Raw genomic sequence first — 288358 nt, 5'->3', positions numbered from 1 at the left:
AACTGCCCCCAGCACTGGAGGTGAGGCCACCCCAGTGCAGAGCAGAGCAGGACAATCCCCTCCCTTGCCCAGCTGGCCATGCTGTGCCTGATGCCCCCAGGACAGGGTTGGCCCTCCTGGCTGCCAGGGCACTGCTGGATCATATTCAACTTGTCACAGACCAAGACCCCCAGGTCCCTTTGTGTGGCACTGCTCTCCAGCATCTCATTCCTCATTCTGTCTGTACATCCAGGGTTGCCCCATCCCAGGTGCAGAATCCAGAACTTTCCCTTCTTGAACTTCATCTGGTTGGTGATTGCCCAGCCCTCTCATTTGTTGAGGTCTCTCTGCACAGCCTCCCTGCCTTGGAGGGAGTCAGCAGCTCCTCCCAGTTAATCCTGTGATAAACATAGCAAATTGCATCTTTGAAGGGAATTACAGGCTATCCCTACTGTGCAAAGCATGTATCCAAGGAGTCCAGGCAAATGGTTCCTTACAGTTCCTGGTCTCAAACCCAGCTTACACACAAAACTATGGGATTCAATGCATTTCCCTAAATTTTGGCAGCTGGGCATCACACTGCAAGGGAGTGTTGGAGGAGCATGGGTTCACAAAGACTCTTTTGCACTTCTGCCAGGAAGCAGCTATACTTAGAGTATTAAAACTCTTGAGAACAGCTAAGTTTACTATGAGCTGCAGATTTTTAAAGGTCTCCACTGTATATTTATGACCATTTCTGTTGTCTCTGGCAGCTCAAATGTGCAAGTAGCATTCACAGTGTATTACTTTTGAAGTATCTCAATAGTCTCATTTGACATTCCTGTGTTGGGTTAACTTCTTCCTGTTAAAGAGAGAGAAGCTGCCCTGGCAACCTTGAAGCTTGATCTCCTTGCACATTCTGAGATCTAGGATTAACCTTAACAAAGTGTAAATTTTGCTGCAATAATGGTTTAGATTGACTTAAAAAAAATTTCTTAGGTTTACTTCATGATTTTCTTCAGGAGCAGAAGACCATTATCTGAACGTAAGTTCATCTTTTATTATCCTCTTCATTTAACCAGATCATTTTACTTCTGCAGGATGTAAATACAGAAAGAAAGAAGAAAAGGAAAAAAAAAAAGGTAAAAAGAGAAAAGAAAGAAAAAAAGAAAGGAGGAGAACAGATTATCACAGGAGTTTTACAGTGCACAGTAAAAACATAAAAGCTGTGTTTCTCACATATATCTGCATGCCTTTATAGACCTTTCTTCTGACTCAAGGTCTGATTTTGGGACTTACAAAGAGATGAGAACTGGTAGTAGATACATTCCTCTCTTCTCCTGTGTTTCAAAATACCAATTTTTTTCTTTCTTAGGTAATGGATCAATGAACAAAGGTAATGAATAAAAGTTATGAACAAAGGTAATGAACAAAGGGAATGAACAAAGACAGTGGCATATTCTGCATATTCTGGTTTGCTTTTAAATAATTTTACAATTATTTATACACCTATTTAGTAATTTGTCATTTTGGTATTCCAAGAGCTTCAGATTAGAGCAATAAAGTTGCTCTGTGTCTTCTAAGATACCGCAGTAGGTTTTTATTTGTCACTTATAATATCCATAGTACAGCTACATAGTAGGATATGTAGATTAATATATTGAAGGTCTACATCTGTTGAAGTGTCATCATTCACGAATGTTTAAATGAATACCTGCCTTGATGTCCCATTTAGTGAGACAATTTTATTTCATTAGTATACTGCAAAGGCTACTATGTGTAATGGTGACAGAGAAACAAACTCTTCCTACAGATATACATAAACATTATGGAAAAAAATTCACTAGCAATTTGATTCGGGGAACACTGAATAACGAGATTCAAATCCTCTAGAAACTCAGTAAACATACGCAGTTGCACTGGAAATACGGGGTTTATCTCTATCAGGAAGACAGGAGGAGTGGGTGAAACAGTAATATTCAGGGGACTGAGGACTAGACAGAAGATAAGAAAAATCCTCAATGGCTTCATTGCCTTGTACTTTGAAGAGTAGTTTAGGTTATCACCACATGAATACAATACACTGCTATTGTTATTAGCAATGCTTGCAATTGACAGTCACTTTGCACGGGAACAAGATCTTCTTTCATCAAGTTACTAACAAATTATTGAGAGTAAGCATATGGTTAAGTCGATCTCCATTTAACAAGCTACTCAGCCAGCTTGCAAATATCTCAGTATACATAAACTGCTTTTACCCTTAACTCAGGCAGTTAGAGATTATTCAGGATTATTTTGTTGGATCATTTTCACTGGAAGGAAAACACCTGCTTTATCTCTGCATAGCCTGGTCGTGCAAATAGTCCACCCAAAGTCCTGTTTCTTAAATACAATAATAATACACAATAGCAGGAGGGTAATCTTCATATTCAGAAGCCTAAGCTCTTTTTCCAGATAGGTCTGAGTTCAAGAGTTTTGGTACCTGTTGGATTACAAGCATAGATTTTTTTGGTGTATTCTTGTAGTGGAATATAGGCATGAAAACAATTTGATGTTTGCTATTTTCTGTTAAATGAGAAATATGTCATTCTAAGAGAGCAATGACAGAGAATTGTATGTCATTAAGTAATATGAATTAAAAATCCAGTAAAAGATTTGAAGTGGGCTGTAAGCCAGTGACAAAGACTTGCTCTTTCTTTTGGGTTCTCCTTCAGGTCACAGTTCTAGAGGTCTCTAATGCTCTTTCTAATCTGGTTGCTTTCATACACCTATGCTCTGTGATTCTCATGCAATCAAATCAACTCCCTAATTCTAAAAGTCACTCTGGCCTGATTATCTGCTAGAGTGGAGCTGAAGCCTCACACAACTAGGTCAATACTTTACCTTCATGACACAATCACTGACCCAGTCAAAAGTATTTTCCCAGTTCAATGTTACTCCAAGTACGTTGCTGGGTCAACTAGTAGGCTTTGCCACATTAGGCATTGCCTTTCTGTGCGAGTGATATCTGCAGCTGTCTCATCCTTTTCATCAGTTTCTCTGACTCTCCCTCCTAGGCACTGATGCTGGTGATTATTGGGTCTGGATGCTGCAAGTTCCAATTTAAAATTTTGCTTTAACATCAAATTACACTTAGTTGGCATCTTCCTAATCTCTTACTCAATCTCTCCACACATTTGCCTTCCTCATAGCCTGTTTTGTTCCACCCTCAGCTCTCACTGTTGCTTCCACCCTCACCTTGCACCAGCAAGGTATCACCACAGCCCACGCTGGAGCCATAATTAGGTTTCCCATGTAAGAAGGTCATTTGGTAGGTCCTTTCCTGGTTCCCTCTTTTGTCATTTTCTGGGCATGGAGCCAGAACCTGGGCGTTTTGCCAGCACACATGCTGCTCTTCCACCCCACCCTGGACCTCATGTGTTCTTGCCTGCCTCACCTCTGGAGTCATGCCTGGGGCCGCACCCCTCTCTACGCCCCTGCTGTGGAGCCACTCCTGGTCCTGGCCACAACACCTCTGCTGGCCCTGCCTGGACTGGGATCCTCCACACACCCTTGGCCCTGTGCTTCCCTGCCAGCTTCCTCCATGCATTTTCCCAGCAGTGGAACACAGCTTGGGTCCATCAAGGTATAGTGCTTGATGTGTTGAATTTTGAATGCAAATAAAACAGATGCACAGATACATTTATAACTCACTCTGCTTGAGACAAGGAAAGAACACGGACTGCATCATTCAGACATCCACAAGTCAGGGATTTTTAATTGATTTGTAGGTTTACAGTGATTCACCATCCCCAGACATATCAGGCTCCTCCATAGGTATGTCTGCTGGTACAGGGGCTCCTCTCCTCTCACAACAGCAGCTCTTGCAGAAGCAGAACATGATCACCTCTTGAACTGGGTGTGGCTGGGATGGAGTTAACTTTTTTCATAGCCTACTGTATTTGCTGTTTGAGACCGAGACGGTGTTAGTAACACATCAGAGTGTTTGTAAAGCCCCAAGGTTGCCTTTTCTCTTTTTTTTTTTTTTTTTTTGCCTCTATTCTGCCCACCAGCAAATAATCTGGGGGTACACAGGAAGCTGGGAGGGGACACAACCAGGACAGATGACCCAGACTAACTGAAGGGATTCTCCGTGCCATACAACATTGTGCTCAACTATGAAATCAATGGGAAGGAGTGATGTTTGTGGTTAAAGCATTGGTCATTACAAGTAACTGTTACATGTGGTGAGATCCTGCTTCCCAGGAAGTAGCTGGACACCTTCTGCCAATGGGAAGTAGTGAATTAATTCTTTATTCTGCTTTGCTTCCACAAATAGCTTTTCTTCATCTATTAAACTCTTTATCTCAATCCAAGTTTTCAGCTTTTGCACTTCCAAGTCTCTTCCCCATTTCTCTTGGGAGAAATGAGCAAGGGACTAGCTCTAGGCTCCAGATCAGCCACTATAGCACACAAACTACTTTTGCCTTGGCTGACAAAGGCAGTAGTCTTTTTGTAGTCCTTAATGAATACAGGTCTGTTCTTTGCCATCAGAGCTGATGGAAAACAGGTACACGTGTCCCCATCAGGACACAGAGGAAGAACTGGTTTTGCCTCTCACATTGAATGAGGAGGTGTTTGAATGAAAAAATATTTCTGGTACTCTGACTTAATCATGCATGGCAAGGGTTAATTGCAAAGGCAAATAATTATTTCTTCCTCCTTTTTGAGCATCTTATACCAAGCATCACAGTGCCAAGGAAATTAAGGAGAGAGGAAAAATTTTTGCTGTTCTGGGTAACAGGACTCAGCAGCTCCTTAGAAAGTGTCTGCTTTTACATTACCAGTCTTCTCATTCCCATCCCCTGGACAGTATATCCAGCTCCTAACAAAATCATGAAATTTAAGATCACACAAAATGTAGATACTATTACCAGAGGCTATCCATACATGGGAGAGAAGTTAAGGGTGATAGGCAGCTCCTAACTGCTTCCATATTGATTATTTGTCCAGCTGCTGGCAGCTGCTGCTGTTGTTGAGTAATAGTGTATCACCCAGGTGATGCAACATGGCACTTTTCAATGTGCTACAGCATTTAGGTAGTCCATTCTGCCAGATTATGATAGTCAATTCTCTAAGTGCCATTTTCTATTTCCTGGGGCAGCAACTGATCCCCAAAACAAGCTGTCAGGTGTCCCCATGTTGCAAAATGTGGCGTTTACAAAATTTTCTTAAGAAAGTATGTTCTTTGATGTTTGATCTTTGTGTAATTTTAAGCCTAATCAACAAGAAAAGAAATTTGATCCATGAAACAGATAGCAGCTAACAAGCTCTAAGGGATGTCTGGGAGTTAAAAGGACAAATTAGTTATTGGTAGGACTGCATTGTTAAGGTTTAGGGCTTGACAAGCTTCAATGATCTCAGATCCAGGGGGAGGTTACTAAAGCATGGGAAGAAGAGTAGTGTACCACTGATAGTGGACACAAAGAATGCAGAATCTTTGGGCCACCAGGAAATTTGGCAGAATGGACAAGATAAGGAAAAAATAAATCCAACTCAGCAACTGTGCTGAATCAGCCTCAGCTGGGGAAAGGCAATTCTGGTAGTGGCATAATGACCATGGCTCAGGGCCCACTGACTCCCAAAGCTCACAGCTCAAGAGAAGAGAATGACTGAGATTCATTAACCAATAGAAGATTGGCACCACTATATAAGGATCTCTATACTGCAATGGGTCTGGTATACAAGGGCCTGCAGGGTAGGCAAGTCATTGCAAAATTAGCCCATGAGAGCAGATAGAATTTCCATTCTATATATGGCACAAAATCATTATTGTGCAATTCCAATGATTTGGTAATGTCTGTTGCCAAGCCAACCCTGTGGCAATATTTCCACCATCAAACCCAGACAAGTACATAAATGTGATTGTTTACTGAACATGTACATCTCATAAATGCCTTTGCCTTTAAAGCCAAGCCATTACTAAAGGCTGTGCCATCTTGGTTCTGTATTTTTCTTATGCTGTTAAGAAAGAAGCTTCTATGTAGATTTTGTTAGCTTGTAAATCAAATGAGAAGTTAAACCCGATTAAGTTGCTTTGACATCTCTTGTGCCATCAAAATTACTTTTACTAGCATTTTTTGGCTAGTTTGGCTAATTAAAGTAATCAGACTCACCCTATCTTTATAGTGTTCTAAAATTTGTGTGTGATTCTTTCATCTGATGAAATAGACCAGTATAAGGCAAAATTTATGGACGGTATTACAGGAAAATGAGAACATATATAAATTTACATGTCACTGGTCGCTGTACCAAAAAATACCAGAAAATGCTGCAGATATGTCAACATAACTTGACTATATACTTGAATGTAACTATAATTTGTGTGTGTGTAGCCTCTAATGCTTTCCCTGTGGAGTATTGATACAATTTTTCATTATTCCTCATGAAAAAATTAGTAATGGATTTCATAGCACAGTCACTTTTTAATGCACAGAAACTTCACATTATTTTCAGTATGAAATACAAAGTCCGTATGGTTCATTAAAAAAGTGGTAAATTGCAAGAAAACTACCAATGTAGTTACTTCAATTGGAAAAGGAAAAACTTCTCAATTCTGCATCCCTTCAGGACCCAGGGTTTTACTTAGTCTGCACCAAATGTTTTTAAATACAGGTTGACACAATTAGAACAATTGAAGCACAGATTTACCCAGAAGGAGAGTACCAAAGAGGCTGAAGCTCCCTGCTAACATTACAAGCTATCATCTCCAGTGCTCCCCACTAAAGAGCTCTGCAGAGCACACAGTTCTCCCTTACAGGCTTATACAGACCAACTATTCATAAGTGGCTGGATTGGGTACCACAATAAAGGTTGTTGTGTGGATGAAAGCTAGGAATGGAACAGCAGAGCTAGTTTACATGAGAGCTGCTTGTTTAGCAGAAAATCTCATACCACAAGAATGGGGTTGGCTAAATAAAAGAAAAAAACATTCATTTTTTGCAGCAGTGTTTCTAATGCATTGAAGTTGCTTCTATTTCCCCACCTACTTAAATCCTCTTCATTTACTGCCAGGTGCACTGGAGGAAGTCCTTTGCTTTCAGCCCCTCTATACCGATCCATTTCTTTTAATTTAATCCTGTTATTTATATGCAGAGTTGCTACTTCATTTTTAATATGTTTAAAATCCTTCCAACCCGAACTCTTTTGCCTTTGCATTAGGGTTGCCAAACAAGGGTTGTCTGGGGAACTTGAAACACACAGTTCTCAGCAAAGAGCCAAAGCAAGGCAGCCTCCTGTCCCTCATGCAGCTCCTGGTACTGCTCTGTCTTCTCAAACATTATGTTACTCTGAAGCAGATTGACAGATAGAAGTAGAAACTGAATTAGATAATAGATGTGTAGTGTTTAACTCCAGGGTTTGTGAATCTCACTCAGGTGCTAGCTCATTCCTTTTACAGAGTTCCCTCTCTCTCCTCCTTCAAGACCTCCATACCCCTTGCACATCAAATCAATGAACTGTGAAGCCAGTTAGGTATTTAGCAGGAATTCATCAAGGAGAAAAGAGAACACAAATCCTCTGGCTTCATCTCTCTCAGCAAAGGCCCCTGTGTTACACGTCATGGTCACAGTCACGGAATGCACGCCCACTGTTTCCTCAGTTCCCCACATGAAGACCAGGACTGGAACCACACCCTGGCTACACAGTAAATTTTCAATGGTTTCATTTGGATAGCCATTCATTTCCATCTTTGATAGTAGAGCCCAAAAGTTTCTATCAGATTTTCCAACTACAACTCCATTGTACTCTGTGTTATGAATAGTACAATAAGCCTATTGTTACCTGGGGTGCAGCACTGAGGGGCTCTGCAAAAGAGACAGTATAAAACAAGTCTCAGAGGTGTCATTTAAACAGAGAAATAACACCCTGATGGACCTTATTTAATATATTCCAGGTATTAATTAAAGAGCTAATAATCCTGTGGAAGGTAAAAACATATGTATTTCCTGATGTTACTTGAATTAGAATTGTTAAAGACAGTTATCACTAAGGATTTATCTATTCTGCTTACATATTTAATTTATAAGATGGAAGGGGAAAAACTAATTTACAAAAAAAATCCTGTTCAAAATATAACCTGTATTTATATAACATCGTTTCTCACTAAGCATTGAGTATCCATTTCTCCTTGAATTTAATTAAGTATACTTGATTAGAGAGTGAACAGCAGTAATTGACAAGACTCATTAAATTCCCCTTAAAACATACAACTATGGACTTCAGTGGGAGTTAAATCAAACCCTAAATTAAGACCAGATCGCCTCAAGATTAAAACAACTTGTTTCAAAGCCTGGGGACAGTTTGTTCAATTTTATACTGTATTGGTATTCTTCTTTTATTAAGTGTACAAACAGGTGGGATGAGATTCCTCTCACCTAACTTTAGATGCATACAGTTTACAATTTGGAGCTAGTCATGCCAGACTCTCTTTATCCTCAATAGAGAGAAACAGCCTCTCTTAAGGTATGATTCATCTGACCTATTTAGTCTACTTTAGAATGAGATAAATTGTGTACTATAACCATTTGGTGTTCTTCATTGAAAATAAAAGTAATTAGGCTAATTCATTTAAAGGGAGCTGTCTGCAGCACAAGTGTTTATATTTAGGAAAATGATTACTTTCTTTGGCAGATGAAGGTATTCAGACTCATCATTGATGTGTGTAGATGAGGGTAAGTTAGGCATGGGTATTGAAGCACAAGTGTATATTTTCTCTGATCTTGCAGATAGAACTTGATTGCTATACAAAAAGAAAAGGTAAAATATTTTTTACTTAATAAATCTTTTTATTCTTCTGATCTGCTATATTTGTAGCTGACCAACATCAAAAGTAACTGATATTTAAAAGAAGGATGTGAATGGGCTACTCCCTCCCCTTCACTGTTAAGGGTATTTATGCAAACACAGGAAGGAAGGTAAAGGAAGGATTTTGCCTAATTCTTGTGATTCTCTTACAATAAAAGTACTCTTGGAGTTAAGTGCTAAAAGTGACAGAGAATTACCTGTGATATAATTAAGTTCAAGATAATCTGCTGCTTTGCTGGAATGAAAGGCATTTTCATGCCACAATTTATATTAATTTCCCCTGGCATATTTACAGAGGCATTCTGATTTAGCTGTATCGTACTTGCTGTACCCTGTTCTCTGAGACAGAGCATGTAAATAAAGCTAGAGTTTTCTCTGGGGCATTAATAATTGTACTTGCTTCAGGGTTTAAACAGAGTATGATATGATTTTAGCTCAGAAACAATCTTACTAACGATATCATTAAGATTTTTTTCTTATGCAACTTTATTATGGATTTTGAGACTTTTTAATTGTGTTTCATTTATTTTAATTTTCTTAATTAAATGAAAATTAAAGTAATAATTTTTGTAAAATTTATTACCTTTCTTCTCCACTCAGCGCTGGCAATCATTAAGTTCTAAGGACACTAATCATGGTTGCTGGTGGTGACTCTGATAATCTGGTTATTAGTCTCTAGTAGAAGATGACCTGATATCTACAATAAAACAAACTTCCTCACGATGGATTACATTTACATCTTGCAGTCAGTATACAGAAGCATTTTCTGTCTCTGATAATTTTTGCTTTGAGGAGTTAAATGTGACATATCTATTATAAGCCACTTGCAATCACAGAAGCATAAAGTAATCTACATGGACTCTGGAACCTTGTCAGGTTGAATCCCCTCTCAAAGCAGGGCTAACTCTGATGTTACATGCTCAGTGCCTTCCCCAGTTTTACATATCTGCAACTTTCCTAGACAACCTGGATCAGCCATGATTCCATCATTGGAAGTATTGAAGGTCAGGCAGGGTGAGGTGTTGAGCAACTTGATTTAGTGATTAATAATGTCCCTGCCCATGGCTAAAGAGATGAACTAAATGATCTTTAAAAGTTCATTTCAACCCAAATAAATCCAGGATTTTTTTTTTTTAATAATGGTGACCTAGAACTTTTTCAGGGAATTTATGTCCATTATTACTTGTCCTTTTGTGTTGCACCTCCAAGGAGATCTGTAACCATCCACTAAAAAGTTGCACACAAGTAAATTTTCTTAACCTTTTCTTCAGACCGAAGGAACCCATTTACCACACCTCTACTCATGTGTCACAGGCTACAGCCCTCTGGTCAGTCTCATGCTCCTCTATTGGACTTGTCCCTGTATGCTAATGTTTCTTGTATTTGGGACCACAAAACTGCACACAACATTCCAGATGCAGGCTCGTGAGTTCATAAGGAAGTCACTTTCTCTGGCCTGCTGGCTACACTCTTAATAATGCAGGCTAGCATGCAGTTAGGCTTTGTTGCTGCAAGGGCACATTGCCGGCTCTTGTTTGGGTTGTTCACCATGACACCCCAGGTTCTTTCCCGAAAAACTCTGTTCTAGCCTGTCAAATTGTACAGTGGCATTGTGTCATAGAGCTTTAGGTGAGGCTTTACTTGCCTTTTTTTAATGGCTTTTTTGTTTGTTTAGATTTTTTAATTTGCCTTTTTGAACTTCAAGAAGTTTCTGTCAGGCTATTTTTCCAGCCTGTTGAGATCCCCCAATGCCCTGTCCTCCAGCATGCCACCTTTTCCGCACCATTTTTCCCACCTGCTAATGAGGATGCATTCCATTTCATCGTTCAGGTCATTAGTGAAGAAGTTAAATGCCGCTAGGGTCACAATCTAATGCAGAAGAATACCACCCCTAACTGGCTACCAGTTAGACTTTCAGCTACGAACCAGAACTTTTTGAGCCTGATGGTCCAATTATTTGTTTCATCAACCTCATAGACATTTTGTCTATATTTCTCAAACATGGTTACAAAGATACAACCAAACATGGTCTTGATAGTCTTGCTAAAGTCAAAATAGCCAGTATCAATGGCTTGCCTTTCATCCCCAAAACAGTCATCATTAAAGGCACCCAGGTATCTGTGGTAAAGCCACGCTGGCTGCTCTAAAATTTTATTAGGGTTTTGGGGTTTTTTTGTGAAAAAACAAATGTATCACCCGACACAACTATAGCAGTTCCAGGGAATATAGATGGCATGATGCTGTCCTGCTTTAACCCCATCCAGCAAGTAAGTTGACTCCTAGAGGCACAGAATCAGAAGAATAAAAGTGAGAAAACTTGTGGGTTGAGATAAAAACAGTTTAATGAAACAGAAGAGGAAGTAAATGATAATAGTGTTCATTACCATAATAATAGGAATTAGAATATACAAAACAAGTGATACACAATGCAGCTGCTCTCCTCTTACCAAGTGATGCCCAGCCATTTCCCAAGAGCAGCCCCTGGCCAGCTTTTGCCCTAATTTATATACAGCATGATGTCGTGTGGTACTGAATATCCCTTTGGTCTTAAGGGTGAGCAGCCCTGGTTCTGTCTCCTCCCAACTTCTTGTGCCCCTCCAGCCTTCTTGCTGGCAGGGCATGAGAAGGTGGAAAGTCCTTTACTTGATAGGAACACTGCTTAGAAACCTGAAGACATCAATGTGTTATCATACTAAATCCAAAGCACAGCAAGATACCTGCTACTAAGAAGAAAATTATCTATCTATCCCAGCCAAAACCAGGCCAGATGCAGCAGTCAGATTTGGGCTAGCTTTTATGTAACAGCACATGCAGAGGAAAACACAGGGACATTTGGGTATGTCTTCACTGTCACATGAGATTTCACTTGAATTTGTGTCTTTCTCATGTTTTGCATGTTTTGCAATGTTTCTCATGTGCTGGTTCCCATAAACCTGAATCTAGCATAAGCATGAAAACTGCCCTAATAAGAAATTAAGGTACAACTAGAGAAATATTGACTTGAATTTAATTCTTGAAAGCAGTTTGGATGCAAAAAGGCACAGTTCATTTGAATTGGTCTATTCCCAATCCTATAAAGTTGTCCCATCATACAGAGCAGCCTCATCTATCCAGGTGTATGCCCTCATATCTTGACACCATTCTGCTTCAACTCTGACACCCCTCTTTCAGCTGCTGCTGGTAAACTGAAAACTTTTTAAGACTCTGATGATGAAGAACAGTTTGGTATCAAGAGGAGATCTGTTGGCTCTTAAGGTTACATCTTCTAGTAGGAAAAACCCAAAAACTATTTGAGGACAGCCACTCCAACAAAATATCATGGCAGCTGGTCATGATCACATTAGCAGAACAGCTAGGCATAAAAGAAGAGGAATCCTCAGGAACTTTTTTTTCTATTTTTTTCTAAGACAAGGAGCCCTCCACAGCCTCATGCAACACATATTCCTGATTATAGCCATGGATCTGGAATCCAGAATGATGGCCCCTCATTCTTATATTGGAAGAAACACCAAAGTTAATTCCTTTCCACCATTTCTATAGAAACATAGAATATATAGAATTCCATATTCTAATTTCCCCATTTATATGGAATATATATGAATTTATAATCAGAATATATATGCAGAAATCTATGTTCATATGATATAGGAATATGTAATACAATCTATGTTCCATACAGAATTCCATATTCATATATAAGCTGTAAGAAAACGATGGAAATTTTCCTTTTCTAATAAATTGCAATATTTGGGTTCCTTTCCTGATGTTTTCACAAGTTATGCATATCATAAAGACCTTGAATCCAAATGGTAATAGTCAGCTCAGAGTCCATTGTTTACTAGTGAAAGCTGTTTTTATATGAAGCCAGGATTTTTTCCCACAATATTTCCTAGTCATTCTGTCTTACAAAAGCCTCTTGTGATCCCTCACAGAATGCCTTTGTCCTTATTACCCTCAATGTCTTCATATCACAAACTTTTTCACTACACCAGCAAACTTGCTCACCTCACTGCTCATTTCTTTTCCAGGTCACCTAAGAGTGTGCACAGAGCTTTGGGAAAATCAATGGTTACCAGTGGTTGTGACCAGTTGTTACCACTGACCCTCCACTATAATAAGTAACCTGTCTTCTGACCCTCTATTTCCCAAGTTGTAACCTGTTATTGACCCATAAAATGACTTTTTATTTAATCTCATAATACTAAGTTTCCTTGGAAGCTGTTGATGATGGTACTATGTAATATCTTCAAAAGTACAAGCAGATTACATCAACTTGGCTCTGTCCAAATATTTACTGCCATCCTTCAAAAAGAGCACTGTCAAGTAAGAGTTTTGTTTTTAGGAGTCATACTGAGTCTTCCATAGTGCTTCTTTTGTATAGCATTCATCGATCAGCCTTACAGACTCTCTGATGAGCTTCTTGATGTGCTGAAGAAGGGTTTAGTCCTCATTTAGAGATCTTCAGGAAGTTGTTCCTCCCAGCTATTTTTCCTTTTTTTTTTTTCCTTTTTTTTTTTTTTTAATATGTTATCAGCCAGGATTTATGAATTGTTCTATTTTCCTCATTTGGATATGACTACAGTGTTTTAAAGGTTGCCTTCTTGCTTCTGATGACATCTCTTCCTTATTGTTTAGTCATGCCTGGTTCTTTGTACCTTTACTCAAGCCTGTCTTAAAATAGGTTGCATGCACTGGCATATGACCTAAATATATTAAATGTATAATTCTGCCATGTCCCAGGTACTGGCCTCTGGTTATTATGTTTATGCACATATTAGTTAAGGAGGAAGAGAAGGTTGCCTAGTTTCTGCCAAGGGAGCAGATGTTTTATGCAGTAGTAGCCAACTTATGGCTCTGACAGTCAAATCATCAGACCTCTAAAAAAGCAGAAACCCTGCATAATTTCAACCAAACGTGCTCCCATTCCAAGCAGTGGTTTTATACTCCAGAGCTGTAAAGGTGACAGTCTGTTTCATATGCCTCTCTGGGCTGCAGCCCTCTGCAGCAACATCCTACAAGCCAAATCTGTCTTGCCCTGTGAGGGATCCTACTCACAATATTCTCTTCTCTCCCATGCAGAGAAAGTAAGTATTACAAATGAAATTAGTGATTAACTGAATCCTAAAAATAAGGGAGGAAGAAGGACAGTCAGTCATAAGGAAAATGCAAAACAAAGGAGTGTAATGGATTCATTTTCCAAAGCAGCACCAAATACACAGAGGGTAGTGTGATGAAGTGCCAGGGTCAGACTGCAGCCACCATTTGAGAGATCTCTCTCATGACCACCTTTCCTTGCTGCTGTGCAATTCTAATATGCTTTTGGGACATTGCTCTTACCTTTCTTCTGGTAGGCAAAAACCAGATCATATTTTGATGTCCTTATGTCATTCTAAGGGATCAACAAGCCTATTTCAGCAGAAACAACCCTACACAGGAAACTAATTGAGGAGTCCATATTGGCAATGTAAGGGGCAGGAAGGCCTTGGGGCAACAGTCAGCAGCAGCAAGCAGTACTTATAAGGTGAGGAAATGTGCTGTGTGGGCAGAGCAGAGTCTAAAAGTGGGGGAAGGGAGCAGCCCACACTCCAGAGATGGGGAGGAAAAAAGAAGCAGGTGAATGACAGACTCAGCAAGAGGAAATGCTTGAGGAGATTGTGAAAAGGAGCAGTCTGCAGCCACACAGACTGCAAGATGTGACTTGGGAACGCAGTGTACCTTGAAGACTGGCTGTCCCTGTGGGAGCAGATCTGCTGCCTGTGGCATTTACAGGATGGTCAGTGATGGTCTGCACTACGCAGCCTGCTCAGCCTGGTCTTTCCTGGCTCCTTCCTTGCCTCACAAGAGGCCGTGTAGCACACAAACAGCTACAAAACCACAAGTGACATTGGGATGTCGATGTCCAGGTAATCTTCAAAGTCCACCACTTCACAGCTGAAATGCCTAAATGAAAGGCCAAAGCTCTTTTGAAGGGGGAGTTGAGGGCCCAGTGAAAGATCCTGGAGGACACCCACTGCTCAGTGGAGATGCTGACCTATGGCAGTGGGAACCATACACTGCAAGCCTCCATGTTCCCTGAAACTCAGATGGATCTCCAGATGTCAACACACATCAATAAACAATGACTACTAGAATAAATGGAGGTATAAACAATAGGCTTGTTAAACAGAGAGGCACTGCTTTTGTACTTACAAAGTAGTATGATCCGAGTATTTTTCACCTAGCCTAGTGTTAGAAATATTTATTTCAAAAGCAATAAGCAGATTTAGTACATTTTAAATGGAAGACGCTTCATATTTATTCTTTGCCTTGTCACAAAGTCATTCTCACTTAACGCAGGGAGTTAATTAAACCAGCCTTCACTAATCTGGCTGACAATTTAGACAGTAATTAGTGCAACAGGAACAGACAAGACCTTACAGTTCTTTCAAGCCTGAAGGCTGATACGAGCCTCAAGGCCAATTGCTACAAGATTTAACCAACCCTTCTGCACATTCCTCTCAAATCCCTAGGTACAGACCAACTTTTGGAATCAATCCTTCTGGCTTTCCAGAACCCTACACTTTTAATTCCTCCACTGAGAATAAGTGAAGTTAGCAAGACCCATTAGTACAGCAGTATTTGTGAAATGCAATTTTTGAAGAATTTGCCCTATAATTAAAGTATGTGTGTCAGCATCCTCTTTAGTGGCATCGGCAATTAACATTACTAATGATGTCTCATGTCTGCAGCCTCTCATATGCTATTTTGGCCCTCTGTTTCAGGTTTTTAAACTGGAAAACACTACTTAGTCACAAAAAACCCACTTCTGTATCCCCCTGGAACAGCTGTTAACTAACAACCATGGAAAAAATTTAAAGCATGTATCTTATCTTAGCTTTATCACGCAGAAATTAAAGCACTTAAGGTGCTAGGGACTCTAAATACTGGAATACAGGCAGTGTTTTCTTGTCATCATGATCCATATATGGAAAAGACATAAATTGCAGGAGAGTTGGAGTAATGAAAAGACATTTGGAAACGTGGTTATTTTTCACAAAATAAATTTCTGGTAAAAGACTCCATAGATAGGAGCTGTTTCTAGTCCTGGTCCAACACACACTTTGTAATGGTTACGTGACATACCAAAGATGCTGTAAAATGAAGGTCTTATTGTTATAGAAATGTCTATGCCCAAATCTCTAAATATTTTGAATAAAAGCCATTGAATAATTATCATTGTGAAGTCTTGCAGCATCCCTGTAAAGCCATTAGTGTGTGTAATTGTCACTCTTCTAAACAATTCCATTGCTTTGTACACACACAAAAAAATTCTTTCTTATTACCTGAAAGACTATACATTGCTTAGACATTAAATTAACATCTTGTCCCTGTTTCCCTCTGCACTAAAAAAAAATGCCAACAAATATTTTAATGATGGGAAGAAAAATGCACCAATTAATCCAATTTGTAGAAATTAAGAAAAAGAATGACAGAAACTTAGAAATACAAATCCATTCTTGACTTACATGCAGGATAGATACAATTACAGATAGTGACCAAATTTGTGGGGAAATGCCACCCTTTTTTTGTAAGAACTGTAATACATAACTTCCTTTGCAAAACCGTAAGAAAATGCACAGCCTTTCTATTTATTCTGTATGTTTGTATTTATTTTTCATCATAGGATCATAGAATGGTTTGGTTTGGAGGGGACTTTTAAAGGTCAAAGTCCAATCTTCTGAAATGAGCAGTGACAACTTGTAAGTGTGCACAAGAAGTTAAAGGACTACAACTCACCAATAAGATGCAACATTGTTTTTAAGACAAGGGTGGGCATTGATAAGCTTCATTGGATGTATAGAAAAAAATGTTACCATGTTCTGCCCCAGCTCTGAATGATGCAGAAGCATGATGCATGATGCATGATGCAGAAGCACAGTGAGCAACTGCTTCCCATTCTGCAGGTGCCAGTCAGAAAGAGAGAGTGATGTCTAATTCACTGCCTGGGAGAGTCCCTGGGAGAACTCCATTCACTCAGCTTCTGCTGGTGCAACAGTGCTCAATGCAACAAAATTGGAAGGACAGGACGTTTACCCTTAGAGGGAAGTTCTCCTACTGCACCAGGGACAGCTGAGGCTCTTGCACCTTTAGAAACAAGTTAGAAATGCTTGGACTTTACCCAGAAGAGTCTCCCATAAACTATTAAAAATTCACTGTGTTTTCTCTGTTGGAGAGACACCCTCTCCACATCATAATTCTTCATAGTTTGCTTTTTTACATTTTCATCAATTGTCTCACAGCTTTGCTTTTGTTGTTTGGTTACCAGGAATCAGGTACGTTTCTCTTTGGGTCAGACAAATGATGCCAGAAGCTTTGTCAAAACAAGGAACCTCCTGCAACCTGTTATTCCCACTGTGCTCTAAGGCCCTTATTTCCACTTGCACCATTCAACTCCCTAGTGGGACAACATTCTCCCGCAGCCCCACATCAGCCTGCTGCAGGGTGGGACAGTGGCTGCCTGCATTACAGCCCAGCTCCTGCTGTACACTGCCCTGCCTTTTTCCACTGACTTGCTTTTCTTTCATAGAATCAGAGAATATTAGAGGTTTGGAAGGGGTCTTAAAGATTGTCTAGTCTCAACACCCCCCGGCCACCATGGGCAGGGACACCTCCCACTAGACAAAGCTGCTCAAAATCTTGTCCGACCTGGCCTTGAACACTGCCAGGACTGGGGCATCCACAACCACTCTGAGCAACCTGTTCACCTGAGTGACCTGAGTGTCTCACCACTCTCACAGTAAAAAAAAAAAAAAAAAAAAAAAAAAAAAAAAAAAAAAAAAAAACAACCTAATATCTAACCTAAATTTCACCTCTTTTAGTTCGTACCGATTATTCCTTGTCCTACCACTACAGTTCCCAATGAAGAGTCTCCCCTCTCTGGCTTCCCTGTAGGCCCCCTTTATATGTTGATAAGTTGTTACAAGGTCGACACAACAAATCTCTTCCAGGCTGAAGAGCCCCAACTTTCTCAGCCTGAAATATTTCACCATAATTTTCCTTCTCCATCTGCAGTTCAGCCCTGAATAAAGTTCTTCTCCGATGGAAAAATTTGAAAGGACATTTTACAAAGTTTTCAACTAATACAGCAAACTAGTCAGACATATAGGAGAGATACAGCAATTCATGGTGCTCTCACCAACACAGAGCTGAGTTGCATTAGAGCTGTTAGAATGGAGTCAGGATGAAATGACTTCCGAGATGTGATTATAACTCCCAGATCAAGAACAAAAACAGTTCCCTATTATTTCTTCAGGAAAGCCTTAAAGGAGTAAATAGGAAACACTGTCCCGTTGTTCCCTCGTGGAAAAGCTGCCGCTTTGCATCCACTCCGCACAACTACGGGCATGTCCTCCTGCAGCAGCGGAACGTGGCGTGATCCACGGAGGAGCTGCGGGGGGCCGAGCGGCGCCCGGGCGGAGCGCCGGGGCCGCACTCGGGTGCCGCGGGGAACCGGGCAGAGATGTGGCGGAGCTTGCCCGGCGGGAACGGTGCCGTCAGCGCCATGGGGAAGCCCATGCGGACCTCCCGTGAGGGCGTGTGCTCCTTGGGCAGTGCCACAGCGAACACCGCGCCGAGCGCTCAGCGCATCACCCGACTCAACCGGGGGACACGAGCACGGGGCGAGCGGCCACTCCAACACCAACGCACACTCCGGTTCCGGCTCCGGCTTCGGCCCCGACGGCGGTGCCGCCTCCCCGCTCCTCCCTGCCCTGCCCTGCCCTGCCCTGCCCCGCCCCGCCTGGGCTGCCCTGCGATCGCTGCGGAGGGAGTTGCCCAGCCGGGAACAGGGCGGTTCCGAGCGGTCGCCGCTCCGGCTGTCGCCGTTCAGGGACACGCGTGTCCCGCGGTGCCGGCTTGAGCGGTCCGCCCGGCGTTCGGCCATGCGGGTGCGGCTGCACGCTCCGCGGGGGTCAGCGCTGCCCGCCCGCCTCCGCCCGCCCGCCCGCCGATAAGCCAAGCCATGACCGCAGCGCCCCAGGGGCCAGATCTCAGTTTTCTGAATGAGGAGGAAGCCAGGGCGATTTTCCAGGTGCTGCAGAGGGACGCGGAGCTCCGGCGGGCAGAGAAGGACAGAGTCAGGTACCGGCTTTCAGCACCGTCCCGCCGGTGCCCGTCGCGCCCGTGCGGAGGTGGAGGGCGCGGAACGGGGTTTGCGGAGGGTGCACGGCCCCGGCTGGGCGGCGAGGGGAGACGCTCATCCCGACGGGGAGAGCGGGAAAGGGGGTTGGTGTGACCCCTCGGGAAAGGGTCTGCGCCGGCCAAAACGGCGTGGGGCTGCAACGCTGCGCGGCAGGGAGAGCTGAGCTCCCCGCGGTCCTGCCGGGGTAGCGGGGAGCGCCAGTGGCTCCCGCCAGCGCTGGCTGCCGCCGGAGCCGTCCGGCCGGGCACCTGAAGCATCGGGACGTTTGGGAAATGCGTGTTGTGACAGAGACGGCTCTGAGTCACGGCTGCGGCTCCCCGTGGCACCTCTCCTTCCCCGGGGAGGAGGAGGACGCCGCTTCTGTGCTTCACCGTGCCGCTGGCATGGGGTGTGGGCTAAACACCGGTACCCGGGAGACCACGGCGACGGGGAAGTTGTGCCGGACCTTGCAGGGAAACGTAGCAACTCTGCGGCTTTTGAGTCGATCCTGGCAGCTTTTGCAAACAAAGCCAGGCGCTCACCTGCCTGAAAGGTAGTTCACAAGACTCTTGAAAGTGACTTAATTGAATTCTCTCTGCCTTATCAAGATATAGGACACCTCGACCTTGTTTCTAGCTCGTATTTTGTGCAATCATCAAACCTATTTGTGTTGATAGTGAAAGCAAAGGTCGAGGAATTAATAGAAATTATGCTGGAAAATGAGCTGTTTATTATTAAAGGTTATAATTTCTTCCCTCAGGTATGAATTTTGGCACATTGTTAAGTGAGAGGCAGTGTCCTCTCAGATTTGCAAGTGGGCACTTTCCACAAGTAATGCTTTCATGTAAGATATAGAGGGAATGTTAATGAGTAACATTTGCGTCAAGTGGATTTTTGTACTGTGTATTTTTTATTTCAGTAAAGTGGATTTATGATGAACATGGTTAAATATTATGTGTCAACAATGACTTACATCTAAAACTTGTCTTGGTTTTCTGTGGCATGTGCACCTGGACTAAGTTAAGTTTGGCGATTTCTTTCTTCCATAATTTGGTATTACTTTTCTTTTTCTGATTAATTTCTGTTCCATGTGTCTTATTATTACCCTCCCAAAAAAAGGAGAAATATTTTGCTGGATATAAGGAATTACATAGCTGGAGGGCTGTAAGTTTAAAACTCTAAAGATTTTGGGAGTAAAGCTGAAACAAATGCATTGAAACTTCCAATGCTTTAGAGAGCTTAGTGAAGCAGTAGCCTGCTTTTGAGCTCAAGGCTTTCACCTGCCCCCAAATTTGTATTTGTTTCTTTGTCTGTGCACTTAGGACTGGTCAATAGAAAATGTTATTTACGTGAAAGCTGTCAAAATGAACATGGTATAACAGGATGTTTCTGGTGATGCTTTACTGAGGTATAGTCTGTTTAAATCTCAGCTGAAGAGGCATTCACAAGTTTGAGCAGAAGGTAGGTGAAGTATTTATGACCAAGGTGCCATACTGAAAATCTAGGTTAAACCCTGGATCTGTCAAAGGTATGTGTCCTTGGGCAAGTTTCCTAATCTCCCCTGGACCTAATAAAAGTACTTTCTTCCTCACTCCACTTGTCTACCTGGTCTTATTTAGACTGTAAGCTCTTCAGGCCAAAAGACTCTCATCAGGAGCAGACAGGTTTCAGTCTGTGTGGTGTTGCCTGTGCTACTATAATCAAAATAATAACAGTGATCACCCTGGAGGGCCAAATCTTATATGACCACAGTGAGCTTCAGGGGCTCTAAACAAAATTGCATTTGTTTCCTTTTGTCCCATATGCCTGCCTCCTTGTCATTATTCTTACTATTATTTTGATAATTAACTTCATAGACATTTTTTCAGTATAAAAGTTTTAAAAGAATGCCTGAGAACTGTGGCAGCCCACTCTTGGGATATTTTCAAAGTGTGATTTTGAAGCTATTTTATTGAGGCTGTCAATCAAACAAGGCATATAGGAGACACTGTGGAATGGAAGGAACAATTTCATTAAGACTACTTTTTCTGCACAAAGTTAGTGAAGTGAGTTGCCCTTCAAACAGCTCTTGAGCATGGTTTTGGAAAGAGCTAGTTGGAGCTGGGCAAGGCCAGGGAGCAACTCAATAACAACCAGTGGTCAGTAAGTAACAAATTGGTAAAGTGTTTTCAGTGACCATCTGAAAACTATACAGGAACATGCTATACAGGAATATAGCATGCTCCTGTATAGACCAGTCTAGACTGGACTGACAGAGGGAATGAAGCATTTGCTGGCGGACCAAAGCCAGGTTCTAATGACTGTGCTGATCTTGTCCACACTGTTTGATGTCATACAAGCAAGCACATAGCTGTCTGCCAGTCTCTTAAAGATCAATGAAAAATTGAAATTCATTCCCACATATAAAGTGGAATCTAGAATCCAAAAAGCAGGAAAAAACTACATTTGTTATATTGAAAAATGTTAACACCAGTTTATTTTGAAAGATGAAAAAAGAAATAAAAGATTAATTCCAACATTCTCTGTGGTTTATTGTGACTTCATCAAATGTATTGAGCTTGCAATTATTTCTGGACAAGTACATTTCTTTTCTTGTTGCTTACCTGCACTGGGTAGAACTGGATCTCTCTTCATCCAGTCGGCCCATGCCTTTGTGAAATGAAGTGTATAATGGAGAGATTTTCTGGGGGAAGGTTGCTTTATCAGCCTCTCTCGTCTCCCTTTCTCTTTGTAGACTTTATGCAGAGCAGGAACGTGTGAGTTAGGTTGTCAACCGTGCACATTTGTGTAGCTCTCAGCTCTGCTTGGTGCTTCCCCTCCTGTTGCTCCTGATGCCCCAGCACATTCTCTGGGTATTCTTGGCTCCCTTGGAAGCTTTCAGAGCTCTAAGCCTAGCCTGGGACACCTCTCAGTATAGCTTTGGCTTTTATACAGAAATGAACTGTATGTCTTGTTGGACATTAATTTATTCTTGCTGTGGGCAGGGAGCAGAGCTCTTGCTGTGTCCTGGCCTGCTGGTTCCCAGGACTGCATTTTTTGGCCGGTTCTCTCCTTCCGGTGCCCTCTCGTGGCTCGTCTCAGCAGTACTTTTGAGCAGCCACCACAAACCAGCCGTACCTGCCTCCTTCTCCTTGAAACAAGTTCAGAGAAGCAGCAACAGTCAGCTTTGGTATAACTCATATGGCTGCTTACTGCTATATACACCGAAAATAATTCAGAAACGTATTCATCACGTGTATAATAATTTAATAGAAAAAAAACCATTAGTTTTGAACTTGGGTAACACTTGCCTTCAGATTTCTTTGCTCATCCAATCCAGTTTCATTCATAATACCAATTGAAAGAAAATTTCATTGATCATGCTAGTGCGGAAGAGAGAGGGAATTTAGGGTTTTTAAATCAATATACATGTGTTTTTCCATTATACTATTTGCAGTATTAAGGCAGAAGTCCAACTCAAGTAATGAAATGCTATTTAATAAGCCTAGTTAGTGAAACTGATGATTTTACAGATCAGAACCTCCTTGTGGAAGGAGGTTCCTTGTCACAAATACTTCAGTTACAATTAGATGCCCAGGAGAAGGCAGGGAGGAATACAGCATATTCGCAGTGCAGTATCATGTCCAGATGGCTCTCCAAAAATTTGGTTTCTATAAGAGTGCAATGAATGCTTGCACAGCTATTAATATCACAGATCAACTTTCTGTATGTAATGAAATAGGCCCTAAAATCACAACATAAAAACATTTAAGATACTATTTGACTAATGGTTTCAAGACTTCAGAGTGCACCCAGCTCATCTTCTTAAGCTTTGCTCTGCAGCCGCTGGGGACAGAAGGGGAAAAAAGAACTGACAGCTAAAACTTGCACAAGGAGCTCCAGGTCCCACAGACTAAACAAACCTGAAGGTGCTTCTCCTTTCTGTCCTTTACTGATGAAGCAAATGGGCAGGATGAAGAGGGGCTGACTGCCTTCAATCTCTTTGGGACAGCACTTCAGAGCCTTGCAGGTAACAGAGGAACGGGCAGTCCCTGTAGGAGGTCTCAGCAGCATTTAGGGCATGAAGCTATGGGATACAGAGGTGGAGCTAATGCCTTTTATCTCCAAGGCAGCTCCTCCCTCTGCAGAGTGTAGAGAGGCAGACAGTGCCCAAGCAGGTGTCATTCCAGTCAACTTTGCATCTGTGATGTCTCATAGTGTCTGAACACTGGGTGTTGAGATGCACCTCCACCCCTGGAACTGCATCAAGGCCCAGAGAAAGCAGCTGAGATGAGAAGAACCAGGAGACATGGAGCCAGCTACTTAAAAGAGGCAGCAGGTAGGGAGATGTGGCATGGGAACAGGTAGCTGGTACAGTTGCAGGTTGTCCAAAAAAGTGAACAGTTGGAAGACAGAGAAGAAGAGTTATGGATAAATAGAAAATGCATGTTAAAGGGCACAAAAGCTCTGTATTCTTTAATAATTTTATTTAGGAGACTTGGCTGTTTTATGTAATGCTATTATTACAACTGTATGCAATAGTCTTGTGCTGCTTTTGTTCATTAATCCTTGAGAAAAAGGGAAATACTGTTATCTTCACTTACAAATGAGATATTGAAAATAACTGAGAGACTGAGCCACAGAATAGGGAAATGAACCTACCTCCCCTAACAGCAATTTACTTTCTAGATCATGTTTTGAGAACTAACTATGCATGTATTCTTTAAGGATTTTTTTTTTCTTTTTTTTCAGTAGGAAGAATGGCAAAAATTAATTGCCAGCTCTAGAACATATCTGGCACATCAGCCACTGTCTATGAATAGGAACTGAAAAAAAGAGGAAAGGGAAATGGAGCTTGTGGGAGAGGAGAGCGCTCATTCCATTTGGTTTAATTTGTTTTGCTCTTTTCCAGGTTGGTTTATGCTTTTGGGGGGAGGGGGCGGGGGGGGGGGGGGTTAGTAGCTTTATTTTGCAGAGGACTATGAGAATAGACAGCAGCAAAACAAAGGTTTATTTTAATTTACCCTCAAATTTGAAGATGAAAAGCATATGAAATTAATTGGAAGGTACAGTCAGCACCACTCAGTACTCCACTCTTGCTGACCCATTAACAACATTTGAGTGTTGTGGGAAAGATGAGTCCCCTCCTTAGACAGTTCTAGACAGTCTCTAAATTAAATAATTTGGACATAGTTACTTGTTACAGGCACACAGCTGTTCTTACTGCCTCACGCAGATCATTTACTGAGTTCATTTGTTGTCAGTAATTCTTGCTGTATTCTCCTGACTGCCATTACCTGCCTCTCACAGGTCTGGTAATAGAAGGGCGATACAATCCTGTGTTGGAAATGTATTTTTTCACCTTCTTCTCTTGGGAAGACATTTGTTGCAGAAGTGCAGACATACTCAGTTTTGCAAGTATTTGAGCATATTCGTACTTGGTGCTTCAATTATGTTGTCTTGCTTACAGTTTAATGGGTCTGCCATTGCAGGCTTTATTTTGTCATATTCACAAAAGTAGTCCTCTTTACCTTCTTAGAGACCAAGAATAACTTCTTGGGTGTTAGAGATATAGATTTGGGGCTCAACTCCTCATAATTACAAGGAATTTTTAAAATCAGCTTTAAAGTACATGAGCTGCATGGGTGAGGAGAGCAGGCAGGAGACCAGGACAGCACTACTTGGGAATATTGTTGTTCCAGTGGAGCTCCCTTCCTGAACAAAGCATTAATAAAGAAATTCTTTCATAAGAGATACTCCACCCAGGAATGTTTCAGGGCGCAAGTGTTCTATTGTGTCTTGATGTGGAGGAGATACTATTATTACTTACCACTGATACTGTGCCACCGGTGTGTTTAGTGGTTTGTAAACACTAATGAAAACAGGCCTTTGAAGCCCTGAAGGGCTAATATGCTAAAGAAGTGCCAGTAGAAGCAAAATTGGCAGCAAAGACCGGGATTTAAAAACCTTTACTTGCTTTGGTAAACAAGTGCTATCATAAGAATCCCATTTTGAGACTTCCCTTGTTTGAGTGGGGGTACAGTAGCCAAATGCAATTGGTAAGTTGCATACCAAGTTTTTTCCTCATTGTGTTTTTCAATAGTCCTATCGTGTGGTGGGGTCTAGACTCACAGACTGTGGCTTCACACAGGCTGAGAAGGAGAAGTAAGAGTGGCACTGAAGTAGTAGGAGGCACTGTGTGTGCCATTTTCTCTGTTGGTTTTTACTCTGTCCATCTGGGCTAACTAGACCAAAGTCTGCGATGGAACTCCGGTTTTATACCTACAGAGCAGAGTCTGGACCAGCCTTGCTGCCAGCTCGTGATCTTGTCCTTTCATAGTGAACTAATTTCAGTGTCAGTCCTTTCCTCTAAATATTTGTGCTTTGTGTTTGAGGGCAGGGGGTTTCCTATGGTGTGTGTGGTGGCAGAAGAAAGAACCTTTTGAGGTGTGTAACATTTGAAAGAGCCTGCCTACAGGGCACCGAATGCATTTCTTCTCTTTTCAGGTTACTGGGTCCATGGTGGCTCCCCACAGGGCTGGCAGGGCAGGGCCTGTCCCTGGTGACACAGGCACCGCAGCGATCGCTGTGGTGGCACGGCAGGGCCAGGGCCGGGGCCAGCCTGTGGGGCTGAGTCACGCTCAGGGCTGGGGTCAGGCCTGCTCCCTCACAGCCCCGTGCTCACGGGGCACGGCCGGAATGGTGGTGCAGGGCCACGGTCAAGCCGAGAAGTCATGTCAGGGTCAGACCTGGTGACAGTGACCGCGGTCAGCCATGGCCCTGTGATGGCCCGGCAGGCCAGGGGTGAGGTGGCCGGGTTTGAGGCCGAGTTGGGCGTCAGCCTAGGGGTCAAGGCAGAGGCCGTGCACAGACGGAGCTGGGGATACAGCTGGGGCTGTGAGTGGAGCACGGCCCAGCGGGACAGCCTGCGCTGAAAGGCAGCTCCCCAGGGAAGGAGGGCTCACCCCTGCTGAGGCCTATGGCTGTTGTCTTCACGACACCTTTGGCTAAGGACACCCCGCTCTGCTCTTCCCAAGCTGGTCCAGGGCCCAGGCAGCCAAACCCACGAGAGCTGGAAGGACAGTCTCAGGGCACTTTCATCCGTGCTCATTCAAACACAGGCCTTGTGCCTGGTCTTTCAGACTGCTGAGACTAATGTTTGCATTTTCAAGTGACCAAACAGTGTAAAAATGAAAATCGCATAGATTATTATTGCTATTATTGAGCTCACTTTCTGATGTCGCTAAGGCTGCCAAAAGTAAGATGGTGTTGAAACTGATGAGATTTAAGCAAAGACTTACTGTTAAGTCATAGGCAGACATTTTCCAAGTCCAAGCTTAATGGTAAAAGCAGAATTCATTGAACTCTGCCTATATAGATAAATTGACCAGCCTTCAAGAATAAATAGGTTGGACACAGCAGAGCAAGCAAGCACTAACTATTGACTAGACAGTCAATATGGGGAGTTATTCTGGAATAGCTAATGCAGAACAGTCTATTTTTTTTAGATTTTGCATGCTCTTTGCATGGTGCCTGTATCATGAGAAGAGAGTGATTTTCTCATGCTGACAGCTTCTACACAGCGTCCCAACACCTTCAAGTCCTTGCATGTATTTCAGAAATAATGAATTGCTTATACCAGTAATTCGAAAAAAGTGTTTTGCAGAAACACATCTGATTCATCTGGCTATCTCCCCATGCGTACCAGCACAGCTGTACTCCGGTAGTGTGCTCAGGTGACGTGTGACACATAAGCTTGTCAAAGGCTGCAGCACCTGCTTTCCCTAGTGAAGCCCAAGGCTCTGGAGTTTTGCTGGATTTGGTCCCTGATGTACTTCAAACTCCTGCATCCATCCAGACTCCTGCACCTCCCACAGACGTGCCTCTCAGCCTGCCTAACAGCTGGGGGCAAAGCTACCTGGGCTGTGTGTTAGGACTCCAGCTGATGTTCACTGGTTTCTGTCAGATAGTGTTTTGATGGCATTTGAAAATTGTTGTGACTATCCGTCTCTTTTTCTTCTCTTAAATTTACGTTTTACCAGTGGTTTGTGTATACTGAATTTAATTATCCTTTAAAATATTTTTTTCTATCTGCACCTAGTTTTCAAATTAAGTGTAGTCTGGCCCACTGGAGTTTTGAATTTTGGGCACAGAGACCCCATTTTATTTTCTGTTCCAGAAATTTAACATAGGACTATCTAAACTAAGGCCTGACCTCTGTTTAGTCTTTCCTGTACTTGTTTTAAATTGACAAATTACATATTTCCTTGGAGCTTTCAGTCTGAAAAAATTCATTACTTAAGTACTAATGCAGGAAATTCATTAAAGCGGGTAGGGAAAAATGGGATTTGTTCTGAGGACATGTGCATCTAAAAGTTCACAGGAAACGTATTTCTAATCCTTCTCTGCAGCTAAATTATTATGTTTACACTGTTAACTACAATGAACTGTATTTAAATGTCTGCATTTTAAACTCTTTACTGAAACTATCTTCTTTTTCTCAGTCTTACCTCAGAAATAAATAAATCCATATACTGGTACCATATTAACTGTGAACAAACTCATCAAAACCACAAAAGCCAAGAGTAAATGATGAAAAGTACAGTATGTTTACACTTTATAGCACATAAATTACATTGAATATACTTTGTTGTTGGAATAATCAAGGAACTGTAACACTTCTACTGGCCATATCTTTGGATTTTTAGATCAGTAGAGGTCCGAGTGCAGACAGGAAAAGCTTTTCCTGCAGTCAGGAAAAGCTGCAGCACTGTGTCTGGGGTGCTCTGCAGTCTCTTTCTCCATTAGAGACTTGTGTGTTGTTAAATACATATTTATATGTGTATATTTGTGTGTTCTTTAATATATGCAAAATTATACACATGTAAATGTAATATTTTAAAGTATTATTATACTATAAAATTTCCATTTCCAGTGGAAGAGTTGTGATAAATTATGAGAGTCTAAGGTACTATAGCAGAGGATCTCTGTGTAAGTATATATTACATACATGTACATAAGCATTACATTTCCAAATGAAAAACACCCACTGTTTCAACTTTTAAAGCTTTCATTAATTCTTATGACCTATTTCCTTAGTTTAAAGCAATGTAAATGAGGCTTTTGTAGTGTTAACAGTAACATATAAACTGTGTGCAGGTACACTGACCTGTCTTGCTTCTGTTGTCCAGAACTGTAAACTCTGCTCAGTGTGGGGCTCTGCACAATTATCTGAGATTGCAAAGGTGTATTTTGAGAGCCCTAGGCTTCAGGCTTAGCTCTATACAAGCAAATGTCTAAGCCTGGTTGGAGCCTCTCAGTTTCAGAACTCTATCCAGACCCATGGGCCATCATAACAAACCTGCTTGTAGAGATGAGGATTTGCTCTTAATTTGAAACCAATTCCCCTCCTACAGAATTCTCCCCTAGCCTGTGTTTTGTTTCTTGTTTGGGGTTTGTTTTGTTTTTTTTTTTCCTTATATTATTTGTTAGGAAAGGGTTTTAATAACGAAAGTCAAACAATAAAACGAGGAATATTGTCTGCATTTTATGTCTTTGTAAGGCATAAAACAATACATGACTGAGCTGTAAATTACTTGCAATAGACGACTGTCTCTTTGCATGCTATCAATATTTATAAAAGCTCATTGTAATCAACTAGCAGCTCTACCCTGGCAGAGTAAATATGTCTCTGTTAATCATTAGCTTCAGATTTATTGAGAGACCTGATCCTCAGCCTTTCAACCCATCGTGTGGTACGCATGGTATACATCTTTGATTTCCATGTAAGATTTCTGGGACAGAAAGTCAGAAGCTCACAACTTATTCTTGGCATGCAGTGGTTTTCGACTGAGGCTACATCTGTGACTGCAAATGAATCAGAATTTTTGCATGGAGAATTATATCCATTGCCTCTATTAGCATGTATTAATATTAATAGAAATTCCTATTAATGAAGTAATCTCATTAGAGACATTAATTACTACCATTCAGAAGCTATGTGACACACTTTAAAAATGATAAAGTGGCTCTTCTTTCCGTTGCATCATGGGTTTGTTTTGTTATTACCATACAATATTAGTAGGTAGCTTGCAATGTAACACCCTTTTTTCTAGACTGTCATTTGCAGCCTACAGAGACATTGTAACTAATTGATAAAACATTCACAGAATAGAGCTTTCGCCTGAACAGCAGAGAGTCAGGCCAAGCTGGAGAGTCACCAACAGCTGTGACATTCCTAGCGGTATTCCACCTCATTCACTCTTAGTGACCAGCTGCCCAAAGGACTAAAAGCTTTCATTTTCTAAGTATGTATAACTGCTAAAAGATCTGTACTTACAGACTTTTCTGTTTGTTCCAGCAGGGCTGAAATGATGTTTTCACTGTAAACCTGGGGTAGCTGCTAAAGAAATAGTTTCATGTTAAAAGTAATGTCTTGAGGCATTGTTACACCTTGAGATGCATGATTAATCACCCTCAGCTCCCATGATCTCAGTTCTCAATGCTCTGTTTTGAAAGCTTAACTTTTTGAAGGCAGTCATTGAGCTTCTCATTTCAGAGCTTTAACTGAGAGCTTCTGACTTCTGAGCTGCCAGAACAGAGAGGAGTTATGTAGTCAGCATGAGAATTAACCTTTTTTCTTGCCCTTACAACATTTCCTAGTTTTCCATTTCAAAGAAAGTGTCATTCTATGCTCTTGCTCAGGAAAGCAGACAAAAGCTTCAAGGGGAAAGGAGTGTTGGACTTGATGAAGGAAAACAGCAGCTAGTGCAAGTCAGTATATTAATTTCACGTAGTTTAATATGAGAAGTTAATGTTTTGTAGAAAACAGGTAATTTGTGGTCACTGTACAGAGGGTGCTGAAATTAAAGAATTGTAGACACAAAAGTCATTGTGATTTATAGAGTGGAAGTATTCAATGTCTGCTGGGAGTCCAATGTTTCGTGTATGCTCATAGTCTCACTGTCTTTGTGGATTGTGTGTAATGAATGCACACAATGCCACTGGATTAGGCTATCTCAAAGCAGGTGATCAGCTTTAATTTAAATTAATAAATTTGTTGAATAGAGATAGTGTAATAATGTCAGATTTTGTGATTTATTCTACTTTTTCATTAAGAAGAGGAGAGGTGGAAATGGAAGGGTTTTTCCCATGAGCAGACAAGGTAGAACTTTAGTAAGGGCAGAAAAGATATTCTACCTTTAACTCACATATTCCCTGACTGTATCCCTGACACACACAGCAGACCTTAATGTATGAATCTGATACCTGTTCTCAAAAAAGTGTTCTAAGGACAAAATTATATTTCTGTTTGCAGGTATCTGTTTATGTAGCCCTACTTGCTGTTTAAAGGATATTTCTGACTGCATATCAAATTCATGTGCAGAAGTTGCCTCTTTGTGTTTCAAGTACTTCTGCCTATTAAATGTACAGTCTGGGAGGAAAAACTAGAGAAGATTAATTGCTTTTCACTTCCTTCTGCCTTCTGTCTCTTGGTTTTGCACATTATTCAATCTAAAAATTTAGGGATAATTATGAGTTGGCAATGTCATGCAACCATTAAAGTGGAATTGAAAACATATGCCATGCAGTTCAGTGCTGGGCACCTCTGGCCTTCAAGTGAATATTTCTTGGCACTTCTAGTTGCTCCTTTCCACGCAGGGGTGTCACCACTAGGGGACTCTCCCTCCCGCAGCCTGACCTGGTGCCTGTTCAGGAGGGTTGAAGTCCTTCCATTACATTTATTGGTGTTCGCATCCTGATCAGTCATAGACACTGAACCCACACACTCTTTATTCTCCATTGTTGTGCCACATCCTCTGTGCCCATGCACATCTTTAGTTCTGTTGGTCAAATACCCAGATAAATACATCTGAGGCCAACTTAGTGGGTTAATGAGCATTATAAAATGAATACATCATGACAAAAATGACAGAAGGATGGAAGGGATGAACATTTAGAAAACTATTATTTCAGGGGAAGAGAAAATTCAATTTGAGCAGCAACAACCTAGCGTTAGATTCAAGCATTATTGATTGGCAACACATTTTGTTTATCAAAATAGAGGAGACCTTGACTTTTCAGAGAATTGCTGCAGAAATGCCTAATTTTACATATATCAAATAAAAAATAAGTGAATTTCCAGTTAGATCTTTTTTACATTGTCTTGTAGTATGTACAACCAAAACATGGGAGTCTTTTTTCCTCTGTGATTCATCTCCTTGTGCATGTCTTACATGTAATTATGAGGCTGACTTGGTTCATTTTTATTAGCCAAACAGACAACAGTAAGAAAGGAAAATAAACAAAACATGCTTTAACGTGAGTAAAAGAATACCAGCTACTAAGAATAAAAACTGCCTTAGAAAACAGACCTGTTGTGTGTCTGACATGCTAGGAAAGAGTGTGTTGACTCATTGTTTTTCTTCCTGGTAGGATTAACCTGCCACAGGAGCTTCTATGGTACCTTGGAAACCAAAATGTTGTTGTTGCTATTATACGTTTCTAGGAAATTACAGATAATAATTTTTTTCAAATTGTTTCAGCTGTGGTAGCCCTTGCCTTTGTCAGTAATACTTTTCCCTTTTTTTTTTCTAAATAAGATGACAACTTGGAAGTATGTCTTTAAATTGTTTTCATAAAATTAAAAGGAACTTTAAGTAAGAAAATATACTTGCATATGCATTTGTCCTGGTTTGGGACAAATTTGGAAGGGAACTTCCAAAGGGATGTTCCCTAAAGGGCAAAATTCAGCGGCTCTTCCCCCAGCCTATTCGGGTGATAAACCGCCTTCCAGAAAAGTAGAGAAGTCTGTTTATTTAACAAGCAAAGTATTCACAAACATGACAAAATGAAAAATATTAAACAATGGAACCTCTCGTTGTTCTGAAGAGATGGCACATTCAGAGAGAGTCCTTTGCAGTTCAGAGTCCTTTTCGTGGGTGTGCCCTCGGCTTTCTCTCAGTCTCTCCGGGGCTCGGGTCCGGCGTCCCAGCCTCAGTGCAGCTTGGGGGACCCCTGGATCATAGTCCTGGTGTTCCCGGACCGAAATATGGCTGAACAGTTCCAAAAAAACCCTTCTGGCTTCTGCTAACAAGAGGAAAAATCAGCAAAAACAGCGGGAGAAAACTCCTCGTCTGTCTGCAGAGCGGAGAACTCCGAGAGCACTGCTTACCTCTGTGCTTTGAGCACAGCTGCAAAAAAAATTCCACAGCTTTTCCTTCTTCCCCTCTTTGCTCTCAGATCTAGTTTTAAAGGTGCAGAACTTATTTCTGGGGTAAACAGACGAGTGGGGGTACAATCCAGCATCATAAAGTTGCCCCAGGACAGTGTTTTAGAGCTACTTGTGGCTGTGACAACAGAGTTTTCTAGAAAAATAGCTGGTCATAGAAGTGATGGAGTTGTACAGTTCACCAGCGCAACATAATGTACAAAGTGGTGGGAATGGGGTAAGTTTAAGTTAAAAAAAATAAATAAATTAGGAAACAACAGGTTCTTCAGGCATTGATTTTTAATTGATCTCTAGCTTTTTCTTCCTGACAAAGAAAGGAATATGAAAAGAGTAAAGATAAAAGCTTGGTTTAGGTTACTGCAAGTTATCTGCCCTGCTGTATTTTTTATCTAATGCTTTCAACACTATTTTTTTTCTGCAATCCTTTCAGTCTTGTATTTTCAGACACTGAGAGCTTTGATCCAGTGAGTGAATTTGATCTGTTTATTCTTCACCTGGTGCAATTCTTCATTCTTTGTAGTTGCTGCTTATCTGTTCCCTTATGAGGTGTGTGGTAAGAGTCCTTTAGGGCCAAATCCTGCTCTGCTAAATTCAATAGGAATAATAATTTCTGCTTTAGCAAAAATGGGATTGAATCCTCTGTCCTCTGCAAACAAGTGCTGTCCCCAAATGTCCTATTTGGCAACCCAGTTTCTACTACATTGAACACGTGTTCTTCTTTATAGTCAGAGTGAAGATGGTAAGGAAAATGCCTTTCCTCTTACAGTAGCAATTAAAGCTCCTTATTATCCTAACAGGAAGTGGCAGGGGAGGCTGCACATCTATTGACAGTATTTATGGTAACCCACATGAAAGTCTGGAGCATACAAACATTTAGGGTAACTTTTCCCTGGAGATGTCTGTAAGAAATACTGGAACATCCTTGTGCCAATAAGGAAGAGATGTTTTTAAAAACAGTGCAAAGAAGTTGCTCCTGAGTGATTCATTGGTTTAGACGCTGTGTAGAATAATAGATGGGAAAAGATAATGAGCCTGTGAGGTCATTTAGGGTTGCTGCCTGCACTGGTTTGTGGAGCAGTCTCCTGTAAGTAATCCTGGGAATGGATTTGCCTTCAATCCCACAATAGTTTATAGATACTTTTCCCAGTCGCAATGATGTTGTCTCCTCTCAAAAGGTAGTGGCTCCAAGTGTACAAAATAGCTGTAGGCAAATGAGGAGTAAGGATGGATGGAGCAGACCAGGAAGCAGGATTAGTACATTTGTTTTAGAGGGCAATAGGTGTTTTGACACTCCTAAGGTGCAGTGTCTCAACACATAACGTGTAATCCAAGTAACAATAGTGCTGCCTCAGAGGCAGGTTCATTGCAATACTGAGTGCAGATACCATCTCCTGCTGTAATTGTTTCTCGAGATGGGCTTTCCTTCTGGCTCACAACCGGTGTTCATTAGTGTCATGAGGGGGCACATAAACTTGACAGAGCAGGAATGCAGGGAAATGATGTGGTTTGGCTGGGAGTCATCGCGAAGGAGGCGTACTGAATAGTCGTGCAATACTGCAACTACGTATCGTGTATCATACTCATTACCTATTATTCATTATGCAACTACATATATAGGGTTCCATATATGGGCCTGAGTGTGTGTATAAATATAAATATGCAGAGGCAGTTTAAAGGATTTATTTGATGAGTTGGGCATGACAGCACAATTCAAAAGCAGCATATACCCAGATAACGAACTACATATAATGGCAAGCATGTACCAGTACAGATTTTACAGTGTTTAAGCAGTGAAGTCAGTGTTTGTGCAAGACTTCTAACTCTGCTTCTCAGTGCAAGGCGCGTTCGTGCAGTGCCTGGTATGGTCGCTGTTAGAGCGATTGTGGGGTTTTTATATTTCCCTTTGCTCTGGAATGCGTAAATGTGCGGCAAGCAGCTGTTTGTCTGTCCGTGCCGTCGCTTCCCGGCCGCGGGCGCTCGGGTGCCGGCGCTGCCGCGGGGCAGGGCGCTGGGCGGTGCTGCCGGCGGCCGCCGCCGGGGGGCGCCAGGGCCCCGCTCGCCGCTGCCCCGGGAACGGCGGTCCCAGCGCCTCTTCCCGCGGGAGCAGCGATTCGGCCCGATGGCTTCTGAAAGCCCGCGGGGAGGCATCGGAACAGATGCTCTCCACTTTTGGAACTTCAGAACTGCCCAGGGTTTTTTTCCCGAGCAGTCGCTGTGGCTGCAGCCACTCCCCAAGCAGCTCATGCCCTCCTCACTGTGCTTTTACTCCTTCCAGTATCTTGGATCCCCTTTGGTAAGGCCACAGGAGTGAGGTCATGGAGTTGGCTCTTGGGAGCACATTGTTCATCCCCTCCTGTTTCACATCAGTGCTAGGCTGCGTTCCAGGCTGCACAATGCATTTACGGTGTTTAGTCACTCCCATGGTGCGGTAATATCTGTGATGAGTAACATTTTTGCCTTTGTAATAAGTTTATTTGGAATGGCTAGTACTCGTACATGTGGCTGTGTAATCTTCTTCAAGAGAAATACTCATTTCCCAAAAATGTCTCCCTCCAGCCTTCCTGTCCATCAGACGCCGCCAGATGCATGGTAGGGGCTAGTATGGACAATTAATTCTATAAATTCCAGATCAAAATATATCCACTTCCAGACTAGATGTTTAATTTTAAGTTTGTTCTGTGAAGTGGTATTGTCTCAGGTGAGTTTTTACTTAAAGTGATAACTGAACCAACTTATGTTCTCTGAGAGCATCTGTATTCCTGGACACAGATTTTTACCACTGATTAAGGAGGCAGATTTACATGAAAGCCTTGCTCAAACATTGGTATTATATCTCCAGGCTGTGCACGACGACTTGTTTTGTTTCCATCAGAATCAGTTGGGGGTGTGGATTTGCTGTATTTGCATCTATACTTTCGACACTAGTGTAATGTAATTTGAAAACAAGTAACTTTGCATGTCCCTTGCACTACTCCCACTCCTTTGTAATTGTACGTTGTTCTTTTCTGTCCAGCTAACAATTCATTCCTATGACCTCTTGGTCTAAAATCTGAACTTGCTACTAAATATCTTCTTGCAGCCATATGTGCGTAGCTTGCTCAGGCTGCAGAACATTCATATTCATTATTAGTTGCCTCCATCCATATTGAACACAAGCAGAATCACTATGCATCAAGGAAAGAGGAAAATGTGATAAACTTGTTGAACATGTTTCATGAATATCTATTAGCTGAATTCTCAATTTACTGTTCTCCTTTGCATGGAAAATATGTAGTGGACCTCATTGTCAGTGTGTCAGTGATCTACTCCTGGAAAATAAAAATAATCTTGTTATTACTTCTATTTAAATGAGTGAATAAATATCTCAAAATTTGCTTTATTTAGAGTGTTATTTATTCTAATTTGATTATTGGATCAACTTAATCTTACTTTCAATTCATTTTAGAATGCATATGGATTACCTTATTCTTGCATATGGATTACCTTATTCTTGCAAGGAAAAAAAGATGCACTTCCTCAAGGAAGAGAATAATGCAAGCATATGTATGAGTCATCCACTCAACCTGGTCCCATAATCTCATTTGTTAAACAGTAGAATGTTGCTGTCACTAAAATTTTTATGTGATTGCTGTGAATGTATCATGTCTCACTGCCTTTGTAAAAGTTATTATATGTAGAGATATACTGTAAATAATGAAAAACAGGGAGCGTTCCTACTGATGGCCCTGTAATATCTAAAATGGCTTAATTTTTTTTTCCTTTTTAGCAAACTTCTGAAGAGAAAGAAGTCTGAAAAAGGGCTGCAGGGAGTGACTGGAGAATGGTTTGAAGAAATAAAAAGAAGAAAATTTCAGAATTACATTGATGTCAATAGAATGTTAAAACCACCATTAGAGCATCAGCTAAGGAAGAGCAAAAACACCAGTGAGTTGCATTTGTCCATTTGCTCATCTATAAAATAGTGATCACCAAACCAATGTCTTATGGCATATCAAAGTGTAATAGTTAAGGAGTGTCTGAAATTGCACTGAGCTTCTTTCATATCATAGTTTTACTAAAGATGTATTTTCCAAATGGGTATGTTTCTTTGAGCAGGTTCTGTTAAAAGCAGAGCTGGGATTCACAACAGAAAATCCCTGATATTTTTATGCTATAGTTAGAATCATGGTATGATCCAGGTTGGCAGGACATCAGAGGATCTTCAGGTCCAGTTTTTCAAAGGAAAGGGGACCTGGATGAGATTACTTGGCACCATTTGCACTAATATCTTATAAACCTCTAGAGATGGGGACTCTGCCATGTCCCTGAGGAGGCTGTTCCAGTGATTGTTTTCACTGTAAAAATTGTCTTTATTAATCAAAATGAAATTGCTATAATTATAGTAAATACAGTGGTAGTTTCCCAATCAAAACAGTGATGTCTGCATTGCACAAAAAAGTTGTGGTTTAACCCCAGCTGTCAGCAAAGCACTAAACAGCACTCACTTGCTCCCCCACCATGGGAGGGGGTGAGAATTGGAGGGCTAAAAGTGAATTGAGGTAACAACAGTTGATAGGTAAAGCAAAAACCACGCACACAAGCGAAGTAAAGCAAGGCCTTCATTCACCACTCCCCATGGTCAGGCAGCTGTTCAGCATCTCCAGGGCTCCATCACATGTAACGGTGACTTGAGGAGACAAATGCCATCACTGTGAATGTCCCCCCTTCCCTCTTCTTCCCCTAGATTTTATATGCTGAGTATGATGCTGTATAGTATGGGATATCCATCCATAGGTATGCTGGCCCCGGCTGTGTCCCCTCCTGCCTCCTTGTACACCCCCAATCCACTCATTGATGGGATGGGCTGAGAAGCAGAAAAGCCTTGGCTCTGTGTAATCCCTGCTCAGCAGTAAGGAAAACATCCGTGAATTACCAACACTGTTCTCAGCACAAATCCAGAACATAGCCCCATATTAGCTACTATGGAAATAATTATCACAGCCAAACCCAGCACATTCTTTACTCCTTATTCCATGCCATTTACATCACACTCAGGTCCCACACTCTTCAGTATATCCCCATTAACCACCCCACTGCCTTCACCTTGCCTCTGCTCCAGCTTAGACTTACCCATATACTGCAGTGTCTCAGGGGATACCTGCTCCAAGTAGAGTCACAGTCTCTCCAGGGATATACTTGCTGCAGCATGGCATTATCCACAGCTTCAGTCCATCTGAGGTGCACCTTTTCCAGCATGGCCTCCTCCATGGGCCACAATGCCTTCAGAAATGTACCTAGTCCAACATGGCTTTACCTGTGGTGCAGTCTCTGTGGGGGAGTCATGGTCTTATCCATGGCCACACACTTTGAGGTTCTCCAGCATGACCACATGCACAGCCACAGATTCTTCGAGGTGTATACCTTCTACGGACTTATTCTTGGTCACATTTCCTTCAGAGGTACACCATAACCATGGCACATAACCATTGCACCAAGGAGCATTAGGCTCTAATTTACAGCCTGGCAAGCAAGGCCCATGGCAAGCACTGGAGCCTGTCAGTTAATAGCTAAACAGCAAGAACAGTGATAAATTCAGTCTAGCACATTCCACTGAGATCTGTTGTTATCTCAAACACTTCGAGCCTTACACTGGGTATCCTAAAGAACTCTTGTGGTTTAACCCCAGTCATCAACGAAGCCATCCAGTGGCTCATTCACTTGACCCCCATCAGGATGGGCAAGAGGCTAAAAGTGAGAGAATTCACGAGTTGAGATAAAGACAGTTTCATAGATAAAGGATAAACTTTGCACATGAGGAAGCAAACCAAAGAATTAAGTCACCACTTCCTGAGGGCAAGCAGGTGTTCAGCTGTCCCCAGGAAAGCTGGGCTCCATCATACACAATGGTTGCTTGGGAACACAAACACTATCACTCTGAGCATCCTCCCTTCCTTCTTTTCCCCCCAGCTTTCCACGCTGAGCACAGTGCTGTATGGTCTGGAATGTCCCTTGGGTCAGCTGGGGTCAGCTGTCCCAGCTGTGTCCCCTCCCAGCTCCTTGTGCACACTGAGCCTACTTGCTTGTAGGGTGGGGTGAGAGGCAGGAAAGGCCTTCACTGTGTAAGTGCTGCTCAGCAGTGACTAAAACATCCCTGTGTTACTGACACTGCTTCCAGCAAAAATCCAGAACATAGCCCATGCAAGCAGCTATGGAAAAAATTAACTATACCAGCCAAAACCAGCACCAAAAAAAAAAAAAAATGGTTTTGCCTAGTTTTCTTAAAAAACTAAAAGCACCTAAATGACATTTGGAATAAGTAGATGAGTTTGGGTGAGAAAGGTTTGACTATACCAGTGGAAAACTTTTTCTGGTAACACTGGGCTAAAGGCATGCTAGTGCTTATTGTCAGGGTGAGTGTCAAAGCCTGAAAAGTTGGCCTGACCAGGAAGCAATTTCTTGAGATCTCATTTCACTGGTTCTGATGCCCATCCAAAATGAACGTGCACAAGAAACATGGTCTCTATAAAAAGCATGGTATTCTGTACTGTCTTTCATCTTCTATCCAGATAGTTCTCATGCATAATATATGCTTTTATTCCAATCACACTTCTGCATGTTTTTCATTGACCTCCTCCTATTTGTGCTTCATAGCAACTGGAAGAGTCATGTATTTCAAAAGGAATGTGAAACCTTAAACATTTTCTTCATACTACAGAACTGCACAGAACAGATCTCAGTCTTTCCTGACCTTTTATCCCCAACATCGCCTCTAGTCCTCAGCTCCCTACAATTTTTCTCTTTCAGAGATGGTCTAATTGACTAAACTCTGTGTAATTGTTCTCTGGTATTTAATTCTGAAAGCACCTGTTTCTATTTCAGATCTGAAGAAAGGCTTGTGTACCTCAGAGGCTTGTCTGATATTTCCAACTGTATAAGTTGACTAAATAAAAGATATTACTTCTACCTGCAAGCCTTGCTGTGTCTACATCCCTAGACCATCCTGGCTATGGCAGTGCTATTAGGACTCTCTTGATGTCACCTGCATTGTCAAGTCAATGCCACCAAGAGATTAGGCTCTGAAAGGGGTAAAGAATGAGGCATTTTGAAGTACACAGAGATTGTCACTGAAGGGAAAGCCATGTATTACACACAAGATTTAAATCACATTACATGAATTATTCACTTCATTTTGGACAATGTCCAAAATGCTGCCCCTTGCTATTGTTATAAATGATACTTTGCCCTAATTTCTGGGTTTGCTTTCTCTTACACTCATTGGATAAGCCATTTTCAGGTTGTTGTATTGTTTCAGGCATGTGTTGCTTTAAATGGAAAAAGAAATATAATGCCTTATTCCCGAGTGACATCTTGTTTCCTTATATCCTCCAGTTTGCTGTGGTGTGGTGCAGATCCTGCCATTTCTTATCCTTTTCTATATGTGATACTCATCATCATCTTCCCACCAAATGCCAGCTGCTTTTACAGGCAGAGTTTATGTTCTATTTGAAGAAAATAAGTCATAACCTTCCCAAAAAATCATTCATGATAACTTGCATTGAAAATTCAGATGTGATATGCAGTTTATAGCAGGAAAAAAAGTACTCCAGTGGCCACAGGAATCCCATTGTAAGGAAATCTATGATACAGAGGACATGTTAGTCTGAGTTAGTGTTATGTAGTTACATTACAGTCAGCTAGGTCACTGTATATTCTGGGTTGTCTTATTTATATTTCTTACAAACGTAAAAAGAAAGGGAGTAATGATTGTGGGTGCCTCAATTTTCAAATGTTTAATTTGTCTGTATTTTAAAACAGGTCTGATTTTCAAGTAATTGAGTTCTGATTACTTTGTGAAAATCAGCCTCATGTGTCTCACATGCATCACTCAAAACAAATAATACATTTTGCAACTTTAGACATGTTTATCTTTCTCTGTCTTCTAGTTAGTCATTATAAACCAGTATGTCGCATAGTCTGTCCAAAAATGTCAAAACTGGATTTACCTGACATAAAAGGTAAGCAAAAGAATTTTTTTATGAAGACATAACATTTTTGTATATTTTAATACTGTATTTATTAAGAACTCAAAATAAACCTACTTTTTATCACATTTTTAGATCATAAAGAAATAAAAATGTCATCCTCAAACACAAATCCTCAAGCACAAAAGAACACTTCAGCTTCCTTTCTGGGGTTCAGATCACCTTTTGCTTGGCTTTCCTCCTTTAGAAGATCAAGGAAAACCCAGACTCAGAAGCAACCACGGTGAGCTATAATGAGAACATACATTATTTCCAGTTTTAAAAAAGTATATGAATTGTTCTGTGGTTTAGAACAGAGTTCTAAAGTTTTAGAAAATTTTGTTAAATTTTTTTTCAGTCTCTTGCTTTTTACCTCATGGGGAAGATTGTGATTTGATTTGGTCCTGTAATGAGAGATTATCTGTATTGTGTCAGAAGAAAGAGGACTAATCACAAGTAGTAGGTAGAGTCTCTTGGCTAAACCTATTTTGCTCAGGTTTTGCATAAAGACTTAAAGTATTTGAAAGACTGTAGACTTTGGAGCAGCTGCATCCTGTTTCATTCCCTCTCGAGAGGACGCGGTGTAAGGTGCACGGGGATCTGGTGCCCTATGGCTGTGATACAATAGGAAAGCATAGCTTTCCCCAGTCATGGCAGAGAGTACCAGCCCCAGGCAGCTCTGCTGCATCAGTTCCCACCATTTCTAGCCCAGAGGCAGCTTAGAGGCAGCCCTGCAGCTTTAGCTCCAGCCAGGCAAACCAGACAGCTCTTGGCCTTTCTGCCTTCTGTGCTTTGTCAGTGTTTTGGTTTCAGTACTTTGGTTGGTTGGGTTTACTTTGGTTTTTGAATCTGAAGCAAAGTTGGTCTCATACTCAGCTCTGGAGCTGCTGTTTGAAGAGCATCCTTCTCCTTTGCCATTCCCAGGGTTGAAGCTTCTGTTCAGAGGAAAAGGGGTGGGGGAAAGCTACAGTCAAGCTGGTTAGGCTGCCTGATCTCTCTTAACTTTTGTCCTGTGTGGCCGTATGTCAGCAACATGTGCGTGAAGTCTTACTATTCTTGTGTGCATCTTAGGGTATGCTTGGGACTGGCAATCACAGGTAGAGATGCATTGTGCAGTGCTGTGAAATCCAAGTACAAAGATGCAAGATCTTTGGTACAAAAAGCTGATTTTTGCTCAGTGTGTCTCAGATTGGTATTGTGGTCTGTGCCTGGGGCTCCCTGCTGGCGTGATGTAATAAAACAGCTGTAATAAACAATGACAGGGAATGCAAGCCTCTAAAAAAATTATGATTAGTCTGATACGTAGGTTTTGTAACAGAGCAGCTTGCTATTGTGGAGTGTTTGTATGAAAGCAGGAGATTTAAGGAGAGGTTTAAGTAGAGGCTTTGAGGGTTAACTTTGTGGATTTTCACTGGTAACAATATTCTCTTACAGAACAACACAACATAGAATATGCAGTGTTAACACTGTTCCATACCTGTCATCTTCTCCTTCCTCTTTCTTGTGACCTGGTAATGCCCCTTATCCTGGAACACAGAAACGCTGGGCCACAGTCTTCCCTGAAGAATAAAGGGACACTTGTGTAACTGAGAATCAGGTTTCAAGGGTGCTTTATCCTGGTGCACAGTGAGGTAGCCAATGCACACACGAAGGTCGAGGCTTTGCTGTAGAATCTAAGCACTGAAATGATTTCTTAATTTAAGGAGGCAAAAATCCCAAACTGTGCCTACTCATTAGATCAGCTTTTCTTGTGTGTGTATATCTGGCTTTTCCATGGAAAATCTATCATATCTCAGGCTCAGATGCCTTTGATTTCTGACCGAGCATAACTTGAAAAATAAACAAGTCAATCCTGACGTGTAACTGAGCTGATTGCTACATTTTCTAGTCACGCCTCTCTGTTGAAAACTTCCCCCACCCTCTTCTAGGTGTTGCCGTGGCATGTGGTTTGCTTTATGCATAGGCAAAGCACTGAAATAATCTGCCTCTCACCAGGTAGAGTTATTTTGGAGAGCTAGTGAAACACTATAGGACGCAGCACTGTAAATCCTGTAAGTAAGCCTAACTGGCAGAAGCTTTTCAATGGCTAAACATTAATGGCTGGTTAGAGGGGCCTTTCAGTTCTGGAGAGACAGTTTCAGCAGCTGCGGTGGTGTTCTACTGCGGGAATTAATTATGGATGCTGCAGGAAGGAGTGCGCTCACATGGACGTACAGAAGATGCTAATAAAAGGTTTGTAACTGTAGTCTGAAGGCAGTTTGATCACTTTCGGTTCAAAGGTGTCAGTGTTCTTGAATTCATCCTTACTATTTTCTATTTTCTATATACGTAAGTGTGATTCATTCTGGATAAAAATGCTGTTTAGTTGTGTTTTCAGCATATGTGAGTTACGTGTTTGGTTTTTAGTTGGCTTTTTATGTAGCACTGATAAGAATAGTATTGAAGAAAATGGATTATACTGACATTAGACAGCTTGGTGGTAGCCTGGGGAGGACAGGTGCCTTGCCTCTTTGGAAATACTAATTCACAGCAGATTTTAATTAATGGATTTTTAATATTGTTACCAGTAGCGATAGTCATATTTTACTTTTAATCTTCCATTTGGTTGTCATTAAAAAGATGACATATGTATGTAAGTGGAAAAATGGAAAATATAATTTCTCATTTTCCATACTGAGGAGTATTTTCCAGATGGCAAAAATTTCTGAACTTGAACATCAATTTAGCTTCTTTCCTGTTTATGAATAATAGACAATATTTACAAGTATGGGTATATGCATTGTGTGCAAAATAATGTAAACATTGCTCAGTGTTGTTAACCAAAAAAGAAACTGAATTACTGTTTCCTAAAATTAGGCAGTATTTCTCTGAAAGTAAGAAAAACTTTAATTTTGAAGTGCTGGAAAATTTAAAACAGTTCATAGAAACTAATAAGGCAGTTTGGGAAATTGAGAGATTGGCATAGGGAAAATATTAAAATAACCTTGTCAGTGTAAGTTAGCAGGGAGAAAAATAAAGGAGGATGCAATGACCAGTTATTTCTGAGAGAACAGTGACAATAAAGACACAGATGAATTTAGAATAGTGCCAGAGGTGTAAATGAAAATTTAAATTTTGCCTAGACTATCAGAAGACATTTCTAACTGACATTTCTAACTAACACGTCTACTTCACGTAGGTTCATTGCAAGGAGCAATTAATACAACTTCAAGTGGGGAGAGCTTTGCTCTCTTGGGCTTTGCCAAAAAGTGGCTTTGCACAGTAAAGCTGAAGAAGAAAGCCTCTAACAAAGCATTTGCATTTTTGTTATGCATATAAGTAAAACTAAGGTAACTTGCTAAGCCACGGGATTTTACTGAACTTAATTTGCAGGAAATAATTGTAAAAGCTCTGAAATGTAAGTTTCGTTCTTAATTTGTTTTAGAAGCATTAAAACACAACTTTATTTAAGTTTAAAGGAAAAGCTACATACATCTCTGAGTTCTGGTTCTGTAAACTTAATTCAAAGGGGGAGGTAACCCCCTGATTTAATGGCTGTTTTTATTCAGAGCTACGAGGAAAAATTAGGAATTTCAGATTCAGACTGTCTAGCCAAATCCTAAGCCCGCTGAAGTCAACAGGCTTGTTTGGTTTCAGTTGGACCCCATGTCAGAGAGGAATCCTGGTTTTACAGTTCACAATTACAGAAGCAAAAACAAATTGCACCTTTCAACTGTTCTTCCCTGCCTGCAAGCACATTGCAAACAAATGACAAAGCACTTCAGGAGGAAAGGCTGGGCCACAAAGAACTTGCCAACAAGCTGGTTTATACTTGCTGTTGAAGCACAATAAAGTAGTCTACCTGAGCACAGGGAGGCTTTAAGAGCCTAAGAACAAGGTCATTCAAAAAGACTTTGAGACAAACAGGACTGAGCAGAACCATCTTTCCCTACTTCATTTTCTCCCAAGAATTAACTTCCTGGGAAAAAAACAGTTTCTGAGACGAGGAAGAATTGGCAATCAGCACAGGCTGAACAACATTTCCTTCAGGGCTTTTGAAGGGACTGGGTTTGCTTAGTTGTAAAGTAAGGATCGGCAGACTTGAATAGACTCAGTGACGTCTAGTCTTCTTCTTGTTTCTTTCATTTGTTTTGTATTTGTCTGCAAGTCACCCCATCAAACAGAGTACTTTTTATGTTCAGGGCTTCTCGGCTTGTTCTAACCACAGCGTTACTCACGGGCACTCGAGCCAGTTCTCTGCCGAGCCCTTGCAGCCTTAAATAGCTTAGGAAAGCAGATGAGCCTTCTACCATGTCTTAAAAATTGGTAAATAAAGGCTGTTTTGGGTGAATAGCATCAAGTTCCAAAGTTCACACCAAAACCAATCTGCTGTCTGTCTCTCCTCCTTTGCAGGGACAGAGCACAGCTCTGCATCTGAGTAGGGTGAAACGGAAGAGGAAAAACAATAGAATTGCAGATGCAAACCAGTCAGAACTTAACAAGTATATAACTTAGGCTATGACTAGTACCTACTAAATTATTGTTGTTTGGAAAAAGAACAAATACCATCTTACCATAATGCCAGATTGAAACAACTCTGCTTCAGACACTGAGATGTCAGTAGGTTGAGTTCATTTTTGGCTGTGCAGTTATGAAGTTTGCAAGCTGACAAGGCCAAACTGAATGGTACATTTTCCGAGCACTTTCTTTTTGCAGGATATTGGCAGGGAGGGAGGTAAGGATGAATTCTTCATAGAGCTAGTTTTTTTCAGATGCTTCTAAATAGTTGTGAAATTGAGAAGCTGCTGGATATTTGCTACCTGGTGAAATTACAGTAAATTCCTTTTCAAAATCAACATTTAAATCCCTCTGCCTACAGATATGACAGTTCTGCTAGCCCACCCTCAAAAGTGGAAGAAATGGCATCGGTAAGTAGCTTATCAATTTCTTGTCTGCAATGTTTAAATACAGATTTTTCAAAAATTAGTCCCCTTGGTGTAGGCTGTTGCTTTAACATGTTTAAATAGAATTCTTGCAGTTTTAAATGCTGAGTAAAATGTCTGTGTTGTGAACTTGTTGCATGTAGTAGACTGAGCTTGTCTGTTAAAATCCAAAGCTTTCCTAGCTAGGCCCTACATCTAGCTCTGCCGGATTTCAGTTCTCTCATAATGACAAACTAATTGCATGGATATTTTCCGAGGTCAGGACCTTCACATATCTTGGCAACTGTAACCAACCTGTAAATAGATCAAAACTCACACTAAACAATAATCTAACTATTTACTTTGTTTCACTTCATTTGTACAAGGATGAAAAAGAGTAGCTGGCCTGGGCAGGCAGTCATCTAGAACCTCTTGTGCAACATTTCCATGCACAGAGTTACCATGTAAATGTAAATTTTGAAGTAGGAATTCCTTTTTCTTTTTTTTTTGATGGATGGATGGATGGATGGATGGATGGATGGATGGATGGATGGATGGATGGATGGATGGATGTTCCGTTTTATAAGTACAAGCTCATTTTAAGGGTAAAACAGATTTATTTCGGATCTAATTTAAGTGCATGCTGTTGAAATATCAGATTTTCTTCCAAGGATTATATTTTCTATCTTAATTATTTCATTACCCTGTATTACTAACATGTTTTTCCTCATCTTCAATTGGGTGGCATAACCACCGAGGGGACTAAGAGGGTATACAAGTGTATAATCAAAGGCACAGAGGATATAAACTGGCCACCTCCCTTCTCTCATATTTCAAAACCAAAGAGATAATATATATTAATATATGACTGAGCAAAGATCTTATCAGAGATTACTGTCTGTTATAGAAACATATTATATAAAGCTAGATTATAGCTAGACGAGTAAAATATTATGAATATGGTGAACTGAAAAAGTAGTAGGGTGGGATTTTTTGAAAAAAGGAGGAAGAGCTTCAGCTAAAATAATTCAGCTAAAATAAACAGTCATCTGCACTTCCACCATCTGAGACTATGAGCTTAGTGATATATGGGTGGGATAGAACCTCTCAGTTTAACATGTAATCCAAACACAGATGGGGAACAGAATGACATTTTCCCCACTTTTACCACTAAGTGCTGTCTTCCTATAAGAAAATGGACTGTAGTCTTAAATTATTAAATCTCTGTTGGGAGGTCAGTGGGTGAATTTTAAATTATGCTGGTCAAGGAAGAAGTGATTGTGGAAAACTAAATTGAGAGATACAATGCAAGAAGGACACATTAGGATAAAATAACTAAACTATGCCCTTATCCAAAGCATGCTACAGGATGAGGACAAGATGAGTAATTCTTCTTATTATATGTGTAGAAGTCCATAAACTGCCTGCAATTTTACAACCCTCACTTGTGTATTTTAATAATACATTATTTAATGGACTGACAGAGCTTGCTCACCTCCGGAATTTGTGACACAGTTTGTGATGTGATATGTGAAATGTGATTTGAACCCACATGTAGAACTGAAACCAGGTTACCTTACAATTTTTAACAGGCTGAAATGTGTAATTCCCCAATGTCAACTGAAACAAGTGGTCAATCTTTTGATACAAACCAAAATGAAACAATGGAGAAAAGTACACTGGAATGGAATGAACAGCTAGAGAAGGAGATTTTCAGTGGTAAGTGTGTGTCCCTATTTTGGTATTGTTTGATAGTATTGCTACCAGGAGTGACTGTGGTTTGAGAGAATTTTCTGCAAAAGCACAGGCTGTAAAAAATGGCTCATTTCTAGCAGAGTGGCTACTTTGTGTTGTCTTTGTCTGACAGCAGAATGTCTACTCCAACACTGACTTCAGAAGATGTCAGTGATCACTCTTAGAGTGCATTTCATCTCATACAGTTCAGAAGAATCCCATGTAACTGTGCACAATTCTCTCTGCTGTTTCTGCTGGGAGCCCATACTGCACCCTTTAGATGCAGCTATATGGTTACGTGAGAATTCTATCCCAGTTTCCTGCATGCATAATTTTGATCATGATGAATTCTTTGGCCTGGTTTTATAAACTGTAAAGCCACAAACCACAGAAGCAAGAGGCATTATGGCATTCAGTTAGTTTTCTGGCAGCCTTTTTATACCCCCAGTGAAGAGTTGCAGGTTCATTTCAGCTTTTTCAGCTTGGCTCATGTCTTCCCAATGGAAGACTCAGAAACAACTCATCTTTTTTCTTGTTCTAAGCTGGGTTTCTCAGGAGTCTTCTATTTGTGTGCTGAAGAGAAACTTAGGAAAAATGGAGAATTTTACTACTTTTGGATCACATTTTATTCCAACTATACATATTTATCAATGCTTTCTTAATGCTTTTGTAGTGTTAGCACAGGTCTGTAATGACTGATCACTCAGTCTTTTGTATTTAAGTGGATTAGGAAATTCTGTAACAAAACAATCATATCCATCGTATATTATGTGTAGTTAACAAAGGCATAATTGCTTTTGACAATAAAAACAGCTTCAATACATTGCTCTCAGTCTTCTGACTGAATATCTTGGTTAATTGAGCTACACAGTGTTTAATTCCAGTTCATGAGGTTGCCTATATATATTTATATAAATACATATTTGTTGCTAGATTGAATCACAGCTTCCTAACTATTTAATTACCATTTCTTATCCAGAAAATGCCATTTTCAGTGCTCATACAATTCAGAAGAGCACTTATTTTATGAATGAAATAAACAGTGGACATGCCAGACTACTGAATATGCTTGTTAGATGGTTTGCAGGATTTTGTTTTCTTATAGTTATGTCATAACCGTGCTTTGTGAACACACAGAAAGGTCTGTGTTTGCCTAGTGAATTCTTTTCAGGGATTTTTGTGCTTACAGACTATATTTAGAAGGTTTATGCACCCACACGCACACACACACATACAGTGAGTGAGAACTCAGACTTCAAATTGTTTTGTTCTCCTTTCAAATAGCATAAAGACTAACATTTACATAAAGAGCAGTCATGGAGGAGAGCATTTTTTTTTCTTGTAGTCATAATGAGTGACTGCTGAAAAGTCCTACGGAGGAAGAATGTTTGGTTTGGGAAGGGTTTTGAATGCTGAGATGCTGACTTCTTTTAAAGCCTGTTCTGATTATTAATATAGTACATGAAACTTTTTCACATAAGCAGTCAGAAGATTATTAAAGAAAACAAAACCAAGTATCTTTTTTTTTTTTTCCTGTGCAGTTCTAAGTGATCTGGATGACCAGCTGGCCCAGGAACAAACCCAAGACCCTTTGGACAGGATTGTTTCTACAAGCAGTGTATCAAATGTCCAAAGCAGTAGCGCATTCCCTACTTTAAAGAGGCAGACTGTTAGTAGGGCGCAACAGAGAAATGACTGGAGTGACATGCCTAGCACATTTTTCCCAGATGGAATGAGAACACTAAGGGCCAAAGATGAACACAAGATTTTCATCAGACCAAGGAAGTTACACAGTGCATATATAAACTGGCACCAAACAGCCTTTCAAGAAGATTTCAGTTATGGTGATGCAGTCGATGGAAATCCTCGTCTGCACCGCAGGAGGCTGTCTGCGGTTTCTTTCGGACGGTCTTCAGAAGGGAGCTTATACCCTCCTTCCGTAACACACAACAGCGGATTCAGGCACAAGGCTTGTATGAACAGGGATACAGCTGGCAGAAGTTACTCTGTGTGTTCCCTTCGGAGATGCCCATCATCAGTATCTTCTGATCAGCTCTCAGCATCTAGTTTGCAGCATCCATTGGCAAGGGAGAGCAAGAATGGTTTTGTACCCAGGTTTGGTCGACAGAACCCAAAGAGAATTCCTCTGTCTTCCATTGTATGGAACAACACACCAGACTCTTCAGAACAAACTCCAGAAACAATGTTTAGAACTCAATCACTGATGGAGTTTCATGCTACAGACCATGGTAGATATCCCAGCTCTTTACAAGAAACTAAGAAATACCCGAGTTACCACTCAAAACACCACTATAGAAGATCTATTTCAAGCAGTAATTGCTTTAGTAGAGTTAGTTGCCCTGACAAAGCTACTTCTCCATTGCCCTTTGATAACTGGGAAAACTATCCTTTATACAAATCAGAAAATAATCTCTCTAGATCCTACTATACCTCTTCTCATGGCAAGCTGTATGCAAACCAAAAAAATTCTTATGGAAGAAAAGACAGCTATCCTTCTTGGGCTGATATTCCTCAGTGTTACAGTGATGATGTGTTTATTTCTCCTGATGCCAGCTTTGAAGCATTTATGGCTAATTTAAATGACCACCAGTGGGCACATGCAAAGAATGCCAAGTTTGGTTCACAGCGCCTGCAGAATGATTTTCACATGTACTCTCCAGAAAATACAAGTATCAAAAGGATGACAAGAGGTGCAAACAGAAATTTTTCAGAATTCACTGAGGGCTGTCAGCCTTGGCTAAGTTGTACCTCTTCTGTTTCTTCATCTGGTATCAGAACTGATGAGTCAGTCTTTCCCAATTCAAAGGACCAACCAGAACCTACAAGACTGAACAGGAATTCAGTTGTTGTTACCCAAAGGAGTACAAAGGCAGACTTTACACACCTGGAAAAGGCTGAAGGTGTGAAACAGCCAGATGAAGACACGCTGTTACCATCAGTTCCTCAACAAGCAGATACAAGCTACATCAACGCACGGAGTTTTTCCCCTAACAGCCCTGCTTCTGCCATGTGGCAAAGAGATGTGTCTCTCTTTAACACAATGACATCAAAGAGACAACCCCAAGCCACTGCCAGAGGAGATACTGCAAAAATTTATACATCAGATGGTGAAAAAAGAAATGTAGAAATGAAGGAAAATGATTGCCCACCCAATAGTGTGTTCAGTCAGTCTCCCTGTATTTTTCCAGCTGATGGGAGCAGAAAGGAACCTTTTCTTCCAAGTCAGAAAGAATGGGAACATAATCTGCATTGTGAAGCACAAAGAGAGAGCATCAAACGGGATAGTTGGAGTGTAGAAGCCCTTAACAAAGCTACTCCAAAAAGACACTCCTCATTACTGAATGTAACTTCGGCTCTATCCACTGAAAAATTAGCAAGCTGTCAAGACATGTTGTCCTGTCCTCCTGAGCTCTCATCTAGTTCCTCACAAAACTCTCCGCAAGCACTTTCTCATAAAGACAATGCTAAATGCTTAGGAACACTAACTAGCTCTTCGGTAAATTGCACTGTTACTGAATCTCAAGCAGAAGGGGGGAAAACAGCTGAAGTGAGTAGGACAAGTGTTAGCAAACAGATTTCACAGAGAGCACTGCAAAATGCAAGCACTTTAGTTACTAAGGACTGTAATGGACAATTCACTACTAGTTCTCCACAAAATGGAAATTCTGGAAATATTTATATGCGTAGCTTTGATGGAGAACCCAATACCTCTGAAAATAGTTTAAGTTATTTTTGCCTTGAGAAAGGAACTGAAAAAATGAGGAGCACTTCACCTTGTATCAGAAGGTTTCACAAGCAAGACAGCTCACCAAGACATACCAGTAGCTGTAGCATTACTGGCTCCCCTGGCAGAAACAGCTCCAGATCTTCTGATCCCCTTGTTATTTATTACACTTTGCCTAGAAAATCAGCTAGCATTGCTGGTAGTATTATGTCAGAGACGCCCATCTCTTTACCTAGAGAAAGCAGAGCAACATACGATTGTTTAAGGTCTGAAACTCTGCATAGAGCTGACACCTCTCATTCTAATCAAAGAGATGTGTCTTGTTTAGACCCAAAATGTTCCTTTTTAACATCAGCATCATTAAATGCTGCCATAAGTAACAAAGATTCCCACAGTCCTTTAACCAAAAATAGTAATGATTCAGTAAGTAGCAGTACATCAGTTGATCTGACAGACAGATGTAAACATCTAAGTAGAAGAGAATCCTCTGTGTTTTCAGATTTTAAGGAAGGGGGAAATTTTTTGCAGAAATATAAAACCACAAGCACATTTACAGTTTGTGTTGATGAAGATCATGTCAAGTATCATGAACTAGTTTCAATTTATTACACACTACCACGGAGGCATTCAAAAACATTTTGTAGCCTCTTTAGAGATAATTCAGAGGATGCAGATTTACCTTGTCCCAAAGAAACTGCTCAGTCACCAAGAACACAAAACAAGAAAAATGAAGGTCATGTGAGTTTAGCAAATGTTTTTTTCCCTACTCCTTCAGAAAAAGAGGTGCCTTCATATTCTTCTGACCAAGTATCTTCAATTCTGGTCACACCTCAGAATTTAAGAACTGCTGTTGATAGTGAAGAAGAGAATTCTCATTTATCCCCTAGCTCTGAGAAGTCAGTGGGTGTGGTACCTAACAAGAAAGATAATTCAGCATGTCTTCCATTAGCAGAAAATGTACTTTCTGATGTGGTGACAAAAGAAATTTCTTTTGGTGGCCCACAATCCACTGCAATAGTGGCGAAGTCAGGTAAGGCCATTTCTGATGCTTCAAGCAACCAAAAGGCAGAAATACATGTAAAAGAAAAGAAGGAAATTTTACAAAGAACCACACCACTAATGTCCACTTTATCAACCCCTCCCAAGCCAGCCAGACATTTAGAGAAGCCTTTACATTCTAATTCAACGAATAAAAATACTGTACAGAAGGGAAGCTCTGAAACTTGCACTCAGCCCCCAAAAGTGAACAAGAAAAATCTGAACAGTTTATTCCTCCGCTCCAGGGAGAAGAGTTCCCTTGGAAGGAGTGGTAACACAGAGCATGCTGATGTGCCACTTACTTCTGTGGAAGATGTGTACAGGGATAGTGCCCAAGTTAAACAGAGAGTAGATGTCCTACGTCGAACCACCCCTCTGTGTAATAATAAATTTAGTGGACTGCAATTAAGGGCTGACAGTTCAAGAAAAAAAGAGAATGGTTCAAACTTTTGTAGCAAAGTGCTTCCAGAGTCTCCAAGCAAAGCATCTGAGGTAAGCACAGCTTCCAGTACTGATCCATTTCTCCAGCTAGACAAAGTGGCTAGCATAGATGAAGTAAAGGATTCAAAAATTAAAAAAGAGCAAAACTCACAGAGTTCTCATATGGGTAGAGTTTACAGTGGTTTTCAGGGATCAGAGAGACATAATGAGGGCAACCTGAACATTAAAGATAAAGTCCCCAGGGTTACACAAGATCAGAACATAACACAGAGTGCAGAAGAGGAGAACAAGCTTCTCTCTGACTGCACAAGAGACAAAGTCAAAGATATAGAAAAAAGGAAAAACAGACCTTCAATTAAAAATAAATTGGCAGCTGTTTACAAAACAAGTCGAAAATTTTCAAGTAAAAATTTACCCCCCAAACCACACATAAGTAACATTTTTTCACAGAATGATGGAAGTGCTACTTCTTTAGAGGTCAATATGTCCCTTGATTCGTTGATTTCAACGGATTCCCACCAGCCATTCCTGGAGTTGGACAATGAAAATCAGAATCACAGTCTGAACTCTGACAAGAATACTCCAAGACCAAGAACAGCTGGTAATAAGAAGACTGAAAATCAGAATGATCCTTCTTTGCTTGTTAACAGCAAAAGGAGGCCTTTTACAAGTCCATATACCCAGAAGGAAGCCATCAGTCCTCAAAAAACTGCAGTGAAAGTGGAAAATAGGCCAAGACTCACAACCCTATTTCCAGATAAAGCAGTAACCACAAGAAATAAGAATTCCCAAACACTTGATCTCGGGTTAGAAAGCAAAAGCCAGCCCATCGCTCCCAGTGCTACTACCTCATACCCACTGGATGAAGAGAAAGGAAGAGCTAGAAGTCATACCTGTGCTCCTCCCTTGCCACTGTTAACTGACAAAAACTCCAACACCTATGTAAATAGCTGCTTTCAGGCAGACACATGTCCAGAGCAAAACCTGACTTCCCAGACAGTGCTTGGTCAGCGTCAAAATACCTCTCAGCCTGCCGGCTTAGAAAACGCTAACCTCAATAGCTATCAGTTGCGCAAGAGCCATGTGAAAAGTCAGCGTGAGCGTCACCTCTCTGAGGGCATTTGTGCTCGAGATTCCCTTGAGACCTCTGCCTCAGGAAGCAACATTCTACCCAAAGATGGCATACATGGGAAGAGATTTAAATCTTACTCAGAGCTGCTGTCTTGTGATGAGAATGAAAACTGGGCGTCAGACGATGAGAAATGCTACAGCACTAGAAATTTAATGTATCCATCTGTGGAATTTGGTATATTTGGCAAAGAGCAACAACTGGCTTTCCTGGAAAATATCAAGAGGTCACTCACAGAAGGGCGATTATGGAGACCATGTCTACTTAATAACCCTGGTGCTTTCAGAGATACAGAGAGCTCTTCTGTAAACAGGGCTGAGCTTCTGAGCTCGAGTTCTGCTGGGAGCAAAATGTCATCAACTGCCTCGTCCCCCCGAGAGCTGACTGATACCTATGTGGAAGACCCAGCCGCTTACTCGGACTCAGACAGTGATACCACCACTGATGATGAATATTACCTAGATGAGATAGATAAAGAATCAGAGCTATGAAGGGACTGGGGTACTAAGAGGGCACAATAGCGTGGTAGTTTCTGGGCTGGCAGAAACATGTCGAATATGCTGAGCCCGTTCTTGTGCTGCTATAAATTGGTACAGCTTCCTTAGTTTCAGGGGAGTTAGTATGGTATATTAGCTGAGCATTTGACTTTTGTATTAAATGTGTGGCTTCACCTTTCCTGTTTCTCTTAGAAGGGAAAAACAATGTTAAAAAATCCCTTCCCCAGATAATAGAAGGTAAACAGCTGTGGAGCTTTGGGCAGTGTAAGCTGGGGATGGCTTTCCTCTGAGTCAGCAAGCAGTAGTTAGGTTCCTGCCAGCTACGCAGTGCTGGAATGGATAAATTCTAGCTTGAGCTGCTTTTTCGTACAGAACTTTACAGAAAACCAAGAAGTTACTTTGCTGATAATTTGCTGTTTCTCTGATCTTCCTCATTATCAAGCATGATAATGCTACTCCTTCCCACTGAACAAATATCCTCACAAAATGAAACCTCTTAAATCTTTACAGTGCATTCTGCATGAATGTTCTTTTTCTGCATTCCTGGGAAGCATAGCAACAATGTCCCTGGTGGCATTTGTTCTGCTGTGCTGTTGAGGCAGATTCCACACCAGGAGTTTTGAGCATTGCAAGAGCAGTGATCAATGTGAGTTGCAGAATTACTTCTAGTGTAGGAGAAAAAGCTCAACACAGGGCACAGCACTGAGAAACCGACCAAAAGAAAGAAAGCTGAGCATACAAATCTGCTTTCCAGGCATGGAAGATTCATAACCAGCACAGCTTTGGTTACAGTTGACATGACTGGCCAGATTTCTGGTCTTAGAAACAGGTTAATTTGGATTAAAAGACATACACTTTTAACAATTCAAAATAGAAAAAGATTTAGCTTGTTGGTTTCCTGTATTAACCTCATAGGTTGAATCTTTAGTTGTCCTAGCACTGAGAAAATAACCAAAACAATTTGTGAGGTCCTAGAATTCTGTAGCTGCCTCTGCTTGGCTGGTCTCAGGATGAGGCACCTGCAGCCACCGGGCTCCTTCAGGGCAGCAGCACCTGGGGCAGCCTGAGAGGGCACTTGGCTGGGGCACCGCTCCACTGTGCAGACTGGCGGCTTTTTACATGCAAAGTAAATAAAACCAGTAAGAAAGGCTTTTTGCCTTTGTCAAACTACCATCCCCTTTTGGTATTTTTCAGCTGTTCCTGCTGTGACCACAGTACTCTTCATCCTCTAAACTAAATGGTTGCAAACATATTCCATTGGCTCTTCTTCAGCCACACCAATAATGTAGAATTATTACTCAGTAGCCAAAACTTGTCCTTGGCCATGAAATTTCTAACTAAGCTTTGTTCTCTTTTTATGAAAAATCAGAAGTGGCTCACTGAGCCAGAAGATATATTTTAAAATAATTATACATTTTCTTCTACTTTATTTCTAATTTCATATATGGTCTGAAATGATGGTCCATATTTTTATATGCTTTTTAATCCAATAAAATTTCTGTAGGACATAATTCTATTTTTCTAACTTGAAGGACAGTAGATTGGTATTTCGAATAATATATTTTACACAAAACAAGCAATGCTTGTATCACTGACTACTCCACAAGAAACTAAAAGATAAAAATATTACAGTAGGTAAGAGGTATCCTTATTTTTTCATACTGTAAGCTTCGTTAAAGAAGTGGGTCTGTAGTTCAAATCTGTACTGATATATAAGTATCATTACTTTTTGCTGGGGTAATTTGTCTTTTGTTGTACATAGAAGGACTAACATAAACTGTATATTTATAGACAGAACTGATCTCTACCACATGCCTGTTTCACAAGAATAAAAGAATATGCTGACATAGGCAATGCTGGAAGGAGATGACTACTGTATAATTGCAGTCTTGTAAAAAGTGGTATTCTAAGGAGAAATCATGTTTTTCTGTAAATGTCTCTGTTCTCCGTGTGTACAGGATTCTGTAGAGTAAGACAATAAAACCAGCTGAGCATCTGTGTGGAATTCTGCTGTTGTACATTTCTGCAAAATAAATTAATCCAAAACTTTGGGGTACTAGTCTACATAAGGTAAAGAATAATAAAAGAAATGTGTACAAAGGAAGTAAATGGTCATACAGTTTTTCTTGACTAGATGTGGATGGTTTAGAACATTTTTATTTGTCACTATTTTCTAACCATTCAACAGTAGTTGGATTAAGCGCTCACCTTGCAGACATAATTTTTTTTCATTTGCTGTGCTGTGTATGACAGGAAATCAGGTGGCTTGATTTAATATAAGCAGGTAAAAACTGCTTTTGATTGTAAATTAGTTGTGGAAGATGCAGCCTGTTGAGGATGTGTAAACTAAAATTTACACTGAATAACAGTATTTTAACAGTCAGCTGCATGAAAACATAGGGAGAAATACCTTTTGAATAGCAATCAGCTTCATTAAGTTTAGCAGAGCCAAATTTTGACACTTACACTCTTCCAAGATTTTCTTTGGCAAAATTATATTCTATAAATACTGATAATTTACAGGATTTTCACAATTAAAACTATTTATTTGAAATAAATTCTGCATTTACAGGAAAAAATGTATTGGTCCTGTATTTGTTTTTCACATGCTGTGAATGCAGTAGACTATTAAAAAAAATCCAGCATCTTAATATGGTTGCCAACATCATCAGGGTGCTGGTGGCCAACAAAGCCATGGATTGAGCAGGGCAGGCAGCCTTGCTCCATCTCGCAGCTGTAGTCAGCAGTCACATCAGCTGCTGGGCTCGGGCAGGATGTGCTGCTTTCTCTTGTCCTGCCAGCTGACAAGTCTCCAGCACACAAAATAGTTTTCCATCCGTGGTAGAATCTTTACAGTAGATAAATTAAACCCTTAGAGAGGCATATGCCTGCAGCTTGCCTTGAGGAGCCAGTACTCCACGTAGGGGCCAAGGGTAGTGTTTGATGAGTGAGTTTGATGAGTTTTACAAGGTGATGAGCTCCACGTGAGGATACCTTCAGCTGCAATTAGGCCTGAGTGAAACCTGGCTGCCACGTGCCGTGTAAATGTGTGAGCCTAATCATAGTCTTACAGCCTTAATTACTGCAGCCAGTATTTGTGGTACCTGAGCAGTCCTTCAGCCTGGCTTCAGAAGGAAATATGGTTTATGAACTAAGGTGGTTTTTCTGTCTAGACGTCTGTCTACCCAGTAGGTCATGCATGCACCCAGATGATCTTTGAGCATTCTACCATCTTGATGACATTTGAAAGAAGGGACAGAAATGTCATGGTTTCATCAAAGGATATGTCAGGGTGGGTGTGACCTCAGAAGGCTTATGGTCCAGCCTTCTGCTCACAGCAGATTGGCTTTGAGGTCAGGGCTGGCTTTTTAAGGCTTCATCCATTTGAGGCTTGAAAATCTCTGAAAATGGAGACTGGACAGTCTCTCTGGGCAACCTGTGCCTCAGCCTATAACATGGAGATGTTACAGGGGGACCATCGCTTCTTTCAACTCATGCCAGTTGTCTTTCATCCTTCTGCCCTGCACCATATCATGATCTTCCTGGGGGCTTCTGTGAGGTCCACTCCCTCATCGAAAGTATCTCTTAACAGGCTTAACAAGTCCAGCTGCCCCAGTTTCTCCTCACAGGGCCGGTGCTCCAGCTCTGCCATCTCAGTGGCTTCCCCTGGATTTGATCCAGTCTATTGATATCTTGTACTGGGGAGCGCAAGGCTGGATGCAGGATCTAGATGTGGTCTAACGAGTACTGAGTGGAGGTGGATAATAACTCCCCTCGACCTCTGGCTCTGCCCTTGTTCCTTCAGCCCAGGCTGCTGTTGGCCACTGTTACTGACATTGATGGCCCATGTCCCTCCATGCCCACCAGGACCCCAGGGCCATTCCCTCAGCGCTGCTCCCAGCAGCTGGTCCCAGCCCATACCAGAACAGGGGTGGCTCCTTCCCAGGGACAGGGATGCAAGAGCACCATCAGGCCCTGATCCCCCCCACTCTCCCTGCCCATGGACACCATTTCAGGCCAGCCTGGAGCCATCGGTGCCCCACTGATGGCATAGGTCATTGGTCTCTGTCTCTCCTCTGCCCTCCCTGCTGAGTCTGGCCCTATCTGCAGGCTGACAACCCCACGACAGGCAGCTATCCCAGAGCGGTGTCTGACCCTGATTCCCCTCACAGGGACTGATCCTGATCTGCAGATTGATGTCCCCGCCTGACCTCACCCCTGCCCTGTACCCTGCAACACTACACAAGTTTTTCTCTCACCTGTTGGGAGTATCAAACATGGTATGTCAGTGGAGATCTGTGGCTATCTGAAGTGAGGGAACTGAAGAGGCTAAAGACAAAAGCAAGGAGGAAACCAGACTTGATCATTCCCCCTTCAAGGAACCTGTTTTTCATGGTCTGTATGCACAGAGACTTGAAGTTCATGTTATTCAAAACCAGGCAGAATTCATTTGTGCTCTCGTTGCTTTGCATGTGAAAATCCAGGCTTGCCCAGAAGCTTGATTTAATTCTCCTACAGCCTTGCAAGCCCTCCCATCTACTCATACCTTGAAATACTTCCTAGCAGCAGCAAATGGTAAAAATGATAAAACAACCTTAGGAGACAAATCATTGGAGTTTTACCCTCTTTACTTGTAACCCGACATTTTAAATCCATGAATTTATTTTGTGGTTACATTTTCTAGAGGATAATACTGTGATCCGTTTTTCCCCCTCACCAAGCATCACAGCACTGATGAGAGCCACCAGCAGCATCTCACCCACAGACCTCAGGAGCACCTGGGCATGGGTGTGTGTCTGAGCCTCCTCTCTGGACAGGGAGCTGACAGGGAACCGTGTGTCAGTGCGTCCTAACAAGGTCCCTGCTCTGTCCTTCACTTTAAATGCAATTGCTATGGGAAATCTTAAAAACAGTGAGGAATTTCAAATTATGTTGGGTTTTTGGACTTTTTTTTTCCTTTTACAGCAATCTCTGTACATCAGCTGACACAAGGCAGCAACAATAAGCTATAAAGACGATTTTTTTTTCCTCTCTAAATTCCAGGCCAGCTGTTCAGCTGCCGGCTGAGTTGTATCCTAAAGCACAGGTAACGTGCTCTTTGAGGCGGGCCGACACACCCCCCGATCACCGGCTCCTCAGCGCGTCCCGCAAAGCGCCCACAGTCAGTGAAGAAAAACCTCTCGGGACAGGCAACGGCAGACCAGCGGCTCCGAGCCCGCTCCCCGCTCTCCCACAGTGCTGTATTTCCCGCGGCTCCGGGGAAGTTCCCCGAGCCCGCTCCCGTGCCTGAGCCCCGCGGGCAGGGCCCGCTCCCGCCGCCGGCGCGGTCCGGCGCACACGGGCTGGGCTGGGCCGGGCTGGGCTCTCACCCCCCGACCTCCCTGGGGACATCGCGGGACAGCCCAGAGGAGGAGAACCAGGAAAGGCGGCGACGGATTCAGCCGCTCGGGGAAAGCCCGGCCTCCGCTCGCCTCCCTCCGGCTCTACCCGGCCCCGGCGCCGTCGGGCCGCCCCGCGGGGCGGGGAGCGGGCGGGGGCTGCGCCGGGCCCGAGGAGGCGCCGGACCCCGCTCCGAGCGGGCGCGGTGGGGGCCGCAGGGCGATGGGGGGCCGCGGGCTGCTGCCGCTGCTGCTGCCGCTGCTGCTGGGCGCCGCGGGGCCGCTGCTGCGGGCGGCGGAGTCGGCGGAGCCGGCGGACCCCGTCAGCGCCGAGCGGAGCCTGGCGTGGGGCCCCGGGCTGGAAGCGGGGATCACCGTGCCCGTGCGGTACTTCTACATCCAGGCGGTCAGCGCGGCCGGACGCAACTTCTCCCGCTCCCCGCCAGGTACCGTTCGTGTGCTCCAGGGCGAGTAGGGCCGCGGAATGGAGACCCTACCCCGGGCCGCGGAATGGAGACCCTACCCCGGGCCGCGGAATGGAGACCCTACCCCTGGCCGCGGTTTCGCCGCAGAACCTGGCTGGAGGTGCCCAGCCCTTGCCCTCTTTCCCTCCTCCTTGCTTCCTTCCTGCCTTCCTTTCCCCGTTCCGTGCGGTGGCTGTGCCATCGCTGCTCCCGGGCTGCCCCCCGCGCCCGGTCCCGCAGCGCCCGGGACGCGCAGGATGGCAAGCGAAGCACATGGTCAGAGCCTCCTTTCTTCTGGTGCTGCCCAGTGTCTCCTCTGCTCTCACCAGCAGTCTGCTCTAAACAGTATGGAATTTACAGCGAAGAACCGTAAACTCAGAAAGAACGAGTGTTCCTGGAGCTAGTGGACGTAAGATCCCAGTACACAGCAGGGAAGTGGTAACCTAATTATTTTTAGTGCTGCACACACACCAGTTGCTTAAAATTTCTGTCTCAGTTAGCAGAGCCCTCTGGGCTCTGTTATCCTACTGCTGTTCCGTTAAGGAGTAATTTTCATTTGTTGATTACTCAGCACAAGTACAAACCATCCCATGACACTTCTCCTAAGGGTGGGAATTGGGTTTGTTCTTGCAGGCCAGTGGTATGATGCCAGTCAGCTGTTTGCTGCTGCAAGTTAACTCCACGCACTCTATATAAATAGTTTAAATTTGGAATAAAAATTACTTTTGTGCCACAGATTCCGTAGTGAAGATAACCCTGAGATAGCCCCAGAGGAAATACTGTGTTGCTAATTTACATAGGGTAGAAGCTGCTTAATTTGCTGCATATTATTTATCATTCACGGGGATGGTACTGAGAGGGCAGCTACTAAGTATGCACAGCCTCTTCATGTCTTGTTAGTTAGAAAGCTGCTGCTTGCAGAATTAAGGAGTAGCCATATATTATACAGGCTATGTCTTCAGTCTGACAGGAGCGTGGATATTTCAGATGTTTCAGGTCTGGGCTTTCTCCATCTGCTGCTGCAGCTTGGTGCTGGATGTCAGCGCAGTTTTGTAATTGCAGTCTAGAATGTGACTGCATGCTCACTGCCAGTGGGGTGGGGGCTATTAGCAGCTGCACAGGGAGAGCCCTGGGTTCAAACAACAGGTTGCTAAAGGTGAAAAGGTGTGAAGTTCAGTTGGATTCTCATGCTAGTGTAAGTCCTCCAAGATAAACTGGGAGGATATGGGTACTGAGAACCTAGTTTTGATCACAGTGTGTTTGTGTGTGTTCATATTTATGTTAATAAATTCAGCATCCCAGGAAAGTTTCCAAGTCCCAATGCCATCTGGCATGGAGTGATCTCCATTCATCCCATGACCTGCTGTGGCCTCCGGTCAAAGACAGAGCATGTGTGCTGCCAGCAGGGAAGAGCTGCTGCCTCGGCCTGTGCTAACTGCTGTCCCATGCCAAGAATTGTTTAGGAGGGTGCTGAGGGTCCTTAAAAATATTAGTGGTAGTGTTGATCATATTCCAGTGCATGAGCACTGTTTAAAGTATTCATAGAGACCCTGGCTATAAACTTCTGTTCTCTAATGATTTAAAATGTTCAAATCTGTAAAATGTCATTAAGAACTACAATTAACAATATTCTTTCAGGCACTACTCTCAAACATAAACTAAAAACATCTCAAAATATACCTGTTGAGATAGCAAAAAATTGACATTATCACCCCTATGGCAAAACAGGAACACATTGATCAGAGCTACAGTTAAGGCATCACTTTTGTGAAATGTGTCCAAATCTATTAAATTGGTTTTTGTGTGCATTAGAATTTCAGTCAAGTGGGTCAGGACTTACTGGGATCCTTTATAAAACTTGTATAGCATAATAAGTAGATTTTAAATCCAGAATTGTTTTCTGAATATCTAGTCTGGTGACCAGAATTGATATGCAACATTGCACATTACACTGGAATTTCAGCCCGGAGGCTGTAATTGTTTGACCTGCCTTTGTAGGAAGATGTTGAATGATGCAGAATTTATTCTATCCCTAGAAAAATTATTTCAAAGATTAAGAAAATCCCTGCTGAAAATACAGAACTTTCTTTTAGTGTAAACTGCATAGACTTTTTTCCTTTGGCTACTTGGATAAGCCTTATCCTTCTTTTCTGCTAGGTTTTATCCTAGGTTTAACAACTGCCAACCATGTCTTTATATACCATTGACCTTGATAAAATCAGCTGTTAACCGTTGCTCAGATGATACTGTGCTAATAAATATTTTTCAGGGCCTCCCAGATGTTCTTGCAGGTTTCACCAAATGCTTTCAAAGCAGGGCATGCTTCTTCCAGCTCTCGTTCCAGCGCTGCAAACAGAGTTGTGCATTTCAGTTCACTCACCTTCATACCTGGGCACCGCAGGACCTCCATTTGGGTCTTTGGTTACGAGGATCCCTGGGCTTTTGTGATGGTCACACACAAGACCTGTATTTGTTTGTTACTGGATATATACTCATGCATCCAGCTCTCTGAAAGTATAGGCTAATAATTCGTGTGTCTCTGTAGTGAGTCCGTCGATTTTGTGATTTCCATCTGTGAAAGTATCCAGCAACAATTCCAATAAAACAGTTGAATAAAAAAATCTTCTTTTCAGATATTTTAATTTCTCTCAGCATACATGTCAGAAAGAGGATGACTAGGGTTGTTCTGTTCTTCTCTAGCAATTTGCCTAAATTCAGTATCTTGTTACTTTTTCTCTCTTTCCCTCCATTTTGTCACTTGTTCCTCCTATTGTGGCTTCCCTCTTTTGCAAGCTGCACAGAAGAAAAAAAATGCGTAAAGAAGGTGTCATTGTCTGGATTTCTTAAAGCATCCCATTTTCACTGTGTCTATATTTTTGCATCTCTTTAGTACTGGGAAATTATTTTGTACTTAAAATGCTGTCCCAGATGTTTTCAGGGTAACAGAGAAATACTAGTGCTGGTGATTCAAAAAGGACACATTTTTCTTTTGTAATTCGTTTTGATTGGGAGAAACAAAAAAACATGAGTGAAAGTACCATGGTAACTTCCTCCAAATAAAAAATAAAAGTCAGCAAAAAGTTGTCATGATCAAATATACAGTGGAGGCCTTGGCCCCATTACACAATGAACATTGTAAATTACAAACAATTTCCTCCTGTGAATTATTTGTTTCCTCCAATGAATTATTTGTACTTACATGAGATACTCAGTTTCGTTTTTCTTTCCCTTCACTTTCAGTGGAGTTAGCTTTTTCCCCAGAGAACTTTGTTATCAGTCGCTTCCCTTACCAAATGATTCCTATGTCTGAAGTGCCACCAGCTAAACCTGACGTATCCTTTGGGTAAATCAAGGGCTCATCATGTCTAGAGCAGGACGTACATAACCAGCAGGGGAAAAGACCCATTTAGTTACTTCCTGCAGGAGAGGACATAAAGGACATAGAATTCAGTAATATTTGACTTCTGATTTCACAATATTCACTCATTTTTTATGACAGCTGAAAACTTACTTTTCTTCAGTGGGAAATCACTATACCCAGTAAGAATGGTGTTTAATGAAATGGGTAAAAGGAGACAATGATGTGATACAAACAGGAAACAGTTTTCTTTGTGAACCTCATGACATACTCTGGATGTGAATACTTCTTCATCCAAATAATACTGGGTGTTAGTCATAGGGAGAGGGTACTTAGTTGAAGTCAGCTACTTTGAAGCAAGTTTAAAATGGTGGTTGTGACTTGCAGTGAGCTTTAGAGGCAGAGATGTTCATTCCTTTGAGAGAGTCATTTAATCTGAATATTCTTGCACAGTATTTGACTTGAATCCAATTTCAAGACCCAGTGATCTAAGGAAGACATGATTAATCATTAAAAGAGTGGTACTTACCACAGCAGTGCTTTTATTTGTGGATGCAAAATACAGAGTTAACTTTGACATCTCAACCATTTAGTGCTGTTGGGACATACTCAGATTTTAGTAACATCTTGATTTTATCTGGGTTTTTTCAGTTTTATTTATTTCTGTATACTACTTGGTGGTAGCATTAATTGTGTTTGTTTGGTTCATAATGCTTAGACTGTCACACTTAATGAATAATTTATCCCCCTCCTTTTTCTTTATTAATACAGTTGGCAATGACCACTTGTGATAGAACTAAAGACTATAACGGATTTATGTTTATGCATACTCATATTGTCCATAAATTATTCCATATCTTAGTGCATTAATGATGAAGTGCTGGTGATCATTAAGCACAGGTCAGACAGATGTCCAGGGAACATCTCTACTATCATTCTCTTATCCCTGCTTTTCAGTAGCTGGGACTTTAAATGTGCAAGACAGTCAGCAGCAGCCCAAAGCTGAACAATTTGTATGTGACTCCTGCATGCTGCAACTGCCTTTCCACAAGCTGGCAAGTATTCTTTTCTCCTGTTACTTTAACTTGGTTTTCTGTCTTTCTTACTCTAGAGGAAATAATTGTTCCTGAGAGCACTAACTTGAAAATTTAGAATAAAACCTAATCTTGGCTTCAAAATACTGTTAGCCTTCTGTCTCATAATCAAATATTTAACTTTTTATCTGCACCTGCAGGTTTTCCATTTAGAGGTGTGCAATGACTAAGAATATATAGTAGGATGATATTTCATCACTGGAAACTGGTTTTACCAACTAGGGGGTTTTTTTTGTATAATAAAAAAAATTGTAGTGAAAAATAAATTAAATTCTGTGGTCTTAATTCAGTGGAGTTTGCTCCTTACCTTTATTTACTAGATGTAATTCTAATAGCTAAAAGTGATTTTGTCTGGTTTTATTTTCCTCTTGCCAGGAAGAGCACAGTTTAAAGTGGTAATTAAAGCACTTTCTCCAAAAGAAGTCACCAGAATTTACACACCTCCGCCTTTGGATAGAAATGATGGTACATTCCTTATGCGGTATCGGATGTATGGAAGTGTCACAAAAGGCTTAAAAATTGAGATACTTTATGGTGATCAGCATGTGGCTCAATCACCTTATATTTTGAAAGGTAAGGGTATTTTTTGTCATAATGTAATGTGTCAAAGTTCTGAATTGGGGTATATTTGAAACTGGGTTGTGGTAGCTGTGGACAGCTCAAACAGTTCTGAATCCCTCGTTAGCTTGGCAGGTTCACAGAAATGGACCTTCACTTAGCAGAATAATTTCACCCTGATAACACAAAGTCTTGTATTTCTGAAAAGAGAAGAATGTTACTCTTTTTTCAGTTACACTGTAAAATTCCAGAAATTATAGGAAGGATGATTTCCTAGGAAAACTGTAGAAAGCATGGTATAAAAATGCCAAGCCACTGTAATGTATAAATTATGTGTGCTGTAGAATCACAAATACAGACTCTGGGTGCTTTGTTTTCCACAGAACCAGTTTATCATGAATACTGTGACTGTCCTGTAGAAGACCCTGAGGTGTGGCAGGACATGATGTCCTGTCCATCCCAAGAGCCTCAGATTACAAAAGACTTCATTTCATTTCCCACCATTGACCTGCAGCGAATGCTTAAGGAAATCCCAGCAAAGTTCAGCCAAACAAGAGGTGCTATCGTTCATTACACTATCCTGGATAATCGCATCTACCGACGCTCCTTAGGGAAGTACACAGACTTCAAGATGTTCTCCGATGAAATGTTCCTGTCGCTGGCCAGGAAGGTATCGGTTTGGATCATGTCAGACTATTAAGGCAATATCACAGAACCACAGAGTGGTTGGGGCGGGAAGGAACCTCTGGAGAGCATCTAGTCCAACTTCCCTGTCAAAGCAGGTTCACCCAGATCTGGTTGCACAGGATCATCTTCAGGGTGGGTTTTGAATATCCACAGCCTGTCTGGGCAGTCTGTTCCATAGCCCTGTCATCCTCACAGTAAGGAAGTTTTCCCTCATATTCAGATGGCACTTCCTGTGTTTAAGTATATGCTTGTGTCCCCTTGTCCTGTTGCTGAGCACCATTGGAAAGAGTCTGGCCTCATCCTCTTGACAGCTGTCGTTAAGATATTTGTGGGCATTGTTAAGATCCCCTCTCAGTCGTCTCTGTCCAGGCTAAACATTTTTAAATATGGCAGCACTGCAATTGTTGTTGTATCTTCACGTGTATAATTCCTGAAGTAAGATTTGACATTCCATCAAGACAGCACAGGGTGTTAGGAGTGATGTGTGGGGACTGCTCCTGGCAGTAATGAAAATGCTTGGAAAGCTCCAAGGGCTAAGGCCCAACTGGGAGCTGTTTTGTGGCCTCTGGGTGTTCTTTTCAAACTTGCTTGCAGGGCAGAAGCTTGGAATTCATGCATTAAGCACAGCTAAATCTATAAACTATCCGGTAGGTGTACTGAGTCTGCATGACATGAGGGAACTGAGGAATAGATGTAGGAGTGATGTAGGAGTGACAGACAGCTTCTCTGTGTTATTGTCCTTTCTTGGGTGCACATTTAGGTTCATCTTCCTGACGTGGAGTTTTACCTCAATGTTGGAGACTGGCCAGTTGAGCATCGCAAAGCTAATGATACACCTGGGCCTGTTCCTGTCATCTCCTGGTGCGGCTCTGTGGATTCCAGAGATATCGTCCTGCCAACGTATGATGTAACCCACTCAACTCTGGAAACGCTGCGTGGAGTCACCAATGATCTCCTTTCCATTCAAGGAAATACAGGTGAATTATAGAGACTGTGGATTTAAAAAGAATTTGTGATTTCTGTTGAAGAAGCAAGTTGCATTCAAATGTGTTGAAGTCTTCAGTTAAAAGTGCCCTGCGACACAGGAATACAAGCAGCTCAGTCTTTACAGATTGCAAACACTTCTCAACACTGCCACTAAGCAGGTGTATAATGTAGAACCAAAATTTAAGAAGTCCAGTTGGCAATAAATGTGAATTTTACATTAAAGGTATCCAGAAGATGCCTACTGTGACCTGGCAGAGGAAAACTAAATGTAATTAAAAGGCCTTTTTCCACAGTAAAGGGCTCAAATATATTTCTTCTAATCAAACACTAACCCTTTTCCTGACTGTCTTGTGGCCCAGTGTTCTGTTTACAAAAAATTAATTTGTATCCTGAAAACAAGTAAGCTGATACTCTGCTGCAGCCTCTTTCAAATTAAAAAAACATTGTCTGTATGAAAAAATACCTCAGAGTGAGATCTCTTGAATTGCTTTTCTGGCTTTGAAAGAGGAGTCAGCTTTACTGACAGGTGTCTTCCTCCCCCTCAGGAAATTAAAGAATACTTAGGTATCGAACAAATGGCATAAGCAATACCTAAGGAGTAAAACTGGAGTGGAAAGTTACTTCTTTTTATTTAATTAGTTCCCAGTTCCTCTTTTCTTTGTTAGTTTTTAAATTAAATATTTCAGTTAAATGATCAGTTTGAGGCATTGTGTGTTTGCTGATTTAGTACAGCTGCTTTTCCAATTAGGAGACAGTAAGAGACTACTCCATTTAGTAGGTCCTTTAGGGAAATTTTCAGCAGAAAGGTGAGGAAGGGCATAGTTAATGCAGTAAGTAGAGATTAAGTCTTTCAGACTCTTGCTAAGTGTTTAGAGGACACAAAATAGCCATTTATTTTCTTTTTTAAGGCATCATTAAGTGGTTCTTCAAGGACCTACTAAATTGGTGGGTAACAGAGGTGGATTTTACTAAAGAAATTAGGTAATTGTGGCAGGCTTTATGGATGGAGAATTGCTTTAATTATTAGCATTTTCCTTACATATTTTATTATAACCCCTTAGGTAGCTTTAAAGCTAGTTGAAGTTATTGAAATACAAAATTGATGAGTGTAAAAGCAATTCTCCGATTTTCCTTGTGTGAGTTTCTCATCCCAAAATTCAAACCAGAATTGGGAGTTTAAGCCTGTGATTAATAAGTGGTTATGGGAAACCATGCCTGTCCTACCATGTCTCCAAGTGTAATACCACTGCCAAACCAGGTTCCTTATTTGCCTTGAACAGATCCTGAACATTTCACTGCTGTTTGCTTTTGTCTTATCACTCACTGCTCATAGGCCCCTTCTGGGAAAACAAAACGGAGCGGGCTTTATTCAGAGGTCGAGACAGCCGAGAAGAACGTCTCCATCTTGTCAAGTTATCCAAGGAAAATCCAGAACTACTAGATGCTGGAATAACTGGATATTTCTTCTTCAGAGAAAAAGAAAAAGAGCTGGGGAAGGCTCAGCTGATGGGCTTCTTTGACTTCTTTAAGGTAGTAATCAAATTATAGTTTCAGATTAATGTTGCTGTCAAGTTCTTAGCATCTGAAAAGACAAGGCTTACTTTTGTTAATTCTTTTTAGTAAACAGAACATTTATGCTGCTGTAGGAGCACGGGTCTATGCCAAGTAGATAAACCACCTGTGATCAATGTCCTAGTGTGACACACTTGTAGAGAAAGCCAAGAAAGACCTTTAGAGAGACATCTTGGCTTATTTTTATGTTTTAATAGACTGAGAAATTTGATTTCTCACCATCAGGGTTTCTTTGATTTGGGGTAAATATGAAAACAATGGACACAACTTACAGCCATTTCAAGTACACTGTGGATGTCAGAAAGAGTCTTTGTAGTAACAAATTAGAAAAGTAGATGAGTGTTTTTGTTGTACTCTAAGATACAAATTCTACTGCAAGAGAGATATAAAAAATAAGGGGACAGAGTCCTGTGTAAAGCCATTATAACATATAGCAATTGAAATTCTGTTTGGAAGTTCAATATTTCAGAAATGCTGTAACAGCCAAGAACATCTGCCAAAGCAGTACATTCATGGTTATTTCTAGTATTATGTTTCAGCTTATTTTATATAATAATATGTTTCAGGTTATTCTGTATAATAATATTAAGTCAGAATAAATTTACTCTGTTTGAATTGAAGTATAGATTAGTTTTATTTCCTTCCCTGCTGTAGCCCTTGCTCTGTCCCAAGACACTTCAATAGGCAGCTCATGTGACACAAAGGTTCTTGACTGTCAGCCTTGTGTTGGAAACAAATCCTTTTTCCATTATGTTTCCATAAGACTATGAAACTACACATGCTTAATGCTGAAACAAGTTTGAAGATGAAAATGAATAAACATGATTACTTCTTGCCTGTTGAAATAATAATTTATACAGTCATTGTTCCCATTCTGATACAAAACATTTCACCTTTTTTTCTTCTCTCTTCACGCTGTAGTACAAATACCAAGTGAATGTAGATGGCACTGTAGCAGCTTACAGGTTTCCATACCTCTTGCTGGGTGACAGCCTGGTATTGAAGCAAGATTCCCAGTACTATGAACACTTTTATATTGGATTAAAACCTTGGAAACACTATGTTCCAGTTAAGAGAAACTTAGAGGACTTGCTAGAGAAAATAAAATGGGCTAAGGTAAGTTCCGTTTTTGATTCAAGTTCAAAGTGATGAACAAACATGTAAACAATTTATCTTAATAGTCTCTTTTTTTGTATTTACACACACATATATATATATATATATATATGTTGCATGAACTCTATTGAGATCCTGGACTAAAGTAAGTACATTTTGTTGTTAGTATAAAATGGGAAGGCCTTATTTGAAATAACCATCTCTATTTAGGGCAGTACTTAAGTGTTCATTTTAAGTATGGGCAGAAGAGTTCATGAGTCAGAGCCTTAGCATACTGACTAAGGTAATTGTGAAAGAAACAACCAGATTCCTAGATACTACTTAATTAATGCTATAGCTTTTTTAGGCCCTGACTAGAGCAGAAGTTGCTGCATGTTCTGTTTGAATGTACAAAAAATTGCTGCTCTCAGTAATATGCTCAGTGTGAGAAGCTGGGATCCTGTAAGCAAACAGATACAATTCAGTGATTGAAAACACCATTTGTTCTTTAAGTCAAAGTGCTGTTAAGGTTAAAAAAACACAGGAAAAGTTTCTTTTCTGAGAGTACTGTAGATCTACCTAAGGAATCAGAGGAGAGTACTAAAAGCTTTGCAACATAGACCTAAAAAGCTTGAGAATAAGTACATGAATTCATGCAGTTATTTTTAAAAAGAAGACCTTGAATTCCATTGCATTGGACAGGACAAGAGCTGTGGTTTTGTCCTCTGTAAAACTAAGTAGGTCTGGGAGATACCAGAATTGATTTTGAAGAGGCTTGTGGCTTGGACAAAATGGTAGAGCAGTAATCAATTGAGTTTTCAAAATTGTACAGTTAGTCATGTAAGTTGTTATTGGTAGCCCTGAGGTAGCAGTAGTGACAATAAAAGCAATCCAGTATTTTTAAATAAATCTGCAGTTTTAATAATGCCTTTTCAATCTACCAGTAATTGCAGTTAATTTTGCAGATTTGAATAGCCCATTTAATAAAACTTCTAATGCTAGTCAGGCTTTGAGTTGCTCTGTTATTCATTTGTTTCATTTGAATTTTCCAGGAAAATGATGAGGAAGCAAGAAAAATTGCTAAACAAGGACAACTAATGGCAAGAGAATTGCTTCAGCCTCACAGGTTTTATTGCTACTATTATAAAGTGCTCCAGGTGAGTACAATAGATCACTTTATTACTCTCCCCCCAGCTGCTACTGATGCTACAGATTTCATATTCAGTCCTTACTTAAATCAGTAGCAGACACATTACTCATAGGAGATCAGTGTGAAGAGCTTTGCTAAACCCTGCTTCTTCATTAAAGAAGCTACCTGACATAATAGTTATTTTACAGAATCAGGATTTTTTTTTTTGCTCCCATCCCCAATGAGCCCTGTCTTCATTGTCACTTGGTATTTGGTTTCCAGTAGATCTCTGTAGGAGATAATCTGTATATCCAGTTTTCTTCCTTTTTCCTTTCATACTTCTCACCCTTACATCATGAGCTACTCTACTACAAAACAATGAATATATGGAAAAGAAGTTCCAGAAGTGTGACTAGTAGAGCGTGGGGGATGAAGCAGACCCAGTAGTCATTTCTTCCTTAGAAAATGCAAATCTCTAGTGAACAAAGTTTCTCCTCTCTGAAAGTATCTTTTTCCTGTACTGCTGTGCAGTTAGATGTCAGCTTCACCAGCCAGAGGTTAACACAAAAGATGGAACTGTTCAGTGTACAAAAATGACATTTTTATGCATTATCTGCATAAAGTGGTTAGGCACAAATGATAACAATATTCAAGTTACCATAATAATAGGCAGAAACATGAAAGGAGGTTTTCAGAGGCAATGTAGCCCATTAGTAGGTGTGTTACAAAGACACCTTGTGCAGAGATTGTGAACAATGACATAAGGAGCCTGGATAAAGGTAGGCTTCTAGTGGAAGGGAGGAGGAAAATTCTGCTTCATGAATTATATGTTGGTGCTTCTAGCATTCTTAAATATTGTTTACATATTTCAGAAATATGCCGAACGCCAAGCCAGCAAACCTGAAATACGGGATGGAATGGAACTTGTACCTCAGCCTGATGACAGGGACTCAGTGTGCAGTTGCCACAGGAAAAAGCCTTTAAGGGAAGATCTATAACTGTACTGGATGGAGAAAATTACCCACTTAAAATGCAAGAATAGGAATTAAGCTGTGAAATCTAAGACTCTTATGCAGTAGCAGACATTCTTAGTTATGTATTCTTCTTGTATTTTCATACCCTTTTTCCTGCTCATTCTGATCTACAGTGTTGGTTCCCACAGTTTTGGCTCCATGACCACCACCAGACAGTCTCTGAGCCTGCAGTGAGGAGTGTCTGGGGGATTTGTTTGATGTACTGCATCACCAGGAAGCAGAGCACAGAGCTGCTCGTGTTCCAGATGGGACCTATTTACCAAAGTTTTGTGAGGAACTAGGCACCACAAAAGATCTTGCCATGAGTCAGTGCAAGTTATTCTAAAGGAGCATTTGTGATACATTGAAACAGTGTCATGATTATTTCATAAAGTTTACCTCAGTGTTAGATTGTTTCTTGTATACAAAACAATTTTTGAACTAGACAAAGAAAATGAATATTTCAGATTTACAGATACCAGATCTGGTCATGCTTTCAAATTATTTTGTGGTTTATGACAGGTAACAGACAACATGATATAACACTCATCAGTTTTAGAGGGAAATAGAAAGAAGGGGGAGAGATTAGAGAAATATGTTTGTAAGCATCATGGCTGTGAATCACCAGAAATAAATGTTGCTTTAAAACAGACTCTCTAGCTATCACAGTCACAGTGCTTTGGGTGCCAAGTCATCACTCTGAAAACCTGTTCCCTGCCAGTGACTGTCTGTAAATGTAGGCACAGATCCACAAAAGGACTTGGGAATTTCAGGCCATGGGAAACACTGGTGTCTTAGTTCAACAATACTGTCCACACTATTCTGGACTACGTGAAATCTGAAATTTCTTAGCAGAGTTTTAGACCACCTAGGTTTAATTCTTGTGTCTAGGGGTTAGAGTCCATGTAAAGCAACTGGGAAGCTGGTTGTCCTCTTTGGTTTAATTCAAAGCCATTTTGTCCAGAGGGTGTCCTAGCTCCAGACTGGACAAGAGGTTTTCATGTCTTCTGCTGAAGTTCATGTGCAGCCATGAAGCTAGCAATGCAAAATTCACAGGGGCAGAGGGATCTGGTCATACCTTTGTGATAAAGTCTGCCTTTGGATGGTGTAGAAGAAGAATCCTAGTCCTGGATGCAACTCCAAATACCTCTGTTGATTTTTGCCCAAGTTTGTCTACTTTAAAATGCATCAATAGTCCTGGAAGGAGACACAAATACCAAGACCAGTGGCCACAAGCACCCATTTCTGTGTTTCCATCTTGGCTAATGCAGCCTGCCTGAGCAGCTCCTGACTCACTACAGTCAGATAAAAGCTGTCATGGATACCAAATTGTCCCTACACTAAAAAGAATGGAGATGTCTTCAAGACAGTGGACTTGTCTGATTGATTTGGTGAACAAAATTTAGTGCTCTACACATCATGCAGGCTTCATTCTTGGTTCTATACTGCAAATTACATAAAATTTCTGCATTAGAACAGGAAGAAAGGCAGTATGCCAAATATGGAAAGAACTTTGGCTTTCTGAAGAGGTTAATGCAACTGTCCATCAGTCATTTATTGCATTATGCCAGTTAAGAAAAAAAACCTGTATCATGTTGCTCTACCCATAATCTTCTTTGTTCTGGTTCTAACACTCATATTTATAGTGGCTGCATTTTTATTTAGCATGAAAACCAGTCCTAGAACTTCAGGCTATAAATATGTGTTCGACTCATCTGACATAAAATTTTCTACATCGAAGGTCAGGAACAGGTTCCATTGCTGAAGCTGACACTCAAGACTGAGTATGTGCTCTCCTTTTGTTCCATGTGTACAGTCATTTTTACTGTATTACATGATCTTATTTTGGGAAATTACCCATTATGTCATGTGCTTTTGATATTCACCAGTGTTTATGGAGGTGGTGCGCTCAGCAAAGGCAAGTGAGCATAAAAGATGGTTGAACAACAAAATTTCCCACATATTTCAAATCAAGAGTCCAAAAGTGATTCATTTATATTTTTTAAAATGGGAGAGAATAGGGGGAGTCATGACACATATTTCATGGTTCTTTAGAAATACCTATGTAGGAAAACTTGCCTAGCTTGAAACAGAAGTCTTTCAAACTGAAAGAAGAATCAGATAAAATTTAAATTATGAATATAAATAAATGTGAATATTTTATCCCTCCTTTCTTCCCTCATAAAAAAAGGAAAGAAATTATTCTTAATTCTTTTCTGCCAAAAAAGTCCTTGCTTTTGTAATAAGCATCACTTCAAAGCGAAGACTAGTTTGTCAACAGTGCCTTACAGATGCTTTTGTAGCTCACAGGCAAGAAATACATTGAAAAATATGACTGCCTTCATCTTCTTGCTGTAATTTAAAGAATAGTAGAGAGATGGTGGAACTTCTGCTACAAGTCCATAGTAATTTGAGAGAATCTGGTTCAGTTTATTGCTATAGCTCTTCCAAAGGTAAAAGAAGGTAAGGCAAAGTCTCTCTTCTTTCCGTTGGTGCTGCTATATGCAATTTAAATTGTAATGAAGAACAGTCATAACAAGTGCTCCGCCAGGCCAGAGAAGGTGTTCAGATCTATGTGAGTTTGCTAAGAGGATGATACCCATCAGCCTGGTGTGTTACAGGAAATGCTAAATATTGAGTAGAGCCAGGTTTTGCATGTGAAGTTGTAATACATACATTTAATAGAATTTTTAAGTGGCATACATAGACTGGTCTTTGTATTATTCTGTGGTAGTTCTTGAGCAGCGACTGTTCAAAGGTGTAAAATTCTCTTCTTGGTGGTAATTTTGGAAAACTGCAACCATACCACAGTACTAAATATTGCTATAGTAATTTCAGTTTTTAAGTAGAAAGTCAAACCTGTCCTGTTTTTGTCAGGGATTTACCAATGATGAGGCAGGTTTATTTGTTTGAAATAGTATGTCCTAAAGCCCAGGCCAATGTTTTCAAACAGAGGAATCTGCAGAGAAGGGGTTTGACATCCAGAAATGTTGGGAAGGCAGAGTCTTTACCTAAGATTCTTTGTTTTCAGAATTCTTCAGCCTTAATAGTGAACCTTCATATAGCAAACACTGCTTTTATGTCGTATGTATATCCTAATATATTTGGGCACCCACATTTGGAAATACCCAACCTCAGTTTTGTCTTGAAATGAGAGCTAGTAAATCCTGATTTGTTGAACATAAAGGAGATACAGTTTCATATATACTTTAGACTGTGGTTTTTTTATATTTACCTCAAGATCACCAGTGTACTGGTTTTGTGGCAGAATTGTGCCAGGCCTGCCTTGTAGATTCGTAATTTAAAAAACCCTATAATCAAAGCTTGTCTGATGGAATGTTAGATTCAAGCATCCATGCTGGGAAGAATACACCCAACACTTATTACATTACAAAGTAAATTATTTAGTTAGGGAGGAGAGCTGACAGGGAAAACATACATCACCTGTTGGAGCACGTCTGTGAAGCTTGCAAAGAAACTATAATAAGGAAAAGAAGCATTATATAAACCTATGATATTATCAGCTCCTTTAGCACTGCAGTTTTGCAAAAATGTTGTCTGTAAGGGTGGTGATGAAGTTAAAGGTTTTATATTAATATTATTTAAGTTCACAGGATTTAATGGCTAGAATCTTCTTGTCTGTGAGAAGTTTTATAGCATTTTAATGAGGCTATATGAGTATAATGCTTGAGTTTTGAGTGCAATGCTTCTGTGTTGAGTTGTTAATAGGAAAATCTATACTGCAGACAGTTACGGCGCTAATTTTGGGTTTTGCTGTGAGAATAAGGGAAAAAGGAATATTTGCATGTTTGTTTGAAGTCATTTTAAACATCTGTAGCACATCCCTTAACTGAGTCCCATCGTGTGAGCAGTGATAAGCAGGAGGTGTGCTAGCAGGAGTGTGGCCAGCAGGTCAAGGCAGGCGTGCTTGGCAGTTGTGAGACTGCAGCTGGAGTCCTGTATTCAGTTTTGGACTCCCTGTACAAGAAATACCTTGACAGCATGGAGGAGGTCCAGCATGGACCACCGAGGTGATAAAGGCAATAGGGCACGGGGTGTGTGAGGACAAGCTGAGTGAGCAGGGTTAGGTCAGCCTTAGAGAGAGAAGACACAGAGGGACGCGGCAGAAATCCTAACAACAGACACCAGCTGCATCATGGGAAATTCCAATTAGATAAGGGAAAAAGAATCCTAAACTGCTATGCCCAAGGAGATGAATCTTGGTCTCTGTGACCTCCAGATGTTCATTATTCTATGAACTGCTTTTTAGTCACAGAACAAGCATTTGTCTAGTCGCATAGCAGGAGGATGAACCATGAACCCTGCTCTTGACTGTCTCCAAGAGGCAACACTGTACCCTTTCTGTGCTGACACTTTTGACACTATTCATGGTTATGTCTCCCTTGATAATACAAAGTTTTGCACGTATTTTTGTGTTGGCTTGTAAGGCTATAAAGTTATATATTAATATTAATTATACTTTTATAATATTAATATGTATAATATAATAATTTACTTTAGCAATATACATTATCACAATATATCCTAGTCATGCAGTACACAGAAGATTTGACAGAAGTGAGATACATTGATTTGGCATTACAGGCCTGGACTGAAAGTGCAAGACTCACTCTTCCGAGAAGCTGCATATATACTTTACAGGTATGAGACAATTGTAAAATATTGTGAATACAGTTATGAACCATCAAAGGAATTGATTTTAAGCAGCCAATGAGAATATTAATGTATCTAATAAGTTATACATATGTTTGAATGCTAACATACTCTCTAGACCACTGGTGAATGAGCATGACATATTCCCATCTCAACTCCCAACACTAAAAAATCAGTCAGGATCCATCTGTACCACAGGTTTGCAATATAGTGTGGAGAGACTCCAGTCAGCTCAGCAGAATGCCACAAGGGCCTACCCATACAGGACATGTGAGACATGATAACCTGCCTGCTGAAAAGCCACAAAGTACCTTATCCTGGATAGAACCTGTCTGAAAGAAGATCAATGCAAGTTGTACTTGTCACACTCAACTTCCCCTGTAGTTTAGGTGACTCAAAGAGGTCATTTACCATTAGCAGATGATTTTGCCTATCTTTGGGTCAACAGTAGCCACACTTTCAGCTATTCTTTGTCTCCCAAAATGCCCAGCCAAGCTGTTTGACCACTCCAGCTGCAGAGATCTGCCTTCTCATGGCTGATACCCACGATAAACTGAAATGGTTGCTACCGCATTAATATCCTAAGGGTCCAACACCTGATTTCATCTTGCACGTTACTCTCACCAAATTTTTCACTGTTGCAATAGAAAGGTATTTGAGTATCTTATTAATTTTTACATGGAAATCTGCTCTCAAAATGAAAATAGGTTAGAATGAAAACTGGGTTTTCTTCCAAATGATGATTTTTTTTTTTGCTCAGGACCATCAGCTTTTAATTCAGGAAGAAGGTAGTTTTGTCAGCACAGATCATTTCATTTGATGAATGAAAAGAAGAAACATTATTATCCCAAACCAAACAAAAACCACTCTGCAGGTAAAAGTTGTTACTCTTTTTATAAAAGATGCCTGTTACAGATATGTTGGTATGTTCTTTGTAATGAAGGCAAAGCACGAACTGAACTTTATAAGCAAAATAAGCTTGAAGGGATATTTCAGGAACAAACTATTCTGTTTTACAGTACACTGATAGTGATCTCCAAAATTAGATAATTCAAAACAGTGAAAATTACAGCCTGGATTATACAGTAAGATTTGCTAAAACACAAGAAACAGAAGAATCAAGAAGATATTGTACCTCTGACATAAGCACTCAAGCAAAATCCTGTAGTGAAGAGATTCAGCTCACTCTGCCAAATGTCCTGAAGTTTATCTAGGCTTTTTGGCAAGGTGAGTTATTTAGAAAATGTCAGGAATGTATGTTACTGATAGAAGCTGCATCTCTGCCAATAAATTCTGCTTTCTTCCGCCTTAGGAGCAAAGGAATTTTAAATGTGGACTAACCCTCACTGACAAACTCCAGCATGCCTTTTCACACTACAACCATTCCATATTATTTAGACCTTGGTATTTCCTCTATTCCCTGAAAGATTTATTTATGTCTGTAAGGTAACCAACAGTCAGACTGATCCCAAACTTCTGTAACTGAACCTGAAATGTAGGTGTGAATTTTAAATACCTGATTTGTACTAAATTAACTTTTGACTCTTTAAAAACACCAAGCATTTAAAGATCACTTAGATTATGACTCTCTGGTAGAGATCACTTAGATTACGACTTTCTAACAATTGTTAATATTTGGCAATACTTAAATACAGGTAGTACGTAGATAAGATGCAGAATGATCCTCAGTATTCCTTGTGAAATAGTTTCCAAATTCTGATTACCTATGGGATGGCAAATTTCCCTGTGACAAAATGTTGTCTCAAATCAAAATATTCCCAAAGATCCAGAAAAACTGTGACTACATAAGACTATAAGACTATACATAAGACTATATGTATAGTGAATTGTTCCCTGGAACCATTAATAGCTATTGCTTTACTCTTTTGCAAGATATATGCATTTTATATGTATATATATGTATATATATTTCTCTCATTGCAGTTCCATTCCAGTCACAGAAACACACACTATCAATGGGATCTTTTATTTCAAAATGGAGAGAGACATGGGAAAATTGGCTTTTCCCTGTAAAACTTGAACCGATCAACTCAGAACAGGCAGCATGTTCACTTAAGATGCCAATTTGAATGAGGTCTCCTCTAGGTTTCCTCCATCATCATATGCCTATCCTATGAATCTAATGAAATAAAAGCTTCAGGAAGTCCTTCATGAGCACATAGCTCTGGGTACCATCCACAAACTCAAGCCTTTACTTGGATCGGGTGATGACTGAACTACCCTCATATGCAGTAGATGTTTTCTCCATTCCAGTCCCAAGTCAGAATTACCCCAAAGCCAAGCAATTCTTCTGCTCAGAAGTCACCACCTTCAACCTTCTCGAGCAGCTATGGTCCACTGTCAAATGTGTTTGCTATATTTAATATCAAGTTACACCCTGCCTTGATGACATGCAGTAATGCGTAATTGTTGTCAAACTGGATCTGTTAAGTAGGTTACTGGGTGCAGTTGTCACCAGTTCCTTGATGGATTATCTTGTTAAAGAAGGCCATTAAAAAAAAAATCCCTTTTGGTGGGGAATACAAATTATGTTCACATAGAAATGCCAGACTCTGGTCCCATTAGAGTAAACAGCATGTGAGTAAACAGCATTTTGCTGAGTGCATTCAGATTTGTAACAATGGAAAAGGTCTTGAAGGTTACCTGATCCAATGGAAAAATTAAGGGAAAAGCACCAACTTTTGTTCGTAGATAAATGAAAAATTAGCTTGCTTGTCTTTAGGTTTAAGACAGAGGACATCTAAATCCAGCTGAGCAGTTTCCTATTTCTAAGAACTTGATAGCTTAATAATTTGTCCCCTCAATCAATTCCCTTGAACCACTCCATCATTTGCCAAGAGTAGCTAAAACTCTAAAGCAAATAAGAAATTATATGCATAACTGGCAAAGCTATGGAGATGAAATTTAGTTCCTTGTCAGTTAGATTTATTTCTCATGGTTACACCATCAAGTAAAATTTTAACAACCTTGCTCAGATATGAGGAGCCCAAGGAATGTGGAAGATGAACTGTCATTTTCAGGGCAACAGAGGCAACATCAACACCCACTGCACTCAAATTGGCCCTTGACAATTGCATCATATCAGATGGCAGTCTCCTACTTGTTTCTGAGAACTAAATGGTGTGTTCCTGAAAAATTCTTAGTTCTATAGAAGAAAACACGTTATGATACTGGTCACTTAAGTAACCCAATTTAATAAGAAAGATTCAGACTTTTTTGGGGCTTTTCACTTAAAATGGTCTGTTTTTTACTGCAAAACTGTGTTAATTAACCATATTATTAATTTTGGACGTGTTGAAGTGGATCACTATACTACATTATCCCCAATTAATAAACGGTTAAAATTTTCCATACTCACCAATTGCATGGGAAATAAGCATTTTCTGAATAAATAAATATATTCTGATAGTGCTCAAAGACTTAAAAGAGGTTGCCTGAAAAGAAGACAGAATGAAACCAAGGTAAGGCTCCCTTTTACACAAAATATTGTATGTTCCATTGAATCTAAACCTATAAAGTTTCTCCTCTTCCCCTTCTTGAAAAAAAATCATCAAATCATGAAGGATCAGTAGTTCACTAATTGCTGAGACAGATTTTCCTTTGGGAAAGAAAGCAGGCAAAGCAAACAAATCATGAGTTACGAAACTAGTGTTTCACTTCACAGGAACACTTGCTCCCGTCATGGAGCCAGCAGGTATTCCCTTGGCTGATACCTCAAGGTCTGAGAGCCGTGACAGCTTTCCTGGCACTTCCCCAGGACCAAGCATTCACTCACAGTAGGGAAATCAGCCCCTGTATTTTCATTTAAACCAATGCTTACTACAGGGTCCTCTCTGTTTTTCCATGGAACAATGCCATATATTTCTAGTTACCGCTGCCTTATTTGTATATTGCACTTATATTTGTACTCTCCCTATATTGTCAGACTAATACTTGTCTGGATTTAGCTTTGCATTTTAATTTAATGTTAAATTACATGTAATTGCTTTCTGTAATAAATTTTAATTTGGAGTACTGATGGGGATGAGGGCCTCTGGCAAGAGTTGTCTCTCCTACTACTGGCCTGAGTAGTTTCAAAAGCTATCTTGTGAGCATAGTTGGGCCTGCTTTCAAACAGACTTTCTATTACTTTCACAGCTTTTTGATCACTGTTTCAAAGTCTTTGTCTTTGAAATCAAGTTGCAATATCATCAGCAAATCTAGGGTGTGTTTTCTCTTGTGCTTTATGTCCTCTTCTTCAGTCAAGGATTTTGAAACTCTTTGTTATATAAAAGGCAACAGGTTTTGTGGAACAGTATCTCCTGGCTTAATCACTACAGGCATTCTCCTCTTTTATTTACCTGATTTTATCCATCTAGCTGATCTAACAGCACTAACCATATATAAGAGGTTTATTTTAAAATTAAAAAAAAACTTTACAGTTTGGTTTGTTTGAGTGGTTTTTTGCCTGTGATAAATTAGATAATACAGGATAATATGCTACATAATAAGAAGGATTAATAAATTAAAATGAAATAAAGCTTCTTCTTTCTCTGATACATTTAAAATTTTCCAAATTACCTGGGCTGGATCAGCAGTGTGAATATGATAGTTATCTCTCAGGTCTTCACATTACTGACAAAGGAAGTCCAAGTAGTACACATGCTGCTACCATATCTAACTGGTCACAGGCCATCCAGAAATCAACGTATTTGTTTGCTTATCTGGTAATCTCTGATTTAAGAAACAGAGATTCTGCTTACTTACCAAACTGATGGGCATTACATATTACATTACATTGTATAAGAATACTATTGGACATACACATCCATTTTAGAATGGATCTATTGGGAGATTGAACTGCATGTCTGCAACTGTCATTGAAATCAGTGACAAATCTACTTTGCTGGCAGTAGGTACTGTTTTCTTCTATTATTCTTCAAGTAATTGGATATTCCGTCAAGGAAGATACTCACCAATGCTCTCCTTCCTGAATGTTCTTGATGCAACTTTAATTTAAACTCTAGAACTATTCAGTAAGAGAAGTAACATACCAAACAAATATAAAATTGTTGAAAAAATGACCGAGAGTCACTCCCTGGCAGCCACCAGACACCCTGGGCCTGGAGCAGACAGGGCTTGCTGTGGGAGTGCCAGCTCCCTGTGAGTCACCCCGTCCTCTTGGCTTGATCCTCAAAGAAAAAGGTGGATTTCTCCAGCTGGTGGGAACCATATTTGTCAAGCCATGACACGAGTTTCAGCTTATGTTGCAGCTTACCCCTGAGTGCCAGGCTGAGGGGAAAAGCACTGTGGAAAGATACATGGACTCAGAAATCTAAATGGGGGTTAGTTTCATTGCTCAGGGATGGCTTTCTGTGATCTCCTTGAAAGCTGCCAGTTGGAAGGGACCCACAAGGATCACAGAGTCCAGCTCCTGGCCCTGCACAGGACACCCCATGAGTAACACCATGTGCCTGAGAGCCCGAAATCGTGTGTATCCCAGCCTCAAGGATGATCACAGAACTGTTCCAAACTTTCACTGGTATCCCATTCACCTCTCATCTCCTTTAGGCTCTCTCTCAACAGACTGTACCCAAGTCTGTTTTCTGGACCAGCTCTTGTGAAAGGCCATTCACAAACCTGCTCCTGCCTGCTTTGCCTTTTGTTATTCCTGCTTTGCCTTTTGTTATTCCTGGTTTTTTTTCCTTCTGTGCACGTGTTTTGTCTTTAATTCACAGTCGTGTACTTACAGAGGTCACTCTTCCAGAAGTGAAGACCTGTCCTACATGCTTGCTTGTCCATCAGATGACTCTAATTCCTCAATCATACACATATCCTCTCTTATTACTTAAAAAGGAGGAAAAGAATTCTTCAAGGGTCACAAGTAGTTACTTATAGCTAGAAAATAATTAGCTTAGAAAAGGATGTGGATGTGATGAGCTAATTTTATTTAAAAAGTTGTGTAGCACTAAAACATTATTTCCAGAGTACCTCTGTAAATTCTAAGCTGGAGAAAAAGAGCTGAGTTTCATCCAGTGGTTATTTTGAGGAAAAATAAATTCAGGGGTCTAGATGCTCTATTTCAACCTGCTTTCTATGTAGTGAATGTGGGACTGTACTTTATACAAACTTCTCTGTAAAAGCTTTTTCACTATTAGCCTATTCTAATATAAAAACAAACTATTTCTTCTAAAAATGCGTTCAGTTTCTCTTACATGAATATAATTTATTAGACCATTTCAAGTTCTAAAATTATCTACGGTTGGGACGGGAAAATCTGTTCACAGCTTTTTTCCACAGCAGTAAGTTAGAAAGACCTTTCTTTTGTATATTTGCACTTATCTGCAGGGTGCCCATTCATTCCTTTAAAACAAAGAACCTGCAGGTGTTAGAGGAACAGATCTTCCTCTTCTGGTGAGGAGCATTTACCCCCAGGAGATGAGGGCTCTATGAGTTAGGGAGTGCAATGCAAAGTTAGATACATTCTACTAGTGCCCTGTTGGGTTCCACTACTGGCTGTCCCACTGCTTTGTAGTCGTGGCAGAGGGTTGTAAAGTAAGGCTCATTACAGTAATTTAAATCAGACAGTTATTTTTGATTGCCCCCAGTCTTTTCTGGGTCCCACAGTTACGGATGCACTGTGAGGCTGAAAACAACTGAAACTGCGATCCAAGGGAAAACAAAGCTGAACATCAAAGTAAAGACAAAACTAAAGGGAAGGAAGAACAGAAGAAACTAAGCACACAGAAGGCAGCTGTCTTTTAATTATGATGGACTGGAGTTCATTTCTTACAAGCCACTTGAAAGCTGCTTGACAATTATAAAAATATTTATAGGCCAAGTTGACTTCCTTTACTTATTCTTGGGAGACTGAAGATGCTGTATTCTTTAGGCAGCTTCGTCTGCCTGCTAGAAACCTCACTATGCTTTGCAAGTTTTCCAGTTTTTCTACTACAGGGCCTAAACCTGATCAAGAGCCTGTTTCTGCAAGTACTGCCAAGTAATTCAAGCAGAAAATTCACAGTAAAATACATTCTGACTTAATTTCTCAGTAGGATGCAAGCATTACAGATCATTATCTTTCCTTGCAGACAGAGTTGCTAGGTGTTGCATCAGATACTGTCATCAAAATCAGGCTAGGTACTGTGAGCATCACTTTACCATATGGGGAATTCTCTGTGGAATTCCTTCTGGATGCACAAAATTGCCACTGCATGAAAGCATTAAGAACATTGGCATTCACTAAATGTGTTCAGCAAAGCAAGTCAAAGTGGATAAAACTAGATTCATAAATCCACAATCTCTGCAGTGCTAACCACTCTAAGTCAATGTTACTGACTTAGGGGATTTGTGGGGTTTCTACTCTTACTAACCCACAGCTTTTTTTTTTTTTTTTTTTTTCTTTTTCTTCTTTTTTTTTTTTTTTTTGCTTTTTTTGCTTTTTTTTTTCTTTTCCCTCCAGCTCAGTCCTAGTTTCTCTGTTGATTTCAGCCACACCTGATTCTTATGGCAGACTCTTAGTGGCCAGATTTATTCCACCTGTCTTTGGCCCCCTGGCAGAGATACATCAGGAAGGAGCAAGAGTTGCTCAGGGTTCTTTTGTAGTCAGCAGGAAGAAACAGGGATCTCTGTGGGGCAGTTCATATCTTGGCTGTTGTAAAATTGCTCTGGGGAAGAACCTTTCCAGCTCTGGCAGCTACAGAGGGAGCCTGTGGAGTGCTCTGACTTGGGTGCTACAGGGATACTTGAAAAATGGTATGAGGTGCTTAAATGTTCTTTTACTGGAAATATCTTACTACATGGGTCTGCTTTGATTGGAGCCTCAAAGGCTCCATTTTTGGAGCCTCAAAATGCTCGTCTCCTGATTTTTGGTGTTTAAATAACATGAAAAATCATAGTCCTATGTAAATATCTAATGCTTTGGGGGTATTAACTAAGTATTATGGCCACCACACCTGAAATGGCTGGAAGGAAGCTAGTTTATTGCCCAGATGTCTGGCATTTTTACTAAATTTCTGCTTTTCTTCTATAATGATTTGATTTCTGTCTCAAACCTCTTCCTCCTTATTTAACTTTGGGTTATGCACACAGTATCGTTAGTATACCTCTATTCAAGTATAGACAAGGAAAATGAAGCATTAGGCACATCTATGCTTTTGAATTCCTCTAAGGATTTAACTGGTTTTATTGTGTTTTTTTGTTGGCATAGGGTTTTGTTAACCGAGATTGTAATACCACTGCATGTGCACTTAATTATTTTAGAATTAAGTTTATTTTGGTTCTGACTGTAGTTTTTGGAGAAAAACAATTAATCAATGATGGCAAATGAATTCCTTTGCAGCACTTCCTTTCCATTTAACACTTCCAATATTAAAAAATAATGTCTTCTTGTAGAAAAAAAACAACAAAAACCAAAAAACTGACAGCAATACATGGGAGTGGTATCATGAATCTTTAATACAAAACAGCTGTTTTTCTTGAAACTGCAAGGATAAATCACTTTCAGATCATAAAAAATTGAGCAACTCTACAAGAAGGAAGTGGTTTCTAAGTGGATGATAATGCATTTTCGGTAAATTCTAGTTACCTCATAGAGAGACTTGGAAGAACAATATCAAAATAGTGAGTTACTCATAAATTGGATATGTTAAATGCATTGTGATAGCCAGCAATAAAAGTAAATTACTTATTTTATATAGAGAACATGTTGTAACAGCCTCCTCCTCCAGTTAAGAAATCCATTAAACTCCTTGGTGTATAGTCAGTTGGATCACTCCTGTACTGAGATATTCATATTTCTAATAAAGAGTAACTGGAAAATGCAACAGAAATGTAAAAATATTTTTAATACAATCATATTAGTTCATTAAAATGGTTTTATAGACATGCAATTTCTTAAAGCATTATTTAACTCTAGAAGCTTCAAGCATGCCTATAATTAAGAGATGAGTAGTTCTTTTGTAGCAACAAGCTATAAAAAGACCCCTCAGCTACAACTGTAATGCAGATGCTGTAATGAAACCAGAAAACAATAAGTGAAGCAGGGGAGGGACAGGCTGAGAGCCACATTCAGTAAGGGCTTTTGAAATTAAAAAAAAAAAGTGTACTTTATAACCATTAGAACAAAGACTCAGAAAATAGTGTAGGAGCGAGAAGGTAAGTGGTTGAGAAGAACAGTGAAAAACAGGGAGCCCACAAGCTGACTTCAATGTTTTACATAAAGCAAAACGGGTAATTTGGAACTGCATGATGACAGGACACTTTTGCTTGAAGTAATTGTTGCATATCCTGAGGAGAAGCAGAGGCTCAAAGGTTTGTGTTTATCTTTCTGTACATAATGTCTGCCTTAACACAATACCTCGTGTATTGTCAGTGCTTTACGAGACCTTGTGTGTAAATGACAGAATTAAGGTGAGCAGATAAGAGGTAATTACAATGAGATGTGTGTCACATGGCGGTTTGCAGCCACAGTGGTTTTCACAGACCTAAATAAAATGATTTAAAACTGGTTTTAATTACACTGGTAGGACAGCTGTATGCTGATAGGGCATCAGTTTCTGTGTTTTGACATAGCCAAGGGGCTCTTAGTGTGTATGATCTACTTATGCATTATGCAATGCATAGGTGTGTTAACATAATAAACTGATTAAGGTAGTGAGGCAAGTCTAAAAACCAAAACAAAATCATTTAAAGACCCAGATTCTCCTTTTCTTTACATTGAGATGATTGAAATGATTTGATTTAATTTAGGACTCACACTGCTGTCTAGAAAAAAAATCCACCAACAAACTTATTTTGCGAGGAATCATTTTTTATTTTAAACTATGGAACAATATCAAGTGGAAATTATTAAGTAAAAAAAAAAAAGACTCAAACCCCAGAGCATTGATATCAGATATGTCTCATAATTACAGAAACTACTTTGTTAGATGTGCCATCTTAATGAAGTTTAATTTGCTTATATCTCCATTTCTGCAGCACAAACAGAACTGTCTCTAGCTTTGATTTTATTTGGTTGTTTTAAAGTTTTAAGTTAGTGTTATAAGGTTTTGTAGCAGGTATATGTATAGTGTAATTTTAAAGATGTAAATTATATATTTACTTGTGTTTCCACTCTTGTTTAGACTTCCAGGTTATTAAGTCACAATATGATCCATATCCACACCATAGCTTCAGTGGAACTGAGGCTTTGACTCCCTTTCAAGAAGCAGAAACAGATTTCATATCAGGATCAGATGTAACACCAGTAAGTTCACTTTTTCTCTGAGAAAAACCTTTTTGCAATGGATACAAATCCTAAGTAGTAATTTTTCTAGTATTTGTTTATGTCTTCTCTACTCCGTTGTGGAGTTGTAATTTCAGCAGAAAAGCTGACTAAACAAGCACGGCCTGACTGAAAAAGCAAATATCAGCTGCTTTGATAGTGGACTCTGCTGTTTACAAACACCAATGTCAATGTCCTGCTCAAAATGAATTTGCAATAATGAGTTTATCAGAATGCATTACTTCAGAGCACAGCACAAGGCTTCTGCACAGTAGATTGCTGAATTAATGCTCAAACTTTATACTAAAGCTGAAAAAGTTGTTACAAACTGATGCTTTATTTTTAGTTCGTTACCAGGATTTTTTAATCTTTAAGCTGTTTCAGCAACAAGTACTTAAATACATTTTGCCTGTAAAGATATCCCCTCTGAACTGTGATTGTTCTCTCTCTCTGTCCCAGGCTGTTTGCTTTACTTCTGGCAGTTGACAACACAGATGTTCCTCAGGAGAGAATGTTGTGAGGGGATGTTTTGTCGCAGTCAGTATTGCTTTTAGGGAAGACGAAGCCAAACCACAGGGCTTGTCTGCAGCATCAGCCCTAAGCCCTGAAGAACCATGGAATGCACCTTGGATTTTGCTTAACTAAAGTCTTTGCCTTTATTGCTAAATAACAAAGGGGTGAGGGAGCACGAGCACCATGGGTCAAGCAAGCGGGGGCCCTGGTGCCCCACACTGCTCAGTCATCACCTACTTTATGGGCTCAGCTTCAGGCAGCACCACTTGGCTTTTTCTCAGCTTTAGTTTGTCAGAGAGCTCGTTTCAGAAACAGTGCAAAAGGGACAGGGGATAGCACTGCCTGGGGTTTGGCTCAACAGCGTTTGTATACACTGGTCTGTGGGTGCAGGCAGTCTGGTAGGAAAAGGAAATGCAAACCAATGTGAAGACAGTAAGAGATAGTAAGCAAGGTTGGTTAGACATTGCTTCCTCTTTATGTCTGATTAGAGTAACTGACTTAGCCTTTAGTTTTTGAGTAAGGTGATGTTACTTTCTAATTAAAGACTTACATAAAGTGTGAGCTATTTCAGGTATCTTGGCAAACTTTGTGGAATGAAAATCTTAACCAAGGAGCACTGGTCCTGTTCTGACGTGCCAGCTGTCTGAACACAGGTCAGGGCACTCCAAGAGTCTCTCCTCTGTGAAAACACTTGTTTTGGGAGTTGCCCATGAGAGGTACTCATTTAGGCAAAATATCTTGATTATTGATAAGTGATATCCAGAACATCCATGGCATGTTCAAGGGCTTGGAAGCAGGGCTGGAGACTTGAAGGAAAAATGTAACTCTCTGTCTAACAATGACTGATTGTGTTGATAAAATTTATGATGTGTGACCTTGCTGGTAAGAAGTGAAGTTCCCTTAAAAGGAAAGCGGGCTGGGAAGTTATGCTGAAGAATGTGCAGACCACAGGCTTCAGCTATTGTTTAACTATGTAATTTCAGGTTTTCCTTTGGCTTGTTGGGCCCAAATCCAACAGTAGTGTCCAGGCAAAGGTGAGCTCAGGGGTACAAGACTGGAAGGTGTCTGGAAATTCCAGGTGAGTCATGAGAAGCGCAACTGCCTTATTTTATACAGTCTGAACTCTATGGAGCACTTTTTGGATAGAGTTCCAAAGCCACTATTTTTTCTGCAGTGGCTTGAGAAACACCTACAACTAAATGTTTGGTCTTCTAGAAATCAGAATCTATCTCTATGGGAAATCTCAAGGACTCTCTACCACAGACAGAGGTAGTTTGGGGAAAGAGTATGTGGAGGCAAGGCTGGGTTTGTATGGAAGAGTTAACAACTGATGAGAATCTAAACGATCTGTATCTAGATGGAAAAAAATCACTTAAAAGCAGGATCTGCTCTCCTTTTACTAAGGCTATAAAAATACTAAAATTATTAATAAGAGACAGTAACAATTTTTGGGTGCAGACAGATATGGAATACACTGACATTATAGATCACCCCAGGAGAGTCTCTGGTGAAGAAAAATACTTAAAGGACTTTTTGTTCAGTCCTTTCCTACCTGCCATTGCTTGATAGGACATTTCTCCCTACGTGTCCTTTAAATTTCACATAAAGAGCACGGGCTCTGTCAGTTACTTTAATTTTCAGAGAACAAACAGACCATCGGACAGTATTTCCTCCCCACAAAAAAAAAGCCAGGATGTGCTTTTGGTTACAAGGATCAACAGAAATTTATGTCAGCTGCATGAAAACACACTACAAGAGACTCATTCTGCCATACAGACAATATCTTATAGCATAAAAGTTGTGGGAACACTGTACAAATAAAAACCCATTAAATGCTGATTGGAACAGGAGTTCTTCATTTATACTGCCGTAAAAATATTGCATGAAATGTAAAGATAATGTAAGGGTACACCAACCTTTATTCCTATTTTGAAATATAAAGATGGTTTGGGAAGATTTATTAACTATGCAATTACCATTATCTGAATGGATTCTCTGATTATCCATATTCATTGACTACCTGATTTTTTACTTTTAAGAAGGAGCAATGTCTTCTGTAAAACCACATGCACTCAGAATGAGATTTTTGTGCTCGGAACACAACTTCAGTGTTTCTGAGAGGTGTTTACTGCAGATACAGTGACTGCTTTACAGGCATTTCCAATACACTAAGTTTCATTGTACAGTCAATATGTCTTGTCAAGGAAGTCAGAGCAACAAAAGCTAACTATTTTTTATTATTTTTTACTATTAGAGTAATATAAAGTACCAGCATAATTTAATTTACAATAGGAAAAAAAAAGCAGCATATTTTATTTGACCTAAAGTTGTCATTTATATACAGAAGTGTCCCTTCAACTAAGCTTAAAAAACCCCCACCCCAAAACCCCTTGATTCATTACACATGAGGTTCTCTGGTTTTCTTTTCTTTCACTGTGAAAATAAAGTATAACCCCCTTTTAGAAATGTAGTTTAACTGGTTACATCATGAATCCTGGTTTTTGGATCATCCATTCTATGCAGTCATGTTACCACTACCAGATCCAAGAGTCCTGCATTTTAGCAGATACACAGCAGTGATGAATCTCATGTTTTTAGAACACAGCACATCCAGTCTGCCCAAGCAAAGTCCTTGTGGGTCACAAGGAACAGCAAAGCAGTGCTTGGTGGTTTAGACTGTAAGATGAATCTAAGCAGAATAAAAAATGTTTCTCAGTAACAGGTTATTGAAAAAAAACCCAAACCATCCACCGAATGCTAATATGGATAAGGCATCATGGTTGCTCTTGATATAAATTTTGTGAAATTCCAGTTTGAAATGTTAGAACGCTTGGTGCAAAAAAAATAGTTTTCTTCTAAAAGCGTGCTGGATCCTTCCAAGTCACACCCAGGCTTTCCATCCGTGAAAGAGACGGCACAGATTTTTAGGATCCATGGCCTGTTGTATGAGGAGGTTCACCTGCCCTCCCACACTGAGCACTGTTCCCTCCTCAACACCTTTCAGCTTCTCCTGAAGTCTCATCAGAACACGCTCAGCCACCTTGTTAAAACTCTGGTCATCACTGCTGGCAGAACAAAAAGAAAGAAAAACAGGTGGTCTAGGTAAGGATCCTGAACAATATCCAGTGAGAAAACCATAAAGCAAGGCAACAGTGCAGCAAGAGGAGAGTAAGAAAAAATCTTGCACCTGGCTTTTCTTTTAGGTTCTTGTGGATCAGTACCAAGTGTAGAACTCATGTCAGCCTCATCCTCTGGCCTCTGCTGCAAATACAACGCTTTCAAGGGATTCATGGTCCAGTCAAAAAGAGGATCATAGAGCAGCACCTACAGAGTAAATAAACCTCTTTTTAATTTCAGCTGTTGATTACAGCTAGTTCAGTGCCCTAGCACTGTTGGAAATGCTCACACTAACCACAATATTAGGAGGGTGAGTGTTGTGGTTTGGTTGTCTTTCTTTTTTTTTTTAATCAATAGAATTGGGCTAAATTGGTTAGTAAATAATCCAACAACAAAACTGCCTCTGGGCACTTGCAGGTATTTGTGTTGTTCATACTTCACAAAGTTTTGCCATCAGTCCCACCTCAGCAGTGAATTTTTTAATACACTGCTAGGCACTAAAGAGAATCATTAGCTTTTAATGCATAGTATAACCTGCTTTCAAAAATCAGTTTCATTCTCTTCTTTGTGACTTATGCAAAGAGGATTTAATTCAATCAGTATAACTCCTGCTGTGACTGCTGCACTATGGCTAGAAGCATGTAGGTGTTGAAGAGAACTGCCTGAAGGAAACAGTTTCCACAGAAAATGCACACTGGTTACAAGTTTATCAAAGATTACACGAATTAACAAATCTGACCAACACCACTATGTTCTAATTCACTACAAAACACACTATTTGGTGCAATGATGCATACAAAGACTAGAAACTGAAGATATTCTGGCAAGTTACTATCCAAAGGCATGAAAAAATGCTTACCTCTACAATAGTCAACAAAGCTTCTTGAGAATTTCTCATAACAGCCATTGTTTTCTCACAGCATCTAGAAAATATTTTACAGTATTTTAGGTTATTTTTGGTAAAATGAAATAGGTATTTTTGTAATTTAAATAATGGATATTTTTACTTTAATTAAAATTTCATTTCTAACACAGGAGTAACCTCTCTGATATTTGCACCTGGGGAAAAAAAAGAGAAATTTAGACATATAAAAGCAAGAGAAGACTGCATAGTTCACTGATTATTATTTCTCTGTGGAAAGGGATGACCTGTTTCACTGTCTGAAATATTTTGATATGCAGGATTAACCACTGAGTTAACACTGCCTATTAGGGTGTGCCACAATGGCAGCACTGCTTGGCTGGATGAAAACATGTGCTGGGGTGCTCTGGAACACCTTGGAGAATCTTGGTAGGGCTGTTTTCCATGAAATGAGCAGATCCAGTAGCCAGACTGTAAGCAATTTCTGAAATCTTCCCAATGAGTTTTGGTACAGAAGCAGTTACCTGCATTCGCTCTCAAGCAAACTAAGCTCCTGGAAGGAATGCCAAACTATCCCATGGGACAGGTACTCCTGTGAAAGAGGGATTGGGCCTCCTGTCTACCTCAGGATGAGAACACACGCACCACCAAAGTTAACTGAACACATTCACAGCCAAGGTCCTGTTTACCATTTACACCCAAACTGTTAAGTACAGATCAGGCTGGCTGAGGCAGAAACAGCATCTGCACCAGTGCCTTTGATACCCTTAATTACTTCAGCTGGAGCCCAGCAAGTCATGTTTTTCTGTATCATAGCTTCAGAAGTAATACTAAACTGTGAGTTTGACAGCATCACCTTTAGACTAGAAGTGGCAGTGACTGCTCCTTCACGGGACAAAGGTGTACTAGGAGCTACTTATTAGCCTTAATTGCTGCCTTAGAAAGACAACAACTACACTATGTGCTTTTTTAAAGACATGAAATATGGGCACTGCAAGCATTACTTGACAAACATATCCAAGTCTGGAATGAGAAATGTCCTGCTATTTAGGAATCTCTTGGTGTCATTCACAGAAGGTAGGATGGAGGTTGACTGAAACTGAACTTGTTTGGGATTCTTCTGTTTTGCAGTCCAGATCTATTATGGGATTTATATTTTGCACTTGCAAAGTAATATAAAATATATGATTCAAAAAGGAAAAAATACTCCAAATTACATGGATAAAACTAAACAGAAATTAGTCAAAACAAATTGGTTCTAAGACATTTAACAGCTCCAAATATATAGTACACCTTTGAAAGAAATGCACAGTTCTGAAGGAAAAAAAATCATTCTGAATCAACACTTAGCTGTGGAGCCTTTGGAAACACTGAGCCCTCCCTGAATTCCACAAGAGGATGACAATTACCTGTTGGCAAGTGAACAGTATGAAACACGGAGCAACAAAAATGAGCTTGCAGCTGGTTATATAAATACAAGCATAGGAGTTAAAAGTCAGTATTCAGGTTTGGGTGTTACCAGCAGAAATCTGAGTCCCCTCTCAAGCATCAGAACTATTTAACATGTAACAATCAGAAGGCTGGAAGTGAAGTACTCTGCTGCCTCCTCATCCCTGTGCAATTCAGGAGCACTCACCTTCTGAAGACCCCTTCCACACCGGTGATACCCATTCCATCCACAATGTCCCTGGTTAACCTAAATGGAACCGTCTCTGGTGTGGGAAGGATTTTGCCTTGCTCAAAAGCAACCCCTAAATGAAAGGATAATAAAAGTTTTTTTTTTAAAAAACTAAAGTAAAGAAAAATTAAAGTTCTCTGGCTGTCCTACTTACCCAGATCTATATGCACCAGTTCTGCTGTTTGTTCATCTATCAAGATATTCTGAACATGTCTGTCTCCAAGTCCAAGAATGTAGCCAACTGAAACAAAAATACAAGTGCTGAAACTGTGTCATCAAAACCACAGAAAGCCTCAGAAAGATTACTGTGAGAATATTTCTTCTCCCATATATAGTGTTGCCTAAGGAAAGAGCAAATACCATTCCACAAATCCAAAAAGAAAATGCTGACTGAATGAAATTGCAAAAAGTTTACTGTCATACAGATGTGCATTGTTTTATCTGCTCCAGATTTCTTCCCCATTTCTACTTGTAGATCAAAGATTATCAAATAATATTGCATCTTTCAAAAAAAATCTAAAAATTAAAAGCAAGTGCATAATAAAATCAGGTTTTGTTATTATTACTAATATTAGCAACTCCCCGCAATCAAACAACTGTTGTCTAAGTCAGTTTTTAAAATCTCCAGTGATCCAGATTATAAGATCTTTCATGTAAGCCTATTTCAGTGCTTTACTGTCCCTAAATGTAGAAAAACTCCAAACTGTATTTCCCTTTCTGCAATTTACACCTCTTACTGTTTTTATTAGCTGATGGACATGGACAGCAGAGTATTTCCTACAAAAATCTTTCATCTGAATTGTACTAAACTGCAGATTTACTTCTTTTTCTCCAGTAAATAGGGAGTGCACAAACATGTTACCTTGTTACCTTCTAAAATAGGATCTACTGTAATGTCTAAAATCTGCTAACAAATGTCTTCCAGAGACTCAGGACAGACTTGAGTCATGCAGGAAAAAATCCACAGTACTTACATTTAAGTACTTATTTTTCTTTATTATGACAGGACAAACAAGGCATAATAACCAAGCTTAAATAACCATTTCAGCCATGGATAATAATGCCAGTACAAAGACAGTAAAAGACTGAGCTTTTCAATGCAGCTGAAGCATCAGAGGCTACACATGAAATTAATAAATTTTAAACCAAAACAACAGAAATAAAGTCAGGTTAAAAAAACCCAAACTACCAGAATTTAAGAAAACAAACCACTATAAACAAAGAAACACAGAATTTCATTCTTCCTTCTGCAGCAAAAATGGGGGTGTGGAGGAACAAATCAGAAATCTTAATTACAAACATAATGCTGATGTTCTTGCTGGCCTTTTTTGACCCCTACTAGGCCTTTTTTGACATGTGACAAAAGTAGGACAGCCACTATGTCTGAAATGGTAGAAACTCTTTGGTTGTGTAGCCTAAAAAGACAGTGCAATGAATCCAATACCTATAGAAGATGTAGCCACACTGCGAGTGTACGCCAATCGTTTCTCAAACCACACAGCTGGGTCCAGGAATTTCTCCATGCAGAAATACCGGAACACAGGTTGAAACTTCTCACAGACTTCCATGAAGATTCTGTATTTCTCTTCAGAATGCTTCTTTTGGGCATCCTTTCAACACATAAGAAATGTTTTACCCACGACTAACTGCTTCAGAAGGAAATGACCTCTTCTTGCCATTCTACCCACCTCCCCTCTATCAAATGCTGTTACCACTTCTTTCTCTTTCTGAACTAAGAATCATTGTCCTTTTGCTGCAGCAATTATTAATGCCCCTAATCTGTCTTACTAAACAATTCTATTTTTATACACAACTCAAAGGCTAAAAAACATGGGAAAAACCACTCCTACTTCCTTGATGCAGCAGGTGCATGTGTTTTATAGGCATGTGGAGGTAAATGGATCTTGTTGGGAGACACTTCCTTTCTTTGCGCTCTGTTCTGGTACCTCTGCTTGTCTGATGGCCTCATGTCACTGTGAGTAAGCCATTCTCACTTATTCCCAATGCAAATGCTCCACCAAGCATAAAAACATACCTTTATCCTGTTACTACAATAGCAATTTGAAAGGAAATAGATTTTTGCACAATCTTGGGTATATAAAGTAACAAGTATACTTGACTGCAATTTTGTAAACTTATGGTGAGGTGATCTGTGGAACTGAACTGAAAGTCTGAGTATCTATTCATTCCATGCCACTGGTCACATACCAAAAGCATAGTACAAAGTTCTCCATAAATTCCACCCCCCTCCCCCCAGTAAATATTATGAATCAGCTATTTTTTTGTGTTTTTTTAAGTTATTTGGACTCACCAGCATTATTTTCTGACACTGAGAACTGGAGTAATCCTTTGGCCTGTATCTCTTGTGAGCTGAATCTTCAGCATTCACAAGGAACTCCCCGATGGGAGTTGTTCCTGAGCACCACTCCAGAACTCCACTTCTCTGGGAAAGGGGAACCACCTGGAAAAGCAAAACCACAGAGGGAAGATTATACATGGGAGAAGGCTATACACACTAAACTATGAATACACACCCTGCAGAGCATGGATGCACATTCCTGTTTGTTTAAAAAGACAAAGAAGGCCAAACCATGCAGCTGACACCTCAATATATCTTCTAAATATATACATATATCAAAATCCACACAAACATTTTCTACTTAATAATTGCAATTTTTTCCTAGCCCAGTGAACCTTCCACTAGACATGTAATGATTAGCTATTGCCTATTTCCCTCAATTTCCTTTTCTTATGGAAGTCTCTTTATCTCATAATGCAACACACATTCTATTTTTCCCTGCTGTCGCTCATTTTTAGACACATAGAAACCAAACCTGAGTCTTACTTGAAAATTATTCAAAAAAGTGACTTTAACTCCACCTGAGAATTCTTAAAACCATGCTAGCAATTCAGATAAGCACCTTAAAAGATTCCAGAGTGCACATTTCTCATTTGTCAAAGAGAAGAGCCTATACTTTGAGAGTACTTATTCACAGGTCACCTTCACAGCTATTATTATAATGCCAAGTACATAAAGAGAAGGAAGAAGGAAAAGTTCCCATTTAAATACCCTTTCTGCATTCACAATAAGAGTTTATTGCAATTCTTATTCCCAATTCCAATTCCCAGTTCTGATTCCAATATGATTTGGAATCGTATTCTCAAGTCCAAAAAAAACCAGTTCAAATTCTGCATGAAAGACCCTAGATGGGACTTCTGACTTTATTTATAAGGAATATTGCAAGACTAGAATTAATTATTAATTAAGGAATATCACAAGGCAAATGAGAATTCATAAACAAACTTGTATGTTCAAGTTAATTGACTAGCAACTTACGATTTAATGACAGTGCATAACCTAATTTCTTTTCAATTACAAGTTCATATAAAGAAATCTTTGAAGAGTATTTAAATATATATTAGGCACCAATAAAGTTCTTTTAATGATTGGAAAAAAAATAAATTTTAATAAATATATTGTTTATTCCATACCTTAAGGCAGAGCGACTACTTTAATAGCCCATAAATAAAAATCCTTTTATATTGCATTTGGGTTAAAAAGAGGGGAAGGGGGAAATACGCTTTATTTCTCTGCTGCCACAGAGAAAATTTAGGGTTCAGGGTTACCTTGTATCTTCGGATGTTTAATTTCCTCTTTCTTGTTTCAGTGTTTTGCTGGAGCAATGTATTGCACATTTGGAAAACTTGTTGCATGACAGCATCTTGTCTCAGGTCATCACGCCCCTTCAGTATAAACACAAAAAGCAGTTGAAAAACACTTCTCAGCATCCATTGCTTGCTCAGCAAGTAAAAAAATTATTTTTAAAATTGCACAAAACACAAGTTACTTTTCCGTAATAATCACTTGCAATAAAATGTAATTAACAGTCGTTTTTTCCTCTGTATTTGGTTTTCTGTTAGTGCTCAGCTGCTTAAACAGAACCATTAACTTAAATCATCACCTTTTTTTTATGTTATTTGATTCAGGTTTCAAACAACCTACATGTCTTATGGTTCTCTTTTTAAAAACAGGTATTTGATTCATCATTGTTTAGCAAGCCAGCACACAGGTGAAGCAGCATCAGTTGGCACTGCAGTTCTGATTGCTGGATGCAGATCTAGTGATTCATGCTTCTCTTTAAAGCTTTGAAAACTAACCCATACTTAGCAGCAAAACAGACTTCTCCCAGCAACTGCCCAATGTTTGCATTCAAAGAGAGAATGAAATCAGCTGAGTCTAAGGAGAAATAAAAGTTTTTTAGAGATCTTTACTTCTATGTGCATGCTTTTGATTGTCTCTGAATTGCAAATACTTTTTTATATGGGGAAGAACAAAGGAGGTATTTAACAGAATACATTGATAATTCTTCTTTACAGAACACTTCAAGTCACCAGCTGAGACATGACCACCAAGTCTAGTAGTTATCAGGTAAGCTACTAGATATGAATTATATGCACTGCTGAAAAAATAATTGCAAACATATTTAATATAATTACTTATTATTTATATTACTTATTAATACTTCACAATTTCGTTTATTAAAGCATTCCTCAACTGAGAAAACTGACAGTGAAGTGTGAAAAGTCTGCTCATGGTACAGAAATGATACATGAGAAAACTGACAGGAGAACTTAAAAAAAAAAAAATTCCAGCATGCTAAGTCTCTGAGATGTCATTACAACTGACAGAACCCACCTTAACCAGCTGTCTCCTTTCTTTACCATCTGATCCTACACAATCTATTATTTTAGGCAGATTTATGCCTCCTGCTAAACGAAATTCTCGCTTGAACGAACTTATTGTCACCAAATTTTCGTATTGTCCTGTGGGATCCACCTGAAATGAAAAATACATTAAAATGAATGTAAATATTACCTCCATTTCACTCAGACAAAGCAGTAATAAGTTGTTTGCAAACATCATTAGCAGACTATATGCTAAATATTAATATGAGCACTCATCACCTAACAAAGATAATACCACAAAGGCTATGAAAATATGCTGAGCAAAGGGTTTTTTTTTATTCCTCCTTGTTCACCTCATTGGTAGAGGGGACGTGGTACTGCAGACTTCCACTAAACAAGCTGCAACATAATGTTAGCTGGTCCCAGCTAGCACTGTCCCAAGAAACTGCTCACTTATAGCTGGGGAGCATTAGGCTTAGACTAATTCTAAGGACCAAATCTACAATCCCAAACGTGCGGCAGGGTACAGGATCTATACCTCAGCCACCCCCTGTATCCTCATGCCCCAGAGGAATAATGCCCCAGGAGGCTACATCACAGACCTGCAGCCATTTCAGTCAGTCTGTACTTGAGGAGGAGGAGAAGAAAGGCAAAGAAAAGAATGATCCACTTGTACAAAGAAGCAACACCTGGGGCCAACTGGAGCCCTCCAAGCAGATGTTATTTAGCATGGGTGGCAACTTCTTGTTTCTGAAGTCAAATACCTCAAAGCAGTCCCTTGACTTATTCAGCTTTATAGACATAGCCTGAGGGATTTCAACGTGAGGAATTCTGGTCTTGCAACATTTAAACTTAGATGCTGGTCAAAAAAGCAACTCTACGCTCCTGAAACTGTGTAGTTTCCCAGGTGGAGTGTGTGGTATCAAAAGGTGATACCCATCCAGCCAATGGGAATGGATCATTGCCCATTACTGAATGGTAAAAGCACAGGAACAGCAGAAGAGGCACACCTATTAATTCTCACACCTTCTGTGACATTCAGTTGCCTCCCTGAAACTCTGAGCTAGCACCTACAACACAGGAGATTCACTCTCCCAAATCCCCTGTGTGTGTTAGGGAGCTCACTATGATATCACCTTTTGATAATGAGAGACTACTCAGAGGTAACAGTGGCAAACTGTCTTTGTACAATAAACCACTATCCAGCAGACATAATGCCTGGGATCAAGGTCTTCTAAGGAAACCATCTCACCCTGCACCTCCCACCTGACAAGGAAGCATCCCCACAGGTGGACCTGTAAAAACGATGGGAATTAGATGAAGAGATGACTGCTATTACAAAAGCTTGAAGACAATTCTATGATGATGGTATTACAGTGTATATTTTTTCAACTTCAGTCACCTTAATTTCCATGGTAGGAACAGCAACATCCTCCAAGTTCTTCAGTTTAATGATTGGCTGGTCAGCTGGAATACTTATTCCTTCTGTAATTAAGAGGAATTAATATTTTTAAATTCAGAGCTATAAAAATACACCTGAATTGACAAAACCCAGCTTAAATTGCTTTTGGGACCCAAAACCTCAGTGCATACTTTTACTGAGCTGATAATGATGACCACAGGACAACTGGTGATTTTTGGAGTTTCATACTAAGGGTCTGAGCCCTACAGTGCAAGTAATTACTATGACTTTTAATCCAGACAACATTCTGTATCTATCAAAAATAGGACACAATTTAACTAAATATCAGTATTTAGAAATACACTTTTTAATCTGAGAAAATAAAACCTATCTTCATGATTAAAACAAAAAAAAAAAGTTTTCTTAAGACTTACTTCTTTCAGATTTCCACGGAGAAGAATCTAAATTTGCTAATGTGATGTAAGCATCACAAAGTGCTTCAATGTCTCTAACCATAGGAGCTCTTTTTTTCCTTACAATATTCATTATCGTGCTGGCAGCTTCCATTCTGTCCTAAAAAACCCAAGGAAAACAAACATCAGATCTTGTAAACTACATTTTTTAATATTAAAGATGCATCATAACATGCAGTCAATTAAGTACAACTGAGATATGTCCTATGAAAAAAGCCCTTTATGAGATGACCTGAAATAATTATAAGAAAAAATTCTGTGCTGTCTGATCTGAGATAATGAGTGATGTAAAATATTATTGGCAATGGAGAGGGAGCAAACCTGTCCAGGCAAAGCGCAAGAGACATGCAAAAGTTCTTCAGAAAAAAAGGTAGACAGGTTCTTAGATGTTCTTTCACCATCTGCCTGCTTCTGTTATTTCTTCCTAGCTGAAGAAAAAAATCTTGTATGCAAAAGATAGAAACCTGTCCATGCATTCCTTCTGTGCCTGGCTCTGAGAGACTTACTCTAGCATAATCCCAATCCTAAGGAAGGGAATCACAAAAGAACTACAGATGTGAGAGAAAGGCAAAAAAAAAGCCACATAAAAATGTGGTGAAAAAATGTATCAGTGTGGGGGGCAAGAGGACAATGACAACCAACCTTGTCAGGCCTACAATGATGGGGGAAAGAAGCGGCAACACTTTAGATGTGGGATGATTCCAAAGACAGGTTAAACAAAAATTAAGCAAAACCAACATCATAATGAAACCACAGTTCAGTATTACCTATCAGCATGGCTTTTAACATATCAAGGACCAAAAGATACACTGCACAAGGCAAACTGCTTAGATGGAACATGTTACCAACTCAAAACAGAAAAAATACCCAATTCAGTATGTACTTTCAACAATAAAGCCACTCAAGTCTTTGTTGCATCTAAAATGCCTTTTACAGAATGACACATCAGGGACTTTTATCACAAGAGTCTGCAATAATCAGGGCTATTTGTGGCACAAAACATTAACCGTATTTTGCTCAAACCTGCAATGATTTCTTTCAATAATAATTACCTACATATGCACAAAAGGGGTTTTTTAATTATTAAAAGTACTGTTTCCCTCCTCCTGCTTCTTAACAAAAGTCTGCTAATGAGCTCTATACTAAATACTCCTCTACATGTTTTGGGTTTTTTTAATTTTTTAACAAAATTAAAGGATTGAATGTGATTAATAGAATAGAAGTTTTTGTAGTCACCACATCAAGCTGGGAGATCTCTTTTGGTGCATTTTTAATTAACTTAATTCTTCTTATTGCATCTGGTTTTGCAAGGAGCTCATCTTTGTTAGCATTAGCCAAAGCTAATATTATAAACAAAGTATGATGTGGATGATCCAGTGAAATTCGAGACATTAGCTGCAAACAAAAGAAAAAGATCTCATTATTGAAAACAGTACAGAAGAAAAAAACCCCAATACTTAATTGACATTATTATTTCATTTGAACTTCTAAGGTCCCTAAGACGAAATAAAAGGTAATACTTTCCACAACTGAAAAAACATTCAAGTAGATTTCTATAACTGCATAAAACTACTCTTATACTACAAGAAAATCAAAAAAGTTGATTTTTTAATTTAAGAAATGAAAGAAGTCCCCAATCCTCTTCCCCCACCATACTGATTTGGCATCACTCATTTTTAGTACACACATCACCAACGTAACTTGTTTAGCTATAACTGCTCAGAGGAAGGTGGATATTGTTTAGAAGTAGGCACTACCAAGCCAATCAAGGTATCTTTAGATAAGAAAAGCAAAAATTACATTATTCAGAACTTCATGAAATCCTAAACCACCCATCATCTTTGTTCCCATTCGAGCAGCCAGCTGGTACATCAGAGGCAAGAACTTGTATGAAGGGATCTTCTGTGCATTTTCCTGTAGGAAAGAAAATTCAGTTAGAGAGCTGTACTAAACTAAACTGGCTGTACTAAACCTAACAAAAACTGCAGTAATAATAATAATAATAATAATAATAATAATTTAAAATTAAGAATTATCATGGCTGTCTGATCAAGCAGCAATTCAGTGAGTATCACATCATCTTGGCCCATGTCTCCTAAATGTTGCAAGGCCTCCCTAGAAGTACTATTTTCTATTCTACCTTTCATGGCCTTTCACCTGAAAGTATATATAATATAAACAAGAATAATGTACCTAAGGATGTTGAAGATGTGGAGATTCCAAGGCATTTGAAGAACAAGGGGACCACAGTAAACGATCATGAGATACATTTAATCATACAGACTTATCAAATTAAAATGCTAATAAAGTTAAATTAAAATACATTGAGAACTACAGGTCTCACTGATGAAAAACTGATTGATAAGCAATGACAACTGAAAAAAGCAAGTCTTCAGGAAAAGTTAAGAAGCTACATAATTCATCTTCGAGAAATACAGGAGAAGAAGATGAATATTTATTTGCCAAAGCATTAGGAAAAAAATGGAGCAAACATATACCTTCATCATTTCATTGACTCTGTCAACTCCAGAATTTTCAAGCCAGAGGGAACAGAGCCGGAATATCCACATATCATGTTCTTCTCCACTAAGTAAACAGTTGATGTAGTTCTCCACTGCTTTACACAAGAAGCGTTTACGGTCCTCAGTCAGGGCTTGTATTGCCCCTTCATCCAGCTCAAGTTCTCGCTGAACCTTCACTGTGTATCTGCATGAACAGATGTCATGTTTAAACAACAAATTATTTCTTAATCAACTTACAGCAAGGCATTCTCTAGGTCTCTGTCTCACTGATTTAACATTTTTTAAGTTGTTCTGTACGTACAAGCACAATAAAATAAACAACTAAGAAACTGTATTGTGGAAGCTACTCCCTTTGTATATGTGCACACAGACTCACTGCTGTAAGTAAACTTCCTGTCTTCGTTTTCTTGATTTAATCTCAACATTGTTATAAATGTGAATATCCAGTACAGACCATTTGTGTAATGACTTCAGTTTCCAGCAGCTGAAGTTCATCCTTTTATGCTCACTTGCAGTTGCTCTTACTAAATCCTTAAGAATTCTGCATTAAATTTAATTCTACTCTCTCACTAAACGTGAAATAGACAAAAATGCCAACTCATTTATTTACACTACGTAACATTTTTGTCAAATAAACTGAACAGATCCAGGGAACAGATGCAGGGAATACACACGAATTCCAGGCCATGATCATCCACACTGTGTCCCTGGCTTAGTTTGGCCCACACTATCCAGCACATGCCTAGACCACGTCCAGGCACAGTCCAGAAACTGTTCACAACAAGCACTGTGGATCTAGCCACTGCTTTGTGGAGAAGGCAAAATGCAGCTGTAGAGATGTGACCACGCTGCACCTACTGCCCAGAGAGTAGAACTGGAGCCTGTGACAGCTCCAGAGTATCCAGTCTCCATTTAATACTCACCTGTTGATCTGAACTTTACGCTCCCTGATGAGACCAACCTCCTCCTTGGCCTTCTTCAGCAATGCCTGCTTATTTTCAAACTCCGAGGATTTCATGTAATTCTCAATTCGCTGGTACTGATTGTCAGAGAAACGAGCCAAGGACAGGAAAGCCTTCATCTTTCCTTTCTTCAGCTCATCACTGCTGTCTCCACTGTGGCTTGCAGCAATTTCCACAGCCTAAAGGAGAAGTTACAATAATGGTAAGATCAATAATCAGATAAACAGTGCTGCATAAAACTCTTGATGAAACTCTTTTCTCACAGAAAAACAGAATGGTTGAGGCTGGAAGGGACTTCTGGAACTCATCTTGTTCAACTGCCTCCCTGCTCAGGCAGGCTCATCTGCTTGAATAGATTATTTAATATTGCCTGTGATGGAATAAATATGCATACAAAATGAATCTAACAGGCTGAATATTTCTCTCCTAAGTGAATTTAATCTTTGAGAAATGTTTCAGTTCAAACAGTCAAAAAAGATTATCCTGTATGAAACAGCTTTAACAGCCATACAGGAATTTTCCATGCTTATCTGTCTTTTACAGTAAGGAGGCATGAAGTTTTAAAATGGTCTTACAGCCTTGTATCACAAGATGGTGAGAAAAAAAATGGAAGACAGTCCAAAAAGTGCCCAAAGTAAATTATATAAGAAAGTCACAGATTCAAAGCATCAGAGTGAAGAAAGCATATAGATAGCAACAGAGAAAGGCAACTATGTGGAGTTTTACAAATTAGCATGAAATAAAGAAATGCGGAGTGGGCAAATATTAATACAAACATTCCTATTAATGGCTAAAAGTTTAAAACAAAAAATTACAACACTTTGAAACACTAGACCAAGACTTTGCAGCATCTCAGGGGTGACCTTATCACTGTCTACAACTGCCTGAAAGGAGGGTGTAGCCAGGTGGGAGGTCAGGCTCTTCTCCCACGTAACAAGGGGTAGGACAAGAGGACATAACCTTAACCTTAAGCTACACCAGGGGAGGCTCAGGTTGGGCATTTGGAAGAATTTCTTCACAGGAAGGGTGATCAGACACTGGAGTGGGCTGCCCAGGAAGGTGTTGGAGTCACCATCCCTGGAGGTGCTTAAGGAAAGACTGGATACGGCACTCAGTGCCATGGTCTGGTTGACATGGTGGTGTTGGGTCACAGATTGGACTCCATGATCCCAGAGGTGTTTTCCAACCTGACTGATTCTGTGTTTCTCTGAAATAGAATGGCTGTGCTGAAAAGCTGGTGAGTGAATAATGTCTTGAGAAGGAAGAGGTAGGGATAGGGAACAGAAAAGGGAAACTAGACAGGTAGTTGTAATCACTGCACTTGTAAGCCAACAGAAGACGTTTCACTGTGATTTCTACAAAGCCATATTCTGAACATTTAACAAGATTACGGTGCTACACAATACAATGCAAAACCTTAATATTTATATAAGAAACCATATTTTCAATACAGAAAAAGAAAGACTGCACTGAAAAATATACTTGACATTTTAACACTGTATTTTAACCCAGCATTATCTCACATACAGTACATTTCAAAGACTGGATGCACCTTTTCTAAGTACTTCTGCATGATGACTGTGGGGTTTTCCAAGCATGTTTCTGCTAACCAGGTTCCACAGAGCCTCAGACACTCTGTATACATCAATTTCAGGTGAGGATCATTCTTGACCTTTGGAAAAGCAAGTTTTGGGGAAAAAAATTAAAGAGAGGGATGCATCAAACAAAAACATCTTTTACATATGAGGCAGGAAATGTCTACAGCCTTTAAAACCTGAATAGAATTCAATCACTGAGGCCTATTACACATAATGCATCTACAGAGTCATTTTCCATCCACATCTACAGTAGTCAATAACCTTAAATCACATTCACGTTCTATGTAAGGCTAAAGGAGAGTGCACATTTAAAAATACCTGATAGTTTGAACAATCAAAAGCAGAATAAACCAACGACAAAATGTAATAAAAAATTAAAAAAATTTTATAAATATCCCCACTTGGTCTGAAGTACCATAGACAACTCCATAGGTAACAGTCAGGAACCACAAAACCCATGGGTGATCATCAAATTCTTCAGACAGACTTCTACATGGAAACTCTATTAAAATGTTTTGGGAAGATGATGGAGGACTCTTCTCCAGACTGGATGTTCAGCTTTAACTGCAGAGTAGGATAAGTTTGCAAAATACTTCTAATAGAGGGTATATATGAAAGACAATGTGACCAAGATGGTAACACTGACTGTGAAATGCCTATGTGAACATCATAGGCTGTGAAAACACAAATTCTCCTTACACGGACAGGGCAAATGTGAGGAAGGACAAAATTTTTGGAGGGCCGCATCAACTGATTCATGGAGAGATTACAAAAATCAAAAGAAGAGCAACTCTTGATTTTGCCCTGGTATATACAGAGAACTTGGCCCAAAATAATCCAGCTTTTCTGAAGTGTGATATTCCTTAAGGACATACACATATTCAAAGCAAATGGCTTTGAAATTCTCAAAGAATGCCATCACAGGTAAATGCAAGGATATGGACATAAAGGCTTTTTTACCACAGTGGTACACACAATTAAGTTCTAGTCAAGTATTTGTAGAACATATTTTAACAAACATCATCCTGAGGGATCTGTAAAGGCTGGATTGATGGGCCAAGGCCAACTGTATGATGTTCAACAAGGTAAGTGCCAGGTCACAACAACCCCAGGCAGTGGCTGGGAAGCTGCCTGGCAGAACAGGACCTTGAGGTGCTGGCAAATAGCAGCCAAACATGATCTAGTGTGTGTGCCCAGGTGGCCAAGAAGGCCAATGGCATCCTGGCCTGGATCGGCAGGAGCAAGGCAGTGACCGTCCCCCTGTACTCAGCACTGCTGAGGCCACACCTGCAATCCTGTGCTCAGTTCTGGGCCCCTCAGTGCAAGAGAGACATTGAGGGGCTGGAGCGTGTCCAGAGAAGGGCAACGGAGCTGGGGAAGGGTCTGGGGCACAAGTGCTGTGAGGAGCAGCTGAGGGAGCTGGGGGTGTTCAGCCTGGAGACAAGGAGGCTCAGGGGGAGCCTTATTGTTCTCTGTAACTGCCTGAAAGGAGGGTGCAGCCACATTGGGGGCTGGTCTGTTCTCTCAGGCTACAAGCAGTAGAACACGAGGAAATGGCCTCAAATTGCACCAGGGGAGGTTTAGATTGGATATTAATCACTAAAAGGATTGTCAAGCGCTGGAACAGGCTGCCCAAGAAAGTGGTGGAGTCACCATCCCTGTTTAAAAGGGATTTGCAAGACATGTACATGTGGTACTTAGGGACATAGTTTAGTGTTGGACCATGAATAATGAATTCTTACATCTGCCAATCTTACAGACTCTCTGAAAACCCCCAACAAAATTTGCTAACATAGTTTTTTTTTGCTTTCAGACATTTTGAGAGTACAACCCAGATTTAGTATTTAACATTGCAGAGGGGCTTTTAATTTTCTTCTATGGGAAAACTTCTGAAATTGGAATTAGGATCTTAAATTATTTAATTCCCACAAGTTCAGACATTATGTAACACATACCTGAAACCAATCTTCATCTAATTTTTTTATCATTGTTTTAAGTATATTCAGCGCAAGACTCTCTTCCTTTTTAGCCCAGAAAACCTGAGCTTCTTCAAGTTGCCATTCAGAAACTCCATTTCCATTTGGATTGTGTTGTTTGATTTGAAACATAGCTCTTTCCGGAAGCTGAAATTGAAAAAATAATAATGAACAATTCTTTAAGTAAAATATCTGTATCTCACAGCAAGTTTTATTTTTAGACTCAATCTCCATTTTCTCTATTTGTGCAACACAGTCTGCCCATCCAAATAAAAAACTTATTTGCAGCAAAGATGTGAAATTATTTTTCTATAATGAAAATCCTGATTTGCAACAAAAATAGACTGGAGTCAAACCTCACAAACTTTAAAATAAAGTATCTATGTTTAACATTTTAAATTGGAGGTAGAGAAATTCTATAATCAGTATCTGCTGAATTAATGGATTTATAGCTTAGCAATTATTATTACATTATTACATGCATTACATACATTATTACAGACCACAGAAAAATTATTATAAAAACGGCACCACCATATACTAATTCTTTAGCATGCCTAAAGAATATCTTCACACATATCCCTCTTCACACTGGTAAAGTACCATCCTCTCTACTTAGTATGACTATGACAGCACAAAGAACAAACTATGCTTTTAACAAACTTGAGGCTCTTACAGAATACTCACTGCCACAGTGCTGGTGGCTGGGCAGGCATGAGACAAAAATACCTGAAATCATTCTCCCAAACAGCTTCAGAGGCACTGAGTAAAGTGCCTCCGCAAATTCATGAAATCAAAGACAGCGCTGTTCTACTGATTTCATCACTATTCATAAAAAGAGTTAGAACCTTCCTAAATCAAAGTTTAATTTAGTTTTGCATATGTGAAGTGTTTAACACCTTTCCAGGTTCTGTATGTAGCTGGAACTATTTTCTGTAGAGGCCCTTGGAGGATACTGTTGCTCTGTAAATTCTTGTGGAGTTACTCATCCCGATGCACCACCTAGAACAAGCCAAGGCTTACTCTGGGCCTTAAATGCATCAGCAACTGAAAAAACCACTGACAGTGCAAATCCCAGAAAGTCATTCACAGAAAGAGATTTACCACAATGCAATGGTGTTTTGAGAGTATGAAGCTTTGAAGACAACACTAAATACAGAGATGCAATGAAATTATCTTTGCAGTTTTACTCTGGACACTACAACATATGATGCAAGTGAAAGCTGGATATGTAAAACTGCACCAAAATGAGAAACAGAGCTAGAAGAGCACTCTTCACTAAAAATGTCATTTCTGTATTACCTACCTCATTCAGTGGCTTACACTTACAAACAAAATTCAAAAAACATGCTCATAAATACAACTTATTAATAAATTCTACATAATTTAAGTCTCAGATTGATTTATTGAATAAACTTAGAATATAGTTAATCACTAGTACTGTTAAAAATTAAGTTCTGTTATAAACTAAAAAAACCTAAACATCTGTTCCTGGTCTTTCCTGAAATTTGTTACCTGAGTATTTTTAGCAGTTCTTGCCAATCTAGAGAGCTCCACCAGATGTTTGGTCAGGAGGTCTTTAATACATTCTCTTTTGGTATTTTCACTCTCCTTTTCAAGCAAGATTTCCAAAATTACAGTGCGCAGACCCATGACAGGTTCCTGGAAATGGAAGTCACTGTCTTTGAGAAGCTGGGACTGTCTCTGCCATTTCAAATAAACGTCATTCAGTTGTTGAGTAGTAACAGATCTGCAATTGTTCCCAAAAGAAAAAAGACTTGTTATTAATTTTTAGTAAATATCAGTGAAATGCAAGATGAGTAAAAAGTAAACTGCTGAGAAAGTTCAAAACCTACACTTCAAGAAATAGTGATAAAACCCTACAATGGTTACCATATGGAGACTAAACTGGAAACCTTCCCGTTTTAACAAAGATGAAGTAAAACAACACTCAGGTGAACTACTCCTCTGTAAATATTCTTAATTAAGCATAAAAAAACTTGTGTTAAAGGTCCATCAGCAAAGGGAATCACACTTAAACATAGGGCTGCTGAAAAGACTGCAGGGTGACTATTAGCTACCAAACTGACAGAACTATAGCAGAGAAAATTCAGTGTTAATAGCACTACAGAGATAAATACCTTTCTGTGATTAAAAAGTGATCTTAAGAATTTAGGAAGAAAACTGATGGTAATAGAGGTCCATGAAGAAAATTATTCAAACTGAAACACCTTTCAGTAAAGCTATGGATGTCATTAGGGAAATGGAAAACATTTTTAGAAAAGAAACTAAAAGAGGAGGACTCAGTTACTTGAGTAAACCAGAAACTAGGAGAGATGACTGCTACCTTGGAGTGTGAGGGAACTCAATATAAAGGAAAGAAAACAGTTATTTAAAACACTATATTGGCCTGATATGAAATAACTCAAACTAGACTGCGAATTAAGCCAGTCTGGAAATAAAGAGAATCTAAAATTGTCCTCATGTAGTGAAGCTAAAATCCTTGTCATTTTCAATATGAAGTTTGAGATTAATAAAATCTGTTGAGGTAATTTTAAGTTTTGTGCTATGCTTGATTACTAAAAATCCTGCAAACTGAGGAAGTGTTGTGAAACAATATTAAAAAATCACCTGGAGAACAGAAGACCTGCATTTTCCAACTCTCCAATTAGCTGTAGTCTGCAAAGGGTTGGATATAATGAATAAACAGACTCAAGACTGCCCTTGCACAGCTCTTCTACTTCATTCACTCTGTGGATTTAACAGAAAAATATTAGATTATTTTTATTTAATATCAGCAAGTAATTCCAAATATCCATAACGTAGTTTCCATACAGTGAACAGAATTTAAACAACAAAACTCTTTAGTCTACAGTTACTTTGCACTACCATTCATATTAAAAAAACCCTAAGTTTGTCAATAAATGAAAACACAGTAAGGACTCAGAAACTCCAAAATCGATGTGATAGCTCAGCTAAAGAAGAGCACTCAGCACTGGAATCCACTTAAGAGGTCCACAAAGTAAGGGATGTGTACAGGAAATTTATCTTCAATTAACACACAAATTACATATGCACAGATGACAAACTGAAGTTAAAAAACATAGAGTTGCAGTCTGGAAGTAGTTTTTATTCTATGCATGAGTCTTTATTTGAGCCCATAAAACCCCTTGATAGTCTTTCATACATAATCTGTGACTACAAACACATACATTGTCTCCATCTCTCTCTCCCACATCACAGTATTTGCATACAATTTGTTACCTGGCATCTTTAAGACTGTCATGAAAAGCAGAGAATTCCTTATCTCGTAAAGACTGAAGAGCATCATACAATGATTCATGGTATCCTGGACTTCTTGCTTCATCTCTAACAAATAAAACGAAAGTTAACACAGAATAAAATGAAAACCATATTTCTCTATAAAGAAGTCAATTTTGTCTTTGTAATAAATATTTTTGGTTGTACATTTTCTGCAGTTGGATAGGTTGCTGTTTTGTATGATAAAAAAAATCACGCAATGCTATAAATTTTAAATTAATTTAGTGTTTTATAAATTCTAGCTGTTCTTGAATCTTGTTCTAACTCACCTATACAAAGTTTGTTCTGATCATGGCATGGCATATGGCCTTCAACAGGCCATTTGTGAAGTTCTCCAGGTGTGTCTAAACAATGATCTTAAGACAGTGCAGGAGAAGAGAACAAGCACATAAGTATGTTCCCCATTCTGCTGTAAGACTCTTAGAAAAATTTTCCTGGCTACTTAAAATTGATGTAGGAGTTACTTTTTTCTGATTTACTTTTCGCTTTTGCCAAAACATAATGAGTCTATTCTGTATTCCGCCTAAACTGTGCAATGATGCAGCTGTACTAAGGAAGGACAGAGTTCACACTAGATCCTGGTCAGTCATATCAAATAACTGCTGCCAGGCACCCAGAAGTATCCTCTCTACAGGACATTACTCCTTGTGAGTGAGCAGCCACGAATCAATACTGGTGTTTGCTTATCCAGGATTTGATAACCTCTTGTGGCTTACTGAGTAATATCTTCCCTATTTTGTTATAAGCTAGATACTAAAACTCTCTCTATCCCTCTCTCGTACTTAAGATACAGCTACTATATGAGTCAAAAATGGAAAATTTCAGTTTAGCATTACGAACAATCAAAAAGAGGAATCACCTGTCACAGTTTCCCAGGAAAACAGAAAGTGATATGCATTCAAACCAGACAAGTCTAAGTGAAAAACACTGCTTTTCAATTCAATGATTAAGATGAATTAGGTGAACTGCTTTACAGAAACTATGTTCTAATCTTGTATTTTTTTTGCTTGGATCTGACTCTTTTGCATAAAGAACTAGCAAAAAGATAAAGTGGTTTACTTGACAGAAGAGATGTGGCTCCACTGCATATTCCTCCATGCTGCCTGGTACCGTATTTCCTGCAGTTCAGCACACCACTCCGTGTTTTCATGTTCCAGACCTTTTAAGTACATGGAAAGAGTGTGGCAAAGCCCAAAATTCTGCAAAGCCTGAAATTAAGAAAATTACTCAAAATTGATTTTCCTCCTTTATTAAACTGAACTGGCATTTTTAAGGGCTTTGTTTTACTTTTGGAAACAAAGAACCCTTCGCAGGAAAAACAGGACCATAACTATTTCCAAACTCTACACATAAAATGAAAACTTTTTAGTAAGACTACCAATCACGCTATTGATATCTGCAACTCCAGGAAAATGGTTTTATTACTACTGTGGCTGGCATTTTTCAAAATAGTTTTTCACACAGTGCTTCAAATTAACTATCAGCACACATTTCTCCATGCCATCATTCCTGGGTGGTAAGTCAAAATGAATTTTACTTCTTAATGAACTGCTTCTCCTGACGAGGATTTGGAAAGATTTGCTATAACTCCTATCTGTTTGAAGGCCATTATGTCTTTATGATTGTGACCAATTAATCAGATTACATGTCAAACCACTATGAAGGACAAACACAATGGAATTTTAACAGTGATACTAAATAATTTGTGGTAAGAAATTAAAAGTACAATAGGAAAATTAAATGAGGGAAACACATATACATCTATGCTACATTTTTACAGAACTGGTATAAACATTTTTAGGCTAAAAAGGCAAAGCATATTAAGGATTCAAAATAACATCAATTCTTTTTATCTACTGTATCAGAAAAATCACATAGTGATTCATAGTGGAGTGGTTTAAGAATGAGATAGCAAAAATAACCAATTACATTACTTTCTATACCCTGTCATTTTAGGAGCTGGCCTAAATCTGGAATAATATGAATATACTTATTTATAAGTATAAGCATATATATATATATACACACATATACTTATTTATAAGTATTTCACAAAATTCCTTACCCATGATGGGGATTATGGGTGAGTGACAAAAGGACTAAGAACCTTAATGTTTTCAGAACAAATACTGAGTTGTCTAATATTCACAGTTTGGATGCCTATGACAACGGGCTAGACTTAGTGAACAAAGAGATCGCTTTCAGTCCTAAAACAATTTTGGACTCACTACAAATGACTCAATATGATGAATATCATCACTTCTTACAGTCATTTCCTCTTATAAAATAGTATTACCTCTATTATTCCTGCTTGGCGAGTAGATGGAGAGAGGCTTGTCTCAAGGTCATATGTTACAAGGGCTTTCTCCCATACTGCTTCATGCTCATATGTTCTTATCCTGTTGTAAGAGAAAAATAAGTTTCAATTTAAGTTCCTTATCAATAAATGACAGCAATGCCTTTAAAGAACATAAGAACATGAATAAATTATACCGTGCCAATGGCTGCAACATTCTTCCTCCACCACAGCCATAAAGACTGTCAGGTTCCCCAATGCTTCTATAGATGTCCATGAGAAGGTCCTAGAACACGCACCACAAAACAAAGAACTATTTTTTTTGGAACCAGCTCGAGTTAGTTTTACATAGATCATATCCGCTTAAAAATGTTTTTACAGGTAACATCATTGCTTAATTTTCCTTTATGTAGTATCTGAGCCTGCTATCATGACAGGGAAAAAAAGTTATGCAGTCTAGCCAAACTCTTCAGGCCTACTTTCAATGCTAATTTATTTTTTAAAGATCTAGAGCTGGGTCTTAGGTGGGCTAGTTGAAAAGCAAAAGGTAATAGTAGTAAATGACATCAGATACACCAACTAAGCAATGCATCTTGAAAGTTATACAAGCACAGTTCTGGAATAAAGAACTATGGAAAGTAACTTAGACAAGGCTACTGGATCAGATTTGATATATCAAATAAACCTCAGGGAGATAATACTACTTTGGTTTTGATAATTACAACTTCTACAACACTTGCTGATTTTTTAATGAATATATATCTGTGACAACACAAACTGAAAAATATGTGGCTGGCTACGACCCTGGAGCCAGGGTCAGGAACAAAGCCAGGTTCAGGAACAAAGCCAGGTTCAGGAAACAAAGCCTGCTTTGCTGTGATTTCAGACTTGCCAGTTAGTTAATGTTTCAGGTGACCAAATACTCAATTTAATTTGTCTGGAAGGTAACTGAGTTCACTTTGAATTAAAGTATGAGGAGAACTTTAAAATGCATTTTTTGAATTCTACTAGACCTACCCTCAGCTCAGATGAAACCTACTGTGAATCGTAATTATACGAGACAGTTTGCATTCAGATTAGGAAGCACACACAAGTACCTGTAAACTTAGACCAGTTTCCTCTTTACTTTTCTCATTCAAAGTAGTAATAGGTGCTCTTTGACTTTCCTCTTCAAATGTCAAACTCTTGGCTGCTTTAAAAGAAGATCTAAAAGAAATGTTTCAATATGAACTTCATATAGAGAACTAAAGAAATTCTGAGACAATACTCAAGAAATAAGCGGCACAAACAATAAATGCAAGACCATCATATCCCCAGGTTATTCAGTATGGCTGTCCATCAGAATGAGGAAGTGATCAGTTGAGCTGGGAATATCAACATCAAGGGATTTTAACACCGAGGTGTTCTTTTGGAGAACTCCCCTGCACACACCTTGTAATTTCTAATTTTTTTATGAAATCAAATTGCTTTTGTGAATGCTTGAAGTGTTCTTTCCTCTGTGAAAGAATAAAAGCAATTAGTTAATGTGTGTGTGTACAACCAAACTTTTGTTATATTTCCACTACCTGACAGTGGTTTGTCACAAAACCTAAACTAGTTCCATATTTTGATCTTGCTAGACCAGAAAACAAAGATAGGTGTCTGTTATGGAAGAAAAGCTCCTACAAGGATCATTTACCTCTATTCACAGAATTCCAGTCATCATTCTGGGGTTTACTTTCTCCCCTTGGTTAATTTCTGACCAAAATTTCACCAAAAGCACTAAGAAAAGTTCTGATTACAAGTCACCATGACACTGTTTTGAGGCTTGGATCACATTCAAGGACTGGAAATATTTTCCATGTCCATATACACACCTATGGAATATTTTTACAGCTTCCTTGACATTCCATTAACTAAAACCAAAACACTGCTGGCACTCACAGAACATGATTCATTTTACCAGAAATGTCAGGAAACAGCAGTCCTCCTACCTTTTTTGCTGCTTGTCCCTATTTATCTTGTCTGCGTAGATTTCTGCGTACAGCAAGGCTGTGAAGTGAGCAGCACAAGACTGTGCTGCTATAGCAACCTCCAGATAATTCAGATCTAGCCAGAAGCTGTCGTCAAAAACTGTACCTGAAACAGATCTGATTAAACAAAGACTTTTATGCTGCTGTAACAGACCTTTTATTGAGCATTAAACAAAATAAATCCAGTATCAACTATAAAGCTTTCCAAAGGCTAACTTTATCTTAACCCCTGGAAAACCCATAGTACAAGAAGTATATCAGAAAAAAAGTTTAGAAAACTCCTTCAGCATAGTTAGAACCCTTTAAGGGTAGCCTTATCACTTCTGTAACAAATGTAAGGTCACTACTATAATCTTCTTTTAACCAACATGTTCTCTACCATGTTCTTTTTCTTTAATCTAGAGCACCAACAGATCTTTGAACAGTCACAATTACATTAAGGCAATGTTTTGAAAAGCTTGGATTCACCTCTTTTGTCTTCTTAAGTAATCAACAACAGCAAGCATGGCTCGTCGAGATACTTTGTCCAAACTTCTAAAATTCTGGGCTTCTTGATCTGGGATGTATATTTCAAAGGAAAGAATATAATGAACTTTTGTCTTATCATATCCATTTGCAAAATAAAAAGTAATTAATTTTCAGTCAAGAACATAACTAAAAACTTCCTTGAACTGCATTTCCAAAATTAAATTAATAGTCTGTCATAAAATGACAGAAAAAAAGTCTTCTTACATGATGTTAGTGAGATAATAGCAATTTGTACCACAATTTGACGAATTTATCTTTGTATTATTAGTTTATGGATTCTATTTCTTCTTACAGAATTCAGAGATGAACTAACATAATTGCAAAAAGCTCTGTAACAGACCTCTCTCTGGCCATTAGGATTCCACTATGTAAGTTATTCCAAAGTCACAGAAACACTTCTTATTAAACTACTTTACTGCAGATTTTAGATTTTAGAGTGTGTATGGCTACACAAAACCCCATACTTTCCACATACAGGCACATACTTTCAAAGAATCTATGTTTCCATGTGTTGCTTCTGGATTAAAACAAAAAACAGATGGCTACAGGTTGTGTTCTGGTGATTGGGTTAATAATTTCTTCATTCCTCTGGTCATTTCTGAATTACCAATTGCAAGGAGCAAGAAATAGGGAGCACACAAGCAAAGGTTTGATTACTATTACATTACAGTAAGGTGCAGAAGTAACAATTTCCTTTAAAGAAAGCAAAAGCCACATTAAAAATGTATCTGGGCATTTTTTGTGTTCCAACAAACAGAAATGAATGTGTTCAGAAACATTTGACTCTCCCATGTCTAGCTGCTTGTTTTATATAATTTGATCCTGATGGACTGGAATGAAATTTATCTATATTTTCTAGGAAGAGTTTTCTCCTTGTTTTCACAGGATAACAGATTCTCCTTGAGGATGACTAAAATTTTTGTTCCGAATACTAATGTTCTGTCACTCCAGTTTTGGAATTAACAGATCTTTGCACTGCTGGCTACTGCACCTCCACTTCATCTGTAAACAATCTGTCATACAATGAGCTGTGCGCTACTTCATGGTTTTGGGTATTTTTTTTTTTATTACCAGGACAGTTTTTCATTTGGAGAACTCCATTTAAATCTTCTGTATGTCTTTCCTTTTTTTAAATTTTTAAAATTTTTTTTATTTATTGCCTCAGTAAGATTCCCTGCATAGAATTCTTTTTAGGAAGAATTTCTTCACAGAAGGGGTGATTAGACACTGGACTTCCCAGGGGGGTGGTGGAGTCACTGTCCCTGGAGGTGTTGAAGGAAAGACTGGATGTGGCTCTCAGTGCAATGTGTAGTTGATGTGGCAGTGTTCATCCACAGGTTGGACTCGATGATCTCAGAGATCTTTTCCAAACGAACTGATTGTGGTTCTATGAATCACAGTGTTTGAAGGGGTCTCCATCATTTGCTCACTGGTATTGTTGAACTAACTGCAAGTTTCTAGAACTTGGAAAAATCTCTTCTTTTTTTCTTTTTTTTAACATTTTGGGTCACCCTGTACATCTGAGCATAAATTTGTGAGTTTTAGAAAGAGCTTGTTACCTGAATTCAAAAATGTGAAAGAATACTGTTCCAGTATTTCAGTCCATGCTAGTGAGCATCCAAGAAAATACTTTAAAATACACCTAGCATGATTAGGGTCATTTATACCACTCTCAGTAAAAACTGCAATATTAAGGGCTCCCCTTCCTCTCCGGCAACCTGAAGCTTGCATGACTTGCCTGGAGAGAGACTGCAGGACACTGTACAGACCCTTTTTTTCAGTGATCTGTCACTGAGCAAGGGAGTTAGAAGATACAGCACAGTAGCTACTGCACAAAAAAAAAAACCCAAACCAAACTAAAAACCAAACCTACTCTAACCTGAAGTTACTGTATTTTTTTCAGCTCCTGAAAAAAAGTGCATGTACCATTCCTGCCATTTAACAACAAAGATCTTCCTTTTACACAGATTTCTGCTAAATTCAACCATAATCTAATTGGAAAGGACATGAACAGTTCATTTAATGGTGAACTTACTGTCTTTCTCACATTCTGGTGCAGCTCTTTTGGTTACAGCTTCTTTTTATTTTCCTGGAATGGAAAGGTCTTCTGAATGTATAGGAAGACCATTAACAATATTAGGCAGCACTTAAAGCAAGGGTTAGTCTTTTTCAAGGGGAAAATTCCGGTGAAAACTGCTTTTTATTGCTCTTGTTTGAGTAAGAGAGGAATTTACCTCCCCATCAGTCATTTTAAAAGACAGTCCATGACTCAGTCTTGCAGTACTTAACATTGGATAACATCTAAATTCAGCAAGTACTAAACATTATCCAGTCATGAATAAAAAACCAAGGTAGACAGAAGATACTTCTTGGGAGCTGCCAATGAACACTTCCAAATTATTGGTATCTCCATCAAAAAAGATCAGTTGGGCAGAAGCTTCTAAATTCTGCCGGCCTACAAGTGCACATCATACATTTGATATCAGAAGATAGTTTTTTCACAACCAGAATTCCTCTTTTAGCTGAAACAAAAATATTATGGCATTACCTGAATCAGAATTTGGAGTACATCTACTAGATGAGGCAAATTTGCAACAGGCTGCAAAAAACTTCTGGATATGAAGTGACAAAAGATTTCTCCAAGATTCTTCTGAGTCATGAAGAAGGATATCATGAATCAGGTAAGGAAGCAAAGTTTGACACAAGTCTGTTTTCACCTAGGAAATAATAATGCATAGCAGCTGCTAAGAAAGAAATGCTTTTTGGTTGTCTTTCTCAGGTCACAACCAAACTCACAACTGCCCAAACAAACATGTAATGCTTGAGAAAGAACACACAAACCACTCAACAGGGCTATGCTGGCATTCACTTAAAGCAGCCATATAAAGTTCACCTATGTTTGCAATTATCTCTCAAATCCTGTATTTTAAGAGTACCCACAATATATGATCACAAAGGCCCTGAATTATTTAATAGCAGAAATTACTACTTGCTATCAAGATGAGTAATCACATTTTTTGTGCATGACAGTGCACATAGTGTGCAAATGTATGATTTAGCTCACCTCACACAGTGGCTTCATCAACTGGAGAACTTCATTTTTCACACCTCCACTGTCCAGTATTGAACTAGTGAGGTGCTTGATCCAGGTCTCATGACTTTCTCCCAGAGGAATCCACAGGTTTGTGTCATCCAATCTTTCTAAAGTAGCCTCTGTATCATTAGCAGACACTACAAGAAACTACAAGAAAAATATACATATTGCAAATATAAAAAAATTCTATGGCATTTTAAAAAGCCATACTGCAATGCACACATTCAAACACAGTAACTATTACTGGTCCTTCAGTTGATTAACAATATCAATTTTGTTCATGCAAATGTAAAGTTTTCCAAGGAAATCTGACAGTATTAAAAAGAAAATTTTACTGGTGATATCAACAAGATCACATTAGGCATCACATTTAATTTACAAATAAAAAGATTGAAAATTAGTAAATGTCTGATCTATGCACTTTTAATTATACACTTTTTTTCTGATTTATTTTCCACCATTTTTCACATCAAATAACATTGGAATCCTGAGAATGTATTAGGTAATCAAAAATTGTCTGTCTAAATGAAAGCACACAGCTTTCTAATGTCAAAATAGTAATTTCCTATGTGAAGGGAAAGCTGCAAATGGTAAAATAGAAATGAGAAACAGACATACAAAAGCAATCAGATTTTCAATTATATTGATGCCAAATCCGGCATTTATCAAAGCCTACCTCAAACATCTTTTCAAATTCCCTTTTTAAAAAAGATAGATATTCCTTTTTTTTGCTACTCCATATGCCATGCATATAAGGTGTATCAGAAGTACCTTTTTCCTGGATGTTCTGAAAGGCTGTAGATAGATTAACATGGGATCAGCTTTACTTTTATAAACTTCCCAAAATTCATTGCCAGTCTTGGTGGCTAATATGTTCTTCAAACAGGAAACAGCAGCAGCTCTAACATCAATACTGAAAAAAGAACATTCAAAACATTGTTGTCATTAATTTCATTCAGTTATTTGATTTTCAAAACCACCTTTGTAAGTACACAAGATAAATAATTCCACCATTTACGGTGCCATTGCATGTTTTTTTACAGAAAAAAGCCTGAGTATTTACTCCAGAGCACTGCTATCCTCTACAGCACAGAGGAAACTCTCTGGCTTGCATCCTACTAGAGAATTTCTAGGAAGCATCTAAGATTGACTGGGTAAAAAATCTGAGCCTTGGAGAAGCGCATGGGTGGTTATTAAGAACACTTTCAGAGAGTTACTCTGAGGTGATCTGAACAATGTGCAACTTAATAGCTCCTATATTGCTTTTGAGTTAGCTAAATAAATAAGTATACTCACCAATTATCTGTTAAAGCAGTGTTTATTTGAATTAACATTATGAAGACACACTGAAGTTTTCTATCTTCAAGTAAATCTGCTGCTCTAGAATCCAGTGCATTTTCAGCCCGCTGAAGAGCAGTGGTGGAGAAATCCATGGGACCTATTTCTCCCAAGCAACTTCCAACAGCCTCTGCAAATGCATGTCATTTTATAGTCTTTCTGTAGTCTTATGCATTTTAAAACAAAGTCTCAGCCTACTTTTAGAACTGAAACTGTAATGGGGTAAAAAGCAGTAAACATTTATAAATAATCACTTAAGGAGCTTTATGATTAAAATTACATGTGAACAAATTTTGCAGCTTAAGACTCATAAATATTATAGTTATGCTTTTTAACTCAATTTTCTAGGAGTGCCTATGGCTCTGGATTTTCCAGCTTATATCAGATATGTCTTTTATGTTTGTCTCTGCCAGAAACTGGTAAATGGAAAAGGTCAGAATTACTAATTTTTAGTCCCTAAAGGGTATGGTAAATACAAACAGAAGCCTGTGTGAGCACTACCAGCAGACTGCAAACTCAGTAAGAATTAATCTGTATTTTACATAAAAATCTGTATCAATGTGTTCCTCATTTGCTTTCCAGACAAAGTATTTTATCAAAACACACAACAACTGAAAAAAAATAAAACAAAGAAGTGACCTTGAAAATAATTTTTAACAAGGGATGTTAAATGTTCATTAGAAAAAACCCTGCTCTTTTGTTCATACTCTGCAGTGTGTTGAAGTGGAAAGCACAGTGGGAAGTAACACTGAGAACAACCACAGTTTCAGTCTGGTGTTTGCAATGACAGCCATAATTTACTTGTGGGTCTAATTAACTTACCCAGCACTGCTTTTTCTCCTGTATGGTTAACTGCCATCTTGGACAGCTGCAGTAAGCTCACCACCAATTTCACTATTACAGAATCTTCTGGCTTTTCTATCATTCAGAAAGAAAAATAGATGCCAAGCATGTCAGTATATTTGTAACATGAAGTTATAAGAAGAAAACATTGCTTCAGTGAAGCAATGAAGTTATAAGAAGAAAAGTTATAAGAAGAAAACATTGCTTCAGTGCCTTTTACCTACAAATGTCAATATGCATTATTAATGCTGAAGCAAGATGGTATTAAATAGTACATCAACTAAATTACTGATTTTTCTTACTCATCATGGCTTGGAAAAAATGTCTGTGTATTTGAATAAGCCAAAGAATCCCCCAAACTAGAATGCACCTGGGCTATTATTTTCAGTGTTTTGATGTAAAAATGATAACTAAATTCATGAAATATTAGCATAAGTTGGTGTAAGAATGCTATTTGAAATAGTGAAGGCATACTATGTGGCTCTACTGACAGCCCCTAAGCTAATGTCATCATTCTGTTCAAAATCTGAACCCAAGGAATACCTCAAAATTAGGCTTTCTGTCAGGAATTTTTAAGAATTTGATTAGCTTTCAGTTGACAAACTAACTTTGCTAAATTATAATTCTCAAAATGAGTATTTCCTCACATATTTGCTCCCTGCCGGAGGTCTTTTTTTAAAATAAATATTCCAAACAAAATGGTCTAGGAAAAAAATATGATAATTTGCCAGTGTAATGAAGGAAAAAAAATCCAAGAAAGCAGTACTTTTAAAAGAAGTACTGACTGGAGTGCAAACCTGGAATCAGACTTTATGCTTACCTGATAGCTTTAGAAAAATTAATACACAGACTAATAGACTTGTAAGTGCTGAACAGAATTTTATTATAAGGCAAAAGCCTCATTAAGCTTGCCAGCCCATCTCCAGCAAAGCAAGAAAAAATACTTCTCAGGTTTTGCCTGAACACATTTTTATACCTAATAGTCTCTATAAAAGATGTCCAACTCCTTTTAAGGTCAGTTATGTTGTTAATCTTCATAGTAAGTAGTAGTAAGTGCCATGGTGAATCTATTTTGAAGAAATTACATGGTTTCTCTTGTATAACTGCTCCCAGATTATTTAATCTGTTCTTGTACTGTGATAAAAGTGTTAAGCACTCCCTACTATGCTTCATCATTTCATTCACCAGTTCATACAGCTCTAACTATTCCTACTCAATCTCTTTTCCAATCTCACAAGGCTCTCCTCTCATGGAAGTTGTTCCACACAAGCTTGTTGCCCTTTCACCAACTCTGTTCAAAGAGAGTTATTTGTAAAATTGTACATGTGGGGATGTGGGGGCCAAAATGCACTTGCACCGTGGCCTTACAACATTACAATTCTTATCCAAATTTTACTTTGTACTTGTTTACAATTAATCATATAATCTCTTCTTATCTTCCTGTCACGCACACAAGCTGATGAAGACTTGATGGAGAGGAGAAAAGTGAAATGGTCTGGCACAATTATCTGAAAACCAAACCAGGAAGGAACTGAGTCTGCACTGAGGGCTGAAATACAATCTTGGTACATTCAACTAATCTAAATCCTACTATTTGTTCAGAGAGTTTTACTTTCTAACATGCCTTTAATAAATTGAAACTTTGTTTCATTTAAAAGAGTAGGGAGATTCATATATAAGAAAATGCATTAAGCAACCACAAATCAATATACTTCTACATTATCCCGGTCACTCAAAATCATACATGACCCATGCCAAATGTCTGAAGGATATTTAATCCTCTCTGCCATGTAACACCTCATCTATTAATTTATAATTCACTTTGCTAAAGATATTTTTGATGTTGCATCATAAATGTCAAACTTGTGTGTCAAATTATAATTTGATTACATTGTTAAACACACAAAAAATAAAACATTCCATGTCAAATTAGAATAGGGTACATCACTAAACACCTAAAACCAGGTAGAAAAGAAATAGAACACATAATCAGATATCAGTACCCTGGAAAATCTTCAGGAGATCCTTCATCTGATCTTTATACTGTTCCAACTTTTTGCGTAAATCATACAGTCCTTCAAGCCGTGTCAAGGGCAGTGAATCACAAACCCCAACTGAGAGAAAGTGATTAATTTCCTGCAAAACAACATTGCATTAAGCACAAATAGCATACAAGTAAAGGCTTCAGGTAAAGAAGTGGCTCTAAGCAAGTTGACAATATGGATGCAAAGTAAAAATGGAGACCTACAAGTATCTCCATGGCTGAAACCAGCAATAAAAGAATCCACATGTCTCATTTAAACTTAAACCATAGTTAGAAAATTATTCTTCTGTGGAAAGTTTGCATTACAAAAAATACGCTGCTATTAGATGTATTTTAAAATGTAATTACCTCCAAAAGAGAATATGGTCCTTTACTGTATTTTATTTTCTGTTGAGTTGCTCGCAGATCTTTAAAAGCGGGGTATTCAGGAAAAGGATCTAAGCACTTGATTGCTTGGTACAGACTTTCATTATCCTTATTATCTATCACCAGGTATTTCAACAAGCCTAGGACCTGAACATAAAAAGTAAATGAAAACCAAAAAAGACAGAGGAACATTTTTGAGCCGTATTTCTTATTCAGGTTATAAAGTTTGTATTTGTCTAAGTTTCATTGAACTAGTAAGATAATTTATTTACACTGTTAAAAGTTGTAAGATTATTAGAGGTGTGGGAAAACCACAGATACATTCTAAAATGGTGCAGCATTTTTGCTCTTCCTCCTCCCAAACAGAAACCAAAGCTTTTACTATCCCAGACTGCAGTTTTGCTCTGTCTTTTGATGAAGCTGATTTCAAATGCTGGCCAATATGATCTCTATGATATTCACAATGATTTAACAACACACTGCACCCAAGCATTTCTGGAGTTATTAGGACTTTCCTGTTCTCACTAAAGTGCTGGTAATTTGGAATTTAGACAAACGCCTATATATCATACCTTACTACCCAAATCATTGAACTCTGGCAGAATTTGTATAACAACATACCTGTAACTTGAATAAATGTCAATGGGGTACCATACTTTCTTTGGAGAAACATTGTGTTTATGCTTTACTTAAAAATCAATGCAACTGGATATTAAATCCAAGCACCTCTGGGGTGAGGGTTCATCATCTAAATGATGAGGGTTTTATTTGAAACTTTTATTTACTTGAAAATTATTAACTAGCCTCCACTCAATGCTAGAAGAAAAAAATACCAAGAAGAAACTGAAAAGTGATCACTAGAGGGTGGGCATCCCTGCAGGAGTATGATATGAGAAGGTTTCACATTTGACATCAGTTCCAATTCAGTTCAGATAAATTTCTGTCCCCACTTTGTTCCTACCCAGGGATACTCTGACAGGTGGCCTTTGCAGATGTGCATGTGCAGGTGTTTACACAGACATATTGTAAATCTGATCACAATCCAGAAGCTGTGAAACAAGACTGCCAGGTTATTTCCAGCTGGGTTGGCACAGCCCTCTAGCTGAACTGGAAGTTCAATGAGGACAGCACAGGGTTGCAGTGCAACCATGCAGATGCCTATGGTACAGTGGAATCAGATTAAGCCAGAAGGCAACACGAGGACTGAAGTGCAACAGGCACACTCTTCTGACCTACAGCTACTAATTGTGAATCTCTGAATCCTCTTATATTTCCACCCCCAGCAAAATGCACATAAAAAGCAACACTAGAGGGGAAACAATGCTTGTCACACAACATAAACTGCTTTGTTTCCCTTTAATAAATAAATAGCTGAACTACTGAAATCTACTCTCTGCACACATTTCCTTTTTGTCCTTTAGACACCTTGTACCAAAGGTCTTCATCATATAAATCATCCACAGAGTTTTTTAAGGAGTTGCTTAGCTGCTTGATGTGCTGTTTGGCAAAACAGTAGAACCAAAAGTGAAGTTGCATTTAAAAAAATTAAGGGCACAGTGTTACATCCAAAATAACAGTTTTTATATAAATCTCCAAAGCATAGGAAAAAGGAATTAAAATTGAACACGAGTACGGATAAAGCCTTAAGAACAGTGAACATGAACTGGAAAACTAACAAGTAAGGCATAAGCAGCATCACAAAACTACCTGTTCCTGAATCTGAGACTGGTCCATGGCAAGAGGTATCAGAGTTCCTACAATAACATGAAGGTGGGTCTCCAGAGCATCACTGCAACATGTGACTGCTGTGTGGCAAACATGATGCAGCAGATCACAGCAGAGCGAGAAGCTGCGCATGGATATGTCTCTGATTACGATGGGTCTGTGACAGGAAACAAAGTGGAATTAAAGAAATACAAATTGGCACTGTCTCAAGTATCAACATTTTATATATCTAGGAATAATAAGGGAAAAGGAGAAGGAAGGACTAATTTATTCTAAACTTTAAAATTTATCAACTCAATGAATCAGCTCTAAAGACTTAGCTCAGGAGGCACAGAGAAACTGAAACACAGTGAATGTGACTGATCACTTTAGAAAATGGAATAAAATCTTGTTAAAAAATATACAAAAAGAAAATAAAATCCCCAGAAAGATTTTAGATTATTATTTGTCAGGACAATCTTGACAGAAGCAGAAAAAAATGGAAAACATGCTCTCTGAATCCTCCTCTAAAATGACCATTACTTTAAAAAAAATTAGCTTATAAAGGACACATGGAGATTATGTAATGCAGCTTCCTCCCTTAAGCAGTGTCAGCTTCAAATTCATATCATATCAAGTTCTCAGAGTTTTATTGAGCTGAATTCTTAGGTTCCTCTGAAAGGAAGTGCTGCTCTCCAGTGCATCTGCAGCCCTTGCCCCACTTGAGTGTTCAATACAAGAATAATAACGCCATAATAATGGCATTCACTATAAAATCCACACATCTCTTCAACATCTCAGGGTATGAAATGCTTCAAACCAGCCAAGGAATCAATTTGTACATACACTCAGAGATATGTAGGCTAATAACTGGCTGGGAAACCCCAAGTTAAAGCTCAAGTAAGAAAGCATCAGTAATCTTCTTATGCAAAAGGTAAGAATCCCACTTAAATTTTAACCTGATGAAGGACCAGTTTTCTCAATCTGAAGGCAAGCTAACGTAACGTGTACAATTCTCACTTTGTTATAGGTACTTGGGGTGAGAATGTAAATGTCAACACTCTTATTAACTTAATAAGCACATTTTATTTGACATGTGCTTACTTTGCACTTAACTCCACATTTTTAATTTTTCTCCCATATGACTTAAATCCCAAAACACCCTGTCATGAAAATCTCCTAACACTGCTTACTTCTACAATTTGATAGCCTATTATAGATACAAAACCTGCAATATGGCAAACATCTAAATAGATGTTTTGCTAGCACAAAGCATTCCATATTTTAGTAAGAGTTCTATGTGTAAATTCTGAAATTATAAAAGAATAGCAACTTAATTTTTAATTTTAGCAAATTGTAATTCATTCTACAGATTAATGAACATATGCTAGCAGTATCAGAATGTAAGATTACAGGAGCAAGGGAGCACAGACAGGAAGAACTAGAGATAATTACTTTGTTTACCTGCTGTTGATGTGGTGAATCAGGGTGTAAATTACATCTCTGAGGACAAAAGCCCAGGCTCCTCCTAAACTGTCTTTGATCTCTTTGAGTAACAGACCAACAAACAAGTGATAAATTATAAGAACTCGGTGTTTCTTATACATGTTTTTTGTTTCTGATGCATGCTTACAAAGAGCTAGAAGGATTTTCTGGAATGAATCCTAAAAATTAATAAAATATGTGTAAAAAAAATTATTCATAATGTCAATACAGATATCAAGAAAAAACTTTAAAAAATTTAAAGCCTAACATGGGCAGCTTCATTATTTTTATTGCTTTAAACAAACAAAAGACCTCCAGAGAAACCAATTCTCCAAACAGGACTATAAGCCATATATACTTCTTCATTTTCCTTTCTTTATTCCCCCCACATGAAATATGCTATGCCATTTTTGCAGAAAGCCAAACAGTGACGGCAATGTCTATCAACAGAGAAACATCAAGTACAACCAGTGAAAACATCAGGTAAGAATTCAACCTGTATTTCTTCAAACATAATGTTCATGTGTGCAAGATGCACTATTTCACAGAACACACCTCTACAGGCTGCAACTGTTAAAACTGTAAACATATAAAACACTAGGCAGGCAGTGTAACATTTTAAAAAACTTATTGCACTGGCTGGCAATATTAACTTTTACACTCAAAAAATTTAGATAAAACACGGTTCAGAAAAGTTTTTTTCCTATTTTTAGATTATTTATAGGTAGACAAAGGAAGCTGTTGACAACATAAGCAATAAACCAGCATAATTTTTAACAGATACGTTTATAAGGAACAAACTTAGAAGACAGTAATATATTTATGATTTATTGCAAGGCTGTATAATTTTTTATGTCTTCATATTTGTGTTTAACAAATGAAAATCAAGTGTCAAAAAATATCCCTAAGTATAAAATTTCACACTGTTAGTAAAAGTAAGTAAATTTTATATTTTAATTGTAGGCTATATTTAATTTCAATTGGCCAAGTATAATTATTTTAGAACATTCTTCAAACACGTCACAAATACGCCACGTTCTAAACTGTGTCTGGTACACAGAGATTTTAAAATAAAAACCTTTAAAATAATCTACTCTACTTTATATGTATTATATAATGCATTTAATTACATAATTTACACAGTTATATAAGACATATTACATACATAATATAATAATTAATGAAGTAATATAATTATATAATGTACATAACTCTGTGCGTGAATTAAGACCATCTTCCACTTCAAAAGGCAAACAAATTAATAGAAAAGGGTCTAAGGTTGTTAATTTTCTTCACACAGAAATGATGAAAGTGTCTAATTTAACTAAAGGGTACCCATAATAGAAATTTTGCATTCTACAGGAAATAAATTCATCATTTTCTTACATCATACATCATCATACTTACAGGGCTTTTAGAAAGAACTGCTATAATACTTTTTAATTTGCTTTTATGACAGTTGCTAATATAGTCCAAGGTTGCCTTAATCACATAAGATGGAAAATGAGGAGGATTAGGAGCAGGATCCAGTTCTCTAAGTGAATAAAAAAGAGATTTATATTTTTCTTCTCAAAAGTCAAACCACTTGTATTTAATACAGTAATTCTTGATGTATAAACACATTAATTCCTAGAAAATACCTGCTTTCAGTAAGAAGCATCAAAAGCATCCAGAAAAGTGACATGCATCTTCTTTTGTATCTGCTTCTTGTTCCTCTATGGTAGCTTTCAAAACTGCACTTTCTAAACATTCTTTTACTTTTTTTTGAGACATCATATTGTTAAAAGCCCACACATCTGTCTCATCTAAGGTACTTAGCACAAAAACCTAATTACAATTCTTGGGTAAATCTTCTGCATTTTGTAATTGTGGGAACGATTTGGTTGAGGAAAAACAGGATAGTGAAATTTTCTGGGACCTCAAAAAGGAAAGAAATGCATCACTGTAGCAGTAAAAGCACATAAACTAAGTTTCATCACTCTTATTCTTACCATTTCCTTCTTAAAAAGAAGAGCTTTGTTTACAAGCAGGCACCACAGTTTGTTAATAAACTCACTGCAAAAAAATTCTTAGAAGAGTTTTTAAATTCTCAGCCATTTAACTTTTGGCAGATTTTTCGAGAAATGCTTTGGACTCTTTAAATTTACTATTTTCACAATAAAGGTATCTTCTTCAAGAACTTTACAAAATGCAATGTTTTTCCAAAAAGTCTGTATCTGAACATAAAAATCTGGAAAATTACTATGCAAATAGGGATATTTTAGGACAAAAAACAAAGAGTGAAAAGGTAATAAGCATGAAGATACTTATGGCACTAGGCTATTTCTATTAATTAGAATTAATAGAATTATTAATTATTATTAATTAATTATTAATTCTATTAATAATTTCTATTAATTAGGAATTTTTTTAATTGGCATTGTTTAACCAATCTCCTTACCAAAGACAGGAGCTGCCACTGCAAGAACCACTAAGAAACTGTTCACTTTCCCTCTCCATGACTTCAAGTTATTAAAAACCATTAAAATAATCACTTTAATTTAGAGGCTAGAACCTGACCAATTTTACAGAGGGCAGTCCATCTAGGTTTGAACTTATGTGAATTGGCAGTGCCACAACAGTCTAGCTCAACACCACACGACAGTACTCCCTGCTCATTCCTGGCCCACTGTTCATTCCTTCCATTAGCTGCAGTATTACAGAGTTTCTCATCCTGACCTCAGGGAATAACTACCTGAGGAGGTATGACTATGATAAATCATTACTAGTAATAATAAACTCTCTCAGCTTCAGGGTTACCTCTTCTTATGCCTTAAGGGCACATTTTAATGCACAATGTTATACAAACACACTCAGCATTTAGAAAATCTGCAAGTACATACCTTATGTATTTACTTAGATGAGACCCTTCTTCGACTGTGGTACCTGCTGGTTCATGTAAAGTCATCAACAGCTCAACCACAATCTCTGGCAAGTTACTATGAGATAAATTGTCCATTTGCTGCAACAAGAAAAACAGCATTTTAATTAAAAAAATGTATTTCAGCCAGAATTATTTCTTTGGCTTCTGAGAAAGCCTACTTCTTATCTAGATTCTCTACTTGTTCCGTCATCCATGACATACAATTCATTCATAAATTAAGCCTGGTTAAGCTTCTCTATGGCAGTGACAAGTAGAGCAATCTGCTTTCCTACAGTATATATAAAAAAAAAAGTTTCACTTTACTACTAGCTCTGAACATAGAGTATGCCTCTGGAGAAGATGACTCATCATAAAGCATTAACGAAATATTTTAAGAGGAAAATGTGACAGATATACGACACAGAAACTCAGGGTTGTACAATGAATGGTAAAAAAATTTATTGCATCATGAAAAAAATTATGCTTCAGTCGACTTTCTGCCCGAAAGTCTCTATTGAACAGCTCCTTGAAATCCTTGGGATAAAAATTCATCTCGTTTGAATTTAATAAAATATTCCTTTTGCACCTATAAATTTGAACTATTTACATAATATATAAATGTTTCTTTCTAGTCTGTTAAACACCATAAAACTCAACTTACACATTTTAAATGGATACCTGTTTTCCTAAGCAGTTTTCATCCTTAAGCATGTCATAGACTTTAGAAGCCATTTCTCTTTGCTTTGCCACTTCACTCTTTTCATGGCTTTGATAGGCGAAGTACGGGAGGATATTGACAAGTAACTTCGGAAAGCAGTCTGCCAGAACTTGTCTCCAGTCCTTCTCAATCTTGTTGGCAAGTGATTTCACATCTTCAAACTGACTTCTAATCACCAGGTGTGGAACCAAAACTTTGTAACAAGACCTACATGTAGTAAATACATTTCCAAAATGTCCTTAAATTACTTTAAAAAAAACCCTTGACCATCACATAGTAAATACCATTCCTCTACTGTATAACTAAACTTCCAATCATTGTTTAGCTATTGCTACACACAAAAAAAAAAAGAAAATCTTACCTGCATAAATATAATACACATGATGCTTGGAATACATTTCAAAAGTTCTCAATACATCACCATACAATAAAATCCTGATGCATTACTACATTTAGCAACTTGAGACCCTGTGCCATAATTGTACAGAAAATCTAAATAATACTTTCATCATATAGCAAACTCACCTATAGAACTCTTCAAGGCTAGTATAGTTCAGAAGAACATAGGGAAAAGCAGACAGGCTATATCCAGTGTCATTTATTTTCAGCCACTCCATCACCAAATAATCTAAATGTGATGTCATGAAGTCTTCTATGCTTTCATAGCCAAAAATGTCAGACACTTTTTTCAAAACCTGAAATGCATGAATTAATAATGCAAAAATAGCATAGAGAGTACATGGTACTATGGCAAACTAACAATATTACACTTCCATGTGTACCCTCCAGTCTTTTAATGAGTATTTGTGTAATTCAGCCAGCCCCTCTTTAGCATAAGCCATTTTGTTATTTGTATTGCCATATCTCAGAAGAGTGCAATCCAGGAACTACAACTAACCCATATGAGTTAAGAAAGGATGGCTACTACCCATTTTGCAGGGTACAGACTGTGTGCAAAAACACGAAGCAGTGAATAGAAAGAGAGGATAAAAGGAACATGTGCACTTAAAAAATTACTGGCATGAAAGGCTGAAGTATGAACAGCAATCATTTCAGTACACCTTTGTGAACTTCAAAATAGAATTCCACAAGACACATACCGCCTTCCAATACACTGCATTTATTTTACATCTTTTCCACATAAGAAAACTTGCTTCCTCTGGGTAGAATGATTTTTTAAAATGAGATTTGCAATATTCAACATATAAAAGTCTATTTGTATTTCACATCTGTGCTTTGAACATACAAGATTTACCATTACAATTGTCTTTCATGATTTCATTATTTCTATGTAAGTCATAAAATATAATGACAAATTAATCCAGTTGTGTAAGTACCACATTAGTTATACCTTTACAATACTTAACAAATTTCAATACTGAGCAAAACATCTTGTAGTCTTTCAATCTTAACCTAACCTTAATTTATAACCTAAATATCAAATCAAATATCAGACTTGCCTTTTTCACAAGGTGAGGCTCTAATCCATTCTCTTTCACAGACTGGCAAATAGCAAACAGAGCTTGCTTTTCACAGACCGGGCTGCAGCACAGAACCATGGTTATAAGCATCAGCAAAACTGCTTTTCCATTACTCTGTTTGTCCAGAAGATCTTCAGGACTTGCATCACCCCTGACCTACAATAAGAAATTATGAAGACCTTAAGCAATCTGTTAAAGCAATTTCCTAGTTAATAAATCAGCATAAATAATTTAAAATTAAGGACACTGACATAAATACTGCTGGACAAATCAAGTCTTCTTTTTTAACTCCTTGAGGCATATAGGGAAGAACTGCCTTGCTATTTAAATGCAATTCTCCACCTGTTAAGGCATTGTGTTGACAAGTGATCAGTATAAATAAAAGTCACAGGAAACTGCAGTGAAGGGGAAAAGCTAACAGACACCACCAAGCTGAAGGGACAGAACAAGGACTCAAAGGAACACAGAAATCAGATGATGACAAAGAGCTGGAGGTGACAGTACAGAGGGATGAAAAAGATGACAGAGAGAACAGGCCTCAGCAGCAAGACCACAGCAGACAAAGGGAAGAGAGATGACGTGCACGTAGGTAACAGCATGACAGAAAAAAAGGGAAAATGTAGATGAAGTAGATGACTTAACATGGTAGCAAGGAAGGAGGAAAAGTGAAAAACACTAAAAGAAAAATTAAGAAATTCTACAGTACTACATCACACTATTGTGTTTCCAGTCACTGCACTGAAGTGTAACTTTTCCTTCACTTCAAGCTTCTTCTGAATAGCTCAAATTTTGAAGCAAATCTCAGTTTTGAAAACCACTGCTCTAACACCACTGGAAACATGATCTTTCTGAAATTTACAAATCTGGTTTAATACTGTGTAAACACAGTGTAATTTACACTGCTCCTTATTCGTTATTTGTATGTTTTGTACATTATTGAGGCTACATTTTTCTATGATTCCTAAGTGTTACAGCACTGAACCTGCCAACAACAAATAGTATGATAAAGAGCAATCTGAAACACACATTTTACAAGTTTACAAACTTCTAATGTAGGCAAAACTGTGAGTGACTGGATACGAAAGGAATTTCCTGACTATCACTTTGTTTCATGAGCTCAGATTACCAGAAGTCCAGAAGAATTAATATTCTCAGAAAACTAAACATGATCATGTTAAAGGTAATCTTATCAAAAGATCAAAACTAGGCAAAACTAATGACTAGATATTGGTACCAGATTGCTCATTCCTTCTTGAACTCTGAGGTATGCATTCTCAAAAGCCTTTTGCTGGAGCTTCAGGGGAAGAGGTCTTGACATTCCAGAAGAATCTCTCTGTTTCACATCTTGAAACAAACTTAAAAAAAAAAAAAAGTAATTATAAGCATAATACCACAGAATTACTGTATGTCGTGCATACCAATAAGACTATGATTTTCTGAATATAATTATTTTTGTCTTAATTGCCTTATATCGATTTTTCTTTATTTTCTCATAGAGCAGTTTCTCTCTATATATTGATCTCTCACATCACAGAATAATTGAAATGCAAAGTTAGAGCACTTCAACAAAATTTGATAGGCTTTTATATTCTGACAAAATTGCAGTTCCAGAAGCATCAAAGAGAGCAGCTATACAGTAGCAGAAGTGACATCCAATTAAGTTAAATTAAGCATTATTCTTACAGATAAAATATCTACATTATCACCTGGTAATTGACTTTGCAGCAAGAATGCGAACTTGATGGTGACTGTCTGCAAGGAAATGTGGGAAAGCATCACTCACGGGGAGATCTTCATTTTTCACATTAAGGATTGCCCACTTGCAATGAGGATCAACCTGAAGAAAATGAATATTGTGATTCAAAATGTACAGAAGATACACGGCAATATGCAAAAGATATTTAGACACTGTTTTTAAGTACATCTTAAATAAGTATTTGGTATGCTAATGAATGCCAGAAAATCTGGGATTACCTCAAGCAGGGTTTTCATGCATTTTAAAAGAGCCACTCTTACTGATGCCGTGCATTTCCCTCCTTGAGATAAATGCCTAAAACAAGGAATACTCAATTAATGGAAAAAATTGTCCACAACTTTAAGAAACAGTCTAGCAAGTTTCTGCTGCGCACAGTTGACTCTTTTGTGCTCCATGGGCATGTTTGGGAGGATTTGACATTTTTATTGGTAATTGCAGACGATATCCTTTTTGGGTTGCTGGAATTCAGTCCTTGTCATAATTACTGATGCAATTCAGCACATAATCAGTTTTGTTTAAATACAGCAGTGTAGTGTTTATTATTCTGGTACTACCTTAAGGCTTAATTTTTTGCCACAAATACAGAATGACACACAAAAATCTGAGAAGTTAAATGTTGCATAAAGATTCCACAGTACACAAAAACAAGCCAAAAAACCCCCCAAAAAAACTCAAGCAAGACACACAAGAGCACTACAGTCTTCTTAATTATAGCAAAGATAAAACTAAAAATCAAAAATTTTACGTTCCACAGACTCCTGCATTAAATAACATACCAGAAGGCTCCAACAACTGTCAAAAACTGTCCTTTGGCATCCCCTGCCTCTTCAGCAGGTTCATTGAACTGGGCCAACCCTGCTGCTATAGGGAGCAAATTATTTAGGATTACTTTACAAACTTCTTGATCTCGACGATACAAAGAACACACAGCACTGTAAAGAAAGAAAGAAAAAACATGTTGAAAAAGCCACCAAATCCCCTGAAATAGATGTAAAACGTGCTGAATAGTTTCTTTCTTACGAAAGAGGCTTAAGAAGCATATCAACATCGACTGCAGGCAAGAGGTGTTCTTCAGTTGGGAGCTCCTTTAACAGGATCAAGTACTGTGGAATAAAAAACCCAAATGGAATAAAAAGCCCAAACAAAACTAAAATGATGAAGAGCACTTGGAAGAATAAGTAGTAAAAAGGAAAAATTATGAACTTTTTTGTTAAGCCTTACACAAAGCCATGCAGGAAGACACCTATCATCAGCAATTGCATGTTAAGACTGGTCATCTTTTCATGCAAACACCATCACACAGTAATACAGATCATCAAACTCTTAGTTCTGGCAGTAAAAAAAATGTGGCTTTGTAAACTAAGCCACAGATATTATTCTACTGCAGAGACTATATCTAGTTCTTTAACAAATAATTAATTATAAAGGCAAGATACATGTTTTTCTCAACTCTTCATTTTCTAGCTTACAAATTCGAACTGCTGTTTTCTGACTACAACACAGTTCTAACACCAAATGTAGCCGTTTTCAGTCTTCCCAGGGGACTGATGACAGGAGAAAGACAATGTGCAATCGGGAAGACTATGCAAATTTAGTAACAGTACAATTACAGAAGTGGATCTGCTGTAAAAACCCCTCATACTCACCATGTGCAGATGCAGCGGCTTAGTGCTGTCAAAGACACTGCCTTCAGTCAGCATTAACAGCCTCCTGCGAATATCACAGGCTCGGAAGCTCAGTGTCTGAACTCGGACTGTAGTTACACAAATACATAAGAACCTCACAATTTCAAGTAGAAGTAAATCCTGCTTTGTCAACTGTTCTTCAGCTAATGGGCTCAAAGCACCTGGAAGTAAGATCTTCATGTAAGAAATGCTTCTCCAAAGACAATAGAAGAGGTGGTAACATTTTAAGTCTTTGCAAAACTAATATAAGTTCTCAAAAAAGATAGAGTAAGAGCAACCTTTATGTTCATTTGTTATTGAGCAGCTAGGGCATTTTAAGTAAGAATTTAAAACAAAAGGTAACATCAGCACTTGTAGCTCCTAACAGGAATAAACAGACAGATTTATGCTTCTGTCCCTCTGAAGGTCCAGATATAGTGTCAAGAATTATTGATCAGGAAAGGAGAAAAGTTAAATAGGACAATTTCTAAGATAATGAAGCACAATCTAATGAGAGGTAAGCATTCTGTAGACACATTTTCTAGTCTTTTCTATGCCAAAACTTCTGTCTGACTCTGAAAAAGTTAGTGTCTCTTCTTGCCTTATTTGACTTATAAAATTAAAAATAAAGGGCTCCTTCCTAAATGAGCTTGAACACTTCATTAATATCTTTAAAGCACTGATGAAAATTATTACCGCTTAGAAAGTACCTGGTTCAACCACTACCAACTTCAACTATTAATAATGCAGCACAATTTTGTACCTTAGTAAGTTTCAAGCAAAGAGATAATTGCAAAAACAAGCTTTTGGAAGCAGTTTGGAGGTAGAAAAGACTTGCCTGTTACAGTTTGCATGTCACCAGATTCATTTGTATCACTGATGTCAGTCACTGAATGATCATCAAACAAACCATCAGATGCCTGGTTATCTATTTCCATTATACTCTCCTCAGGATCACTCCTGAGATCCACTTCTCCCAGTACACTTGGCTTTCCAGTAATTGTCATCTGACAAAAACACCACAGCCTTTTAAAGTTGTTTTTTAGGGACAGAAGAAACATCACAGACATAGCACAAGGACAGACACTGCAGTTTTCCAATGAATTAGAGCACGTGAAGACAGTAAGGGTGACACAGAATTGATGAATTTCATCCTTTGTGATAAACCTGTTTTCTATACATTGTCTGAAATATTCTCTCTAGGACAGAAGCTTGCTCAGACAGATACTGATCTCTGCATTCCAGATTCTGCCAAGGACAGTGATAGTTTTGAGAAAACAGTTCTTTCCATAAGACTCAAAAACTTCTCACCATGGTTCATAAAGGAGGTATGTGACTTTCTGAGGGCAAACTAATTACTACTTTCCCTACCAGATGACAAGTTAACACACGGCCAAACCCTCACCTCTTCCTCATCTGAAAAACAGGAATTTGCCTACCTAGACCTGACTACAGCACCATGAGCCGAAGAGAAATTTTAAGAATTGTGCAGTGATGTGCCACACTTCCACTTTTCCCACTGGGAAAGGAGTTATTTACAGTAAGATTTAATACCCACATGATAAACACAAAAAACCCTGCTCCTTTACAAGTGCATAAATGTTAATTGTCTAGTGGTGTAGAATTCTTTTGTATATACTTCTTTTGCAAGAAAGTATTAAAAACATGAAAAACAGCATAATTTTGTTTTTTAATGTGAGCTGCAATGCTAACCTTGATCAGATGTTATCTATCTGCTCTTCTTTTTACCCTAAGCCTGTGTTCAAATGCTAAACAGAAATGTTTCAATTTAAGAATTCTATACAAAACTCAATGTATTTCAATTTATTTTTTTCAGTAATATGTATCTTGTTTGATTTGCCTCCAGATTACTATGCTGAGCACTGCATTCAGAAACAGACAGAATGTACTTACCAGATTCTTGCAAATATCTATCAGGTCATCCATAAATTTTGATGTTAACAAACGCAGGAATATATTAGACAGCATCTTATTAGCACTGTTCTGTAAGGAAGCAAGAGGTACAGATAGATTAATTAATTTTTTTTCAGGAATTAAAGGCATGATATTCTCAATTTCCTGATCTCATTAATGAAGAAAGAAATTTAAACTCTTTTATAAACTTTACCTTGGTACAATTGCACAAACATCTTGTACACTGCATTATCAAGGTCCTCAGTGTGTTGATTTGGGTATCTTCATTTAGTTTGTTTTTAGATTGCGAAATGCTTTCCCCAGCATAATGAATGAGAGACTAGTAAAAATACAACATGGTTAGAAAACCTCAGTGACATGCCCTTATACACTGGCACTACACAGTACACACATTTTCACAAAAGGAAATGGTTCTCATTTATACATTCTCATTCATACAGCTTTGATATTCATGGTGTGCATCAATGAATCCACTTTTATTTCCTGTGATTTTTGCTGTGCTCATTTTGCTCAAGTAGTGACAAAATAATGGCTTAGGCATGCTTGAAACACTTTATATTTTCATCACAAAAGAAAAATACAGCACATCTCCATAAAGCGTAAGTTTTGAGTTTCTGTATTTAAGCAAAGAATCACCTCAGGTAGTACTAGTAATAAAAATAATAGCAATAGCAGTCTTCATACTGGTGTGAACCATCACATCATCTTAAATTCCTGAATAAAAGACCAAAAAATGAAAGGATTTGTTATCCTCTAAATAGTCCTTTGTCTACATGTTCATGACTTCCATTTTTCAAAAGGTGTGACTCAGAAATGTATCAATATTTAGAATAATCTTCATTGCAAAATTCATGAGCTGGTGCACTGACAGAATTTCAGTGACTCCTCTCTTTCAGCAGCAGAAACATATTTAAACTTCTCTAAGATGCCTTTTTCTGAGGAGATACCTGTGCTTTGAAAAGGTGTCAATACAAACAGAATTTTATTAATTCATTTATATTCAATGCTTTAATTAATTTTTAATAGGTCCCAAATGCATTACTGCTTACCTTAGCATTCTGGAACAACGATGACTTACAGGCATCCTCCTCTTTAAAAATACCAGTGTAGCAGTAGCAGCCCAGAACACCAGCCAAGAGACTGACACATCGGACAAGGTGCTCAGCAGCAACAACCTTAGACTAAATCAAATACACAGTATAAATACCAGCAGTTCATCACCACAAAATCCATACACTTTGCCTTGAAAATAAGATTGTTTGGGAGCACAAATGTAAGGATGTAACAACAATTTCTAACTTACCTTAGGACCGCAACTGCTTAAAAGTTTTTCTGACATTGCTAAAAGGCAGCTCTCCAGTGTTTCCCTAAGATTTTGGTTGATGGCAAGTCTTGAACCAGTCACATTTTTATCTGCAACATTTACTCCAAAGTTAGTGAAAATATCCATTTCATCAAATGTAGTCTGCAGGTACAGCTCTTCAACATCAGAAAAATTATTTTCTTCTTTCTCTTGCACATGTTGCTCACTTGAAGAAGAGACACAGTTTTTACTTTAGCAGCCAGTATATAGCTTACAAGTCTGAAATACTATTATTTAAATATACAGAAAACATACAAAAGCAAAATAAAATGTTTTATCTTTTTGTGCTTGCAAACCCTGGTTGACTTTTACTTTCTGACATTACTTTCACTGTGGAATGGACAATACCATTCCAGCTCTAACTGAAGTGTAAGGAAACATGAAGCTTGCACACAGATCATACCTTCTCCTGCAGTTATGGAGTCTGCTTTGTGTTAGGGTCCCTGACCTCAGCCTACTTGACACAGCTGAAGCAGAAATCCACAAAGCCCCTGAAACTAGTATTTTTAACTTCTAGTACGTAAGTCTTATCTTGTATCAGAACAAGTTACACACATTTTAATCTTATTAAGAGGAAACTGGATATAGTCCAAAGCGCTGATGAAAGATGCAGCACCATTCCTAGCTTAAGTACCTATAATAATTAATTTAAAAACATACCATTTAGCATCATTTTGGAAAAAGATCATGGAGGCTCTGCAGTTCTTCATTGTAAGGCTCACAAGAATTTTTTGTAATACAAGATGAGGAAAATCACTGTAAGAAAGAAAATGTTTACATATTTTCTTGCAATCAGACAAGCTCTTGGGATTCCTGAAGCACACACAAACATTGACCAGATTAACAGGGTATCTTCAATGAAATTTAAGTTTTCACTGAAGATTTCTAATGCATAGGTCACATATCTGCCATGATATGGACAGATAAACAAATTATATCCCTAGAATGACATTCTACAGGAAGCTGAAAAGCCCTACAGTCTCTGCTTAAGCTTTAATATAACAGAATTCTGCAATAATATAATATGTTTTTCCCTGCAGGATTTTTTGTGTTACAGCATGAGCTTACATTTTGTGGCATAAAATTATGCGACAAAAACTTTACCTGAGGAGCACAGGAGGCAACTCTGCACATTCTTCTATTTCTTCCTCCAAATAGCTGGACAGAAGCCATTTCATTATTGCCTCCTTTAACACAGAACCCAGATTTCTTTCAGAACTATTCTGCTCCATTCCTATGTCCAAATTTTCTGGCACGGAATAGGCAGACATCACTAATGACAAACAACATACAGCAGAACTGCAATAAAAATGGAAGAGGGGATCTGTGAGAAACCACGCGGTATTTGTTGATTAGCACTCTAAAGCAAAGTGAGTATTTCTGCAAGCACAGGAAGCATCAAGTACATAAGCAAGTTAAAAAGTATGCATACTGGTCAACTCCTTCATTAAAATCTTTGCATTTTCATTTTTCTTGGCTATTACAGACATTTCCTACCTATCTTACAGATTGTGTCAGAGTACTTATTTCAGAACAAAAAAATCAGAAGAAAACAAGCTTCTTAAATTCAAAAAAATCAGCATTTGTCTGTGAGATCTTCAAATTTTTTATCCATTTTAAATTTTAGTATATTATATACGTGAAGATGATTGCCTCTTCTGCCTCGGCTTTCCGTCTTTTTACGTATTTATGATAATTTCAAATACTTAGAACACAAATGTGTGCAGTTCTTAAACAGAAATACAGTCACAACAACAATAATATTGAGTAACACAGTAAAGAGGAATGTCACTATCCTTGATTCCATTTTACCTTGAAGGTTTGCACGCAGATCCTGAAAATATCTTCCAGAGCTCTTTATCTGTTCCAACAAGGTTCCCTTGAATCATAGCTCCAAGCAGCCCAAAGCTCTCCACTTCAATTTGCTGAAGGCTAACACTGCGAATGGTAAGAGTCCAGATCTTTGCCCAGGTTCTCTGGAGCTCCAGCTTGTGGGTGCTTTTCAAATCGGTTTTCTGGTTTTGACACAAAGCCACCTCTGTGAGACACTTCAGCACGTACGGGGTCCTTTCTCCTCGGCGCTGCTGAGGCAGTAACTGGTGAAGGACATTGAGTAAGGCAGGCAGCTCGCTGCTAGGAATACTCATGGGATACTTGGATATTAGCTGACTTGTAATCTGTAACCTTGAAAACACAAAGTGAAGCAATTAATACCAAACATACAGAAATTTGCACTTTCAGAATTAAATTAACAAACAAACAAACAAAGCCTTCTTCAATTGCCATTTCCCATTTACATTTCACAGTACTGAGCCGATTTGTTTACTATCAAAAGTTAAAGACCCAGTATTTCTACCATTTTCCCCTGTGAAGACTGCTCATCCAGCCTCACTACCACTAACAGTTTCCTACAGTTTAGAGGTCCCTCATGGCAAACAAAATACCCCTCAACCAAGGTCCCAGGTAAGAAGCCAGGCCTTGGAACAGTTTTCAGAACAGATATTACAGAAAAAAACCTGTGTGAACTAGTTCAAAATGGCCAAACTCTTAATGTTTACTGTACTATGACACTGTCAGCTTAGAGCAACTTTCCAAATGCTCTGACAATCTAAGTTCATTGCTTAGATATATAATCACAGCATGTCCAGGCACCCAACTTAAATGCACAACATATTCAGGAGAACGTTAAATGTAAAAAGATGTGTGGAGTGATACTTTTTTCATGTAAAGATGTTATTACCAAGGTATGACATCAAAATCCTTCTGGGATCTCTGCAAGTTGTCTCGAATGACTCCCCAGCCAAGCTCAATCCTCCTGCGCTTGTTTGGCGCTGTGTCCTCACTGGGCTCTCTTTGTGAAACAGCATATGACTGGGTAATTTCAAGGACTTTGGTATCCTCTGTAAAAACCTTTCATAAAGAAAAATTAAGAAGTATGCAAATTAAGAAAAAAAAAAGCAGCAGTATTTACAAGAAAACTGAAATACTTACAGCCTAACAAGAAACACAAGTGAAATACAGTATAATACACTTCTAAACTGTACAGAATTAACAAAACACGGCAGATCACAGACAAAAGGTATGAATACTTTAGCAAAACATACAGCTCAGTACAGCCAATCATGTATTCAAATAAAAATGTTACCTGATGACAAATATCAGCCATTAACTCAATTAAATTTTCCTTCACAGCAACATTACGTGAGCCTGAAGAATACTTCCCTCTGCTACTGATGAGATTTATTTCATTCACCAACAGATCATACAGGTTATGTAAGATGCTTTGCCACTTTGTTGAGTTATATGCACCTGTACATGCAAAAACAATTAAAAGATAGCATGTATCACCCATTTGATACAGTACATAAACCAACCTAGACAATGCAAAACACAGACAAAATCTGAGTAGGGCAAACAAAGCTCAGCAAGTGCAGGCCTGAAAAGCAAACTCTATACTTTAGAACAAATAAAGTAGAAAAAAGGGGAAAAGTTAGGAGAGAACTTAATCAGCATACAGAAGTAATTAGGGTAGGAATTAAGTTTCTAATAAACAATTCCTCATCTAACCGGAAAGAATACAATTAAAGGTAATGGATAGATTTGTACAAAGTATAAAAAAAAAACTATGCTAGAACTAAAATAGACCATGACAAACATAATTACAGAGTTATATTCTCTGACCAGTTTTATAGTGTAAGTCAGACTCAATTAACAGTTATTATTTTTGTGTTTAAATAGATCTAGTAAGACACCAATACATGTGGCAACCAAAACCAAATCTAAATTATTATTTCCTTTCACCAAAGACTTTGTATTTTCATTTAGCAATTAAAAGTGCCTTTTGATTAAAAGATGCCCCAACCTTTAAAGGACTTAACACAATTAATATGGTCTTAGTGGATACAATTTGAAAACTCCTTTTCACTTTCACTCAGTATTAACGCACAGCATAAAACTACTGACAAATAATCATCACTACCATTAATGTCTCCAAGACTCAGGATCAAAATTCAGAGTTGGCACAATAATTTAAACAACCACATGCAGCAATAAAAAAAAATAAATTAAGCTTTTCATTGTACCTCTTCCCTGAGTTTTTGCACCCTTTGGATGATGAATATGAACTTGGAGATGAAATAACTCAATTATTGATTCTTTCAGGGAATCCTTTGGTCTATACTGAGTCCATATGTAAAGCACCGTAGGCAAAATTTCTTCCCCTACTTTGCAAATCTGTATGCGACAGTTGTCAGCAAACTTGTTGCAGAAGATATTCATTGCGCCAACAATATGATCCAGGCCTGCAGTATTCTTCTCCTGCCTGTAACACAAACCTAACACTCAAACTTCCAAGAGAAATAACCCTATTTATTTTCATAAGTATTGTTTAAATGCAAATACTAGCAAGTAACAACATTCAGAATAGTATTTGTTTAACAAATGCAGAAGTCATTAGTATTTTAGAGAAGTTCCTTAATTGACATTCAAAGGCAGAAGAAAATATATCTGAAAAAGTATTACCTGTTATTACTCAATTCTAATCCCAAGTACTTAATATAAGTTATTTTCTAGCATACAAAAGGAGCACTTGCAACATACCTTGCAGACTGCATTGCTTTTGAAAAGAAGACAAGCATGTCAGAACACAACCCATCAGTTTGGAAGCAGTACCCTCTTGTAAGTGTGTGAATTATCCTAGCCACTAAGACTCTATTAATGCTCCCAGAAGGTTTGAGGTATAAATGGCCATACCGGGTCAGCAACTCTGCAAATGTATTAAAAAAAAAAAGCAGATAAGTATAAACATATACATTACAGAGGATTACATTAGAAAATACTGACACAAAATATTGCATTAAAGATACAGAGACCACCACTCTGTGGTCAACAGCTGGAATCCATGTTCTTACTTTCAACAGCAACAGATCTCTGATTTTATAAATAAAAAAGCTGACTTCTCTAATGTATCCCAAGAGTTACAAGCAAGCATTAAGGTGGGAAAGGTTATAGTAACCTTTACAAAGATGATATACCCCCCCTTTAAAAAAAAAGCAACTTGTTTCACTTACTGGATTAAAGTCTGACTTCCTCTAGATTTATGGTCTTCAGCCCTGCCTCACCTCAGTAACTAAATTCCACTGTGCTCCTTATGATCTAATGTCAACATTTCTTCTGCCACACTTCCCAGTTTTGCCCATGCACAGACTCAGCTAACTTCCATGTTCCCAAAGAAACTAACCACCACACAGCAACCCACTGGCTCTCCATGCCTGTGACCTGACTGTACAGAAGTGCTTATGTTTAAGCAAGAATAGACAAACAGTACCCAGAAAGAAAAAAAAAATCAATTCCTAATCTTTCTTGCTTTATTTACTTCAAGTGTAAGCCCTTAGAGGCTGACACTGCTTTACTCCATATTTTGTGCACTACCTCACACAACTGGATGTCAAACAAATTAAAATGCATCTAAAACACGCTTCTACAAAAGGAAAACATATTTCTAAGTAGGCTCAAATTGTTACCTGACCATTGCTGCTGGGATATCTCACACCAGTATTTCCTTACTGACAGGATATCCTTTAGGAGTATACTACTACAGTCAGAACCATAAGCAGCACAACTTATTGGATCTCTTATAATTTCCACTACATAAATCAGAAGTTCCTGACATTTCAGTCTGGGTCCTCCTGTATGAAGAAACAACAGGAGATTATTTAATTAACCCAAATTCTACCAAATAAATATGTAATTAATTGTTTGTAAATGTTGTAAACCTAATTAAAAAAAAAAAAACCAAACAACAAAACCCCCCAAACTTACAGTTCTGAAACAGTTCTATGAGGAAATATTTTCTTAAACTGTTTCTAAAATATAAATTACCAGTGGGAGGATATATCAGTTATAGACACATGGGTAATTAAAAAAAGGCACTGTGAACATCAAAAAGGACAGACAAGGAGATCAAGTGACATATTCACATTAAGATATTTAAACAGCAAGCATCTGGAAGCAAATAAGATGAATCCTACATTGGTAACTTCAAAGTTAAAATTCAAAGTTGAAAGCAAAGTACCAAACCAAACCAGTATCTCTATATGATAACACATATTACTGACGTTTATTAGCACATCTGATGAAGTATTTGACCAAGCTTCCAACTTCTTGTATTTTTTTCTGTTTTGTAGTTTGCGTTGAAGCAGATGCATTTGGTTTTGTCAGCTGCAGGTTTTTAAGTTCTTTCTGGAAATATTTCTGCAAGACACTTCAAAAACAAAAGAGAGATTAACCAAGGATCTGCTCATTTATGACTGGAGTAAATTAGGAAAATGTTGGTTTAGGCTGAAATGCCAGCTCCTGTTCTTCTCACAATTCTAATTATCAAAGACTAAACCCAACTGAAATATGCTACAGTCCAAGCATGACTGGAAAACAGTCTGTAGAAGGAGATGCAAGTTTTAAAGATAACCCAGAAGCAACTTGGAGTAGGAACCAAACTTTACTTTAATCTTAGCACAGTGCTAAACATATAACTTACAATTAGAAAAAAAGCATTGCTTTTACTTTTATAAAGTAAAAATACTTACAAAAATAAGTATTTTTATCTATGCTGCAACATTATAAAACAAAATAATAAGAAGTATTTATCATTGCTTTTATTGGGAAAGCCTTCAAGTCCTATTTCCTTATAATTCAAAGTTAATATATGGATTATATTTTAGATCTATGAATAAATTAAACTTTTCACTGTATTTGTCACTGTAATTGCTATAAATTTTCTGGCCTTTTATTTGAATTCAGTTTAGGGGCTCCATTTTGTATTCCTCCTGTGTATTCCTAATACATTACTGTCTCTAAAGCAACATATAAAATTTATCAAGTGCTTTTTATGAAACTTTTGGTATATCTGTGAAACAAAAACTACTCCAACGCTGTCAAATAAAAAAAACATAATGGAAAGCAGGAGCCCATTCAATGAAAAGTAATAATTCACATGAACTTTTACCATGAAATTTAACACTGGCTGAAGCTGCCGTAAACTTAGCACACTCATGCTTAGTCCAATCTTAAAGTACACCTGAAGCAGATTGTACCAAAGATTAGCCTCTACAAAAATGCCCCAGTCCTTCTACTGTGTCCTGAGGAATTCAGCACCACAAGAAGCTTTAACAAAGCTACCTGTAATCCACCTAAGAACTACAGATAGAAAATCAGAAGTGAAGAATAATTTTCCATAGAAGAAAGTAACTATTATTTTTGTAAGTAAAAGAATCTACCCAATTCATGAGTTTCCTAGCAGTTTTCCGTAAGGGATAAGTGTGGCACTTTTGCCCATTTTAACCTTACTTCCTTTGGAGACTAAGGTAAGTAATTACTTGTTTGTAAGCTGACAAAAAGTCTAAATCAATATACAGAAAAATAAGCATTAAAATAGGCCTAACAAACAAAAGAACGATGTCCCATTCAAGCAAGTTGTGACCATTCACAAAGAAAACCAAGAAACTACCTAAATACAGCATCCCAGTTGAGTTGTTTTCCTTGTTTAGAATCAGAATTACGGTCCAGCTGGAGAACTGTTTCAGAATCACGGAGAAGTCGCTTGAAATTTTCAATTTCCTTCTGAAAATGTATTACAAGAAGAATAATTGGTTATGATTCCCTTCATTGCTATTTGAGGTACACCGCCCAAAAGAAAACTTGTTACCCTTCGCTCCACAGCTTTCTCATTTTCCAGGCGACGACAACAAACCAGCAGATCGTGTAATGCAAGACTCATGGTTCAGCCTAAAGAAGAGTCATTCATATCTGCACAGAGAAGAAATGGGTAAAACAGTAATTATTGACCACACAGCCAAGTAAAAAAAGTATACTGAAAAGTCCAGTATCAAACAGAACCACGATGTTCAATGTTTCACTGAAAAGCTCATTAGCGGCTGGGTCACTCTTATTGGTTGCAAAACTCAAGCAGTTTCATGTCAAGAATGTGATCTGTTCCCACAGACAACACTCACAGAATAACTGCAGAGAACTCTTTCACTTAACTCTGACTTCCTCCCTTTCTATGAGTGCTGAGTAGAGCTGGGCAGACAATTGGGAGGACAATTATAGTAAGAATGACAGAACTAAATACCTTCTGGCAAGTGGCACTAACTTTCAGTAGCTCTCTTAACCTGATACTGTCAGGAGAAGGCAGCACTTGGAAAATGCTCTCTCATGTTGTACATTTTCATAGGTATGCACTATCTATTGAAAAATCCCCAGGGATTCAACATGTCAAAGGATGATTCAACATGTCAAAGGATCAGTCATACAAAAAACCAATTTTTTCCTCCTGTGAGCACTTAAAATTTCACCTCCTCTTCTTTGATAGAGGTTGGAATTAGCTTAACCTTGCATTACATAAAATTATGATGCTGCACATTACAACCATGACATTCTATTTAACTGCCATGCTTCTACTTTTACACCCTTACAGCAGACCCAAGGGAAACCCTGTTTGGAAAAGACAGATCACACAAGCTGGAAGTAACTCCAAGCATATGCTGCTGCTGTAATAAGCAAGGGAGAACAGGCATTCATGATGCACAGCACTGCATCTTGAGTGCTTACATGAGAATGTAAAAATAGCCACCTAATTAAGAAAAACTTTAAATATCTTCTGTCTAAGATTGCATTTATTTCCTTTGGCTTCAATCAAGATCAGGCTGGGACTAAGCACAATCAGAAACTTGGTGACTGATAGATGTGCATGAAAAATAATACATTTCAAATGTGAAGGCTGCCTGTACTAACAACTGCACTTATTTGAATTAAGTGCTCCTTTACTAATTTCAAGAACCATGGAATATCCTGAGTTGGAAGGGACACACAAGGACCCCCAAAGTCCAATTCCTGGCTCTGTGCAGGACACAAGAATCACACCATATGCCTGGAAGCGCTGTCCAAACAGCTCCTGCATTCTGGCAGGTTGGCGCTGTGAGCTCTTCCCTGGGGAGCCTGTGCCAATGCTCAACCACTCTGTCCCTCTGGTGGTCGGAACAAAAAATAACCCAACCCAGCAGACTTGATGCTTTTGCTGGAAACGAAACAGAAAGAAACTTGTTGAGCACCAGCGACTTCTGATGCGCTTGTTCAAAAACTGTGGCATCAGGGGTCGTCTGCTGAAGGGCGTGGGCATTCAAGAAGGCAGCCCACTCGTTTGTACTTATTGGTATTTCGACGGCCATAACAAAAGCAGTGAAAAATTCCTAAGAATGAATCCACGTACTACTCCTCTTGCTGGCTACACAGTTTTCCAACTACCGCATGACGGGCACCTTCACGCGCTGCATGACTGACACACGGCGCTGCAGGCGCACCGATTACCACAGAGGCGGACAGAGGAGCTGGCTGAGGCGCCGCGAGGTGCCCCGGCACCGGCGGACACGCAGCGCCGGGCAGCAGCTCCGGTCCCCGGCAACCCCGGGCCGCCGCCCCCCGCGCCGGCGCCCGCAGCCCGCGAGCGGCCCCTCAGCACCCGCAGCCGGGGCCGCGGCCGCCCCGCCCGGGCCCGGCCCCTCACCTCGGCCGGGGCGCACGCAGCCCCGCTCCCGGCGGCGCGGCGCGGAGCGGAGCGGGGCTCACGTGTGGAAGCAGCGGCTGCGGGCGGACCTGGAAGCGGATGAGCGGCCGCGGCGGGTTCCGGCGGAAGGGGCCGGGCGCGGCGCTGGCTGGCGGAGTTTCCGCGCCTTCGCCTGGGTGGCGGGGCGGCCGGCTGCGCTCGGGGAGCTGCGCCCGCCCGTGCCCCGCTCCGCCTCGGGCCATGCTGCTGCCGTCCGACGTGGCCCGGCTGGTGCTGGGTGAGTGAGCCGGGAGGGACGGAGGGATGCACGCGTGAGGCGCGGACCACCGGCCGCGCCGGGAGGGCTCTGCCGGGCATTGTCAGCCGCCCGAGGCGCGGCGGGACGCAGCCGGCTTCGCCCTTGATCCTCGGCAGCGCCTCTAGGTCCCCCCAGGATGGGATTGTCACTGCCGGGGCTTATACCGGGCGGTCCCTGGGCTGGCCCCCGCCGCCCTCCGGCCCGGCCTCTGCCGGGGAGCGAACTCAGCTCGCTCCTGAGGGATTCGGGTCCTGAGGGACCAGGCCGCTCCCCGGCCGTGCCTTGGGCTCGGTTCTTCACGAGTCCAAGGAAACGTGGTGGTCTCCGGTGCCCACCTGCAGACCGAGAGCTGCTGAGCGGTGCTGAAACAGTTCCTGATTACAGGAGGAGTACAAGGGTGACCTGGAATCGCAGGGAATGCTGCGTTAAGGGTCAGATGTTTTTTCTTTCCGGCCGTGTTTTGCTCACCTTTGAGGGTGCACTAAACGTTCAGGCGTGATCAGAGTCTGTGGAAAGCACAGCATAAGTGTGTTCAGGACATTGGCAGCAGACTGAGTTTTTAAAATTAGTTAATGATTTGGATTATTTAGGTTCTGCCAAAGGTGAGAGCGAATCGATGGTAAGCAAAAATATGACCCACATATTTCAGTCCCACACATAGTAAGTACCTATTAGCACAGGTTGCCAAGATTTCCTGGCAGCTTGCCCTGTGAGATTCAGTTTTCAGTTGTTCACAGTTTTTTAAAATCCAAAACCATTAAAGCTGAATCTCATCTTCAGTGTTCCTCCCAGCGCAATTTGTTTTTAAGTACTACCTTAAATGTTGCTTGCTACTGTCTTGAGAAAAAAGGCTAGTAAGACATACAGTTTTTTTTATTACTGTGAAGTAACAGGATTTTTAGAGGCTCTATGGACTGTAAAAGAAGATTTGAATTCACACAAGTGAGATCTCTCATTGCACTCTTCCAGACAAGGTTGGTGAGGTTACAGGTTTCCAGGTAGAATGCTTATCTGTGTGCTTACCTGAGACTTGCAGACGTAATACACAACCTTGGCAACATTCTGTGTGCTGAGAGTGATCCATCCTTTCTTGTGTCTGTTGTGGCGTGGGGCATGCATCATATCTGGAAAACCTCTGAGCAACCTAAGGTTGTAGAACAGGATATTGCTTGTAACCATTTCTGTTCTCTAATAGGGATTCCTCTTCTGTGAGGCATCTCTGAATTCAAGTGGGTATACAGGGTTCCCAGTGCAAGCTCTTCATCATTCTCCCCCAAGCTTCCCCCCCCCCCCCAAAATCTTTCTGGTGCTGTGAAGATTGATGAATATTTTTTAAAGAAACAAAACTAAAATGATAAGCTGAGCTCACAAGCAGGAAAATGCATAAGAACATTTATCTTTTCCTATTTGATAGAGTGAATGTGTATTAGGGGTTAGACATTTCTTAAGGTAGAACAAAATATTGAATAATTTTCATACGTTCAAAACATAGATCACCTTTTGTGCCTTTAATTTGATTTTGCCAAACCACATACTCCTATATCATTATGCAGTGTGTGCGGAAGCACTTTGGGCCAGCTGCACAGGCATATTTAGCCTTTGGAACTCTTTATTACCAGGAAAATGGAGTATGTAAAACGTGCCCATACGCAAGCATTCAGTCATCCCTTGTGATACTGTAATAGTAGGCTCAAGAAAGAAAAATTGCAACTTTTTGTGTAAGTGTTCAGGTAAGTTTGCATGTAAGAGCAGTCACACCAGCACACATCAGAGCTCCACCGAGCCTAATACCCCATCTTCCAGCCTGGACAGCAGTGGGATATCATTGTGTTTATGAGGAATACATGTTCACCCACTCGTGGCTCAAGATTTTTCTGGAAAAATGTAATTGAACAATTAAAATTTAAATAGGATATTCCTTTCCTTTCCACAGGCACCGCTAATGTTTTCTATCAGATAGACTTGCTCATACATTGTGGTTAAATTCACAGTGGTTATTCCCAGGCTGTGTTTAACTTTCAAGTTTGCCCACTTGTTGAAGACTTGAACAAGGCTTGTGTGTTGGAAATACTATTTGTTTTCTTCAGCTGTACTCAGACCTGCTGAAAGATATTTGTTTTCTTTTAAACTTAAAGGGTGCATTTTTCTTCATGAACTGAGGTAGACCATTTTGGGGGTCCATTGAAATAGATAATGTATATGTCCTGCATTGTATAACTAGGCACTTGTTTTATCTTACCCTTAAAGCATTCCATGCTGAGCTCTGCTAAGAGCGAGAAAGAAGAAACGTTTTCTTTGTCGTTCTTTGTTCTAGAATCCTTCATTCAGATTGGTCCATTTCTATCTTTTAGTGTTTAAGGTGTTTGAAGATTAAAGCAGGGTAAAAAGTTTGATTAAAGCAGAACATATTTGATGAGGAATGGAATTTTGGAAAAGAAAACTCTGTCAGTACATTTTCTGTGATGGTAACTACTAAGTCTTAGGGTGTAGAGAGCACAATATGCGTCTAGAACATCTATCCTAAATGAAAATTACTGCGGGGGGGGGACGACCTTTTTCTATTATTAATTTTTGTACAGTGCCAGTATTTTTAATAAATCTTATCCACTATTGCAGCAGCTGTACAGGTTTTACCCATTTTTAAACAGTACAATGTGGGGAGAATTACTCTTGCATAGCAATGCATTTTATTAAAATATTGTAGATTTGTGGTGGAGTATCAAGTAGGGTGGTTCAGCCCATGTGAGGGCTTGTTTGTCAGCCTTCTGCGCCAAGAACTTTTATTTTCTTGTGTGTACTAAAGATAAACCAAAATTTGTTCATATTGCCTCACTTTCAGTCTTGAATACTTTGTGAATACAGTGTAATTCCAGTCTATATTTTTTGCTCTTCTAGGTTTTAACTGTTAAATATCTGGTAGGAGTTTATGTATTTCCAAAATAATGTAACTTTACTTTTCTTACATAGAAATTTTAATCTGATTATTCCAACACTGTATGCAGCTTTGATACCTATGGAGCAAAAGTAATGAATGAAATAGCAAAATTTTCCATCTGATTTGTTACAGGCTATTTGCAACAGGAAAATCTTCAAGCTACCTGCCATCAATTTATTCTGGAAAGCTCAGATTTGAAAGAATATGCAGAGCACTGTACAGAAGATGGTTTTATTCCAGCCTGCTTGCTGGTGAGTTTGTATTTGCAAAGCAGAAAGTTACATTGTCTTGCATCCATGGAAAACAATATTGGGGATTTCTCAGTGTAACAATTGATTCTCAAATGTTGCTTAAACTGTTTGATATTTGATTTGTTCAGTGTTTTTCATCCTATGATATTAGCAGTTACTTGGTTTTGAGTATCTAAGCTTACTAAGAAACATAAGTGTGAAATATGCAAATTGGTTTCAGCATATGATGCTTAGTCTGCATTACAGCTTTGAGGTTGATTTATGGAAGGGTGCTGTCACAAGGGTTTTATTGATTTTAGGGCTGCTTTTGTAATTTACTGAAGATCACTTTCCTATTCTAGACATGGCAGCCAATAATGTTCCATTTCAGGTACGTTGTAAATATTTAGGTAAGGCCCCTCAGGTTTATCTAAGTCTACTAAATTTTATTGGCAAAAACTGTGTTAGGCCTCCTCTCTGTTTAGTATCATCTGCCCTGTTCTGGGTGAAAGCCGGAATTTTGGGTGTGCATAAATAGTGTGCAGCCACATCTGTAGATATGTGTGTAGAGCTAAAGCATAATTAGATAGTTTGCATTTTTAACAAATATACAAAATGGCATTTTTATTATACTGTACAAATCACAGGGTTTAGGTATTGCTGTGTATCAAACTTTTAGTGTTTATGTGTGTGTCCTCTTCATGTTTTCTGTTTCATTCTTCTAGTATATGAGTTAATTTCATTGTCCTGGACTTTGTCCACAGTATTTAAAATTCGTTGAAGTTTTTTCTGAGGTCCAAGGTGCACCTTCTTGATGAACCTTTTCAAAACGAGCTATTGAATTTATTTTATTTACAAGTGTTCAGTCATATGTACTTTGGTGCTAGGGAGTTGAGAACCAAGCTGTGGCCAGCAAAAATTAGAAAACCTAAATGTAGATAGGTTGTCCAGATTAATAAAGCTTTTTTATGATCATCCTTTTTTCAGTAGAAATGTTTTTCCTATTATTCACATAAAAGTGATATCATAGTATCTAAGACAAAATTCTTCCTGCAGCTCAAATACTTGCAATAAAGGGCTGTATTTTCATGTCTTGTAGAGTTCCCACTAGTAAACAAGACAGGAAGGTACAGCAGATGATAGTGGTAACTTTGAAATTTTTATTATCTTTGTGTCACCTAAAATAACAGGACAAGTAAACCTGATAAGAAGGTTAATTCTGTGTCACTGTTAAAAATTTTGCTTCAGACAGAGGTTCCTTCACGTTTGCGTCTTAGTGCATGTTGTTTTCCAGCATGATACACACTCTGTTACTGCTGCCAGCAGTTTTCCAGCATGATACACACTCTGTTACTACTGCTGTCTGTTACTGCTCATCAGTAATAGACTAATGAGCATCATGCTGTTCATCATCTAATTTTCATGGTTTTACTCCATAATAAAAAAAAAGGTGAGTGAAGGTCAAACAGCTCTAACTACCAGTGTTGTGCCTTGAGATAGAGTACTTCACATTTTGGGTACATACGAGGATTTTGTTCCATTGATTGCTCTCTACCAAGTACAGTCCCTTGTACCGAGAGTCAGCATGGTGTAGACTGCTGAAGAGCTCCTTAACTATGATGTGCTACAGCAGATGAAGCTGAAGTTATTAGTGAAGATTCTAAGATGAGCTGGTTTTTTTTTTCCAGTCGCTGTGTGGAAAGAACTTGACAACTATTCTTAATGAATACGTAGCCATGAAAACAAAAGGTAAGCCTTCAGAACGAGGTGGTGTTTTATTTTTATTTATCTGTTGTGAACTCCTTGAGGAAGAGGTGTATGGTCTTAGAGTAATCCCCCATTTAGGCTACAATTTGAAGGTTACCATATTACACAGCCAACAGCCATGACATCTAGTGAGCAGAAGAAATTCTATTAGTTTGCATATGCCAGCATATAGTTTCACTTCAAATGTGAGTGTTTTTATATCTCAAAAGCATAGAGATATAATAAAATGTGCAAACTGTATGGGTTTATGCTATGTGAAATTATACTGTTTATTGTTTGTGCTATCAGTAGGAGGGGGAGGTGCTTATCTCTCTGGTGACCAGCAACAGAATGTGAGAAAAGTGAAATGCTATGTCAGGGGAAGTTCAAAGTGGATCTTAGGAAAGGGTTCTTCACTGAGGGGGTGGTCAGTCACTGGAACAGGCTACTCAGGGAAGTGGTCTTGGCATTGAGCCCTGTCAGAGTTCAAGGAGAATCTGGACAATGCTTTTAGTCACATGGTTTAGAGTTAGGTAGCCCAGTGAGGAGCAGGGAGTTGGGCTCAATGATCCTTATGGATCCCTTTCAACCTAAGGTATTCTGTGATTCCATGAAATAATCAGGAGTCCTATGGTATGAAATATTTCTTGTCTCATTTTTAAAAATAACTCAAATACTTTCAGGACTACTTAATATTTTGAATGACTACTGTAGGCAGAGCTAAAGCATTTTGCTGGTTTTGAAATTAGTTTTCAAGCTTCTGAATGTTTCCAGATCTTACAGGGTTTTGATATCTGTTGTATTATCTTATTTTAATGGTGCTTGGTATTAAAAATCATACATGGAACATTTCTGAACATTTTTTTTCCTTTCACACTAGGTTTGACAGAAATGGTAACTAAGACACAGACGTACTTCCTTCAAAATGCTTTGTACTTGGCATCTTGAAAAACTTAGTAAATTGAACTGTTTACTTATCTTTTCCATCACACTTTTAATGTTCTGTGCTTCAAAAGGGCCAAATGTTTTTACCTGTTTGGGTAATACCATAAAATAAACTATTACTGTTAAAGGCCTGTCTGCCAGGTTATGATTTTCAAAGGCACAGAAGTCACTTTGGAATATGAATACCATTTCCAGGAGTTGGGGGGGGTTAGCATGGTTTAGGTTAGCATGTGTTTGCTGAGGAGTCAACACCATGTGCAAATTCCACCAAGAATTAATAGTCATTAATTCAGTTTCATCAAGGCTTCTAAACCAGAACTGTATCCATATCAATCAAAATTCTTTAAATTAGGAGTTAGAGCTCTCTAATTAATAGAATATTAAGAAGGCAGCTAGGCATCTAAAATTAGATGATGTCTGAAACACTCCATAATAATTATTTTGTTTGTGATTTTACTTTTCTCTCAGCACATATCAGTTTTGGGCATCAATTTATTTTTATGGTTCATTTTAGAAACAACAAATGAAGTTCCAGCAATGATGTCATCTCTGTGGAAAAAATTAGACTATACGCTTTCTCAGATCAGGTAATTTAGTTTTGAAATCAAGAAAGTAATATTTCATTCTAAGAGTGAGTCACTATGTTGACCAACTCCCCTTATCATTCTATGAGAACGGTTTAGCTCTCTGTTTCCTTTGAGAGACATTGAAAAAGATGGGTATGTTAGAGTTGATAGTTGAGCAGACATTTGGAGATTTTGAAGGGGGGCTAGCAAATAAGGAGGGCATTAGTTGTGAGCATGTGGTCTTCCTGTAATAAAACAATATACTGTGACTCATTTGGAATCTGATACTTTTGTGGTTACTTGATCAAAAATGAAACAGTAAGCTTCACTTGAAGGACCTGTGACGATTGTTGGGAAGAATAAAAAGAGCAGTCAATGGATTTTTCTGAAGGAATGTGTGGTTAGGATAAGACTGACATTGGCCATGTGATAGGTAGTGTCACACTGTGTAGCTGAGTGCTTCTATTATGTTCCATTCATTTCTATCGCTTGATTTATTTTTTTAGGAGCATGCAGAGTTCAGATTTCAGATTTTCTTCTAACCAGAGGAGTAAGTAACTGAGTCAATTCCATGGGATCAGTAGGTTTGATGTTAAAATTATCTGTTTTGGCAAAAAATAGGGGCCTTCTGCAGCCATCAGTAATGCATGTCTGTTGTCTGTGGATTACTGTAATGATCAGGAAAGGAAAATAAGAAAAGCTGAGCCTTTTGCATGGGGCGTAAGTTCTCTATTACAGTATTTTCTCTGCTGAAGAAGACTTTTTTCGATGTTTACTTGGTTAAAAGGTTTAAAAACTGTTGCTTCACTCCTGAGACTGCTGACTTAATTTGTGGTTCATAGATGAACTAAAAACGTAGTGGCTCTAATTATAATGCAGTTGGATTTCTGTAGAAGGGGAGCATAAAGCATATTGCAGTCTTGTAGCATTTGTTATATACACAAACATATATCCAGCCAAAATACAAAAACATACTTGTTGTATCTAAAGGTGTTTCTTTCATTACAAAGCTGAAAATGAGCTATCAACAAAGAAAAATTGGTTTACTTAAAAATAAGTTTTTCTCTGTAGTATTTTTACTGTATTAGAAAAGAGAGTGTGAGATATAGATAGTGATTGTTCCCGGATTTGGGATTCACTGGATTTGGTAGTGTTCCATTGTTTAAATTTTTTAAAAACAGATTTTTTGTGAGTATCAGCAATTTTTAAAAATTCCTTTATAATATGTTTTTATCTTGTCTTTATTTCCAGTGCGTACAAGAAGTGGAATTGTAGAAATGAAAAGGCAGAGAATGCTTCAGCAGTCAGCTCCTGCAAACTCAGGATTGTTGTCAGTAGCCCATCAGTCAGGGCCACAGAATTCCTCTTCTTCTGTTGTACCTCCTCAAGTAATTCACAGGCCAACAATAAATCCAAGCATGCCACAGACAAGGCTGAGTACACTGTTTGTGAACCAGTCACAAGCTCAAGAAAACAAGATCAACAGTAAGTTGCAAAAATTTTTAAGCTGTATTTTTCTGTGAAAAATCTATGGCTATTCATGGAAGTTTTCTAAAATCAGGGCTAATCATCTTCTACCAAAAAGTTCCAGAAAATTCATGCATTGTTCCTCAGCTCTCCAGACTGGTTCAGGTGACTAAAAGAAAATAAGTGCCCAAAGGAGAGATGGCTCTTGCATACTTGCTTGCTGATGTGAGTTCAGAAATCAGAAGTTCAATAATTTGTGGTTATGCTGTTCTGTGCTCTCACTCTCACCCAAATAACTTGTTTCTTCAGATAGGGATGATCCACATTCAGAGGATGTCTATTTCAGGATATGTTTAAAAGGACTGGTCCTCATTTCCATGATAATCCCAAATTCTTTTGTATGACTTTCCTGGAATTGATTGGAACGTAGTAAGCAATGATCTTGTAGTGCTTTAACAGTGTCACTGGAAACGGTATTGGCATCATGACTTCTATTTTTGTTTGTTTTTTACTTCTGTAAAGCAGGAGGTCTCATACACATTCAAGTTCCAACATCACAAGAACGAAAGCTTCATTCAAACTTGCTTTCTCCAGGAAGGCGAAAAAGGTAAACAGGAATGTGGGTTTGGTTTTGGGTGGCTTTTTTGTTTAATTGTTTAGAAATTAGACAGTGCTCTAACCTGTAGTGTAAATTTTCTTCAGTGGTGGATGTTTCAAATGTAAGATCTGCTGGGGCGGGGGCCAGTGTTTGTTGTTTAACAGAGGAAAGGGAAGTTAAAGAGCTTAACAGTAGACTGATAGGAGGCTACTCATGCTTCTATGTGTACACTCTGTCTTTACTCCACTATTAGACTTAGGCAAATAATCTAAGAGCTGAGAATTGGTATTCCTTCCAAAATGTCCTTTTCAATTATGAAAATTCTTAATATTGATAAAAAAATGTGCATTTAACTTTGTATTTGCATTAACTTTGTAAAACTATGGAGTTGAATAAATTTTGTCAGAAAAATCATAATATTTGCACTAGAAGTTGTGTGAAAAACTTCACTCACACTAGTTTTGCATTTTTTATTCTCTGATTAAAATGTCCATTTCCCCCCAAGTCTTTCCTAATCTGTCTTGATTTTTTAAAATGTAATTTTAGTGCCCCTACTGATAGATATTTTCAGAAGACCCTACACTGTCTCTTATAAAAACATTACTTTTCCTATTTATCAACTAAATTCTTACAGAACTTAAGATTTGTTTTCTTCTTTGAAAATAAGTGCTCCTTGAGAAGTATTTGTTTTCAGTGGCATTGCCCAGATCTGATTGTGAGTTGCAGTTAATTGGGATCCATTAAGTGGTACCACCAGTTAGAGTAACATGTAGTGGAGGGGCAGTAAATGCTGAATAGTGGGCATGGAATTCAGTTTGCCATTGAGCTGTTTACCTAAATCTCTAAATTTATTACTTCTGTAAAGGCAGACACAATAGATGCATAAGAGATAATAAAACAGGTACCAGCTTTTACTGCATTTTCAATATATAGTTAATTTTCTGGTGATTAAGATCTTTTGTTTGCTAAAAAGAAAGAGAAGCACTTGATTTACTCACCATTAGGTCTACTGTTTACAATTTTCTCATAAACTGTGTCATAAATTTCCTGGAATGTTTCAGTGAATCTCAGAAGAGGAAAAGTATTGCAACATCTGGACCTCTTTCAGCAGCCAGAAGTTCTCAAGACTCTGAAGAAGCAGTAGTAGAAAAAGAAAGTGAGCCCCTTGAAGAATTAATTGATGGTAACTTCCCAGTGAGTATATGCCCACAGAAGGTATTTACACTTAAGAAACAAAGTCAAATTCAAGAGAACTAGTCTTTAACACGTCGTTCTTCCTGGTTTTTACAGACATTACCTTTAGAAGATAAATGTATTGGTTTGTATTTGAACTAGCTCTTGTGATTACTAAATTCATAAAGTTGACATGGCTATGTAGAGTTTTGTTTTTTTTGGTATATTTACTTTGCTCAGACACCTGTAGGCTGTCAGAACACAGTAATTCTCCAGAGAATGGAAACTAGAAGGCACAATAAGCCTTGCTGTACTTTAGGAGAGTAGAAGTACAGGAATGTTTTGGGTTGATTTTCATAGCAATGTAATGCAGTCATAGATGACACTCTCTGTTATAGAAGTCTTCTCTCTTTGAATTTATTTTTTAATTTTTTTTACTGGTTAGTCAGAAATTCATGCTTCTTTTCTAGTGATGTTAAAAATAGAAACCTGACCACTTTAAAACTGTTTTCCAGCAACTGGTTATTGAAAATGCCAGAGAAAAAATCCTGAGCAACAAATCTCTTCAGGAGAAGCTCGCTGAAAACATTAACAAAATCCTGGGAAGGTAATAAAAGGAATCTCTACACTTAATATGTGTTCTTATTTGATTTATTTTTGAGTTTTGAACTAATGATGTACGTGTTGCAGTGATGGCAGTGTTGCTCAGGCCCCTAAACAGACAGACAGTGGTCCCACAGAACAGGAGACTTCAATTGATGAAATCCTTGGACTTCAGGTAGGTGTAGATTGCCCTGTTCACATTGTTTTAGGAGCAAGCATGTGAGAATGATGGACCTATGCTGGACCTCTGACATCTGAGGATATTCTCTCCTCTTATTATCCTTTCTTTTTGTTTCTATTTGCCAGCACAGCTGAGCCTCCCTGATGCTCCCCTCTGTGCATGGGCAGCTCTGCAGCTTCCCTTGCAGAGGTGTGAGCTCTGACCTTGTGTGGTGCAGGGCAGGTTCAAGGAGCTGAGCTGGCGGGACACTGGTGTTCTGCAGGAGCTCATTTTGTGCAAGTTTAGCATTCTGAATTAATTCCCAGTGCCTGTCCAAGGCAGCACAAGCATGCAGCAGGGTCAAAGCCAAGGGAGTGGGATTGCTTCTGGCAGTAATTAGCTGGTAACCCTACACTCAGACTGGATTTAAGAACTCTGTCCCAGGCACTAGCTGCCTGCTTCTCACTCAGTTTTTCATATCAGTAATTGGCTACCAGCTCCTAACTGGGGATCTAATCAGTAGCCTTAGAGAAGAAAAAAGAGTTTAAAATACCTTGCTGTCTCCAAATACATTCAATCTTATCTGGTTTTGTGATTTTCTCCAAGATAAGCATGGATCATTTAGTGTAGCAAGAGAAATTATTTTTGGAGCCTAAATAGTGATGCTTTTTCTTCATATTTAGTATTTTCTTGCTTTTGGAGGAAATGTGTGTTCTCCTTCTACAAACTAAACATAATTATAGTGTTATCCTTTTATTTTTCTATAAGTCTCAAGCTGGCAATCACAGAATTAAAAAAGACTCTTGATGAGGGAAATTTCACAGCCCCCATGGGAAAGACAGGCGAGCAGAGGCAGTTCCTTGTTTATGAAGTAGAGGTGTCTGGTTTATAAATGCTATTCTTCTGTTACTTGGTGATTTTAGGTCAGTTGTTGTCATAGTACAGAGTTAAAAAGCTGTATTCCATTCTTCTGAGCAGAAATAAAACAGCTTCTTGGTTTGGTTGGAGTTGCTGAGACAAAATCAAGGATGTAACATGGAATATCCATCCTTGAAGGTGGAGATATATAGCAAAAAATATGGAGATATATATCAAAGGTTGTAGAGTGCTTAGAGGGTCTCCAGAAAGGCAGGAGAAACTTTGTATTTAATTGCTTGGGTATGTACTAGATACTCATTTTATTCATGGGCTGCCACAGAACAAGAATTAGGAACCTTAGAGCACTGTCCCATGTAGCTGTGCTTTCCGAAATGCCTTCCACAAAGAAGTAGTTGGGAGGCTATGTTATAGAACATGAAATTAGTATATGAAATAAAACTTTCATTTACTTAGTGTTGCTTCTAGATATATAATATATTCAAACCTAAGAAGTTAGGATTAATTAGGGGATTTTTTTTTTTTACCAGTGGTTTGCTTGTACAGGCTCATCACATCCATACCACGTGCATAAGCTTCCAGTGTAGCCTGAGATTTAGTCCTCCTTTTTGGTTAGTGCTGGCCATTATGTGGAGAATACTCCAGTACACACGAGGTGGGGGGTGAGGTCTGACAGACACATTTGGGTTTTGGAGAACCTTATTTCTTCAACTTCAGTCACTAAGATTTCTTAAATTTGTAGCAGAAGTGTTCCCAGTATTAGTCTTTTTGTTTCTGTGCCGAGCAGAAGTAATAGAAATAAAAGCAATCTGAAAAGAAAACACTTCTTGTCTATTTTTCTTGTTAAGGAAGTAACTAGCAGTTCTGTATATCATGTCTTTTCTCAGGGTGAAATTCATATGTCAGAAGAGGCTATCCAGGACATTCTGGAGCAGACAGAATCAGATCCAGCTTTCCAGGCTCTATTTGACTGGTTTGATTATGGTAGGCTACATTGTACTCAGTTGTACTGTTACTGTAAAGCATCCTGAATGATGAGCTTTCCCAAGCACTGCTTGACAAAGCAAAGGAATTCAGAAGGCCTCTTGCAAGAGAAGTAACATTGGTATGCCTTAATACAGAATTAAATTCTTAGATACACTTATACACAGCTATAAAAACCAGCATTTTCCTGTGGCTGATATTCTGTGTTTGTGCTGGCTCAATGATTGTTTTATTGCTGTTGTTTTAGACACTCCAGCTCTGAAGGATGATAGTTTATACTTGTTTGCTGTTGTAAAATTTTCAGGGGTATCCTCACATGAACCATAAGAAGATCTTTACACTGTGATTCAATTAAAAGGTGGTGATGACAAGTGGAAAATTACATATATAACCAATCTTTATGCTTTATTTTGAAAATAGGAAAGAGCAAGGTAAACAAGAACCTACCTGCTGGTATTTCTGGTCGAAATGGAGTAGAAAACGAAATCCTGGTGCCTGAGGATAGCCTGGAAACATTTGGAAGTTCTTTAGGAACAGAAGAAACTAACAGATGTACGGGTTTTTTCCCCTCTAAGATTTGTCTGTTAACTTTTCATTATGAAAGTATTTTCAGACAATTTGTACATTTCAGAATTTTATTTTTTCACTTGTAATATCCATGTGGACGTTTACATTGCGTGAACATATAGATGCACCTGGCCTGTTACAAAGTTTCAATCTATTAAATGTAACAGTAATGCCATCAGTGTACTTTAAAAATGTACTTGATAAGCTCCTTAATGCAAGCAGACTGTCAATAAATGGATACTTGGCAGTATCCATTGGGGAACACATAAAAATAATATTTTACATCTAACCATAATAATATTTTCTCTCTATTCTGTAATGTATCTGTTAATTAATACGCAAAAAGAGTCTTACTCTGGACAAAGGGGATGTTAGTCTGTCTCCACCATTCTTAACTACAGTCCACGAGTAGCAGGTATTTAGTGAAGGTATGTGAGAAGTAGAGCCAAGATGTTTTTATCATGAGATGGTTTTTGTGCTTCTGGAAATCTGATGTAGTGACCTGAGACATTTACATGTTATGTGTGTACTTATTGTACAAACTGATTTTCCAGATTATCTAGTGTATGTATGTTTTTTATATATATTCCGCTCAACTTGAATGTAAGGATGAGTAACATTATTCCCACTTAGTTTAATGAGAAATAGTTTTCAATTGAACTGATAGTTATTTATTAAACACTCTAAAAGGATTATCTGTTCCAATAATTATGGAACTGGTTTATTCTATCTTTTACAGGTGATAATTCTAGAGAACCACTATCCTGTAAAGGCTTTCAGTTAGGAGAAGCATCATGTGCCTTGAAGACCAGCATTAATGATGATGTTATGGCTAAGAAAAATCCAACCAGTGAACAGCTGCATGGAAACTGTAGACCAGGGAAGCAGACTGAAGAACTTACAGCCATTACCCCTGAACATATTAGAGAGCTTGAAATTGCTTTTGACTCGGTGTCTGATTTGACTGAACCTAACAAGAGACCAAGTTCTGATAGCAAATGTAATGAACAGTGTGCGGACACTTATGTTACAAAAGAGTCATCTACATTAGTATCTGAAAGTGAGAGTGCTATGGAAATTGAAAAATGCCCACCAAGTGATAGTTCTCAAAGTAATCCTAATTTAGAATATGTTCATTCTGGTACTCCACAGATTCCTTTGATTTCAGTGGCAGAGGATACTGTAGCTGGTGAAAACAAAACTGATTCAGGAAGTAAATGTCCATTATCACCCGATACATCACTGTCTGAAAAAAGACTTCCTGGAAGCCCTTCTGATGGGAGCCCTGGCCACAGTGCACTGCTGAGAAAAAACAACTCATCCGTTTCTAGCCCGACGGCAGATGCGGGAAAAGAACAGACTGTAACCAGTGATCCAGCTGCCTTGCCTGGTGTTTCACAGGAGAACTCCAGCCGCACCTCCAACCATCAGGACCAGAGCACACAGGCAGACTGTGCTGCGGGATCTGCGGTGGACATCATGCATCTTGACAAAACAGAGTTGCAGCTTGAAGTTGTTGATACGTCTAACAAAAGTTACTCAAATGATCAGCATACACTTGATAAGCCTTGTAAGAAAGATTTTAACCTCTCTTCAGAACTGCCAAACACAGAGGGTACGCAAGGGGAGATGCAAGAACCTTCATCTTCTACAAAAGTAGACACTGATAATTTATATTTTTCATCTGGTAATAGTGCATGTACAGACATTTCTGTAGTATCCACTGAAAACAATCTTACTACCTCTGAAATATGCCACTCTCCTCTCCCTGAAACTGCATCCTCAGCAGAGGAGTCAGGTACTGAGGCCAAAAGTATAAGCAGTGTGTCTTCTAGTAGTCAACCAATGGATGTTGATCCTTCTAATATAATGTCCCTCAAGATCATCATCAGTGATGATCCGTTTATTGCATCAGACACGGAGTTAAATAATGCTGTTTCCAGCATCACAGGAGAAAATTTGCCTACTATAATATTGTCATCTCCAGCCAAATCCCCAACCAAAACCACAGGCCTGCCCAAATGTCTTACTTCAGAAGACGCAGAAAAAAATGTGGATTCAGCTCTGGCAGAGCAGAATCTTCTTGTGCTTAGACCTAAGGATCCTGTGGTCACCTCGGTTAACACTCAGAATGAAGACTGCACTGGTTTTCCAGTTGCAAATTCAACTCATCTTTCCAACGAAGGGGGATTTATACAGTTGATGCCAGCCACAAGCACAGCTTTTGGGAATTCAAGCAACCTTTACATAGCCACGTGTATGACTGATCCAGCAGCCTTGGGTGCAGCTGTAACACCATCAAATGTAGTTGTATTGCCTGGCAGTTCTATGCCACTGGCCTCCCAAGCTCCAGCTGTACAACAGTTGCGGACTCCTCCCAGATCCAGCAGTACATTTCCAGCAAACCAGACTGTCTCCCCCAACTTCCCACAGGGTAATCTCATTATTAGAAAAGTACTGAAAATGTGGTGTTTGTATGGTGGTCTTGTTATTTTTGTTTTTCCCCTAAGTGCATTAAATGTAAACAATTTTTAAACTGCTCTGTCTGCTGCTTGAAACTGTCCAGGAGTTATTTTCTTCTTAGTATATTAGTTGCTAGTAGAAATGAAATAAAACTACAAGAAGTCATTGATCATGCTGCTTTGAATGAAAAATAAAAAAGCCTCATATTTCAGAAGCTTAAACAATAAAATTTAGCAGCATTAGATGTAGGAAGCATATTTTGGTTTACACTGGAAAGAATTCCATTACTTTGGCTAAATAAAACAGGGTTTTATTTTAATAAGATTCGTGTTATGAATGGAATGCTTTGTGTTTTAGGTATCCATATTTCATGTAGATAACTGGGTAGATGTATCTAGTCCTTCCCAAGTCACTTCCTTGGTTTTGTTTCATATTTCAAAACCTAGTCTTGAAGTACATTAGAAGTACATTGTAGTAAATATGAAAGTGTAACATTATTTCTTTCCATGATTTAAAATCTGTACAAGCATTTTTATTACTACAGCAATAAAAATTTTGAGAGCCTTTTGAAATGAAAAACCAGCTATAAACCAGCTGTAATCACCACATTTAGATTTCTTTCAAAAACTATGAACTTTTTTGCAGTTACCTTTGAATTTCTGTGTGTAGTCATTTAATTGAGGTCAGAGACCAGTACATGTAAGGTCTTAGGGTAACAGCCTTTTCTGCCATTAGGATTTCTTTATGCAATTCTTACCTTCAATGCTTTTGTGATAGAGGAACAGTTTGTTTTGACTTTTGAAAATATTCTTCCACTTTTCAGTTAATGTGTGAGGATAGTTTCCGTATTTTATCATTCCCATATATCTGGCAGCCAAATAAGATATTTAGTGTTACTTTTACTGGTTTTTATAAATCACTTTAAATTAAAGTTTAAACGTTAAGGTAGGTTTATCATACTTTATTTTGAGCTACCACTTACAAAGGAAAGCAGACTTTAAGTAAGGAATTCCTTACAAAATAAAAATAAAACTGGTGCTTACCCTGTTTTTTAGTAGTGAACTACAGCAAAGGACAGTGAAGTTTTTCTAAAAATCCAGAACTTTTCTTGCCACAGGTTTTGACCACACATAATTTTAAGAAGCTTTTCTTTTCACTGAAGTATTTTTAGTTTCTGTACAATCTTAACACTTTGGTATTTTGTAGGTTCTGCCATTATAATTGCATCTCCAGTGCAGCCAGTTTTGCAAGGAATGGTGGGAATGATACCTCTCTCCGTAGTAGGACAGAACGGAAATACGTTCTCAGCACCTGCCTGCCAGGTAGCACATCGCAAATAAAGATTTTCAGGATTAAAGCTGGAGGGATAAGAAGTGCTTCGGTAAATTGTAATAGAATACTTTGATTCTTTCAAGGTTCTTCACATGCCTGTGGCTAATCCAGTGTGCAACGGAAGTGTCCCAAAACTTCCCATCCCTCCCAAATCACAGAAGATTCCTGGAGCAAGAAACAGGAATACTACAGGTGCCTGCCTTGCGTTCTTGAGAGGGGCAGAAGAAAAGCAGAGGGTTCTAAGGACAAGTCAGTTCTAAGTAAAAAAAGTTTTATAAATGTCTCTCCCTCTATTCCTGGCAACTGTTGGGCTGTCTTGAGAGAGGTCTGTACCTGCAGTTAGTGACTCTTTTTTGCTCAGTTTACAAACAACTTCCAGCATATAACCGAAGTCCAGTTTCGGCACCAAGCCTAGTTCCAAAATGTAATGTTTCAAGGCTCTCAGGCAGTTTTAAAAGTTTACTTTTCGTTATGTTTCTGGTTATTTTTCATCTTGTTGGTTTTAAGTAGTTTACTATTATTGGAACAAAGCCACATATTAATGAAGATATTAGAAGAGTCAGCAATTCTAAAAATTTATTAAGGAAAAATATTTATTAGAAGTGTTGAAATGAAATTTATATAAAAATGCACTCTAGTATCTGTTTTCCTTTTCCCTTTCAGGCATATGCTTCTGTATGTTCTTTTCATTGAGACCTTGCTTCTTTAAATAGTTAATTGTAACAAGACTGGAGTTATGTTCCTTTCTCAGTGTTGGAAAGGGGTAAAGAAAAATAATTGAAAATAGAAACAATGAGTTAAAAAGACAACTTGTGCTTTAGCCTATCTGCTTTTTTAAAAAAGAGTAGGCTTGCACATAAAAATGAAAATAGAATGAAATTTCAAATTAAGATAAAATCTAGATTGTATAGTAGCTTGCATTCTGGTTTGCTGATAGATAGCTGAGAGTTCCCTGAGTTAATTTCCTTCTATCTGGAAATCCCCACTGTGCATTTTATAGTTCAGGATAATTTGTTTCGTCTTGCCAGGGCTGTTTATTATCTAAGTGTAGACAGCAAAGCTTCTTCTTTGTTCTTAGTTGGGGACCTTTACTAGTCTACTAATCAGTAAAGTTTAAAGTTACAAAGTACTGCTGAGTTTGTTGCTGGGTTTTTCTCTGTTGGTTCTCTGTCAGGTGAAATGTCATTGTACTAAAACTGTGAAATTATTTACCTATCATTCATTAATACTTCATCTCTTGTTCCAGGAAAACTGGTACCAAATGTAGCTGAGCCTTTGAACCATGCAAATCCTCGAACACAGAGGTCAGTAGTGCTAGATATTGAAACTTGCTTGCTTTTTCCTGTCGTGCATTTCTTCATCCAGTATTGATGAAGAGAGCAGCTTTTTTTAGTAGTGGCATAAGCAGTTCCCCCTTTCCTGCTGCCTGTCTACTAGGAGTATTGATACAGATGTGTGCTGGGACTGGTGCAGCCTGTGCTAGAATTGTCTTGTTACTGTTCTTGTGTTAATTTTATACGGCTTTGTCTTCATTGTCTCCTGTCTCATTTGTAAAATAAAAATTTGAGCGGAGTCTAAGCTAAGAGAATTGCCTGTTACATTTACTGGGAGACTTAAATGATTGAAACCTTTGTTTTTTCTTTTCACATGAGTGGTACCCATGGTTTTGTAATGTAGTCTCATTCCCTTTAAGATTCTCTGACCCAGATCCAGTAGAGTTTATAAGATTGGGTTCTGCATCTGTATTTCAGCTCTGTAGGTTAGAACTCTGCTTGGTCATTTAAAAAATGAGAACTGAATGCAGAGATGGCGAGGAGAACAGCATGCTAACTTTATGTTGATGAACATAACTAAATTTCTGATTGGGGTAGGTATTAATTTTCTGTTGGGCAAATGAGAGAAGGAAGCAAGGCTGCAGTAGTAACTCTCCTTACCATTAATGGATTTCTGAAAGAAAAGGATGTTGGAATGAGCAAAATAGTGTAAGAGCAGATCAGAAGTTCAATTTAAATACAAGAGGTGAAATGATCTTTTATTGGAAAACTAGCACATACTTAAAAAAAAACTAGTTAGAACTCACGTAAAATGTTGGAAAAGTGGAGATAAAACAGGACCATTAAAGTCAACTTATTAAAAAATTCCAACCATATATCAAGTTATACCATATACATGCATACAAGAAGTGCTGATTTTTTAAAAACCACAGAATCAAGATCTTGGATAATACCACTTCAGTAATTCAGCTTTCTGTTATCTTTCATTGATCTCTAGATGGATGTTTTGCATAGCAAAGAGAGCAAAATCTTCCCTGCAAAGATTCCCTGTGTAATTTCTTATTTCCACTTTCTACCCTCTGTCTAATCTCAAATTTCATGGAAATAAAACAAACTGCTAACACTCAGACCTTTTCTACCATTTCAAATGTACCAAATTTAGCATCCCAAAAACTTGACTTTTCCTCTTAGAAGTCATAGAGGTTTATGTGCCAGGAGAGAGCCTTACAAGCATAGATGAGTGATGCTGAAGCTTCTCTTGGAAATGCAGCATAAGCCAGGCAGAGGGCACAGACAGAACAGTGCTATGAGCTGACAGAGCAGAAGCATTTTTCTTCCCACAGTGCAGTGGTGGCTTTTTCACATGATGGGGCTGCTTGTCAGGTGGAGACCACAGGCTAGGGAGTTTGGATGTTGTTGTCCAGATGCCCACCTGCAGCTTTTTGTCTTGCTCAGCAAGTGCATAGGGAAGACTACAAGGCACACATGTGATTACATTGCCCAATATATTCTGGCAGCCTCTCAGGAATTTCAGCTACAAGGATTCCAGAGCCGTAAGTAGTATTCTGGGAGGGACTGTCCTGTCACGAATGCACTCAGTTTCTTTTTGAAGTCAAGTAAGCTACCAGCATCTACAAATATTCCAAGATAAAAAAGTTCCCAGGTTTAGTTACATATTGACCTCCTTGTTGTGTTTTGAACCTAATACCAGTGTTATTTCATGCCCTTAGCTTTTCTACTGGAAGGTGCAGCAGATAGTGTCCTTTTCGTGAGCTTTCTTCAGAGCTCTGTTGCATTTCCCCTCAGTGATTCCCAAGCTGAAGAGCCCCGGCCTACCTAATTGTTCAGTGTACAGACTCTGTTTCTTATGTTTTTGCCAAGAAAGCCTTCTCTGAGCTTTCTGCAGTTGTCATTCCTTACTCTTGGTCTTTATGTGTTGATAAAATACTTGTATTTAGGATGGAGAGAGCTTTTTAGAGGGATGGGTGGGGACTTTCAGCCAGCTGAAATTAACTTGCCTAGTAAGAATAAACATGTCAGTGAAATGTTTTTGTCTTGTTTTCAGGGCTGGAAATTACGACAAGCTTACCAGTGCAGAGCCTGGAAGGAAAGTGGAAGAGAACTTACCTGTTGCACCAGCAGAGAGCACAAGCTCAAATTCAAGACAGAGTGAGAGTCACAGGAGAGTGCTTTGCTTTGATAACGTCCTACCCACTCCAGGAGGGAGCACCCAAATTCAGGCTCCTAAGAGTTCATCCCAGAAAGAAAGAAACGAAAGCCCTTTATTTACTGTTGAGACTGCATCCTCCTCTGCTAAGGCACAGGTACCAAAGAGAGACAAAGACAAAACATTGCCCAGAATTCTGTGTAGGCCAGAAGTTGGTAGCAACAGAGGCGCATCTGCAAAGGAGCCACAGCCCGAGCGGAAGGTGGCAGCTGCAGGGCTTTCATTAGATCCCTTCCACAAGACGACAGCAAACAAAGAAAATGAGCTACGAAGGGATACTGATGAAAAGCAGAAGAACCAGGACACTGCCAAGCTCTCGAATGGCCAACAAAGTGCTTCCTTATGGAATGAGAAGACAGTGGGTTCAGTACAAGAGGTGAACAAAAAGCAGGGGTCGCTGTCAAATGGGGCTGGCAGCGGCAAATCATCGGTGTCTGTTTCTTTGTCCTCGAAGGAGCCAAAGCGAGAGGCTGCTAAAGCTTCCGGCCAAGGCCTCGGCCTGTCCAGCCCGTTGGGTAAACAGTGTGTGGAGATGCTGCAGGACATTCAGTGGCAGAGCCCCGCTGCAAAGACCGCTGAGAACGGAGAGCTGCCGGTACCCCCCGGACGCCGTCTGGAGTTGGGGACAGGCACACGGATGACACTACAGACAGCGTCCGCACCCCGACCTGCCGGCGCTTCAGTGAGGACAGCACCACGCCCCGCATCATGGTGCCCCCCGCCACGCCCGACCTGCCCGCCTGCAGCCCCGCCAGCGAGACGGGCAGCGAGAACAGCGTCAGCATGGCCGCACACACCCTCATGATCCTGTCGCGGGCCGCCATCGCGAGGACTAGCACTGCAACCCCCCTCAAGGACAACACCCAGCAGTTCAGGGCTTTGAGGAGCACCGTCAAGAAAAGGAAACTGGAGGACTTAAATGAGGGGGAGAGAAATTCCCGTTCTGCAAATAGAAAAGAGCTTCAGAGCTCTCCAACACCATCCAAAAAGAAGAAAATCAAGGCAAGTACAAACATCTACTTCTCCTAATTGAAATTCTAAATATCTATTAGGTTTCTTCATGTATACTATTTGTAATGGAATGGTTCAGAGCTGCTAGTGCAAATCCCTGACATCCTATTTAGATTAGCCAGTTTTTCCAACTTTGCCTCTTGAGCGTACTCTGAACTAAACTTTCTTAAGATACACACAAGGAACTCCTACTAACTCTCTAAATAGGCACCAATGACAATTACGTTATTTCTCCTAAAACCTAAATGAGTTCCTAAATTCCAAGTTTTTAGGTGGGATGTAGGAATTAAGCCAAACTCAAAGTAGTCTTACTAGAATTCAGGCTGCTCTTGCATCCTTGTTTGGTACCGTTAGTGATACTCCCAGTCTCTGTAGTCTGCAGCACTGTGCCTTTGACTTGAGGATCTAAAGGCAAATAGCCAAGGTGTGAGACACAAAAAGGTGTCTTTGGATGTAGGTAACCAAAAAGGAGTATAACTTTGTAATTCCCATTCTTAGCTTTAGCATACTCCTGAAACACCGAGACTGGAAAATGCTCCATTCCACGGAGCGGGGCACATGTGAAGGGCACAGGGCAGTGTCTGAGTTCTGGGGCAGACTTGTGCAGGAACAGATAAAAAGTGGATGGAAGAACGAGGAAGAATGCTTGCAGACTCTTCAGTTCCCCCAGGTTCTTTGTATTTAACACACTTGTTACTTTCCTCTCCTACAGAAAAAGAAGCTCCCAAATTCTTTTCCAGCGGGAATGGATGTGGACAAGTTCTTGCTGTCTTTGCATTATGATGAATGAACAAAAAGAAGTTGAAGTGAGGCCATCTGAAGCTCAGTGGAGCAGTGCTGAGGTTTTGCATGGGAAGAGGAGTTAACTCTAAAGGGCAAGTTGCACTTTCAGTGCACTGAAGTTTCACTTTATAGCAAAGTCATGCTGATTCTGAAGCAGGTTGCAAAGTGTAAATATCATTGAGTTGGTATATGTTTATTTTTGAAAAAGCACTTGCATAATTGTAGAGCCATTTAAATTGCAAAACTGTAAATTTGTGTAAATGAAATGTAAGAAAAATTGTACATTTCCTGTTAGACCACGTTGTCTGTGTTCTGCTGCTTTCTCTACTTATCCCTCTGAAGCACTCAGCCAGTCTGTGAAAAGGTGGTGTTCGTCACTCACCACTCTAAGGTGGGGCAGCTACCTTGGCCACTTCTCATTGTTTTGTTGACTTTGAAAGGGACTTAAATATTCAGCTCTAACTGGCTTGTGCTCACACTGCCTCGTTTCATAATGGTCAAGCCCATGTTGTAAGGCTTTGAACAACATAACAAAGATACCAATAGCTAAACATAAGGCCAGTAGAACCTCAAAAAGCATTTCTCATCTGGTGCAGCTTTTCCCAGCCAGTCATTCAGACAAGAACTTTAATTTGGACAGGGCTTCTCTGTTTACAGTATTTGCTGCTGAATGTCATTCAAATGCAAAAGCTGTTCTAAAGCAACTTACTTTTGTGTGGGGTCATGCCTCAGTATGGCTTCAACTGAAGCAACAGCTAAACAAGAATTACAGTGTGTTCTAATGCAAAAGTCAATTTCCTCACCTTCCATTTGTACTGCTGAGAAATTATCCTATCTAACTCTGAAATTTTTAGCCAGACATGGAAGGATTTGCACCTGATTTTTCTGTTTAACATAGAGGTTGTCATAGCTGTTATACAAACTCTCTCCAAAAGAGGTGCAGGAGGAGCTCAGCCTACATTTTGCTGAAAGAGCACACCTTGCTCCAAAACTACAGAATTTTCTTTACTGGTATTTCTTCTTGTTCTCAAATTGTTGACATATTTAAAAAAAAAAAATTGCAAGTTTTCTTGTAAGAGATCTGTACAGCGACAGGGCAATGTTTCAGATACAATACAAGGATTCCTAAGGAACCAAGATTATGCAGTAGATGTTTATATTAAACCCATCCAGTAACTAAATACTGCATAGCATTTACAGCTTGAATAAATATTTTTGTTTTAATAAAAAGTTGTGTGTCTCGCTTAATGTTTTAAGTCCACTAAGCAGCTTTGCAGATACTGAATTAGTAAAGTCCTGTTGGTCAGTTGTTTTTGAAGACAAAGAGTCCAATATTAAACACTAAGTTCAAACAGCAATTGTCAGAGGGACTAGGGCAGGCAAGCACAAAAAATGTCTTAAGCATAAAATGCTTAATAGTGATGGTGATACTTAAAATTAATTTGCTGCTTGAGACCGAAGGTAACTCTTGCCTGGGCCATCCACTACCCACCATAATGTTTCAGCTCAGGCACTCTGGTTCTAATGAAGATGTGAATTATCCATTCACTTTCATAGGAAAAAAAGTAGCTTCAGTAGCAAGCTGCTGTCATACTGCAAATAATTTTTAGGAGATAACAGCCGTTTCCAGTAGTAGCACTCTGTGAGTTACCAAGAGAATTCCTTTTCAAGGGCCTTTAAGAAATGATAAGTCAGTGACAGAGGGAGCCATAGTTAACATTCTTTATTGTCAGATGTCAAGCCAAAATTAAGATTTGACATTGCTTATTTGTACTGTATAAAAACTTGAACTGATAAAGCAATAAAAGGCCAGTTGTCTGGATCAGTAATCATTGATGCTTTAGGAGATTTTAGAATAGCAGTTACAGAATTCATCCACTGATTGATAAATAAGGTGTAACAGCTACCACGCAATTTTGATCAGACAGCTTTTAAGGCTGTGTTTCTGATGCTGCTTGGGCTACAGCTTCTGTATCAGTATTGCAGAAGCACCTCCTCCTCCATTGCAGATTCCTGCAAGACCATATTGTCCTGGTTTCAAAGCGTGCGCCATGTGAACAACAATTCTTGCTCCAGACATCCTAGATATCAGAAAAACAAAAGAACATAGCTTAGTTTAAAGGAAATTCTTAATTCGACCTACACAGGGACATTGGCAGAATATAGTACCAACAAAAAACCAGAAAGAATCCTTTCAGCTGTCCTTTCAATCTGCAGTTCTGTGCAGTACAGATTAAGTACCAGAGCTAGAGAGGAATAAACATAAAGGTTCTTAAACATGGCATTTTTGTTTGTGTATGTTTAGCTAAAATTTCTTTGGGAAAAAGAAATCACCTCTATGTCAGCCTGTATATTACAGAGTACCTCTACATGCAGCAAAGCTCTTTCAAAGAAGGGAACAGATCTCCCACAACCAAATCAATAATAAGGATTAAAATCAAACAAACATACTCTTATTTGCTTAAAACTTGTTTACCTAGAAAACAATGCCTCTGTGCAGAGAAAACCCAGAGCTCATTTTGCTTACCCTATTGGATGTCCAAGAGAGACAGCTCCTCCATTAATATTTACTTTTTGTGGATCAATGCCCAGCATTTTAATATTGGCCAGCACCACAACACTGAATGCTTCGTTAATTTCCCACATTGCAATATCTTCTTTTTTCAGGCCTGTCTCACTTAGAATCTAGAAATAATACAAAATAATTACTGCTGTGTAAAAATTAGGAAACTAATTAAAGAAATAATAGGTCTATTTTCAAGTCAGTGACTCAGGCTCCCCATACTCTGATTCACAAATTCACATTTAGGAACTTCTTTGTCAGATGGGAAAAAGCAAAAACTGAGGGACTGAACCACAAACTTGAGTTTTCACCAAAGAAGGAATGGAGAGCAGCCCATGCCAAGGGTGCATTTCCATCACACAACACTAAGACTGCTGCTACAGCAAGTCCATTTAAAATTACAAGTACTGCCTCACACCATACACTTCATTTCCTTTTAGAACAAATCTACCCATGTATAACCATACTTATTTTGTCTTTTGGCCATAAAAGCTGCAAAACTTGAAAGGTGTAAATATGTCCAAAGTTGATAAAAGCAGTATAGAACAATACTCTCTTTCAAAATAGGTGTGAGAAATTTGTTCATTCTGAAGATCTGCAGTGTAGCCTTGGTCCTCTGTAAAACATCTGTTCTTTGTATTTATGACATCATTGTAATTTCAATCCTAATTCAAGAAGAGAGGGGATGAACCAACAGTGGAAGCTTGTTTTTTTTCCAAAACCCACTCAGTTTTATTCTTACCTTAGGAACAGCATATGCAGGTGCAATTGGAAAGTCAATAGGATCAACAGCAGCATCTGCAAAAGCTGAAAAAAGAAAAAAAAAATCAGAAAAGGTATTTAAAAACCTCGTGTTTTTACCACATATTATTTTCTCTTTGCAAGCAGCAAACACCGCCAAGATAAGAGAAATTCTGAGTAACACGGTCTATGACACAGCTGCATCTAAAATGTAGTGCCCTAAGTAAGCCACACAATAGTATTTTCTGATTTTTATTATTATATATAGAAAATTCTGTTTATGGTCAAAAGTCTGCTGGTGTAACACTTGAAATTTCAAGGATTGTATTGGGAAGGTGCAGCCATAATGTCAGGTAACCAGCCAAACAGGACTCCAAGTGTGAGAGCACACTACAGGAGTATGTTCCAGGACTTTCCTAGAGGTAAGGAAGATCATACCTACTACCCGTGCCAAAGGTTTGACTTTCAGTCTCTTGGCTGCCTCTGTAGTCATCAGCACCAAAGCAGCTGCTCCATCATTCAGAGTACTGGCATTAGCAGCTGTAACTGTCCCTAGAAAAGGTAAAACATGCCTTAGACAGAGGTGAAAGTGTTATGCAAAACAGCTCATGTATATCCTGTTAAAGACTGTTTTCCTTGAGTTCATTGAACACAAAGTCTCAATCATTTGGTGAAACCTGTTGTGCTGAGTTAACTAAAAAGGAGTTGTTTTTTGATATCTGTTCAACGAAACAAATGCAGCCAGTACTTGTATCCTTATAACAGTGCCAGTTTAGATCATGCCTTCCATGGCAGCTGCAGTGCTGGCATTGTCACTGAATTCCAGCTCAAGAAGGGTTGTGAATGAGGGGCAGTTTTGAGTTAGCCAGGAAGGTTTATCAATTACAGATTCAGGAAGCAATGGCAGCTCTGTAAAGCCCCTCCAGCTGCACAGCAACAGGAGTTCACACGTGGCAGAGACCAAAGCCACCAGTGAAACTGAAACCCACCTGTCACTCTTTTTAAGGTAAATGTCCCAGAGATGTTCACTGGTTTAAGGTTCTTGGACCATCTTTTAATCCAAGTCAGTTCATGCTGCTGTGCAACATGTTTCTTTATCTCAGCAGACATTTAAAAATAAAAGGGCTGTTGTTGGGCATTCATGCTCTTGTGAACAGTACTCTCCACCCTGACAAAGCATCCGTGCCTGCGCTTGGCAGAAAATTAAGCAGTTCTGTTAACGATATTTACCATTTTCTTTTTGGAAAACAGCTTTCAGCTTTGGAACTTTACTGAAATCAACACGTTTGTATTCTTCATCTTCTTTCACTTCTGTATCTGGCTTCCCTGAAATTCAGATTTGGTTTAGTATTTTGTAGAACAGTTGACTAAATACTGCCTTATTTATATAACTTATTTCAGTAAAAAAGTGCAAATGCACGTAAAATGCACATCAAGAAATGTGCTTACATAAACTGAAAAAGAAAGGTATTCCTTAATCAAATTTATTTACAGCAAATCCATTTATACTTACCAGTGGCTGAACAAAAAGGACAAAGAGCCTATCTTTAATGTAAATTAAAACAAATAGATACAAATAGATGTCCTTAAGCCATGACTAAATTCAATAGCTAACTTTCACTTAGACCCAAAAAAAAAAAAAGATACAGTGTGCAACATTAAAGATAAACTGAAAAACAAAAACCAGCTGACAGGTCACTCACTGCTGTTCACCAGAAAGTCTGCCTAACAGAAAATAAAATTCTTAAGTGATCAAAATAATAGCTCCTGAGATTCACATGTTTAAACAATACAATTTGCACTGAGCAGAGACAACATTACAGATTTCCATAAGAAACAAAATTCATCTCATCACACATTTCCACAATACCTTTTTTTGAAATAGTGACAGGAACTATTTCATTTTTCAGTACTCCTGAGTCCCAGGCTGTTTTGCTCTTGGTGTAAGAGCCTATGGCGTAAGTGTCTTGCTCCTCTCTGGAAATAGTGAACTTCTTGGCAGTGTTCTCAGCACAGTTGCCCTTGCAGGAAAACAGGCCTGTTAGGTTTGGTATTCCTGAAGATACAAAGCACAACTACAACTGAAAAAACCTCAACCAGCAGATTTCCAGAACTGAATGTGACTAATATTTGGTGTCCATTTCTGATTTACACAGTCATGAACAAATAGTAACCTGTGGTTTTGAAGTATAATTATCAGATTTAGCAAATGTTTTCTGGATCCAGATTATAAAGGAACTTTCCTTATAAGGCTTTTTTTTTCAGTTAAACTGCATGCAAAAGAAGTTTAAAGTGCTTAGGGCTGACATCTTCAGGGACTGAAAATCATTATTCAGCCACAGAACCACATGTTCACATCATTTTCCTACTGTTTTCACTCCATTATTACCTTGCCTATTCCAAAGATTACAAGAACAGGTTAACACACAGGGCCTTCAGAATCTCTAAAAACTAAAAATAAAAATATGTATCCCTTCTTTCTAATAACTGGAATGAAATAAGTAGAATGAAACAACCAAATCATTTTATATATAGGCAAATCATGATTGTAACTATATACTCACAATTCATTACCATCACTGTCTAAATATCCAGTGACAATTTTTTTTTAAAAAATCATTTAGTGGTAAACTGGAAAGATTTGCCCTTGAAGAGGTTTTGTTCCACCTCTCATTTCATTAGAAAACTCAATGAATCAACACAAAACCCTTTAGTATTGTGTCTCTCCAGTTCTTCAAATAAGCAAGTTCACTTCTATGTAATGAATGAAATGAAAGTCTTCAAACCTCAAAGCAACAGCAACTTAAGCTATTGCCAAAACACAGACAAGAATAATTTCCCAAAGGCATCCTATGGACTTTCTTGTATGCTCTCACACAGACTGTCAAGGCTTTCTAAACAATCTTCATCTGCTACAAGACAGACAAAAGGTTCCAACATACCGTCCCAATCTATTAAAACTTGGTGTCTTATAACCAACTGCTAGAACTTTTCCTCACATGAGGGAACTATCAGAGCCATCCTTTAGATTCCTATAAAATCAAAATCCATTTTAGCTGAAACATGGGAATGAAATTCAACATTCCCACATAGCCCAAGCACTAGAGAGCAAAAATAGTAAATCATACACAAGTGATGTCTGTCCCAAATGTATGGATCAAAGTAAATATTCTTCATGACATGTTTTCCTGTATCCCAGCAAGAACATCAACTGATCTATCAATAATGCCCTACAGCTGTGAATTACCACTGGCTAAAGGTCAGAAATATTCATAAGCTGAAAGAAGCCATTCTCTTTTAAACTTTTCTTCCCTGGTGATTGTTCTTGACTGTCTTTGCATCAGTTGTTTTCCAAACCCATCCTAAGTTTGCCCTTGTTTTTCCAATTTGTTACCCTGCTGGTGAGTAAGCACACCAGCTGACTCAAACCTTCCCACAGGAGATATGAGATATGTACTGTGGGGGAGGGAAAAACAGGAGCCTGTTGGATCATTCAGAGCAGATATCCTCAAAGACACCAAGCAACTTGATTGCTCCCTCCCTCAGATGGAGCAACAGCAACCCATCAGCAGCAGAATTAATCTTTCTCTTAATCCTTGCCTTAGGCTATTCAGACTGCAGAGACTGGTAATTACTAACACACAAACTGCTGAGCTATTTCAGTCTTCTGTTCAGTCCCTCCATTGCTACTGGATATGGATGACTTTTTCCTCCTCATTTCCAGGCTTGCTAGAGGAAACAGTTTCATAACTATAAGCAGTTTTCAGATCTGCGTCAGGTCTACCTATGGTTGATACATGAGCAGTCTGCAGGAACACCTACCATGTGGATATGGTTGTAAGCATCTGTCAGCCCATCTTTTACTATCAGGTCTTCCAGCTTTACTCCTCCATAAGGTGTTGCCCCTCTGCTCATCGTGTAGGGAACATTGGACATGCTCTCCATTCCACCAGCAACCATGACATCCTGCCCAAAGGAAACAAGATAAAATTAATAATCATGCAGTGTGTTCTCCATGACTTCTTGTAGGAACAGTATTAGTAAAAGCTTAAGCATGGGCACTTCATATTTCTGAGAAGTCTTAGAGAAGAAGATAAAAAGAATACCCTTTAAGCATTTAAAAAGCAAACAGGAACAACTGAAGATAGGTAATCCACCCTGGCAGAAACATGACGTGAAGTAATAAATTAAAAAAAGAAAGCTGGAGACAAAACTATTGGAAAGCCAGCAGAGATATGGAAGCAGCAGCAGACTAGAGGAACAAGAGTCTCTGGCATTCAAATTCCATTAAGTCAAAGACCTGGAGAGAGAGCCAATACAATCGTTTATATAATGGTGTACACTGACTCAAGCCACTGGGAAGCATCACTGACTGTCATACCACAGATACCTCACAGCCCACAGCCAGGAAAAACAAACCAATACCAACCCCCCCCCATAATTAATAGCTCTAAGAGACTAATAACTGGCTGAGTCTCTGATGTTGCTGAGACTGGCAGCACAGCTTGTATGATTAATTCAGCTGAAAATTCCAGTTCTATTCAGAGCTCATGGCCTACATCTGTCAAACCAACCAAAGGCACAACCACTCTCATGAAGTCATTGGATATAAATGACTAAATCCAAATGTAGCTGTTTACAAAGACATGCTGAGCCTGGTTCAAAGTCTGGTGACAAGATTTCCATCAACTTCAGCAGGCCCCAGACAATGCTGTTTTCTGCAGGGCAAGGCCAAAGCAATAAAGCAGTTGCTTAACTCCAGTCACACTGTGATTTCCACAGAAGGGACATCAAAATTTAAACACTTCACTTTTGTTTTAAACACACAGACAAAAGTATTCTTCACTTATGGGCCACTTACTTTTAAAGCCAAAAATATATATAATTGAACTGATTATATTTTCACTTCAGAGAACCAAAGATGCTGCCAAAATGCTTTGGGTGTGGAATTAAAAACAAAACTGAAATGTCTTTCTTCACATTCACACTTCTCCCACATTCTTTGCTGCACAGCATTTAATGGCTTACTGAAAATAATGTATTCTCCCATCAAGTGTCAGAATTTTTTTCCCATTCTATAGAAAATCTTGTAAGAAAGTTGACAGAGATGAGCAATTCTCCTTCATCAAGCTCTGTAATGAAAAAGCTTATTCACCAACAATAAATTCTACTTCTTCTAAAACAATAAATAAGCCTGAAAGATCTTTAGTGTACTTGGAAGCAACATTGCTCGAACATGTGTATTTAATTCATTTAAATGTTAACACTGTCTGAAAGTCAACTCACCAAAAACTAAGTGCATAAAAATTCTTCACCGTCTCAAAACTGAAAGCTTGAAAATTCCCTTAATTATATTTTGGGGGCTGGACTGGTAGGTGGGGTGGGGGTGGAGAGATGAGATAAATACCTCCCAAACAATCCACCTTGTTTCTTCAGCTCTAAAAACACATCTGAATTTTCCAACTATAGTATTTACTTTCTTTTCTGTATTGAACTCAAGCATACTTAAACAACTATAAAATTAGGGTTGCATAAACAAAAAAAAAAAACCCAAAACAAGCCCTAGCTAATTAGCTTTATTATCCCAAGCCAAAACACAATCCCTAATCAAAGAGCACAGCTATTGGTAGAACAGGATCACACTACCTGTGTGGTTTTTTTGCATAGAACAGCACAAAATCCACATACCTGACTCCCACACATCAGGCTTTGTGCTGCCATCATGATTGATTTCATTCCTGAAGCACAGACTTTATTGACAGTTGTGGTAGGAGTGGCGATCGGCAGACCTGAGGCAAAGAAGTTTGTACAGCTGTCATTTGAAGGGTAGACTCCAGCATTTTATTGGTGTCTCAGCAATGGTGAATATTTCATATGGCACCAATTTTATCTAAGCCCAGGATGTCCAGCTTGCACTGTTAAGCCTGCCAGGGCAATTTATCTACACTTACCCGTAGTTACCATCCTTCTTGGAAACCCCTGTTGTTTCTCCCCTTCCAACAACTGACTTGTGATAAGGGGAAAGGCAAGGAAATGGAAGATCAAGGAAAGGACTCCAGAACTGGTCCTGTTCCCAAAACCCTGATCCCTGTCTCTAAGCAGCATCCAAGGCTAAAAAAGCATAAATAAGCTGCAGAATTTAGCAACTGGCAACAAGACAGACCCCGGGCAAGGTTGGGCAGGACTCTGGGCACCCTGGTCAAATGGAAGGTGTCCTTGCCCACAGCAGGGGAGTTGGAAGAAGACCTTTAAGGTCCCTTCCAACTCAAGACACTATATAATTCTGTGAATGAAAAGAGCCATATTTATCACTTTGCCTAATATGGAAGTAATTCCTTCTTCAAAAATGTGCAACAGATCCAAGAAAGTACATAGTTCCTCCCTGACCTACGGGCTTGCCTACGAACGTGCTAAGGTGTGGAATCCCACCCCCACAGAAGAAGGGAGAAGAAAATAATTTCTGCACCCCAATAATTTTCATGTTACAGCTAACATTATACAGTGAATCCTTCCAGTGTCAGCTCCAGACTCCACAGGAAGATGAGCTGTCCATACTCATGAGCTGAAAGAAAATCACTGACTCTTTATCCAGTAAGAATTAAGATTAGCGATACACCGAAGAAAAAAAAAGTCTGTTTTGTGAAAGATTCAGAGCCACATCCATCATTAATGTAAAGTACTGTGGAACTGCCAGCCTGGTCTCCAGTACTGCAACCACTGCAGGCAATAACATCCCACTTGCACAAGTGCAATGTGCACCCTTCACCCCTCACAGGGCAAAAAGCATCCACGGACTGTCCTGACAAAGGGCTGCCCACCACTCTGCTTTAACTCACAGCCAATAGATTCCAGCTACATAAAGACAGAAAACCCTCAACCCCAGTGTAAAGAGAAGGAATACCTGCACCCAAAACTGCTTGTCTGGCTGGAGCTTGTCCTTGTCCAGCCTGCAGGACATTGCCCATGTACGCCTCTTTCACTTCTTCCGCAGGGATTCCTACAAAACAAAATTGTTTTGATTCAGGATCGTTTTGGGAACAAAGGTTCCCATTGAAGTTTTCCATCAAAGACTAATGAAACTTGCCACATCCAATCCGTGTGCTAACAGAACCCAGGCCCCTGTGGGTGCATTCCAGATCTCTACCCTCATATTCATGCAGTATGGTGAACTGGTGATCCCCCCAGAAGATAATTGCCCTGTCATCCTGCAGAACAAGCTGCAGTTATTTCACTGAAGTCCACATTTCCAAGTCTCACTGATCACCTGAGAAGCTCAATTTTCATGGATAATTAAACGGACAAAACTTTTTTTTGTGCTAGAATTATGTCTAAAGATAGTTTTGTTTGTTTAGCAAGGGCAAGCCAAGGCCACAGCAAGCCACCACCACAAAGAAGAGGTCTGCTCTCTTGTTGCATCTCTTGCAACAGCCCTGGTGTCCAAGTTCTTGTAGTATTAACCCTCTCCTCCCCTAAAAAACAACTTTTTTGCTAGATTGAATCCTAAGGCTGTCCTTCAAGTATGTGCACCCACATAAAAAACGGGCAGGGAAAGGAAAGGCCACTGGTCTCAGCAGCAAGTAGCCTTTGCATCAGCTTACACATGTCATAAAAACCCCTCCTAACAAACCAAATACCATGGTCAATCACATTTGGACTAGCACAGATACCCCTAGGCTAGATTCTGCTCCTAGAAGCAGTACTTAATTCAGATTGAACCAAAGCCTGACAGTCAACTTTACTTAAATGGCTTTTGTGGATAGATTTAAAAATGCCACAGGAGCAAAAAATCCAGAACATTGCAGGTTTTTTCCACTACCAGGCCATTGAAAAGACATTGAGTCACCCAAGGTTTTCTTTGTCACGGGAAAAAAAAGCGTATGCATACCTGCTCTGTCAATTGCTCCCTTAATTGCAATGGAACCAAGTTTAGTGGCTGGCAGTGATGAAAGAGACCCTTGGAAAGATCCGATAGGTGTCCTTACAGCACTTGCTATCACCACTTCCTAAGTGCAGAAGAACAGAGTAAAAGTCACAATCTCTCTCACAATTGCACACATATAGCAGTATTTTTAAAATGTATCTACTTGTTATCATTTCATTGATGTCACAGCTTCTCTTTCACCCTCCAAGTGTTTTGGAGCACTAAAATCTGTATTAACGCGTGCAGCATGGAGAGTAAACATGAAGAGACTGGTGTGCAGCTGCAGCACTACAACCTTAGGATCACAGAGCTGTGGTGAGATGGCTCACACGGCTGGAGCGCTGCCGTGCAGGGATAAGGGCTCTCCAGGAAGGACAGGTCAAGAAGACAAAGCAAGGGGGGAGAGGAGAGGCCTTGCACCTTATGGGACAGAACAAGTGGAGTGCATTGAGCTCAGCCTTGGCATTGATGGATGTTTGCAAGAATCTTGAACATCCTGGAGCAAAGGGGGATCAAAGAAAGCTGGCTGATGTTCAAAGACGATCCCCTCCAAGCTCCAGAGCAATCCATTCCAACAGGCAATAAGCTGGGTAAAAATGCCAGGATAGATACAAAAACTCACACACAAAAATGAACCATACAAGAGATGGAAATAGGGGTTGAGAATCTGGCACACAGTCTGAGCAAGCAAGGATGAAGTCACGAAAGCCAAGAATTGAATCTGGCAAGGAACGTCAACAGCAAAGGAAGGAAGGGCTTCCATGAAGCAAGGAAAATATGGGCCTCCTGCTGACTTGGGCAGGGGACATGGTGTCAAAGGACAAGGCTGAATGCCTACTGAATGCCTTCTTTACCTCAGTCTTCAGTACTAAGAGCAGCCTTCAGGAATCCCAGGCCCCAGAGACTGGGGGAAGGGTGGAGCAAGGAAGAAGCACCCTTGGTGGAAGAGGAAAAAGTCAGAGCAAACTGGATATACATAAATCCATGGGTCCTGACCAAATGCCCCCATGAGTTCTGTGGGAGCTGGCAGGTGACTTTTTAAGGTCACTTTCAATAATGTTGGAATGGTCACAGCAATTATGTGTAGTGCCCAAGGACTGGGGAAAAGCCAAGCATTACTCAAATCCTCAAGAAGGGTAAGAAAGAGAACCCAGGGAACTACAGGTCAGTGAGACCCACTTTAACCCCTGGAAAGGTGATGAAACAACTAATCCTAAAAAAACATTTACACTAACAAGAAAATCATCAGGAGTCATCAGCATGGATTCACCAAGGGGAAGCCATGCTCACCTCACTGCCAGCCTTCTACACTGAGGTGACTGCTTTGGTAGAGGAGGGGAGAGCAGACATTGTCTACCTGGACTACAGTGAGGCTTTCACCAGATAGAAAAGGGCTGAATGGCCAGGCTGGGGGTGGTGATAGAGGTACAAAGCCTGGTGGCAGGCCAGTTACCAGTGATCACTACTGGGTCCAGTCCTGTGTAAGATCTTCTCTAATGAACTGGATGATGGTGCAGTGCACCCTCAGCATGTTTGCTGGTGGCACCAAACTGGGAGGAGTGGCTGATACACCAGAGGGCTGTAGTGCCACAGAGAACTTCAACAGCAGCACCTCACCATGAATATTAATACTGCAAGGAAGGGTGCAAAGAAGGTAGAGCCAAATTCTTTTCAGTGGTGCACAGTGGACACCAATTCACACAAAGGAGTTCCCACTGAACACCAGGAAACGCTTCTCCACTGGGAATGGCTGAACTCTGGCACAGATTACCCAGAGAGGTTGTGAAGTCTCCACCCCTAGATATATTCAAAAGCCCAGGCAGAACATGTAAACAGCAGTTTATGACATCCAGCCCTATGCTAGTCGTAAAGACAATTTACTCTTATTTTACCTCTTAGCTTTAGTGCTGCATCCATGTGTGCACCTGATAACCCTGTGAGAACAGCATGAGAATCTGGCACCAAAAAGATGCACATGTCAGACCTCTGGCTGCCCCTGACAGCTGTCAAGAAGCAGCAATGAATGCTTCCAGCTGTATTGGTTTCAGTGAAAGTTAACCACAAAGATTTACAGGGCCTGGTCACGAAGGTTTTTCTATTTAGACAGACAGGCAAAGAAAGACAACGCTAGAAAAAAAAATAAACAAAGACAAATGATACTTGTTTAAAACTATGAAGGGCTGTCTATTACTGTAACCCCTTCATCAGGACTGACTCCAGTGGCAGTAACAAACTTGTCCTCATCTTTCATGTTGTAACAGCAAGTTGCAGGATAACACAAATACTTTCAAAGGGGTCAGCTGATACCAGCTGTATTTTCCCATTCCGGGCTGACAGTTACATGAAGCTTACGTCAGCTGACACACTTCTAATTTTGTCCCACACTTAGCCAACCAAAATAAAAATGGTAATCTGACTTATTTTAGATTTTGCAGTAAAATGTGGCTTGGGCACAAGTGACATTGTCTTTAAGCCAGGTTTTCTGTGATGCTTTTCTTAAAAATGTCAGTGATTAACAAACCAATCTAAAATAGCAGTTTATTAGTCAGACAGTTCTTTATACTTACATTTAAAGTACGCTGGGATGCATAGCCACGGCTTGTATACTTCAGAGCCTGAAAACAAGAAAGTCCTCAGAATCTCACATCAAGAAAGCCAACGCCATAATGTTTCACTCTGTAAGGTACCCATTTTCATAGAAGTCATTATTTCAAAAATGAATAGCTAAGAAACACTGGAAAATATGAAAAAATCATAACATGCCTTTGAAAAGAAGTGTAGTCTAGTACAGTCTCACCATAACATCTGTTATAAAATGTTTTCTGAAAAATAAACAAAACTCCTTCAAAAACAATGCCGAATTCCTGTTCTCCAAGTCTGTTATGTACACCTATAGCATATATCTAAGCCAGGGGTGAGTGGTGTTATCTTGAAAAAGTTTACGAGTCCCTCTGTCTGCTTCCCTGGACTTTGTTCATTCATTCCTACCATTAACTCCACTGCTTCTAAACAGTGACAGTTTGCATCTACAGCTTCCACTCCCTCGGTGTTTTATGGACAAAAATGAAGATAACATATTCAGAACATCACACCAAGATATGATACTAAAACAAAACCAAGAAAAAGGGGTTATCTGAGCAGTCTAATTCACCAGCCAGAAGCTTCATCTAATTGAGCAGTGCAAATATATAATTTTGTATCTGTAGATATTGTTTCATACTAACAGAATGATCTTCTCATTAGTGGCTTAAACCACTTTCTTTAGCCATTTCCTGAGACAACATTTCAGCACACTGGAAGCTTCTGGCCTTCTATCTGTAATTACTGAATTACAGCTAAATAAACACTAATTAAAAACAACTGCTTAAGGACACCAACATTTTTATAAACTAGACAATGCCTTCTGGTTGTGACTCAACACGAAAATTTAGTCTGTTTCCCCTCTTTATTTGCCAACCTTCAACTAACAAAAGGCAGATTTTTTTTTTTTTTTTACTGTTCTGAATTAGTTATTTGACTTTTGTTTGGGGATTTTTGTCTGGTTTTCTCCCCAGCTCAAGTTATAATAGCCAGCAGGAAGTTTTAAATCAAACTCCTCCCTGAAAAAGAATTATGTCCCTTACAGGGCTTAAACAGCAATGCTTCCAAGGGTTAGTGTCAAAAAAAAAACAAAGCCTAACCAAGCCCAGCAAAATAAATACCTATACTACCATAAATACTCCTACCGCACAAGGCCTCAAATTTAAACTGGACTAACCACATAATTGTTTACCAAGTGCAACTGGCGTCTGCTAGGAGTATTCATGCTCTGTCGGAAGGAAGGAAGGAAGGAAGGAAGGACCCACTTGCACAGCTGGTAAAATGCAACCTCCAGCTCTGCATATGGCAACTGGGATGCGATCCCTAGCCCTCCTTTCCTCCCCAGCACAGCTCCCTGCCGCCGTGCCGGGTGCCAGCACCTGCACCCAACAGCGCCAGCAGCGCTGCCAGGCACACGGGCTTTGGGGCCAGCAGCATCCCACCGCCCAGCTGAGAAACAACACCCACAGGTGTAAATTTATATCTTTACACTGCTTAATTAGAGGAATCCAACCCGAGTGCAGGCGCGGCCCGGCCGGGACACCCCTGTGGCTGCACATCCCCACGGCTGCAGCGGGACCGGACAGGGCTCGGCAGCCGCGGCACTGTCAGTGGAAAAAGACGCGCTCAGGATCGCGGATAAAGGTCCCAATGGGCTTAATGCGGGGCCCGGGGCTGCGGGGGCGGGAGAGGCCGCCCTTCACCCCCACCCGGCCCGGGACCCGCTCCCTCGGCTCGGCTGCCTCCCGGGCCGGGGGTTCCCGCAAGGGTGAGGGGAGGGGGCGCAGCAGCCCCGCCGCAGGGGCGGTGTGACCTTGGCCGAGCCTTTCCGGGCCTGGCGGCGGGGCCAAGGCCGTGTAGGGAAGGAGAAGGTAGAGCTGGGCCCGGGGTCGCCTCACCCGCAGCAGCCCCGCTGCCGGCCGCCGCCCGCACAGCATCGCCCCCGCTGCCGCCGCCATGTTCCCGCCGGCGCCCCCGTCACCTTCACCGCCGCCGCCGCCCCCGCCTATAGCCGGCGGCGCCCCGCCCCCTGTCCGCTCTCATTGGCTCCGCGGCGCGGGGCGGTGCCACACCCGCCCCTGCCATTGGCTGGCCCGGAAGGCGGGTGGCGGCGTCAGAGGGGCCGGTGCGTGCAGCGGCTGAGGGGCCTCTGCAGCCGCGTGCGCGGGATCTCCGCAGCCCGGGAGTCCCGTTATCCTGGACGTCGGGCGGAATTCCTCCACGGAAAGGGTGATTGGACATCGCAATGGGCTGCCCAGGGAGGCGGCGGAGTCACCGTCCCTGGAGGTGCTTAAGGAAAGAGTGGGCGTGGCACTGAGTGCCACGCTCTGGTTGACACGGTGGTGCTGGGTCACGGGTTGGACTCGATGATCCCGGAGGTCTTTTCCATCCGAACGGATTCTGCGGTTCCGCAGCGCCGGGTGCGTTCCTCTCGCCGGCGGTGCTGCTGCTCGTGGGCCAGGCGGGGCAGGGGCTGCGGCGGGTGGACAACCTGGGATGCCGCGCCGAGAAGGAAAATCACTGGTAGCGAACCGCATGGAGACGGCGCGGAAAATCCTTGCGGAAAAAGAACCAGCCCCCGGGGGTGTGTCCTCTCCGCCACCGAGGCTGCGCTCCGCCCCTCCTCGGCCCGGCCCTCGCCCGCCCCACGCTGCAGGTTAAACTGACCTGAGCCGCCGACATTTAATCCCGTGTCGGAAACATGCGGCGCACGACAAGGTCGTGGGGATGAAAGCGCCGAGTGTTGCTGAGCCGGGACGCTTTGTGTCTGGCGCGCCCTTGTGCTGCAGCTGAGAGCTGTTTTCAGAAGAGTCAGCGACTTAACTCCCCCTAAACCCTTTCCTGCCTGGTCATGGCACAAACCCCTAACATCGTTAGCTCAGAATTCAAACCTGGCCGAGAACGGTCGCGGCAGCTGCCTTCACGGAACGACTGATGCCAGCTGAACCCCAGCTGAGTCTCAGGCTGCCCATCCCAGTCCCACGGTCTTTTCTGCACTGGGCTTTCTCCCCTCACACTCTCGTCTCTCAACCTGGATTTGTAGACAAAGGCCAGCACAAAATCTCTACACAGCTGTTTGAGAGCCTGACAATGCCCCTCTTCACCACATGCACAGAGCTAGGCCAGAAAAAGCATGGTTCTTTCCTGGTCTCCAGCTTTGTATCTCAAAGAAACAGTTTCAAAACACGAAGTGACTTTCTCTAAATAGTGCTGTAGCACACAGTCTAGGACAAGCAATTCTGCATTAGTTTCTGACCAGTCTCTTCTCCTCAACCACTTTTTTAGTCCCTGAAGGAGTTAGTACACTGTTACAGTAACCCACAACTGAATGAAGCATTCCCCAGAGCTGATGTCTATCGGTCACATAACGAGCATTTACTTGCACCTTTCCTTCCTCTTGTACCCCAAACTAGAAAAAATGCCAAGAACCAGGCTTTGGATACAGCATCTAGAAAGCAAGAGTATTTCAACAACCTGTTAACATCTATTTGCTGCCTTGACTTTTTTTTCTTTTTATACTTGATCTTCACATTGTCGAACTAACATTTGTTAAAACCACTTCAATTGATTTTCTGTTCTACATCTCATTCATTTCCCTGTGAAAGAGGGTTTCACTTTGTCTTTGCTCTTAAAAGTAAAATACTTCTTGCTTTCCATATATATCCAAAGATTCTCCAGACATGCAGCAGGAGGCTGATTGGGACAGGCACTGGCAAAGGGAAGCATTTGTACTCCTTTGCTTCCTTGACTCTCAGTAGCTGATGTTCTAAGGTGGTCTGGTCTAGACCTTTCATTTAGAGAGAGAGTTTTCAAGTTCTAACCAGAGATAACATAGGAACTGATAAATATTGTCTCAGGAAGAACTGAAGGTTTTACTCTGAAAATATATATGTACCATATAGCAAAAACATCCAGGTTGGATGAAGATATTTTTCAGAAATGAGTAATGCTGAAAACAGGTAGAACAAAACCCAGAAAGCTCTGATTTAACTTGCCTTTACTCCTGCAGTATAAAGCTCTTTTTAAGGGATATAACCTGCTAACATTCTTTAATTTTTTCATCATCTCGTCTCACCAAGACTGACTATACTGTACTAATTTCACTCACTTTTGGTGTCCAATCACAGACCATTAAAAAGTGGCTCAATGGCTCAATGGCCATTTGCTTTGGCCATGCCCCGGATCTGCAGAGGGAAGCAGCAGCTGCCGTCCGTGACTCCAGCTGTTCTTTCTTTACAGGTGTTTAAGGTTGTATGCAGGAGCTGAAGCATCTCAATTTCCTGACTGATATCCAACTGAATTTCCATAGTGGATCTCCATCACTAGAATAAGTGAGGTTCAAATGCCAGGCACCATGTCACCTAGAGATGTTGAGATACCCAGGGAGTGGATCAAGAGCACAAGTCCTGTGAGGAGCAGCTGGGGGAGCTGAGGTTTAGCTTGGAGAAAAGAAAGTTTAGGGGGGATCTCATCACTCTCTGCAACTGCCTGAAAGGAGGTTGTAGCCAAGGGTGGTGGGGTTGGTCTCTTCTAAGAAGTAACAAAAAAATGGCCTCAAGTTGTGCCAGGGAAGGTTTAGATTGGATATTAAGAAAACTTTTTCATGGAAGGGGTTGTCAAGCAGTAAAACAGGGAACTGAGTCACCATCCCTGGACACAGTGGATGTGGCACTCAGGGATATGGTTTAGTGGTGCACTTGCCAGTGCTGGGTTAACGGTTGGACTCAAGGGTCTTTTCCAGCCTAAACAATTCTATGATTGTATATTGACAGGTAAAGCAAAGAAGAAAATAAAGCCACATTCCCACTTTATTAGAAGAATGAACCAGGTTAAGCTTTTTGTATTTACGTCAACGATTCTACCCTAAATCGTGATCAATTTACAGGGGTAGGAGTTGGTTCAGCCAAGGAACTCCTGCAATAACTGGCTTCTAGAGAACAACTTCTCCTGAAAAATCATTGGGAAGGACTATATATTGCCCTAACAGAGGGAACGAAGTTTGGAAATAATAGCAACCTGCCATCAAAACTCTTCCTGCAAGAACTGCCAGTTGGCCAACTGCCATGCACAGTGCTGAGCAGTCACTCAAAATTAGCTGTTTATTCCACACACATAGTTCTAAACTCTGCATGTACCAGAAAGCACAAAGGTGGTTAGCTGGTGCACTTAAAGAAAGGAGTTGAAATGTAAAAAGAGATTCACATTAAAAGGCAAGGACAATCAGAGAAGAAAAGCCATTACATTAAAAGCACTCCTTCAGGCAAGTGACTGCTCCCACATCACGGTTTACTGCAGGATCAGCTGCCTGAAGGTCTGGTGGCAACACCATTAACATACAGTGACACACCTTGTAAATAACTTCAGAGACAAATCAACCAAAATATTCAGCAATCCAAGTTCATCCCTGTAAGTTGCACAGAGACATATTTTTTTTAAAAATGCCATAAACGAAGTTAGGCAAATCCCAGCCACTTTTGGCATGGCAGGCTTTGATACACTGACTGAAAGACTACAGCTCATCTTTAAATACAATTCGGAAGACTAAATAACTCTACATATAATCTTACATACGTATAAAATTTTTAACAAGAAAAGAATTGGAAGTCTCCACTTTTGTTTTTTTAATTACTCTGATCATACCACTTGTTGGGACTTGAAGTCAGGCGAATTTCATAAAGTAGCAATTTTAGGAGCAGCACCTGAATTCAACTAAAAAACTTCGTAGGGTGAGACACCAAAATACCTTGCTAAATGAGTAGTCTTTTAAATTACATTTTTATTTTGCAAGAAAATAAATTATACAACTTAAAAAATAAAATTCAAAAATTAAGCAGTACATCAAAATAGTTCAGCTGGACTGCCATACAGAAACTACCACCATTCAAAATTGTACAGCATTATTATCTTGGTAGTGGCACACATTCAAAATTGTAAATACCATACGGAGATAGTTATTACAACTCAGGAACCCGAGTTTGCTCAACACTCCAGACTACATATAGTGTATATGACAGGAAAGCTTTCATGTATTGTTTATTTCACAAACATGACCTTAAAGAATTACAAAGATAGCATCCCAGTCATTTAGATGAAAATAGAAAACAGTTTGAGATAGCAAATCTTTCTGTAAAACTATCAAATCTTTTTGCCAATTGTATTTTTAAAATTTGCACTTTACAGGACAATGGCATCCCAATGCAGATAAATGTAAGATGTGAACATTCAGAACATTTATATTAATTTTAAAAAGAAGAAAATGAGAAAGTCACATTGTCATTTGGAAATGTAACTGCATTACAGTCATAACAAAAAATAAATGAGTAAAAGTAGAAGCTAGGGACACCAACTGTGGAAAGAGGAAAATGGAAGACTTCAGAATTGAAACAGATTATCATCAAGTTGTTGGGACAGAGAAAGATTTAACAGTATTTCTTAATTAAACCCATTAAGAGTGATTTCCCCCCCACCCCTTCTACACCAGATTTCGTTTCTTAGCTATTCACCGTGGCAGTGTGTGTGGCAACGTGTTTTTCAGATGCAGCACCTCCTTAAGCTAGGTCTTTGGACATTATATATTCATAGCTAAAAATTGCAGCCTTAAAAGTGCGTTGTTGCCATATTGCAAGTGAAGAATAGTTTTCATTTAGATCTGAACTCTACCCTCCCCAAAAGAACAGGTTACCCCAGGTATCTCCCTGTGCCCCAGGTGATACTAGTTTTAAGTGCATATTGGTGAAGTGACCTGATGAAGGATGCTAAACGTGATTCTGCATCTTTAACAAATTTGCTGGTGTCTGTCTTAGATTTCATAAAAAACCCGACATCCATTTCTGGTATATATTTAAAGAAAAAACGACCATGTCATAGGCACATTACCAATTGTATTTCCATCCCAGGCTTTGAGAAATGTATAGGTAACAATCAGGTTGTATTGTATTTATTAGTTGAGGGAATGTGTAGCTCCTTAGTTTTTAGCAAGCTTTTTCTTTCTGCATACATTCCAGCTTCCTAAAGAGTTGTATCTGAGATGCAGTCTCTTAAACTTCTCTCTCAAATCTAAACCAAGGGCTTCAAAATTAGCATTGTCCCCTTGGCAGCTCTTTCCATGTGACCATTTCACACCTTTCTTCTCTGGTTAAGGGTTGGAATTTTTCATGTTGAAGAGTGTGCTCAGACTGTCATGTTCTCCCCAGTTATCCCAAGTAAGCATTTATTACTTTAAATTTACAAAGACTGAAAGTCTTGCAGCACAAAGTGTTTTATTAGAATTTTGTTTTCTAATGTTCAAATAGTTTCATTGGTTAACTACACAGAGCACCACTTCCTTTTGATTCTGAATTGCAACACCACAGGGCCAACATAAAAGATGCAATATTTTAAACAGCATCTACTTTTGAGTATCAATAAAAGCAGGTAACACAAGCTGTAGGATTTCAATCAATTGTAATTGGCCTGGTCTTGATTTCTCCTTCTCTTGATCATGAAACCCTCACTACCAAAAATTTCTTACTCAAACAGATGTCCAAATACACACTGTTCTCAGGCAGTCACACTGGCATTTACATTAGTAACAGAGCACACAGCCTGCTTAAGGGTGCAAACAGCCATTCTTTTAGAGTTTGCTTTTAAACCACTCCTCCTGCATACTTTACTGTAACCATGTGAAAGTAAAACTCCTCCTCTTACTTACTGGAAGGCTTTCTTTTTTGACTAAGGTTAAGTGTATCCTCTTCCCCATTCCATCATCAAAGAAGATGAGGCCTTTAGATGTTGTAGTTCCAACTGGTTAATTAAAAAATAACTTCACACACTTGCAATTTATAGAAGAAATATTCATACAGAACTGAATAAAGCGCAACTTACCTTTGTCCTAAGACAGGCACTCTGCTCCTATGACTCATGGTATCGCTCCAGTACATGCTGGGACATTTCAGAACAGCAGAGAGTAGGGCAGTGCCAAATGACTACTTCAGATGATTGAGAATGGAAGAGGTAACATTAAGAAGTTGAGATTCCTGATGTGTGTTTGGCACTCTCTCTACATACACTGAACAAGGTATTTTTCCTTAGCATTTTATCATTTTCATTAGAAGAGTACTTCCTACCCTACCAGTTACAAAAGGAAAAGCAGAGGGTTTGTTTTTCATATAAAGATGTTGACTAGTCCAATTGAATTAACCTTGCATGTATATAAAAGTTACCACTGAGGAAACAGTACAGGGATCTTCAAGTGTTATTCTCTTTCTGCAGGAGTTGTGCATAAATTACTCTTTAATGCATCCTGATATATGTAGTCATACTGAAATATTTGGAATTTAAATATTAAATGTACAAGGAAATACACTTAATATTTCTGTTCCTATAGCAGATCCACCCATGAAAACTGCTTTTAGAGTGAAGTATCGTTCAAGAAACCTTTACCTTGTCAAAAAGGATTGTAGCAAATCACACGTCCAAATTAAGGTAACAGCATATCCACTTGTTTACAGGAAACAATTTAAAAACAATGATCTCTTGCTTAGGGAAAAATATCACTGATGACTTGGAATTACTTTTGTGTTACTTAATGTGTCAATTATTAAAAATCCAGTTACTAGATTGAAGCACTGCTCTAGCAAACAGGTCTTAACTGTAACAAGTATGTATCAGTTGTGACGCATGTGTTTGTGTCTCTCAAATGTAATTACATGAAAAGGATCAGAGATGGACAGTACATTACTCTGTTGATCCAAAACACAAAGTGAAAGTGCTACTTCTAGTCCTAATTTCATTAAAAAAAAACCAACAACCCAAAAACCAAAAGCAAACAAAACAAAAAACAAACCCAAAACAAAACTAATAGCAGTTCCTCAGTGCATGAATATTTGAATATTTTTTCCTTGTGCAAGTACTGGTCATCTAAAAACCCAAACCTGTATTCTTCCTGGTGGGTGTAAATCAAATCTACTTTAAAAAGTTCACAATGGGCTCTTCATGAATGCAAGTTTCCCACAAAACAGCATGCTGTTAAAAGTGTGCAACATGAAGGGAATGCCATCATGCTAGCTGAATGAGATTGGCAAAATATAGTCCTCTGTAAGGTAAGGCAGGGATTTTAATATGTAACGAAAGTCAAAACAAGTCCTTCTGCAGCACAAACTGTTGCAGCTGTCTGTCCAAGCACCCTTCCATTTATGTTCTCAGCATCCTGCAGAGTCCTCAAATTATGCCATGTATATAAAGGTGTTGATATCTGACTCATCTCTTCTGATATATTTGTGCTCTATAAGCCATTCGATTTGCTCTTTTATCATTTTCTTTTGTGGCAAGAACATGTTTTTCAATATTTCTACCAGTTCAGTCTGAAGCTGGGCATTAGTAATTTTCTTCCGCATCTTCATTATTTGGATGATAGCCTCCTAGTGGGGGACAAGAAGGAGAAAAAAAATTTAAATGCCTGGGTGAAGTGACAAAATGAAGACAGCATTAATAGAAAGCTCCTGGTAAGACAAGACGGGAAGAAAATCTGTGTTTTTCCTTAGAAATCAGAAATATGCTGCATTTTTTTAGCCTGTATAGAACTGCTTTCACAAAGAAGCTGATAAAGGAAAAGAATGAAGCACTGGCAAGATGCAAGAGTTATAAGACAATTCCAGTCAAAGGAGCAGTTAAATCCTGTATCTTGAGAGTGAATTACTCACTAAAACCAAATGTTAGCTCACTCCCTGAGCAGAAGTTGCAGTTTCCTAGGTGACTTGTGATATACCTTGTTAACATCTCACTCATTTCGTAAGCACAACCAGGTATTAAACCTGCTGCTGCCAGAATGGTTACATCCTATGTTACATCAGGTGGTACAACTCACAATATGCATGGCCTGCAGTCCAACCTGGCTAACAGCACAGACCTGAAACTTGAAGGCAAAATGAGACTCCATTGTATGTAATGATCCCTGATGCCTGAAAAAATTCAGGCTTTTTTAAAACTGTCAGCTCACAAGATTTGGCATGAGTAGCTGACTATCAACCACAGAGCAGGAAGCTGCAGTTTGTACAGCTAAGATGCACTTTTCAACTTCTCCTCTAAGGAAAAATCATAAAGTCATAGTACTGCTACTACAGCGTGATTCCACCTCCAAGATTATTCCCTTCATACAGACCAAAGAGATATCAAGATCAATCAAGATCAGCTGTTTATTCATGGTGGTGGCCAGTGTCAGTCAACTTTACCAATCTGCTGCTGTCACTCACCCCATACCACATGCCTTCACCACCTGTGTAATATCTACTTTGTCCTCTTTGAAGATGATGGCCTGGTACTTCAGAACAGGAGGCTGGTAACTACAAGTGCACGAACACACATGCAAAATCAGGTATTCACAAGGATCTAGAGTCATACAGCAAAAGTGACTTCCAATAGGATTCAAGAGCACCCCTTTCATACATCAACATCCAACGGTGGGCAGCATGTAATGATAATACAACAAATTACAGTAATGATAATGCAACAAAAGAAATAGGGGGACTTTGTAATCCTCCAGCAGGTTACTTGCCTGGGTTCGCAATATTCTTAGCTGGACTATTCCTTCATTCTCCTCTTCCCGCATTCTCTCTGTAGTAAGTTGCAATCGACCAATCAAATTTATCTTGCCCCTTTTCTGAACTTTAGCGTTTTTTCTGAAAAAAGTTGTATTGCATGAAAGTGAGCAAAAAAAAAAAAAAACCCAAAATTTTCAATTATAGAATTCCTGTTAAATTACAGCACCAACAAGTACCATGACAGATCAGATACTTATAGGTTATTAGCACTGCGGCAGTGAGAGAGCTGTCTGACAGAACAAAACTTAATGCCAGTGTCTCCACACAATGAAACCTAAATAATGCTAGCAAGCATTACAAGTAAATCCAGCAGCTGAAACAACAGAATTTCAGAAAAATATATTTCAATTTAATTATATAAATGTAGGGTTCTCTGGAGGAAGGTTTTACAATGAAGTTCAGGAAATATGGCTAGTTAATATTCCATCAAAGAACTGTTTGGCACAAAACCCAGCTAACTGCAACAAAGAAAGCTGATGGCATTCTTCAGTGGTCACCCACAAACTTTCTCTACAGCCTGTGTCTTCTGTCATGTCCTCTCATCATTTCCCAGAGCTCAGAATCCTGATGACAGGAATAAGCATTATGGCCCTGGGCAATAAACTAAGTCCCAGGAAAGCAAATTTGTCACTTATCTCTTTCTCCACAGATCCACATGTCCAGCTGCTGCTGAGAATGAGGCACAGAATCTGAGGTTCCTAGCAAGGAGCCAGTTCTCATCATAGACATTGAGAGTAGAGGCAAGCAGAAGCAAGTAAACCACGCTGAACGTAGTATGTATCACTCAGACATTCTCTCTTTGTATTATCTTGTGCTCGAAGGATTTCAAAGCACCAGTAAAAGAGCACTGCAATTCTCACAGAAACAAAGACACTCCTCTCTGGTGAGAGCCACACCAAAAATCCTGGCTCTTGACAGCACACCACATTATTAAGCAGCTTCACTTCCTTTTTGTTAACTTATCACTCTGTTTCTGAACTTCTGTGTGCATGCAATAATCTATACAGCACTACTGCTTTGATTACAGGCTGTCTTCCATTAAATTTTATGGATTTACTGCTAACTGGAACATAGCAAAGCCTCCAATTTTGCACCTTGTCCCTAAGTGTGTAAGAAATTTTATTTCACAAAAATTAGAATTATAAAAACATTTGTTTGAAGGGGCTGCTGGAGGTCATATAGTCAAATCACCTACTTGAAGCACAACTATTGCCAAAATAAGTGAGTGCAGGGCAGCAAAGCATGTGTCTAGGTTAATTTTGAAAGCTTTCAAGAACAAAGGTTAAGTTTAAGTGAAATCCTTTAGTTATAAAACAGTACACTGTTATTTTATTTTTCAAACATCATCTTACATTAAACTGAACTCCTGGTTCACCGAGAAGAGGGTTCCTTCTGTAAAGTCTTTGGGTGAATTGACTTGAGGTTCATATAATAAAACCTGACGTTTCAGCTTTGGAAATGCTACAAGAGACTACAGAGAAAAGGGGAGGGAGAGAAAGAATGAAAATAAAACACCAGACTTTCTAAATGGAAACAACTACTTTCTACAACCATAATTCACTGCAATACTGACTGTAGTGAGGGAACCGCATAGCCTTGTTTAGAACTAGTAACATCAGAGAGGAGACACGGTTTACCAAATTTCCTTCTGAAACAGGTTAGCATAAGCAAAATGATACAAAGTAGTAAAACACACAAACTCACGGCTACAGAAGTGGTGTTAAGTCTGACTTACGTGATTTCTCTCTTTATTCATGAGCTAAACAATTAGTAGTCTGCTAAAGCAAACATTGAAGTTATTTTTAAGCAACATTTACTAGGTGTCACTAATTTCCTAGAGTTAGACCAGACCTACTTGACAATACACAACTGTAACTCTCTGCTTTAGACAGCATATGGTCAAAAAATTCTTGCAGTTTCCAAAAGCTTGTGAAGTAACACTGCACAGAGAGAACATGTCAACGTAAAGGCTGTGTGTGCTCAGTAGCAGTGCAAGGAGCCAGCACTACAACTGACTACCAAGAAAGGCATTCGCATTTCAGTTTCCAAGTGTTATCAGACAGTGCTTTAAAAATACTAATCCAGTATTTCAGAGTACAAAAACCAAGAAGCAATCTGTTTCAAGAGAAAGGGATATACCCATAAAGTCCTCCTAAGTTCTGCATCAGGGAGTTCAGTTGCCAGTTTAAGATTTTCAAAGCTGATCTTCTCTCTGGGTCTTTGGTTCCACGCAAACAGCACAGCCAGCTGAAATGTTGTAACCTCCAAGTCATACTGGCCAACCTCATTCTTAAATGTTATCTGTGAAGAGGATGAAAATTTTACTTATAAGCCTGTCCGAATCACAAGCTTTCTTACTATTACAAATACACAGAGTGTGCAGTCATTAAGACTGATACAATGAAAACTTAACACTTACAATTCCATTGGACATGAGGTGGTGCCAGTGGAGTTTTCTACCGCTGTGATTCTTTTTATAAAATTCTTCGACCTCTGGGATGAGATCTTCTAATTCCGTGGGCAGTGAGACAAACACTTTTTCAGAACTTCGGGACCAGGCGCCAGCATTTAAAATTTTAATATTCACAGAGTCAGCTGTAAGATGACATTGGATGATATGAATCTCCAGGTGTAACAGACAGATAAATTAAAATGTTTCGGGTTTTTTCCTACTCTCAACACAACTATGAAGGATTGAATTTTTAGAAAGTTGCAGGGTGTCTACCTACTTAAACACTAAGGCACTCCATACACCACTGGCTTTCAGCCAGCAGCACTGATCAAAACCTGTTTTTTTCTCTTGCTGCTGCAGAGCTCCTTAAACACTGGTGCAGCTTTACAGTTGATACTTATAAGCACTACTCAAGGGTTTTCAGCATGGCAGATCCAATACTTGATTTCCCTCAGCCTCTCTCATCAGTGAAACAATCTCAGAATGTGATTTAAGCTCTCCATAGCATGCATCCAGCTCTCCTGCTGGCAGATAAAGGAGGAGCACAGCACGGAGCACTAGAAGAATGACGAGGGTATAAAAGAAGGTAGTTCAGGCATTCACCCGGCTGATGCCAATTCAAGCCTCTGCTTCCAATTTGTCTACAAGAGAAGGGAATCTGTATCTACGAGACTGCTCACAAGAAAAACCCAAAACAACTCACAGAGTGATACAGCTCTAGTATCAACTGCAGGAGAAAGCAGAGTCTACAGACAATTCCAATCTAGGGCCAACAGTGCCGTGGAGACTGTGTTCAAACTGCACTTGGCGTAATTTTTAAACTAAGATTTAACAGAGCTATTTTTCACTAAGAGAAATAAAAAGTAGCAAATAATTTGAAAACAATACCTGGTAAAGCAAGCTTATTATTTTTGTGCATTTCTTTGAATGCCTGGTTCAAGTCTTCAGAGACTTTGATATCCTGGAACATTCTAGCCAGCTTGTTTACATAGTCTGCTGGCATTCCCACTTCCTACATAAACAAACAGAACAGCAAATATGACATAGAAAACTATGAACAAAAAGCTTAATTTTTAAAATAATAAGCTCAAATAAATTAAGAGCACAAAGAAGTACACTGGTATCATCACTTCCCAGTAATAGTGAATCTGCAATGCAATATAAAGGGTTTTTTGCATGGATCATAAGTAGTTATCCCTTAAGAGCATATGGTGATTCTTTTAAAGAATTTCAAGTGCTGAAGAACATATGCATGCATTAAAGAATCCATGAGTTCTGAAATTTGAAGGAATGTTTCAGGCATGCAAATAACATTCTAATCTACATTAAAAAATTAAAATTACAATGGATCTCAAATTATTTACATAATTAAACAAGTACACTGCATTTTGCTTATATGGAATATATGAAACGTTTAGATAACTGTATGTGAAATATTTTAAAATCTGATACTGGTGCTACTAGAGAAGAGCCAAACAGTTTTACTTTAATGAAGTACTGTGATAGAAGGAAAGTATTAAGATGCCCTGAATGGCCTGCTATTAAAGATAAAACTCACCTAAGCAAGACAGATATTTAAGTTCAAGAGTGGAATATTAATTAATCACAAGCATGAGGTAAACCAAAGAAAGAGGTGATGTTACTTACTCTGAGCCATTCCACCATATTCTCCTCAATTTCACTATCAGCTGATATATCTAATATCAGACGTCTTGTTAAGTGAGCTTTGTGATATCGCATGAAAACATCTTTATTCTGTACATATTTAAGTACCAAAAGCTGTCAAAAATAGAGTTTAATACATTTATTTGCACTGTCAACCAGACGAGTCAGATCAGAGATCAGAATGCTGATCTAATGGCACTGCAGACTATGACTAGAGAAAAGCTACTTGACACTGCCTTAAGAGCAACTGTGTTAATACTATCACAGGCATCAGCAATGAATGTTTCATAATATCACACCGTCCATTTCTTATTTTTTCAAACATCAAGCAATTATCTTAAAGAAGACATTGACACTGTTATGTGAAAATCCCCTGTATTATTTTCTAGACAAATATTAGTTATTGTAATATGTTACAGTCTCATACAGGTGTTAATTTAACATACCAATTTTGTGAACCAACACAGGAGACATGAAACACTCAATGATTTACAATATTTAAACACACAGACACTTCATAACATAATAATCTCTTTTTTCTACTACTACATCCCGCATAACTGCTTTTGAAGATCAAGGCCTCAACCCACATAAGGAAATAAACCAAACAAATTCATTCTTCAAAATAATTCTGAAATAAAAAGCAAAAACATACCACTTCTTTAAGCTTTGCTTCAATTTCTTCAGAGGTTAGTTTTTTGCTTAGTGGTGTTTTTCTTAGCAACATGTCACAGTAATTAGCAAGAAGCTCAGGGCATTTGGATTCAGGCTGTGTTTTCAATCCAACACTAGATAAAAGAAGAACAGTATTTCTTCAAACCATACAGAATACTGCTATTTTGGAGTAGTCACACTGTTAACAAGACAGACTGCTCTCTCCTGATCCCCTTGGCAAGGATCCTGGTGGTGAATTTATATCCTCCTTAAACTAATGAAAAATTAGGGATAAAACCCTTTCTTCTTGAAAGGATAAATACTGGCAAACACTTTCAGAAAGCTTCTACAGCTTATTTTAACTAATTACAATTTTAGAACTGTAACAATGAAGCATACAGGTGAAACTACAGGGTGAAACAACAAAATATTGTATGGAAAGAAGTATGCCCGTAAAGAATTAACAAATGCTACAGTGAAATGTTTCACTCATCTCCTCAGTATGCTATAATGAGGTCTCAAGAACAGCCTCCTGCACCACACTTCACAGACTGCAAAACTTAACCAATGTAACACATAGTAACAGGATAAAATGATTTCATCACAGCTATAAAAGATGGACTAAAAGCTAGGAGATTAAATGCAGACTAAAGCTGAACAAGATGCTACAGTAGACAGATTGTGGTTCTTCAAAATTCATCAAGCACAGGTCATGCTCCGAACCTGTGTCTAGACTGGTGAATAAAACCAAATGGTGAGAACCAATCCCTATTCCTAGAGTCAGATGGCACCAACCAACCTTGACTGCTACTCAAGGGTCCACAGCAAACTCAAGAATCCATTTTCCTTGCTCATTACTTCAGCCTCTCATCAATTGGTATAGACAGAGCTAACACTCTTCAGACAACTTGTCCTTTTTTTTAATTCATGAAGCAGCTTGCAGGCTAATGTCTTCTGCCCTCCTAAAGACCATTTGAAGTACAAGCGGATCACAAGTCTTTTGGCTATTACAGAAGACTAAGCAAGATGAAGTTTCATGTTGCTCAAACCAGGCTGCATAACTAGACAACTTCAAAGTGCCTGGGAAGAAGAATCTGAACAGAAGACCATCACAATTACACCGGTTTCTAAGAAACCTCTAGGCTGGGTTCACTTAAGGAGTGAAATCTTTTGAATGAGGTATCAATTGGGATGGTCCCAGAGGAAAGGAAACTATTAGAAGATACCTCAGAAACTCTTCTACCGTACCTATTTCTATGCAAAGTATAGAAAGCAGGGATCCAGTCTTTTGTGACAGCATTCCTCCAATAAATAAAAGAAGAAAGACTAATCCCTATTCTGGCTTGCCATTATCCAAAACCAAACCCAGAATATGAACCAAGATGCTGGATAGATATTTATAACCATCCACCCCTAACCAGAAGCAATTGGAAAGGGAAGCTGGCAGCCCAGCTACAAAAGCTTTGTTTCCATAGTAAATCAGACGACAAACTATATATAAGCAATCTCAAGCACCTAAATAAACACAAGTTCCTACTCAAGTGGCACATCACATGGTAAATGTTAACAATCAATTAACTGACTGCTACCTTCTCTTGGCTGAGTAAGCAGAGCGGGCACTGTAAGCATGGTCCTTCTTCTTGAGTCACGCAGGTCTGCCTAATCTACTGGAAGTTGTTTAAACTAACCTGGTTAATCCTGCACTGAAACAAAAATGCAACAGCTGGACAGGTCACACTCACAACTGGCACAAGAGGAGGTGGAAAACAGCTTGTGGATGGTTACACCTTAATCAGTCACAGTTATTCCCATGAAGATTACTGCCTCATTTTTCCCCAGGACCTTGGCTGAAGTTGTGGCAGTTATACAGCTGAGGTTTTTGTTATTAAAAATCCAGGAAACCATTATGAACTTCAGCTAACAAATTGACTCATGGTATAAAAGAACAGATCCCCAAATACTACAAATAAATTAAAGCTGAACAAGGCTGCTATTCACTGATCCGCTTCTACACGAAAAGTCTCACCAGAGGTCAATAAGCAATCTGAAATTCCATAATGCAAATAACACAAAGCCCTTTTAAACACAGCATTACTTTTTGAAGAGACATTTTAAAAACCTTGATTCGCATAAAGTTTACATGGCTTACCCCTTTTGCTTCAATGGCAATTCAAGTTTAAATATTGTAGCATCATTCACAACTGCTTTGTACGCCTGAAAAATAATTAGATTATTGGTGCTTCACTCCATTTCTCTCTGATATGAATTGCAAAGATTTTATGTCTTTTTACACTACTGTAACATGGAATTAATTCAAATTTTTTAATTAGCCCAAAGCTTGCAGATTCTATTTTCAGTCTGAGAATTCAAATTCTATGACTCAATTTCCCAATAAACTGATGTTTTCCTCATTTCCACAAACATACTAGATTCCTTTAAACAGCAACTTAGCAAGGGATTACATGGAGCAGGTTGCACATCTGAAGTCATGACACAAATACAAAATAAATTCCAAACACAAATTATGGCTGAATTGGACATTTTGGTTCTCAATACAAAGGTCATCTTCTGATGTGCTCTACTCTTCTGGTCTGCAGAGCAGCCAGGACTTGGTGAAGGAAAGAAGAACTCTTGACTCCATGTTTCAGAAGGCTGGTTCATTATATTATGATATATATTACATTAAAAAAGACCACACTAAAACTATACTAAAAGAACAGAAAGAAAAGATGCATTAAAAAGTGAGACAAAAATAAAATAAAATGAATAACAAAGTTCTGTAACTCCCAGAGAATCTGAGAGCTGTTGCCTCCTTGACTGGTCACCAAGTAAAAACATCCCACATCGACCAATCAAGGAAGCACCTGCTGCATTCTAGAGTAGCAGATAACAAATTGTTTACACTTGAAGCTGAAGCCCTTCAGCTTCACAGGAGAAGAAGAAAATCCTAACAAAAGGTTTTTCATAAAATATCATAGCTACACTCTACACCATTACAAAGCTGAATATATATATGCAACTTTATGCAGCACTAAAACAGAAATTGAAAGCTCCTAAGCTGGTAGTAAGTTTCATCAATATTTTAGTCTGCACATTTAATAGAGTAATTGCAGCTTCTAAATTTAACAGTGAATGTGCACATGCGTTTTGGAGACATCATAACAGAAATTGCAACAAGTCTTACAGTGAACAAAAGACCAGCAGAAACACATACCTTATCTCTGGCAGTAAGAAATCTTGGATCATCTTGAAAAGCTTCTTTAACCAACTTGCTAAACCGATTAAATAGCGTGAGCAATTGCTCTACATACTTCTCAGAATCCTAAAGAGGCAAAATTCAAATAAAAACCAAGGTTCCACAGAATTCAGTGTGAGCATACACATAATTCCCTAATCTGTAAAAATGCTGTACCCTCAAAAATCTGCATACTGTGAATTTACATTTTATCTTTAGTCTCTGGATCGAAGAGCTCTACAATTTGTAGGCTTAAACACAGACTTTCAGGATAGTATTTCCAATATACAAAAAAAAAAAAACTAAACAAGAAAACCCCAACTGTAACTTTCAAATACTATACAGTAACATTTTATTTTAAAGGACGTTTTCGAGAATCAATAAAAGACAAATGCCACACCCTAACTGCTGTAGACACCTAGGCCTCTTAGACCCCGTGGAAAAAAAGATGATAAAAAGCTGAAAAAGTACAGTGGGAAAAAACCCTTATAATTTCCACACTGAACAACCACTCTTGGATTGAAAGCAAATTTAAAATTTCATCAAGAAGTTATAATTCTGGGAAAATTTATTAGGCTTTTAAAATTAAGATTCTAGCATAATTGTATTGTTTAAATATTCCATGTACTTAATTTATAACTTTACTGCAAATTAGATTTATTTTTTAAAGCCATAACTGAAAACAAAAAATAAGAAGTTATCCCAAAGACATTTAAAACTTTCAGTGGATCAAAATTTGATCTCTAAACACAAAATCTTAAAAATTATTTCCATTCATGCATTTGTCCCAAAAATAGAGAATACTTAACTTCTGCAAAGTTGTTTTCCTGTTGTTATTTTACTAAAACCCAATACACTTACAGTAGTAATAGTTTCAGCAGCTGCTACCATGTCTGCAAGTCCAGCACTAACAATATGTTCTTCCAAATCCTTTAGCATAGGCTCTATGCCATTCGGAACTTTATCCATCAGTGAAAACATTAAATGCAACTCTGAAATATACAAATACTGATGAAGCCACCAGACAAAGACATCTATAAAACCCAAATATACTGCATTTCTCCTAGGCATGTCTCAAGCGGAACATTAAATACGTGAAGAATGGATAATCTAATTCATCTCTTAAAAAGAAAGATGTCTTGAGTACTGTTCTAATTCTGGTCCCACAAGAAGATTCTTTTGAAGGCAATAAAAGGTATATTTATTGCAATGTAATACTTGCTTATGCATATAGTATCTTATATAGTATGCTAATGCATACAGTATCACAAGCTTCAATAAGACCCCCCTAAAACTAATACCAATTTGGATTAAGTCCAGGTTCTAACAAATTGCCTTCAAAACCCTGGCAAGAATGTCTCTCAGTTGGAAGCCTACAGGAGTTTATGCAGGAAACTGTATGGATTCAAGACATTTTTATATTTTAAACTAAAGCCTGACACACCTGTCTTTGTGTATGTTTCAACACCACTTACAATGCTTTGTTTTATAAAAGCTTGCAAAGTTCTGAAGTAACCAAAACTGACTAATGGAAACAGTGAACTCTTCTTCCCAAAGAGTTTATTTAGTTTTTCAGAAAGTTACCAGGACAAAAACTTCAAAACGTGATGCGTTATTTTTCTACCTTTTGTGAAGATATTTTAGTACTGCTTAAAAAAAAAAAAAAAGGATATTGAAACATCAATAATCATCTTGACAAACCTGTCCACAAAGAACACTGGGATTAAGGTCACCAGATTGTTGTAAAGAGACCACAGAGATTTGAACTCAGCTTGGTAAAGGACTTTGCTTCATGAAGTAGAACAATGGGACACATTTTTTGTCAGAAAACAAAATTTATAGATTCACTTAGTTCCTCAATGTTGTCTACTGTGAAAGTGGAAAAGTCAGAGGCCCTGCCTTTGCTTTCTCCTCTGCATTACTTTTGTCAGCAACAAACATCAAGATCCCATCACCACCGAGGATGAAATATGCTACCATCATCTGTACAGCAACAGCTGCTGCAGAAGCAAATAGAAAAGCACAGAGAAGAAAACAAATCCTTTTAGAACATAACAGAGCAAATTAGAGAATGGAAACTACAAATAAAGTTGAGAATAAGAATTTGCAATGCTACTACAGACTACTCATAACAGGCTGAATCCCAGGAAACAGAAAAAATATGTAGTTGGAGGCATTCTCAGTGCAATTTAGATCTGCTACAAGAAACGGCAGCACCGTTTTACTTACAAAATGTCCAAAAAGCACAACTTTTACTAGATCTTTTAATCTAGGCTTTTAAAAAGAGTAAGAGGGTGAAAAAGAGGACAGAAAAAGATAAACAAAAAATATGTTAAAGGGCTCTACATCTGTTTCTGTACAGTAGAGATGCCATAAATACTCAAAAAAAATATCAGTGGTTTCTCTTAAGAATCAGTAGCAAAGAAAGATTCCAGGTGCATCCCTAAGACTGCAGAATCCAAAAACCGATAAATTCTTCAAAGATAGACTTCAAATTAACAAAACCAGATGGAGTATTTTACTGGAACTTCTCTCAGAATATATTATGACACTGAAGAGTAAAGAAATCAATGCTGTAGTTATTGGGGTACTTAAAGTCTGCTTTCATTCTGTATTCATGAAAGCCAAGCATACTTTTTATTTCTGTTGCACTTCAGGAATAAAATTTAGGCCTCCCTTCCCCAGTCTCCAAGCAAACAAAACCACAGAAAGTCAATTCTGAAGTGTTTGCAAGCTATGACATTTTTGATAGATTTTAGTTGAAAAATATTATTCCTTCTTGTTTTTGCACAGCATGAAAATATTACTTAACATAATAAGAGTATGTGCCTAGCTCATAGCCAAAAATCCCCACCAAAACAGCCCCTTTTTGTCAGAGCTGTTTAATAAAGAAAACATCACTGAATTCTTTGGGGCAGATAATATCAGCAGTCAGATGAGTAAGCAAAGCACAGCAGAGGACACTATCAGATGCATACATTACTATGCATAGCTCCAGTCTTTAATTACGTTTCAGTCATCTGCACCTGCACCCTTCATTGAAGCATTTGAAACAGTTCTTACAGACTGAGCGGAAGTGCCCTGCGACCAAGCACTACCACAGGACAGACACAGCCACAAGAGAGGGCTGTGTGAATAGTTCAGCAGGTTTCTAAAGAAAGGTCTTTTAGAAGATGAACCCTTCTGAAGCTCTGTATTTACATAAGCCTCCTGCATTCTCCCAAAGGCTGTAACATATACTCATAAGAAGTTTCACTGCTTTCTACATTTAGCTCTGGGCTATTGCCAGAAATCATGCTGCTAGATGAACAGATCAGTATGACATAGTTTTGAGGTCAAATATTTTCTTAAATGTTTGCTTTAGAAGTGAGTATTTTCTATAATATTCTAAGTCATAAAACTGTTTTCTCATTTCAATAGATATTAAAACCTTTGAAGACATTAGTAAATATTCCCTGGCTGCAGGATATCAAGACCTCAAAGAAAAATTAACCTATGATTTCAGTTTGGTTTCTTGTTTTCATTTTTCCTACCTGAATTGCAACATTTTAATGACATATTTAGTTTGTTTTACCACACTAACTTCTCAACTTTTGGCAGCAGAGTCAAAAATCTTCTGAAAACTTTCAAAAGGCATGCAGAGCTAACTTTCAACACTCACACTGATATACTGGCTATAAAACCCCATGAACAGCTTTGCAAAGATTTTGTTCATTTGACCAACAGGTCCTGCATCAATAATCATAATAAGAAATTTTTCTCCCTGCCTTTCAGAAAAAAAGTCTTTCATAAAGAAATGTTTCACTTTTTTCCCCAGGTGTAAAGAGGTAGTGGGATGAAACAAAGAGGAAATGTTTGTATCTGGAGTACTCAAAGAAAAAGTAAAGACATATGGAGCATTTACCAGAGTTGGTCAATATAATACAAGTAAGTGTAGAAAAAAATTAAGAAAACAGAGCACAAAATATTTTCTTTCAAACAATATTAGAGCTATCCACTCATTCAAATTAAAAGTATTGTGTACATAGATTTCGAAAGTGATAGGAAAAAATATGAATCAACGATGGTAATTTTTTGTGGGATTGTTCATGTGCAATAATATTTTTATATGAAACACTACCACCATCTATTCAAAACAGTAATTTGATATATCTACACACAAATCTATTTTTATGCAGTTCATGCCGGGTTCACCCTGCACTGCTCTTGAAGCTCCACTTACTTTCTGTTTCATTTCGTTTGATCATGCCTTGGCATTCAGCTAAAATAGTCTCTTTAAAAGATGTCACCAGGGCATTGACGCAGCACTCCATGAGCTGAAATACATTAAACACAGGATTAGCTCAAGCAGCCATCTGAACCAAAGTCTGATTTGTCTCAAGTTTGCCATGACACAAAATCTAACCTGTACTCAACAATTAGCTTTATAAAATAATTAACTCACTCACTGATTCATAAAAGTATGTGCAGTTTGAATAGAATCTATGCAGGAACCATATTTTTTCAAAACACTTAGGTTAGTAAATGTGGCAAAGTCTCCTCCATTCCACTAAGGAGATTAGTATTTCTATCGACTCTTTTCTCTCAAGGGAGCCACCACTTTTGGAACAGTAACTACCCTACTTCATTTCCAAGTATACATCCAAGAGCTAAGAATAGTTCTCATTCCAGCATACCCTATTTGGACCAAGCTGGATGGCTTGAACAAGGCATTAGATCTAGAAAAGAAACTGCCTGTATATGTCAGGAACATCTCTCCTTTGTCAGCCTCTTTATACGGGCTACAATTTATACCTGTGCAAAATGAATGACTCACAGCTTAACAAAAGGTGTAAAGCACATTTTGATCCACTTCAAAAAAATGATCAGATTTAAAAGGTATTTATTTAAAATAACCTGTTTCCTGAACTAATTTCAACACAGACAATTATGACATATTCATTGCATTCTTCTTCTAGAATCTGAACTGTGTAAAAAAATTGCTGAAGAAGGAAGAAGGGGAAGGAAAAAAAGAAAACCAATTTTTTATATTAAATGGCCATATTTCAGCCTAAGACGAAATATATTACAGCTAAAATGAAATTTCTATTGCTCCTTTTGATTGCAATGAACAATAACTCATTCAGGTGTTATAAATGAGCACTGAGAAATCGTTTGCCAAACATATTTGACAGTTCATTTTCAAATGTGATTCTCATCCATGGTTAACCAGAGAAAAAAATCCACCATACCTAACTCAAAATGAAAGAACAAAAACCAATCTGAATAAAAACCTGCCTTTCAGTTTTAACTTTTGATCTACATGTACTATTTAAACATTTGCAGAAATTGTAGATTACCAGATTGGAAAGTAATACATGTTTTTGCAACATATAATTTATGATTAGCAACATAAAATAAACAGTTCCAATTTAGTGCTATCAAATAATACTGTAACACAAAACAAAAAACTACAATATATCACTATATAACTAGGAAATACACAATTTTTCTACACATTATACTCACTGCTTCTACAGAGTTACATTCACGTCTTGTTTCTAAATATCGTAGAGCTCTTTTCTCTTCTTCTTTTAGTTTAGCATCTGCCTGTGCAAAAGTAGAACAGCAATCATTTTAAGTACTAACACATTCAGTACGAAGTCACAACAGAATTTTTACTTACATATTTCATATAATTCTGTACACCGTTTTGTTGTAAATAAGAAGGAGCCTGTGTTCTATAAAATCTCTCTGTTGAATCCAAATATGCCTTTTCAAAGTTATCCCGATATATCTGAAGTTTATCTTCAGGATTAGAACAAAGGTTAACTGCAAAGAGAAAGTCCAAACTTACTCTCAAGTATTGGAAATTTATGTGGCTAATAATAAGCAAAGTTCAATGAGGGAGTGAGACTTTTACTAAAAGGTTGCATTGAACAATTTTAAAGATCTGATAAATGGCCTCTGATCACAAAGGTAACCAAATTTGGCCAATCTTTGCTCCCGGAAACATTCAGATCAACTATGGCAAACTGGAAAAAAGTTTCATACTTAGCTCCAGCACTTCAGGCATTCAAACTGGGTAACCATAAATACACATACAACTGCAAAATTGTAAGGAAGGAATAAAAAAGCTCAAAATAGTGCCTAATAAAGGGAAAAGTTCTCCACCTGACTGAGCAAAAAGCTTCTCTTAGACACTGAAATTTCACTGTTCCTGAAATCACAATGTCTCCATTTTAGACTTTTTTCCGTGTTTTACAAGAATGGAGACAGTAAGCTTATCGCAGTGCTTTGCACCATTTGAAAGAGAGTTTCCACTTTCCTCTCAACTATTACAGAGAAATGAATATTCATTAAATGGAATATGCTTTAAAAAAAGTTAGAACTTGACATATAAAAAGCTGTCTTAAAGAATATTAGCCACAAGTTTAGTTCAACAGGCTGGACAGCTTTCTAAAGTAGCAGGCAATGCTGAAATATCACAGAAGTTTCAGATATACAGATCTGTTCTGCAACAAAGAGAGACTCAAACTCTTAAATGCAGCCTGTTTAGCACTTCTTCAAACTGTCTGAAGAACCAGAAACAGTATGTAAAAGAGTACAGACATACTGTTGTTGTACAGTTATATGTGCCACCCCAAAATGTCAAAAAGTACTCTTCTCTTTGAAAACATTGATTTTGCAGTAACTGATACACAGGTAAATCATTTAGAAGCTAAAGATTTATTTATAAAACTTAATTGGTATCATGTATCAACAAGCACAACAAAAAAAATCAATACAAAATGCTGAGATAATTCCAACTCTACCACCACAACTGCCAACTTTGTATGAAGAATATTCATTTAATAAAGTGAGGAGGCAACAGATCAGTGTGTGCAAGACGTACCATATGATTCTCGAACTCCAATAACCAGCTGGGAGTCGAAAGCCTCTCCTAGTCTTTCAGCATGAACTAGCTTCATTGCACTGTCCTGAAGTCTGTTTTTTATGTTTGAAAATATGGATTCATTCCATGTATCTAGCATGAGCTGCATATCAGGAAGAAATTAAAAAAAAAACCTGTCAGAAAGGTACATGCAGACCTACGTTTGTGCAAAAAAGTACAAGACATCAGAAACAGAAATTGAGCAATTTATAACGTAATTTTCAGAATTAAACTACACAGAATTAAAATTAAACTACACAGAAGTTCAGCTATGTCAGAACTTGATCTTGCTCTGAACTTGTTATACAAGTCATATTCAGCTCACATTCTAAATTTACTTTATGCAACTGGACAGCTAAGGGAATCAGTCCTGAATTCATACATTCCTTCCATAAATCTCTATTACTTCTACAGTTCTTCATAATCAGTCAAAGTACCTTTCCTGCAATACAATGCATCAGGAGTTGCTGTATTGGGGGTACTTTTGAGGCAAACACCCAAATATAATTCACCATTTGGCAGGCATGGTCTTTGACAAAACTAAAAACTCAACTAACACTAAAGTTACATGAAGAGAAGGACATGACAGTTTTATATTGCATTGTCCAACAAGAAAGTTCAGTATGCAAGTAATGCATCTGTAGTTTACAAAAAACTCCACATCTCATCTAAGCACTGCAAAGTTTTAAGATTAGTAATGGAGGCTCTTATCAAAATCTTCATCACTCGATGTGCCCCTTTATACTCCATAGTGTGATTTCTTATTTTTAGTGATTGCTACCAATGCTACTGCATCACATTACAGGATTGGTGCAACTTCATGTTGAGCTACAGAATGTAGTTCTGTTCAGTGCTGTTACTGAGGCCAGCTGTGCAACAAAGCTCTCTGGCAGTACAGCTCACTCACCTTTCGAACAATGCTGTCTTCCACGTTGGACTTCTTGTTGCTGCCCTGCTTGCCCATCAGAGTGATCTCTAACTGACAGAAGGGCTTGGGCAAAATGTCGCACTGGGTGAAGAACTTGCGCCACTCCACGATGTAGGCTTTGAGCAGAGCTGTATCATCCTGGTGACTCAGCACTCTCTGCAGGTGGGGTGAGCAGAGGAGGGAATGTATAAATCAATTCATGCACAAAATATGGGCTCTGTTTATGCTGAAAATAACTCCCCATATAAAACTCAAATATACACTTATATCAGACTAAGAAAGTCTACATATTGAAGTGCCATTTGGTTTCTTGAAGCAGTTATTAACCCATGTCATATGGGTCATTTCTAAAGGGCAAAGAAAGACAGCAGTAAAAAAGTACTCAGAAAGTTCTAATTTTCTAAATTATCCTCTTTTTCTCTTTTTAAGTCATGTGCAAGTAAAAAATTAAAATCTTTGGTCTAAAGGCACATGCTGCTACAGCCATATTAAAAAAAATAAAATAACGCAACCATGTAAGGACTGTGTTATATTCTATACACTGACACATTTTGATTCAATGGCATCTACTGACCTTTCATTAGACCTAGACAGATAGTTAACATCTATATTTTATTAAATCCTGAAAACTTAGCTACATTGTACACTGGCTATCATAATGCCAAAAATAAAACCTGTCTATGAAACAACAGCCAACACAAACCACATCAAAAGGCCTCAGCTCAGCATAGCATTTATGTATGTAAGCAAGTAAGCTATGGAACTTAAAAAACATTTATATGCCTGGTTATAAAAAGGCCTCTATAAAAAACTATTTTCCTTGAAGGAAAGCCTCAGTGGTGCAAATCACTTCACTAAAAGGATAAAATAAAAGTGTACAGAATCTTTCCAAACCATTGTCACAGGATGCTTTAGGATTTTTTTCATTTCACAACTCCCTCTTTTAAATCCCTCTTAGCAGAAGATGTTTTCTGTAGTATGTGTTACAAACACAAGAACTTCCTTTGAGGCTATTGACAGCGCCACTCGTTTGGAGGGAAGCCCATAAAACTGGACAGCTGAGCTTGCTGAGTCGATAGCACAGATATTTGTAGTACACTATACATATGGCTTCTTTTAAAGCCATCCATGAACATGTCAAAATAGCACTGAAGCTATATAAACATTTTTTTATCAGACAGTAACTTCTTATGGAAAATTCTGCCTTTAGAAGCTTTCACATGGAAGAAAATTCCATAAGTACTGTTGAATAAACAAAAATAATGCTGTGGTTTTGTTTTTTTTTTTTTTTTTAAATATAACATAAAAATCACTGCCCATTCCAGCTTCGAGCACTGTGAGAAAACAATGAGCCAGGCAAATGCTCAAGGCTCTTCTTTTTGTCAACAGAAATTTGCAGGGTAATTATGATCTCCACATCATCACAAAATTTCAAACAAAAAACCAATGCATTTAGATCCCACAAAAGTCAGAATTATTTGGCTATTTTTCCAACAATATGAATAGAAGTTATGAAACATTAATAACTTACTGCTTGTGCCTGCTTAATAAAATCAAGGATGTCTTCCTTCAGAGCTTGATGGATTTTTGCTGGACCTTTATCATCCCACAAGCACACTGCATGTACATCTCTAGAAAACAATTTATCCACCTTTTAGTAACAGCTACTCAAAATTCAATGCTGCAATGTATGAGGCTTTAACAGTCATAATTTCAGCATGTCTAAGAAATTTATACACTTTTTATCTGCCATTGTTGAACAACACACAACTAAATCCCAGTGACACATGAGAAAGCATGTTTGGGGAAGAGACAGAAGCTTTAAGAAAAGTCCTGGAAGCAAGTAACTGCAACCTATCTAGGAGAAGGCTATGGTCAAGAAGACGTGTAAGGCAATTCTGTTTTCAGTACATATTCAATAATCCTTATTAAATTAAGGATAATGTTTAAAGCTTTTCTTTGACAAAGACAGACATCGCTTGCCAGTAACAGCATTACTACTCAGCGCATGCTATTCTAAAACGCTATCATTAACATGCAGCCTTCCCTGACAGTTTCATAATCCAAGCACTACAACATCCTACAAAGGCAGTAGACTGTCCTCGTGATAAATTTGAACCTGAGGGATCAGGTAATTTAAAAGACAATTCAATTAGTTTAATAAGATCACTCAAAACATTTCATGGCAGTGGTAGCATTTTCAAGTGAAACGCTACTAGAGACAAGTTACTAAACAGCACTGCAAAGCAAAATTCTGAGCTATAATCGTCATTCAAATGAAATTTTTCCTACCTTACATCCCAGCAAGTGTATCTTAACTCCTATTCTTTCCATACTGAAGACTAAATAAGGCAAGTTACACTCCTAACCATATAACACATGTAACATGGCTTAGCAAACCTTTTTTTCACTCATTACCATCCACTGGTTCTTCTTCCACCTTTCAGTAACAAGGCCACGTCTCTGCAGAAAAGCACCCCTATAGTCTAAAGCTATTACTTTGTTCCTATTAAGTCAATACACTTATTTCAATACAAGAGCAGCTTTTTTAGTTTAATCAAAAAGACAAAACTCACAAGTTGCTTTGACACAGATTAAAGGTGCTGGCCCAAGGTTTACAGAGGTCTAACCCAACTGGTGAGACTTACACAACATTCACAGGCAGAAAAGGTGTTACTGTATTTAGAATGTCATTGTTTCCTGACAGCAGTGAAAAAAAAGCAGTACTGGATAATTATACTCACAGGGCATGCAGAAGACACCTACAGATTTTGCATTTTTATTAAGAAGCTTAACAAAGAATACTGTCCAAAAATATAAATCTAGGGAAGTGGGATCCTTTCCCTCAACAGCTTTAATTTAGCCATGAAGTTACTTAAGTTCTATTCAATAACTCAGCTACAAGAAAAAAACAATAAAGTTTCCATTCCAATGCAGAATTATTGAACTAGTTATTAAAAATTAAAGCAATGACTCAGAACAGAATTTTTACCTTAACTACACCATGTCTGGCAACTACTACAGCAGAGACATCGTAAGATATTAAAACCCACCACATGTTAGATTACCTTTCCTCTTGGCCAGCAGAAAAGTGAGACAGGTGCATTAAACTGGGTGTAAAAAGAGTCACTACACTGTCCCCATAAAAAAGAGCAATAAAGACAGAGTGCAACGAGACTGCATTTGAAAAAAACTACTGTTGTGACAGATTTTAAAAAGCAAAAGAACAGTCTGCAGATCTGAATTATGACTACATTAGAGGGCAAATAACTCAATTGAGACAAAGATTATTTAATATATACTTTTGATGTTTCTTTTGTAACTCACTTCCATATAATGTTTTCAAAAATCACACAAAAATTAATCACCTAAGCTTCTGGAAAATCAGCTTCTTGCTTTTTGGAAGGAAGAAAATGGCAGAGTTTATAGAAAGCACATTAATACCAGCATTGTCTGAAATCTCTTATATTTCATTCTTAGGGTAAAAAAGTATTCAAATTAATCTGTTAATTCAAGTTAAACTGCACCACCCTGTTACTTCAGTTATTTCAGAAGAAAGCCATTCAAATCAGAATAATGTAACATTCAGCAAACTGCCTTTAAATTAATTTACTGATGCAGCAGTAAACATTTTCTCTCTAATTCTAACAAGAAGTTTGTGGGCAGGTACAAAACTTGTTTACTACGGTCAGCTGAAGTCAAAAGCTCTGCTGCTCTTTCTCCACCCTATTTGCAAAGACCCGAATCTCAGCAAAGCCTAATTTTTGCACACTTAGAGTGATGTTGGCACACTTACCCCTTAATAAAACCTAAACTAGTATTTTTGTTGTGTGTTTCCAAACAATCTGTGTCACGTAACTTCTGTCTGTATCAGGAGTAGTTCAGTAACTGTATTCCTATAATGCAGAAGGATGTAAGATACAAAAAATTACTTACGAAAACAGATCGAACCACTGCTGTTTCGTGACAGACTCCTGACGAAGAAGTTTCAGAACAATCGGGCGCATGAAATCCCATTTGTCTTCAAACTGAAGTGAACCTTTATTCTAAAAGAAACAACAAAAAATTAGCGTTAATAAACCAGTACCTTACTTTAAGTTGTCTTTAAGGATTGCAGCTTATACAGTTAACAAAAATATTTCTCAGGTGTTCCCCATGAGCCAGCATTTAAGCTACGCTACCACAGCTGAACAACACTTTTCACAATAAGTATTATTTTAAGAAGTGACAGAGCTATTATTTGGTTCAAAGAAACTGCCAATTTCTTCATTTAATCACTGCATTAGCTACGATGCAAAGTTCTAGCAAGCATTCTTCAGCTGTTAGTGGAGTTATACACAGACAACATGGATGGTATTTGGAGCAGCTTCACTGTTCCAACCAAGATACCTGCAATGGAAGTCAGGAGGCAGTTGCAAACCTCTCTTCAATAAATTACCCTGGTGAAAATGCAGGAATCAGGAATGGTATTGTGGATGCTACCACGTACCTTTTTTCTCTCACTGTGCAACTGCCATCAGCAGCAAAGAGGGAGGAAGGAAGCAGAGTAATGCAGGAGCTGCTGTATCGCAGACTCCCTTCCTGTGGGTTAACTGGCCCCAAGACCAAGACTACCACTGGAGCAGATAAAAATTATTTACACCATGATAAAAAATCTAATCCAAGGTGGACTTTCCAAACTTATGATACAAATTAAGAGGAAAGGTAAAGAAATGAAGTGCTCCCATATAATTCTGATTATTCTGAAAAATCTCACCACAGTATCCAGGCTAACTTCCATTATTTAAAAAACCCAAAAAACACAACAACTTTGAGAGAAAAACAGCAGTTTTACCACATATGTTGTGATTCTATTTGCTTAAAGCTCCACATCCTAAAAAGAAAAACCTGCAATTAAAAGAATACACTGATTGACAGTCTGTGGCAGAAAGACTACTGCTTCAGTTATCTGCAGGGCTACGTTCCAGTGCACAGTTTACTTCTGAACAGATCATTGTCTAGGCTAGAAATACTACATTTGACACAATTCACTTTAAATAGAGCAACTAATACAGTCTAACGGCTTTAAATTCTGATAAGTGCACTGTTCTGCAACTAACATCTCTTCAGATAAACAAGCACAAGCAGCACACCATGTTCCCTCAATCACCTCCTTTTGATTAATTTCTACATGGAAATTTACAATTAAATCTGTTATTTAGTATTCAGAATAAGCACAGTTTGGCAACCATATCACCAGGTGTTCTCAAGTGCAAGGATACCTCATCTTCAAGCTATAAAGATGCAACAGGCACCACAGTAACTGTTTTTACAGCCACAGCACCTGAAGGCCTCACAGCATTGTGGTAGGTACTGAACACAGCTTTCATGGAATCAGCCCCTGTTGATAAAGTCTATAAATCTTTCAACATAAAAAAAAAAAATGTTTGCCTATTCAGAGACAGTTTAACCTATTCTTTCCCAGTGCAAAAAAAAAAAAAAAGAAAAGTAATTTGAATGTATCATCTTTGAAAATCATCAATTAAATGCTTCCTCCCTATAGAGCCAGCTTTACAATTACTTCCTAATGTTTGATGCGTTGCTCTAATCTTTGCTAGTCCTGTGAAAATTGTTACTTTCTGCTTGCAGATACTTCTATTCCAAGTCCCTCTTGGAACAAAAAATGAACATAAAATATCAGCTACTGAACAGTTAGAAGTTCCAGAAAAGGCATTATAAAAAAAAGTAAAACCAACCTCCTTATAAGTTTTCCTTTTGAATGAAACTTCAGAGAAGACCCCTTAAGTTTTTTGGAATAGGTAAAAAAAATCTGTTCTGCAATTCTTGAAAAGCACAATTCAGCCCTTCACCAAAACCAGGTGAAGATAAAACCTGAATGCTCTATCTTTGTGAATAAGATTAGTTTCACTGTAAAACATAGGGAGGAGGACTGCAAACACAACTGTTTATATGATTTAGATTGTGATTACTTACTTAATCCTAAGAAGCACAAGTAAAATTCAACTTCAGTTGTAAAAAAAACCAGTATTCAGTATTCACTTGTAACCAACATCTGCCTACTTTAAAAGAATTCCTCAAATAAAGTTTATCCTGAAATCCCATTAGAGAAGTGTAGAACTTCATTTCCTATAGATAGGAGTAATTTTTTTTTTCACATTCCCTTCTTTATTCTTTAATTAAGCAGAAGGTGAAATATAATTAATGGATGAAAAATCCTACTCAGCTAATCTTTAAGTTCAATAAACAATTCACAGAAATATAGGATAAGCTGAGTTGGAAGGGACCCAAAAGAACCATCAAAGTCCAACTCCTGACCCTGCACAGGACCATCCTCAAGAACCAAACCATGTGCCAGAGAACATAGTCTTAGTGCTTCTTGAACTCTGTCAGGCTGGCGCTGTGACCACTTCCCTGGGGAGCCTGTTCCAGTGCCCAAACGCCCTCTGGGTGAAGAATCTGTCCCTGATAGCCAACCTAACCTCCCCTGTCACAACTTCAGGCCATTCCCTCAGGTCTTGTCACTGCTCACCACAGAGAACAGATCAGTGCCTGCCCCTCCTACTCCCCTCACAAGGAAGCTGCAGACTGCAATGATGTCTCACCTTAGTCTCCTCCAAGCTGAACCCATCCAGTGACCTCAGCCACTCATATGGTTTCCTCTCAAGGCCTTTCTCCATCCTTGTTGCCCTCCTTTGGACACTCTCCCATAGTTTAATGTCTTTTTTATGTTGTGGCACCCAGAGCTGCCCCCAGCACTGGAGGTGAGGCCACCCCAGTGCAGAGCAGAGCAGGACAATCCCCTCCCTTGCCCGGCTGGCCGTGCTGTGCCTGATGCCCCCAGGACAGGGTTGGCCCTGCTGGCTGCCAGGGCACTGCTCGCTCATGTTCAACCTGCCACAGACCAGGACCCCCAGGTCCCTTTGTGTGGCACTGCTCTCCAGCATCTCATTTCCCAGTCTGTCCATACACCCATGGTTGCCTCATCCCAGATGCAGAATCCAGAACTTTCCTTTCTTGAACTTCATCTGGTTGGTGATTGCCCAGCTCTCTGATTTGTCCAGGTCACTCTGCATGGCCTCCCTACCTTCAAAGGAGTCAGCAGCTCCTTCCAGTTTTGTACCATCTGCGAACTTGCTTAGTGTCCCTTCCAGTCCTGTGTCCAAGTCACTTATGAAGATATTGAAGAGCACAGAGCCTAAGACGGAGCCCCATGGAACCCTACTTATGACAGGTCTCCAGTCTGACATCACCCAAGTCCCTACAATGAACCAGTTGCTCAACCATCACATGATGTGTTTATCCAGCTGTAGGCTGGACATTTTTTCAAGAAGGATGCTCTGAGAGACAGTATGGAAAGCTTTACTGAAATCAAAAAAGATTACAGAAACATCATTTAGGTAGATTTAGACTTCCATGACATTACAATTTTATACAGTAATTACAGGAAGAAAGGGTGCATTAAATACCACCTACTGTGTATTATTCCCATTCATTAATTCCATCTCTATTAGTGCACAACAGAAAACGCATTTTATAGTAGAAGAGGAGGTCCAACAGTGACAATTTTTAGTTGTTACCGAAGTCACACATGCAATTTCTTAGCAGTATTTCCTGCGCAATTTTTCTTTCCTACTTTGCTTCCAACCACAGTTCCAAAGGAAAGGTAAACAGAACAGTAAGGCATACCTTTGATGAAATAAAATTACTCCATTTATCAAATCTTCTCTGAAAACACAGACTACATTTGATAGCCACACCCGGGCTAAGTAGCCAGTCTAGTGTTTAAATTTAAATGCTTCGAAAAACAACTCCACTTATGAAATATTTTGTTTTAAAATTCACTTCATTAAATTTGTTCATAAAGGTTTAAAGTTCCATTTAAATAGTAAACTTTACTTGAAATACATACTACTGTACACATTATACTTTTCCCTGTTCTTCAATTCTATGCGTAAGTATTTAAACATTACAGATATAACAAGGCAATGCAATACACCGAGACCTTCATGCTACTCTCGCTTTGAACCTCAAAATGTCTCTGTGGAACTCTCTATGCTGTGTACACTCTTTATTTCAGGCCACACAGAAATTCAGCCCTGGTCTCTGCCAGATGCTCTACGCAGTAATGTAGAAAAGAAGTGTTCTCTAGGTCTTACTGTACATCTGATCTACATCTGAGCAACATCTTCACCTCTATAACTTCATTGTTTTCAGACAGTATTTATACTAAAGCCAGTTCACAGAGGAATGAAGTAGGAAATATGATGTCCTAGACGGAAACCAGCACTGTCTGATTAATCTCTGCTACAAGTAGCTCTAAAAATCAGTGTAATGCTTGTAGCAAGTTTCTACTCAAAGAAGGAAAGTAGCCACAAGAAAAGCTTTTGTATGTAACTAACTAGTGTGCAACACTCCCTAGCTTCTTAAGGATATCCTAAATGGAAACAGCCAGGAAGAAAAAGACAAACCTAAAATACAGATCTGGAAACATGTACTTCAAGTCAAAAAATTCAAAATCTTCAAATGTGTTTCCAGTTGTCAGTGACACACAGTTGAAACTGATGCAAAGATAAATAGTGATTCTCATTTCATTTAAGCCCAGGGAAAACCTGTTGCTTCCTTTGCTGCTTCTTTCCTAATATCAGGCTCATGCTGGAGTTCATCTTGCAAGGACAGACTCCTGCATTTGCTGGCAGCTCCAGTAAGGATCTACAGTAGTGTCAAGATTTGCCAGCATGGATACAGCTATAGGTTTTCTTTGTGCTACAATAAGCTGATGTGCTTTCTGCTCCACAAACTGCAGAAAAACTCAAGTGTCTTCATGTCACACGGGTGAATTGGTTTAGACTGTATCATCACTGCAAAGAGAACAAGTTACAAGTCCTACAGGGGCCCTGAAACGAAGTACCCCGCTTTAGAAATGTCACATGTGTGTTGAGACAAAAAACTCTAGGGGATCTGCTGGAAATGGCTTGGTCACATAGTCGAAAGCCACTGCCTCAACGAGGGAGAGCAGCTCTGCTACAGGTAGGGCAGGCACCAGCTGACCCTGTAATGGCTCTTACTAAGTACTGCAGCATTTCCATCACATTACATTTTGTTCTGTCTCACCAGGATTCAACATGACTGGTCATCCTAATTTTGCATTTAAAGAAGGCTCTCCAAGAATATGCTTCTCATTAAAAAAAAAAAAGAATTTACTATGAGGAAAATTAAGCACTAGTGGAGTTTAAATGATGCCCTCTAAAATTATGACAGCCAGTCAGATTTGGATTCAGCTAGTATCTGTTAGTAGAATCAGAAAGGAATATTTCACTTCATTGTCTCAACTATGTGAAAAGCTGGACGAGGATGGGGGAAAACAAAAGAAAATACTCAAGTCCTGTGCATGCTGGCAAAACTAAGGCCTGTCTATACCCAACATAGATTTGATTATGCAGGCTTACTTGGAAAAGATATGAAAAAAACTTACAGACTTTAACACCTCTCTTTTCTCACCCCGGGATTTATACTGTGCCCAGACATTGCTTTTTTTTTCCCCTTAAAGATGAAAGCAGAAGTAAGTTGGACAGGCTCAGATGGCACAAGGCACTGCCAGGCAACACTGACCTGGAATCAACAGTTTGCTCCTCGGAGAGCACTCTGACGAGTGGAACTGGGGATCAAAGGACCTTACCTAGTTCTAGTTCTCACACTGGTTTATCTTGCCATTATAAACAAAGTCAAATCACTGTATAATTTTTCCTTCTGTAATGTGAGAATCGTACTTTATTGTCATTGGAAAACTCACTAACTAGTAAGCTAAATGCTTAATAACACTTTAAGTGACCAGAAATGCCTATTTTAGAAGATGGATCTCTGCAGCATTTTTCCTAATACACACCGTGCATATGTATTTTATTGTCAATATAAAATACTGACGACTCAAAGGCCAATGGCAAAAACATGACTGGTTAACACAAAGACTTCAGTTTGGCAAGAGCCATCTCGCCAAGTCAAGGCCTCTGTTTTTACTACTTATTGCTCTTTCAAAATAGCTGAAGCGGAATGCTGACAAATCTTACAGGCCTATGTTTCTCCTATCTGCTGTGGGCTATCCCACCATGTGTATCATCAGAGCACATGCTGGACTTTCGAGAAATCCTCAAATGTACAGAAGAGAGATGCTCTAAAACATTAACAAGTGGATAAAACTGTCTGAGCCCTGCTCTAAACACATACATTTCCACAAAAAGGACATTTCTTCTTGAGACATTATTTTTTTCACCTGTGTTCTTGGGTTCCTCAATTTTAGATTTTTAAGTATTTTGAAGTATTATCTTGAATAAATAAATATTATTAAAATATCTGACAACCTCTTACAGGCATAAAAGTATACAGGAATTAATTTAAATTCACTTCAATTTCAAGGAGGATTTTTAAAAACATCTTTTTAATATAGAGTTTTTTTGAATATCAGGAAGAAACAAGGGGATAAATTACTTCTCATTTCTTCACACTGAATGTCTCAGAGTAAAAAATAAAACCAGCAGATTCAGGCTAGATCTATACATCCAAATTAGGTCACGTTAACAAAATGCAAGCAGCACTTCTTCAGGACCACACTGAACTATAATACATAGTGAACTCATGTTTATGTCTATATTTATATATCTCTTCAATTGTCAATTCCTCAAGTTAAGCAGACAGCTTGCCCTAGGCCTATCTTAGCACTGTAGTTAACTAGTGTTTTAGAAACACTTACTGGAGGCATTAATAGTTTCAAGTAGGCCCATCTTCCCTGTACTAGCATGGCCTCAAAGGCCACACAGAGTCTTCTCCTCATACATACCACAAAGATCAGGACAGGCAGTCCTGAGCTCAAACACGGGACTGTCCCACTGAAATCCTCCGTTCCAACCTGCGGCAGCTAGGGGTGACTGACATCTGCCATCAAACGCCGGGAAAGTGCTTGGAAACATATGACTTCAAAAGCAAAGCTGCTTAACGTAAGCGAAAGGCCTCCGGGAGTTTTCCTTCGCAGGAAAACTGCAGTTAACAAAAAAACTGGAACATGGTAGCCACCCCAATAACGGCACCTGCCCTCAGCGAAGACATTTTTCAACTCTTTGTTTAACTTAAAACTCATTTTCCGTACACCCGGATTTTCTTAAATAAACAAAGAGAAGACACCCAGCCCTGTCTATCCGCACGACGCAACGCTGTTTCCCAACGGGGCGTGTTTGGGAAGGGAGAGCCGGGGGCAGGGAGCGCGGTGCTGGCAGCAGGCAGCAGCCGCCGGTGGGGCCGAGCCGGGCCGGGCCGAGGCCGGCAGCCCAAGGCCGCTCACCTGCGGGGGGGCCCCGGCAGCGGCAACTCCGGCCAGCGGCACCCGCGGCCCGACCCTGGCCCTGCCCCCGTCCCCGCCGCCCTGCCCGGTCCGGCCACCCGCAGGGCCGCCCGGCCCCGCCGCCTCCCCCCTCCTCCCGCAGGACCCGGCCGGGCTCCGCTCTCACCTTTAAGAGATTAGACGTCGCCATGATCCCCACTGCGGGGCCTCCCCGGCCGGCAGCGGCGGCTTCTCTGCTCGAGCTCGGTTCGGCTCCCACCGGCCGCTGCCGCTTTACATGGCCCCGGGCCGCTCGCCCGCCCGGCCGGACCCGCGGCGGCGGCGGCAGCAGCAGCAGCGGCGGCGGCGGCCTCAGCGTTAGGCTTCCCTGTCCCGCGGCGAGGCTCGGGGAGCTCGGCAGCGCTGGGACCGGCCGGGTGCTCCGCACGCAGCCGCCCCTCAGAGCCTCATGGCGGCGTCCGCCCGGGCGGCGCTCGGCGGCCGCGGCTCCATGGAAGGGGCCGGGCCCACATGATGCGGCGCCGGGAGCGGCCCCGCCGCCCAGCGCGGCTGCGGGTCCCGCCTGCAGCGCCCCCTGCCGGCCCGCCGCCCGCGCCGCCCGGCCCCGGCGCCGCTGCCCTCACGGCCCTGCGGGACGGGGCTCGGCACGGAGCCCCGGGTTCGGCGGGACGGGGCGCTGTGGTTTGTAAGCGCAGAAATAACTTGACTAATAAGTAACTATCTAACTAATTAACTAAGTAACTATCTAACTAATTAATTATCTAGCTAACCCCGGCCGGTGCCGCCGTCCTGTCCCCGCGGGTGCTGCGGCACTCGCCCCACGCACGCCCGGCCGGAGGCAGCGGAGAGCCCCGCGGGCACAGCCCCGCACGGCCATCCGCACTAAGCCGTGTGCTGCGAAACCAAGACGCTGCCCTACACCCAGTCTCCGGCTAAGCCATCACGCTTGGTGCCCGTTGTCACAAGTGTTCTAATTACAGAATCAGTAAGTGTGCGAGCGTCTGAAGGTAGGGTGTCAGGAGGATGGACCAGGCAGTGGTGCCCAGCAATCGGGACACGAGGCAATAGGCACAGAAGTTCCACCTGAGCAAAAGGAAGAGCTTCTCTACTGTGAGGGTGACCTAGCACTGGAACAGATTGCCCAGAGGACTTCTGGAGTGTGAGATACAAAGCTGTGTTTCGTGTCAGGTACATACAGGCAGCATGTGTGCTTGTGCTTGTGATATGTATGGAAACTGATCATAGGACAATTAAAGGATGAATTCCAAAAAATAACTGAGGGAGTAAAGCATGGAAGAAGGCCTTTGAACTTATCCTTTGTTTGCAATTAACTTTTATAGCATCTGAATTAAAGCTTTAAGGATGTTGCTACTGGACAGGAACTTTTTGCACATAGCTAAGAATTAAACAACTTTGCAATAATAACCTTTTGAAGTATAATTTTAGAATATTGCTTGTAATAAGGAACTTTGAAAATATAAGTTTAGAATATATGTAAAGGAAATATGCTTATCTCAACACCTTAGCAAAACAGTAAAAAGCAGCTTGAGAAAGGAAGATGAACATCAACCCAAGGATTGATAGCTTCAACCAAGGGAAGCTGGACATCACTGCTACGAGATTTATAGTCTTTGCAATTAAAAGGTGGGCCCACATCTGGAGTCTGGACCGCACCAGCTGGGAGACCTCTTTCTTCTTTCGGAAGTCGGACCCCACCATCTGGGAATACTCCTTTCTGGGGTACATCCTGAGAAAACTAACTCACAATAGTGTATAGAATTGTGACGTAAAAATTAGGAATAGAAACTGCTGAAAAAAGCTTATGTGTGCCCCTATAAATATCTGTATGCCCCAACCATCGGTGTGCAGTTGGAGGGAAAACTTCCCCCACTGTACCCAGTGCTGTTTTGCTCATACTTTACCACATTAATTAATAAATTGATTGCTGCTTGAATATTGGCCTAGTCAAGCTTCTTATTTATAACATGGAGTCTCCCTCACTGGAGAATTCAAGAGGTGTCTGGACACAATCCTCTGCTGTAGGTTGGCCCTGCTTGAGCAGGGAGGTTGGACCAGGTGATCCACTGTGATCCTTTCCAATCTGACCCATTCGGTGATCACAGCATCTTCAGAGTTGGAAGGGACATACAAGGTTCATCCAAGTCCAACACAAAGGAATATTCAGTAGGAAAAGTTTGCATTTAGGCACCTTTTGAGAAGGATTTGTCAAATTTAAGGGTCTCTTTAGATATTTATATAAGACAGAATCTCACTTTTCTTTTAAAACATTTAGCCTTTGCCTAAAAATTTACCTTGAAGAAAATTTCACCAAGGTTTCCATACAGGCTTAGAGCCCTGAGAGCTGATGCTTCCTGTTCAACCTGGCCTGCCCTGAGTCATTAGCATGGACAGCCACACCACTGGCCACCAGGGATGGCAGCCCTCCTTTTGCCTCTCCTGGGGCACAGGATTTGAAGATAAGTTCATATTGCAGAGGACAGGGACCCTGAAGTGTAAGAAAAGCTGTAAAAAAATATTTAAGAAATGTGTATACTGTTGTGGAAGTTTTGATAATGCTGACCAAATGTGGCCTGCAGCTTATTAAATGAACAAACTATGATTATCATATTAAGGCCTTCTTTTAATTTAGAAGTGGAAAGGAAGTGTTGAATAATCTCCTATTTTGTCAGGGTTTCCAGCTTCCAAATGCTCCAATTAGTTTATGATTTTTTTTGCTGTTATTATATGTTCTATACTATCAATATTTAACTATATGGTATTTATTGCACATATTATGGACACAGTTACACAGTTTTGCATATAATATATAATTATGCAATATAGATCTCATTGTACTATGCACTTTTTATTGCACGTATAGTCTATGACAGTGCTGAAGTTAGGAGGCCTCCAGCAGGGGCAGTAAAATGTGTGCATTGAGCATTTGTGCTTTAGCCCAGTCTGTGTATTACGTTACAGGTGTGTAAGTACCAGAAAAGCTGAAATACAGCTAGATATTCTACAGAATGTGACATGGAGATGACCATTTCTATGAGCCACTACTCTAGGAGCTTATTAATTCTCTTTAGCCCAAACCCTTAAAAAATGTGAGCATTTTCAATTATTTTATATTTTTTGTTCTTTTCATTTTCTATCCGTTTCTTTTTAAATATATGTTTGCTATTGATGCCACAGTTCAGTGATGTTTTTAAACTGCTTTTGATACATAGAGCCAGAAGATGAGCTACTGTAGAGAACTTCATCTCAAGTCCCTTTGATGCAAAGCTTAGACAACAACAACACAAATAATTAGAACGCTGTAACTGCAAATTTTGCTCAACCAAAACTGAAGCTAAATGAAGTTGGGCAGTGTTTTAAAATGCTATGTTTGAAAATTATGGATTTGCACTTTTCATCCAAACTTATCAAATGTTGCCACAAAAATGTGGGAGTACACAGGATGCAGGAGCACCAGTGTACTTTTCATGGTCTGGTCTTTTCTAAGTCCCCTTAGGCCCCTGGTAGACGTTATGAAACACTTGTGCTGCTGGCCTGGGTGGGTCAGCAATGACTGTACTGAGTATGAGAGTTCGTGCATCCTGCCCCAATGTGCTCTTGTGCAACTGTTACGAATAGGCTAGCCAAGGAATAAAGAGAACTTGAACATCTGAGAAGCAGAGAGACAAGGAAACGCTGGTACTTTTTACTGATATTAAAAATAGTGTGCTTCTCGTTTTGCATGGTTTACACAATGACTGTAATTGTTTGGGTTTTTTCCCTGAAGATCTGTGCATGAATTTTCTGGGAAGTAAAGACATCTGTGAGTCTTAAGGTTTTATAGTATTTTAGTACCACTTCAGGGTGTTTCTACAGTGCTCAGTGTTACACAATATTGTTTTATTTGCTTTAATTCTATTACAAATGGATTATTATTATTAAATTCTCCTGGTAATGAAGATATTAATTATTGATTGGTACTACACTGGCCTACAGTTTTAATCCTTTGCATGGATTATAAAAGGCATAGGGAGTGACAATCCCAGACACATGCACTGCTTCAAAGTGATTTGCAAGGAACAGCTCATTATGATTTGGATGATCAGTGAAATTCATACCACCATAATATTCTATATGTCTTGGAGTAAACTGATTCCAGGCTTTGAATGAGTTGCATCAGAGAGAAATATGTGTTTTAATCACCTGAAACCAATGAGATGAACATAATTTCTTCTAATCATAGTCCATGAAGGGAAAAAATCTGTGATGCTTGAGTAGTCCATTTTACACTCTTCTCCCATCAAACTAGTGATATTCGGTAGGCATACTAAAACTTACAGTTTTTCTTTCAGTTGGAAACTCTTGTTTAATCACTGCTGTGGAGTGTCACAATGACCTCATGCATAAAATGTGTTGTGAGTCACCAAAGACAATCCTTTTAAAAGAGCAAGAACAGTCAGACATCTACCTGTAGCCGGAAAAAGAAGCACTGTCAGTGACCAAACTTGTATGTTTGTTTCCATTTCAACAAGTAAGCAAACAGTTCTAGTGTTTACTATCTGGACTTCACATCACCTTTTCTGTTAATAACAATGGCATTCTGCAGAAATTGCCTGCATGTGGCAGTAAAGATTGCTGTTGCTTTCGCTGAAAGCGGCCCAAGGCTTTGCTATCTTAGCGTCACCAGAACCACCTATCCTGTGCATCCCAGTATGACCCCTTTGTTCTCATGCCAACATTGTCCTTTAGCTTAAAAAACCTCTCTCCCTGATGTTTATTTTTCTCTGATGTGTTTTTTAGACCACAGTGCTATTCCCTCATAGTTTCCTGGGTGGAAAACCTTACTTGTTATCCTGAGTGTTACTGAGGGTGGTGTGGGGTAGTGCAGAGTGACTGTTCGCAGGCAGAACGTGCAGGAGGGTTTTTGTTGAGGCCAAATTCCTCCTGGGACACAGAGAAGCACATGGCATGCGTTAGGCAGAATGTGGCCATTGTTCCTCACACAAGCACAGAGTTGCACAGAACTGCTGTGGGGAATTACGTTTGATCTCCCAGTGGTTTTTGGACAACTAGAAATTTACTGTTCCATTCACTATGTACTCGGGGAGCTAGAGTTGGGCTGTGAAGCATGGTAGTGTGAAAGAGGATACCACAAGGAAAAACGTGTTCTACTTTTCTGACACTTCTTCACATATGATTCTCTTTTTCAGTGCTCAGTAAGCCTTGTGTCTCTTTTGTTTTAAAAGCTTCTCTGAGAATTAGACTCTTTTTCACAGAGAATTGGGCAGAGAAAAATCCCAATAAAATGAACTGTTTTGACGGGATTTGACTGATTGATGGGATTTGAGACTTACGTATTTTAAAGTTATGTTCTGGCATAGCTTGTTCTTTTAAAACATACAACACAAGTTGTATGTCAGCTAAATTACTAAAATGATCCGCACAGAGAAGACTTTTCTCCCTGAATAATATGTAGTAATTATTTTTAAATGACAAACTAATACAAATTATTACTAAATAGCTGAACTATTTCCTTGGCATTGAAAACTTAACCAAAATGGACAATTCTCGAAAGTGCTGCAGAGCAGTGCCAGCCCTGGAAGGTTTTTATTACTAAGATTATGACTGGAATATTTTCCACAATTCCTCCCCTCAGTTTTAGTACCTTAATACTTAGCAACTACCACTAAAATTTCCACCTATTGCCCTGCTCGCCGTCAGACCTTGGTGCCAGATATGCCTTCTGTCAGTCCCTTCCTGTAAAGAAACCACATGGGGGAGAAGGTGAAAGGGGAAAAAGCCCACAATGTAGACATTTTTCTTTACACAATGTAGACACTATGCAATGCAGACATGGGGCCAGCACAGAGTTATACCCAGCCATTCCTGCAGCTGTGCCACACAGGTAACCTATCCTTAGGAAGTGCTGGGATTAGGGAGGCAGTAGCCTGCATCTCTATGCAGGCTCCAGGTCCTTGGCGCTTTTTTTCATCCCACAAATCCCACTACAGTGGTGGATATTTCTGCAGGGTCTTAAGGGCAGGGGTTAGTCTCACTTCTCCCTCAGGGCTGTGCAGGCATGGAAGAAATTATCTGTGTCCTCCTTCCACCCTTATCTTGTGCAGCCCTCTCCCCGGTGACTGACTTTATTGCTACAGGACATTCAGTTTGTCCTTCCCCAATTTTCACGGAGCAGGAAAGCTCAGTTTGCATAGATTGCACAGATTTGAAGCCACAGCAATGAGGAATGGCAGTAATTGAACAACAGCTGAAATGCCAGGTTCTTTACCTAGACATTGCTTTTATTTACAATGCACAGCTTTTGGGTTTGCTACTTCTACTGTTAGCTTTCTGTGGAAGATCTTCAGCTGCAAGGTGAGCCTTTGGCAGCTTGTGGTCAGTTAATCTCAGTTTAAGCTGCCCTTCTAGCTGGTGAGGCTGCTGGGGGCTGTTGTCAGCTGGCTCCCAGGGAGCAGTCATTTCTCTGCTGGTTACACACTGAGCATCCATCCCTGCATCACTCAGGCCTGGCCTAAAACATTACTTTCTCTGAGAAGTAAATGAATGAAATACTTGCAAAGACAGCGATCCGCTCTGGCAGCTTGGGATTAGGATTTTGAATTCCGCAGTTTGAGTTTAAATGAAGATTTACCTACCATTCATAAAGAGCCTGCTACTCCCAATAGCCTCTGTGGGCAATTCCTCTTGTAGAATTTCAATTTCATTCACTTATTTGAAAGATAGTCTCTAGACTCTGAGAAATAAGCAATGCAAATTTTTGTAACTGACAATTGGTTTTTGATATTTAATGATTTCTTAAACAGTCCATCATGTTTGTGGTAAGGTTCCATGCCCATGTAGAGGATAAACCCTCAGCCTTCCTTCTTTTTCTTCAGGACCGAATAAAGGCTGCTGAAATTGCTGTGCCAGCTCTGTGTAAAAAGCAAAGGTGGAGACTTGGAGGAGCTCCCATTGTGTCTTCAGTAAGGGAAAAAGCACTCTTCCTGGATGTTAATTATGTACAAAGAGGGCAACGAAGCATGTACTCCCCTTAGGGAGCTGAAATGCTGAGACTGGAATATCTGTGCTCATGGTGCATCCACTCACCCTCGCTTTCAGACAGGCAGCTTGGGTACCATCTGAGGCAGAAAGGATCTCAGCACAGGGCAGCACCGTGTGCCTAGGGGCTCAGCCATGCCTGCATCATTTTCTGTGAGCACAGGACAGTCGCCAGTTTGAAGTCAGATCGGTGAGTCTATTCCATACTGAAGGCATAAATGAACAAAACTAAATCTATATATTTTTCTTGGTTGATTCCTAAGGTATGAGGCTAGTTTGTGCTTCTTACATGGGACAGATGCAATTATGAGCAAGCCAAAATATCTCAAGAATTCATGAACAAAATATTTTAATGAGGAAGGTATTTACTCTTCTTCATCTTAACTTAAAATAAAAGCAATGAAAGTTTAAACATTTTAGGAGTCCAAAACAATACTTTTTATCCGTTCATTTGCCAGGCCTATGAATAAATCCAAATAAAGCCTTTGTCAAGGTTTTTCAACAGTTTTCATTTCCTAACTGGGATTGACCAAATCTTAATTTGCAAAGTTTGTGTTTTCTTATTAAATATTTTCTATTTTAGAATTTGTCTACCATGTAAGATTTATCTAATTTCTGTAATTTTTGGGAATTTAATTCTGTTGTCAATATCCATGCTTCCTTGGTGGGAGAAAAAGAATATACATGAACTGAACTATCACCCATTCTACAGCTTATTCAAGCTGTTACTTATGTATCATCTTGCAAAGCATCTGAAAAGAAAATAACACATTTTGACAAATTATCTGTTTATCAGACATTTCTGTCAACTGCAAGTGTGTAGTGAGAAGATACAGTAGTGGTTTAATATATCATAAAGACAGACAATGTTTGAAAGTACATGTTAATCTACATTTTTAGGAATTACAAATAAGACAACTATGTGAACAGTACTTTAAAATGTAGTGAACTTCTCTTCTAGTTGCATGGCCAATACCAGTTCCTTACACAGTTGAATCTGGTTAAAAGCTCTATTCCCAGTGTAATAAATGTGACACCACAGGTACAACATTGACAACAGAGATTAAGGCTCTGTTCTGATGATTGTTTCTCTGTGCATACCTCCTCTCCACTCCCCTCTTCTCCCAGTACTTTTCCCCCCAATACAATCCTTTTTTTTTCATACAGAATGAAAAGCCCATTGGCTCCAGAGTATTCAGGAAGAAAAATTTAAGATACAAGATTTTAATCTAAAAATAATGAAATATGCAATGAAATGTAGATTCACAGCAATACCTGGCACTTATAAGGCTGTTTTATTTTTTTGTCGTTGTCATTTGGGTTATGTCAGAAGAAACCAGTATCCACATCCCATGGTGCTAAACACTCAAAACCAGGTAGCACACAGAGGATAGAGTCCAGGACTGAAGATCATATAGACTGATTTGGTCTCAGCAGTTTTTGTGAATTTGAGGAAGAACAGTCATCTCTATATTTGAGATACAGAAGGTGAGGCACAAAAACCACAAAAGCCTTGCTCAGAAAAACACAGTGAACCAGTGGTGGACTTTGGGTCTGTTGACTACCTAGTCACTGATTTATTTAATTAAATAAATTAATTAAACAACAAAGACGTCTTCTGAGATGCACAACATAAGCCTCATATCATAAGGAAATCAGTATCAAATGCTCACAGCCTGATTCTGCACTACCATTTGGCATCTGTAGTCATGTTTACTTTGTAAAGAGGGCTTAAAATACCCTACAAAGTTGATTTGGTGTCAATACATGCAGTTTAACAGAGAATCAGGTTCACAGCAATTACTCTGTGGCATGCTGAGACTAGAAAAATCTGTTTTATTTGCTAATGAATTAAGGCTGATTCCTGTTTATATTAAGGCCTCTGTATCCTTCCATGATAGTGTAACTGTGCCTCAGTGCAAGCTAGACTCAGGTTTTAGAAAAACTTTAAGTTCTAGTTCTCTTTGAAATCAATTATTTTAGTTGCCCTAAATGTATAAAGAAACTGGAACCAAACAACCGGTCTCCATACTACAAAATACTTGAAAATAATTGTAAAAGAACATATAAGTAACCTGAGAGAAAACCAATCATATGCTTGTTGAAGAAGAAAATTAGATTAGATAGACTTGCTGCCTGATCTTGAAAAAGGAGAATGATAACACACTTTTATATGAAGATAACTGGCTTGATGTTTGGTGGCTATGATTATGCCAGATAAATTGTAGATGCTTATTAACTCTGGAGATCAAGTCATCTTTTATACTACTACAATAAAATAGAAATAGATTTATTTGGTATTTACGTGCTAGACCTAGTTTGCAAAAAGCTAGTGTATGTTATATTCAGAGGAGTAGGAAGATGACTCCAAGCTCAGTAAAATGCTACATGATCACAGATTTCTCCTACTGTTGTTATTAAAAGCTATTATGTGTTTCTTTCTTAGGAGTTCTCTTAATTTGCTCTCTGTAGACAAGCATTATTTTAGAAATTCTTTCCTCTCCAAATGCTCTGTTTGTAACAGTTTTAGTTTAAAACCTTCCATTTTTAAACAACAGTTTAACATTTGCTGGCTAAGAATAAAACTGTCCTTGCTCTATTCAAATTTAAGGCCTGGGTTCCCATGGGTTGCAGCACTTTTAAACTTTTTTTACTTCTAGTTAGAAGCAGGTTTATTTTTTAAAGCTAATATGGAATTTGTTTGTGTAAATTAACATGATTCTGTAGGCATCAATGTGACGATGATAATTACCCAGCTGAGGATCTGGCTGCTGAAATGTAACTCCAGTGGTTGGGAAAGCTGTTTTGTACACAAGTCAAAAAGCAGCTGGATCATATGTCATGTTATGTTTAGTTTCATTGGCAATTCAGAAAATATTTAATAAGAAATTCCATTGTTTCTATTCCCCATTTTTGTACACAAATAAATCATCTGTTCTAAAACATTCTTTTTCTCTAGTAAGGCTTGTACTCATTGTCATATCAAAAGTGTTTGCTATTGGAGCAATCTTTTGGTTTGCTTTCCTTAGAGTTATGTTTATTATCAAATTCTACAGCATTCTAACTTTAATGGTCATTAGCAACCCTGCACTTGAGTAAAGAATCACATTAAAAAAGTATAACATTTTCTTGTCCAAAGCTAAGGCAGGATGAACAAAAGTAATGAACTCATCTGATCCTCATCTAACAAGACTTGATTTTAAACAGTATTCAAAAAACAAAGCCCAAGCAAAGATGTTGTCGTGATGATTATTGCACTTTCTCAGTGTCTTGCTATAGAACTAGGTTTCCCTTTAGCAATATATAATTTATTTTCCTGAAGACCACACAAAGTTATTGTACTCTGTAAAGAAAAAAAGCACTTAAAGTGTTATGGATTATAACCTAGACAGAAGGATACAAAATCAAATTACTGTTCTATGATTCAGCTATGCCATGATCTAATATTGTTTCAAAATTATTTTTCTGTCATTTGGATTGGCATCATCTTCTAAACACCCCATGGGCTCTTTGGCATGCTACAAACTCAGCAGATGCACTGTCTCCTGGGCTTTACAGCTTCTTCTGATGAATGTACAACATTTGGAACAAAGCCGCTCTTGACACCTTCCCATCCATCTTGTATTGAGATTTCTCCATTTTTCACAAGTTCGTAGATATCACGTGTAAGAATTGTAAAGGACTCTTCAACATTTGTGGCATCTTTTGCTGAGGTTTCGATATATTTCATACCACAGTCAGATGACAGTTTTTCAGCTTCTTCTCTTGTAACCTCGCGCTGTGACACTAAGTCACATTTGTGTCCTACTAACAGGAACACAATCTGAAAGGGCTGCACGTGCATTTTTGCTTCTTCCAGCCAGTCCTTCACATGCTCAAAAGATCGTCGATTTGTGATGTCAAATACTAGTAGGCCACCCACAGAATTGCGATAATAAGAGCGTGTTATTGATCTATGAAGAGGAAAAAAAAGAAAAATGAAAATTAAAATGCATTTTCACTTTATTCATAAAGCAATTACTTTTCCATATGGCAATGTGTTTTTCTCTTTTAAAAGTTTTATTAAATAACTTTCCTTTTTTAAAGCTGATTGAAATCTATTAATTTATCTACTAGACTACTATTTTTTTCCTACATTCAAAATTCACTTTCTAAACATTCCTGAACCCAACACCTCCAGGGCAAATATTGAATGCTGAATTATTCTGTAAAGTGGTCTTTATTAGCAAACTGTGGGACACGTTCACAGAAAAAAAGATAAATACTTTTGGTGTACAGTCTGAGTCCTTCAGCCTCACGTAAACATGCACTTCACTTTGTTCTAATCAATTATTTCAGACTGAAATATGTACACATGTGTCAAGAAACCTGGAGCCCAAACCTGCCAGTGTTCAAGCATATCCTTTTGCATTCCTTGCAGAAACACTCTTTAAAATAATGTTTATACAGCTAATCATAACTCTCATTGCTTGCAGAAGTCAACAGGTAGAAGGCAGAGAAAGAAAACTCCCTGAACAAAACTGTCCAAAAGTTTTGAGTGAGCTGGGCAAACACAAACTTATTACAGGCAAGGGACACATCTATCTCCAGCATCTCTCTCACAGAGGCGTTCAAAAGCTCTTCATATTTTACAAATTTGCAATTTTGTGGCATGAGGGCTGGCAAGAGTTATTTTCTACTTTTGGGCCCTCTAAGCTCCAGAACATTCTCTGGAAGGAATTTTGGAATTAGGAAACTCTTCTTCTGGTTGAAAAAAATTTAATGTGCTCTAGAATGAGGAAGAAGAGTTAGAATGTAGAGAGAGAGTGAAAGATACAGGAACTAAACAATTATTTTCAGTCTCTAATCATGAGCAGTAGAAGAGAATGGAGAAGGTGAGAAGAGACATTTTAAAGGAAGTGACAGCTTACCAAGGAATGCACACAAGCACTTGTTTCGGGCATAAATATATAACTAGTGTATATATAAGTATTCTCCAAATGAAATGAGAAGCACAATCTCTAAACAGTCATTATTTTAAATCATAACCTAAGCTAAGAATTAATTCCATTTTATTATTATGAAGAGGATGCTGATGCCAAAACCTCAAAACTTTAGTAAGCAGGATGAACTGTACACAATAACACAACTTTTTATAACAGCAGCTCCCTCCAGTTCTCAGTTCATCACATTTCATAGAGTTTTTGATGACAATTTGAACACAGAGGCATGATTAGCAGCAATAGTCCCATTACAGATAGGTAAGTGCACAGATAAAGAAGACTTAGATTTCTTGGCATAAGCAAATTCATTTAGCCACAGCAAACAGCATTTGAAATGGTTTTATTTAGATAAGAAGGAGGGGCTGTTTCTCCTAATGCTTAGAAAGATCTTTTCTACATTCCCAGTAACAGAGGCCATGCAGTGTCTCTCTGAATGTGAAGACAACAGGATCTTAACCTCAGATAAATTCACAAGGCCTGGATATGAAAAATGGCACACTGTTTCACAAAATTATTTAAGAACATAAGTGAGGGGTGTCACATTTTGTGAAGTATTAGATACAGGTACCATAAGGATCTGTTGCTGGTTTTCTGAAGCATTTTTTTCCTTTAGAGTGTTTGCAATGAAGGCAGAAAAATAATTCAGGTAGTTCTAGTAAGAGCAAATGTGGATGACAAAAATGAGATTTGATATGGAGAAGTAAAAGCTAATACAACCTACTTTCATTAAAAAAAACAACCAAAACAAAACAAAAAACCCAAACAACCCTGCCCCCACCCCCAAACCTTGAAAACGTAGAAATGCATTAGCCAGGAAAGAAAGTAGGTTAGTATTGAAAATGCAATGCATCACCTGCCAAGTCTTTCTATATAAAAAGTTGTTCTATCATTTATCTATGAACTAGAGTACAGCCCTCAGTGTGTTTTTGGATGCTTATACACAGCAGTCAGTACCCTCATCTCTCGCAAGTCCCTTCTGTAGAGATGTGCTAATTTACAGTATCTGATGATCTAAGCCATTATATTGAATTATGTGTATGTATTGCTTTTAATGAAGATGACTAAAAAGTATCCTGTAACTTTCTGCTGTACATCACAAAAACTGAGTGAATGTATTGGAGACACAACAGTCATTTTTTCTCTACTTCTGATGTGTATAATTTGAAACTACTTTTCTCATTACCAAAAAAAAAGAGATTTGTATAACAGAGAGGCTTTAGAAAACAGCAACTCAAGAAAAAAAAGAAATACAAAATTTTTAAAGAAACATCAATACATACAATATCATGTTATGTGGTTCTCTAAAATCTGAGAAAAGGATCAGAGAACCACAGAATCCTTTAGGCTGGGAAAAGTCTTTAAGATCATTGACTCTGATTGTTAATTCAGCACTGCACTGTCCAGCACTCAACCACATCCTCGAGCTGACACACCTACACATATTTAAATAACTCCAGGGATGGTGAAGCCACCACTTCCCCAGTCAACCTGTCCCAGTGCGTTTACACTTCATGAGCCAGCAGTGCCCTGGCAGCCAGCAGGGCCAACCCCGTCCTGGGGGCATCAGGCACAGCATGGCCAGCTGGGCAAGGGAGGGCATTGTCCTGCTCTGCTCTGCACTGGGGTGGCCTCACCTCCAGTGCTGGGGGCAGCTCTGGGTGCCACAACATAAAAAAGACATTAAACTATGGGAGAGTGTCCAAAGGAGGGCAACAAGGATGGAGAAAGGCTTTGAGGGGAAACCATATGAGTGGCTGAGATCACTGGATGGGTTCAGCTTGGAGGAGACTGAGGTGAGACATCATTGCAGTCTGCAGCTTCCTTGTGAGGGGAGTAGGAGGGGCAGGCACTGATCTGTTCTCTGTGGTGAGCAGTGACAAGACCTGAGGGAATGGCCTGAAGTTGTGACAGGGGAGGTTAGGTTGGCTATCAGGGACAGATTCTTCACCCAGAGGGCGTTTGGGCACTGGAACAGGCTCCCCAGGGAAGTGGTCACAGTGCCAGCCTGACAGAGTTCAAGAAGCACTAGGACTATGTTCTCTGGCACATGGTTTGGTTCTTGGGGTCATCCTGTGCAGGGTCAGGAGTTGGACTTGATGGTTCTTTTGGGTCCCTTCCAACTCAGGGTATTCTATGATTATTTGTATAATCACATCAGACTATGGCTTTAGGGAGGCATGATCTTACTGATCTTTACCAGATGAACCAAACTTTCACTAAAAGCTTTATCTAATTTTGAAGAGTTATTTTTATACTGTGACTAAAGACTACATTGTGACGTAATAATTTTGAAAATACATATTGAAAAAGAATTGGATAGTGTTTTATTTTCAAGATGTACTAGAAACAGAATGTGTCTAATATCCTGGCCTACTAAAAAGTGGGTTAATGGTAGCATCCCCACAATATTTTGCCTCTGAGTTCATTTTGAAATGAATTCTCAATCGTAGCACCATGAGCATTTTATGGCATTGGAGGTTTCATGATTTAACTATATTATTGGATTTAAATATGGGAAAATTAAACAAACAAACAAAAACCATAGAAAATTAGATGATGTAAAACACAGACAAAGTAGCAGATTGCTTTAAATGACTGATCTGAAGATAGAAAGAAACTGAGGATGTGCCCTTCATTGACATTAATCTGCTTTACAGACCTGAGTCTATACTAAGCAAGTCTGTAGGTTCTTGTTCTAGTAAGATGTTAAAGGTGTTACTGATTATGTTGTTATTGTCCATGTGGCACCTCAGACAATGGGAGATTCTGTTTAGTGATGCCTGGTTGATGTCAAAATAAATATATTCAATAGCTGCCATTTCAGGGCATGTTAAAGATGATTTCTAAGTCAATGTTTGAAATCCAGTTCAAATACGGAATCATCAATGAGCTAGAGACAGTAAGAATGCTTCCCAAAAATTCCTCCAAGGAAGTACATGACATCTTTCAAGAGAGTGTGATGGCAGGTGTGTCACATCTTTCTTTCCTCCTGGGAGTGTCCCTAATGCCTGGGACCAAAAGAAGTGGGTTATTATGCAGCCAGTTGTTTTCCCTGCATGCAGGAAACTCCCCAGGGAGTTGTAAAGACAGGTTTTACCTCCTCTAAAATCCCTGTGCAAGTGAACCAGAGCAGAACTGGAAATCAGAACTGCAAACTGCTTGGTGTTCCCCAGTATTAGATAACTTCTTGGAGTAATTAGCTCTTCCCTAAGATTGTCTTCGCTTGTGATCTGTAATGTTCTCCATTAGCAGAGAACAGAATGCAACATTGTAACCTGTGGTGTAAGGTAGTAAAATATTTATAATTTATTTGACTAAATGAAAAACAGACTATACAATAAACACCATTATATTTAGTACACCAACTGACAAGAAACCCTTAGCAGAAAAACAAATGCAAATATTTAAAACTACTTTCTTCAGGTAGTATCTCCTGAGTATTAGAAAAAAGCCAGAGGTAAATTTAAGAGCAGCTGACTGCATGACTCATCAGTGTATATTGCCTGAGCATTCCAGGGTTAAAGGATTGCCATCATTTTATTTTAAATGTATGCAAGGTTCTGTGCATTTGCATTTCTTTAAGTTGAATGTCTTGTCATTGGCCATCCTGGTTATTTGTCAGCAAATTCAAAATAAAGAGATTGTACACTCTAAGTCACTTATTTACAAGTATTCTACATTCTGTCTGGAATGCACAGAGGTGAAAAATGCTAAGAGCTTTCCATTAACTCTGTTAATTTCTTTGCTAACCCTTCAGAAGCCTACCTGCAAAAATACATCTGAGTTGTGACTCATACAAGCCCAGGACAGTTGTTTGTTTTTCACTCTAATGCTTATAAAAAAAAAAAAAAAAAAGTTGTCCCCCAGTAAAACAGTGCAATCCCACCTCTTCAGCTGGGGTGTGGGCATCTGCACAATTGTTGCAAGAGAAGACAGGGAGTTCAGAGGAATTGATTCTGGCCAGTGAAGGAGCCCATTTTAATTCTCCTGCTAGCATTCCAGTAACAACAGGTGTGTGGGTCAGGTACACGGAGATGGGCTATGTGTTTGCCCATGCCATGAATTCATATCTATTGAACCCCAAGTCCAAACTAAAATCCGCATACAACTTGCCTGAAGTGGCAAGCACTACAGAAACAACAGATACACAAAGAGTGAGTGAGTGACAGTATCAACTTGTAAACTGGGAAATGACTGAGACTTTTCTGGGGGAGGAAAAGAGGGTAGTTTTGTGACTGTTTGTCACAGAGGGGAGAAAGGAGAGTATTTAATACTCAGTGCAGCATTTGAGCTAGTTTAGCTACATTATAAATGGCAGCAGTATTAGTGAAGACTCCTGGCAACAATCAGTGCACAGCAGGTGCAGAAGGCAGACAAAACACTGAAAAAAGGGACTGTAGCTGGCTGCCCAGTGGCTTCCACACTGCCACGGCTGCACTGGTGCAGACGGTGTTGCTGTGCTGGAAGGCGAAGAGCTGGGAGGTGGCCTGGTCTCCAGATTGCATGGGAGAGTTAATGGCAGAGCGAAATACTGCAGGGGAGGATGAGTTCGGAGGTGATGACAAAGTAAGAAATGCAGAGATAGGCAGAGGCCTCTTGCAGCAATGAGAGAAAAAAAACGTGGAGGAGGGGTTGCTATGTTAGGTCCAGGACTTCAAGGGAAAGATGAGGGAGGGAAGAAGAAAAATGACAAAGCCACTTGTTACCCTACAGTGAGAGCTGGGACGAGAAGGGTTCCCAGCTGTTCCCTGGTGTCTGAAGGGAAAGAGTGGGGAAGGAAACTCCTGGGAAGGAACTTGTGGGCACGGGGGCAGGAAGGATGGTGGACCACAGGGCTAGGACCACTGAGGGGCAATGAGGTGGAGGACTGTTTGGGGCACCGCAACCGAATGGGTGCAGGGAAATCTTGCTGAGGGGCAAGGCAAAGTCCTTGGGGCCGGAGATGTGTCGGATGAGGAGGGTACAGGGCCGGAACGGCAGCAGGGTGTGCCCGGAGGCCGGCAGATTTGGGGAGAGGGTGGGAGGGGGTCTGGGTAAGATCCCAGGTCCTGTACCTGAACCGCTCCTGCCCCGCCGTGTCCCAGAGCTGCAGCTTGATCCTCTTGCCGGGCTCGATCTCTACCAGCCGGGAGAAGAAGTCCACCCCCACGGTGGGGTCAGAGTGCAGCGGCCCCGGGAAGCGGCCCTCGGTGAAGCGGTGCAAGAGGCAGGACTTGCCCACGGTGGAGTCGCCCAGCACTATCAGCCGGAACTGGTAAATCCAGATCGCCGCGTCCATGGCAGCCCCGGCCTGGCCCGGCTCTGCCTTGGGGCTTTTCCTGGGGCTCCTGCGCGGCCGGTGCCTGCACCGCGCCCCGATCGCCCCCACGCCCGGCATCGGCGCGGCGGGCGGGCGGCGGCGGGCGCTGCGCGGGGCCCGGGGCGCCGCTCCCGCGGGAGCAGGACGGAGCCCCCGCGCTCGCCGCTCCGGGCGGGGGCCGGGAGCAGGATACCCCCGCCCCGCTCCCGGGGCTCCGCGCCGTGGTCCCCGCCGGCTGCCCGGGTGGGGCGGGGCGGGGCGGGGCGGGCGCTGTCCCTTCAGCACCGCGCTGCCCCGCTCCGGCCGCCGCTCCGCGCCCCCGCTGCCCCGGCCGCTCCCGCCGCTCCCGCTGCCCCGGCCCTGCCGCCGCGGCCGGTGCGCGCTGGGGCCGCCTCTGCCGCCCGCTGGGCGGTGGCGCGGCCGAGCCGCCCGCCGGGGCCGCCCTCCCACCGTGCCGTCATGTGCGCGGCCAGAAGGGCCCTCCTCCGCCGCACCGAGCGCCGAGGGAACGCTACCTTGGGGCTACAGCCCGTGCCCAGCGTCCAGCTCCCCCCGCGGGCAACAAGTGCAGGGCTGGGCCGGGAGTAGGGGGATGCCGGGGCAGGGGGCCAGGCCGGCATGGAAAATTGTGGGAGAAAGACTGTTAAAGCATGACTTTTGCAAAGAAATTGGGAGCAGAAAGGAAATACTGGGCGAGGTGTGGAGGAACTTGATCGGCAGGTGAAAAAGGGGCACGGACCTGGAAAGGAAGGTGTCTGGTGGGTGGGAGCTGGGCAGGCCAACAGATAAATAGGAAAGAGTGCCAGATTGTAATGATGTGCTGGGAAAGTGGCAAAAAGAAAAAGAGTTAGCAATGTAGTTATCCCCAGAGAGAATCATACAAACTGCCTAGAGAAAGGACATAATACTGGAAATGACAGGGGCATACACTCTTCATTTCCCAGTGGAACAAACTGCACGTATTTGGCCTTGGTGAAAGTGCCTTTACCCAAAGTAATAGAAGAATTGTGTCAGAAGAGATTCCCGCGTCAGAGAAATTTCTTTGCCCTCCCGGGATCTTCAGCTGACTATCATGTTATGATAAATCTGCTGAGCAATAGATTCCTCAGATTTCTTTTAAGTCTCAGAACCACATGGGATAACAAACACTTAACAGTCCTCAGATGGCTGGTAAGGGCATTAGAGCCAAATAAAAGGAAATCGCTGGACTTCTGGTAAACAGAATTGCATCAGCTTCTTTTGTAGTTTGGGCTGGGGTGAGGGAGCCACGGGCAGTGAGTCTGAAAACCCAGCTGAGTAGGCTGGGACAGCTGGGAAGTAGGCTGTTGTTGGCAGAAGGTCAGCAGCAAGTGGATACTGATATGAATAAGCACTTTGACAGTGAAAAGGACAGGGAGAGGAGATGGGTGACATTTTTCTTTTTTTCACACAGCCTGTTTTCCTCTGTCCATGTGGGGCACAAATGCAGCTAAACCCCTAAGTACCTGCGGTTGGTTGGAGGCATATCTGAAACCACATTTCTTCTGTAAGACTTTGGGGCAATTTGCTGTGATGAGTATTGTCATTGCCCGAGTCTGGTATTGTTAGTGTGATGTGTTGCTTGGCCGCCACTGTGAGACAGGTAGATTTCCTGTCTCGTAGGCTTGTGTAGATCTTGCAGCTCCACAGAGTGGATGAGTGAGACTAAGGACAGGGTGAAGTTGAAAGAAAGGTTGCATGCACTGCTCAGGAGAGGATGTGTCCCAGCTCCAAGATGAGTTTGTCTGGGATATGAATGGATGGCTGGCCCTGGGGAACAGATCCAGATGACCCCAGAACCTTCCAGCAAAGATGTAGCCTGGCAGTCTAGAAACTGTGAAAGGCACTGCCAGGAGCTGCCAGAGGGATTTATCTTGCTATGCATGCTGAGCTGAAGCTCCAAGATGCCACCTGCTCCAAGAATCTCTTCTCTTCTGGGACCTTTCAGGCTGTTCAGTCAGTCCCTGGGGCATAGTGATTCTGGGTCTGCTTGTCCCTCTGAGCGTGTTCCCTTTTGACTCCTTCATATTTCTCCCTTGTTCTTTCACCAGTTCTTCTTAAAACAAACTGAACATAGCTTGTACTTGACTAGCTGCTCCTTTAAGTAGCAATTAAAATAAAAATGTGTTAATAATGATAAATGATAAATGAACTCTCATAAGGCTGAAATCAGTGAATTTCTTGCAGTTCTTCATGGGCATGACTACAGGTGATTCCTGGGAATCTTTCCTAAGTGTTCTGAAAAAAGTGGCACTTACATACAAGTATTCACGTGTGAAACAGAGGTTCAAGGTACATGATATCAGTAGTTCTGATACTTCCCAAATGTGAATACTGAAAAATTTCAAGCGGACTTTGTTCACTGTATAATACCTGGATCAGATGCACAGCAGATTGCTGTCCTTTGTACATCTGGGCTGGAAGAACCCCACACTTATCAGCTACACAGCTCATTTCATTCCTAACAGGTGAACAAAGCCAATTTGCCTAGGGCATTTACAGTTGAGCTAAATATGTCTCTAAATATTATCAGGCTTCCAAGATTCTGGTCTGTCTAGCTAAGCTTGTCATTGTAGAAAGGCTGTGGCTTATACATATCTAAAGCAAAAACTTTTATCTTCATTTGTGATCTTTTGAGTGTCATATGATCAATGCTACCTAAAGAACCTGCATTTTTATTGTCTGTTTTGAAGTGAACACAGCGGGTGAATTTTCTGTCCAAGTCATTCAGTTTTTGTTCATTTTCTGGTGAGTACAGAGTCCTTGACAGCATGCAGCTCTCACAAAGATCTCAGACCAGCAGTCAGAAGAAGCAATCAGGAACTGCTGCTTTGATGAGCTGGGATCTTAGGTCATAGTGGTTAAAGCAGCAACACGAACCTGACTTCCCTTCAGACAATTCCTATCACTTGTGTATTGGCAGCATCAATCTGCTCTTCCCAGAGAGGGTGAATCAAACCTAAATTCTGGGGGGGGGGGGGGGGGGGAAGAGCCAAACAACCCCAAACTTCCAAATCTTCTCCATAATCACCATTATGACTGCGCTAAGCTGCAAATCCAAGATGTTTCAATCTAAAAATTCCTCATTTCTTGTTACATTTTTGACCCAGCATGGATTTTTCTCCAACATTGGTGACTGGGTAAGTGACTACATAGATCACAGCACTTCTGAAGAACACGCTCATATGCTTATATAGAAATTTAGAGAAACATAGATGAAAGCAATAGATTTTTAACCCCAGACAGTCTGTGACTGAGAAACTATGCCTTCTGCTGCCACCCAATGATCTAAGAGAACTGAGGGACCAGTCTGGAAGCAAGATGCCATCCATGCCTGTTTTAATTGCCTAGGCTATTAATCTGGAGGCTGATACAGCTGTTTTTTTCAAAGAGCAAGTTTCAATAGATGCAAACTATTGATTTTTTTTTTTTTTTTTTTTTTTTTTTTTTTTTTTTTTTTTTTTTCTGCAAGCTCTTTCCTTTTGTTAGAGTAGTACTGGAGGTGGGATACTCCCTACTAATTCGCAGAGACTTTCCTTCCTCTAAGATGTCATCAAGCCAGTTAGGTTTCACATGATGGTGGGAAGGACATTTCTTAAATGACAGCCTCTTAGAAGATGTCCTTGTTTGATGAGGGTGTTCCTTATGTTGTTGAGAGAAAGATGTGCATAGAAAATCATCATACAAACCTCAGGAAAAAAAACCCAATTTGCCCAATTGAATGATCAGAACCCATGAATGGACTTATAGAAAAATAAATAAATATCTAAATAAATAAATATCTACATAAAGGTTCACTTTGTGAGGCATTAAAATGGCTCTGTGGAGATGATGCGAGTGAAACCACTCAACAGCTGAATGTACTCACAGAGGCAGTTTCAGTGAAGAACAGAAACACCCATCTGGGACAAGAAAAACTTCTCCTAACTGTTCAGACCTGATTTTCCAGAAGTAACTACAACATCATTTCAAAGACAAGCCTGGGGAAAAAAAATTCCTAACTTAACAGAGTACTAAAAATCAAGGACTGGGTATTTACTCAACAAATGCTTTATAACCATTAAATACTTTTATACTTTTCCTCACATCTCATCAGCTTTTAAGCCCTCTGTGTTTTACTCTAGTTAACAGTGTGTACCAGAACTATAGGGCCAACATTGTCTCACCCTCTTGGCCAACTATCTCCTCCCTCAAAATGTTAGGAATATTATGTTATACTCAGAGCAATGACTCACATCTTGATCTTTGCTGTACCTAGATAAGATGCACTACAAGAATTGTATTTCCCTCCCAAACATCCGTGTATTCCAGTAGCAATAGAAGGTATCTAGCTCTGAAAATCTTGACATTTTAGACATCTAAGGTGGCATCTTAGACAGTCACAGTAACAGAAGCACATCTAAGGCAGTGAAATGTCAGGAAAATACAGGAACATGTTACCTGCTCCACTAAAACACTAAAGTGAATTCATGCTCATTGACATGTCAGAGATAATGCCTAAACTGGCTGAGAACCTGTCTTTAGGCAGGATTAGATTGCCTTTAGGTGAGATAAAGAACCAAAGCCCAAATGGAAATTTATTCTGTAGCACTAAACAAGTGAATTATTTGTTCTCCTGCCTCACTCTTCCATTTGTCACTTCGAATGGATTCTTCAAGGATTCTATGCATCTTTTGCTCTGATAAAGTCTGTCTCCTACCTTTCCTTTCTCTTTAGAAAATGCTGGTGTGTGAAACAATCTAGATTTCCACTAACAAAGAATGCTCTTTGTCTGAGATTTGTGCCATGGACCTCTCGGGCACATTGATCAAACAGGTACTTTCTTTTGTTAGCACTGCATTTCTGAAGGAATCCTACAAGTCATGGCCCATCATGGTCATCTTTAACAGAGTCCCACTTTTGGTCAGATGCAATCTCTGATAATTTCTTAAGAGGTGTATTATTTTTAATTGCCTTCATAAATGTAATTGCTGAGATAATTCAGGACAGGCAAACAAGTCTCCCTGCACTGCTGGCAAATATTAAACCAAGAACTTCCCTGTACGGTAAGTTCTGCTGAGTTTAGCCTATCTGGAACAATTGCCCAGACAAATAAGCTGTGATAACATCTGCCAAGTTTGAACTGATGAATCCAGTATGAGCTGGTAGCATAGGTAATGTTTCTTCTCTTGTACATTGCTTGGATGGACGGCTGGAGGGTTATAGAAACTCTGGTGGGAACGAATAATTTGCCTCTGGGATGGAGGAAGTCAAAGATGCTTGGCCTCAGGCCATGTGGTTAGCAGAGCCATTGCCACCTTATATCAATAATTTAATATGAAAGGTATTAAATTGTTAAAGTGATAGTCCTTTGGGAGCATCACCTGACGTGGTCATCTGATACCATGTAGGAGCTGAAGTATAAGAACTGCAATGCACGGAAGCTACACTCTTATCCACAGACTCAGCACGTCAACCAGCCAGAATGAGAGACCTGTTCCTCTGGAATTACCAGTATAGGACTGGTGGGGCTGAAGCTCTGATCTGTGTGGGATGTGTTTGCAGATCAGGAATCATCATTACCCACTTACCCATCCGCTCAGGCAAACTGTGTATCACACCTCATCTCCTCGTGACCATGGGATGCATGGTGTAGATCAGAGACAGCTTTTATTGAAAAAACAGTGACAGCTGCCCTGCAGTCCTGCTTCTGGTGTAAAGGCTTGTCTTAGGTTTTGCAACTAGTCTTTCTCCCAAAACACCATCCCCTATGCTTCCAGTTGAAGCTCCACCTTGTTTACTCTGCAAGTAGACTGAGGGACTTTAGGACAGGAAGCCTTCCCTCTGTCCATGGGAATTTAAAGCCTTTAATAAGTGAAAAAAATTTCTTATAAATTTAAGAGACTGTGTCTCTGCTCAAAAAGTACACATCACATGAGGATATTTAGAACAAAGCAAAAGTTTGTAGAAGGGAATTAGCAGAAATGAGTGAACAAAATTTTCACAGTTAGGGCAATCATCAGAAGGGGTTAGACTTAAAAGACTACTGTCACAGAGCTATTTGGGGACTTTTTACCCCAAAGAACTTCAGGAAATGAACCTAAATCAGTACAGCATTTATGGACCTGGTAAAGATTAGGTTATGTGACTTGAAGGCTCATTCCCATGAACACAAAGGGGCAGAGACACAATGACAGGCAGGGGAAGCCCAGTAACAGCACCAGAGCTGAATGAGCTCCAGGCAGGATTTTTCCAAGGGCTGGAACAGGGGAGCCACCAGCCCTGTGGGTTGGGGGTGGCACCCCCAGCTAAGTCAATCATTGCCTTTACAGACTCAGAGAGAATTACTGCCTACAGGACCATAGGACTCCCCACAAGAAGTTGGAAAGAACATTTTGGGGTTGTACAATGCTTACTATGGGATGTTTAGGGGAAGGATAAAGACAGGGAGGGAAAGATCAAACTGGACCTGGGAGGAGTGAGTATGAAAAAATGGAGAAGAAAGAAGACAAAAGGAGCTGGACCTATGTAAGTAGGTTACTGGTCAGTATGCTTGTGTTGAAGGACAGCACTGGCTGAGGCCTTTGCCTGGTCTCCATTCCTGGTGGGGGATGGCTTTGGTGTGCTCAAGGACACAGATAGCCAATCTATGCCAATGATCATCAGGAAATGGAAAAGCATCCAGAAGTAACTGAAGCAAGAACTGGAAAACAACAACAAATCAGAACACAAGTGGTGTAATCATCAATGAGGTACTGCCTAACCAATCCTGTAAGTAAGGACATGGAAGGGCACTGGGGTAACTGGAGGGGACTGAAAAATGACTCTGAGGAGGGAAGGCCTATGACTCTGCTCCAAGATGCAGGACTATATCTGTAGCTTCTGAGTTCAGACAGCTGAAAAGAGTGAGGGAAACCCAAGACTCACCCATGTTCCTGTGCTTGGATGCCAGAACATGGTAGGAACAACCACACTGACACACCCATGCTTCCTTCAGGATTGCACCATGTCTCCTGCAGAATGAGGATCTTGTGAATGAAACCACAAAGCCAGCCTGCCCAACTCTCCACTTCATTTCATCATCTCTCCCATAGCACAGGGAAGTCAAACAAAGTCAACAGAATTTGCAAAATGTCCTATATCGGTCTACTAAACATAACCAGCAGGTTGGGGAAGGGGCTATACAGATAAGCTTCTGCGGGAAGGTCACAGTCACACTGGACACAGCCAGTCTCCTCTTGACCTACCACAGGCCACAGCTGAGCACATCAGCCAAGCTTCTTGGTGGCTGTGAGCCACCAGATGGGTTTGTAGCACCTCTGAAATATCTGTTTTAGAAAGGGCAGAAAGCACCAGCAGGGAAGGAAAAAATGACCAGGAGTATAGCAAAAACCATGCCTGAGCAGGGCCCACCTGGCCTGACTCTGGAAGGACTGCTGCTGATGGAGGAACCACTACACACTGATCCCAGTGTCTGCACTGGCCATTGCCTCGCTGAAGGGACTGAGCTCAGTGCGTGTGTGAGGGAACGGGACAACAGAAGGAGAGGGGGCATCTGTGCAGAGGGAAGAAGGGTGTTTTTCATGAGGGTTTGTTTGCAGTCCAGTTAAGAACTAGCTCCTGACCATCCTCCCAAGAGGGTTTCACTTCTGCTACGCCTTCTGAATCATTTAATGTTAGTGTCAGGAATATGACTGTACCCCAGACTAGACAGTTCTTTAGAAAGAAATACAGACAAGCCTTCCATCAGTGAAGTCCTGCTCCTCATCTCAGGTAAAATACACTCTGAATTGAAACAGAACTCAGCAGACCTTCTGACACCGGGAATGAAAAGAAAAACTATTATCTACATGTCCAACCCTCACCCTAACAGCTCTCTGGGATCTCTGAAATATAATTCGAGCATCTTTGCTCTCACTCCTTTAATTCTTATGCCCCAGAACGTGTCTGGGTTCAAAAGAAAAGCCCTCTGATTCTGCAGGAATCAATCAAAGACATTTAGGGATTCTCAATGTTTAAACTTGGAACACTGCCACTCGCATGTTGTTCTTTTTTTTATTTGCTAACGGATGTGGTGCGGAAGGAAAGGAAGCACCTTAAAGCTGCCGTATATGCCACGGCAGACAAAGCTGACAAGCAGCACTATCCACTGGAGGGCAGTGAAAGGCTGGGGAAACCCGAGATGAGGCTGAGAATGCTTCTGCCTAAACACAGCTCCCAACTGGAAATATCGTGACTTGCGTCAAATGGTAAGAAAATGCTACACTGTGCACAGCTGGCAGAGTTTTGGTAGCAGTGGGGCTACAGGGGCAAGCTGTGCAGGGGAAGGTTTGCCCTTCTTGGTCACAGCTGGTTCCAGCTGGCTCGGCAACAGATACCACATGCCCACCACACGTCAAAACCTAAACCAGTTACAGAAGCATGCAGCATCTCTGTGAAACACATTTAATAAAGCAGCTGCTGGGAGATTTGTGAGGGTACAAGTGATGACATACAAGAAGACGTAGCAGAAACATCCTGAGATGACTGTAGTCCATGAAGGCATTCCTGCAGGAACAGGTACTACACTGAAGGGGACTACAGTCTGGTGAGGAATCCAAACTGCAACAATTGAAAAGCATAAGAAATATGAAGTGACAAGGAAAGAAACCACTACTGTAAGCAAAAGGCAACTCCTGTTTTAGTGATCTTTGTAAAGCCCACCCGAGCAAGTGATTTCAGCAAGCACAGATGAAATAAATTTTTATCAAGAGAAGATGCTGCATTTCTGGTGAAGATTGTGTGCCGTAGAAGAAGAGATGTATATCAGTGTGTGCACACCTGCAAATATCAAGTTGGATTAGTTGGTGAGAAGGACAAAGGCTTGGAAGCTCTAAAATGGAGAAGCTGTAGGTCTAGGCTGGATACCAGGGAGACCAGAGTGGTCTGACAGTTGACTCCTGGAGGGACCAAGAGGTCCAACCCAACCACTGGAGAGCCTATGAGGTCAACCTGAGATGCATCTGCAGGTTTATGTCTCTGAGTGTGAGTCAGGGGGAGACGGGAGGAGCCAGGGACAGTTTCTGGGAAGATCCATAGTGCACAGGTGTAGACTGTTGGTTTGTGTGAGGTCATGCACAGTCAAGTGGAAGCCTGAGGGTCCAGGGTCAGTTACTGGACAGAGTGCCTGAATTATACTCATGCCATGGACATAATAAAAAAAAATTATTTCACAAATAAAAAAACTCTTTAACTGCTAAAGAGGAGGCAGAATTAGGATGTTTGTGCTTCTGGTGGTGTGATCATCTGTGTATATTATACATATCTCCACACACACTCTGTGGGACTATTGGGAACACAAGCAATAGCCCAGCCCAGTAGTTACTGCCTCTGGCAACAGGGAGCAGCGGCAGCCTTGCCTCTGTTGGACTAGCAGCTGCAGCAATCCTCAGGTCAAAAGGTTTCTCTCACAACACAGAAAGAAGCTCCAGCACTTGCAGATAAGTGGTTCTGCACAAAGTACACCACACTAATGCTAGAAGTGGATGCACTGAGCCTCTATTCAGAAGAGTACTTGTCTGTATTGCATGGGCAACAGCCATTTAATCCACCAACAAAAGGTCACTGTAACAGAAAAGTGCTGAAGCTTCAGTTCACGAATTTTATTTGCAGTGTGCAACTGCAGAGACAGGATTTGGAACTTTAGCTAACCTGAGAAATTAAAGAAATATCTCTGGAGTACATCCAACAACCTCACAGCTCCTAAAATATACCTATGCCATAAAACAATGGCATAACGTCTGTGTATCTGTAATGTTTCCATGTGTGCCCTCTGAGTCTATTATTGATTTGGCAGAACTCACATCTTAACATTTAGAGTATGACGATGAGGGTTAAAGATTTTCCTGGATAAGCAATCAATGAAACCACTTTTTCTTCCTCAAAAATGTGGTCTATCATGCTGAATAAGTGTGATATATATACAGAGGAAACTGCTCTTTACTCTTTAAAAATCAAACATTGCCAAAGACATAGTTAATAATTACCCAGAACTGCAGAGAGAGCTTTTTAATAGAAGAGCACTTGCTTTTCCCTATCCCCCCCGTAATTGTTATAGGAGTTTTAGAATAGAATAAAATAGACTAGGACTATTTTTGTTGGAAGGAACCCACAATGATCACCCGGTCCAACTGCCTGACCAAAAGGGCTGACCACAGGTTAAAGCATGCTATTAAGGGCATTATCCAAATGCCTCTTAAACCCTGACAGGTTTGCAGCACTCACCAACTCTCCAGGAAGTCTTCTCCAGTATATGACCACCCTTTTGGTGAAGAAATGCTTCCTAATATCCCATCTCAACCCCTTGTGGCACAGCTTTGAACCACACCCTGCCATTGGATACCAGGGAGAAGAGCTCAGCACCTCCCTCTCTACTTCGCCTCCTCAGGAAGCTGTGGAGAGATGAGGTTGGTGGTGAGCCTCTTTTTCTCCAAAACAGACAAGCTGATTCAAGGACCTTCACATCCTTCTTAAATTGTGGGATCCAGAACTGCACATGGCACTCAAGATAAGGCTACACCAGTCCGGAATACAGTGTAATAATCACCTTTAAGCCCAATGCTCCTATTTATCTAGATCCCTCTGCAGGGCCTCCTGTCCCCCGAGAGAGCCAGCAGCACCTCACAGTCCTGTATTATCAGCAAACTTGCTAATGGTGTATTCACCTCCTGCATCCAGCTCATTAACAAATATATTGAACAGAACTCACTCCAGAACTGAGCCCTAAAGGAGCAACGCTGCTGACCAGTGGCCAGCCAGATGTAGCCCCATTCACTGGAACACTTTGAACTCTGTCCTTCAGCCAGTTCTTCATCCAGCACACCATGAACCCACTCATCCCACAGCTGGACAGCTTGTCCAGAAGGGCGCTGTACTAAAATCCAGGAAAACTACATCCACTCCTTCCCTTCATCCACTAGGGAGGTGACCCCATCACAGAAGGATACCAAATTACTTAAAAAAGAATCTCCCTTTGTGAACCCATATTGACTACAAATTCTTTTTTAAATGGCTTTTAATAGTACCCAGTATAATCTTATCCATATTTTTCCAGGACCTGAGATTAGACTAACAGGTCTGTAGTTCTCTGAGTCTTCCCTCACATACCTTTTTGTAGGTGGGACTAACATCCCCGCAGTAGGGACCTCCCCAGACTCCCAAGACCTTTGGTAGATGATCAAGACGGGTCCTGCCATAATATCTGCAGGCTCCTTCAGACCTCTGGTGTGAATCTCATCAGGCCCCAGGGACTTGTGAGCATCCACCTGGCAGAGCTGCCCCTTTGAAATTTCAGTGTCCACAAAAGCAAGGTCACTGTTCCCCCACTCGTGGTCCTTAAATTCAGGGGACAGGGCAGCCCAAGGTCTATCATTAAGGGCTGAGGACAAAAAAAAGCTGTGAATGCCTTAATTACGGCGGAAGTTGCCATGCATATTGCCTTTCTTGCTGGGAAGGAGCGGGGATTCCTCCCGGCTGTCAGGGACCTTTGCGGCGGGCGGCACTGCGGCCCGTGAGGCGCCGCGTTACCGCCAGGGGGCGCCCTCCGCCCGCGGCAGCGCCCGGGCTCTGCCGGAGCTGCGGCCTGGAAATCTGGGATCCCCCCATGGAGCTGAGCGCGGGCCTCGGCGAACAAGCGCTCCCTGGGGCCAAGAAGGCCGATGGCATCCTGGCCTGGATCAGCCAGGCTGCGGCCAGCAGGAGCAGGGCAGTGACCGTCCCCCTGTACTCAGCACTGCTGAGGCCACACCTCCAATCCTGTGCTCAGTTCTGGGCCCCTCAGTGCAAGAGAGACATTGAGGGGCTGGAGCGTGTCCAGAGAAGGGCAACGGAGCTGGGGAAGGGTCTGGAGCACAAGTGCTGTGAGGAGCAGCTGAGGGAGCTGGGGGTGCTCAGCCTGGAGACAAGGAGGCCCAGGGGGCACCTTACTGCTCTCCAGAGCTGCCCGACAGGAGGGTGCAGCCAGGTCGGGGTCAGCCTCTTCTCTCAGGTAATAAATGACAGCAAGAGGAAATGGTCTCAAGTTGCACCAAGGGAAGCTTATACAGGATATTATGGAGAATTTCTTCCTTGAAAAGGTGGTCAGGCATTGGAACAGGGTGGCCAGGGAAGTGGTGCTATTGCCATCTCTGGAAGTGTTCAAAAAAGTGTGACTGTAGCACTTGAGGACATGGTTTAGTGGTGAACACAGTGGTGTCAGGTTAACACTTGTCTATGATCTTACAGGCCTTTTCCAACCTCAACCATCCTACCAGTCTATCATTTTAACACAAAATTACAGAAAAACTTTATGTTTTACCTTCCAAATCTACACCTTGGCTTAAAACACATTGTTTTCAGCCCATTGTGTTCTGTGGAACGCACAAGGTTTATGTGACTGCATTAGCAAAAATTAAACATGGTAAAAAGTTGTAATGGTCTGTCGTGCCCTTTATGTGCTATGCCAGCATGCACCAAGAGCATTTTAAGATGGGGAAAAAACCCAGATGATTTGACAAAGTTTGCTGAAGCCAAAGGAAAAAAAACCCTTGGTGCTGAGGAGATTCCCACTGACTTGGGTCATACCCACAGACAGGTTTACAGATGGATCATTTTAATAAAAAAGTTTTTCTGGGAATAAATTTCAATTGCTGTGATTAGGATGTGTTTCCTACTCTCTGCTCTGTGATTTCTTTGGAGGTGACAGTATCATGTTCACTGCCCCAACAGAAACACTGTCTCAAATGTTATTTAGTACAAACAGTTGTCCATACAATATTATCCAATAGTCTAGAAGACAATAACCCAGCTGCTTTTAAGAGGGAACACAGGATAAACATGTTCAGCCTGTCACTTTTTTTCTGGGAGGTGCTAAACACACACAAGTCTCTTGGCATTGCAGATCAATCACCATCTCTTTTCAAGCCAGACCTGAAGATAAAATCTATTTAACTTGGTCAACGTTTATTGAGCCTCATTAGTATTTTTTAACATTCGGGGTTTTGTATTTCATTCAAATAGGTGCATTTATGCCAAACAGTTGAGAAGACAATTTTTGGGGTTTTTTTTGCCTTCATCTGGTAGTTACAGCTAGCCAAAGCCAGATGGCAGGTTCAGTTACCTGATCCTCTGATTTGAGTCATTTTTCTACGCAAGGAAAATAGAGTGTGACTAGATCAAAGCTGGAGTTCAGATGTATATGTGCAGCATTGGCAGCCGCCCTGAATTTAATCCACTCTAACTCAAATCAAAATCTGGCTTGTGATTTCCAAATAGCGGAATGCCTTGTTCTTTCTTTTGGTTAAGTTCTGACTGACTTGTAAGGAAGCGGGAAGAGGTGTGACTGTTCCAGATAGGTCCAAACACAAGTAAGTGCATATTTGACTACAAATTTAGGAAGTTCTTTTTCTTAAGTGTGCATTGTCTAAGATAGTGTACTATATACAGCTCCAGGAAACCCAATGGCCTTTTCATAATGCAAAAATAATCAGAGCTATTTGAAAAAGTCTTTAGCTCACTGTTAATGCAATGGAGATAACAGGAATTCCCTCCTTAGCATGCTGAGAGAATTGAACAACCATTGGTTTGTACATAGTGTTTATAGAATCAGAAGGTGGAATCAGGTCTCCGAAGTGGTCACTGTAACCTGAGACATTTGACATGACTGCTGAAGTTATGGCTGATATCACTCGTTTGGAGGGCTGGGCAAGGCTCACAAGGGGTTTCGTGGTATAAGTGGGCTGGGTGGTATTAGTGGTGGACTAAGAGATAGTGATGGATCAAGGGTTGCTGGGGAGGGGGAGACATGAAAAATGTGTGTGCCAAACAGAGATCCCACAAAAGAAATATAAACAAAAGAGGGCACACAACAAAAATGACGGTTTTCATAAAATAGTGACTTAGTAATAAAGCTGTGCAAGTGATTTCTGTAAATTGGTCTAGCCATTCTTCTTTCACAGATGTAATGTTTTCTGGCATGGGATGTTTCATGTCATACCCAAACAGCATGAAAAAGCCACAATCATAACACCCTGCTATGCCATGGTTGTTCAGTCTTGGACACACACTCTCTGCCTGCATATTTCCTGTGGAAAGATCTAACTTGTAGCTTCTAGGATGGAAGAACAGGTAAAAAATGTTCTAAGAAAATGACCAAAAAAGATTCTCTTCAATGCTATGATTTGCAAACTTATTACTACCTTATGTTGTTATAAAGGATATACAAATCTGAAACACAGCTGTTTTATAATAAAACAGCTAAGCTTTCAGATGAGTGCATGTATTTTTAAACATTCCCCCCCAAAAAGAATAATTTCCCTCTCATTAACTTACGTTTCAATTCACTCCGTTTACTAGGGTTGCTCATATATTAAGGCTGTCAGATAAAGAGAATTCTATGATCAGTCTTAGTCCTAAAATATCTAAATCCCATTATGGAATCATAATAGGAATAGGAAGGACTAAAATGATCTGGTTACACTTCTTGGTAAAAAATGTTTAGGAAAGCACTTCAACACATGAAGCTAAGGGGTACTTGACATTTTCCTAACCTGGCAACTAAGCACTGCAAGTGTCTCAAAGACCAGTATTTTCTGACAGTCATATTGAAAACAAACAAGCAAACAAGCACCTGATTAGCATTGCTTATTTTGTGTCAATTTTTGAGAACAACTGAAAAATTTCCTTTGGAATGTATATTAAACTGTAGGTTCAAAATGTCTTCTAACATTCTCCTACAAGGTGAAAGTTCAACTGAAGTAATGCTACAATCAAGGTGCAGCTTGCATCATTTACTCGTTAGTGGAATGCCTTGCCAAGATTAGAACAGAGAGTGGAATGCAGCTCCACAGGTCTCATTGAAGCCTAACTTCTTCTCCTTTTATTCTACTTTTGCAAAACCTTCACCTCTCTCTCCTTGCTTGAAGAAAGTGTTTAGGAACCAGAATAAAAATATTAACTCCTGAACTCCACCATGGGTAAAAGAACAGAGATATTTACCCCCCCGCCCCCCACTTTATATACTTAATACTGAAAAAAAATTATTGAAAAAAGATAATTATTTTTCTGAGAATGTATAGTTTATTATTTATTGTTTAACTAAAATTTCTTCAAGCTAGAAATGTCAATGAATTGGCTTTTGGATATGTAAGAATTTAAAAAAAAAAAAAAAGAAGTAAAGCTGTTTACCTCTGCATTATTTATATAATATCTCTTTTGTACAGTATCTTTTTATATGTAGAATAGTTTTATTTTACACCATTCAAATGCCTGGTATTACTTTTGCTTTGTTGGATTGCCAAAAACTAAGAGAAAGAAAAAAAATTTGGTCTTAGTTCCACACTGAAGCTGATTGTCAGTTTTTGCTTTTCCTTGTCTAACACCTAATATGCTTCTACCGAATGCTTTTCCCCCAAGTATGATTCAAAATGTCAGAAGGCATGTTTTTATTTTAAGTACAAAGTCTATCCTAAGAATAAGTAACACTTCTTTCAATGTACACAAAAATAATGAAGAATCAATTGATCAGTAACAGAATGTAAGTCTTCAGAAGGGACCTGCCAGAATCCATGTTTCTGAGACAATAAATATCAAAACTGCTGAAATCACTCTGCATGATCCCCTTCATTGCTGTGTTCAGGTTTGGTCTCTCCAGTACAAGAATGAGAATGGCATTTAGAAGGGTGTCCAGCAATGGAGATGGTCAGGGGTCTGCAGCATATGACAGCCAAGGTGGAGCTGAGGGAAGCTGGAGATGAAAAGGAGGATCTTGCAGTCTTCACCTTCCTGATGGCACACAGCATAAGGAGAAAGGCTGACAATCATTGCAACAAAGGAATTTCTGAGTAGGGAAAAGGATTGATTGATTGATTGATTGATTGACTGATTGACTGATTGATTGATTTATTGATTATCTCTTGTATTGTGAGCATACTTAGACACTGAAAAAAGAACACAAAGAATTGTGAAATCTTCAGCCTTGGAGAAATTCAAGCTTAACAGGCCAGGATCCTTCACAACCTGCTCAAGATGACCCTGCTTTAAGCGGGGGTTTGGGCTACATGTCCTCCAGGGATCCCTTTGAACTTGAGCTACTCTGCAATTCTGTGAAAATCTTTTGATATATCCTAAGGTCCTTGTCTTAATAATATTGCATTGATGCAGCCCAAATCTGCAACAGTGCAAATCCAGTTGGATGAACTGCTGTGTGTCTGGCCAAACTCTTTTCAAATTACACTAGCTGATTTAATTAAAGAGTTTCTTCTGCCTGGAATCCATGTTTTGTTTGTGTTGGATCATCACAATGCTGCCTTAGATGGTGTTACTTACAACTTTTTCACCAAGGTGTGAAGGAAAAGCACCAGTGCCAGTAAGGTGTAAAAAGAATCATGGAAAGATTGTCCCAACTCTTCTGTTAGGTTGGGAGTGGAAACAGAGGGCTCACCTGCCTGTAAAATACTATCCTACCCTTATGCCTGTTTTAGTTGGGGCCTGGCTCTTCTCAGCCCTAGTCTGTGTGTGAGTGGTAAGATTTAAAGATGCACCACACAATGCAAAGTCTGGCATTCACATTCATGCAGGGAATTGTGCATTCTCGCCTTCACTACTCCAAGTTTAGTCTCAATTACTCTAACAATATCCCATCACGGACAAGCTAGTAAACTGAAATGAATACTGCACAGTCTTAATCAAGAAAGATCTCAGACTGGCAAATTTTGCAATTAAATTTACACAGATTTTATTTTTCATGTAATAGCAAGGCTGAATGCAGTGTCATTGGGTATTCTGATAAAAAATGGGGTCAGTGTAGTAAAACAACTATTTTCTTTGTGATTTTCTTTTTAAGACTAAACTCCCAAACTATTCTGTAGAGTCCAAAGAGCAGAAGATGCCTGTTATGGAGGACCTACTGGATTCTGCAGATGCAGAGTCAGAAGTATTAGATCCTATTCCGTAAAACTACTGTGAAAATGTAATTCTTTTAAGAGAAAGAAACTTGTCAGAGAGTTGAATAATATTTTCTTTTATTTCAGGGACAGAGAGTTTTGATAAAAAAAGCCTTCAACATGTGCTAAATAGGCTCAAATTTTGATGGTCCTTGGGCTTTATTATGTCTGCCTTTCTGAAACTGAGCTTATGGTTTGAAGCTGTAATCTCCAGTTGTCCCAGTAGCTCTTTCAATATAATGTATGTTGTGTCAGTGCTGGAAGGTTAAAGATTTGGGGGAGCTCTGTTTGGACTGGGTACAAAACAAGAGTACTTTGAGATTTTGCTAGTTATTAGTGAAAGTAACACCCACGTTGGTTTATTTAGGCCTTGGAAACACTAAATTTGCAACAAAACCCCACTTTTTTTTTTTTTGTCTGGGTACAGTTGCAAGCAGGGGGTTTTCAAGTGAGTGGGAAATGAGGATGGTGTGTGAGATGAGAATTACAGATGCGTAGACTTCTGTGACCTCATACTGATTGCCCCCAAAATGCGTCTGTTTTACCACTTCTGTTGGCTCTGCTGATTTTCAATGACAATCAAACAATCAAACTCCATTCTTGATATTTTCTCATAAATAAACATCACCACATATTGAAATTCTCACCCCTCCTCATTCAGTTGCTTTTGCTTATTAGATACCTTCTTTGACATTACAATGTGAAAACACATGTTTCTTCACGTTTCCTTCTTGGTAGAGACAGCAGAACGACCCCTGCACCCCAGGATATGGCAGTGCAGACTTAAGGTGTCTGCATAAATATCTTATTGTGATGTTTCTCAGATTAATTTTTTAAAGACAATTTTAGGGAATATTAGAATATTTTAATTCTAAAATAGTGATTTCCTTTATCTGCAGATTTTTTTTTTTTTAAGATACAAGATAGTAAGGAATCTTTTAGCTGTTGGGGCCTTTGCAGTGAACCCATGGCATCCCACAGATCTTTTTTGCATCTTTCTGCACATTTGTCTTGAATATGAGTAACCAGCACATGCCCCGCCTTTCATTAAAAGTTCCCCCAGGACTTTGTACAGTGTAACACATCTCTGTGTTGATTCCAGCTGATGCATTCTGTGATTCCATTTGCCCTTTGTGCAGCTATCAGGCCTTTCCAGCTCATGACCATCCCAGGAACAGCAAGTATTTCTTTGCCTTAGTTCCTAAACATTTCCAACTAATGACCTATGTGTTTTTTGTTACTAGTTTCCCAATAAATAACATTGTGTTCTCTAGTGATAAATTTAATGTCAGTCCCAAGGCTGCACAGTTCTTCTAAACAGTGTTCAGACATTTTAAACCAACTTCTAACTAGGAGAAGTAAGAAAATAATGACACAGCAGAAAAAAATTACTTTACATCTTGTTTTATTGTTCCAGTTGTTTATCCTAATTTCACTCATTAGTCTGACATTTGTTTCCTTCCTTTATTTTTCTAAGAGAAAAGTGATTATGTTGAAGATGTGATATAAGACAATGAAAAATTGGAAATTTAAAAACACGCAGTTATTGAAGTAAAAATAAATAACATATTATTTCATAATAAAACAAGAGCCTTTACTGAAGAAATAGAATCTGAAAAATCATATTGGTATCTTCCCAGAAAAGGCTTAATCATTATAAAATCACTCTATTATTATTCTAAGAATTTAGTACATTAAACAAAATAAATATCTTTAGAAATTATAATTCTCATATATACCATGGATAAAAGAATAGAAAAAAACCCTCCCAAAATGCTGTGGAGGAAAACATAATCTGACCATGCAGGACCTCTAGTGGCACATGTACTTCAAATCAAAAAACTCCTGACATTATGCTTACTCAGCGTTTTAGAAAGAATCACTTTGGCAGTTTCAGATTTTGACTTCAATTAATGTAATATTTTTTGTCTTTCCTTCAGTTGACACAGATGCAAAAAATATAATTTTGTTACAGTAATGTACACAAAGTGTCTCGCTGAACAATGACTGTGCCCTTTACTTGTTATCATTGTTATCTACTTTTATCATCTATTCAAACTTATGATTTTCTCAGCAGGAGGAACAGCCTGATAAGACACACTGAAATGAAATTGTTTAGCAAAAAGGAGTTGAAAGCGGATGAGGATACCAGAGCTATGTCTGTCTTGCATTTGTTATGGCTTTGCTAATTCCTTTATTTGTCCTCAGCTCAAAAGTTTGGGGTTTGTTTTTGTTTTTTGTTTGTTTTTGGTTTGGAGTTTTGTATTTTTGTTTTTGTTTGTTTGTTTGGTTTGGTTTTGGTGGTTTGTTTTTTTTTTTAAGCAGTAAATAAAGCTATGCTGGTACTTTTGAGTTAGCCTTCACCCATTCTAGAAGATATCCAACTGTAAGAAATATTTGGATTCTTAGTTCCTTTCAGTCACACTTCAAAATAGTTCAATAATTTAGTCACAACTTTTAAATATGAATAATTAATTTTTAAAGAATTCAGTAAATTTATTGCTAAAAATTCTTAGTCAAAAAGGAGATATATACCTACCTGTTAGTCTCGGGGCCCCAAGTTCATTCGCAATGAACTTAGTCCCCAAAGTCTAACAGACGGCACTTTTAACAGTTGTTGCTGGGTTTTTTTGTTTGTTGTTATTGTTAAAATTTAAATTAAAAAGAGATCAAACTTTATTTGGCTTCGTATTTTTAGAATTCATAGATACCCCTCTGGCACTGCAATCTTTCTGCAGCTGAGCGGCTCTAGGGTAAAGCTCTGGCCTGGCAGTGTCTTTTTGGTGTGAGGCTGCTGCAGCCTACCTGTAGCAAGGAAGTCCAAGAGCTCAGCTTAAATAGAGACAAAGAGCACCAAAGATACGCTTTTCTGTCTCTGGAAAACTAGAAGCAGATTGCAGGCATAGGATGAATTAAACATGAAGATAAGAGTACCACAGCTGTGGAACTCAGATATGACTTAATACACAGGGTCTGATAAGTCTGTTTATTTTAAACTTTTTGTTAGTTTAGGTTGCGAAGAATCAGCACCAGCATGACCTGATTCATAACTATCATAACACTGAGACTAATCTTGGCAGACTGATTTCTTGCAGGAGTCAGAGCAGGACTTTTATTGGATTAGGAATTCAAAATCAAAATACCAGTAAACTATTCTGTTATACAAGCGAAGGAAAAATACATAAAAACTCAGTATATTAAACAAATGGGTATGTATGCTATAAATATGGAAGTATATTTATTAATGCTTTTAAAACATGTAATTATACAGCTTTTCTTTCATTTCATGACCTTTAACATTAAACCATCACAGAGTCAAAGAGGGTATTTGGGGTCCTCTCCCATGTAGCCAATACCTCAGTGGTTATTTGAGCCTGAGCCCTTGGGGAAAGAGGAGACTAAAATTCACCTTCCTTAATGACAGGTACATGGAAATGTAAAGATAACCTGAAAATGGCACAGTAATTCACACACTCTTTGACTCCTAAATCTAATCCTATGAGGATGAATTTGAGGAGTAGCATAGGGAAATAAACGCAATTTGAATGAGAGAACTATGACAGAGAAAAACATAGCTGAAAAAAAAATGTTATGGTGTTGGGGGAGAAAGATTAGATCGTGGTGCCCTGTGGGGAAAAGCTGAAGGTAGAGACCAACAGTGTCTTGTGGCAGAAAATCCCTTCTGCCGGCTCAGCGAGGACAGTGACAAATATTTGCCCCAAGGAAGGCCGAAAGTTGCTCTTCCTGGAGACACCTTCAGGGTTCAATTCTATCACATGCAGAGCATCATTAGAAGTGCTTTTAAAAAAACCCACCAAAGTATGAAAAAATGTCACCAGGTTCTCCAGGTGAGTCGCTGTGAGATATGGGTGAAGACAAACAGGATGCGAAAAATCCAGAGGCATGGGAAAGAAGCAGCAAAGAAGTGAGAGTTGAAACGTTAGCAGACGCGAGGCTGCGCAGAAAGCTGCGAGAAGTTGAACTTGCAGGGTGTGCAGTAACTGTTACTCCTGTAACTGGCAGATGCCCTGAACTGCCCGCACGGCCGCCCGCTGCTGCCAGGCTCCCGCGTGCCCTGGGGCTCGATGCCTGCGCAGGGGCTGGGGGCAGAGCCGCCCTGCAGGGACCCGCACCGGGGCACCGGGCTGGGCTGCTGCCGGGGGGTCCCGCGGGAGAGCGGGAACACCGACTTGGCGTTGGCGCTGCTAAAGCTCCCCACCTACACCCGGCGGTGGAAGGAAACTACAGCGCTGGAGCGCGCCCAGGAGAAGCACCATCAGGAGAGCTCCGACCCCACGCCCCAGCACGAGCCGTGACCCTCCCGGGGGCGGCCCCTCGGCGGGCACAAAGCCGGACTCGGCCGCTCGCCGGGGAGCAGTGTGCCGCTGTCCCGGTGCTGCTGCTCATCCCTTCCTTCCGCCGGGTGCCGCCTTCGCAGCGCCCGCCCTCCATCGCTCCCTGCCCGCTGCCGGCGGGCGCGGGGCCGGGGCGGCCGCGCCATGGAGGAGGCGGCCGCTGCTGTCGGGGCACCGACACCCGCGGCTGCTGCTGCTGCTGCTGATGCTGCTGGGGCCGAGCCATCGCCCGGGGCCGCCGCCTCCTCTCCGCGCCGGCTGCTGGCGCTGCTCGGGGCCAAGCTCTGCACCTGGTGAGTCCCCGGCCTCCACGTGGAACCGCGCGGCGCCGGCCTCCCCGCCCGCCGGCTTCCGGGCCGCCCGCCGGAGCGGGGAAGGACGGGAGGAGACGGCGAGCGCCCGTGCCGCTCTCGGCGCTTCGGCGGGAGCGCGGTCGGGATGCGGAGGCCGCTCTGCGCCGCCGGGAGCGGCCGCGGGGAGTCTGGGCCGGAGCGGCCGCCGCCGTGCGGGCCCGCGGTTACGGCCGGCGCTGCGCGGGGCTGAGCAGAGCCCGGAGCCTTCGGGCGGCCCGGCACAGGGGAGCCCGGGGGAGCTCTGGCCGCTGCCTCGGGAGCGGCGGCACTGATGCCGGGGCTGCTCCGGGAGCGTCGCCGAGCTGCAGCCTGCGGGTGCTGATGGGCGAGAGCGCTCAGGCTCGCCTCGGCTGAGCGTGGAATTAGCGAGTGACGTTTTGACTCTCTTGAAGTAGGACTGTGCTCTCACACATAAACACATGCAGTTGTCTTTTTTGTGCTTCTGTTTTCCGTTTTTTCCCCCCTGCACTTTATCTGTTTTGTAGTTCTCTGTCATTATGAAGGACAGGTCATGGGGGATAGTGAAGGTAATAGAATACAATTACTGAAACGAGGTGTGGAGTCCAGAAAGACTCCACTTCCTCCTTCCTTGAATCAGCTTAGGATAGAGACTCGTTCAGGTATATCTCTTGAAATATGAGCACTAGTTAAGCATGGAAAACTTGTGGAAAAATATCTGCCAAGCTGCGCAGACAAGCTGGTACTTCAGAAGCACTACCTTCCATGAGAGCAGGACTGCACCCATGAGAGCAGGACTGCATCCTCAGACGTCTAGGCCATCCATTTACAGCTTCACTTTCCCTCTAGGGGGGAAAACAGTCCCTGTTTAAAAGGCTTTTTTTGAGCTATAAGTTTGGTCACTAATAGCTACTGCATACGATTTGTCAGCCAAGGATGTGCTGGCTTTCCTGCCAGCCTCGTGCTCATAAACTCTAGTCTGGCTGCTGGACTATGTGATAGTGTATACTGGCCAAGAAGAGCCTTATTCCAGTGGACAAAGTCTCATCTTCTCTTTTGCTTGTAAGTTTTTTTTTCACTCTTCATGGCTGTGAGGAGACACCCAAAAGGCCAGACAGAAACTCTTTGAGTTGTTCAGTAACCTCACCTATGCCATTAGTTTTGCCAAAGGCTACATTAAGTGAGTCTATGAAAGGTATTTGAAAGAAAATCAATAGCTTTCGCTGAATTTTAAGAAGTGTTCTCTGAGATACTGAATTGATATTTTTTCTTTTTTTTTCCCTCCAGGTGACAGCAGGCTCAGCCACTTCAGTTTTGTTTGAGGCCTTTCTGAGTCGTAGGAAGGTTTAGTAGTTGTATGTAATAAACTAGGCTGGGTCTAGATTTTGTTGTGGGGTTTTTTTCCTGCCCCCTTTTTTTTTCTGAGTAGAACCATTAGAAAATATATTTCTGATGCTTTTCTGTTTTTTACCTTTTGCAAATTAAATTGACGTCAGTTTCAACGCAGAACATGGAAAAACTAACTTCTGGTGATGTTAGTTCTTAAAAATATATTTTGTTGTTCTTTGTTAATTACTAATTATGTTGCAGTATGGGTTTAGTCTGAGCCTGCATTTTCCCTTAACCACTAGCATGAAAAAGTGCTATCATTGAAATTAAAAGGTCACTTCCTCCCCTGTTTAGGAATGGTTCAGTAGTTAAAGCTAAGTGCAAGTACACTCTGTACGTGAACAGTGTTGCCAGGCTTTGCCATGTCAGTATTAGATTGGTGGCATAAATAAAATGAATATTTGATTAGCTTGCTTTATTTTAAGTTAAAAATTCACATTAAAATTACAGGATTTAGTAAAATAATTGCCAGAAAAATTGTTAATTATGCTCTTACTAAATTTTCTTTAACTTCCTCCTATATAGATTGTATTTTAGTACCTTGGTGTATTTTTTATTCTGCATTTCACATGGAGCCAAGGAATGCCAGCCTGAGTTTCTCATGATGTTTAGAGCTGCACATTGTTCAGTGTCCACTTTAGACCAGTTTGTGGCTAACTTTCATGCTCTAAAAAGTCCCAAAATAACTTTGGTTTTGCTCAAAGACATAGATACAGCTAGCTAAGATAGGGTGGCTGAAGGGAGGGGAGGACTAATTACTTAGTAGCTTGCTACCAAGCATTAAAAGCCAACAATAACCCACCCCGCCCAGCTATGAAATGAAAGGCCTTTTCAGATCACTTACCTTGCATCATCTGAGATTCCAAAGTGAATTAGTCTTTTCCAAAGCATTAAAAAAAAAAAAAAAAAAACAAAAGCTGAGAGGATTAAGTTCTGGCATTGAAAAGTTAATAATTTATATGTTTCAATATCTGATCAATTATTAATAAGAAAGTCACTGTCATTGATACTCATATCAATAACAAAATTAATGGAAACTTGTGTCTTTAAAGCATTTTTCTCAGAAGAAATTGTCATGCAATATGCAAACAGTAGGATTTAAAGTTTGCTCTCACATTTTACAGAGGATCAAACATATTTTTTAAGATAAGCTATGAGCCCGGTGCATCATGCCAGGAGCATGGTAATGTCATCTCAATTTGAAGAAATTATTTTTCTTGCTTTGGCAAATGGTGTGAGGGGAAACCATTGCTGCTTCCTGCTGAGGCTTCCACCTGGCATTGGGGAGCAGTCAGGGCAAGAGGCTGTCACCTTACACACAGCTGAGAAAGCTGCCAGGTACAGAGCATTTTGGGATTCACAGAAGACCTTTTCTGAGGGCAGTTTTCCACTGAAGACTAAGTCTTTCTGTGTGTTTTTTGATGTTAACATTTTGAATCTGTTCAGGCAAGAAAAAAATTCCTTGAATTAAAATAGACAAAAATAGAGAAGGGCATGAGGTGTGATGAAGCCTGCTTGCTTTGTCAGACACCTTTGTTAGGGTAGAAGTAAATGCTGTAGTACTGCCAAGACATATATTAACTAAATAGCAATGATTGCTAGGGTGGTAACCACAAAGCAAACAGTTCTGGAGGTTCTGGACCTGCCTCTGTTCCCAAATGCAGAAATGCAAGGAGATAATTCCTTAGGTACTTTGAACTGGGATTTCCAGTCGTTCAAAAAGCTGAGGATCAGTTTAGTGGAGTTATTCCACTGCAAGAGGGCAGATGGGTCTGTCGTGTTTTCAGTAAATGATGGTTGGAGCAGCTCAATTGTTAACAAATTTGAGTGGCAGCAGGTTTTCCCCATTTTATCCCCTCACTGGAACACGGTCGCTATCCAGTTTGCCAGAACGCTGCATGCAGAGTCCAGGCCTTTGCTGTAGAGAAGGTGCTGTAGCTCAGGAGGAGCAAAGTTGCCCTTGCAAGTCATGTCCTAGACAAAAATGTTTAAAGCCCTACCTACCACACAGAAGTCCGTGTTAAATGGGCCTCTTGAGTGCAGTTCATTTTGTGCAGCACACAGGCTTTGCTCCAGTAAAACTGCAGCAGTTTTGCCCAGTCATGCCTCTATTCATGTCTGATCCTTCCCTTCACACTCTCCTCCCAGCTACTCCAACTGTGAGTTTAGTCCAATAAACTGCTAAAGGCTTGCTGTGTTATTGGGGTGCTGATGGTGAAGAAGAAACATTTTCCTGATAGTTTGGGGCAAGAAGCTTTATTTGAATAATAAAAAGTATATCTGTATTTTTTTAAATGCCTGAAACCACGATTTTGTATGTTGTTCACCACAGTGTGTCTTCCTTTGAATTTCAGTGGGTCTTCTGTCATTTTACCTGCTGAAAAGGAGCCAGAGTTCATAGGGCTGGCGAAGGCAAGCTGGAATCCTCATCCATGCCTGCTTGAAATTTTAGCTAACTTACATCACATTTGTTCTAATAGCAACTGATTAAATTCTTTACATGACCATAAAAAGATATTTCTGCATCAGCCAGAATAATTAGCCAGAATGTGTCTGAGTTGTTCACTAAATAGCATAGACCATTGACCAGAATATAAAGAAATGAAAAAGAAATCAGTTAAACTATAACAGAAGTGAGGTCACTTCAGTTTTTTCCTGCTGTTTTTAAAGAAAACCGCCCACCACCCCCCACCATATGTATTTTAGAAATCTGTTTAGAAATGAGAATGCTTTTCTTTCACACACCAGTAAGAATTACTCAGATGAGACTGGACAGTACCTTATTAGATTGTCACATGATACATAATATTTAGAGTGTGAATGTGCACCATTCCTGAGATTGGCAAGGCAAGCTGTAGTAAAACATGGGATTCAAATCTCTTGGAAGTGCAGTGTGGCTGGACTTTGTAGAGATTTGCTGTCTCATCAGAATGGACTTGGAGAGAAAAATGTGCCCAGCAGCATTTTCAAAGTCAGAAGAGCTTGGTGTCAGGCTGAATTGAAAACAGAATTCATGCAGGTTCATTGGAGTCTGTGCAAGGAAGATCCTCCCTTCCAAAAGGAGGAATTGATTGCATGATTGTAGTCGGGTTTAGCACTGTCAAACACACCCTTCTCAGTGCCTGCCAGCTGGATTGCACAGTACAGCAGAGTGAGCTGGTACTTACTGTGTTGGGGTCACCCACCTTTGGGAAAACAGCCAGTGTTACTCTGTGGTGGTGTGCCTGACACATGGGTGTCCTGTGGCACAGGGTAGGTGCAGAATCCTAATGAGGTCCTTTCTTCCTTTGTTTGATTGATTGGAGTGGAAACAAATGAATCGATTGTGCAGACAGTTAAATTGTCATCAGTAGTCTTCAGAGTAAACAGATTAAACGTGAACTTCGCAGACCTATACAGACAGCTGAGCTCACAGGGCTGAGCTCCTATCTCTGTATATTGTGCATGTGCAGAGACTTGGGGTGGTACAAATATGCATAGCTCCACTGGCAGAAGAAAGAGGAAGCCAAAAAAACCCCATAGTTACATGCCTCTGTTTGTCTAGGAGCATCTGGAATAGTTCACCTTACATTAAGTGAAGAATTGCTACTAAAAGAGCATGAGCCATGAGCTTTTTTTTCCCTTTTTTTGTCCCTGCTGGCTGTGGGTAGGACTTTAGAAGAGATGTAAATGCAAACGTGATCTTACCCAAAATGCATTCTTAGCTCCATCCTCAGTTGCAGCAGAACATGATGTAATGGAACTGAAAAAATCCACAATAAGTATTAATTATAATAATTCTTATTATAAGAAAGATTTATTTTATGGCGAGAACAATCAGTCACTGGAACAACCTCTGCAGGGATGTTGTGGGGTCCCCATCACTGGAGGTTTGCAAGATGCAACTGGACAGGGTGCTAAATAGTCTCCTCAAGGCTTCCTTTCTCAGGAAGGGTTGGACCAGATGATCCTTCAAGAGCTTTCCAAACTGAGCTGTTATTTGGTTTTATCGTTAATACTTTTGTGTTCCTTTAGCACTGCTCATCTTAAGGTCTCAGCTCACTAAAACTCAGGTCTCAGACGAGCCTGAAGGTAGTTGTGCTTTATCTCCTTGTTGTAGATCTTTGTTGATCAGTCAGGATAGAATTCAGTGGAGGACAAAGGATTTAACTCAAAACTTGCTTAATAAGAATAGGACCTGCTATTGGGTAGAGCCTGCCCAGGTGCCCTGTTTGAAGATCCTTGCAAGTAACCACAGTCTCCATGGCTGGTGGTTTGAGCTGGCCTCACTTCTCACGTGGCTGTCCTGAGGTCAGACTAGACCTTCTGTGTACACAAAACCCTGCTTACCTGTAGGTAACAGGACAATACTGGTAGGGAGTAGAAAAAAATAAAAGCGTCAGTCTAAAAAAATGTCATTTTTCCTGTAAAACTAGAAGATATTTTTTTAGAAACTTGAATGTTTAATTATGAGCTTACTGTTTTGTCTTTTACGTTCACAGGCATATTTGGAAAACTATATTTCTGGGCCAGATGCTCTCCTTGTTTATCTGTGGGACTGCTGTTACAAGCCAGTACCTGGCAGACAAATACCAAGTGAATACTCCAATGTTGCAAAGTTTCATCAACTATTTTTTGCTGCTTCTAGTTTATACAACAATGCTGGTATTTAGGACTGGTATGTGAAATACGGGATGGGAGATTCTCGTTCATCTTTTTTTTATTCCTACATTTTCCTTTCAGAATTTGAAAATAAAGACCTCAATACTCCTAGTAGTTTTTAAAGTTCCTGCTTTATAGCAACACAGCAATATGGAAATTAATTTCACAGGTTAAATGTGCATTTAATTTGCTATAATGTCATATCTGTTTAGAGTTTTGTGCGCTTTGGTTTGAAGTCATATGTTATATTAGGAAAATAAGCTTTATTTTAACATGCTTTGTTAGCAGAGGCTATTTAGTATTCCTCCTATTCTTACTAATTTACTCTTTAGACAACTCGAGTCTTGCTGTGTTTTGCTTCATGAGGAAGAATTTCTGTGCTTTTCCCCATTTGCATTGTCTCCTCCCAGGCTGTGTTTCCTGTTATTGTCTCTTAAGCAGGGGCAGGCAAAGTCAGCCTTGGTATTATTTATGCTTCTAAAAAGCAAAATTCCTGTGCAGCATTTGGTTGGAAAGAAACACATATTGATTGCTGCTTTCTTCTAAACAGGCAGTGACAGTCTCTGTCAGGTCTTGAAACAGAGGTGGTGGAAGTACATTATTGTGGGACTGGCTGATGTTGAAGCCAATTACACGATTGTAAAAGCCTACCAATATACAACCCTCACAAGTGTGCAGGTAAGAACCAATCTCTCTTTTTGAACTGTTGCTTTTATTATGATTTTGGACTGGTTTCTAAAATGAGATTCATAGGACAGACATGGAAGCTATTTAAGCCTGAAAAGAACTTTCCAGTATCTATTTTCTCTCTGCAGTACAGGGAAGAGCATCCTGTATCATGAATAACCTTTCCAGGAAGCAGAGAAGATTGGCTGGTAGAGCTGTGCCAGCTCTTGAGTTGAACCCTAATTATTTTGATAAAAGCACTTCTAAGAGTTTGCTGACAGCCACTCAGCTTTTTCTCCTGACACAAAATAAAGATTTATGACCAGATACAGTCACTCAGTGCAGGTTCTTGCTGATGACAGTGAGGTGGATCTTTTGCCTACTCCCAGAAGCTGCGGGAGGCGTTGTGAGATGGAACCCCACCTGTGAGGACACACTGAATGTCAGCTGGTGTTGCTGCCCATGCAGGGGGTACCAGCCTTGTGGCTTTTGGATGTGGCAGTTCAGGGCCCTCTCTGGAAGAGGTGGAAGGAAGGTCAGCATAAATAAAATAATAATAGACATCCTCTGCAACACCAGGGCTTGATGCTGCATTGCTGCATTAGGATAAATCTTGTGTTCTGAAAAAGCTCTATAAACAGAAGGGCTAAAGCTGGGGTTTCTTTGTCACACTACACAGACAGAAGCTGCTGGAAGAATTAGTGCTTTCCTCCTGCAGTCTCCTGAGCTTGCAGGGGCAGCTTCCTTGAATAAACTAACTCAGAACACTGAGCAAAGTGGGAGTAAACCCTGCCTTTGGCTGTACTGTTAGTGAGCTGTGTCAGGCCCACATTAACTCACTATGTGAGTGTGGAGTAGGAGTGTGTCCATGTTGTGCCAGTTCATGCCTGCTGTTGCCAGTGGTGGGGATCTGTGGCTGGGGTCACGGCCCCACTTACCTGAATAAAAAAAAAAGTAACATGACGACTTGGCTGTTAGTTGGCAAGGAGTCAGTGTTTTACAGAGTTGAAGTAATATAGGCTAATGTTTAAGAGAATTACCTGTAAAGCAATAAACTCCTGCACTCTGGGCTCCCTTTAGAGAACTGCAGTAAATTTTCATTGCACTACTGAAGACCAATTGTGTCTCTTGGGTTGTCTAGTCACATTTCCAATTCATACTTATGTGTTATGACTCATTAGGTCTTTAATCTCCTTACAAATAATGCCTAAGAAATCAAAGTTTTAAGAGTGACTTGTTTCAGTCTCAAGATCAAGTTAAGCTGGTAAGTTAGGCACCGTTTGACCTTACAGTTTACAGCTGAAGAAGCCAGGACTTTGATCCAAGTTCTCAGAAATAGTAAAGCTACTCCCATGCTTTCTTTCACAGAAATAAAGAAGGAATATATGTAATAGATTGTCCTGTCCAAAAAACTTAAACATTTCCTGAGCCTTTTTCTCTTTTGGTAACCTTGCGACTGATCAGTTCAGTAATTGCGATTTTTTTGCAGTTGCCCGTTGCCCTGAGGTTTCTTGCACATTCTCTGAAGTCACCAGTTTCTCTCCATTGTCAGAAATGAGTTACAGTGAAAAAAAAAAAAAAAAAAACCACAGCAAAAGCCTGTGATTTGCTCCAGTGCAAGGCATTTTCTTTTTGTTTTTGGCAAGTGATTTTGTAGCTACATCAGTACCTGTGGTTCAGAGCACCCAGCCTGATGGCCTGTCTGCAGTACTGGCTGTGAGTGGATTCCCAGGGACCATAAAAACAACACAGGGGTTTATGGCACCTTCCCAAATGCAGTGTAATCATTGTTAAAATGCTGTCTGGCTGGAGCTTCGGCTCACCACTATGAAATGTAGCTTCAAAGATAAGTTTTTTTCAGCTCAGCAAGGAACTTCCATGTATTTTCTCACACACGCACACACAAGCAGAACTGGTTTCCCTTTAGTTATCAAATACCAGCATTTTACAGGAGGGGGTTGGAGATTTTTAGGGTGATAACAGTGGGATGACAGCTCTCATTTCTCAGTAAATACAGATTAAGACTTGGGTCCACAACCAAACTGTGTGGCTGTGGCTGAGGCAGTGCCAGGATACTCCTTGCTGCCAGTGTCCTTTTTTCCTATGGCAGGACATGACTGTGCTGCAGTTTGTCTGCCTGTTATGGCATGCAGCTGAGTTGGGAGAGGTTCAGGTTGGCTGTCAGGAAAACGTTCTTCACCCAGAGGGTGTTTGGGCACTGGAACAGGCTCCTCAGGGAAGTGGTCACAGCACCAACCTGACAGAGTTCAGTAAGCATTTGGACAACAGGCACATGGTGGGACTCTTGTGGTGTCTTGTGCATGGCCAGGAGTTGGACTTGAAGATTCTGATAGGTCCCTTCCAACTCAGGATATTCTGTGATAACAATAATGTGATTTATATCAAAAAACAAGCAGTATAGCTGTGGTTTGATGTTTTTAACATGTTATGGGGCACATTTAGTATTTGCTCTGTAGATAATTCAGATAAAAATGTTTTTCAGGCAACTATTGACAGATTGTCAGCTGATGGAAGAGTGCTAGCCTCAATAGGAAAAAATGTAGGATGAGCCCCTGGGGCTCAGCTGGAGGCTGCGCTTAGGAAGTCTTGTGGGAAATGAGCAGGATGAGCAGTTGAGCATTCTTGCTTACAAAGCTGTCTGAAGCTGGCAATTATAAGCAAACCAATGACCTTCAACTGTCTATGATAATTTATTAACTATTATATTAAAACGTCTTTTAATAATTTACCCTACTTTTGAAACCTCCTATAAACATTGTGGCCAAAGCGTGGCTTGAGTCAAAACATTTGTAAATCAAATCACCAGGTTATGTGGTTTTCCCCTCCTCTTGTTAAAAATACATGCTAGAATTGAATAAGATGAGAGTTTGAACAGGCTCTACTGGAAATAGTAGTCAGTACCACAGTACTGCTGTAAATGTTGTAAAACCTCAATAAATAAACTTTATTTTTTAATTGGTTCCATTGACACAATTCATCATGTTATTACATCTGCTTTGCACCTCTTTGATCTTGATCCTGTACAGAAGAGCTCTGTAATGTACTAGATGAAGGGAAGGTAAAATCCAGTAGTTGGAAATCTGATTTCATCTGTCAGTAATTGAGGGTAGTTGTCTCCTAGAACAGATTACCAGAGTGTGTTCTTCATCATTTGGTGCTTCTGTGCCCTGGCTGCAAGTCCTCTAACCCTGGTGCTGTGGTTCTCCAGGGTGTTCTTGGTCTGGATGCAGCAATTCCCCATCTTGCATTACTGAAAGAGCTTCTGGCTCATTATGTACTACTCCTTTACATCCTAATTAAGATGTTTTTTAAAGAGTTTCTACTCTTATCTGTTTGGATTGAAAAACTGCTTGGAGGTTGGAAGGCTACATGCTAACATCTCAGTTAATGGGAAGTGAAAGCATACTTATTAGTAGAAGAGGTATGTATCTACCCCCAGAGGGGTAAAAATTTTGCTTTTTAATGCTTGTAGTATTTCTCGTTTGATGCTAGTCAAATTTGAAGGAAATGTTAGAGGTTTTCTTGAGTCTAGACTAAAGATAAGATAGAGAACAAGAGCTGTGTCAAGATAGAAGGTCACAGTGGTATATTTTCCATGGTGTACAGTTGTATTGAAATACTTGGTATCCCATACTGAGACTCAGGTAGTTGTAATGTCTCATAATATGGCCTCAAGTACTTTTACACTTCATAGACTTTACAAACTGGACAAGCTGGAGGCAATCCAAGGAGCAAAGACAAATAGATGGAAGGATTAGAGGCACTGTTAGGATTTAATCTTTAATAGCTGCTCTTAGCACTATGCTTCTAAGACTTTACTATGTATAGTTATGAACAAGTAGAACCAGACATCATCAAAATGTTAACAAGTTTGGTTGAAGCTCTTGGGGAGATGGCACAGGACAAAAGTTGACTGCAGTGGTGCAATGAGGCAGGCAGAGTCTGGAAATAAACATTAAGAACTAAGGGCTCTTGTCTTGATTGCAGGGATTATACCCCAGTCCTACTGATCTGGACATATTTTGTTGAGGCTTCAAGAGGCCAGGTTTTAAGGGCTGACATTTGAGAGTAATTTCTCAGGAATCTTTGTGAAGTTGACTGTATGTTGTGCTGTAGGCTGTTCCCTTACGTAGTTCTGTGGCACTCTACTGAGACAGGTCAGAAAAGACACATATTCTTTCCTTTCACAAATTCAGGAACAAAGTCTATTTTGTTGAATTAAATATTAAACCAATTATGATTAGCACAGTGGTCTTGATGGTATTTGATTATTTTAGAACAATATGCCCATCTTATGCTGTAGTGTATGTTGTTCTGTATTAAGTACACAGCTAACTCTTGGTGGTTCCTGTCCTAAAGGGGAATAGGTAGAAGATCCTTGGAAGTGTCCAAGGTTGGAGTAGTTGAGTGGAAGGTGTCCCTACCCATGGCAGGAGGGTTGGAACTAGATGAACTTTAAGATCTTTTCCAATCTAAGCAGTTCTGCCATTCTGTAGTGGGTCTAACAGTGGAGCAAAGATGCATAGAAACTTTTACAGAAAAAATAAAGAAAGGAAAGATAAGTCAGAGCACCAAACCCAAAGCTACAGGGTCAGGTCCTTGTCACAGTCACATCAACGTAAAATTAGATTACTCGTACCCATCAATAGTTTCATATTTTTGCTTTGTTTGCATGGAGCCCGGGAAGCAATGCTGTTTCAGAGCAGCATCCTAGCATTCATTTGTGAAGCTGCAAAGATTGATTAGATCCATCATTAGAAGAGTTTCTAAATCAGTGCTTTCCTACCAAGGGGAAGTAGGACCCCTGTTCCAGCTCCTCCTTCACTTGCAAAATGCTTTTCATGGTGAAATATGGGTCTCGTTCCTCTCTTCTACTGGGGCTGCTTTGCAGGTTTCCTTAACATCTGATGATTGGAAGTAAGATCCTGTGCATTTGCTTTCAGGATGTTGCAGTCCAGATTTGGGGTGGGTTTCTAACTCAACCAATTTTTCTGTACACACAGCTCCTGGACTGTTTTGGGATTCCTGTGCTGATGGCTTTGTCCTGGTTCCTTCTCCGAGCAAGATACAGGCTGATACATTTTGTTGCTGTTGCCATCTGTTTGCTGGGTGTGGGAACAATGGTGGGTGCAGACATTTTGTCAGGGAGGGAGGAAGGTGAAGGTAAGGAGTCCTTTATTGTGGGGGGGAAGAGCAAAGAGATGGTTCCTGCTGTGGACAGGAACTTGTAAAGCAGAAATAGTAGCAGATACAGTTCTGTTTTAAATGAGAACATGTTGCTATTTTTATTTCTTGTCCAGGAAGAGGAGATGCTGATTTTATGGGGAGCTGTGGAATTTCTTTGCTTGTATGTTGGGAAATTTCTGCCACCTTAAGAAAAACCCACTTGTGTTAAGTTTAAATGTTGCTGCTGTTCGTTAGGCAATGTGATGAAAAGTCTAATTCCTGAAAGCTTGTTCACTTCGACTGTCATGTGAGATGGTTTAATAGAAGAAGTGGCCTCTGCCTGCAAACCTTGTCTTGTTTATACAGTATCAACCTGCTGGCTGCCAGACTTTTCTGCTTGCAATTTTCTCTGGGTACAAGTAACACATAAAAAGTTGCTCACAGCAGCTGACTTCTTAGAGTTCTGTTTGGCAGACCCAACCAAAATGATCCATGTGTCCCCAAGGTCACAGCCTAGAAAGCAGGGGCTTACTACAGGAGTGCAAGAGGAGGTGGGGTAGGATGCCAGGATTCCTGGGACCTCTGTGAGGGAGGTTGGAGCCAGGAGCCAGCAGGGTGCAGATAAGGGCAGGTCTTGTCTTCACTATGACAGATTCCTAAATCAACCCTATTATAGCAATCTTATTTTGAATAAGAATTTTGAATTTTCAGGGCCAGAGGCTATGAGAGAAGGTGAATTTCAGGGCATTGCCGTCATCAGGCAGCATAGAGATAAGAATGTGTGCTGTTATTTTGGGGCCTTACTGTAGGTAAGGCATAAGACAAACTGAAGTTCAGCTTTACTGCTGTGTGGTACAAGTATCTTGGAGGGGGAAGAATATTCCCCTGAGACATTAGGAAGTTGTGCTGTATTTGCTGACTTGGGGATCCTTATTGCTGCTTACCCTCATATTTTAGACATATTTTCTTAGTGATTGCTTAGGGAAGGAAATTTTAAACCAATCAAAGGATTTGAACAGCAGTGATCCTCTTGCTATTTAGCTGATGCACAGAGACATTTAATGATGAGTGATGATAGCACAGGGAGTCCCTGTGTGTATAAATACATTGCAGCAGGACACACAGTACCACCCCTCTTCAGTGCCCACTTGGGGCATGTCATAAACCTGAAGCTGAGTCCAGGTCCCTCCAAAATCAGGCTGATTTTAGCAAGCCTCGAATCAGGCCTTAGTGCAAACGTGGGAACAATATTCTCAAAATGCAGAGTGCATCTGTGACTGGGATTGCTCAATTCCCTGCAGGGCCTGAGGTCAGCAGAAGTAGGATTGGGCCAGATGATACAGCAGGGTCTTGGCTGGGATGAGATGTAAATACTGGGTTTAGCTCACTCCACGCTGTGCAGGGTGAGGTGAGCAGGCAGCAGAGTCTACACACTCCTCTGCACACACAGGAGGGGTTTCCTTCCCCCTTCCCCTGGAATGAGCTAGGAAGATAGAGATGGTCAAGATAAATTTGTTTGCTTTTTTAAGGAAAGTTAAAAAGTATTTGCGGCATTACCCTTATTGTGGATTAATATTTCTGTACAGGTAGTGACGTGGTGATTGGAGATGTCTTAGTGCTTCTTGCTGCTTCTTTGTATGCCATTTCTAATGTGGGTGAGGAATACATTGTGAAAAATCTGAGCAGAGTGGAGTTTCTAGGAATGGTGGGCTTGTTTGGGACTATTATCAGCGGTCTACAGCTGTAAGGATCTAATATTTATTTTAAAACTAATTAAGAATATACTACAGATCATTGTTTGTATACCCTGAAATGATGTTATGAAATCTTTGTTGCATCTCTATGTGGCCTATTTGGGAGTCCTTCCACTTGAATTGATTTTTGTTGCTGTTCAGCATCTGTTTTATATCCTTTTTATTTGCACTACTCCTATTGCAGCAGTTCTAAAGCTGAACTCCTGCAGTTGAACACATAGGATACTTGGCTGTATTTTTTATTTTGTTGATGTTTGTGAGGACACTCAGTATGCTGAGTACTGTTCATAGGACTGTATTTTTTAAAGAATTTTCTCTGTGGAAAGGGTTAGGAGATAATTGTTAGCAGGAGGTCTTCCATAATAAACTCAAGTTTAAAATGAAGCCATGTATACTCTTACAAATAACCACATTTGAGTAACAGCCCAGATGCACTTAAGTCTGTCTAATGAATTATATAGTCCTCATTTCTCATCATTATAGTTAATAATTTCCTCAGATGGTATATCAAATAAAACTGAATTGCTGAAGGATTAAAACGCCTGTGAAGAAGGCATAAGAATTAAATAACAGTGCTCTTGACTTTCAGGCACTTTAAGTTTTATGTCTTTTTTCATGCTTGTTAGATGTTTGAGCTAGTGTCATTCAGTAAGATTTGAAACAAAAAAATGAATGGCTTATAGATTAAAAGTTTCTTATATATTTGGTAATTAAATTCTCTATTTTGGTATTATTTTTTTCCTTTTTTACTATATTATATCTTTTCTCTAACTCTAGAGCCATTGTGGAACATAAGGAGATAATGAAAATTCAGTGGAACTGGAAAATTGGTATGTGTATGACAAAATAATGTGCATGTTACAGAACACTGGAAAGTTATAATCATTTAGAGTTTGAATGGTGGGGCTTCTCTTTCTCTGAATTACGAGCAGCATTAATATTGTATTTCACAAGTTTATTTTCTTCAAATTTTGCAGCTCAGCAAAGAGAGAGGTCTGCAGGATTGAACATTAAAACAGGTTTTGTATTTTACATGTAACTTGAAATAATTTTTTCAAAATAAATTGAAATAAGTAAAAAATGAAACCTGTTTAATTACTGACATGTTTGGTGTTGAAGCATCAAAAGAACATTCTTCTTTTGTCCTTCCTAAATGAAGTACAGGAAAAATTGACACATTTTGACCTGAACAGAAGTAAACCTTATCAAGAAGTGTGGCTCTAAATTTCTTCAGTCTGGTCTTACATTACCTAGGAATGAACACACACACACATATATATATATATATATATATATGTTCTGTACTTTCTTGTGTAGATACAGTAACTCTTACAATACAAGGTAATCTTTCATGCTTCTCTTGCATGTACATTGCCTTATCTTTTAGGAGATGGAAATGCATAGTTTTAAGGCATCTGAAGGATATCAGTGCTCTATAAAATCATAGTTCTCTGTCTGAGGAGTAACATGTCACCTTGTTTTGTAGCACTACTGTTCACAGCCTTTGCCGTGTGCATGTTTGGGCTGTACAGCTTCATGCCAGTTGTGATTAAAGTTACCAGCGCAACCTCCGTCAACCTGGGGATTCTGACTTCAGATCTCTACAGTCTCTTCCTTGGGCTTTACCTGTTTCATTACAAGGTGGGTACATTCATTCCTCCACATTCACATTCTTTCAGTTATGTTTCTACTCCAAAATGGTGAATAAAGCGTAAAGTTCTTAAAAGCCCCAGAACAGTTGTTTGCACCTGCACATTTCTGCAGCTTCTGTCATTCATTGTTGGCAGGTGTCAGTCAGGAGGAGTCATGTCAGTTAATGGCAGAGCCTTGTGCCATTAGCCAGAGAGCCATTTTCAAACCATTTCACACTTGAAGGAATAAGTTAATGTTAAGAGATAGTAAATAATTTCCTGAGGTGGAACAATAATAGAGTTCCCACTGAAAGCCCTTTGTGGAATTGTATGTTAGATCTGGTTCATTACTCCAAGTGTCGAAGGAGAGGGTTTCAATCTCCCTGTCCTGAAAGGCATTTTGTGTCTGAAAGAGGACTGGTTTGATTTTCAGAAAATAATACTTTATTTCAAAAGTTTAATCTGTTCATTACCAACATTTTGGGATGAGAATCAAGCTCTTTTAGGACTGCTGCTAAGGAGAGACTAAAGGATCTGAAAAAATACAGATAAATGTATTATTCTGTGCACTCTCCAAAAGGCAGTTACTTCTGTTGTGCTCTGAAATATTTTTGGCAGTGTCTGCTCAAGCTAAATGACAGTGCTGAAAGGATTTCATTCCACCCTCCACTTTCCATCCAGAATCACTTGTGAGAACTTAGTTCATTAAAGTAATTGGAGTAATTGAGTCAGCTGCTCGGTGACTGGAAGGGCTTGTGAGAGTGAGAAGCTTGTGAACTTTGCTTAGGAACTTAATTTGTATTATTCCATGTGGTTGCCTTCTCTTCAGCCAGAAGCTTTTAGGTCAGATTTGTTTTCTGAAAATGAAGGCAGTGCAGAGTCTGGTAGTGGTATGGTCTGACAGCAGATAGATTGTCCTTCTCAAGAGTCTTTTAGCTCAGCTTTCCTCCATGTTTTGGGTTCCAGACTTTGCTCCAAACTACAAAGCATCCATTAAAATTGAATGCAGGAAGCAAACCATACTTATGGTCTAACAATTAAATCCTTTCTGAATCACTTCCAAATGTGGATTTTGGCGCCCAGATAGCTTAACTCAAGAAGTGATTATAAATTTATATTCATTATAGTGAAGAGGAAGAAGAGCTTTGAAAAGGATATATTAAATTTTTATTTTTCGCATTTTTAGCTTATTTTGGGAAGAGTTTTTTCTGGGAGCAGGCCATCTCATAATTTCTAACAGTGAGGTAATCTGGTACCAAAAGGAAAAATGAACCGGCAAAGACTTTAGGATTGTGTTGAGAGAACTTCAGGTATTTATTGAAATAGGAGCTTGCATCTGAGGTTAGAAACAATGAAGTAGCAAAAAGGGGACCAATAATAATGCCACATCTTTAGTAATCAGAGGATCTGCAATAAGTTATTATCTCATCTGTTATCTGAGATAAGTGAACTGAGAGAGCTTAATTTTGCCATGGCTCTTAGCAGTAGAAAATCTTATTGCCAAGTTAACCATATAATTTCTTTACCTATGGGGCAAAGGAACTGAGTAGGATGTTTGCTGGATTTAAAAGCACTCTGGATACAGGAATCTACAAGCAAAAATACGGGAAATTGCTGTATATTCCCCATTATCAGATGATATTTAACAACAAGCTGCTGGAGGCCTGGATGGGCTGTAGGGTGGAGAGGGCCATGGAGAGCTCTGAATTGCCATGGTCTGAGCCTGCTCTGAAACAAGCAAACAGAAGAACCACGATCAGTGGCCGCAGCAGATACCAGGCCCAGGAATCGATAAAGTTTTGACTTGTGCTGATGCACTTAACTTTTTGGCCTCAGCCATGTCTGTTTCAAGTGAAATGTGATTTTTTTCATGCTTGCTTTGAACTCTTTTTAATTTTTTTCCTTTTACTCCATAATGAATCCTTGCTGTGCTTCTTAATGAACTCATTATATAGATACCTGTAATCCCTCAAGAGATATTGAGAAAGATCTTCTCATGCATTAGTTGTATAAACCACTGTAGAAGGGGTATACATCACAAATAGACACTAGATGGAGATACAGTCCTCCAGTAACATTTAAAGTACTCTCTAGGCTCAGCAGTGGCAATGAGGATATCAGCTGCACAAATTATGACTGAAATCAGTGTCTGAAGTAATAAAGTTGTTGCAATATTTGAAATTAAAAAAAAAAAAAAGAAGAAAAAGAAAGAAAAAACCCAGGAAAAAACCACTAAGTTCTCCTCGAAAGGAAAGAGTATAGGTCTGATAGAGCAGCATGGGTAGTGTTCACCTGTGTCAATAAATGCAAAAATACACGCAGGCCTTGAGTCACAGCTACACTGCGACAGCTCTGGCACCCTGCCTTGGTGACTGTATCCGCTCCTGGAGGAATTGACTCATCAGGATCAGAGGCACTTCCAGCCTTGTGGGCTGCTGTGAGAGGGGTCTGCAGTTCCTGTGACTGCCCAGCCACAGGTCCTTGCACACAGGCACCCACTCACTCAGGGCCCACATGGCTGGAATTTGTGCAGGTGGTTGGATACAGCCCCAGGCTCTGCCCATTTGCTGGGAACAGGTCAGTGGGAGGTATGACCATGGGTGATCCTGCTGCCTCTGTTGGGATAGTTCAGAGCTTGATGCTTCCTTCTGTGTGAGGCGAGCGCTTGAGTCCAAGCTCCTCCAAGCAAACATCCAACAAGGTGAGGAGAGAGGGCACGTAACACAAGGCCACTGTGTTTCAGTCTGCTTTTCCTGTGTTGCCATCCAAGAGTTTCCAAGCCAAGTGACTGCCAGCTAGGAATTGCAGTGCCTAAGTTGTAGATGCCTCTTTTTTGTTGTAGATGTCTTTTTTGGAGGAGAATCCACTGTCTAGGTCCTACCATTCATTTCATCCTGATAAACGAGAACATATTTTTCAAGCATGTCTAAGGAAGCTAAGGAAGTTAGAGGATATTGACAGAGGTGTGTAGGATATGCTGGTCCTTTCTCCTAGTATTTAATCAGTGTGGTTTGACAAAGGGAATATGGAGGATTTTAATAAATCTGCTGAAAAGTGTTCCTGTCTGTGGATGGCTTCAACACTTGGTTTTCTTGAGTCTGATGTTATGAAGTATTTGTCTTTCTGTCAAGGTGGATGAATCTTGGCAATTACTTGAATTTTAACAGGCAAGTGAACAATAGAGTGCCTGATGTACCTCTGCAATTTGTACTCTTTAGCTCTCACCACTCTTCACAGCTTGCAAATGCCAGTCTTGTAAAAGGAGCCCCAGCCTCTGTCCCCTCAAGGACCTGTTGGGTGTAGAGAGCAAACTGGTTTTGATCCAGCAAAAACACTCATGTAGCCCTGCAGATGGTTAGAGATCTGTGCAGAGAACTAGCTGCTCTGGTGGCTTGCAATAGCACAGAGATTCATCTCTTGCCAGAACCTGAAACACTTGCACGTACTGGATCAAAATTCTTGTAGGGGTGTGGAGTGTTTCAGTACTCATGTGTGTAAACAGCTTTCATTCAGTATGGCTGTGTTTACACCCATTTGTTCTCCCTGTTAAGATTCTTTTATGTAGACCCAAGGAAACTCCCTGTGCAGCAGTCTTGGGAATGAGGTGCAGAGAAAATCAGCCAGTGGCCCAAGTCTTTAAGTAAATAGAGCTGTTGAATTCTGGTTTTCAGACCTGAATCCAGCTCATGGTGATAATTTCCATTCAAATAATTTTTAAAAGGAAGGGTTGCTTTCACATTCTTTAAACAAGGCAGTGTTGGCATGTTCTTACATCAGGCGAGACTTAATGCATCTCTTTTTCTCCTCTGCCAGTTTTCAGGTCTTTACATCGTGTCCTTTGCTATCATCATGGTGGGCTTCACCTTGTACTGCTCGGCTCCTACTCACCCAGCAGAGCCCACGGCCGTGCTGCAGCCCGCCAGCGCCGGCCTGGACAACGTGGCGCTAAAGCTGGAGGAGAACGATGGCGAAACCCCCGCTGTCGCTGTGCAGTTCACCAGAGGAGAAACTGTGGTGCTCAGCACTGAGTAAAGAAATGGCAGCACTTCAAAACAGAGATTTTTTTTTTTAATTGCCAAATTTCCCTCAAATATTAATCCAGAGAACTGCCCTACTGCCAAGGCACATGTCATACTGTGCTGGGTTTAATGCACTTGATGGACTTTTAAGGCCAGATCCTCAATCAGTGAAACTGTATTGATTTGCCCTTGCAGAAAATCTGGCCTTTAGATGAAGACAGATTAGTATTTATGTGGAGTCTCTGGAAAGTGAGAGACTGTTATTTTTAAGTGCTTAATTAACTTAACAACAAATGCTTGGGGAAAAAAACTAAGCCAAAGCAAGCTCCCAGGTCACTTAATGGGGAGCAAATATATTTTATATTTCATTAGGGACCTAAATCTGCATGATGCTGTCTGAGGGCTTCATGATTTCCACCCCTCGGTGCAGGGTGCCCTCAGACAGCATCTTGCAAAAGCTGCTCAGCTTCTCACAGGACCTGGTTCAGCAAGCCACAGTACATTCACACACCTTCTACGTGCCAGTGGACTTCATTCCTCCACGGAAGGATTTGCTGCCTACATTCCACCCGAATGTTCATCTCTTCATATTGCTGCACTCCCTGTCGCTGCTGGGGCTGCAGCGTGTATTTTATTTTGAATTTTGCTAGTATGGGAAGTTTGAATATGTGTTTTTATAATTCCTCTTGTTTCTCTCTGTGGCCTTTTGTTTTGGTGCATTTCTATTACCTGTGGGGGAGGCAAAGGCAGGCTCTTCCTCTCTTCAGTAGAACTGAAAGTGGGGTTTTTTTCTGGATGAGGTTTCAACGGAAGTTCGCTTCTCAGTGAATTTCTCCCTGAAATGGGACACATTTCTGCTGAAAGAGTTGTAATAAAATCGGCATTTCTTCAAAAAATTGAATCATCTAGGCCAGCTCTCATGGCAACAATAATGACATAATATCCAAAAGGTTAGGTGCTTCCAGTAGATACACTAGCAATTTTCATACCCTTCTTTATATTTACAATAAATGATGAAAAAATACAAGGCTGCAGTTTTATGATCGGTAAAACCATACTGGGGTTTTATTTTATTTTATATTTTGTACAAGCCTTAAGAGCTCAGGTGTATTAAGTAAAAAAAGAATAAAGTGTTCAGCAGCTGGACAGTTGGTCTTGGCTTGCTTATTTTTTAAGCTAGGATGTCTTTACTACTCAAAATTGTTTTCATTAATTTTGCCAACTAAATATACTGGCTAAACTTTGCTCTAGAAGAAAATACAACATTTTCTGAAGATACTGGTGATCAAATGACACAGACTGGGTTTGTGTTTCTGGTGTAGTTTATTCAAGCAATATTTTCCTGGAAAAATCTTACCTGATTGTTACTTACAAAAGGAAAACAAAGGTTCAACAGATACTGCAGCAACAATTGCTGCTTTTTCACTGTGCAGTTCATGCACAGAAGTGTGAACAGGTGCTGATGTTTTATGGAAAGCATTTGGGTCCTCTCCCATGTAGAATGCTTCTGAGGGGGGATGGGATTTAGTTTATTTTCTAAAAGTATGTGGTGGTAACATCAGAACATAGAGCAGTGTAACATAATGTAGATTTTATCCTACAGTGTGTGGGAGCGTGTATTGGCTCAGGCTTTGGCCGTCTTCAGAACACAGGACCATCTTGAGGTCGAGAGTGCTCAGGCAGCAGCTCATCTTCTCAGCATACAGACTACTGAAACCAAAATTGTGTCAAGCATGAGTGAGATTCTAGGCACAGCCTGGATTTTTTTTCTTCCAAGGCTTTTAAAATCTGACTGTAACAAGAGGTTGGAATCTGATTCAAGTAAATTGGGCCAGACAGGACTTCTGCAAGGAGAGGGGAGCAGTGTGGGGCAGCTTAGATTCCCCAGCATGGGCACTGAGACACCTTAGTGATTTGACACTTATATTCTGAGTTGAAAACTTTAAAACTCTGTTTCACAGATACAGACAGTGATTGAATTTCTTGTGCTGTCATTTTACACCATGCAAAAGATTTCCTGGAATATTGTGGGATAGCTGAGATTCACGTGTGCTAATGCCACCAAGAAGGTCTTTCAAGCTCTGTGGGGACAAGGTTGATATTTTTTGTCAATCCTGTGAATGACTCTGTGCTCTTGCCATCCTCATGATGGCTCCCATTTTATCTCCTTATCTGCTCCTGCTTGATGCAGGCACCTCCTCTGGCACATCCTGGGACGGTGGCCAACTACATCCTGGTGGTCATGCACACCTAGTGTCCTGCCTTTTATCACCTTAAATTGCTACCACATCTCTGTGGAATGGCTGGCTGGGTGGAGAGGAGGCAAAGTTGCCTTGCAGAAGAGGTCTGCATGACAAACCAGCACCATGGTGTGGTCCAAGCTCTGGGCACGTGAGGTACTTGAAGCCTGACCTTGAAGAGTCCTCAGCACAGGGTGCTGATCCCTTGACCCTGCTTTGTGTGGGAGGGGGCCAGATATATCAGTTGTCCTTGCTATCTGTCCCATGAATCAGAAGGAAGTGGGTGCAGACTGTTGAAGAAAGATGCATTTGCTTCAGAGCACAAGTGACAAATGTATTGCTTGTGGGGAAACGAATGTTTGGTTAAGCAATCACGTATGCCAGATCCTCTGGTACCTCTGAGACAAGGTGCCTGGGTGAGTCTTGAACATAAATCTTTCTGGAATATTGGAATAAGCTGGACCAAAAAAAATAAATCCATCTGTCACTTGCATTAAACACAAGAATCCAAATAAAAATGTGTGACATCCAGCCTTCCTTCAAGGTTTGGTTATAAAACAGCAAAAGTTATCTGGCATCAAAATGTCACGGTGTGTTGGGAAGGAAGAAATTAGTGTGGCACTAATTGAGTCCTAACATCTCTAGAGCTTGAGGGAGAGGATGGGCTTGTGGACATCAGCTATTTTAAGGTTTTTGACCTTTTCTAGGTCGCACATACTCAGTTCTGTACGATGTGATGTCTGGAACAAGCACATCAGTTCTTGTCAGCACCATTCATTCACACTATTTATTGTGGGATGTTTCATTGTGTTATATATACGCTTGTCTTGGAACAATCTGTTTCAATCAACTTAGGAGGTTTGACAGAGAGAAACTGCACATGCTCTGTGATCAATCATGAACAATATTGAGCAAGCAGACAGAGATTCCAGAAAATGCAGAGTGAAGGATCCTGTGACTGGTTTGGTCTTTCACCAAAATACAACCTTCCTGGCAATTTCAGTGTTGTACCTGATGAGAGTCCAATGAGCTGTGATGTTGCAGATTTGATGTTTAACATGAGGCTACAGCTTAACAAATATCCATCAGACAAACAGCATCCAAGGTATTGGAACCATACCCTCTTGAGCTCTCTCTTTGCAGTGCTCAGAAGGAGCAATTCATCTCTCCCTTGGAAATACCAATATTTATTTATTGAGTTTGCTTGTTTTGAGTGGAGTCAAGCCAAACCTAGAGGTCCCAGCCAAGTGCAATGTCCCATTCTTATGGACATTGATGTCTGTAGTAAGGGGCTATACAAACTGAAACTTTTACAATTTATGTGAGAGATGAAAGAGGCACAGAGATTTTCTTAGCAGCTGTGGGAAGCCTGTGGCTAGTTCAACAAGATTTTGTGTGCAGTGGTATCTAAAATGTGCATCCTTCACTCCTCTCCTGGTACAATTTAATTTTTCTCTTGTATAAGAGCATTCAAGACTGAAAGTTACATATTTTACAGAAAAGAGCCAGAAGGAAAAACCTGATTTCTTGTACAGCATGGGTCAACATATTTCATCTGATTGCTCACAAGTAAAAAACACAGGACCGTACCAGCTACTAGGAAGAAAATTAACTCTATTCCAGCCTAAATCAGAAAAAGGTATAGGTTTTAGTAATGTTGCAGCATTTCTTTAAAATCCTGATTAAATTCTCAAAGCAATATTGAATTCATCCTTTCTGAAAGTAGGAGGATTGGTTTTATTTTCATGAACTGGCTCTTGGATATATAAAGTGTGAAGAAAGTTACAATTCTCAGAGCTCTCTGAGACTAAACAGCCTCCAAAAAGCAGGTTTCCATGCCCTTCAAGACTGATGTATTGTTAAGGTGTCAGCTGGGAGCAGTTGTGATCTTTTCATCTTGAATATATGGCCTGGGGTCAGTATCACTGAACTGAGGCCCATGACATCACCCTATTCAAAACAGACTTTGTTTCACCATCTCATCTCCAGCCCGTCCCCCTGTGCCAGTACCAGGAGCAGAGCTTGTGCATCAAGGCAGAAAGATCACTGGCACTACAGGTGAAATGTATGTTTCATCCCCATAAATCATAATATCACTGTCTTCAGACTCCAAAGGAGCAGACAACATGAACTGAGACAGCATTACAGACAACTCTCAAAGAAGGCATTTGAGAAGATGGCTTAAAAAAAATTAGACATATTATTACTGTACAAAATGAAATGGTAATGTTTATTTGAGATGTTACAATGTTTTCATAGGAATACCAAAGTTTATTATGTACTGATGCCTGGAAACGGTGCATTACCTCCAGAAGCACCCGTCACTGGAAGTTTATGTAATCATCAGCTGGTGACAGTGGTTGCAGTTCTCTGGAATACTTTTGATTGTACAGCAGTCCAGGGAGATGCTGCTGCTCTTCAGCACCATCTGTTGACACTGTTACTAATTATTTTAATTAGGAACAGCAATCTTACAGGCAAAAGTGCAGCTTCCCCAGCACAATCATGTAATTCAGTAAATACATGACCAAGGGGGTGATTTGAAATGGGATAAATGCAGCAGAAAAAGGCTGCACAAGAGTACAGCTGCTTGCCAGTAGTCCAGAAAAAATTTGTTTTGCTTTAATCCACTATTATTATTTAATAAACTGGGTAACTCATCCATACACAGATCATTGTAACAAAGTAGGGAATGTTTTAAATTTCAGCCTCAAACTATTGGGTCACCTTTCCTTGTCAAAACCATGGCAAAATTCAAACTGACTGGGAAATCTTGCTCAGAGTAAAAAAGATGCCCCCAATCTCAAACAAGCCAATGCTTCATGGACTGATAATAATATATGCATATGCATAATATCTGTACCCTTGAAATTCAATGAGTATTTAAAAACCTGCACAGGTACAGGATACAACGTATGTTCTTGCTTTGCTGTATTGTTTGTGGCAAATTCCTTCAAGTCAGTTGCAGGGAGACTGTGATGCTCCCTGAAGCTCAAAAACCTTTGCAATTTGTCTCCCTCTGCTATTGGTGTAAGAGCCTGTTGGACTTCCCTGGAGAAATTGCTTTCATTTAATAAAGTTTATACATTGCATGTGTTTAAAAAAGAAAACCTACTGGGTAATCCTATCTCTTGCAACATCTGTAAATTGATTTGTTTCTTGAGAGCAAGAATGATTTGTAACTCACAACAAAGCTAAAGTAGCGTGACTAAATTAAGAGGAGCATTCAGGCAGCTGGAACGCAATTACAGCATCAATGGACTTGCTGTGTTAATGTGATATTAAGGTTATGAATGTAGTGAAACTGGAACCAGCGTGCACAAAGATGTCCTTACTTCCTTCCTGTGGTGTTTGTCTGCTTGAGGTGACATGGGAATGTCTGTGTTAGCTGAACAGGACCCGAGGACGACCTGCGGGTGTTGTGCGCACAGACGGGAGATGCCAGCTCAGCTCATGGGCAGCGACACACGCTGTGCTCCGTCAGAGAGATTTTGCTCTTATCCTGCTTGTTTTCCTCAGTCTGAGTGAGGCAGGAAGTGAGTTGTTGTTGAGAGCTGTTGCTCTCTTTGCACAGGAGCACCAGGAGACAGGAGAGGGGGCTGGGCACCTCTCACCTTCGCCTGACTCTTCCAGGAGCTGCTGTGGGGCCTCCCCTGGGGCAGCAGGAAGGACCTGCAGGAGTGCAGCTCTTCGCTGGGATGCACTGCAGCTGTAGTGGCTTTCCCAGGGTCTTGGTTTCCCGTGGAGCATCATTTGCCAAAGGTGAATGTCCCCTGGTCCCTGCAAAGAGCATTTACTGCAGCAATAAAGCTGCCATGGGCCCTCTGCAGCATCAGTCTGTGCTCACAAGGACAGACTGAAGGTGTAGGTCCCAAATCATCTTAACCGCAGTGAAACCTGGGTTCAGCCTCACTATCTGGAGCCCACTTTGTGATGACTTCCTGGAAGGGATTTGCAGCAGGGCGTGAGGAACATGTGGCAGAATCTGGAGTTGCCTCAGCTCTCCACTCTGATAAGGATCTTCACCAGACACCAAGTGCAGGGCTGCCACGTAAATCTGGGATGCTTCAACTCTGGATGCAAAACACTGTATGAGACGCGTTCTGCAGAGCCAGGTCACTGACACAACTTTACAGATGTGTTTGCACCTGTAAACAGAAGAGTCTCTTTTCTGGCCCCTAAGCCAAAACTGCAGGTTCAGCCACAGCTGAGGTCTTGCTTCTGCAAAGAGGAAAGTGTCCCCATCTTCATGGCAGCTGATAAGAAGAAAGGCCTGAGAAACACCATGAAAACACCATGTTTAACTTAATATTTGCATTTATTTTCCCCCTTCCTGTTTTGCTTTATATTAATACATTTCTTAGCATTTCTTGCCGTGAAAACATTTCTCAGCAGAAAGAAGAAACCAGTGGGAACAAAAGAAATCCTCTGTCAGGCTGGCTGCCTCACAAACAGACTTGCAGTTACAGCAGGTTTTGCTGAGAGACTGTAGATCATCATGGACCTTGCCTGGTGCTCACACTCTGGTCTCCTGGAGAGGTGTGGACCTGTAAGCTGTGCTTATAGCTGGCAGCTGCCTCCTCTGCCATCAGCCCTCATCCTCCCTGGGCTCAGGGGAAATCTCTGAGATGCTGGTTATCATTCTGGGGGTTCCTTAGTTGCAGAGTCTGAAAAAACATGAAGGGTGAGCCATAGTCAACCAGCAGAATGGTCTCACCTCATGGAACTGAGGATGCATCTCACAGGCCCTGGCAGGCAGTAGGAAGTTCTGTCTGAGTGCCCCAGGAGAGTGCTGGGGGCTGCAGAGGGCTGTGGGAGCCCAGACCAGTGCAGCCTTATCCATGTTCACCCGGAGCAGCCCTTGGCTGGGTTTGGTCTCAGAGGATGCTGGCTTGGATGATCAGAGCAGCAAGATCCTGGAGTCAGCAAGGGAACTAAGATGTTTGAGACCCATTGATTGGCTCTGCATGCAGGTGGTGTGACACAGCTTGTGTCCCCCCTACACTTCCCCCCTTAAAGGCTGGGGCTTCATGGATCTGCCTTCCAGGATGAGCTGCTGCTCTGCACTGCTCTGTGCTTGTCTTCCCTGACTTTGCCTGGGGAAGTTCAGCCAACACAGGCCACAGTTTGCCAGCCCTTATTTTATTTTCCATATTTCACCCAGTGAAGACTCTGGCAGAAGTTAGTTGCACCTGTGGTTATCACAAGCAAAGTCAGTAGGGAAGGATCCAGCAATTCCTCCACTTCCTCATATGCACCATGATCCTGTTGTGACACTTTTTCAGGAGACTGAGGAAGATTAAATGTGTGAGGCCCACCTCACTCATGCTCCAGATTCTTTTTATTATGTCCTTTGCTACCCTCTGCTGTGTGATTTCTGCATCAAATCACTTGGATGTCAGGAATCTGCACATATTTCACCCAGGAACAACCAGTGATGAGCATCAGTGCAGATTCATTAGTGCTGGTGTGATGACAATCTCTCAAATGTCAAGTCTGTGCACACACCTGGGCCCTGCTTTCTTTCAGTAAGGTCTATTTTTGTTAAAGGACAGCATGGGAATTTTCAGAGTGCACATTCTTCATCCCTTAATGCTGCTCTGCAAAGTCAGTATTTTCCACTGTGACGGGCTGCAGTGTTTGGGATGAGGGAGAAATGAGTCACCCAGAGAAGGAGTGAGATGCTTCAGAGGCTCCAGTAATCTACTATGCTGCTAATAAAACTTGAAATGTTGTATTACACACCCATCTGAGTTTTCTGTAGGTCTTTTCAGAACTCCTTGTAAGTTTGAGCTGTCTGCTCTCGTTTGTCTACAATTCCTTCACAGATTTTTCATTCATTTTTGAATGGCTGCTGGGAAAAAAGGTACTGCATTGAGGGAAAGGAATGATTTATCAAAGCATGAAAGACATTTCAAAAGATGAATGCCCCAACCCAGGCTGTTAACCTTAAGACTCCAACATGAGGATTATGGTCTACTGAGAGCTAGTAGCTTTTTTTGTAAAGAAAAGGACCTTTCACCTGAGTATTGAATGAGGAGAACTGAAGAACTGCTCCCCTTTCTTTCTGCAGGAGAGTATAGCTGTCTTCTAGCAGCATTATCAGGCTGCTGGCAGAACTTGGACTCAAGTTTATAACAAACTGAATTAAGACTATTTTAAAGACCTGCATTTTTCTTTTTAACTTGCTTCTAGTGCTAAGAAGTATTCCACAGGGACTGCCTCAATTTGCCCCAGGTCATTTAACCACAATTCAGTTAACAGAGGTGATGGATTAATTTCATTTAGATGATCCAATATTCAATTTTGATTATAATTTGGGGAAACTGCATGTTGAGTTACTCATTACTGGATTGACCTTTAGCCTCACAGAAGAACTGAGGATTGTGTCTCACGTCCTCCAGACAATGCTGACAGGTTTGTGTCCATGAGGCACTGGCCATGCATTGGAAACATGACAGGCCTTAAAGTCAGAGCAGGACAGATGAGGACCTGTGACCAAATCCTTCACACTCTTCCCTTAAAGCAGGGAAGAGAGAGCAGATGACAACTGCCAATATAACTCCTCACAGTAAGGAATTGTCATATGGATGCTTCTGTTGGATGGATTTTGGTCACATTCCTGGTTTAACTGTCCAAAGCTGGCTAAAAAGAGCCTGGATGCATTGGTCTTCCCTTTCTGCCATCAGCCTCAGCAAGGTCAGTTTTGCCCCACAATGGACATGTCCCTAGCAGTGCCTGCTGCCAGCATGGGCTGCCAGGGAGAATGAGGTCCTGAATGGCCCTGTGTGCCCAGGAGGGAGGGTCATGGGCACGGTGCCCACCTCGGGTCTCCCTGCCTTCCCCCTCTGCTGCTGAAGACTGCACAGACACGAGGACACCGAGGTGTGAAGGGGCACTTCTCAGTGACCCAGGCAAGAGCTCTGGCAGCCAGCCTTGGGGGTGTGCCCTGCACAGGCACAGCTGAGGTGTGCCAGCATCCCAGCATGGACACAGGGCTGTGGAGCACCTGACCATCCTGTTGCAGAGATGTAAGCCTGCCTCCTGCAGGGATGCACAGCTGCCTGAAGACCCTTTTCATTGCAAAGGACGCACTCAGTCTCCTGTGCTCCGATGCCCTGGTGCTTGCAATGAGGGCCCTGCTGCCAGCAAAGCCTTGCAACTGCGTTTGCAGCCGCATTTATGGGTTTCCAGTTCTGCCCAGCCCCTGGCAGCCTTTGATCCAGCACAGTGTCAAGATGCAGTAGAGCTGTGTCCTTCTGGGACCACTTCCCATCCAATTAAGCTTCTGTGTGCTGTGATCTCTCTCTCAGTAGTAAGCTGATCCTCTGGCAGGGTATTCGATCGGAAATTAATTAGTGAGAGCAAAATGTTGTGAATACATACGCTGTTAAGTTTTTATTCTAATAACCTAGTTAATAATTTTGCTTCCTCAAGAAAAGAAAAATAGTGTGAATTCCAGCACTTTGATCAGTAATATTTTGATGCTTAATTGCCAAATAAGAATCCAGACCAATAGTGCTGTACAAAAGCAATTTGAAAACCTTTTGGTAGTTTTTAAAGTGCCCTCTCTGGAAGATGGACCAGACACTCAGAAAAATGTCTGTGCCCCAACATGATACCAAAAAATATTGGTGCTATATGAGGTGGGGCAAAAGTTGTGCATTGTCCATGGTAACTGGATTGAATTGCAAAGTATTCAAGAGTTTAATTATTTTCCTTAGGCTCTGTTTGTGAGTAGAGGCTTTTGGGTATCTCAGTGATGCAGCTCATGCTGCAGGAGAACACCCCCTCTGATGCCACTGCTCCTTGCTCTGCTATTCCTGTCCAGCCAAAGCAGAACATGATTTTTCTACCAAGTCGAGCAACATTTCATGTTCTTCCTCTTATTCTTTTCATTCCTATTCCTCAAAATTATGCAAGGACTTTATCTGCTTGGTACAGATCTTC

The 288358-nt window shown here is 39.9% G+C and overlaps 8 protein-coding genes across 15 annotated transcripts; 4 read left to right on the top strand and 4 right to left on the bottom strand.

Annotated features, from left to right (window-relative positions):
• Positions 1–18574: 18574 nt before the first annotated feature.
• Positions 18575–56148, top strand: EXPH5 (exophilin 5). Of its 4 annotated transcripts, XM_038148165.1 has the most exons (7): positions 18575–18921; positions 35938–36095; positions 40094–40165; positions 40268–40415; positions 45030–45078; positions 46665–46791; positions 48348–56148. In XM_038148165.1, the coding sequence occupies exons 1-7, from the start codon at positions 18803–18805 to the stop codon at positions 53648–53650; spliced, it is 5976 nt and encodes a 1991-aa protein (XP_038004093.1). In that variant the 5' UTR covers positions 18575–18802; the 3' UTR covers positions 53651–56148. The 4 variants fall into 4 exon arrangements, with proteins under 4 accessions (XP_038004093.1, XP_038004102.1, XP_038004120.1 ...); XM_038148174.1 differs by lacking the exon at positions 40094–40165 and having other exon boundaries at positions 18576–18921; XM_038148192.1 differs by lacking the exons at positions 18575–18921; positions 35938–36095; positions 40094–40165; positions 40268–40415 and adding an exon at positions 42102–42222.
• Positions 56149–59257: 3109 nt separating this feature from the next.
• Positions 59258–89287, top strand: POGLUT3 (protein O-glucosyltransferase 3). Of its 5 annotated transcripts, none has more exons than XM_038155841.1 (10): positions 59258–59480; positions 64326–64523; positions 64892–65178; positions 65956–66172; positions 67516–67712; positions 68676–68870; positions 69902–70006; positions 70851–75653; positions 76426–76539; positions 85790–89287. In XM_038155841.1, the coding sequence occupies exons 1-8, from the start codon at positions 59258–59260 to the stop codon at positions 70974–70976; spliced, it is 1548 nt and encodes a 515-aa protein (XP_038011769.1). In that variant the 3' UTR covers positions 70977–75653; positions 76426–76539; positions 85790–89287. The 5 variants fall into 5 exon arrangements, with proteins under 5 accessions (XP_038011769.1, XP_038011759.1, XP_038011748.1 ...); XM_038155831.1 differs by having other exon boundaries at positions 70851–76539; positions 85790–85911; positions 87426–89287; XM_038155820.1 differs by having other exon boundaries at positions 70851–76539.
• ATM (ATM serine/threonine kinase) lies at positions 88547–146242 on the bottom strand. The gene is made up of 63 exons (XM_038155778.1): positions 146128–146242; positions 144271–144371; positions 144073–144185; positions 142685–142830; positions 142091–142255; positions 141168–141333; positions 140651–140889; positions 139714–139877; positions 139309–139478; positions 138381–138752; positions 137673–137867; positions 137229–137324; positions 136509–136734; positions 136255–136386; positions 135399–135524; positions 135185–135274; positions 134109–134277; positions 133253–133452; positions 132627–132709; positions 132383–132538; positions 131825–131900; positions 131557–131687; positions 131085–131205; positions 129830–130006; positions 128895–129064; positions 128330–128576; positions 127632–127750; positions 126157–126283; positions 124729–124928; positions 123268–123442; positions 121543–121707; positions 121154–121286; positions 119130–119225; positions 118266–118437; positions 117741–117882; positions 116940–117116; positions 116424–116592; positions 113816–113903; positions 113309–113464; positions 112433–112541; positions 111533–111621; positions 111336–111438; positions 110099–110247; positions 108983–109087; positions 108350–108469; positions 107234–107468; positions 105698–105865; positions 103697–103816; positions 102106–102323; positions 101159–101366; positions 100461–100574; positions 99897–100055; positions 98622–98760; positions 98188–98270; positions 96796–96936; positions 95727–95843; positions 94411–94560; positions 93544–93709; positions 92254–92340; positions 92058–92172; positions 90419–90482; positions 89630–89766; positions 88547–89504 (listed from the first exon to the last, which is right to left on the bottom strand). Exons 2-63 carry the CDS (start codon positions 144340–144342, stop codon positions 89324–89326), a joined length of 9198 nt encoding a protein of 3065 aa, XP_038011706.1. The 5' UTR covers positions 144343–144371; positions 146128–146242; the 3' UTR covers positions 88547–89323.
• Positions 146243–146247: 5 nt separating this feature from the next.
• LOC119708866 (protein NPAT) lies at positions 146248–169931 on the top strand. The gene is given in 19 exon segments (XM_038155793.1): positions 146248–146404; positions 149493–149611; positions 151279–151339; positions 152796–152868; positions 153354–153397; positions 154099–154332; positions 154837–154921; positions 155974–156106; positions 156601–156692; positions 156776–156863; positions 158612–158708; positions 159129–159260; positions 160015–161709; positions 162945–163060; positions 163154–163262; positions 164317–164374; positions 166410–167169; positions 167172–167573; positions 168295–169931. Coding segments are annotated over 19 exon segments (4413 nt in total). The 5' UTR covers positions 146248–146367; the 3' UTR covers positions 168373–169931.
• A 142-nt stretch (positions 169932–170073) lies between these two features.
• On the bottom strand, positions 170074–184159 carry ACAT1 (acetyl-CoA acetyltransferase 1). Its single transcript, XM_038155874.1, has 12 exons — positions 184069–184159; positions 182158–182205; positions 179555–179672; positions 178571–178666; positions 177358–177458; positions 175492–175635; positions 173540–173690; positions 172900–172995; positions 172108–172221; positions 171671–171735; positions 170893–171050; positions 170074–170446 (listed from the first exon to the last, which is right to left on the bottom strand). Exons 1-12 carry the CDS (start codon positions 184126–184128, stop codon positions 170326–170328), a joined length of 1272 nt encoding a protein of 423 aa, XP_038011802.1. The 5' UTR covers positions 184129–184159; the 3' UTR covers positions 170074–170325.
• A 3767-nt stretch (positions 184160–187926) lies between these two features.
• Positions 187927–220465, bottom strand: CUL5 (cullin 5). Its single transcript, XM_038155805.1, has 19 exons — positions 220090–220465; positions 212531–212640; positions 210126–210225; positions 208574–208750; positions 207628–207769; positions 206419–206564; positions 206262–206342; positions 204976–205069; positions 201615–201745; positions 200733–200840; positions 199668–199732; positions 197520–197652; positions 196847–196978; positions 196088–196211; positions 195167–195342; positions 194887–195048; positions 194100–194218; positions 192702–192825; positions 187927–191568 (listed from the first exon to the last, which is right to left on the bottom strand). Exons 1-19 carry the CDS (start codon positions 220111–220113, stop codon positions 191374–191376), a joined length of 2343 nt encoding a protein of 780 aa, XP_038011733.1. The 5' UTR covers positions 220114–220465; the 3' UTR covers positions 187927–191373.
• Positions 220466–227799: 7334 nt separating this feature from the next.
• On the bottom strand, positions 227800–237628 carry RAB39A (RAB39A, member RAS oncogene family). The gene is made up of 2 exons (XM_038156395.1): positions 237016–237628; positions 227800–230932 (listed from the first exon to the last, which is right to left on the bottom strand). Exons 1-2 carry the CDS (start codon positions 237336–237338, stop codon positions 230506–230508), a joined length of 750 nt encoding a protein of 249 aa, XP_038012323.1. The 5' UTR covers positions 237339–237628; the 3' UTR covers positions 227800–230505.
• Positions 237629–258687: 21059 nt separating this feature from the next.
• SLC35F2 (solute carrier family 35 member F2) lies at positions 258688–281132 on the top strand. Its single transcript, XM_038148518.1, has 8 exons — positions 258688–258863; positions 264752–264927; positions 265462–265589; positions 270602–270761; positions 272351–272507; positions 273296–273348; positions 274005–274159; positions 277963–281132. Exons 1-8 carry the CDS (start codon positions 258715–258717, stop codon positions 278179–278181), a joined length of 1197 nt encoding a protein of 398 aa, XP_038004446.1. The 5' UTR covers positions 258688–258714; the 3' UTR covers positions 278182–281132.
• Positions 281133–288358: the final 7226 nt, after the last annotated feature.

This window comes from Motacilla alba, chromosome 1 (genome assembly GCF_015832195.1).
Source record: "Motacilla alba alba isolate MOTALB_02 chromosome 1, Motacilla_alba_V1.0_pri, whole genome shotgun sequence".
Lineage (NCBI taxonomy): Eukaryota > Metazoa > Chordata > Aves > Passeriformes > Motacillidae > Motacilla > Motacilla alba.
This window is presented reverse-complemented; position numbering and strand designations above follow the sequence as displayed.

Bases quoted from the DNA above. Each gene is read 5' to 3' on its own strand.
- EXPH5 (XM_038148165.1), top strand. From the start codon at position 18,803: ATGACCGCAGCGCCCCAGGGGCCAGATCTCAGTTTTCTGAATGAGGAG. The intron at 45,079-46,664 runs GTAAGTAGCTTA...AATTTTTAACAG, and splicing joins AAGTGGAAGAAATGGCATCG to GCTGAAATGTGTAATTCCCC. The intron at 46,792-48,347 runs GTAAGTGTGTGT...TTTCCTGTGCAG, and splicing joins AGAGAAGGAGATTTTCAGTG to TTCTAAGTGATCTGGATGAC.
- POGLUT3 (XM_038155841.1), top strand. From the start codon at position 59,258: ATGGGGGGCCGCGGGCTGCTGCCGCTGCTGCTGCCGCTGCTGCTGGGC. The intron at 66,173-67,515 runs GTGAATTATAGA...CACTGCTCATAG, and splicing joins TTCCATTCAAGGAAATACAG to GCCCCTTCTGGGAAAACAAA. The intron at 67,713-68,675 runs GTAGTAATCAAA...TTCACGCTGTAG, and splicing joins GCTTCTTTGACTTCTTTAAG to TACAAATACCAAGTGAATGT.
- ATM (XM_038155778.1), bottom strand. From the start codon at position 144,342: ATGAGTCTTGCATTACACGATCTGCTGGTTTGTTGTCGTCGCCTGGAA. The intron at 132,539-132,626 runs GTAAGAAAGAAA...CTTTCTTTACAG, and splicing joins ATGCTTCTTAAGCCTCTTTC to TGCTGTGTGTTCTTTGTATC. The intron at 110,248-111,335 runs GTAATACTATTT...TCTTAATTTCAG, and splicing joins GCCAAGCAGGAATAATAGAG to GCTTTGCAGAATTTTGGGCT.
- ACAT1 (XM_038155874.1), bottom strand. From the start codon at position 184,128: ATGGCGGCGGCAGCGGGGGCGATGCTGTGCGGGCGGCGGCCGGCAGCG. The intron at 171,736-172,107 runs GTATGATCTTCC...TTCTTTTTTCAG, and splicing joins ACCTTTGGCACGGGTAGTAG to CTTTTGCAGATGCTGCTGTT. The intron at 171,051-171,670 runs GTAAGAATAAAA...TATTATTTCTAG, and splicing joins CTGCATATGCTGTTCCTAAG to ATTCTAAGTGAGACAGGCCT.
- CUL5 (XM_038155805.1), bottom strand. From the start codon at position 220,113: ATGGCGACGTCTAATCTCTTAAAG. The intron at 207,770-208,573 runs GTGAGTGAGCTG...CCTGATATGCAG, and splicing joins AAGACAGCATTGTTCGAAAG to CTCATGCTAGATACATGGAA. The intron at 194,219-194,886 runs GTATATCCCTTT...TTTTCTCTGTAG, and splicing joins AACTTAGGAGGACTTTATGG to TCTCTTGTAGCATTTCCAAA.
- RAB39A (XM_038156395.1), bottom strand. From the start codon at position 237,338: ATGCCGGGCGTGGGGGCGATCGGGGCGCGGTGCAGGCACCGGCCGCGC. The intron at 230,933-237,015 runs GTACAGGACCTG...TCCTCTTCATAG, and splicing joins GCGGGGCAGGAGCGGTTCAG to ATCAATAACACGCTCTTATT.
- SLC35F2 (XM_038148518.1), top strand. From the start codon at position 258,715: ATGGAGGAGGCGGCCGCTGCTGTCGGGGCACCGACACCCGCGGCTGCT. The intron at 258,864-264,751 runs GTGAGTCCCCGG...TTACGTTCACAG, and splicing joins GGGGCCAAGCTCTGCACCTG to GCATATTTGGAAAACTATAT. The intron at 264,928-265,461 runs GTATGTGAAATA...TCTTCTAAACAG, and splicing joins AATGCTGGTATTTAGGACTG to GCAGTGACAGTCTCTGTCAG.